This window comes from Lonchura striata, chromosome 3 (assembly GCF_050655825.1).
Source record: "Lonchura striata isolate lonStrDom1 chromosome 3, ASM5065582v1, whole genome shotgun sequence".
Lineage (NCBI taxonomy): Eukaryota > Metazoa > Chordata > Aves > Passeriformes > Estrildidae > Lonchura > Lonchura striata.
The window spans coordinates 51892747-52162500 of NC_140705.1; the positions used below are offsets into that span (position 1 = coordinate 51892747).

Here is a 269754-nt window from a genome sequence, read left to right on the forward strand (position 1 = left end):
AGGCTCGGTCTCGTTGCTCCTGCATGCAGAGTGCGTGGCTGCCTGGGCACACACCTCATTAGGAAGATCCGTGAAAGGCAAACAAGCCCCACTCCAGAGGGTTTATCTCACGGCACAGAATGCCGCATGCCCCCGGATCAAAGCTGGTGGGAACAGATGCTGTTAGCAGAGCAGCAGCTGCACTCAGATCCTGTCCACACCCTTCCTGTTTGCAGTGGCCTACCCAGGGACTATTATGTTCCCAACAGGGCGATGATTGCCCCTCCTTCCCACCCCTGCTGCCACTCTCCAGGGAGGGTGTACTGGCGCTCGCCTCGCTGTCTGCCTTTGGGTTCTCATTGTTTCTCTCGGAAGGTGCAGATAGTGGGCTAGACACTCCTTGGCTGGTGCTCTGATAAGGGTCTGGAAATTGTTCTCATGTTCTGCACAGAAGCTCGCTTGAAAGAAGGAACTCTACCCAAAATAACAAAACTGACCTTAGGGCTCATTTTTTTTCTTTCAATTAAGGAGCTTGAGCCTGTCCAGACTGGAAAAAAAGAAAAGGTCAGTGTGGCCAGACTGTATCTTTGACTGGACTAAGTAAAGTGGCATGCAGTTAGTGATGTTACCATTCTTTCTTGCAAGTGCACTGGAGACTACATTCCAGCTCTGCATGCAAGGAAATCTCTATTTCCTCAATGCCCTGCAAAGACTTGATTGTTGTCCAAGTCATTTATATAAAATTCGGCTTAACCAAAAAAGCCCTAACTGTGAGCAGCAGTAGTGTAATGGTTCTTCAGTAGGGTGGAGAGAGCTGCACTCACAGTAAAAGGAGGTGACTGGAAAGCAGAGCTTCACCAAGAGGACCTGGGCAAGAAGGGAGCATGTTCCTTTTCATTCTGGCTGTCCCAATAACCTCTGATCCATCCATTAGTTTATGATGGGTTCAATGTGTAAAACACAGCAGATATGACTCTGATTTTCACTTGTGAAAAACAGGAATACTTGCTAAAGATAATAAATGGAATTTGGATTTTAAAATGCCTTCTGATTTGCATCTGTAGCAAAGAGAGAAATCCTCTGTCAGCTTTGGTCTGGCATTGTCAAGTAGTAACACAAATATTCCTACAGGTAAAACAGTTCCTGTCTTGTGTCCAGTGAAGCCTAATTAGTTCAGAAGAGTCATCATCTTCAAAGACCATTTAAAATACACTGCTTGCAGGTACCATTTGTGGTTTATTTTTCTGTGGTGCTTGCAAGTTCAACAGCAAATCTGATACATGTGGATATAATCTAAAGCCATTTCTCTCAGAACAAATATGATTTTTCCCCTTTACTGAGCCATAGTGAGGTCACATTTGGTCTCAACAGTTCAAGAAAGACAAGGAGCTACTGGAGAGGATCCAATGGAAGGTCACAAAACAGAGGTCCATAAAGATGATTAGGGTTCTGGACCTTGTCTCTTACAAGTAGACACTGAGTGAAATGGACCTGTGTAGTCTGGAGAAGACTGGAAGAGGATCTTATCAATTCATATAAACATCTCAAAGGTAGGTGCCAGGAGGATGATGCCAGTCTCTTCAGTGGTGTGCAGCAACAGGATGAGGAGTAATGGCCATAAACTGAAACACAAGAACTTAACATAAGGAAGAACTTTGCATTGAGGGTAGCAGAACACTGAAACAGGCTGCCCAGGGATGTCAGAGAATCTCTCTCTCTGGAGAAATTCAAAACCCACCTGGACTCGCTCCTGCATAACCTGCTCTAAATAACCCTGCTTTGGCATGGGTGTTGGATTAGATGATCTCCTTCCAACTCTAACTATTCCGTAAATCTGTGATTATACAAAAAAAATTAGATTGCCCACTAACTTAACTTCTTGAGACATCTTTGCTGTCTTGCTATATCACAGAGGTGGAAAGAAAGCAGTACCCACACTAATGACAAAAAAATCAATTGCACTCTCATCAAAGAGAATCACAGGATGCTCCAACTGACCCAGACAGTGAGTGAACAGACAAAATAATGATAAAAATACAATTAGCTGATAAATATTAAGATTTTTGCATTTTAGGATCTCTTTAAGGAAGAGGAGATATAAACAACTCTTTAAAAACCTGATTTGTAAGGTAACTCATTCAGAATTACAGAATTACAGTAGAAAGTGACAGACACTTGTGCACTCTCAGAACTTTATTGGTCCATGGGTCACCTATGCTCTTATAAGCTTGTCCAACCTCCTCTCAAAGTTCTGGCCTTTGCCTACTCTTTAGTACAGGATGTTGGATCAGAGAGAGAACTTTTGCCATTTCCCATGTCCCAAACATCTTTGCATCATACTTTTCCCAATTCAACTTCTGTCCTTGCAACCACCATCAAACCCTCTAGATGATGCTTCCAATGGGAGTGCAAAATGTATGGGCACCCATGACTGTATCTGTAATGACAAAACATGCTGAGATCTGGGAATGTATACTCAATCGTGAACATTTTTAACTTTCTGAAATGTTCCTGGCACAGTTTAGTCATGCCAATTAGCAATTCTCCCAAGGCATTCCTGGTCACAGCTCACATGGGGCCTGTTCCCAACAGGCAGCTTACCCTAGACACCCTGCTTTGGTGGTTAACAGAGTTCAATAACTACAGATGTGGCCAGGCTGTATCTCCAACTTTGGAGCCAGACAAAGGGCTGTTTAACTTACTGATATAGATGCAGCCAATGGCTTTAAAAAGCCTCTCAATGTTTCCCTGATTAACCTTTCCCTGAAATAATACTGCAGAGGGAAACTCCCCGCTTACAAATCCTAGATCAGGCTGTCTCTTTCCTGGGTGTTTTCTCTCAATTTGTTATGTTCCCTGACAGCTTATTTGTTTTCCCAGTTGTGCTTTCCTATCTGCCAATTTGTGCAAGTTGCACTGTCCTTTCCTACTTCCTCTGTCTCTGGTGTTTCGTCTCCCACCATCATTTTACACTATGGCACCTGTGGGAGGGGCTTTCCTGTCTTCTCATTGCAGTTCATAAGTGCTGAATTATGGCTCCACAAGTGGAAATGGGGAGGAAGGAAGGCACCTCTGCCTGGTGTTTGGTGTTGGTCCCCCTCCTGTGCAAGGATTGTCCCATGATGCTGCCACACTTAAGATGGGATAGATTTTGATCTCTGCTGTCAGCCTTTTTCTGGCTTTGTGTTTTTTCATCCAAAGTCTCTGTAAGGCAAGAAGCGAGTCTCTGTCCTTCCTTACATAGTTTGCTCCTCTGCACAGTCACAGCATTAGCAGGGCAGTGCAAAATATCTCCTGGGCACAAACACAACAGGCTGCCAGGATGGTATGTCCAGTTTCAAATGCCTTGAATCCCTTCCCACTGTGGAATGAGTCCCCTGGTTTCTTTTCTCTGAGCAGTCTGAGTAAGAGGATCACTTGAGCAATAGAATTGTCAGATCTAATGCAGCAGAAGCCACAATGTGCCCATCTAATTTTGATCATAGGAAATGTCCCACAAAGGGACAGATTGTCTCTCCTCTCTGGAGGAAGACATCTTTGCAACCTTAACCTTGTCTCTGATAGCTGGAACTGGACAGGGTTTCCAATGCAATTCCACATTTTTTGTTTTCTATTAGCTGACCATAGATGGCTTTACAGTCAGGGTAGGCAGGACACTTTGCTAAAGCAATAGAGGGATGTAACTCTGACCTTCAGATTACATTCTGGGGGCCAAGTACACAATTTGTAGTTGTGTTGTCTTTTTCTTGGATCTAGCTCCAAACAGCTACTTAACTGTGAAATACAATTCAGGGAGCTAAAAGTCACAGAAGGAAAGAAATAACACAGATATTAATGGAATTGCTGCCTTATGACTTCTGTCTCCACAGCTAGCCCAGGTCAAGAAACCAACAGGAAATAATGTGTTTACAATACAGCACAATCGAGCAGTAACATCAAGATATTTTGGAAGACAGGTGACCATTGTGTGCATGGCTGAACATGTATGCACAAGCAGCAACTACGGGCAGAAGAACACACACACTGCAGGAGGCATGAAGTGTCAGAGCACTGCAAAGTCCACCTGCAGAGAAGGTGCTTGGTTGTGTTTTCTGCCTAACAAATTTCTAAGTGTTTTTTTTTGTTGTTGTTGTTTTTTGGGGGTTTTTTGGTATTATTGTTTTCTTAAACATCTTTCAGGGCCCCAGCATAAGCCAAGAGCCATTACATATATGTAACTGTGTGTTTCATCTTGCAAAAAGCTCTTCCTGGCAGCTTGGCAGAGAATACTAAGGTGTACAAGAGCTCCATATTGCTCTTTTTTTCTTTTTTTCTTTTTTTTTTTTTAACAGTAAATAAGTGTTTCTGGATAACATACAATACTGAAGAAGTTAAATTTTATCCTAGTTCATGGCTATGCTGGGACCAATTTCTCCTAGATTTCCTAAGAACCACTGCTGCTTAGTCCGTAGATTCCAGTAAGTTCTGTATCCAAGGAATAAAGAGTTGGATACAAAAAGCACCTGTGTTTACCAGTCACAGTATTACTATCATGGGAAGTGATGCTGAGAAACTCCAAGACTGAGCTGATATTTGAAGACATTTCTGTGCTACTACAGGATGAAATAACAAGGAAAGCGGACCACAAGGCTCTCTTCATGACAAGAGAGCTGGATGCTCAGGGACCTCACCTTCTGCTTATCTGGATCCTTGACCCCGCCTGCAGCATTTAATCCACATGCCTACGACTGCTGGAGACTTATCTCTCGCAGGAGGAATTTGCCTGTCCCTCATGCACCCATCTTACAGCCCACTTACAAAGTGGATTATGGGACTAACACTTCAACGCTCACAAGTGGGAAACCTGAGAGCAGGTCATGGTCTCCATCACAGGCGAGGTGTAACAGAGTCAAGTGGGAGGTCAAGCAGACCTAACTGGGTGAGGCTCAGCATGTTTCATGGATCTCCCCAGCCACAGAGGCTCTAGGTGTTATCAGTGTAAAAGGAACAACAAAATAAAATTAGTAGCTAAATAATTACTTATTTCATTGAATGTAAGTAATTTTATCCTCCTGATCTCTTTCCCAAATTTGATCTTTTGAAAATAATTTTATATAGGTAATGGAATATTCCTTCCCAGGGCATCCTACAGCAAGCAACACTGCTTGCACTAGGGAAACCAGGAAGAAAAGCCTTCTCCCAAAACACTGGCAAGTTGCAGATGAGGAGGGAAGGGACACAGTGTAAAACTACAAGCTGTTTGAGAGGAGACATGTCTTCCATCCTAAGAGGAAATATGAGCTAGATGATAATTTTTTTTGTTTGTCCAATACACTGTATTTTGGTCCAAAATTATTTAGTCTTCTTCCTCTCCCATACTGGTATATTAGTAATTTTCTGTATATTCTATATGTGGCAGTTGTAGAATGGTATTTAGGATACATTCATTTTTCAGAACTCTTGTTGTACCTGAACATATTGATTCTTCCCACTGCCCCACTACACAGTATTCCATTATTCTAGGGAAAGCTGATAGTTTACTTTTGGTTATGACCTTCTGAGTTTTTTATGGAGCACACTTTCTTAAGGCTTGTGCTGGGCCAATTGTAACTTCCAGCCTCTTGGCGAACTGGCAGCCAGTGAATAACATTTCTTTAAAATGGTGGACTTTCCTGAGGAACTTCTCTAGCAACTTCTTGAGTCATTAAGTACTGCAGGGGAGAGAAGCAGGAGGCTGTGATCACTGCGAGCAAGCATTCGGTTTTGCCTGGTGACACATGGCTTTCTAAATTAGAGGGCTCTGAATAAAATAAAAAATATCAAAGCCATGTGTCTGCTTGTGGGTGCCACATTCTTTAGGATCACAGTGGCTGTCCTTCTGCACGAATGTCACAGAAACGGGTCGGTTTCATCCCACTTGAATGATGTGGCAATGTTGTGAAACAGAGTGGAAAAGTATCCCAAAAACCGTCAAGTGAAGAAGCTGCTGGAGAGCTGGAAAGCAGCTGTAGAGACCCAAGTGCTGTCACTTTAAAAGGGTGATCGGCCTGTGCGCCTTTGAAATCATTTATCACAGAAGCCGTAACATCTGCCACCATCTTGGATTCATTCGAGAAGTGCGTCTCAGTAGCCATTTTAAACATGTTTGTTTTCAATTCAAAACACATAATTAAATACAGGCTGGGGTAGAATATATGCCTTGAGCTGCTTTCTCTCACCCTGGTTCAAGCATGGCTTTTTCACAAATATGTGCTTTGAATTGAAAGCTTTTTAATTTTTTTTCCTTTTTTTCTTTTTTTTTTGGTTTTTTGTTGGGTTGTATGTTTGGTTTTTTTTTTTTTTTTCCCTGCAGGGCCTGTTGTTTCTCAAGAATAAATTGAAAGTAAAGCTGCAGATTTAAAGGAGCCCATCTGATAGGAGTTGGAGCATCCTGAGGCCACAGGGGCTGCCTGGTCTCCTGGGGCACTGAGCAGCTCCCTCCTCCAGCATGGATGGACCTTGGCCATCACAAGCTGCAGCTGAAGCCTTGCTGTTAGAAGATTAAGCTATGCCTTGTGTTTAATTTAGCCATTCCACTTCTCAGACAAGGGACTCTCAGATGATCTGTTGTGATGGAAGGAATGAGCAACCTTGTTACAAGTCTCCAGAGAGGCTACCAAAAAGGTAGTTATGTCCTTAACATACTGTCCTTAATAAACGATTCACATGCCTTTTCCCAGACTATTAGGAGGCACTTCAGAGGGACAGCATGAAGACAGTACTTGGCTGTTAACATTGCATTCAGTTCAGCTGACTTTTGTCACCATCACTGACACGTTGCAAACAAGCCTGGGGAAAAGACGAGCAAAAGCTCAGGAATGAGCCACTCCAGACAGGCAGGGTTGAACCTGCAGTTCTAATGTTATCTCCTAAAGAGACAGGAAGAAAAGCAAGTTGGTAATTCAGGAATGAGTCAGACATATAGGTAGTGCAATTCTTTGTCCACCCTCCCAAAGAAGAGGGTTTTGTGTGAGGCTGGGACAAATCCATCTATCTGAAAATTCAAGTCACATGAGTTTCCTGAATGACCAAGGTGCTCAGATATGTGCTGGTGCAACATCCCCTTTTCTCATTTCAGGCAGGCAAAAGAAAATAGGTGGGTACTTGGAGATTCTTAATAGAGACCTGCTCCCCACCTCTCTGCATACTGTGGTTCCTGCGTTGAGGAAAACCAGGTCTGAAAGTGAGCCAGGATGTGCAGCATGCTTTAACCACCAAATTTTGAACTGAGACGGCTTCTGAATGATGGGTGAACTGGGGCGTTGCAATGTATCATAGTAAGCAGGTATGTGCAGCTCACACTAAAGAAATACAGAAATAGATTTTCTCAGATTTCAGTAACTCCATGCTTTTGAACATGACACCTTAATTTTAAAACACAGTGTATCTGAGGCAGTTTTTCTTTCCTGAAGTTGCCTGTTAGTTCACCTGAATTCAGAACTATGCAATCAGAGAAGACCCTGTCATATGTCTGCAGTGAAACAAAGAAGCAGAGAGCATTTGCATAATTTATACTCCAAATTTCTATAGGAGATACCTATAACAAATATGTTCCTTGCATGATGAAATATATTCACTATTCTGTCAGTGTTTCAACTGAAAGAGAAAAAAAAAATGGAGGAACAAAGAGGAAACTAATGAGATTACTACTAATAATAGAGTCCCTGCAAGAGACTTCTGTCTATGGTCACATTCTTGTACAAAGGAGATGGGATGCATCTGTGTTGAAAGTATCTGCTTGGTATGCACTTCTAGTGTGTGTTTGGGAATAGATTATAAATCTGATGTGGGGAAACTGAGAGCAGAAAAAGCAAGATACCTGCTGCTACTTGAAACTAGTGCTTCCGAAACATGAAGCCAAAGCATGCTTTTAATTTTCTACTACACCCATCTTTTTGAAGTGTCTCATATCCATACAAGAGGTGGTGTTGTTATAGATTTCAAGGAGGAGGGGATTTTCTTTCTTTTTTCTCACTAATCTGTTTCTCATGGGCTTTCTCCTTTGGGCATGCATTCCAGCAGTACAGATGAGTGCTGAAATTACAGGGGTGAGAATTCAGCCAGGAATGAGTAACATGCAGCCATACGCACAAAACAGAAAACATCCTCTTTGACTAGGTGATAATTAGAAAGGCTGCCACATTGCAGTGTACACAAACAAAGCACATCCCCTTTGGGAATGTGTTTTCTTTCCTCTGATGTGAATTTTTTTTACTTGGTGAAGGACAGTTCTTCAGCCGCTCACTGACATACTTTTAAACATCTTGTTGCAGCAGCTGCTTCCACATTTACGCATATGACCACTACCTAAATGGGTCTAGCTGTGTGTTGGAGAACAGAGCTAGTGTCTGATTAGGAAGGGTTGATACCTTATCAGTGCACCGTGCTACCAGATGAAAGCCAATTAAAGGTATCTTGGGAATAAGCTATCTCCTCATCTTCAGCAGAAACACAAACTGATAACCCTGTAGCCACAGCTGGTGACTGACAGGCTGAGCCAACTGTGAGCAGCTGACTTTTTCTTCCACTAAAAGGCTCATCATCTTCTCCTAATCCACTTCCCTTGAATTCAGTCCAGAATGCAGGGGCTTTCCTCCAGATCTGACCCACCCTCTGCATTTCCTCATCATGGTCTGACTGTAACCCCAGCAGCCTAAAATGACCTTCCCAGAAAAGCCATATCTCCCCATGCAAGCTAAAAAGGAATAATTTATGAGTAGCAAACAGATGCAAACATGAACTTTTTGGACTAAAGGTATGACAGGCTTGGATATCTGCCAGTGACACATCACTGAAATCTTTCAGGGAAAGGAAGTAATATACTTTATCTGAAAAGGAGGGAGGGAGGGAGGGAGGGAGGGAGGGAGGGAGGGAGGAAGGAAGGAAGGAAGGAAGGAAGGAAGGAAGGAAGGAAGGAAGGAAGGAAGGAAGGAAGGAAGGAAGGAAGGAAGGAAGGAAGGAAGGAAGGAAGGAAGGAAGGAAGGAAGGAAGGAAGGAAGTACTGTTTTTAATAATATCCTTCCTGTTTGCATTGTCTGCTTGAAGAAGCATAACCACATTCAGAACCAGCCTCCTCTTGCCAGAGTGCCTCACAGGAAGGCTGATGGTGTTGACCCTCTCCAGCTAAGCTTGGCTACTCTTCTGGTCTACATGGAGGCAAAAATATCACAACAACACTTACAGTGTCAGGGAAATAATATCTAAATTAAGCTAAGAGATGTGTAAATAGTTGCAGTTCTTTCTGGTGGATAATTATTTCAAGTTCTGTGTGATCTTCAGGAAAAAGGAGTCATGTGAATTCAAAGCATTACTCATTAATTAGCATACAAAGGTTCATACAGTGAGGAGGATATTAAGGTCAAAGCTGAAACTTGATTTAGGTTTTATGTTTTTATTAAGACTTACTAGACATTCTGCCTTGTATTCTACAAAGAAAAAGACATAGCCCCATAAAAGTTAACAAGTCTTCTTATGGTTGCTATGATCAACCAGGGAAGAAACTGCAAGATATAATTTGTTTTCAAAGTACTTTCAATATTTGGGTGTGATTTTGTATTCAACTAAAACCAAAATAAAAGATTGTTTGATGAAAAGGTTCAACAGAATTTAAATGCAAATTGTGTAAGAGAGCAAAATGTTTTCTGGCTTCCATGTACAGTGATAGCAGCAGGCCAATACTGATGTGTTTAAATGTATTCAAAATGTGTAAATTACATTTTTATTCAAAGTTTTAGAATATATACACACAGCTTTCAAAAGGGGTTTTTGAATGAGATTTGAGTACTCACAAAAGCCACTCCTAAATGAGCGCAGTTGAAGAACTAAAAAAAATTGTGCACACATTTCCAAAGTGGCTGTAAGGCTCTAAATGCCATTATGTTCCAATGCCATTGCATGTAAAAATATTCATGTAGGAAGCAGGTGGCATCTTTTAAGATATAAGAAGGTGAAATAGAGGTCAGGTTTCCAACAGGTTTTATACTTTATAATGCACATATATGGTATATGCAGCAGCACTTCATATTTCTGCAGTGAGACAGTTTCAGCACGATCAGGTCCTGGTTCAACAAAATCTGTGATAATATACCCAAATTTTGGTATCTGGCAGAACCCACCAAGTCAAACTTCAGTCACACCACACTCAGTAGGTCTCCACCATATATTTAGAGTCAAGCTCAGGCTAAAGTGATGTATGCAGGATCAGAGACCCTTCCTCACCTTGTATGGCTGGGGTTGGAACTACCTCCCTGCCTGCCTGGCCCAGCTCTGCTGGCTGATGTAAGTCCTCAGGCAAAGGGCTGGGACCTCCTTTGGCTCACCATGGAAGGCAGTCAGGAGCACAGGGCAGCCCATGCCCTCTGCAGAGGCTGTCAGAGGCCATGGGGCAGCAGGGCAGGGAAGGTTGCCCTGCCCCTCATGCAGCCCCTCCATCTCAGACCCAGCTGCAATTGGCTTTAAAGGGCTGCAAGAGCACAGCGTTTTCCATAGATAGACAGGAACAAGGGAAACAAAGCATATGGTTTCATCTGAGTCAGAGCAAAATATGCCACAAAAATGCCAGACCTCTTTCATCTTAAATGTGTGTAAGTAAATTTTGGCTGATATCTGTGTGTGAAATAGAGTTCTTCCCATAGTAATGCCCCACAGTGGTAGTTTTAAGTCATAGAGAATCCAAGGGCTTTCAGGAGTTAAAAAAAAAAAAAAATCAAACAACAAAATAGAGGCAAAGCTGTGTCACTGAGCTGAAATTCCTTTGACAGATGCAAAGGTCTTGATGACAGTTATTTTCCAGGTCTGCAGCTCGGCAGCCCTGCCCTGAATGGTTTCCCACATGAAGTGTTTGAAGAAGCGGTCGACGTGTGACTGATCTCCAAGGCCCATTGCCTGGTCTTCTTTAAGGATGGGGCAGGGACAGAAGGAAAGGTGATGCTGATAAGGGAATCTGAACCAAATGTTGTCACATGCTAGATGCGATTAGATGCCCTTGCTGTGACTTATTACACAATCTGAAAGTGGAAAGGAAAAACCTGGGGTGAAATGCAGCCACAAGAGGGGGAGATGATTTTTCAGCAAAGAGCAAAAGCCAAGAAATAAATTGTTGTAGATACCTAAACCAGGTCAGATATCAGTTTCTTCTGCTCTATGGGATAGATGTGATGCTGCAGTAAATTTTCCCCCAATCAGGCCTACTGTCATTTGCATTTTTACTTTCACAAGCTGCTGATTATATTTTTTAAAAAAGGCTTGTCTTTAATAAAGAACAGGACAATCCTAAAGGCCATTTTTGATAAATCTGGGTTATTTCAGGTGTTGGTTTTTACTTGCATGCTTGGACAAATTAAAGCTTTGAAGCCTAATATATGTAATAGAATTAAGAGACTTAAAATTGGAATGCTCTTTAAAATTCCAGAAAATGTTTGTATATTTTCTTCTAAGAAAATTTATTTTCCTTATATACTTTCATAAGTTTCACATTCTTAATATTTGTCATGGCCTGTGAAATAACTAAATTATACTCAATTTTTCCCGAAACATTTTTTATCAAATATCAAGGCTTTGAGGCAAGGATTCCAGGATTTAATATGTTATCACTATGCATTTTTAGGTACATATTATTCGTACATATGCACTGTTTGTAAATATACATTATTGTATATGTTGATAAAAGAAATTGTTGTGCAAGTACAAGGGAAAGTGCAAATTTTCCTAGTCTAAAGAAGAACCTGTCAATCTCCTTCTTAACCAAGTGACACACTTCTCTCCAGCCTCAATAGTTATCACATATAGCCTGTGTTTGTTCAACTTCTGAATGTGACATGGTGACTACTAATTGTTCCCCGGCTTATTATTTAATTGTTGAAATCCTGACTGAGGATGTGAGGGAGGATTTTGTCTAAACTGGATTTTAAGTCCTGTTGACACCTATCTGGTCTGGTTTCCCATGTTCAAAATAGGCCTGATACAACACAAGTCTGCCCTGCTTGGTGAGGTACCTGGCTGCCCCTGAAGTTGAAGAGTAATCTGAAGAACAGCCCAGGGCCAGAAAGCAGGCCTGAGCAGGGACAGCAGCTCTGCTGTGACAGTCTCAGCATCCTGTTGTCTTTTCCTGATGTGTCTGAATAGCCATTTTAAATGCTAGCCTTTAACAGGCCTGCCTTTGCCTAAAGTAATATCCTGTGGTGATTCTAATGAACAGAAAAAGATTCATAGTCTGAGAAAGATTAAAGTATGGGCTCTTCCTTTTACCTCACTTTTATAGCTAAATAGGAGCCACAATGAGACTGAGGTCTTAACACAATGTAAATTATTGGTGTGGGTGTCCCAAAAAATGCATATCTGGAGGCAGCCAGGTGGTGAGCACTGCTTTGAAAGCAGCTGCAGGAGTTATCTGTGGAGCTGAGTTCAGCAGGAGTTTGGGTCGGAAGTGTGGCTGTGACAGAGAGACTCTGTGGCTCAAAGTTTCCCATCCCTCTGCCACATATTGTGACTCACTGTGTCAAGCAAGAGGTTGTAGGAAGGAAAAGAGCAACAAAGGGACAAAGAGAAAAAGAAATCCTTTCCCCCTGGTTCCTATCTCCCCCAGTGTTATACCTTAGCCATTTGAGAAATACATCTATTTTATCTCTTTCCTCAAGTTGTGGAATTTTAAAGGCTATCCATGTTCTACCTTCATACCTTCTTTTATTCTCCTATTTCCCTTCATCGCAAGCACTTGCCCTCAGATAACTCTGGCACATTTGTATTGCAGGCACTGGCAGAGGAGGACAGCTGCCTTCAGCATACCCTCATTTCATCCCCATTCTGCCCTTCACCAGGTCTTAACCCCTGCCTGACCATGTCTTTGCTGACAGTCTCACAGGGGTTTGAGTGTCTCATTGTTAACTTCAGGCCAAAATACACCTGGGACACAATGAAGGGTGCTGCCTTTTGTTTATTTTCTGTTCCACCAGTAATCAGGAGTCTTTACAATATAGCGTTGCAGCACAGATATTTAGTTTGCAAACTCTTGCCACATGTTCATAGAGTGTCTGCCAACTAAGAGTTCCAGATCATAATAATAACCATACCAAAGCCTGTATGGGCTTTTTCAAATATATCTAGATGCAGAATGAGAACACTGGACCTGCAGAAAATGTTATATTTCTTCAAAAGATGATTTGGGCAGCTTGCTTAGGTCTTTGTGTGATGAGAAGAGTGAGGCCCCTGTCCAGATGTCAGGAGGGCCTGGCCGAAGTCTGAGCCCAGCAAAAAGCTGAGAAGGACACAGCAACATGTGTCAGCAGGGTGCTGCAAAAGCTCTGCTCATAAATGCACTATAAGTGGGGTTTACCCTCTTTCTCTCAGCTGCCAGCTCATTTAGGTACATGGCGTCATCCTGCTTTATTAAATCAAGGTTTCAATCTTGCTTTGCCAAGAAGACTAGCTCAGCCCTGTTTTCCTCCTCAGACATGATATCCAGTTGTCTTTCTGATTACTTGACATAGTCTCATTTCTACAGACACTCTGTTTAGCAAGGAAGTCTCAATCCCATTTTACAAGTGTGAATGTGAGGCACAGACTGTGCTGAGAGACAACACCATGCAAGGAGCTTTCTTCTGTTTCACCAGCTCTCTTCCATCTGTTAGTTTGCTCTTCCTAAAAGCAAGAGGGAATGCTAAACTTAAACGGCAGTAGGCACAGGAGGAAGCAAGTAAAGAGGAGGGGAAAAAGGAAGATCTGGCATTGACTGAATGGTGATTTCTTGCCATGCTTTGCTGTATCTAAGCATAGGGGGAACAGCTGAAGGTCCCAGTCCAGGCTGTCAGAAAGTGATGGAAAAGAGTACATGATAATCTACAAGGGGAAAAAAAACTTGATCAGGTCATTGGTGAAATCACCCCAGGTAAACACATATGGTCTGCTCCATATCCCCCACAATTTGTGCCATAAACAGGTGCAGAAGTTTTCCCACACAAAAATCCCTTCAGCAGAGATGGTGGACAGGGACAGGAGAAACTCTTTTGCCTCTCTCTGTCTCTTGCAGCTTCCTTTCCTTTTTTATGCAACTAGGTACACCTTGCTAAAGGGTTAGAGCCTGCTCTGCCCTTCCAGCTGCTGGTTCAAGCCTCAATTTTGGGGTCACCCTATGCTGTAGTCTGGTCTACCTATGGAGATTATTTTTACTTCCAAGCTTGCAAAAGGCATACAGAGTGAGAATGTCAACAGCTCCTCTGATTGTTGCTGAAAGATGAGCTACATGGCCCCACAGATGTCAAGGCTGGGGAGGAGTGGGGAGAGATGAAAGATGAAAAGGTGGGAGGGAAGATTTGCTGTGTCTGAGGAAACTAGGACTTTACTCAAATTCAGGTTTTTGCATCCCTGACCCGAGAGTGACCTGCTGACCTCTCCTCCCTGCCTACCTCCATCCCAGCTGTTTCTCCTGAAGGAAAGAGGCCAGACTCACCTCCTGCACTCTGCTTGACAGCATGTCCAGGCAGACTGCTTCCTGCCAGAGTAAACACATTTACAGAGTGTCATGCACAGGGTTCAAGCCACCTAATACCAAAGAAGTCAACAGGATAGGTGCCCCAGAAAGCCCCAAAGTGGTAGTGCCATCACAACAAGTAAATACCTGCACATGTGCAACTCTTCTAAGTTTGTTGATTGCGTAGGTAAGAATTGTTGACGTTGCTCATTCTCCACACAGATGTAAAAAACTGTAAAATAAAGGTGAAGCAATCCATGAGGTTATGCATACAGCTTACAAAATATGTTAATTAATCACTTTCCTAGTCAATAGACCCTAATAAAAAAAGCAGTGGCAGCATGAAGCATGAAGACTACACCATCATGGACTAGTAAAGAATCAAGAGATGTGTAGCTAGCTCCTGAGAGAAAAATTATGTGAGAGGAAGACGCAATATTTAAAAAGCAGTCGAGAAATAACCTAGTCTACAACCAGGACAAAGCAACTACAATTATGTGTGCTTGTAATAGGAAGGAGCAGTGATTCCATTACTAAACTCCTTCCTCAGGCAAGAGATCAAAGGAAATTACACCCGTAAGAAAAATTTCTACAATGCCTCGCTAATTAAACAGCAGTTGTTTCATGTAATATTGAAAACAAAAACCATGTAAACAAACCTTGGGACAGGTCTGAATATTTTCCATTCAGGCATGAGCCTGAACAAACTCTATCTTGCACTATTCCTGACTTTTGGAGAAGTTTGAATCCAGAGATGGATGGATTCAATTTTTGTGATCTGGACTCATCTTCACTTAATATTAACAAAAGTCGAATCCTTAGCAAGGAATATACAGTAGCTGGAAAGAAAATGCCGAACACAACCAATGACTGATAAGAAAATGTCAAATGTATCCAACTTCAGTAATGTTTCAAACCTAAAAATGAGCCTGATATGTCACATATTAGATGCAAGTAAGACATTCAGTAATTTTTAAGTGGTTAAGAAAAGGAAAATTACAGTAACAAAGTAGCAGCACCTTTCAGTATGACTGAGAAAGTTCTCAGGCTGGTGGCAAAGCAGCAACAAAGATCAGCAGCAGCCTTCTTTCACACTTCCCCTCTGAGTCTGTTTACCTCTTGTAAAGTATATGAGTGCTGCAATGTAGGTGGTGCTGAGCTGGTCAGAAAGGCACAGAATAATAACCAGAGTCCATCACAGCTTGTTTATACCAAAATCTGTGAACCCTGGCTCTGTAGAACCTACAAATCAAACAGAAGTGTTTTGAAGGGGCTATCCCTACAACGGCACCTAAATTAAAAAACTGATACCTAAAACCAGACAGCTGTGGATTGACTGGCTCTCTTCCTTTCCATTACCATTTTCTTCTCATTGATTTAAGACTTATCTGCAACATTTCTGTCCATCAGAGTTCCAACTGGGAATACTGTGATTGTTTCTCCTCTTCATGACAGAGATCTGTCTTTTTCAAACTAGCTCCTGCATGCCAGTTTTTCTCTGGCTATGCCTGCTCCGGTGAATTCAGCAAGACAAGGCAAAAGGCTTAAGCACCAGCCCATGACTGCCTCTGACATTTGGCTGTCAGCAGGCTCCTGGGAGCCGTGCCCACAGCTGCCTCTGAGCCTGCTTGCATTGCTTGGGCATGGCTAGCAAATGCCAAGAACCATTTTCTCACACTAAAGGTAGCCCTGTAACCTCCCATCCCTCTAAGTCACTGCTCCTTCCCCATATTCAAGGACCACCGCACCTCATTCATGATCACTTTCACGTTAACACAGTGGTCTGTATAGGTCTGTACATATTCACACAGTGTAATACCACAGTCCACTGCTATTCCTGTTTTTTCCTTTGAATCATAACCCTGGAGCCCTGCAGCTCTAGGCAGCCAAGTTTCTTTCAGAAAGAAGATTTACAAAATGAGAATTTCCTTCTCAAGAGCTCATCTGTTTAGTCCCCACCTGCACTCCTAATCCTACCAGTGACATCAGTGGGAATGGGCAGACATTTGAATTTTCAGTAAAAGGCAAAAGTGAGTGGTCTTATATTCATTGTATCCACCCACACCCATTTGTTTTCAAAAAAAAAAAAAGCAGAGAATGAAGTTGTTAAAAAAGAGAATAAGTAGAAACAATAGCAAAAAGACATGCACACACAGAAAAATGGCAGAATCTAAAAGCAAACACTTCTGAATTTCCCGTAACAACAAACTGGATTCACAGTTCAAGCACCCTTTGGATGTGGTAACCAGGAGCTGGAACAAGCAGCCAAATGCTCAGTGCGGATGTGGCCTCTCGCCAAGGGCAGGGTAGGAGATTCACAAGAGCCACACTTTCTCTCTCTGAAGGCAGAGCACCAGGAACATCTCCCTCTTTGGGAGCCAGGGTGGCCACAGAGCTGGCCCAAGTTCATAGACAGACTCAAAAATCCTCCAGTCCTTTATGTTTCTACAGAAAGGATATTCCTTTCCCAGCTCACCTATGCCAAGTGCTTCTCTCTCGGGGCAGATCAGCGCCCTGCTGCCTGCCACAGACATCTGCAGAGGCTCCTCTGCAAACAGCTACTTCCAAACAGCTTAACCCGGGCAGATTTTTGCTTTGCTAGGAAAGGACATCGCGTTTAACTGCGCATTTGAAAAGACCTTGCACACGCAGGGACCCTCACACAAGCATTCACAAACGGTGGGGTTAACAGCTGCTGCCTGGGGAAAAGTACATTCAACACTGGCTTAAAGCATAAACCCACTGTATCCCCTCATTTGATGAAAAAACTGAATAGTGAAATGTCTCAGGAGAAGAAGCCACAGGCCTGTTATAGCTTTAACAGAGCCCGAGTGCTTATCTCAAGCTGAGAGAGTGATTTCATGGCAATAATTTGTTTAAAGTGTTGCTGATTGCTTCCTATTTCTTCCCAGCAAATGACTTTTACACCTTTCTACTGTCGCTTTTATACGAACTGCTATGGCAATTACACTGCAGGAGGCTGTGTAAACATCACACAGACTCTTTTATCTTCCTACCAAAGGCCATAGAAGACACTCCTGAGACCAGATTAAAAGTATTTTCATATCTTTACTCCTTCCTTGAAAAAAAATATTGTTATTAAGTTGCTAACAGAGTTTTCTCTTATTCTTACAGAACCCGTTCAAATGTACTTCCAACAAGACTGCTAGATCCCTGTATGTAGTCCCTTTGAAGGGACATTAAACAAAGTAAAAAATAAAATTACTGAGAGTTCATGGGGGCAAGGAACCACCCTTTCTCTGCTAAAAGAAAAACACCTCTGATAAAATGATTTCAAATTGAATTGACTCTTTCAGAAGATCTGTGGCTATACAGGAAATGATCAGGACTAATCTGATCATCTGAGGAATCTTTTTCTGGTATCTCTGGTGCATCCTCCTATTCTCCAGTGCCAGCCCTAGGTGTTAGCTGTCTGTTTCTCTCAGCCCTGCAAGGAACAGGTTCATGCAATGACTTTTGGAATCTGGCAAAGGCACTTTGCATGTTTGACCCAAGCTTTAGCCCAAGGATATGGTTTGGCCCATTAAAGTTTTCCTCTCAATCCAAACTTCAAATTTTCTGCATTCTGTGGTCAACAGTGCTCAGAGATATGCACACCATCAGATCACCTGTGAAGCCCAAGCTCCATCCCCATCTCTGTCCAATTAAGCAGAGCTCACTACAGAGTCTGTACCAGTTTTAGGCCTTTTCCTGCCTGTTTTGTTCTGACTTTAAGAGGACTTAAAATAGCTGAACCAGCACAAAGTTAGAGCAGCACAGAAGATAATACAAGATCTGGCATAAATCCTCCTGGTGCACAGTTGGGTGGCCAGTGGGTTTTGGCACACTTATGTTGATGATGTGAATTTCTTCTTACTCGGTGTTTTACATCATGTGACCATAGTGGTGGGTTTTTTCTTGTCAAGAAAATCCTTATATTATCCATGAAGTATAAGAAAGACACCCTGATGGTAATGACAGAGAATGACAGAGAATTAAAGCTTACAGAATAATTAACTCAATAATTCCCTATTTTAGCTAGGATTGTAATGCAATTTCCATTTTAATGCTTAATTTTTAGTTGTGTGGGGGATTTGATAGTTTCACTGCCACTTATATAAAAAGAGTGATTGAAGTTCTACATGCTTAGCAATATATTATCTTCCTTTCTATGATTTAATGCAACATAGTCTAATATGATATTTCTTTTTCTGATATTCTGTGTGAATGAGATGCTTCAAATGTCTTATGGGTGAAGTTCCAAAATCAAAAGGAAAACTTTTAACAATTACACAATCTCTGAAGTTGTATTTACTTTGAGACAAGGTAAATTTGAAAGCAATCACATCAATTTACTTTCAAAAGCTGCCACTGCCATTGTCTCAGAGATGAAGAACATGTACAGTGTTGTGAGGGGTCACTCTTAGTTTCATCTAGTTGTATTCTTTACCTTTTCTGAATTATGGGTCATATTGGTCTTTCAGAGCATTCACTGCTCTGCTGGTCCCTGTGCTGCTCATCCACCCCTACTGATACAGGCTTCTTACATTAGCCTCCCACAGCAAGTTTTGGGTGGAATTTTTTCAGTGTTTAAAATGTGTCATCAATATTATTAGAGAACAGGACTCCAGTAGATAAATTCATTCAAGAAAGGGAATAAAGTGTATTATGCACAGCCTTACTTTCAGACAGTTCACTTCTCATCTCTATTTGCACTTCTGGGCAGCAGAATAACTCATCAGCTTTAAGAAAAAAGCAGATACTCATCAATAGGCTCTACAACATCTGTTGAAAAACATGCTGTGTGCATCATGATGTCAAACAGGGGAGCATGAACTCATTAGGATAATAGGAAAGGAGTTTCCTTGCTCCTTGCACTGAAAGCCCATTGCTGTCTCCAGGTGGTAAAAACATTAAAATAAGACCAACTGTGAAACTCTGCTTATTTCACACAAGCATGAATTGGTCTGGTACAAGAACTGTCTGTCAAGTAAATGAAATGAGATAAGCAGGACTAACACAGTATTATGCCCTTGGCATAACAGTAACTCCTGTAACATTATCTAGATGGCTCCATAAATCGTTCTTAAGTACTCCAAGTGTTTTTACATACTTTTTTTTTTTCACAAACAGCCTTGGTAGTATTGTTCTTCCTGACCTTTGCACACCCCTGTACAATCCCCTTCAGCACTCAGAAAGGAGAACTCTAACTGTGTGAAACAAAAGCTGAAATGTTTATTTACAGCAGTACTAGTAGAAGTAAAGTCTTCTGAGATCTATTTGCTGCATATGCCCATGGTACATGAAAATTCAATGCAATACTGCCCCCTATTAAGTGAATATTCTTTTGCCCAACATGGAAAATCCTGGTTCAAGTCCCAAGATGTCTGCAAGAATACCACTTAGACCAAACAAAAAGGAAACTGCTGTACAGTATCTGATGATCTTTTACAAGCCAACACAGAGCTAACTAATTAGTTCCTTAATATTATCATATTCAGTCCAAAAGCCTGGATGATGGTTGGTGTGAATGGTGGCACTATTTCACCACAAGAACTTGTTTCAGATTAAAATAATACAGTGGCTGTATCTAGTCAAAGTTGCTTCCCAAATACAGTCCCTTCAAGGCACTTTATACAAATGAGACTATTTCTAAGCTGTTTAAGTGGAACAGGAGGAGTACTCAGAAAAACTCCCACTTTCCCAGCTACCTTTAGCAACTTAAATGCCACCTGGCATGATTACAGAACTCTGGGAGAGGTGCAGGGCCCCCAGGCTCCCTTACCCACTCTGGGTGTAAGGGACATTAGGGAGAAGATTTCTGTGAGGGATGCCCCTGGATGCCTGCCCACGAGCACAGAGAGATCTTGGAGTCCCCAGGACACTGAAGACAGAGTGGGAGGCAGGTGAGACCTGTGTGCTCTGGACCAGCAGTGTGAGCATTCCGGCTGTCACTGAACATCTTGTGCCATGCAGGAGGTCCCAGGGCAGTGTCTGGGCAGCATGGACAGGGACAAGAGGAAATGGCCTCAAGTTACCCCAGGGGAAGTTTAGATTAAATAGAAGGAAAAATTTCTTCACCAAAAAGTTCATCAAGCACTGGAACAGGCTCCCCAGGAAGGTGATTGAGTTACTAACTTCAAGGGCTGAAAGAAATCCCTGGTTCTTTTTGTTCACTGATGTAGGTGTAGCCCTGGGGGTTCATGAAGGCATTTCTTGAAGAACTTCACCCAAAGGGAGTGAAATAATAGATACCAAATTGTATCTTACTCTAATACACTAATGTAATTACAGCTTACTATAAAATAAATATCCAAATGTCAATTTTACAGCCTTCTTTAATCACATCTGACTAATCACAAATCTTGCCTTAAAACAGAAAAAGAAAGGAAAAAACAGAAAAAAAAAGAGCACACAGAGAATTCAATTTTGTCTAACATTTCTGTCTAAGATATTTCTAACAGTTCTCTGAGATGTTTAGGATTTTCTGTTCCTTGCTTGTCCCTCTCCAACTGTCCTTTCAGAAGCTCTGGGAATTGTGGGATGAAAACTCCTAACAGGTTATTGTCCCCAGGAACTCTCCACCCCTGCACTCAGACTCAGCTGCCATCTGCCTCACAGCCTAAACCAGTTCAGGTTAACAGGGTTGGCTGAGAGCAGCTAAAGAGGGGATTCTTCAGATTTCCTCACACCCCTGAAAGAAATGCAGTTGCTTGTTGCTTCTAACCCAAGGGTGGCCACAGGGAATGCTCATGGGACTTGGGCTCCTAAATCATTACTGTGAAGGCTTGACCCCAAATCTGGAGCATGATGTGTAGCCACTAACTGCACTGTGAAGAGACTTGGATCTCTCTATTCTTAGTGGTTTGACGGTGGTTCGTGCTGAAACAAACTTTGAAACAAACTTTTTAACAAATTTTTTCTGGAAGCCTTTGGATTTATTATCCTTGCAATGTTTGTTCTTAGAATGGCCTGTTGCAGGAAACAATATTTTTTTTTTTTTTTTTTTTTTTATCTAGTAACGCACAGACTTTAGGCATGTAATTCTATTCTTTGGAGTAATTGCAGATCATTACATCTTCTTTCTCACTTCCATTTCTCTATTACTGCTCAGATAACAATTGTTATAACCCACAATTTGTGAGGTGAAGTGCAGATGACAACAGCAGAACCAGCAACATTGCTCCTCATGCATCCTTCTAGTCTGTGCTCCTCTTCCATTTGGAAAGAAGCAGCTAGTTTTTTATATAGGTTATTTTGTTAGCTCCACCCAAATGATGCAGTGATTGCCTACCACATGTGAACACTTTCCTCTGAGACCCCATGGAACATATGGTCTCCAGAGAAGTTGTTCTAGGAGATATTTGCCTTACTGTCTACTTCTGCAGAAAACTACAAACCTGAGAATGGAAGAGGCAATAATGAACTGTATTCTTGTTTCCTGCTATCAAGAAAGATAGTCATGAATTCTCCAGTGTGGCAAATTATCCAACCTAAGAGCATCTCCTGTAACATTTTATATCACTTTCTACTAAGGTACTTTTCAATTTACTAGCTTCAATGCAAGGCTTTCTTTTCAGTTTAATAATAGAAATTTGCCATGTAAATTTATTTCCTATTATGTAAGAATTTTTATAACTAAAGCTTATTATCACAGGGTCAAAGAATCATTTAAGCTGGAAAAGATCTATAAGATCATGAACCAAGCACTGCCTGGTCCACTAATAAACTCTGAACCTAAATGCCTCCTCTACTCCTCTCTTAAATACCTCCAGGGCTGGCAACTCAAAAACTTCCCTGAGCAGTCTGTCCCAGTGCTTGAACACCGTTTTCATGAAGAAATATTTCCTAATAGTCAATCCAAACTTTCTTGGCAAAACTTGAGGTTGTTTCCTTTTCACCTATTGATGGTTACCTGTGGAAGGAGATTGACATCCTTAGTGTAACCATCTTCATCCTGGAGTGATTCTTGACACTGCATATTTCTAGTCCTTGGAGGCAAATCTATTAGCTCCCTGTCATCTTTAGTCACTTGATTTCTCACCACATAAATGTATAGCACAGCTGTCAAAATGGGAGCATTTTCTGTATTTCTATATTTACTTACATTCTCCTGTCCCAGTTTTTTCAGGAATTAATATCATGCTATAAATCTTTATCTATTGAATATCTTGAAGTCATCACATGCTTTTAAACTGGATCACAGCAAATGAAAAGTATGTGTAGCACAGCACGGCCAAGTTAGTGGCATTTCTTGATGATGCCTCATTCTAACTTAGGAAAAGAAAACACTGGAAATTATCCAATCTGCTTATCAATGAATATGGTAACATAATTCTTACCTTTATTAAATGAAGAAACTTCCTAATTTTATATTCAGTGCTGTTACTCTGCAGATTGGAAATAGATATCAGTTGAGAAAAAAGTTTTCTTTTAAAGGCACAAGCTCTAGAGGATTCAGACAATTTGGCAGTATATAACACAACAACTATTGTTCTTAAACCTCTTTGAAAGTGAATGAAATCCAACAGAGAGTTAGCAGCTCGACTGATTTCTCTCATCATGAGTGGTATCATATAACCCAGCAGCAGTCAAAGTCTGAATCCTGCTCCTGGAAGGAAATGCCAGCTACCTCGAGGCAATTCCATTCCTAGCAAAATGGAAAGCTCCCCCAGTTGCAGGGATGCAAGGTCACAGTGAGTGACTCTATGGAGAGCAGACAAAGACATTAGATCTTAACTGAAAGAAATGAAATAGGAATAAAGAAACAAAAACCAGGTGAAGGATTTCTTCTGCTACACAAGTTTCCCCTCATAGCTGCTGTTCTCCATGGAAAAAAAAGAGGTGGGGCTGAGCTGGAAGGGTTGGAAACCATATGTTAAGAATGAATGGATTATCAGCTTTGGCCAACACCTGACCAGCACAGTGATACTTATGGAATTGTTCTATCAGAGCAGACTGACTCTTGGCTGCTTTAAGTGACATCAGAAGCTGGAGTCTAAAGGCTTAGGGAAGCAGTAAGTTTCTGCAAAGCATCCTTGCATCCATGTTTGCTCTCTAACTCTTCAGGAACCCAGCTCAATCTATAGCTGAAGTTTTTTTGTCTACTTCAACATGTTCTGACACATTCTGACTCTTACTCCTCTGGCATATTCAAGCAGGAGATCACAGTTATCACAGTAGCATGTGTCATTTTGGGATGGATTCCATCTTCATAGATCTTATTAATTAAATTATAGGCCCTCTCATCTGTTCAGAGATCAATTTAGAAAACATTTTCCAAGTGCAGAAACATATTACATTACTCATTCCACATGATACAGCAACTTTAGCATCCTACAGTAAAAGTTTCTCAGAGATGATCCGCAACTTATTGCCCAGAACATTAACTAAATATTTATAATTTGTATTTTATCACTATCTAGCTTTCTTTTTCACCTTTCCCTTTTGTGTCTTATACTTTTGGTAACCTAGGCCAGTAACATAATACTGAACCTTATATGCAGAGGAGCCTCCAGCATCCTGTGTCTAAATTTGGATGGGAGCAGAACTGATTTGCAATACAGTCCAGTTACACTGCCTTCATGTGCAGCTGGGGAAAAACAGGGAAGTTACTCTTTAGCAAGGGATCTCTAAGAGTTCTTTGCTGGAGTTTACCACTGACATCAGTTTTTAGAGTGTAAGAGTCAGTATCTCACAGAAAAAGGTGCCTTCTATTTTTTATATACTAGTATGGCATTTTCAAATGGGTTAATAACAAGTTACATCTGGCAGGACCTTCACCATAAGCTTTCTCTATGTTTCTGACTGCACAGCTCTGTTAATCAATTTTACACCACTAATGTGCCTGATCTACTACCCAAATGTGCCCTCAAGAGTTTCTGTGATCTGCTGTAAGTCTGATAGTATATTTTTTAAATTAGTTTGCCTTAGAGGAGAAAAGATTAAGGCCCTCTAGACCCTTGACTACCTACTTTTAGCTCTTTGCCAGAAGATGTATCTCTTTTATCTCTCTTGCAGAGAAAATTTCTCTGATTTTGTGTCACTGGAGGTAATACTTCAAAGCCACCCAGTATAAATTGAAGGACAGAAACCTGAATATCATTAGTTCATGGAAGCCATGTTATTGGCTCCCGGGGGGAGAACAAATTCTGATACAATCACAGGTGCAGCTTTTCTTTGCACTAAATCTGGGTTCGCCTCAGAGAATGTTTTTTAGTTACTTCCACTGCTATTACTTTTAGCATAATGTGCAACAGGTTTCATCTCCCAGAATGCTTAGTTATCTCTTTATCTCTGCCTTGAATTTTCAGTTTGCATGGAGATGCAAAATGCAAATGGTCACAGATATTTTCTATGGTCAATAAGTTAGAGAGAGCTCACAATGTATTGTGGTGCTTTCTGGAACAGGTTTTCTCCTGCAGGATAACCCCACTATTTTAAATAAATATTTCACTGAAGTCACATTAGCGTAAAGAGATGCAAAGCAGAAGTCAGCATTTATTTGACTGTATTTGTGCATAAAGGTCCTCATTGTCTCTTTCTCTTGCAGCTTAATACCTAAGTTCTCTGCAGAAAAGCAAGTATTTGTAATGCTTTTCATTGTATTGCTCTATTTTTTTTCATTGAGTTCTCTGCTGCAGTTCTATTCATGTAAATCTCCATACAGGCACTTCAGAGAAAACAATTGTCTGCACACAAATGAAAACAAAACAAAAGCACTGATCAAGAACTGTTTTTTCTGTCTGCATGACTTGAAAAACAGAAGAGTTTATCTCAAATATGAAGTCAAAACTACATCTTTAGTCTTAATTCATCAACTATGCCAGGCTGTTAACAAATTTACTAACTGTGGAAGCTACAAACATACAATTTGGAAATAAATAAAATTCATTTTAAACCATATTTGCAACTACCACAGAGTAAGAAAACAACATAGTTTTTGAAGGTTGATACATTGTTCTATGATATTAATTTTAGATTTATATATATTTCTGGTTTAATTTTTTTTAGACGGGAATTTACCTTTTGTTAATGACATCAGAATTTCATCTCTTCTACCAGGATGCCAATTATTTCCAGAAAATCTATTGGAAAGCTGACCCATCATGACTTAAAAAACTCAAGTGAAAAGCAAGAGTCTACCCCAGTAATGGACAGCCTATGATGTACACCCATTACATGCCCCCAGATTGTCAAGTAATGAGATGGCACCCTGCAATTATTAGTGGAAATATTATCAGTATTGCCTTGCTAACAACTTGGGACACTGAGAAAGCGAGGCCAAAATTCTGTCTGATGCAGGTCGGGCATCCTCTTCTTTCTGTAGTTGTTCTGTATTTCTGTAGTGTTTCTTCATGATCTGTCATGAAAAAATGCTCAGCTTGCAAGAATTAATATCATTAATTATTAACCCAAATAATTTAATGAAGCTTTCTAAAAAAAAATTATATATTCCATGCTCCATCTTATGTTCCTTTGAAATATCTATTATTATGAAGGAATTCCAGAATTCATCAATACATTATTATTCCACATTATATTTATTATTTCCCAGGGAAAAAAAAAAAACAGTATTGATTGCATAAATTTTGCTGCACAAAACACTGGTAAGATATCAGAAAGCCTTTTGGAATTTTTTTCTCAAAACTGTCCTGTGCCAGACTGGATGAGACAGCTGAAGGAAGTAAACTTTGTTCTGCTCCTGGTATGCCACAGTGACCCAAGAGTATTGCAAGAGTGACCCAAAGCCTTCACTTCTGTGTTTGCCACAGGGGTAGCTGAGCGGCATTTCAGGAGGAGACAGCAGCCAAAATAGTTTTATTCAGGGCTATTGAAGACTGGGGAAAAAGCATGTTTATAAATTAAACCAGAACACTTTACCTATTGATCTGTTTACATTTAAACTGTTTCTGATCACATTTAAACTGTTTCTGTTCATAAGCAGCTGTCAAAAGAAGTTATGTCTTTCTACTTCTGATGTTTAGATTGTATTTTCACTACAAATTTGACCCTAATACTTATGTTTAGTATCAAGAGCTAAAAAAAAAAAATCAATATGTTCAAGAATATATGAGATTAGATGAAGCAAGTAAATGCTCCCAGGCTTTAAACTTATTATTTATTCTTAGATAATAACTTTTTTTTTTATTTTACAGGTTCAGCTTATATATATACAAAATAGATATTGCTCTTCAATATTTTTCTAATCCTATACTTTGTTGGCATACAGCTCTTTTATCCAGAATTAGATGAGGATTTCTGGCATGCAGTTGTAGTAAGTAAGTAGAACTGTAGATGTGGTTTTGTCCACTGAGACCACAGACTCACTTAGATCAGTGACAAAAATACAGCACAGATCTACAGAAAAGTATTTTCAGTGAAAGTTTAGATACAAGGTTTTAGACTTGGGAAAGGATTCCAAGAGCTTTTTGAATGATAGGCCAGACCAGCATAGGAAAGCTTTTGAGATTCACCACCGATATATGAATGTTTGGGAGCAGTATTCATTAGCAGATATTTATTAGTCAGGATTGAGTCATTCACTACCTTACACGAGCCTAACAAATACATAGATGAATAGGAGCTGTCTACCTTGTGCTTCTCAGGGAATAGAAACCACAGCCTACTGTCTTCTCATTAATATCTCTATACTGCAGGCTTACGAAATAAAGAAAACCTCATAAGCAAATGCCCAGCCCACTTCCAAGCTCTTTTAGCAATCTCTCCCAAACACATCTCAGCTCGCTTTTCTGCCCAGTGTTGCCAGAACCTGACCAGGAATTTCCCTAGAGAGAAACACAAAGCTCTATACTCTGCTTTTTAAGCTAATTGTGCTTACTCAAACCTGTCTCAAATATCAATAATATTTACAGAGCTATCAAGAAAACAGCTCGGGCTGGGGCCAGCGCCATGTCATGCATGCATCCCTCACTGCAAGATGAGGGTGCATCCTTTGCGAGCCAGCATTGGCTCAAGAGCACTTTGATTCTCCTTTACCATTTCCTTGTCTCAAATTTATCTACTCAGTTGCTCTCCTCACTGTGAAGTAGAAAGGAAGGAAAAAAAACGTTTGCCCTTTTTCTCTATTCATTACAGTCATGGTTAATCTGTGTAATCTGTAGCGCTCCAGTGATCTACGAGGTTTTTAAGTGTAGAGGCTGAAGCATGACAGTATTAATGATGAGCAAAAGTCCTTCTCACCGTTCTCCCTGTGCCTACCAAGGTGGGAGACAGAGTAGTCTTTTTCTTTCCTTCCCAAAAGTTGTGTACTGGTAGGAGAGGAGAGGGAGGGAAGATGAAATGGACAGGGGGGAGGATAGAGCTAAATGGCAAGAGATAAACTGTGGAAGAGGGAGAAGGGCCTTGCATACCCTTAGGACTTGGTGCAGCCTAGTCACACTTTTTTCAGTTGCAAGCTTTGACAGCTTGCTAGACCATTCAGAAAATGCTCCCACAAAAAAGGGATTTAAACTTCTAAAAACCTCTTATTTTTACTCTTGTTATACCCTGATAATTTCTAGGATTTCTGGAATCAAGTTTCCATGGGAGACATAGAAAACCGTATAAGAAATTATTAAAATAAGAACATATATAAGAAATTAATAAAACACTTGATGTTTTGCCTCTTGCTTCCTCTGATAAAGGAGGTCATTAGCATCTTTCAGCTGAACAGCTTCCACCCAGTTCCTGTGTATGAGAGCACACATCATAACCATGTCCACGTGAGACTGATATGTTCCTCAAAACTCCCAAAGGACGCACAGTGCACCATTTGCTGGTACTGCAGGCTTCCAAGATTGCAGAGTGAAAACTAATTTTATGTAGTGAACAGTAAGCACACAATACAATAGTCTACATTATATAAATTAAATGGAAAAGTCCTGATCCTTTTTTGAAAAGAGAAGTCTACTCATTTCCCATGTATAAAACTCTACATCAAGAAAGTCGTGAGTCATGGATTAAAAATGGCATCTTTAAAATACTTCAATGCTTATGATTTGAGGACCTGTAGCCCACATCAAGCCACTAACATGTAGAAAAAATGCTTGTACCTCAACACTTGTATGGCACAGCCTCTAAAAATCAACCTCTGTCCTTCCTCGACAACATATTTTTTGTTTTTATAGAAATAAAAGCAAAGCCATGCTGGATTGTCTTTCCTATTCCAGCCCCCTCCCCATCTTTATTGTTCTCAATTATTGGTTAAAACATTCATATCTCTTGATCCAGAGCTTTAAGCATAAAGAGAGTGAAGCAGAAGGGAAGTGAAGAAGGGCATGGGAAGCCCCAGTGAGCAGACATCATCTTCTGTAGTCTGTGAGTTCTGTGAAGAAAAAAAGCAAAGATGGAGCCCAAGCACAACATGGCGTGCTCTCCCTGTTTACTCTAGAATATCCCCAATTTACTGACAGCACAAAGCAGTACCGTATTGTTTATAGTGTCATTTCTCAGGAATGCAATGTCCCACCCTCTCCCACTCAGCTTTAAACTTGTTTGATGAACACAGTTTTCCAGTAAAGACAACATGATATTTGGCCAGAGTGGTGGAATAAGAAACATGATTCTTTTCATGTTGGACACTTGTGTAATGTTTCTCAACATCCAAAGCTGGGTTTATGCAGGATTACAGCAATCCTTTTATTATTCATGAAAGATGACAGCATGCCGTGTGATAATGTTTAGGTTAGTCATCATGCAATTTTCAATAGCTTATGTGGAGGGAAATATGAAATTTTAGTTAGTAAAGTGAAATCTTTAATTAGTTTCATCTGTCCAACATTTGGTCTTTTATTTTTTTATTCAAGCAGTAAATATCTTTCAAAAGATTCACAGAGCAGAGACTTGTCTTCCAGCAACAGTTAGGAAAAGTGCTTATTAATGCCCTGAGCCTGCCATGTATGACACAGCCAGGTTTGTCACGCTGTGGATCTCAGACCTGTGTGAGAAAAACAGATTGCACACAACCCTTTGCTGCTCCTCCAGACCTGTGAAGGCTTGCATGTCCTATGCTGGAGAACAGCATTCCTCCAGTGGAAGAGGAAAGGAGACAACCCTCAGCCCATCACCACCACCTCCTCATGTAGGAATTGCTACTCCCTCCAACAGAGTAGGAGAGACATCTTTCCAGGAAGAGGTGAGGAAAAAGCAGGGAAAACCACATATGAGATTTGTTGAGATTAGCTTTTCCAAAAAGTCTCCATCTGACCCTCTGGGTGCTATCAATAATGTTAGTCGTAGATGATCTTCTAAAGGCAACGGTCTGAGGCATGGACGGCCTTTATTGCAGCACAGCAATAAATAATTAAAAACAATGTCATAAATGAACCTGTCAAAACCAGCTGGCATAAAGTTAGATTGACTAATCTGATCTGACTGCCAAAATCAGCACACAAGAAAATCTCCATCTGTGAGCTGAATGCCCAAGGTGCTCAGGGGGCCTATTGTGCATGCCTGTCTCAGCTACGCAGAGCGAAGATGATGCTCAGAGGTGCCCTGTGAGGACAGGCGGGTGTCCCATAGGACAGAGGAGTGGGAAGGACAGTACTTAATTGCTAGTGCACGTGTCATACACACAGCCTAGCACTGGATTGTTTTTTCTTTTTGAAGTAGGATAAAACACTTCAGGGAAAGCTGACCCTCCAGTGTAATCTTTTCTTGCATGTACGCACAATTTTACCTACATGAATTATATTAATAAAATGTCTCTGGTTGTGTGAAGATTTACTCAGAGCCAAGAAGTTAAAACTACACTCTTACAGAGAGGCTTGAGCATTTTTAAAATGTGACTTTTCTCCTCTTTTTATTGTGCTAAAAAAAAATTAGTAAAAAGGAAATTAATCTGCAGCTGACCAAAATGCACTTCAAAACACATGCATCATAAAAAAACTGGCATTTTTTGAAGATGACTGTTGGCCACATATTGGTGATGTTATTGGAGTTTTTCCTTTATGGTCAGACATTTAATCTAAGTATTATTAACACTTAAATAATTTGCCAATTTTTTTCCCTTACTAAGCTTTTTTTATTATGGTTATTTGGTTTGTTTCCTTTGAATTTGTGTTTCAAGTGTGATTTTTAATGTCATTTTAATAACAATATCCCTTTAAAGTGTCAAATACATTTTTGGGAAATGAAAAATATTTCAGAACAGAAACCTTACCATTTCAAATCAGCTTCAACACTTTCTATGCTGAACTCTCTTATTTATTGCTGACTGTCCATTTCATTGAAGCCAAAAAATCAGCCAGTGAGATACTTTTGCTGTGTCTGTACAAATATATATATATATGTAAAAACATATATAAATACACACACACGTATACTATTTGTCCAAGGCCAATTCAGATAAACAAAAAGTCAGAAATGCCTGAAAATGATCAGGTGATCTCTGGTGGAATAACTCAGTAGCTACAATAAGTATCAATGTTACCAGGAGTTTGCTTTCTCCATCTAAGTGCAATTAACATGCTAGCAGGACCTGGAGATGTTGTTGTAATTGCAATTATTTAGACTGGGACAATGATTTCTTGTTAGTCTCTTTGCTGGGGGAAACATAAACACTTTTTTAGTGTTTATTTATTTATTTGTTTGCAGTTCAGTATATTTTTGAGAGGATCCTCCACCCCATTACAAGACCAGAGCTAAAGGCAATGAAAAGCACTTCTGTGTTTGAATTTTTTTATTGTTGCTGTTGTTGACACACATCCTTGTCTGCATCTCTCTTCCACATCAGGACAATAAAGAGAAAGGGATATTATCCTTGCACGTACTGATACAACATAAATATTTTGAATTTACTCGCATAGATAAGATACAAATGTTGCTGTTTCTGCCTCCCTTTCTGCATCACATTTTGCCAACAGCTGCTTCATTGTCAGGCATGATGCACAAAAAAATGCGTATGCTCTGAGCGGAGCTTATGCCCGAGTGACGTTAGAGCAAAAAGCTGGCAGATCGGATGTGGGTACAGCGAAGCTGTGTCACTCTCTGCCACCCAAGGCCCTGCACGGAGTGCCGTCTAACCTTGCCGTCTAACCAGCGGCAGGAAGGCGTGCAGCTTTGCCTTAGAGCGGGCGCGGAGCAGGTGCCAGCCCACCGCCGCCGCCCTGCCCGCCTGGCGTGCTCCTAATCAGTCTTCCTGCAGGAGCGACGGGGCCGGGGCAGACGGCGGCACAATTTTGTGCTGGGTACCTGCCTCAGCGGAGGCCTTTTCCTTGGAATGGCAGCCCACAGGCAGCTGGCCAGAGTGGCGAAGGAGCTGTCGGGGCTCGGCGGGGAAGTCTGGGAGGAAGGCAGCCCCGTGCGGAGAATGGCAGGAAAGCCGGCCCGCTTCCCGGCGGCTCTGTCTGCTGGGAGGCAGCGCGGCGCCGGGAGCCCGCCCGCCCCGCAGGCGCGTCCCGGGATTTCCGAGCCGCAGCCGCGGCTCCTGCTAACAGCCAAATATTTCACTCTAGAGACATACTACACTTCCTGATATAGGATGCACTTGCATGTCTCCTGGTGACCTTAAACACTAATAAAGGAGTCATAATACGACCTAGACAGGCCTTGAGAGCCAGCCGACACACGGGTGACTGAACGGGAGGCTCGAGGGGTGGGAGCGCTTTTCTGCTCTTTGTTCGGCAGCTTTCGTGTCGTGTTCCTTCCCTTTTGATTATACAGAGGAAGGGATTTTAAAATACATTTGTGTTGCCCTTTTGCCAACAGCAGGAATTAATCCAATGTGCTGCGAGAAAAAAAGCTCCATGTGCTGATGGCTGGGGCTCTCCAGCGTCTCCCGGCAGTTTGCATCTGACCGAGGAACACTCTCGGCTCTTGCTGCCCCCAGCTGTGGCCCACCAAGGAAAAGGGCAACACAGTGCAAACCCTGATCCTCCTAAGGATCCTGCTCACTTATTTCTACTCCCTGGGCAGGCAAGAAGCTGTCATGCCTATGCATTGTGGACATTTTAAGGCTGCCTTGCAGTTGTAAACTCAGACATCCATTGCCTACCCAAATCACAGACCAAGGGAATGGTGAGGTTCTCAATGTTGTTGGGCAAGAATTTCTTCTGCTGACCACAGACTTACCTGAGTGGAGGATTTAACGCCTTCAGTGTAGGGAAATACAGAGGCTATTACACGCTGCCTCCTGCCGCATGTGGAGTTTTGTACTGCCTTGCCCTACAGCTCAGCAAAAATAAGCAAAGAGAGGTTAATTTTGGACCATGCTGGCAATACAGCTATCAACCATAAAATGTGCTCAGACTTGCTAAGTAATGAGTGAATGATGACTTTGTTACAGGCAAAATGGTACAGTGTCACAGTGTTAGAGATCAAATGCAAGCAGGGGAGAAACAAGAGACCACCAGGATAAGAGGCAGACTTTCTCATCAGCAGAGAAAACTATTTTATGCTTTTAATAGCTCTAAAAATACTCTATTTGACCACGAACCTATGTTATTTAGATCTGTTTATTTGTAAAAGGAAGGATAACAGTCTTCAACTCTATATTACATAAGATCAGCTGACATTTGCTATGATATCATAAACCAACAAAATGAAATAACTTGCAGAGAAAATATTGACTTTCTTTGTCTGAATTTAAGCCAGCAGACAGAAGAGAGATGAATATAAAATAAAAAAATATTACAGCAGTCATATCCAAACTAAATTTAGGTACAAGTGATGCATGTCCTAATTTAGGAAAGTGCAAGAAAAGATCTTAAGCATTATTATCTCTAATATAAAAGCTTTAAGTTGCAGAAATCAATCCTCAATAATATCATCCCACAACAATTTCACAGAATTCACACTGATTTTGGCAGGACCTATGCACACATTTTGGAGGCAGGCCTTCAGCTGCGTGGAGAAATAGGAGGCTGAACCTGTACACATGGCAATCCATAATGGTCATTTTCGCTACACTCCCAGTGACTCAAAACACTTTAAGTATGCTCTCAGCTAAGAGACTAATCAAATAACCTCACATCTGACATGCCCTTAGAGTATCAGTCTGCCTTCAAGACTCTTTCCCAGGATCTGACTGACAAGCACAATTAATCAGGGCTGGGTCCACTGTAGCCAACAATGTGACATCACTGCAAAGCTGGTGAGAAGTCCACACCAGAGCTCTTTTTTTGCATCAACTTTGTTCTTAACATAGTGCTGTTGCTCACTGACACCTCATTTTTTAAAATAAATGCACATTTTTGAAGCGTCTGGTAGAATACATTTCTCGACTTGACTCAATTCAGTTAACTTTAACAGAAATTTCTACAAAATCCTATTCACTCACATTCCACTTTTTGCAAAGAGGAACGAAGCAGTCACGACTGTCTGAATGTCTGTCACAGAGAGTTTTCTAACATTTCTTCTGTACATTGAGAACAGTTTCCTGCATAAATTTTCTAGGGTCTGATATGCTCACTTGTTTTTTTGTAATTCACCTTCATGTGCATGGAAAATATTCTCCTGATTTTTTCCAAATTCTTCCGTTTCAATCCAATGCATCTAAAAAGCAACTCTCTCCCTAGTACTAGGCTTGGAGGGGATTAAATGTTGTCTCCTGTGTGCTCTAGGGTTTTAGGACAGCAGAAGCTTTAAATGTCAATCTTTCTTTAATATTTATAGGAATTGATTCATTAACTACATCCTTGCTACCGAGTTTACACTTGTGTTCATAAATCACTCCAGGTCAAGAGCTGTATTGAGGACCTCATCCGTTCAGCATCTGGCCTTTATGTATCAAAATCAGATTTAGAAGACTTTGGAGACCTTGCCACTTCTTAGAGAATTCTGGTCTTTTGCATTACTTCTGTTTTCCTGTAGCCCCTTATTAAGCAATACTTCTATCTCCTGTTACCCCTTACCAGTTCTATGCTTGCAGGATTGTTAACATCCCCCTGCAATGCTAAAGGCTTCTCCACCTCTTTCCTTCTTCCTCTTGGCTTTTTGTCTGCTGTTTCCATCAAGAATTTCTGCACAGCATTTCAGTTTCTTTAAAGGCAACCCTATTGGTGCCTCAGCTGATCTCAATTTGTACGTTACACAAGAAAGAAAAAAAATAAAATAAAACCAGTCTGAAATCCCATTTGCTTTTTACTGCGTAAAATACACTATAAGTTCACCTCACGCCATGTGCGTGTTCCCGTTCTCCGCATCAATTTTTCCATGGAAACTTGCACCAGCGTCACACAGGACAGGAACTCCCCACACTGGGCTTGCCCTTGGTGAAAGGAGGGCACTGCTGGGAAGGTGAGTGTGACTGACAGACAAAGGGCCCGAGGCTCTTTGGCACATGTGTTTCTCAAGCTCCAGTTGTGAGTTGACATGTTTACATTGCAAACCACTCACAGATTGCAGTGGGTGCAAACAGGCATCTTCAATTATCCGTGTGGCCTCTTCCCCATAAATAAAGTATTAAGAAAGAAAGAAAATTGTCTGCTAGCCTGTTTACTGCCAGGATTTCTCCCATCTTGTGGTACTCAAGTAGAGTGCCTGGGACAAACTCCTTGGCTGTTGTAGAAACAAGAAATTATGACACATGAGCCCAGACAATGGTCAGGTGAAGGGCACTGTGATGATGGGATGGCTCTGCAGCAAGGCAGAGGTCAGGGGCCTGGCTGACATGCAGGCACACTTCAGCAATTCATCCCAGACCTGCTGTCCCCCCGTGGCAGGGAGCTGTTGGCCATATCAGTCCTGCTTGCCCTGGAGGTGGAAGCAGCCCTCTCAGCCTCCCCAGCTGCTGAAAAACTGTTATGTCACCAGAGTTACATAACAGTTTAACACAGGTGGCATCTCTGTCACATCCAGCTCCTATGTATCTCAGCAGGAGTCCAAATCAATGCCAAGGGAGCTTCTTTCGGGCCATAATGCATGTTCATGTGTTCATTCAGACTTTTTTCCAACATGGTAACATGGCACAAACAAAACCACAGGCAGATATGATGTCCCTCAAGAATCTCATGTAGATGTAGGAATAGCTTTGGTTTTGGTATATTTCAAGTGGCATTTTTTTCTAAAGAACCTGTTTGAGTTATAATCTAAACACCATTTTTCAAAATGACCTTACGGCTTGCCTCTCTCTAGCTCTTTGTCAGGCTAACAGCTTCTCCATGCTGGCAACTGGATCACTTCACATGTGGTGGGGCTTTGCATGTCTCGATCCATGGATATTCCTCCTGTTTGGCACATGGCAATGAAGACAGGAACACAAGGTCACGGGTACTGCAGGGCACTGCCTGAGTCCTGTGTCACTGCCTGGCTCACAGGAGAAAATAAGAGCTTCAGTTCATGCTGGGCATATAAGCAAAGAGTGCAGGATCAGTTTTGCCAGTATTTTATAACTAATGAAAAAGAAACTTATAAATAAATTAATTAATCGAAGCAGAGAAAATACACACATTTTGGAAAACCAGTCTCCAGCAACAATCTGTGAACAGTATGGTTCAGCAACACTTGGTTTTCTTTCCCACAATTTCCTAGGAGTCATATTCCTCCTGCCTTCAAGGATTGGTGCCCCTGCTTAATCAGATTTATAATAAGCCTAATATTTAGGTTCTCAAGAACAATTTGAGATTTCCTTGCAGTGAACATTAGAAAATGATACTGTGATTAGCCATGATATCTCTCTGACTGGGACTGTTAAACAAAACAAGCAGTTGGCACAACTATTTGATTTGGGAAGAAAGAGAAGCAAGAGTAATGACAGCCAGTTTCCAGGTTTTTAATAGAGGAAATGTTTTTGATACAGAAGTCCCATCCCAGTTGTATTTAAGTTCACATATGAAGTAACACAAGTTGTTTTTCGAACATGGAAAAGTACAGAAAAGCTGATAAAAAATATTTATTACAGCCTTCTATTCACCTTTTTCTTTATGCAGTACCTGAAAGTTAAAAGAGTTATGGCATGTAGGATAACCAAAGGGTCAATCCTTTTTAGTCAGTTAAGACGAGCATTTTACTCAGCTTTGCCTTTAGACCATAAGGACTTTGTTAGCATAAAAAGAGACATTATTTTTCAGAGAAATATGATGTCAATGGAGCTCTTGAAGAATAAACAAAATCTTTTTCTTCATTGTGCATTACAATCCTAGAAAAATAGTGAACTGACTTTCTTCTCACACTTTTTACCATGAGTGTTACACAAGGCAGAAAAAAAACTTCTCAATAGATTCTGAAATTTCAAGCTGAACCTAAAATTCTTGGAAAAAAATTTTAGATTTAACCACTGTGACATTGAAACAAGTGGCAGACCAGAACGCTGCAACTTTACATTTTTGTTTTCTATGATTCAGTCTAATTCCTTCCACAAGCAGAAGACTATACAAGGCATTGACTAGAGAGCTGTTTCTTTTTCTTCAAATTTCAAAGTGCTTTTTTCCCTGGTCTGAATATGTCTTAAAAGTAAACATCTGTCTTTCATCTGCTGGATGGCAATTTAAGAACATCTACCATTAACCCCACAGGCACCTCTGCAGATTTGAGGTCCCTCATAGCAAGGGATGCTTGGGGCTCTTAGCAGTCCTTGGCTGCAGAGCAACCCAGAGCATCTATATCTCTTGCTGGGAAGAAAGAATACAGCATCAGGGATCCCTTTCTGCAATACAGCTGGGGCATATGTAAAAAAGTCATAAAAAGGTCCTAAAACAAAACATTACTTACCCTATATGTCTGTTCCTACTTGTGTTCCCAATAGTGTCTTCAAGATAGACCTGCTTAAAAAAAAATAAAAAAGAGAAAGATTAACACCTATTACAACTGAAAAAAAATGCACCCTGTGGGATTTTTATGTCCAAAAACACAGTCTTTTGCTCTCAGCTTTAGCACCCAAGTCTATCTACTGCTCTCTTCTGGAGCAGCTTTAACAGTTCACCTCCTATCAAATACTTGTACACATCCAAGGTGCAGGTACTTGACACTCTAGAATATGTCTAATTTCTTAAATGGGAAGAAAATTCTTTGCCTCCTTTGTTTGAAATGCCACCTAATATATTTCAGGAAATATGAAGTCAGATTAAGCCTGAAATGCCATATCTCACCCAGTGACTCCTAAGTGGCATTTCCCGGTGCTTGGGATAAGCATTGGATACCATTTCCTGATAGACAAGCTGAGCTTTATCCCATCCCAAACTGGCTACACCAGGACTTGGAACAGGCCTCCTGAAATTCAAACTGTCGTGTGCCAAATGGCTGCTTAGCCACCAGAGCAGTGCTAGTCTGTTCTGGAGCTCCTCAGCCAGGACCTCTTTGACCAGGGAGTAAGAAAAAAAGTGATGGTGGCTGGGCTGGGGGAGACCCAGGTGCTGTGGCACACTGCTAGAACATTGTGTGTGTTGCCTCCAGCATTTAACACAAAGCATAAGTATTCAAGGGACTAATGCCTAAATATCATTCAGCTTTTCTGTTTTGTTTCATAGGGATTACTGTGCCTTGCATTTCACCACAGCCTCCAAGCAGTGTGCTTCCAGTGGTCTACAAGGCAGCCTACCACTAGACCTGTTTTTAAAAAATAGGATTTCACAAGACAGCTAGGCACTTTTGAAAATTACTCCCAGTCAGACTAAGCTCTTTGGGCTTCCCCCCAGAAAAGCTGCTGGGATGCCTGGGACCTACCAGCACAGAAGCAGTTAATTTCTATGAAGACTCTGAGGAAAAAAAAAGCCAGCCTAAGAACAGCCCTGTGTTGGGAGGAGAGCTGGAAAACGAAGCTGTTGCTGTTGTTTTCATTGTGTGCACTCTAATCAGAGAGAGTAAGAACAATAATGCATGTAATGCTGATTTTGGACCGTTTCCATGCAGCTTTTCCCAGGCTAGGCAGCCTTGGGAACCACTGATAGTGTGGCACACCAGGGGCACAGCCTCAATCACCAAGCACAGGGCAGGGCAGCCCTTTCTGCACATAAAATATGTGAGGGATGACAAGAATCTTCCCAGCATGGGAAGTGGCAATAACAAAAAAAAAAAATATACAAGGGGCTAAAGCTGAGTGCAACATCCACTGCAGAGTGTGCCTGCAGGCAACACTCAGATTTGAAAGGTAGACTGCTATTTTTCATTTCCTCCCCCATTTTGTGCTTGTTTGTTTGTTTGTTTGTTTTCCCTTCTTTCATTAGATGCCCCCCTCCCCCTCTCAGCACCACTTTGAAGCCAAGATGAAAGAATTACTGTGGCTGCTGGCACAGAGCACACACAGGGAGACTGACTGAAGTGTGCTTTAGTTTAAGATGGCATGGCTTTTTTTTTTTTTTTCCTCCTAAGTAGGGGAGGGGCAGGGGGAGGGGAGAAGACGAGAAGAAAGTTATTCAGCTAAAAACAATATATTACACTTCATTGAAAAGCATATTGTACAGCTTGGATTGAAACATGGTCCTAATTTTTCAAAGCTTTGCTCTTCAAGGACAGAGGGTTTTGGGTAGCTAAGATGTGGCATCCTCCCAGACAGCAACTGCCCATATTTTATTCATAAAACCTGCCACATCAGTATATGATGAGAATTGACACAACAAGCTGCATGACCTGTTTTGAATAAGTCGGTCAAATCAATGATGTTTGTCCCTTAGTAGCAGAAATTTATGTAGCCACTGAGGGGTGGAAAAAAGTCACTTGCTACCATTTTTGTTCATAAAACAAAGAGACGCTTTTGAACAGTAACAATAAAAGGATCAACTTGTTTTCTTTTCTTTTCTCTAGCAATTGATTTCTTCTGACATCCACTTTGAAAAAAGAAAAAAAGAAGAAAATTTGGCAGAAGAAGTGATAGAATTGACACACTTCTTTCTTGACACTGGAAGATGTGATTATCTGTGAGTAGCTGAAATATTCAGTTATTTGGGGAAATCCTGGTGTCAGTGACATCAGCAAGGGACTGTCAATGACTTCAGCACATCAACAAGTTCCAATCCCACCAAGTTCATCATGTGCTGTCCAAGCCTGCAAGGACAAGGCCCTTCCACCAACTCGGTTTTGTCCCGATGATGGGAAAGTTGTATAAAGATTCTGTAATATCCAGGGAAAAGGGAAGGTCACCATGGATGGTTGCAATATTTTCTCCTGCCTTCAACTCCCAGCCCTTGCCCCTATAAAAGTGTCATTCACCATCAAAATTTTATGCTTATTTAATATCTGTTAGTCACTGTTAAACTGCCAACAGCTAGCTAAATTCACACTAATGTTCTTTTAATATGCAGCAGTCCTACCATTTACAATCATTATGGAATTAAACTGTAGAATTAAACTCTCAGGTCAAATACCTTAACATATATCTAAACCAACATTAATTAGCATGTCCAAGGATTTTTTGGAAGCCCTTGAAGAGAGCAATTACAGCAATTGGTGAATATCCTTTGAAGGGTGGATTGCATGCAGCTTAGCAAGTTAGAACTTCTGACTATTAATTTATTTTGAACTAATTCTGACCCTGCTTCTGTCTGCTAACTGCAAGCCAACTTTCAAAGGCCAAATATACTGGTGTACAAAGTAAGCCAAGTTTTGTGGAGAATAGAGAGCAGCAAGCCAGCTTCTCAGAGGGATGGGTCTGATTCCGGATCAAAGATTAATAGAGAGACAAAAGAATCACCAAATAGGTGTTATCATGACCTGTTACACAGCAAAATAATTTTATAGCAATATGTTTTGTATATGAACAATCCAGGGCTGGTGTCAGGAAACAGCACAGCTATTGAAAGAATTTCTTGTCACAGCATTAACAGAGGGGACTTGTTACAAACTAAACCGTTTCCAAGCAAGTAGCAAACAGGATTTTTTGACAGTGGTATCACAAGAGAATCATGAAGAGATCTTTAAACAACTGACTATAGGACTTGAAAATTTTTCTGACTTGGCTCCAAGGACAGATCAGTTATGCCTAAACTATTCCAGGCATGTTTATGGAATCTTGCCTTTCAGATCTCAAATGATGGAGATTCCTCAGTTTCCCCAGGTAACATAATTCAGTGCGTAGCTGACTGCACGTTAAAAATCATTCCTAAGATCTTCCCCAATCTCCTTTATTACTGTTTGGCATGCATGCATCACATTCTTCTGGAAGGCAAAATGCATTACAGTTCAGCATTTTCATTTGGTCTGCCTTTATCCTTATCATGAATATGTCCAGTCAGGTCCATCTTCCCTCCTAATGGCTCCAGGATGGTGAGATTAAAGCTGGAATATGCTTCATTACTCGCAGCATTTTGCCTAGCCAAATTCTAATTGTAAGACTCCCTTTTGTGAGTGCTGTGATACACTTCCTATCACTATTGTTTTAAAAGAAATAGCCCTTTCCAAAGGGCAAGCAGGAGGGAGTTGGAAAAGGAAATGTCCAAAATTTATTTCAATTGCAACAACGGTAACAAGACAGTGGACAATGAATTTTGCATATCAGATAACCACATGGATCTCTCTCAGTCTGAACTGACAGATCAATAATAATCACAAAAAATTAATTTTAACTGAAAAATCAAAATAATCAAATAGAACAATTCTGCATATGGTTATTCTCCTGGTACTATACAAATCCAGTTACAAATTAAAAACTGCAGAGTGAGGAAAAATCTAAGATCCATAAAGAGTTACTTTTCAATGTCTTGGTATTAACAATATTCTACAAAATTCTGTCTTCTCAAATCGGTGGATTTGATGTTTCCTTGAGATAATTGCAAAGTAGTGACACAGGAAAGGCAGAAAAAATTTTAATTCTTACCTAGCATCCAAGAAATGCAACACTTATTTTAATGACCAGAAAGAAGATTCAGGTAAATTTTGGAAGACTTCAGTAAAAGTATCCATTTGATATTCCCCACAGACAGAAAATTCAAACTGTTAGTGCTATGAAAAAGAAATTGGACACCTATGTGAAGAATAAAAATATAAGAGAAAATGCTGAAAAAATCCAAAGGAAACATTAAACCTTTTACTTTAGGATTTAGATGGCTTTGAATATTGGTGGTAAGGAATACATCTGAAGAGGGGGGACACAAATGTATCTACCTGTGCAAGGCAAGGTTTTCTCACCAAGTGTCTACTGCTGACTGTGTTTTTTAAGGTAGAATATTGAACAGGATGAGCCACATACTGGTCTGAGGACAACCATGACCCTAAAAGGAAAAGATATTAGAATAATTCTAAAATTAGCCTCAGGGTAGCATCTTTTGCCTTTTCAACATCACATCTGGAACAAAAATATTTAGCAGGGCTGATCACTGCCAACCTTATTAACTTATTCTTTTTACTAGCTGAGCTGCAACACTTCAGCACTATATTTCTGGCTTTGGATTTTAATGACAGCATCCAACTCCTACTACATCTGTGTGCTCCCAAACCATGAGATTTTCCTGGTCAAATCTCTGACTATACATGACTCTCTTTGCAGGATCCCTTAGAAAAAAAAAATGCAGGACCCCTGCCTTTACCAATTCTAGGTAAACCACTACACTGTTCCCATAGTTACAGCAACCACAATTTCCTGGATCCTTGGGTTTTGTCTAGTTTATTTAGCCTAAAACACCATTTGTTCTGTCAGTGAACTGTGAGCTACATTTAGTATCCAGCAAATGTTTTTTTGTCTCTGCTCCATAACCAAGTCAGGAGCCAGACACAGCCCGCACACTTGTTCACTTGGGGATCACTCATTAATGAATACATGATTGAGTGTCTAAAAGGAAAATTTCAGTTGAAGACTTTTTTTTTTTGCATTAAATAATTAAATCTTTTTCCTGAGACACTAGGTTGACACTGACATACTAGGTTGATTTTTCAATCCTTATGAATGCCTTTGACAGGCATTACTGACTCCTGCAGTATAGGGCAGAGCCTTTTTGAAAGGTTACAGAGGAATCCTGATATTGGTTAACAAATTCATCCTCTCCCATGTGTGACTGGTATAATAAAGGGAAAATGTGCCATGAAATACCTGAAAGAAAAAGAGTAGGTGTGTTTCAAAGCACAAATAAATCTCTACCTTTGCAATCTCTCAGCAGATCACAGCAGGCAGATCAAGGTTTTGTGTCACTACTGGTGGGCCGCATGTAACAGGCTTGAAAACTTACTACCCTGACATTAGTCCCAAACTAAGGCTTATTAGCCAGACCAAAAGCAGCTGTGTTGCCATGACCCACAGCTTTTAAGGAAACAAAACAATTAGTATAGTTATAAATAACTGCTTTTGAAGAGCATAAGTCATATATTTCTGGTTTTCTTTTGTGTCCCTTATAAACAAACCCTTAAAATAATTGTGTTAAGAGCAAAGACATGTGAGATATATGACTGTGACAAGTAATAACCTCTTACAAAAATCTGGATGTTTGGGGCTTTTACACTCCTAGAATAATAAAGAAGATCGTAAGAGTTTTTTTTAAGGACTGTAATGACATCTGAGAGGAGAGTTTCAATTGCCATTGACATTTGAATCTCTCTGTCAATTATGTGCAGACATATTTCAAAGTAATGGCTACACTATCTTCTGATTTTGCCAGGAGCAGAGAGAAGCTTGGAAAGCAGGGTGGCTCAGCCTCTGGCCTCCTGAAGACAGGGTTTTTACTTCCAGCACGGCAGGAACAGCAGCAAGCAGGGGCAGGGAACAATGTGGACCTGATCAGAAGGAAAAAAGGTAGTGCCACCAATTTGGTCAAGAGGTCACATCCTTGCAGTCTTTCCCAACTGCTTCCACTCACTGTAAATTTTCTCTTCTTGTATTTTTCTTGTGTTGTTTAATTAGACCTGCTACGTCAGATGGAGTACTTATCTAAATGAAGGCTGCAATGCTTTCTGTCATGCTACTCTTCTTTGTCTGAAGCTCCCACTAAAATCACTATGTTACTCTGGAGAAAGTAAGAGGTTTAATAAAGAAAAAAGGGCTTCTCTTACCCCTGAGTCACAACATGGGCGTGATAGAGGTGGAATAGTGGTGCAAGAGACCAGAGACCAGACCCTTTTCCAGCAGCAAAACAGCAAAGATACTGAAAGGTTTCTTGAAACTGGCATCAAAGAGTTCCCTACATGTGCCCCAGCATTACTGAGAGGGGTGCTGTGTAACACCAGGTTTCTAGAGAATGGAAAACTTTCTTTTGGCTCTTTGGGTTTGTTGACTATGGGAATGAGAGACTCCTGAGCAGGTACTAAAAGATTAACACTGTACTTTCTAACATAACCTTGTAATAAAACTTTGGGCCTCACCTTACCTGTAGATGACACTGCTGCTGTGGGAAGCGTCCCAATCATAATCCAATATCAATCACATTTTTCTCTCTTCGCTGGGTTACCGCTATGGATTCCAGCATGGTGTGAGGCAGGGATGTTTTTTTGGGTTCCAGAAGGTGATTAATCCAAAGTGCAAGGCAAAATGTAACATTCTTGCTGCTTGAAAGCCACCAGGGCAGAGATGTTAATTTTAACAATCTGTCACAGATGTTAGAGATTGCTAAACTAGGGACTTGGCTATGAAGTCTATTTTTCAGTTCACAGAAATAATTTAGTTAGCTCATACAGCACTAATCAGCCTACTGCTCCTCTCCTCAGGAAGAAAGCATAACAGGGCGTAACAGTCTTAAACGTGGGGAGACATTTTCAGCTCCATCAGAGACGTCTGCTCTGAATTTGAACAGAGCATTTGGATGTGTGTTAGAATGACATGATGCTAAATATCTCAGCCCCCCAACCCAAGGCTGGTCATGAGATCAGTGACAAAAACATTTTGGGCCCAACTTTGCTCAAACATACGTTTCCCACTAGCTGTACATTCCCATTTCGGGGCAGCTGTAAACCCCTTGCAACCATGGCTAGCAGCCCTGGGAGGACTCAGCCAGGCTGGAGCCCTCTCTGCAAGACTAGAGGTGCCTTCTTCTGCTCAAGGGGCTGTTGGGATGATCCTAGGCTGATGTTAAACTGATCCATCCCCATGGCCTTTCATGTGGAAGGTGACAGGTTCTACGGCAGCACAGGAGCATCCCAGCAGCAGCATAATGGACTGCTCTGCTTGGACCATGTAATCTGTCCCTCCTATGCTCCTCCTCAGATTCTTACATGGACGCAGCAATGACAGTAGGGACAGTGGCAGATCCTGCTTGGCTCGCTGTCAGTCTGAGAACAGACAAAGCTTATCTAGTTTTATTACACCCTTTTGCCATAGTAGGTCATGGAACACATATGTGGAGTGGAAATTTTCATCCTAAAACTATACAGGCTATTGTCTTGCATAAGAGAACTCTGTTACTGCCTTTGCCTTCAGTTTGGACAGTCTCAAGAACAGGAGAGCATCCTCCTTTGCTGATGTGCTGGTGTGTGTTTAACTCTGTCTCCCTGGCATTCTTGCTATGAGCAAGAGAGACGGTGTAGGAGAGTCTGGGGCACAAAAGAGAAGAGGTTTTCTGATTCAGTGTCTCTGTGTCTGCCTTTGTTATCACACAGAGATTGAGTTACAGCAGTGCAAAGGAGGCTGTGAGAACATCTCCATCCACTGGCCATAGAACAGAGAGGCCCCTCCAACCAGAGCTGAAGTGATACAGATCAGCAAAGGAACCCTCTGCCTTTGCAAGCCCAGATAGGCTCTGTAGAAGCTGTTATACATGACATGCCATTAGTCCTGGCCTTCTTGCCTTCATGACCCTACCCCAGGAGATAAAAGTTTTGCCTTTTCTTCCTAATCTGGTTTCTCACATATCACTTCTTTCTGTGGCATGGCTTCAGTGGTCCACAGTTTTCTGGTATCTATGTCAAAATATATTAAAGTAGCCAGATTTTCAAGGAGGTTTTACTGAGGCCTGTCACTAGTGGTGTTCCTTAACGTTCAATACTAGGCCCAGTATTGCTTCATTTATTCATCAATGGCTTGGATGAAGGAGAGATGCCTCCTCAGCAAGTTTGATGATTACACTAATTTGGGAGGAGTGGCCAATCTCCCCAAGGGCTATGCAGCCCTTCAGAAGGACCACAACACGTCAGAGAGATGAGCTGCCTGAAATTCAACAAAGGTAAATGCAGGGTCCTGCACCTTAGGATGAATAATCCTGGGTACCTGTAGAGGCTGGGGACTGATCTGCTGGAAAACAATTCTGCAGAGAAGGACCTGTGGGTCCTGGGGACAGCAAGCATCTGTGAGTCAGCATTATGCCCTGGAGGCCAAGAAGGCCGGTGATATCCTGGCGTGCACTAAAAGAGCATTCCCAGCAGGTCGAGGGACATAATCCTGCCCCTCTACTCAGCCCTGGAAAAGGTTGCCCAGAGAGGTTGTGGAGTCTCCCTCACTGGATGCAATCCTGTGCCATGAGCTCTAGCATGAGTGTGCTTGAGCAGGGAGGCTGGACCAGGTGACCCACAGTGGTCCCTTTCCACCAGACCCATTCTGTGATTCTGTGATTTGCAGACTAAATAAATCAATTGCTTTTACATTTGTACTCAGTGTGTCAGGCAACCGTAAAAGCCAGACTGATGGCTAGTCTGGAAAAAGAGTGTATCTCAAACTCATAGGACCACTTCAGCAGAATGTAAACACCCTAAATTCCATTATGGTCACAACCTCAGAGGCATGTCTTCTGGATTCTATAGTGATCATGTAGCCAAAACAGAATAGGAGCCTGAGGGCTGTAGGTCCAGCAGCACTCTGTCCACCAGCGCTGAAAGTGGAGAAAGAGTGTATCTGATCCAGCCTTGGTGGTGCCTCGTGCTGGTAAGTAGTCCTGGAACATGGTGAGTTTTTAGGGTTAGACTGAAGAATACTTCAAGAGTTTGGGTATTTGGTAGTTCTACAGTCAAAAAACTATCAATTCACAAGGTTTTACATGGCAGTCCTATAACAAAAAACAAATACCAAACTAACAAAAAGAAGCAGTACTATAAAAACATAAACCATTTAGAAAGATGCTAGTTGTTCTTTTTTTTTTTTTTCAGTTCCCCTGTGATGAAAGGTCTGTCAGTTTGCAACCTGGCATAATATGCCTCTTGGCAGCTCTTACTCCTCTCACCTAGCTGCTCTGAATTCCTCCTACTTTTTCAATGTATGTGTTCTCCATTGGCTTCGTCATGGAGTCTCACCATCTGTATCAAGTCAGTAGCACTACAACCTTACAAACTGGAGAAAAGGCCTTTCTCCCAGCCTATAATTTCCTTACCCATTGCTAAGATTGCTCTTTTAAGACTCATTTAGGAAAACAAGAAAATAAAAGGGAAAAAAAGAAGAGAAGATGTGAGAGGAGGGGAGATAAGATAGGAGAGAAGAGCAAAAGGGAAATAAGTCCTTGTAGTATACCCATGAAACATATCTTCTGAGATCTGCTTATCTGTACATGTTACCAAGGGAAATTTCTCTCTGTGAACTTTGATGTATTGAAAAGAGGGGAAAAAAGAAAAGAGGAAAAGAAATAGGGGGGGGAAAAACCCTGTGGTGTAATCCCCATGAGAGGACCATGTCCAAGAGTGACATTCTTGAGGCTAATCTTCCCATATGTCCTCTCTAACAAGCACGGTAAGAAATAATTGCAACCATTCCTGCTCAAGTTGCATACGCTGGCAAAAATTATTTCACCAAAAGAGCATTCTTTTGTACAACTCCCCGAGTCCCTGCACGAGGCTTCAAGGCTCTTTCTCTCTCCCCCCAGCAGCATTCCTGCTCTCAAGAGTGTGGCATTCAAGTACGGTGCGGGTTGTGCTTTCGGGTATGGTGAGTAAAGGTGACTCTCACTGTTACTGTAAATTAACCTGTCAACACCAGCCTAAGAGCCGTGGCCAATAAAAATAATGGGCTTGTGAGTGAAGAGCTGTTGACACAGCATTTCAGAAAGACAAGTTCAGCACTTGGGGTTGCAAGGGCACCAAATGTTTTTGTTTTGGTTTTCGGTTTTTGTTTAGTTTTTTTCCCCCCCCCGTTTGCTTGGAAAATACAGAAAAGTGGAGAGCATTCAGCATCATTTCCATACTGCTAGTGTAAAGGGATGATGTGGATATCCTGAGGATTTTGAGCCCTGGAGGCCACTTGAGACTGTACACTTAGCTTGAATATCTATATTGCATGAGAAAATTGGTAGCCAGAGGGTTAAATGTGTTACTAAATAATTTTCATCCTTGATGCTCCTTAAAGTGAGCTGAAAATATAAAATTGAGTCCTCAGATTTCTTGGCCTTTGTAAAATCATCATATATATTCACACCATGTCCCTTGGGAGAGGCACTCATGTATCTTCATAAAGAACACACTGATATCTTCCTTTTCTCTTAAAACTACCTTTGCTACAGATCAGAAATACAGGTAGACTTGAATGTGGAAGAGCATAAACACTTCTTTGTTCAGAGTGGTTTTTAAGTAGGCACTGGTCTTCAAAGCTGTTTGAGTTCCAGCAAATTGAGTTACAACTACTGTGAAGTGATTTTGTAAGCATTGTTTCCAGTACTCAGGAACAATTCATGCTGTGATCCTTACCATTTTCAATTACACCAGTACATGCAGAGCTTGTCCCACCAGCTTGATCAGGGCAGTCCCTTAACCAAAGGGAGCAAGTACAAAGGAGCCTGTGAGCAAGCTGTGTGGTGGAGTGTGGGAGGGAGAGGAATAATCCCCTGTGCCCTGGTGGTTGGGACAGAAATTTTCTGTGGAGAGACTTTTCATTCAGTCATTCTTGCTATTCTGGTGTTCCTCCGAGTCTTCCTGACACATGGCTGCAAGTCAGAGCACTGATGCCCAGGTGCTTTAAACTCAGTCTCTGCCTCGGCTAGAGGCCAAGTGAAATGCTGGGTGAGACAAGAAATCTAACACAAGAGGAATGAAACCACCCGGTATCTGTGCTATTGTGTGTCATAGCTGTGGGTCCCCAGGCCAGGAGTGCCTCTTTCCCTACGTTTATGCAGTGCCTTCCCCAGGGACAGCATATCTGAAGGCTGTATGGGAGTCCAAAAAAAAAACAAAAACAGCCAGAGATATGCCCACATACAACTTACATATTTTGTCTTTTAACAATAACTGCTACCGAGCTCAGCACTATCACTGTGCTGCCATCCTCTCTGGACAATTGCTTGCTATGAGACAGCACTCTGTTGCTTCTTTTTGTTTGGTTTGGATTCCTTTGGTTTCCTCCACAGGAGTTTGGCAGACTCACCATCACAGGCAGAAGTACAGCTTTTTCCATAGGCCAGAAACATCCTCCACAACTCATTAAGGTTTTACAACTGTTTTACTGCAAAAGAGTTGCCCAGCACTCACACAGAGCTCTACACAAGTGAGGTGCCACCTGTTGTAGAGAGAAATGAAGTAACATTATTTTCATTTCAGAGAACCTGCTAGCTCATCCTTCATACAGTGCTAACCCTTGCCTCTGCTAGCCTGTAGTACAGCTTCCTTGGAAATTATTTTAAATTCAATGTTTGACTCAGAGCTATTTTGACTTTTTTTTTCCCCAGAAGCATTATTTGATTTTAAAGGACTTTAACATAAAGAAATTAGGAAATTTAAGGCTGGATTTACCAAACTAATTTAAAAATCTCGAGAACATGTTCCCTGAGCCTATATCCCTAATCAGCAAAGTTTTCTTGTTGCAGTATTTACCAAGGAGAAAAGAATTCAACACTCCTCCTTGTGACTCTACTGCAGAGAGCAACATGCTTGTATTTGGGCAGTTTACCTCTTAGGAACTTGTCTCAACACTCAGAAAAGGTGAACTGGAGTGCAGCTCACCCAGTATTCCTAACTGAAACTTCATACCAAATTATATAAAGCAATTAATTATCCACTCAGACAAGTGCTGTAAACACCAAAACATAGTTGCAAGGGAGGGATGAGCAACCTTCTCCCTCTTCTTTGCTAAATTGCTAAGTTGCCCCAAGGATCGAGCCTTCCAAAATTCAATGTTTCCTTCTGAAAATGTCAAAATGAACCAGTTGGGCATTTCCAGAACTAACTTTGTTCATTTTTGTTCAGCTGAAAGTAGCTGTCCTGCTTGACCCAGTGTCACAAGCCTGAACTTTTGGGTGATTGCTTGATTTATTGGGGAAAAGAGAACAATTGCAAAGTCCTGGTCTGTGGCAGTTCCTTCTAAGCCAGGTCGAGCAGCTGGGGAGCAGAGCCCATGCTCTGGGCACGGCGGGCAGCCTCTGACCGGCTGCAGGAGGTTAGCTACTTGTGTGGCAACATGTGGCATTTCTTTTTAATAAAAAAAGAAATCACCAAAGCAAAAACAGATGATAGAGAGTAGCCGTTGCTGAGATACTACAAATAAGTAAACAATCCTTGGGCTTTGTGCTGTTGTTATTTTTCTTTAATGAGGACTCTGGGTGGGAGGCCCTGGCACCTCTTCAGTGCACCCAGCCTAGAAAAAGAGCTCTCTCCTACCCTCATCAAGTTGACAATGCAACAGGAGTGGTACCTCCTGAGCAACTCAACCCACAGCTGGAGAGTAGTCCTCTACTTTGAAGGTTTCTGTTGCTGACATCAGAGTAAAATATGAAAACTCTGTCTCTTCCTCTTCATCAAATTGTGCAGTTCTGCTCCCACAAGAAGAAGCTGCTGTCAGGGACTTGGCAGGCTTCCCAAAGCTCAGTGGCTGAGTGACAAGGAACAGAGAAGGGCACTGTACCAGGGCTAGTTATGATTTTTTTTAGCTTATTATTAAGTATTAAAAACCATAGAGAAGATGTCCTCAGAGGTGCAAATCATCTCAATTGTAAGCTGATGGCAGAGTGCATAAAATCTCATTTTGAAGACAAACCAAACTGCACCACATCTGTCAAAAACCTTTTAGGCACACTTGCAAAATCTTTTTTTGCACTCTTCAAATATTATGTTTGTCCACAATGAGACATATTCATAAAAATATGAAGGTGCAAGTGGGCATGAGGTACAGGAGCTGTCCCTGGAAACATCTTCAGCCTTCAACTTCTATATTCAAGTATTCTCCTACTTCAAGAAAACTCATTCTATTTTTTTTTGCCAAATGCAATTGCACTTACACATGGATTTAACAATTCTTCCCTCTCTGGACCTCTATGTCTACTTTTTTGCCACAAAACTGGCCCTGTTACTGGAAAAGAAAAATGAGATGGTTATTTGAGATTCCAGCTGGACACCGGATGGATTGTTCTTCTCCATGATACAAGCCCAGCCTCATGGGAGCCCACAAAAAAAGAGGGCAGCATTTCTTTTCCATTCCTCCTGTACACTGGGGCACTGCTACTTCTTGTGTGTCTTTCTGCATGTATTGTCCTGATGTCTTATGGATTTTTTTCAAACTATCAATAATGCTGCTTACCCTCATGTGGTGAGAGACAGAGAATTTTGTGCCCCCTTCAGAAGAGGAACTGTGCTGTTTAAGACCTGCTTTCCTTGTCAAGCACGAGTTTGAATGTGAAGGTTTGTAGCTGCTCCTTTGGCATCCTGCATTACTTGCATTGATTTCTTCCTCTTCCTGATTTCTCAATAAAACCTGTTGCTGCTCTTATTCCTTTCCTAACAAGTAAATATACAAAAAGTACAAGCTGCAGACATTAATGAATAATGAATGTACCTTTATGTTCGAGGGAAAAGCAAGAACAATGTGGGCTGACCAAACCAGTCAGCTGCTCCCAGTCAGCTGCTGCCAAACAGGGGCAAGGGGAGAAAACTGAAGTGCCCACCAAATGCGTCACTCCAGGTGACAGCTCAAAGGGCGCATGGTTTCCCACAGAATTCTATTTCAAAGCCAGTGTCCTGAGAGGAGTAAAGTTTCTTCTTTGGAAAACTCTGTCTCCAGCGGATTCTCAAGTGTCTACTAGAGCTGTGTTTCCCCAGCAGTGTTTCTTTCAGCTGGTGTTATGCAACAGGCCTGTGTGATTTCATGAAGCTTGCAGGAATGTCATTAACACCTTGTGATTCCTACCAACTTAAGCTGGCCAATTGCCAGCTGGTCTGAAAATTATCAAGGGGTATGAATATGAACAAACACATGCACGCCACATTGAGTGGTATGGTGGGAGCCTTATTTCCTAGAAGACCCATCTAGTAAATAAAGCAAAATCACAAGTAATGTTGTTGGCAGTAGTGTCATGGTGCTAAGGTCACCCACAGGCCTTACTGTTCCCAACAAGCCTCTCTCAGGACTACCCCTACCCTGCACACAGCCCAGGACTCCATTTCAGTTCAGCCTGGGATGGTCAGTCCCTGCCCCAGTGGTGCCACAGCAATGCTGCTTCCAGCCCCATCTCCTGAGAGCTCTAGACCTATGCCATAAATAGCCTGTCTCCTGGAAGTGCGTGGCAGCTTGTCTCCAGTCCTGTCTCTGGGTCTGGATGGATTTGGGAGCCATGCATTAGGCCAGTTCCATCTCCTCTTGCTTCTGACAGAAGTGTCTGGATGGTTCCTGGCCTTGTTTTGTCACTTGCCATGTTGGGGTCTGTTGATGGGTGCTGTCACAGCCTCCGGACCTGCCCACCATGATCAGACACTGGGACAGCACCCACTGGTGAGGACATGACCCACGCTGGGGTCCCCTTCACTCCTCAGCTCATCCACCTACAGGAGCCAACTCTCTGCACACTGATGTTACCCACCAAACAATAGGGCACAGGGTGAAGTTCTTAAAGTTATTGAAAGACTCACATTAATTAGGCACCATAAAGCATGCCTAAGAGATAAAACTCAAGACAGTGAGGTGTACAGGAGTCTCATCAAAACCATCAAGATTATAAAATTACAGGACATGTTATAGGAGATAGGGAAACCTGACCATCTCAAGCCAGGAGAAAGAGCTCCACCCATTCTGTCAAAGGAGATTTCTACAGAGCCAGATGACATCCTTACATGTCTAATGTGGAATATTTAGCCAATTAAAGGTAGATCTGTAATATCACCTCTTGGAAGTGTAAAACTTTATGAAGTACATATATACAACCACTCAGTAGGTAATTTGGGACTTACAGGTTTGAGACTAATGTCACAAGCTTTGGGTGGAGGAGATAGAGGGCAAAAATGAACAACGATATCTCTGCTTGCAAAGAATTTGACACTTCACATGTTCAAAAAGTACAAATACTTTATATGACCTTATACAACAAGCTGATATTCCTTGGGGCATCTTCCCTAGTGAGGAACTACTGAAATTGATTTGTGTGATGGGTAGGAGCCTTTAACACTAGGATCTCCTATGAAAAAGGCTAAATAGTTTACAAGTAAAGTAATGACTCTATTTATACAAGTATTATCAAATTAATTCATAAACAATGAAATATTTTAGCAGAAAAAAAATTCAATAAGAACTACAGCATTGTGGCATGTGTTAGCAAAATAATTACAATATTAAATAACTCCTACAAGGCTTAAGGTCATGTAATAATCATCTTCTTTGAAATGGAGGCATTTTAAATGTGTTCCTCCTGCTGCAAGCAAGATCACAAACCCTGGAGTATTCCCAAGAGTATGTTTATAGTTAACTGCCTATATGATGCTTTAGCTTGGCTATTTGGAGCCATGAAGAAAAGGAGGAAAAGCTGAAGTCTACAGTTGATAGCAAAGAAAATGAAAGGACAAGATCTCAAAAGAATTGAGTATGGAAGGCAAAAGGTAACAAAGGATGTCATGAGGAAGTGTCAAGTGCCAGTGAGGAAGTATTTGATAATTCAGCCCTGTTATGAAAATTATGCAGAAGGACAAGTTGGAGCTCCAGTAGAAGTGTGCTTGGAAGTACAGTTCATAAGCTAAGATTTATAAGCTAAGGCTGCCACTACCCTGAGAAACCAGAGCAAGATTTTTTGCAAGGGTAAGAAACATGGTGTTCTTTATATGGTCAGAAGCCAAAATATGATGGGATCCTGCCGTGTGCTCATTCTCCAGTAAAGTGACAAACATCATATCCTATTTTGTTAAGACAAAATCAGTGAGTTAGTATTTGGTTTGTTTAATCATTGCACAAACATTTGCCTGAATGTCCTCAGTAGTGCTATTGTCATATTTTACTGTCTGTTCTTTGACATTTTGCAGACACATCCTTCAAAAACCCCTTGGTTTTGTTCTCTGCATCAAAACCCTCTGTAAGACCTATCAAGGTCACCTGTGGGGCAAGCTAGAGGGCAGCTGCTTTTTATGGCACCTTCTTTCCTGGGGACATTGGAGCTGTCAAGATCCACAAGTTCAAGCCTTGTGCCTGTCTAGCCTGCAACATCCAGGATTCAGCTGCAGCATGTGATTGTCAGCAACTGCAGAATGGCTCAAACATCAACATTCACACCTTTTGAGAAGAAAATGTAGAAATATGGTGCACCCTTAATACTACAGCTATTCAGAGCTCAGAATTAAAAACTCAAGAGAAAATTTCTCTAAAAAAACAGAGAAGGAGAAAGATGCCGAAATCTCCTTCTGTTCTTGGGGGATTCTTTTACAAGTTGATGAGCTCTTCAAAACTTGAGATGAATAGCATAGTAAAAGAAGCCAGGAAATGACTGTCAGGTTATTTTCACAAAAACACAATCAGATCCTGCCCTTCTTTTTGAAAAAGAATTTCTGCTGTCATTAGCTATAGATGATGAAGAAAATCTGTTCTGCAAACCCGTGAAAAAGGCTAGAAACAGTGTCATATTCCTTACTTGACATAATAGACTAAATAATAAAAGTCAATTCAAGCATGCAGCTTGCATTTATCCAACCAGCCAGGTACCTCATAATATATATCTAGATAGATCTAGTCCTTGATTCAACTTTTCTTTTAGTGATCTCAAGCTGTAAAAGTTGAACAATCTCCTTCATGCAGCAGGACTATCACAGAGACCCAACATTGTGTTGAACAGGCAACTGAAACCAGTGCCTAATGTGTGAGCACCCTGCTCTCTTTCCTCCTGGTGTAGTGTTAAATGACAAGTTCAAAGTACCTCTGGTTTATGCTGCAGAAACATTTTACCATTGTTCAGCCCAAATCAGTGCTTTATTGTGAATGTTTTTTTTGTCTTTTTCCAGCCAGAGCAAACTAGTGATGGCTTAAACCAGCTCTCTGTCCTGTAGAGTGTGGTGTGTCCTTTCAAACCAGCATGTCCGGAACATTAAATTAATTTGTGAAGCCTTCCACTCCAGTGCTTCTTCAGGTTTTTGGGGTTTTTTTATGTATGTGCTTGGCTATTGTCTGTGTAACATACAGGAACCATACATTCCAGTACTGCTTTGAGCAACCCATAGCCTTGAGACTGGAACTCTATAGGTACAATTGCAGCTCCCAGTTCAGGTCTAAGACCTGGTACTAAGGAAGGAAAGAATGCAATGATTGCTTTCAAATGTATGTACTCAAACACCCAGAGCAGCCAAACATGAATGCTTCAGCTTTCATGCTTTGCAGGCTTAAGCCACTCAGATCAGGACAGCATCTATGGATGTATTTAATTAGAAACACATGCTAGAAACATGGACATCAATTACACTAACTTCATTGCAACTTAATTGAAAATGTGCTTAAACATTTCCTGTTTGAGGCCTAAAAGAACAAGAACACAGCTCTTCAAAATACAGGACATTTCATTGTATGGAATTTTAAAGAACTCTATGTGCTGCATATGCTGGCAGTATTTACCCTGAAAAGCAGCTGTTTCTGAGGTGGAACATTTTGTGTGCTATGAGAACAAACAGCAACACTGCAACAATGATTATGTCATGCCCAATAAAACCAGTGTAGTAAAACAGACAACAAGAGCATAATATCTCAGTTTGAAATTTAGAGAAACTAAGTGTTACAAAAAGCTGTACTGAAGCTACATCAACAAGCGTGGAGATCTGGAACCCTGAGATTCATGCCAGGACACTGGCATTCCTCCCTTGCAGGGAAGAATGACCTCTTCCTTAATTAACTACCAGGAGAGTGTCATTCCTTATGTAGCATTTAGTCTTCCTGCAAGGGGTCCCATGCCAAAAGCCATGCTTAGCTTGCAAAAATGTCACAGCCTGGCTATCTTGGACATAGGGAAAAGGCTGCCTAGCAGTTAGAAAATGTCATAAAAAGTTTTGTCACTGTTATTACTCCTGTTGTTGCCTTCCACTTAGGACACTTAATCCTTTGCACTTATTTTTAAAAGCCATTCTGTGCCATCACTTCTTCAACAGTGTTTTAAAATTGATAGCACGATATGTTTCACAGTTATGTGCTTAGCCTCACACACAGCATCTGTCTCATTTGCTTTCAGCAGCACACGCAGCAGCTGCACAGACACGCAGCCCGATGCATGTGAGAGGTTCCTGGAAGTGCAAGGGGCACCGGCAGAACAAAGGACATGCGCTGCCTTCGTGCACACACAAGATACAGTACTTAAGCTGTTGTAGTTTGGTAAAACCTCCAGATACAACTCCATTAGCCAGAGAAGTATTTTTGGCAGTAGAACTTTCCTACATGGCTAGCATATGGTGATGTCAGTTGCCTTTATACTGCTTAGATATATATGCAGTAGATCCTGTATCACACCATTCATGTTATTTCTTTAAAGTCACTTTGTTAACTATCACCATACTGCAGTCCAAAAAATCACTTCTCTGAGATCTTTGGCTCAAAAAACCTGCTTGCATGATCACAACACAAATTTGTTCTGGAACATATATGCCAAAAAGTGTCAGTCTAGAAATATGGAAAAAATCTGTTAACACCATGTAATGTTAAGAAGAACCTAATTTCTTCTCAGTTCTGTCTCTGTTGTTTTTCTTCTTCTATTGCTTGATGCCCTCTTTGATGAGTGATACAAAAGACTTTTTAAAAGGACATTGGCAGAAGATTAGACTATGATGTGGATTAATCCCACTCTGTTGTTCGTAAAACATTCGTCATGTCAGAATTTACGAGGCAGCTATGCAATAATCATACAAAAGATTATTACATGGCTGAAATTACAATTCTACAGCATACACACACCAATAGACATAAAAGACAACAAAAATACATACTCCAGTTACATTATTAGTAAGAGGACATGAAAAGAGCTGGACTGCCATGCTGTGTGGAAGGAACTACATCATTTGACCACAAAAAGGCAAAGTATTGAACCTTTGCATCTTCCTTTGATTCAAATATTGGGTGCAATCAGGCAAATAACAAAAGCCACAACAGAATTCAGCTCTTAGGCTAAGAGCACAGCCCGATACTGGGTAGAGAATATTTAGAAAAGTTAGCTATTTAGTTTTGTTGTTTTCCAAATCAGCTTCCTAATTAATTTTATCCTCTGATATTTAAAGAATTAGCTGAAACTATCCTTGAACATCTACAAGGCTCAGATGGGCAAACACAGAATGGACATTCATGCCACCCAGTGAGGATCATCCAAAAGTCACACATCATTAACAACTTACATTGCACAGTCATTGGAGATAAACATCTTCTCCGGAATGCAATTTCCTCATCTTAAAATGGTTCCTAAAATGAGTCAATCGAGGCACTCATCTCTCCCATAATTGCAGAGGAATCCTTGACAACTATTTTAAACTGGACATTTTTAGATTGGACAGTATCCAGTGCTCCAATATCTCACATCATGTAACCTGAATTGCCTTTACACCTTCAGGAAATTGAAAAGTTATGGGATTGTAGGGAAATCACATTATCTTCATTGTAGGAAAACCACTAGAATGAAGAACCAAATAAGCTATCTGTGAGTCACTGCGGGGTAATGAGGAAAGGTGCACAGTCCATTTGGATTTCAAACCTATGCGGAGAGTACTGTGGCTGCTGGGTACAGCCTGCTGTGGGACAGGTTTTCTCAGCCCATCCTGGTATTCACTTTGCATCTATAGTAAGAGGCTAAGAACTATTATTTTCCACGTGCTCTAACTAAGGGCAATTTGTGAATGTAGCAGTGACAGCTGGATGTGCGAGCAGCCCTTGTGGTCCAAAGGACTCCCTGGTGTCTGCTTGAGCAGTCTTCTCTGTCCCCAGTGCCATACATTAGAGGTTAGGGGAAGATGGAGCAGTCAGCAGCTGGAGGGAGGACATTGCTGGTGGTCCTGGCTGCTGCAACACCTCCTCTCAGGCAGCCAGCTCTATTTCACCCCTGCTTGGTTTTTGGCTATAGAAATTTATCTCACTGTTTTGCTGCGTTGAGAGAGAGCTCAGGCACAGCAGTGGATGTGGCAAAGAGCTGAAAAAGAGGGAGTAAAAAGAGTGATGCTTCTGTCAGGGAACAGTATGAGTGGTGTCATAGGAAAGAAAAATTATACAGCAACCATACTGTCTCTTACTCAGACCTTTCTTGAGCAGCAGCTGCATTAAATGCCCATGATTGTTCACTTCATCCTAATGTTTTGATATGGTACCTATGTGAGCCACCTAATACTGTCATAGCTGTGTTAAAATTGCTCTGATAGTAGATAAAATTAGTGGCTGGCTTTATTTGACACCTTTTCTTCAAGCACTAACTTTGGAACTTAAATTACTTTTCTATTCCTTTTGCCTGTGCTTTCCAGATTATTTTATTTTCAGTCATATTTTGGCCAGGCATGCTGCTGTGCAGTTACAAAAGAAAATACTCCAAGTACATCAGAAGCAACCTGCTTCCAGCATGTTGTGTATTTTAATTTAGTTTTTTAGATCTTCTGTAAACCACATAATTTTCCCACAAGGTGAAACAGATGTAATAAATTTTCAGCATTTGCCTTTATGAAGGGATTTCAATCTCTTACATTTTGTGCAGTGTCAGGTCAAATATTCCCCAGAGAAAACAGGGCATAGATTACATTTAAAGCTATGAAAGGCACATGCCGACATACCTCCAGCATTCATTTTGAATATACAACACCTTGAACTTCAAAGAAAAGATCCTTGCAACAGATACAAGAACATACAGGGTAGTGAAATACAGCATTTACTTTTCCAGTTGTTATGTAAAAAGCCATCAGTGTTTCCACCACTGTTTAGTGGTGGAATATTTTTACAATATGACTATTGTAAAAAGGAAGTTTTTGTACACTTATAGGTGGTAGAGAAGCATAGTTATATCTCATTATACTGAAGAATGGAATAGATAACTTTTTCTATTAGCTGTGGGTTTTCTTCTACTAGAAACTGAGACTTTCCTTTTCTTTCCCAGAAAGTGGTCAAGTTAAAAAATAAATAGATGAGCAAATACAGATGTGTGAATAATTTTATATTAAAAAATCAATATAGTATATATATTATATATACTTTATGTATGAACTTCTACTTTAGTACCTTGCCATCACTGGAGAGGTACTCTGTGCTTTTGTATTCCAACTAAACCCTTCCCAACATTCTTTCTGGTATTTTGATGGAGAAAGCCAGAGCTTATTGAGATAATGCGTGTTTATATCCCACAAGCTGTGTTTCCTGCCCATTCAAAACTTTGGTGAAAGCTTCTCATCTAAAACAACTAGATCTTGTCAGTTCACTAGTATCTCCCATTCTTGAAAGTACTGCAGAACATCTTGGGTTTAAAAGAGAGAATAATAATACTTTAAAAATATTTTTTCACAGTTCTAATAGGGAGGTAACAATGTGATTGTATTGTTGGCAAAGGATTTCACAAATAAAATGCTGTAAAGATAGCCCAAAAGGGGTAGGCAAAGCCAACATAATGTGATTGGCACCAGGGATACAGGACATTGCACCAGTGAGACAAAAGATCCTTTAGAAGGGTATTTTAAGCCTCTAAGGTTGATTTAACAGAGACAAAGTTTACTGTGGCACAGAGAGCAGCCTTACTCCATGGAGGAAGCAGAAAGCAGTCATCAGGTCTCATCCGAGCTGCTGGTAGGAATGCAAGGAGAGGCAAAAACCAGAATCAGTATATTTCCTGAAATGCTCTCTCTTTCCACTTCTGGTCTTTAGTTAGTTTGTGAAGTTTCATGCCAAAAGAAGACAATGATTTAGAAGAGCTGCACTAAGCCTGGTGTCGCCAGTCCCTGAGATAAGCCCAGGGAAGCTGTCTGGGGACCGTGCCACGCTGAACAGCCTGGGAAGGGAAAGAGATGCCTGAGCGATCCCCAGCTGCACTACTACCAGTCTGCAGCTGGCCACACTCAGGCTCCCATGAGCCCTTTAGATGTTGGCACTTGTGGGGAGTTCTCCTGATACTTGTAGGCTTGAACTAATCCATAAATATGGGGAAATAGAGTTTTCCTCCCTTAGGACTATTCCCCACATCAATTCTCACATTCCAGTACACAAAGACTTAGAAACAAAGTCCTAAGAAGGTTATGGGGAATAAAATCATGAACTCAGGCCAAGAAAAAAACCAAACAGGCACCATACTGAAATACAGCAAGTACTCTCATACCTTTCTTACCTTTTTAATGCCCTTGGTAAGAACTTCTCTGACTCCCTTTTCCCTTGAGTTGAATATTGTCCCACAGCCATACCAGGGTCACCATCTCTCACAGAACGTGTCAAGGCAGGGCAGCAGCCCAGGTTCCTCTTGTCAAGTCTGTCTCTAATCCTTGGAAGACCATCTTGCTTAGACTACTTCATGAGCATTACTCCTTTGCTCAGTGTCCCAGCTTCCCTGAGGGGTGGAAGAGGTGAGGAAGCCTGTTTGCTACATCCCTCTGCAAGGTGGTTCCATCACCTACCCATAGTTCAGTCCATTGCAACAGAGACCCCAGAAGTGGGATCTCTGAAGCAACCTTGAGCAGAATGTCTTAGAGCACAGAAATGAAGTCTTTGCTACAAGAATACACTTCTGTTAAATTCCAAGCACGTGTACAACTATGAACAGTTACCTCTCAAATTTCTCTTCTGCCAATGAAGCTGTGCATGACAGAACTTTGCCCTTTTCATAAATCTTTTTCCACCCTAAAATCTCTGGCCATGGGGTCATAGTTAGTTTACTGAAAATAACATTATAGCAATCCCTAACACCACAATATAAAGATAGATTTGACATGTCAATCAAACCTGAAATTATCTTATGTTGTGCATCTTGCCAATCCTTTCATATCTGGCTTGACCAAAAGCTGTACCAGTACAAGGATCACAAGGATCACAAAGCCAGAGGTAAAACCTGTGGAGGGAATCCAGTGTTCACAAAAGCCATAATTTTTGCTCAGCCCTTCACAGCATAGCTCATAAAGCATGACCTAACTTCTTCATTATGGAGCAGCAATATTTAAAAGCACTTGGTACCTATTTTGTCATCCTATAGCAAGGAGTACTACTTTCATTTCCATCAATTCTTTATACTTCCAGAGAAAAGGAAAAGTGTCCTTGCTTTCATTGATGAGAACTATGCGGCATCCTGAATTCAGTCATATTAAGATGGAGCTCTGTTAAAGAAGAATGCGATGAGCCACATGCTGTGGCTGTACAGACACTCTTAAGCATCACCAGAAGACACCCGGGTGTTTCTTACTGTGAATGATACATAAAAATCTCTGTCAAACCAATGGGTAGATCCCAAAGCCAGGCAGCCATGCGGACCATCAGGAAACACTGTCATCAGCTTCTTAATTCAAAACCTCATATTGGTGGGACAGTTCCATAGGCCAGCTCCAGACAACAAGTAGTCACACTTGGTTTGTAAATCACTGGAATAAGAAAAATGTTAGCCTCCTCAGTACTCATAGCTTTTGCATTCTTTATTTTTTAATCCCAGAGTTTTGAAGACAGAAACTCTGTGGGACTGTCCTCATTAAACAAAACCACCAGCAGGTCTCCCCATGCAGCCAAAAGAGTGGAGTTCAGAAGAAATTCCATCCTTAATTACAGTTCTGCACATACTTATCTGTGAGACAAAGAAACAGATCTGCATTCCTCAAAAAATATGGGTATTTCAATGCTTTGCTGCTCATGTACAAATGCAACTATAACCTTATGCTTTTATACTTCTTCTTATCAGTTGTATCTTTTTTAGTTTCCTAAGCATTGAAAATAAAATTCTTTGGTCACAATTTGTTGTCTTTATTGCAGCCAAATACTCTTTGAAATATGAGAGATCTGAAGCACATTCAAACTTATTTTGACATTGTTTTTCCAAGCATGGCCCAAACTTTGCCATGACTCAAGCAAAGTTTAAAACATACTGGTGCTGAACAAAAAATAAGGCATCATCCAAGAGTCTGAGGTAAATATGAATATATGAGGTAAATATGAAATTAGATAGTGCAGGGATCAGTAAGAAAGATACAACCATAGCCAAAGTTTTGAGCAACTGACAGAGACCATCAGAGTTTTGCAATGGGGAATAGTCATGTGGTTTTCAGTGGTGTCAGAGATTAAAGAAATTGTTATGATTTTCAGCTGTTAGTAGTGGAAGCCATTTCACAAACTTATATCAGCTCAGGAAAGGATACAAACCTGTGCCAAATTATTCCATACAAATCTTCCTATGCAGTCTGTACATCTCTATATGTGTCTACCAGAAGCACAATGAGAGATTATCAGACAGATGGTGATTGCCTTTGCCACAGAATATCAGACTCCCTGAATGTGCTCTGTGTGTTTGGCCCAAACAGCCAAAGACAATATTTAATTCTGAGGATTTTTCTGTCATAGATGGTAAACAAAGCTGATGACCTTCAGCTTGGAGATGGGTATGGGAGGGGTAAGTCAAAGCAAAACAAAAGGTTGTATTAAACTTCAAAATGTTAAAGACAAAATTTTCTAAATATGGGAGGGGAAAATGCTAAAGTCACATGTCAAATCAAGATTTTGCATTCAGATATGATTCTTATCAATACATGTTGTTAATGCTTTCTTCATCTTCATTAAATATGTCCTAATTTTCTTCCCTAAAGCTCAGTAGCACTGTTTCATGCTGGTGTTTCCTTTGTCTTGATAGTCCCAAAATTACTCCATCTCTGCAGCAAGCCTCTCCCACTCTACATTATCCAGTGTTAGTAGTAATCCAAACAACTCCTAGACTTCAAATATTTCTGAAAAATTGGAAGAGCATTCATAGCTCCATTCTGCAGTGGGAAGGACTGCAGAGAGATAAAATCATCTGTCCTTGGCAGGAAGCCACCTACAGAATACTTGCTTTTTGTTCGTTTTTTACTCCTGCCTTTATAATCCAGATGCTTCTTAGATATTTTTGCTATTTTGTCTTGCTAGTATTCCATTTGATTTTCTTTTTTTTTAATCTACACGTCATTTATTGAGATGCCTGTATTTTTAATTACCTCTTCCACAGGCTATTTTGTAAGAGAAAACCTCCCCCGGCTGCATAAGTCTCTACTGAAACATCCAGTGGGACCAAGACTAAGCATACTTTCCTCAACTTTTGTCCCACTTTTCTCTGTCCCTTGGATCCATTTATCCCTAGTTCTTTCCATTTTGCACTACACTTCTAACTCTCCCCCGCATTCCCTGCTGCCGCCTTCCTATTTTCCTTCTGTCTTTCTCTCCTCTTTTCCCACCAGCTGGACATAAAGGGACCAGGATTTGAAATACCAAACAATAGCTTTTCAGATCTTGGTATGTTTCCTAAGGACTTCACAGGACTGAAGTCTATGGGAGGGGGAATAGCCTTTAAAAAAATAAGTAGATGTTCCTAATCATTGCCAGGAGATGCACTAAGGGGAGCCTACAAGGACTCAGTCACAAAAAGGGAGTGGTATTTTCCTTGCCATGAGCCCAGGATTGTGCTAGCCAGCACTCTGAGTCACTGGGGGGAGCTTTGCTGGGAGAGGTCATGCAGGAAGTTCAATCCAAGAAATCAATCTCAGAACAGCCATTGCCCTGGTTTGGAGAATATCAAAATATCAATGCAGAATTTCAGGAAGGTTGTTCAAAGTAAAGTTCTTGTTGTGTTGGAAAAGTGTCAGCTATGCCAAAGCAGAACAGTCCCCCTTAACAGTACCTCTCTGATGTCCCTCTGATGGTCATTGTGACCCAGGGTCATCTGCACACTAGTGATTAGTGGCATATGTTCAAAATGTCCATACATTCCTTTAAATACTTCAACAAATATTTCCCTAATCACTGTGCATTTTGGAGATACCAAGTTGGTAGTTTATGTTAGTTCCTTCCACATCTTTCCCAGCTCACAGCTGTTGCTGTTATGTGTAACACAGCATAGTTTATCCATTTCCACTAAAATTTCCTAACAACAATCAGTTAAACAGAAATACTCCCAGGTATCTCTCTATATCCTGCAGCCTGTAGCAGTGACACAGTTGGAAGCTTGAGAAAATAATATTTTTCTCAGAATGCTCCCTTCCACAGAAATAGAAAATAAGAGGATTATAGAAAATTTTGGGAGGGCTTTTAGCAAACTGGCACAAAAACTAAGAAACAAACTATGGATGTTTTCTAGTCTCAGATGTCTATAATGGATTTCAAATCAAGCATTAACCGTGGTGTATTTGTGTTGGAATAGATGTCCCACAGACATTTGAGACAGGTCCTTTGTTGCAAGAAATGCGGAAAATAAGAGCCAGCTTCCAAAAGACCTCTTTGATTTATATTTGTATATCTTGCATGGAAAATGAAATAATTTGGTACAGAGTCACCATTTGTCATTTAAAGTGTGATGTGCAAAGCAATTCACAGAAGAGTGACATAACAGTGACCATGGGCCAGCTTGTGACCTATTTACATAGGTATTGTTCCTCACTAGCCCTGCTAAAACATCACATTAGCTAATATATGTGATACAATGAGAAATAGCACAACAACCAAGGGCATCTTTTCATATGCCTAATCATGGTAAGAGTTTCTTTTTCTGAAATCCCTGTGTGGGTTTTCATCATGTAGCATGCAACATACAAAAATGAAGAGTGGGGAGACTGCATGCTTGGTCACACAAAGGAAAAAATATGGAAAAAAATCTCGATGTCAAATGTGACATTGATGAGTTCATTGCTTATCTGACTTTAATTCTAGATCTGGGGTTAAAGTTTCCTTAAGTCTTTCACCAGACCTGCTACAGTTTTGGGTAAAACAGCTGTTTTCTCTGTACTTCTGATGTTCCACCCTTAAAATGAACTGAACAAACTTAAACAAACAAATGATAAATTGACACTACCCACCGGTGAGAACTTGCATAGCACCAGGCTATGCTATTCGACCAGTCCCCCAGTACCAGCTCCATGCCTGAGGCAAGCCCACAGTTCTCACTCTGACTGTGGGGGCAGCCAAAACACGACTGAGAAACGGAGCCTCCTTTCCTCCCTCATGCCCCAAGTGCCAAGGTGAGGGAAGGCACATGCATTTGCACAAGACAGTTCCAGCATTTTCCAACAGATCCCATGTTTAATGAACTAGCAGACCGGGACAGAAAGGGAACAGAGATCATTCTGTACAGAGTCATCTCTCTCTTCAACAGTCATTTAAAAGAGACCACAAAAACGGCCCTATAATCCCATTGAAAAAAAAAAAAATCTCAGAATCTTAAAAGAAGGACCAGTAAGCAACCAAGATGATCTGACAAAATGTAGATGTACCTGATCATATGGCCCTGGACAGAAAGGAGGAAGGCATTTGAAAACCTTTTGTTTAGGGAGTGTTGTGCCCTTTTGAAATATCTCAAAAACAGCCTTGTGCAGGCTTCACAATTAGTAAGGAAAAAAGAGGATTGTGGGGGAAAAAAAAAACAAATTAAGGAAATGGAAGGAGAACACGAAGAGCATTTTAAGAGGTTGAAGGCAAACCCCCCACCACAGACAGTGGGCAAAAAGAGATCTAAAAATAGGCAGCATGAGACAAGACTCTCCGAAAGAGAGCGGGAAGAACACTGTGTTCTGGAAACTAGTGTGACCAACCACAAACAAATGTGCCAAGACTCTTGTACATTTTGTTGGCATTTTGCTCAAGGCTGGCACATAATCCATACCAGGAAAGGTATCACCAAGTAGTCAGTGGCCTTCTCTGGGGTTATGCATTTCCAGTTCAAACTCCTCAGAGAAACAAATGGCTCATCAGCCTGTGACATAAAACTGATAAAATAATGACTTTTCTGAATTCTCCCTTATCACCAGAGGAATTGACAGAAGTGTATTTTTATGTATTTATCTAACTCCAGGGAAAAAAAAGTTTGGCTTTTTTTTTTGCTACCTACTTACAGTAAGTTTATAGCCATTTGTTCTTATGCTTACATTGGTATTTAGTTTCTTTCTAAATTAGCTTTACTTAGCTTATCTTCTCCTCTCCCGTGTTTACAGAGAGTAACCATATCCCTCCCCACAAGCTAATACACCAGCCTCTGCTATTTTCTTATTGTATACAAGATTTTCTATTTTGTGATCATTCTCCTTTTACACTTCTGTATGTATTCTGGTCTATTCTAGTTTCTCTTGAAGTGGGGTAAACAGAGTGATAATGAAACTTCAAATACTATCTCACAAACACCTTGCAAAATAATACTTCTCTACCTCTACTGGAGTTGACAGACCTGATAAAACCTGTGAGCATAAGCATTTTTCACTTCCAAATTACATTCATGTTTCTAATTTCTATTACCTCTACAGAGATCCAGCTTATAGTAGATGTTTCAATGACTTCCTAAATGCAACGATTATCTATTTGTACTATTAAATTTTATCTCATTTCTGCTCAAGTAATTGACAAAGTAGTCTTCAGAGTCATATTCATGTAATGGTCTGATTTTCATCTATATTGACATGCTTCTCTTTTTATTTTTCACTGGTAATTTTCATCAACTTATTCCTGTATTTTATTCCAAACTCACAAAACAAACATATTGAATGGCACCAGTGCCAAGACAGGGTCTCAAGACACCTCCTTGCAGCCTGACAGGTTTCTTTTCAGCACAGCATGTTGTTCTGTCCCTTTTATGTGCAACTCAGGTTTCTCATATTAATCTCCGTTGTTTCAAATCTCACAGTTTCTCATCTGGTACAATATAAAATATTTCAGTACAGACCAGGAATAATCAAACTGTCTGCCCAGGAAAGTGTTGGGATTCACAGCCCTGGAAGTATTCAAAAGATGTGGAGTATTTAAAAGATGTGGAGACACGATTTAGTGATGGGCTTGGCAGCACTGGGTTAACATTGGACTCAGTGATTTAAAGAGCTTCTCCAACCAAAACTATTCTGTGATTTCACTATATTTTCTTCAGTTAGAAAATCACTTATTTATCACAAAGAAACATTTTGTGATGCTTTATTAAAGATAATTTTAATCATGCTTTCTATTTATCTCAATTTGCTTAATTATTCTGTTTGTCAGCAGTGTGCTGTGCTAAAAATCCTTGCTAATAGTACTAACACATCTCCAACTGGTCTCACGGGTGAAGATTGTCCAGTGCCTTAACTGGAGTACATGGAGAGGCTTTGGAGACCACATGTTTCTCACTGTGTCTTCCAATCTGAGGAGCAGGAGATACGTTCGAAACAAACACAAAAAGGTTGTACTTCAATCAAGCTGCAGGTAACCTCTGGAATTCCTTGTCATGAGATGTTGTGAATGGTTAAAGACAAAAACAGGGGAGGGGGTACATGAACAAGTAAATGAAAGAGGAAACACTGAAGGACAGCACCTATGACCCTCCCCACGTTTACACCAGGTACGTGAGTCCCTGGGCTACAAACTGCAGGGGGCTCAGAAACGAATACTGTATTGGGAAGCATGGTGAGATGGATTTTCAAACAAACCCAGTAAACTGACCCATATATCTATGTAATGTACTATATCTTATTTGACTGTCTTATTTCCTGACACTTTCTCTTTTCCTTATTTCCTGAGTCCTATTTCCACCACACTCACTCTATGATAACTACTCCCATTCACTTCCCTACTTTTTATCTCATGGCCAATATCATCACTATTGAGACAAAGTGTTTGTTTAGCTTTTACAGGATATACAGGTTATTGTAAACCTTGTAATATTCTTGGGGCACATTAGATAAACATTCTCTTTTTCTTGTTTTTTTCTTTACATTTTTTGCTTTAGCTGTCATCATTTTTTGTAATTTCTTTTTTTAAGAGTTCGATTTCTAGAAATTCTCACTTTGTCCCTACATTTTCTAAGATCAGTAAAAGGTTTATTTCACGATCAGTCTTTTTTCCATTCCTTTTAGCCCTCAAGTTTCATTCACAAGTTTTTGTTTGACACAACAAATCACTAGGCCACAAGTGGGACCCTTCCTGCAAGTTGCCCCTTGCCAAAGATTAAATAGGTTTTACATCTAGATTATATATGTTTTACACATATATATAAGTATGACACCTCTGAATTGAGAAATTCCAGCCCTCTGCTGCCTCTCAATTCTTTGTGTTGTCTAAGCAATGAAAGTAAGGAGAGCAGCTCAGGAGAGAATGGAATGTAGATTTTGGCATCTGAGGCTCCTTTCAAGAATGTAAGGTACTTACCTTCAACAATTGCAGCCATCTAGTGGACAAATACCAGAAACAGTCCCCCGTCAGTACAAATGTGGTCTTCCCTTGCTTGCAATTCTTCATGGAGTGGATTGGTATTTGGTGTTTCATGGTTAAACAGGCAATACAAAGTAAGTGTCCCAAAATCACTTTATCATGAGCTTGTATTGCAGCACAGTTGTCCTGGCCACTCTGCTAAGACCTTAGGAATGAGCACACCTTGCTACCACAGAACATGATAGTCTAGGGAGTCCCTTGGGAATACAGATTTATTCTCTTGCATTTCCAATACCTAAAAAAGTTATGACTGTGGTACACTGATAGTGATTATGAATACATAACCAGAATGGTTTCTACAGTGGGACACACCACTGACTCACTTGGATACTTGACAAGTGAGTGTGGAGGCAGCTTTTTGTGTGTCAAAGCCTTACCCTACAGCAGGGATTCCCAGCCTGTGCTACACCTGCCTGACTGATGTATTGATGACTCTGCCAAGGGGAGCATCAGCAGCTGCTGATTATCCTGGGTGTAAATGTTTGCCTCCACAGGAGACTACTTAGACAATTACCACTTTTGCAAGCTCAATTAGCTCAGTCAGCTAAGTAATGGCAATCCAACAGCATCTGCCTTTTGAAGTGTGGGACTTAAGGAAGAATTTTTTTCACAGAAAGGGAGATTGGGCTTTGAAATGGCTGTTCAGGAAGGTGGTGGAGTCACCACCCCTGAAGGTGTTTAAGAGTGGTGTGCCACTTGGTGCCATGGTCTAATTGATAAGGTGATATAAAGTCATAGGCTGGATTTGATGATCTCAAAGGTCTTTTCCAACCTATCTGACTCTCTGATTCTGTGATAGGTCATCTTTTAAACTGCTGATAACTTTAGGGCAAAGCATGACTATTCCATTTTGTTCGCTAGGAACTCACCAAAATCTTGATGACCACTGATACATATGTCTAAGGACCCTGAAGGAATGACTTGTTGGAAGCCTAGACATTTCATATTTTTTTAGGTATTGCCACAAAAACTTAATTGAACCCTAGCCAGTATTGCCAACAATGAACGCCTACCATTATTACCAATATACAGTGCAGGTACAATACAAAAATCCTGGCTTTTCCACATTCTGCACACATGCTGTGGGTGTTTCCAGGTGTCATCATTGTCATTGTATGTCTGTGGTATGCCTGGCTGTTAGGAATAAAAAATTGTAAACAGCATTTTTCTAGTGACATTTAGTTATTTTGCTTCCTGAAGATCACTGATGTGAAGCTGCATACAAAGGGAAGAGACAAGAAAGGAGAGGATCAGGCCACAGGAAATGCCATGGTCTACCCAGTCCTCCATTATGTTTAGCAAAGCTGCTGAAGATCGTGGAGCCAAACACTACAATAACTACCTGCCTGATTCAGCACCTGAGTTAAGCAAACTGTTTATAGCCAACACCATAACAATTCCAGCCATTTTTCCTATTCATAATTTAAGCTCTGCATTGTTTCTATTTTTTTTTCACTTGCAAGAAATTCACTGCAACACTTTATTGAGGAATATGCTATTTGTTTTATACCTAAGTCATAGGATATTATTTCTACAAGAAAATGAAACCATTCATCAACAGACAGTGGAACTGATTTCTAATTGAATCTTTGAGAAAAGACAGACTTACTCACACATACAAAAAACATCAGCCAATGTGTGCATGGCCTAGGGCAGCAGTTTTCAGTACTGAAACCCAATGAGATAGGACACAAGAGATAGGAAAACAGATGTGCCATGAAGCTCCCAGTATTAGCAGAGCATCCTCAGCTACACATTCTAATGATCAATTCGCCTCAAAGGGCTGACGTCAAACTGGTGTTATATTTATTTCACATTCCAGAACAGCAGCAATAATCCTAAAATGCAAAGATCTACATTGGACTTTAGCACCTGACAGTCACTTGTCAGCTGCAGTCTTGCTCTTCATGCACTCAGTCCCTGCATGTTGCCTTTTGGAAAGATTTGGGCACTGGACGCCCCCTGAGAAAGCCATGGGAAATACATATTGGTCTTATGGTTAATTTAACAAAGCTCTTGATGTCATCATTATATAGTAGAAATGTAGTCAAACACTTACTAAGCAGCCGAAATTTAAATAAATTCCCATTTTTTTAAGTGGTCATTTGAATGTTTGACATAAAATGTACATCTGTGTTTAAGACATGACATACACACATGAACTTACACATCACTGTGGGTTTTAACATGCTGAAACGATTTGCAAGTCTGCTTTTAAGTTATTGGCTTCCAAAACCAATGATAAGTAAAGTGAGATCTGGAACAAATTAATATATTTCCCAATAATCTGCGGGTTTCTTAGGGACAGCTCACAGTACTTAATCGCCAGCCAAGAGCTCCCCATGACAACAAAATGTAAAAGAAGAAAAATGCTATGAATATTGATAAGGTGCAAAGTCAGGTGCTTAAAATTTAGGAAGCATAAAACTATGATTCACCACACAATGCTGAGATTCTTGTATACATTTATTCTGATACAAACCTGATATTCAACTTTTTTCCACAGGATTTCTCTGTGGCTAGGGCAGACTGGCAAACCAGGAAGCAGAAGCAAAGTGCTGCTTTCCTAGCAGGACAGCTGGCTGTCAGCAAATGCCATGACAATGCCAGCTTCTCTGCCAGAGAAATAGAGGACTCCAGAGAAAATATAATGCCTGACCAAAGTGCCTGTGCTTGTGCAGAGGCATTGAGCATGCAGGAAACAAGTTACATCCTCTATTTCCCACCTCTTCGTTAGGCAGTTAGGAGCATATATAACCCAGCTGGGTTGCCCAAGAGAAGCAGTTTCACCCTGCTGCCTTCTTCTCTTCCCTCTAACACACAGCTGGATTTGTCACCCGAGTTGGGGGATAGACAGACCCATGCCTGAAGGGACTGCCAAGCAGTCCCTTGAAAACGGAGGCTAATCAGGAACAGATGGCCAGAATTGTTCCAGGAGTGCATACGTTTCCTTGGCCCTCATCTTCCCAGCCCAGGGATCTGTGGAGAAGCGCCAAGTTGACTGGGCTAGTTCTGCCCCCAGCTGCAGAACTGTGATGGGAAAGGAGCTGCTCTCAGTTGAGCTCTTCCCAGGAGCAAGGGTACAGACACAGGAAACGGGTATCCCAAGGCACAGCCTGCAGAGATCCTCAAAACACTTATAAGTTAGCTACTGCAGGGAGGGAGGTTTAGACTGGATATTAGGAAAAATTTCTTCATGGAAAGGGTTGTCAGGCACTGGCACAGGCTGCCCAGGGAAGGGTTTGAGTCAGCATCCCCAGAGGTACTTAAAAGACGTGTAGATATGGCACTTACAGACGTGGTTTAGTGATGGGTTTTGCAGTGCTGGGTAAATGGTTTGACTCAAAGATCTTAGAGGTCTTTCTTTTCCAGCCTAAATGATTCTATGATCTTATGATTAATGCCATACTGCACCCAGACTAATGAGCTCTACCTCTTAACCTTACAATTCCTTTCCCCTCCTGTTTTTCTCCATGTGTCTGTTATATATTGGCCTTTTTTTTTTACACCAATTTAAAATTGAGAGAAAAGGCTTTATAATTTGCACCTATTTTAGTCTTCTTTTTTTCTTCTTTACGGATGAACAAAAAAAAATGAAACCAAACAAAAATAAAAACCAACAAAAACTCCAACAAACAAGCCCCCCAAATCAAAACAAACAAATAAAACCCCAAACAAAACACATCAACAACAACAAAAAAGCCCAAACAAAACCACCCTCCAAACAAACAGAAAAAAAACCCCAAAGCCCAGCTCTGCCATTCAGTTTATCCAGTTTTGTACTTGGGCACTACAATGGCTCACATTTACAAGCGTAATATTTTTATTGGAGTTAACTGGAAGTTCAGAGACACTGAGCAACCTCTCCATGCAGGAATAAACCAAACCCTTTATTTCCAGCTTCCTATTCTAACAGCAAAGCTGCTCTCCCACACTTCCTACAGTTTACCAAAACTTGTCCCTTCTCTTTGAAATGTTTACTCCAAAATACCACAATGTGTTTTGGATTCCCACAAAGCTCAGAGCAGCAACACAACAGATCCCAAATCTGTCAACACAGCTTCACCTCAGTATTGTTGCTGTAGTTGAGATTTGGATTGAGGCACCTCAAGAATGAGGCACCACCTATATGGAGCACCCAGCCACTTGCAAAGGAGGCAACAGTTTGTTAGTTTGTTATGGATGACAAACTGGCATGTGGATTTAGGGACATGGGAGGACTAAGCTATAAAATCGCAACCTTGGGAGAGAAGAATGAAAAAAAAAAATTGAAATTACCCCATACCTAAAATGTCAGAGTATTTCTTTCAGAGTCTCATTCAAACAATACTGCTGCTTATGATTCAAATTTTCCACAGCCTCCACATTCCTAAGTACTTATCTGACTTCAGTATTTTTTAATGTAAAGCCAGATCAAGACTTCTCAGCAGCATAGGCAAGAAGCAGTTTTGGAAATGGTGGTAGAATATGTCTAGGACAGAGAAGACAAAGAAAAAAAAAAAAAAGGACTTTGATATATGCTGAACAGCAAACAGCAGAACAGCTGAACAAGAGCAAGCTTTTATTGCCCTGTGAGAAGTGTGAGTCAACTACTTTGAGTCTGCTCAGAGCCTGATGCCAGGAATGCCAGGAAAGCATTTTTAAAATCTTCCAGTTGCTGAAAAGGAAAGGGAGGATTTCTGCCTCTTGGAAGGGTGTACGTAAAAAGGGGTACAGAGAATGGTTCTCCATCTTGAAGAGGGTATTTGCCTAAGTGGGACTGGAGAGCACAGGTTTTAATCCCTTACTATGTTGAATTTCCTAGCCTTTTGCTAAAAGTGGCATCCAAGTAGCTGTGGCACACATCATCCCAATGCAGGGACAGTGTTGCCACTGCCCAGGATCCTCAGGGGTGACACGGGAGGCTCTGTCACTCCAGCTTCTCACAGGGTAGGAAATGGAAGCTCTGCCTCTTGGGGGAAATGGCTCACCAGGGCCAAATCTGCAAAACCAGCAACTCCATAGAGTGCTCTTGAGCACTGCATTCTGGTCAGAATTTTGGCTTTGTGCTGCGGAGGGTTTTCTGTGTTTTACAACAAAAGTTTTACAACTCAAATGAAATTATTTGGTTCACTTCATGAAAACTGCAAACTCAATTAATATTTGCTTGTAGTGGATATGCCTTGCCCTAGTGCCCCACCACTCATGTCCTGCCAAACATCATGTGGAAAGCAGGAAGGAACTTGGGCTCAAAGGCTGACTACTAGACCCTCTGCTGATACCCTAAGGGAGATTGCAGTGTCCCCTGGTTGGCAGAAAAAGCAAAGTTAGTCCATTTCCTTTGTCAAATGTGTTAGTAGTCCTTCTACTGCCCCAGGAAACTCAGTTTTCCAGGACTAGAAAGTGCTGAATGAATCATCATAGATCTACAAATCCATGGCTGCTTCTGAATAAAGGTGTCCTTCATGCATCGTGTGCATGGGGGACTCCTCCTCAAGAGGCTTATGCAACTCTCCAAGTAATTTGCTCATGTCACAGAGTTTCCATGAGGTTAAAAATCAGCTTTTGCATAGCACTAATACGAGCAAATATTTATCATTCTGAGCTGAACTAACATGTAACTGTGCCTACCCCAGTTCAACAAGGATTTTAACCTGCTGCCTGCTTAAGGTGAGACATAGGCTTAAACAGCTTGCTGAATAAAAGCAAGAAAGATAGATTTAAAAATTAGGCAGACATATATGATTGCATAGAATTTTCAAGCAAACTTTAAAATTGTTTCCCCTTTAATTCTGATGTTTTATTGGTATTGCTTTCCTGGTAGAATTTCAGGGCAGCTCTCATAGTTACAATAGAAAAGAAAAAAAACTTAAACAAAATTATATTTTTCCATTTAACTGAGTACCTGTTTTTCATGGGTGCAGTCAGGTCCAAATACAGACTTTCTCAGACAGACTCTGATTTTTTTATTTAAAAATAAAAACCTTCAAGTTGTTCTGAAAATGTTTTACCTTGTAGTAATTAAATAAAAATCAATAATTTCAATATAATTCAAATGATACATGGAACATATAGGCTTATTGTAAACACAGAAGAACATTACAACATCTGTTATTATTAATGCTCTTTACTTTCTGCCAAGTTTCCTGTCAAATGAGGAAATCCTTCTGCTGATGCAGGAATCAGGTGATCAGTTAGGCTCACCAGGGAAGAGAAGACACAAGGATTTTTGATGCATTTCAAAACAGTGTAAAGGTCTTGTTTATAGTCTTCTTATCAAAGTGTAAGAGTGAAGGAGGTGTTGCCTGTGAATATGACCAAAAGGACTGACTGCCATGTGAATCTCTTCACCAGCGTGTTGTGATCTCCTGGGTAGCCTTAACATTGGTGGATTTAATGTGATGCAGTGAATATTCATTAGTGATCCTCAGCGGCTTGTGAACAGAGGCAGTGTGTCCTGCATCACCCAGCTCCTGTTCATCCAAAATGCCACAATCACATATATTTATCCCAGAGACAGCACTGTTCAAGCACACTATCTATGATGATGCTTCAGACAAGAAAAGTATTTTTACAGTGTTGAATACCTGGAAGTGACAGGAACCAAATAAGGAATCATAGTAATGGTGCAAGATGAGACGAACAAGATATTTGCATGCCAGCATACAAAAAGCAGGGCTGTAACATGCCATGAAAATATCTACAGGAATGAACTGCAAGGTTTGAATCTCATGTTTCTGAAGGCTCAAATACATTTTCTGTAACATTGATAAAGATCAGAAGAAAAAAAATTGTCACTGAAATCTCCAGGAAAAATGCATTTAGTACACATACACACACACACACAAATTTTGCACAGTCTAAATCGGTTCAGACCTATTCCAGAGGGAGCTCCTCATCCTTTCTGCCTATTTCCACCCCATTTGTTTTATGCCATCTCTTTCTAATACAACCAGGGAAACTGATCAAACACATTCTATACATACCACCCAGCCCACAGTCTCAGCATCCCAGCTGTATTCCTAACCTCACAAATCCACAGTGAAACCATCTCCAGGGTTTCAAAAGCATAGCAGCTTTCATGAAGGGAGGCAGTGGGAGCTCTCTTAATTAGCTCAGCTTCTTTGTGCGTTTCTAGACATGTCTCCCTCTTTGTTCACCTTTAAGAGTTTCATGTCAGGGTAGAAAGAGATTTGTCCTCCATAAAGTAGCATCACATTCTTCAGGGTCTTCTTCTTTTCCTTACAAAAGTTCTAACACTTAGAAAAACAGTCAACGTGGGGCCAAATATCTAAACAGAAAGAGGTGAATTTCAACCAGTTTGTGCATTTAATGAGGACTAACAGAGGAAAATCTAGAAACACAGACAGTTAGGTGAGTATTTCATTAACAAAAAGTCCTTCACATGCTGTCCCTGCAACTCTACAAAGCAAAATTTACACATGAAACTGTCACTAATGTAATTCAATCCTTTCTGGAAGTACAAGAAAAATAAAGTCAGTCTTGATAGCTTTATTATTTTAATATTGCCACTGGATATATAACTTACCAACCTGACAGTCATTTCTAGAATGCAGGGAAGGCAGCAGAACCATGAATTTTCTCACAAGTACTTCAAATAATAAGTTTATACAGAAAAGAGTGTTGAGGACAAAGCCATGGAAAGATGGGTTCCAACTTTACTGTGTCCCTGATTTCATTATTCAAGATTTGCAACAAGGAAATCACATGATTCTCTAGAACATTCAGCATGGTCTGAGAGGCCCTGGGACAGCAAACCACTCAAGAATGTGTCTAAACTACACACAGTGAGTTTTTCTAAGGAGATACCACATAGATCAAGTTAGATAATAATTTAAATTGTTGTTAGCATTCCTCTCTAGCTACTTAAAAAAGGTTTGAAAACTGAGATTCCCCATTAAAATCTGCATGAATTCCAAAATCTGAATTAGTACACAGCTTAATAAGACGTAGCAGTCAATTAAATTTGTATCTTCTGAGAATTGTTTTGTCTTACACACTGCAATATCTCTATTATTAGGGGACTGAAACAAAAAAATTTAAAATCTCAGTATTGTCTCATTTTTACACATTACCATGATGGCTTAAAAGAAAATTGAAAACATTAATGAAATTGTGCCTTTAGAAGAACCCCAAAAATGCACCTCTTCCTGAAGTAAGGAGATTACATCATTTTGTCTCCAGAAGTTTACTCATTGCTATGAAGAGGCTATTCTTCCTACTAAGTAGGCTATAATTAAAGTATTTTGTACAAAACCACTTCAATATGAAGAAAAGTAAACTAATTCTAGTCTCAAAATAAATTAAAAAATAAATAAAGAATAAATAAAGAAAAAACCCTAACTCTACCTCAGTTCTACCTCTCCTTCAAACCTCCCTGGACTAATACAGGCAAAATATTCTGATCCATCTGACCAATATCCTCACCAATTTCCCTTTGAAGCTCTTGCAGATGTCTCCTGATAATTAAAACATTATTTTTCTGCAAAAGACGAGGCAATGATCTTACTAAAGACTACCTACCTTTTCAGTACATGCACATATGTACATTGTACCTGTGTACATTGTTCATCTTACTCCATCTTGTCCTCTGTTTTTCAGTGTAGTCTATCTCTTTTCTCAGAGTCAGCAAAGTTTAAAGGGGTGGGTGTTACCTAAAATTACATTAGAAAATACATCAGCATTGCTTAAAAAACCTATATTAATAAATTACTTCAATGTCTGGAACCACTGTACAACTCTCACTGCAAGGTCTTTGGTGGTTTTATTTTTCCCGTGTAAAAAAGGTCCTAGTTTTATACAAAAAACTTAAACAAGAGTTAAGTGTAACTTGCATACTGTACACAATTCTACTGGTTTATAATTCTACCATTTCAAAAGAGGCATTTTGTCTGTTTGGAGCTTTAATGGTCAGCAAACCACCTTAACAACTAGAAATACATACAGTTAATGCACAAAGTGAAGCATATATAACATATTCATACTCATTGAACCCAAGGGCTCTGCTCACCATCAAGATACCTACTTTTACAAATCAGCATATTCATCCACATTTTAAAATCATTATAGTAAATATTTAGCTATTAGAATGTTGCTGCATGGAACAGGATGAGAAAACGTCCACAGGAATATATCCACAGTCAAGTTTAGGCCACTAATCACATCTGCTCTGCCTGGATTCTGCCATTCATGGTAACTTAACATAGTCCCAAACCTCATCTCGCAACCATTCTGTTGAACAAAGGCCACACACTGCATTCACCATGGAAAAAATAGGTTCAATTGACTATTTGGCCATCTATTCATCCTTATTTCTTTTCCATTTAATATCTAATATATATTTAACAAAAATTGAATTAATTAATACATTAGTCAATATACCAATATTGTTTGTTTATTAATTTCTTGTGATTTTTCCCCAGTCATAAAGTGATCAAACTAAATCTCAAGGATTTTTTTCAATTGCTTTACATTCTCAGTGATTTTTTTAAACTATAATTTTTTGTAGGTAGTTGGGTTGAAGTCTTCTGTAATTTTTTTTTTTTTTGGATGGTATCTTTTATGTATTCTTACTAGACCATTTCTGCTGTTTGAAGAGACTGTGACCATCCCTTCTATTGAAGGGCAGTACTCAAACAAAACAATGAAAAACACAGTTCTACAACCACCATGTACAGACTTCTCTTTATTTGTCTGAATAGGGCTTGGTCTGTAGGATCCTGGAGGGTAATTTTATGACTTTTTGGACATAACTTCACTATCCTGCCTAAGCATAGCAGATTGTGGGGCACAGCTCAGCTACATTTGTGCTATCAGACAATGGCTCTGCTCCTGCTTCTAATGCAGTCACTGAGAATTTTGCCATGAACTCATATTACTGTAATTCAGATGTGCTACTGAAATAAATGTGATGTATATTTTCCATGATACGATTACTGGATTCAGTTCTGGTCAATTAAAGCTGCCTGCCCAGGGCTATCAACAGGGTAATGATTAATGTCAATAAGCAACCCTTGCTCACATCTGCTGGCTGCCTATTAAAAAACCCAAAACAAACAAACCAACATTAAAAATGGGCAGTGACATTAATTTGTTGCCTTCAGCCACGTTTAGACTAAGAATACCCAGCTGCGTGGAACTGAAGCATTGTGTCCATAAAGAAACTGGCAGAGGGAACATGTATTGCTAGGAAAGTGTCAGACCTGAATGACACTGTCAGTGAGGCCCTGGTTCACGATGGAGAGTTCAGCTGCAGCACTGCCCACATCACCTGTGACAGGCCATGCAGCAGCCACTTCACAAGCTAGACAAACTAGATGAAAGCCTCACAGCACAGCAAGAACAGACACAAAATGTAACAGGAATAAAAGTTTCTCTGTGTGTGTGTGTCTCTGTGTGTGTATGTGTGTGTGTGAGTCTTTGAATGAGCACAATTACGGCAAAACACCCCCAGTGCCACCCAGGACTTTGGGGTGTGTGCAGCAGGCCCTGAGTTCCAGCCCCACAGAGGACAGCATAAGAGCAGCTGGGCTTGGTCCCTCCTATGGAGCTAGAAATTCAGAACAGAAAAGCTCCTGGTGAACTTTTTGCGGGTCCCTGGTCCTCTCTGCTCTCCTTCCAGACAGAACCTGATACATTCACACTGACCCTCAATGCTCCAGACATGAGGGATCTCTGTTCCCATCCTAGCTGAGTTTTCATCCCATGGGTTTCATCTCTCAAACAAAGACACATCCTCACACTCCAGCTCCTCTCCTAGTTCGTTCTCCCATGGTTTTAATGCCACCCTAGGGACTGGGCTAAGCAGTTCGGGGAGCAAAGATGGGCATCTCTCATGCTCCATTGTTTTGAAGCGGGAAATGGCTGCAGAAAAGCCTCTTCTCAGAGCACACAGGCTGATGACATAGGACTGGTGGGATCCCTTCTGGTCAGAATGTAACCCTCACTGGAACAATCAGCAATTTGGACATCCGAAAATTATTTTATTAAACAACAGTTGTTAATCAGTAGGAGGTCTTTTTCCACAGCCATTCTTTAAAGCTGAAACATTTCCATGTTTCCTGTAATACTTGTGCTTAGTCATACGTTGACAAATACAAGGAAAAAAACCCAGATCTGTATGACAGATTTTTGGAACTGCCAAAATAATCTCTGAATTCTGCAGCCCCTTGACAGCAGGAGTCCAGGAGGAGAGCATTGAAAGCAAAAACTTGTATTTATTCACTGAATTTTTCTCCCAGAACAGGATACCTATCATATTCTGCAAAAAAACATTATCTAATGAACAGCCCACAGGCCCTGTTAAACTTTAAAACTTTCCAGGTTTACTTTTTGCTACCCATCCTGTAAGCCTGACAGGGATTGTACTTTACATTCCATGGGAATTAAACATGCTCAGCCAAAGGTTCTGCCAGAGGACATCTTCTGCAGAACATCCCACCATCTTGCAACTTGCATATTCAAATGTGCAAAAAGTCTGGCTGTGTCTGCTCTTCCCTGCTGTAATACATCAAAAGAAAAGAGATTCCTGGGTCAAAATTCCCTAAAATTTAAACACTTGAGAAGTATTAAGTACTCTAATTAAAAGTTATTACAATTACTTTCTAAATCCTGGAGAGGATGGATTGTGCTGGTTGGGCTCAAGGTCACAGTTCACTGCGTCATGAAATTTTCCTCCTCCATGCCACATGCCAGGCTGCTCTCATTCATGCTGTCCTTGCAAGACAAGGTCTGCTTTTATTTTTTTGGTCATCCCAAAAGGCCATTGCTTCAGTGGAAGTGCAACTGAATATCCTCTCCCACATCCATCAATTCTGAAGCATGGAAGGAACAAGCACTTCATCTCTAAGTAGATTTGTAGAGAAAGAGATAAGCCAGGGCTGGCTGCAGGACAGGGCTGGGGCTGCCATAAGCAGCTGAGAAGAGCCCTGGCCTGCAGAGGATGGCAGCACCTTGCTCTGCTCTGCTGGTGGCACGGGCCTGAGAAACTGGGTTTGCTCCTTTGCCTTGCATGACCAGCACCTGCTGCTGGGGCCCTTGCTCCTTACACCAGGTATCCACCCCTGAGCGAGAAGAGCAGGCTGGGCTCTATGGCAGTTCTCTGCCTCCTATTTGCACTTTCCTCCTCCTTCATCTTTTTCCGGGGCAAGCCCAGACTCTCCATCACTCACCTCAGACCAGGCTGGCTGTGTTGTTGAAAACTTTGAACATGGGGTGGTTTGGGGTCTGCCTTGAAGGGAGAGCTTCAGTATGTGTCCCACAGCAGCCCAGCTTCAGTATGTGTCCCACAGGAGCCCATCACCAGAGATCCAGAAAGGCCTGGAGCATGGATATCCCCATGGTGTGTCCTCCTAGCCTGCTAAGCAACACGTACACATCCTTTACACCCACTGCACATGACACTGCACATGCCAGAGTACAACTGCTGTTAGGGTGCTGTGCTCTCCCCATAACATGCTTGCATATCTTTGGGAGCCCAGTGCAAAGGCATGGGCTTTGCCAGCCAATGCTGAGAGCCAAAACTTCAGTGTCCCATTGTGAATCTATTCCTAAGGCCGGCCCATGCCCAGCTGTGTAATACAAATAACATTTTGCACCACAGAAAACATTTCTGCGTCTTGGAGGCATACAGTAAATAAAAAGCACATTAAAATACTTAATGTGCTTAACTCTTTGTGTCTTTGGGGCCATTTTATTATGATGGAGTTATAGGTGCTATACAGAAATGAGAATCCCTGCTGATCATCTTCACAGTGTACTCTCGGGTGGCCTTCATACATTAAATTAAAAACAACCTTCTCCAACAAATACAGACTGAGAATTGAAACTTCACAAAATCTAATCACTAAAATCACAAATAATCTCTCACAATAAAGACAGTGTTGGTGCTAAAAACTGTGTTTTAAATTAATTTTAGCCAGGAGAACATAGTGCTGGCCACAAAGTATAAAGCCATGGAAAGAAATCTCCTGGAGATCAAATAACTAAATGTGCATGGTGGTGAAGCTGGGCACCACTGAGCTTTCATGGTGACCTCAGCAGGATGAGTAAGCTCATCCAGCATTTTCCATGAAGCGGAGAACAATATTTTTCACTTTGTAGCTTTCTTCTGAGGCTCCCAAGAGAGCGATTCTTTTTTCCAGGCTGCTTGCAACTGCCATAGAGCTTCCCCCCAAAATCCTGTGACTCCTGCTTTATCAATACAAAAAAAGGAAGAAAACATGATGTGTACAGACAGAGTGACACGTTCAACCCTTTTTCTTCTTAACTAAAAATGTGGGAAATCGGTGGTGGTGGTAGTAGAAAGAGGTGAAAACACGTCAGTGTGGCAAGGTGACGTGTCTTTGCAAGCCTCCTGCGTCTCACTCCTCACCCTCTTCCATGGGCATAACCAACCATCAACACTGTGGCAGGTTCCCCAGCTCACCCCATTATATCTCCTGGTGGTTCCTCTTGATGCAGACCCCTTTGATCAGCGATACAGGGAAGATTAGATCTGAGCTGATAAAGAGCTCATTGTGGGACAAGGCACACGTGGCTCCTGCCGGTCAGCGTTGTGACGTTCCGTGTCCACGGGGATGCTGCACGTACGTAAGAGTGGCCATGCTGACCTCCCGCCATGCACAACACTCATGTACTGAATTTTCTCTCTTTGCCTCCAGCCATCCCTCTTCTGCCTCTTGCTAAGTCAATTGATATCTACCACACCAGCAGTAAAGGGCCCTTGGGAAAAAGGAAACCAGGGAGTAGGCTGGTTGTTCCTGATCTAGGCGTGCTCTCTGCCAATGCAGCATATTTTCTAGTGTGTTTTACAATTCAGTTTAAATGACTCAGCTAAGGGGTTTTGTATAACTTCTAACCACAGCCTAACAGTTCTCACAGGAGGTAATATTTCCTAGTGTTTGGCACGAGCTTTCCTCCTTTTCATCTAAGCTCTTGGGCTCCTTCAGCAATCCTTACCCACTTCTATCCTGTCCTCATGCTTACAGGCTACAACTTTGTAAGGGATTCCTGGATCCCTCTACTTCCACTAAGCCCTTCAACATGAAGCACTGTATACCACATCCATTACTGTTATGAAAGTATTTAGACAGGCAGACTTTATCTAGCTGTCCTAATCTTTCCCATTAACCAGTCTTTTAAGTCCAACAGTGGGTTGAGTTATTTTATGGGAATTCCCTCCCATTTGTCGACATCAATCTGCAAAGTTCTGATCTTTGAATCACTGGATTGTCGCAGTGCTGACAAGGCTCTTTTTTATAAGTTATCAACTGCTCATTTGTTGCATGTTACTAATTGCACTTAATTCTACCTCTGTTTTTTTCCCAGTTTCATTATACTCTCCATATTACAATGCTGTGGTAAGCAGCACCAGACACAACTGGATTCCTTAGCCTGTCAGCAGCAAAGGTAATTGACATAAATATTTAAAACACAGCAAACTGTGATATATGAAACAATTAAAACCCTTTCAGGAGCATCCTCTCTCTAACCTAGTATCCTGGTAAACTGAATTTAAGTGGCTGCAAAGCAAACAAACCAAAATATTGCCTTTCATTTCTATCAATGGGAAATATTCCTCCTCTCTGCTCTACATTCTTGTTCCTCACAGAGTGAGTAGATATTTGATTAGGTACAGATTTAAACACAAAAAAATTTTCCAAGCCTTGGATCCAGTTTCAAGCAATTACACATTGGCTGGGTCTAACTCAATGCAGGATCACCCAACCGGAGAGCAGAACAGAGAAGGCTCTCTACAAAGAAATAAAAATTATTCCAAGTGTTCCACCTCACACAGAATTCTTGAAAAATGTGTTTCTCCTCAGAGATCGGGGTTGTTTGTTTCATTTGAGGGTTGAGTATTTTCCTGTTGCTAGTAGATTGGCAAAGAAGTAGAGGGCTCAAGATGCAGGGTGAATGAAGAGCTGTCCTGAGCTGACACAAGAACTTCATGAGAACTCCTGAAGGCTGCACCTGTGCCACTGAATAGTGCTGTCTGCTGGACACTGGACCCTTGTGTATCACCTCAGCTATAGTAAGCAGGATGTACTCACCTGTCTGTTCTCCAGCAGCACTGGCAGCAAAATATCTCTGCAATCAGGGCAAAAGTCTCAGTCATGTGCCTCAGTCTGCCCCCAAAGCAGCCTTTCCAAGAGGCTACAGTTCTTAAAACTGGTAGTCTTCTGGTGATGCTGCAATGCTGTCTCTGAGGAGCTTACCTGAAAAGAATAAGAGCTGGTATTGGTCCTCTCAGTCTCAGATAAACAAGATTAAATGTGATTATTTTTTTAACACTAAAACCAAGTCTAGAACAAGAAACTAAGTAGCTCTGACTAGATGACACCAAGTGGTCACAGCAAAATTTGCATTTATTATTATTGGAACATTTTGCAAAGTTTTCACCCTTTGAACTGGAGTTTTGCAGCATTGCCATATGAACAATTTTATTTATTATATGGGAGCTATTAAGTCTGGATATTTTGAGTCTAGGAAGAGCACTCAGTCTGTTAAAAAGTGCAAAGGAAAGTTCAACATTAATTGCTACCATACTTAAAAACTGACTTACTGTATATTGACAAGACGCAGATTGTAAAGCACTAGTTATTCAGTTAATTAGTGATTGATGAAGTGATTAATAACTAGACTATGTCGTGGTGCTAATATAGAAACCAATGAAAATGTTCCTATTACCAAAATATCAGAGGTCTTTGTATAAGGCATTATATAGCCTTCTCAAACCTATTGAAATATAAAATAGCAACAGATTGTTTACACCAGTACTTCAGAACAAGTGTTCATCATGTCCTATGCTCTAAGGCTCATAATAGCTCTCACAAGAGGTATTTGAACATGTCTTTACTGAACAACATGCTTATTGATATAGGAAAAGAGATGCTAGTGCATTTTCTCATCCATTACAATTTTGTATGTGATGTAGGATTAGATAAGCAAGTACCAAAATATATTTTTAAAAGTTCGTCATCTGCTGGAATGTGTTCTGTTAGGATGTTTTCTTTTCTTCCTTAGATGACTCCATGAAATACTTACCTAGTCATTTTGTCAGCAACCATGAAACACCAGCAAAATATCACAAATCCAGCCAACCTAAGACTGAAAAAATGGCTTCACTGAAAGTTAACTCAATAGGTTCTCCCATTGTTTTTGAAGGGCTTGAATTTTTCCCAACTAAAGAGTCTTAACCTCTGCAAGCACACATGGAAATGGAGATGGGTGTGATAGGAAAGCAAACGCTCTCCATGCCCACAGGGAAGGAGAAGGTGAGAAACAGCTGTGTGGACTCAGGTGTGTTGTGGACATGTGTACTTTGTACTACCCCTGACCCTAGCAATGAAATTCTGTGGTCTTTCTACACAGAGTTATCATTCCTCTAAATATCTCCTGTATTGACTCTGATATCTGCACAAAGCATATTCTGAATTGAAAAGTTGTGACTTGAACAAGAAGGCAAGGACATAATGAAACACACCAACAAGGGCAACCAGTGCCAATCTCCTTCTTCCTGAGCTTTCTGACTGGGCTAAATGACCTGTCTCTGACACGACGGCATCTGGCTGCACCAGGAGGATTTATTCCCCTGTGCAGGCCTGCTCCACAAGTGCACAGCCATTTCATCAGCTGAGCTACTTTATAGACTTGCTATGCTAAAAATACTCTGTGCCCTCCTATTCACTGGAATGCACCACTCTTTCACACAATTCACCTTGCTTGGACTGTGTTTCCTGAGCTCCTCAGGTTGCTTTCTCTCATCCTCATGCCCTATCTGCTGTTGACAAATCTTCTACATTTTAAATAAATTTATATGCTCTATTTAGCATCAGTCCTGTAGTCTCCTTACTTCCCATTTAAGATCAATACAGGAGAAATCAATGAACTACACAACAATTCCCCCAGACACTCCTCTCTAGGCCATAATGCATTCCTGGCACCTCCTCTTTATAGCTGGTCTGTTAGCTGTCTTTCTCTTTTTAATGCAGTGCCTTTATCTGAGATTATTTTAATTAGAAAAAAGTTAAATTTCCTGAAGAAACTCTGCATGAAAGAATGGTCCTGGAAATCTAAATATGTGTTACTTGCAGTAGGTTATGCTTTACTGTGTGAAACAAATGAGAGGCTGTTTTGTTAATAACGCACCTCTTGGACTTTAGATGATGCCATGGACTTGCAGAATACAAGGACACTGGCCTTTCTGTAATCACAGCAAAAATCTCACTCAATATGAAACTGTGCCCTGAGTGCCTGAGCTCTGCAGGGTACCTGGTTTCAGAAGCAGAGCATACAAGTGACACAAGTGACACAGACCCATTGTGTGGGTACTTATCAAATTCAAATAGGCAGGTGCTTGGTAGTTGCCTCCAGCAGAGCAATTGCTCTGCATGACAATTCCCTCTTCTTACTCAATACCAGCAAGAACATTTTTCCTCCTTCTCCTCACTGTCAGACTCCCTCTTATGGCAGGAAGGTTTGTCCCCTCTGGCAGGAAGGGAGCAGCAGGGAGGTTTCTGTAGCTCATCCCTCTCACCTCTTTCTTCCCTGACAGAGCCAGTGGGCTGCTGTGCCAGCTTGGAATTCCTCTATCAGGGAAGAAAACTCCTCTCTGATTACAGGAACCCAAACCTCCCACAGAGATGGATGGGTGATGGAGTTTAAGTGCCACTTCTCTGACATGTCACCTCACAAGAAAAACTTCATGCACGCTGAAGTACATCAGTGTGCAGTCTCCAGACAGAAGGAGAACCAAGGCTGAGGGGAACATTTTGCCATTTTAGGGACATGGACATACCTAGTAATCCTGGGTGCACTTGGGGTTTACAGCACCCATGCTTAGGCCTAGGGACAATTTAAATGTAATACAGGAGACAAACTAGCAGTGCTATTGTAATATAACTTGGGAAAAAAATTGAGCTAATCTGTACTGGGGAGCACCTGCTGAGCCTGGAAAATCATTATGGTGAATCTGAGGATATGTCACAGACATTCACCTCAGCCCTCATGTTGGGAGCCCTGCACAGCCACTGCTAATCCTAAGTGTCTGGAAAACCCACCAAAAAGCTTCAGAGACTCTGCACACACAATATGGGGAAGGCAGGTAAATCTGGGTTGAGCAGACTACCAGAAGAAGGGAGAAGAGGATATGGTAAGAGAAAAGGCAGGGGCAAGGGAGGGCTGGAGAAGGGCAAAGATGTTAAAGGCAGGATGTCCCAGGCAGAGCAGGAATGAGTGGTCCTGAGGCAGTGACAGAAGCGATGTGGCCAGAGCTGTTAAACAGGAGGATGAACTGAACCACTTTTCTAAAAGCCCAGAAACACAGAGAGGAGATGTGCTTGGGAAGCTGGGCAGGAGCCTGAACAAAGTTTAGCCTACCTAGCAGAAACATCAGATTATCCTCTGCTTTTGCAGGCAGATCTGATTGCTGCACTTGGAAGCAACTTTCACATCTAAGCAAAAAAGAGGGTAGAGAAGACACCAGCATTAAAAACCTTTCTCTCCAAGTCTGAGAGAACTGATGTCCTCAGCCTCATTCAAGGAAGTGGAGAAGATGAGCTTTAAGAAGGAGGAAGTTCAATACTGACTGTGCAAAGGACAAAGATAGGAGAAGAATATATGAAGAGGGAGAGTTTATCAAAAGAGATATCACATAAAAGTCATTTTGTGGCTGGGAAGTCATTGCTAGAAAGTTCTGTGAGCTGCAATCCAGAAGACATCATCAGGTTGTTCTCAGAGAAGGAGCTAGCAAAAAGGAAGGGAGCATGTCTCATGAAGAGCAGTAGAAAATAAAGGAACAGTCAGAAATAAAGCTAAGGAGAAAGTCTTGCAGAAGGTCAGGGCAGCTTTCCAAGTAGGAGCAATGGCCCCAAAGAAGAGAAAGTTTCAGAGACCTGAGATTTGGCTCAGAAAATGAAGCTAAAATCTTCAGTTAAAGAAGTGTTCCATGGTCAAAAACAAGACAACAATGGCTAAACTCGGGGCTGAAGGGAGGATACATTAAATAGCAGCATCTGGTTTTATCCTTTACACCAGGATAAAAACACCCAGGCACCTCATGGTGTTTTGGCAGGGGGGGGTGTCCATTTTCTGTCATTCCGGAAGAGTTACAAAACCACAGAAAGGATAAGGTCAGGCAGGACCACTGCATGTCATCTATTCCAACCCCCTGGCACAGGCAGGGTCCCCTGGGGTGCATTACTTAGGATTGTGTCTGTTTTTGAATATATCCAGGGAAGGAGACTTCCCAGGCTGAAGGCCTGAGGAAGTGCTGCCAGCCACCTCAGGCCCTGTGATGGAGCTTGAAAAAGGAACAGCATGGGTCCGAAAACGGCACCTCTGCTCCTTGCAAAGGTGAGCACCAGCACTCACACAGAACCAGCAAGTACCAAAAACAAAATGCTCTCACAGTAATTTTAAGTGTTCTTTGGTTAACATCTGTCATATGTGGTAAGCACTTTTTTTTTCCTCTTAGGATTTTTTATAGAAGTATACAGAGAGAAAGAAAAAGAAAACAAATTTTATTTCTACTTTGGTTTTTCTTATGTGGAATGTGTTTAGAGAATTGTTTACTTAAGGTGATTGCTTGATTAGATTCTGGTGAGAATTGTTTGAGCTTAATAGCTAATCAAATCTACATGTGTCTAGACTCTCAAGAGAAGGTTACAAGTTGTGAGTTAAATATAATATGTAGAGAAGGTAGATAAGTAGTTTTAGTATCTTCCTTTCAACAGTATATTAATGTATTATAGTATCATCATAATAAAGAAATTATTCAGCCTTCTGAACTAGAGTCAGACATCATCACTTTTTCCCACCAAGCTCACCTACATATACAATAGCCATAAAAAAAGGAAACACAAGCTAAAAAACCTACCAAGCAAAGGAAAACATTTAGCATTTTGGAAAGCCTTCAGTCTGCACAGAATTTTTAATCTCTTTTACCAGAAAGAACAGTGAACACTTTTTAAGTCACTGGCAATGAACACTTTTATAAGTCTCACACATCCTCAGAGCTGCAGAGCTTTCTTCTCAAAGTCTGATCTACCTTTGCTGTAATAAGACATATTTATTTTCAACTATGTGTTACAAAAAATATAAACAGAATAAAATTAATTAGAAATATGTTAAAATAAAATACTACCAAAGTAATATAACATTTTGAAGGAGAGAAAAATGTTTATCACTATAAATCAAAAATACCTTCATGAAATTGTTTTCTTTTCAAAGTAAGAAGAAAATTGGAATTAGACCCAGTTCCTGCAGAGAGAGCTTTTCAATTTCCTTCTTGAAGCAAAAGACATATCCAGTCAACACAGGTTTTCCTGATTAGGCTCAGCAGGATCAAACACAATACTAACTAAAGAATCATGAAAATACTTGTTTTAGCACAGGCAGTTGTAAGACACAAGACTCATCAGAATGGAACAGAGACAACTTCTCTCCCTTGGACAGCAGTCAACAAAAGGGAACTTCCTGTAGTTTAGATGAACTGTTCTCTACATGGACATATATTCATGACAGTATGTAAAACCTACAGTCTGGGGAAAAACTCTTTCTCTTTGGCTGAAAATTCTGATCCAGACTTGGGCAGTGTAAGACCCTGGCTCTTGTCTGAATTTATGCCTGTTTAATTTGTGTACAAATTCTACCAGTTAAGTATTCATGTTGACCCTACATGCTTTATTTCAGAGACTTGGAAGTTGTTTCCATTTAAAATTTTTTTATTTCCAGAGATCATAACTTCTTCTACTGACAAGCAGATGTTTAGTGTGTCCTTTTACTTACCTAGCTTTGGAGGATCTCTAGTTACAAAGTCCCTTCCAAGTGCCAATAAGGACTACTGTTACTGAGGAAGTTTGCAAAAATACCATGGATCTATCCAGAATATCTGGGGTTGTTTATTTCTATCACATGAACAGTTTATATAAAGGAGTATTTTTAGAGCATTAGGTGAAGTGCTTTATTATAACAGCTCGGTTTGAAGCCTGGAGATGATACACTATTTTCTTTCACAAATAAATCTTGGATAAAACCTTAGCACTCCCTGAAAATTGGTTCCTTCTTAACTCTCTGGAAAGCATAGGGAGTTTTTATCTTAACAGAGCAACCAACAATAAAACTCAAATAATGACAATTCTCCAGTTTTTGGCATCCAGAAAGCAGAAATAAAAGTCCATTCAGTATGAAAAACATAAAAGAAATAAAGGAACATGCTGTAAAAAGCTTACAAGGAAGAAGGAACTGAAAAAAATGGAAAAAAAAAAAAGAAGATAGAAGTGCTTTAGTTCAAAACTAAATAATGTTTTTATTAAAAAAAATCAAGAAGGTCCCTATTTCTGACACGGGGTGTGTTTATCTAGATTTGCCACAGTTACTAGTGGATTAAAGCATGCTTCACCATGGTGAAAATTTATTTCAACAGAAATTAGTTTCAATGAGAAAACTGTGATTATGTGCTTATTTTTACAAGTACTCTATTTCCACTATAATAGGATAGGTTTATTCTTGATATAGATCTATGGATTTTAATAACACAAATGCTAAAATAGATTAAAGTTCATAATTCATGCTGTGCAAAAAACTGTGAGATTAGGTTCTGTATATTATTGTGAGGTAATTAAGTGGCCTGATTTCCACTAGAAAAGGAAGTGCCCTAGTTCCCTTTAAGACCATTGAAGCCGTTCATTAGGATGACTGAAGTTTGAGAGTTCTTAAATCTTGGCCCATAGTCTTCAAAGAAAACGGAGAGCCAAATCCCAGGAGATGTCCAGTGAAAGTCTAAAATCCACAATGATGCCCTAATTCTCCACTGCTGCATGTCTGCCCTGGTCATGTACAGCTGGGTACAGTTGTTGTAAAATATTACCTGGCAAGAACTTTGCACATGTATAGAAAATCAAGCCCTGGCTCATGTGTACTGAGTATCAGGCAAAATGCTGTCATTACCAAGATCCTTCACACAATGACTTTAAACTTTTGCAGGCAATTACTATTTCAATTTTAGTGATAGGAGCCTAAAATAGAGGCACAAAGCAAACTAGCCTAGATGGAAATGCCCAGGAAAATCAACAGACTTAATATTTAGAGTGGATTAGTTAAACCACTAACAATTCTATGTAGACATCCATTTAAAATTAAAGCTGCTTTTATTCTATTCAATGTTATTTTATTCTGAAAGTGAGTTAATTTAAATCAAATTGCAGCCAGTTCTGTTGTGAATAAGAGCATGCAAACTGAGTTTCAATACAGTTCACAGACATTTTTAATTTACAACTTTTGTTAATTTAATTAATTGTCCTGAATGCCTGAGCTCACATAGGAAGTGTGCCAAGGTGCAAAGAGTTAAGGATGAGGCTCTCAACTACAGCATTTGTCCTCTCCAGCTGCCCTTCCTTGGGGTGCTGTTCAATCACCCTTGTTATCACCAGACAGTGGGAGCCAGAGGAGGTGTTCCTGTCTTTCTGTGTCACCTACAAAGTAGTGACAGCTCTCAGGGAGAGCATTTCATGCTCTGGACAAACATGCAGCACCTATTGACTAGGGGCCAGGAGGAAGCACTCGACCCAGGAGGGTGCATTCATTGACCCCTGTAGGCACCGAAAACAGAGAAGTAGTATGACACACTACAGGAGATGCAGAGTTACATTTCTGTCATCAGCCTAAAATCCCAGTAATCAACTTCACTACTTGACCAAGATCAGATTTGTGGAGGTGTAGCTCAGTTATAAACATCATTAAAAGTTGTTACTTAGAAAGGTCTATAAATACCCACTGCATTTTCCTTCCTACTCTTTTCCTCCATCATCTTCAGCTTGAAATTCATTGTAGCAAGCTTTTCTGTGATTTTTATCCTTCCCAAAACTGAAGTGATCTACTGGAGTGATTGCATCCATCTCAGGGAATTGAAATTTTATCAGTATCTGTGGGGTTATTGTACTACCGCAGGAATCACCCACAGGTGATCAGGCCCTACTGTGATCCATTGGCAAAAATCCTACACCCCACCTAATAGTCAAATACTCCTCCACAATACAGACCTGCATGGAATGTCATGCATGCACTTCCACCCGTGTGTAGCCACTGTCTAGGCAAAGCCACGTTTTAAAGGCTCTCCTTGTTTTGGGGTTTTTTTTGGTTTTTTTTTGGTTTTTTTTTTTTTAGCATTATTTCCTTCAGCTGTCACACATGGTTTCCTCAGCTCTCTTCTCTTTCTTCAGTCTGTCAATCCCACCTTGGTATGAATATGGCCAGAAATAATTTTAAGCATCTATTTACAATCACATAAGAGGAAAAAAAAAAAAATCAAGAAGGCTTTTTCTCTTGTTTTCCTGGCAGTTAGCAATGAGACCATCAAGGAAAAAAAAAAAAAAAAAAAAAAACCCAAAAAACAACCACACACACAAACCACACTAAAAAACCAAAACCAGCGTCCCAGTCTATGAATGGGATGTGCATTTCGCTCCTGTTCTTAAGAGATTTCTTTCCTAATAGAGAAAGTTAACTCAAAAGTAGAACAGCTATCCCCAAGAGGCTGTTTACTGAGCGAAGGATATGAGATGCAAATGGCTTTTTAAGAAGGAGAGAGTAAAGTTAAAAAAAAAAAAAAAAGCTCAAAGACTTAGAGTCTGAGTACCTACCATGTTCAGTAAAGAAACTCGGGACAATCTTGAGTCCCCTTGGAGCGAGCTGCTGAGCAAAACTTCAGCTCCTTCAGAAGGCCATACACATTTTTTACATAGTTTTTAAACTCTCTAAGTATTTAATGCTAAGTGGCTCACAACGACGTCAAAACCCTGAAATCTCGGGGGACAGGAAATTTCATTCTAGGGAACGGAGCAGAAGAGAGTCGCTTCACGGGAGCCGGCTCTCTAGACGTAGCAATAAATGTACTGCTTTGCTTCTTTAGCAAGCGGGTTCTGGAGGCGCCCCACGGCTCAGCCGCGGGCGGCGGCGCGGGCGGCACCGCGTCCCGGAGCGCCGGGCTGGCCGCGTGGGACGCACCGGGCCCCGCGGCCACCGCGAGCACCGCGTTCGCCGAGAGTAAAAACAAACAAAACCCCCTAAACAACAAACCCACAACAAAGCAGAAAGGAGGGAGGGAGAGGGAGCTGCCTGGCCTCCCCCCGACGCCCCCCGGCCAGGACAGGAAGCCTGCGGGCCGGGGAGCCTCCACCACGGAGCCGCCGCCCGCCCGCCGGCCGGGACTGCCTCTCCCGGGAAAACGCTGCTCGGGGACTCCGGGGAGCGAGGGTCGCCCGCAGGGAGAGCTGCGTGGCGAGTGGCGTGGGTGGTGGGTGAAGGCTACCCGACCCGGGGGCTGTCCCGGGGCCTCCAGTCCGACAGGCTTTTTTCCCTTTGGAGGGAAAAGCAAGGGGGAACGGCGAAAGATGTATTTCTCTGGGCTTCGACTGCCTGGCTGTCAGCGCTGCGCGCTGCCAGCTGAGCGGGCAATCCCGCCGCAGCAAGTATTGCCGGGATCCGCGCTTTATGGGGCCACTGGAGAAAGAGACACGTGTGCCGTACAGCCAGGACCAAAGCACAGCTAGAGGCTTGGCCCCTGGGTCGCGGTGCTGGTGCCGCGCCCCGGAGCCCCTGCCTGTCGCAGCGCACCTGTCGCCTGAGACCTGGTAGAGGTGCAAGGGCTTGCTTGCCTCGGTGCGACCCGGGAAAGGCCGTAATTTCTCACCCAAGGAGCAGGTAGATCTCTCAAAAACAATTAAAACAAAACAAAACAAAATTAATTTAGGCAAGATGAAAACAGAAGTTTCCCGGAGGAGGGCCTTTAGCGAGGCTGCCAAGAGGATTTAGCAGCCGGATCGACGAAAAACGACGCTGACATAAGCTCTACTCGGGGAGGTAACCATAAGATAGCTCAGATTTCTGTAGGAAAACAGCATGCGGGAGTTGTGCCCCAGGGGAAAAAAATACCATAAAGCAGCAGGAGCTATTTCCAGAGTGAGCAGAAATTACAAATCCAGCGGCAGCGACGCGTGACATGAAAGATTTCTGTGCAAAACCCCGAGACAGCTCGGAAACGCACCAACATCCCCGGGTGATTCGCGTGCTTTAGCGGGAATTCGGACACCCACGCTCGACCCTGTGCGCCCACACACACCCTCTTCCCCCCGTATTTGCAGGCGTCTCTCGAGCAGCTGCAGCCCAGGCCGAGTAACACGGACCTAAACTCAGACCTACCAAAACTCGCCCTGCTTTGAAAGGCGATGTCTATGGCAGGGCAGCGTTTCCCGGCCGCTCTCCGGGCACCCAGCACAAGGGTCCCGGACGGGAGCAGGCCTGGCTGTCTCAGGCCTCTCCGTGTCGTTACGGCACAGACAACGACAAATAATTTGGTTTTTTTTTTTGTTGTTGTTGTTTTTTTGTTGTTTTTGTTTTTTTTTGTTTATTGAGATTTTTCAAATATTCTGGAAACCTCCACATCCAGCACAGAAACTACTGAGCCTAATCCCAGATTCCTAAAGCGTTTGTACTTCAAATTGCAGTCGGGCGTCACAGGCTGCTCCTGCTAGTCTGCTTCTCCAGAGAGATCCCGATACTTTTTTGGGTTGTTTGTTCATGGGGATATTTTTCGTGGTTTTGGTTTTCGTTTCCTTTTTTTTTTTTTTTTTTTTTTTTCTGAGGGGGGTGGGCGTGAAGGGGAGTTTGTATTTTGGTTTGGTTTGGTTTTTTGTTCAGCTCAAAGGGGCTATTGTGGGGAATGCGTCCCAAGTTCCCTGGAGCTGTCTTCGCCATGCCCGGGGACGCTCGCTTCTGTTGTGAGTGAGCAGCCGCGGAGCTTTTAGTAACTTTGCAAATACGGGCATGAAAAGGATGTCCCGGTAGGGCAATGAGGCATGAAATCCCGCTGTTCCTTTACATAGTAGCAACATCCACATGAAAGGGCAAACACCCGACGTGCCACCAAATATAATTGCAGAGATGGCGGATGTCGGCGTACAAAAGAGCTGGCGCCGGTTTCTCATTCGCAACGGCCCTTTGCCGCACGAACCAAACCACCTGTACCTTCCACGGGATTTAACCGAGTGGAAAACTGAGTCATTGGTATACCGTCGACTGCTAAATATAAAGCAGCCGGGGCAAACTCCGCCCGCAGGCAGAAGCGGCACCGGCGCTGCCGAGCGGGGCCGCGCCGGGAAGATGCCCGCTCCCTGCGGCCCATCGAGCTCGCAGCCTGCCCCGAAAGGAAAGCCGGAGTCATCGCCCCCCCGGCCCTTCTTTCGTCCCGACCCGCCGTGCCTCCCTCCCTCTGTCCGGAGCAGCATCGCGCTGTCGCCGCCTGGAAACCCGGAGAGGCGAGAGCAGTGCGGCCACGGTGAGGGTCGCGGGGCCACGCCGCGCTGAGCGGGAGACTCTTGGCCGCTCCGTCCTTTGCGGCGACGCCGGCAGCTGCTTCCCGCGTCTCTCTCCGGCAGGTGCTGCTAGCCGGAGACCGGGTCGGGCAGCCGCAGCCCGAGCGGCCAGGGGCGGTGAGGGGGCTGCCCCTGTCCCGACAAGGGACCGAGTCGTAGCAAGGGCAGCCCCCTCGCCGTGAGCCTTCAAGCCCTCCTGGCTGCTGAGCGACCGCGGCTCCGTGTGCCGCCGAGAGCCGGGATAAGGCGGAGGTGTCCAAGCTGGTGCCGAACCCTCCCCGTCCCGGCCCCTCTCGGCCAGCGTCCGACAGCAGGGGCGGGAGAAAAGCTTTCCTAGGAAGGTGGCAAAGGGGATGGAGGGCGAACCGGCAGACAGGGGCAGTCACCACAGTTAAAAGATTAAATTTCTGCGGAGAACATACCACTCTCAATGTATTTTGTCAGGAATCCGGAATTTGGAAACACAAACAAACGAGGTGGGGAAATCCCAAACAAAAGCAAAATAAAACCCGCCTGGTACAGATCCTCCGGTAAGCGAGACGCTAAACTTCAAGTCGTTCCCAGCAGGGATTATCGCTGTGCTTGGCTCCCGGCCCGGCAAGCGCCCGCTAGCCATCGGCGCGCCCGCGGAGCCCAGCGGGACCGGGCGGCCGGGGACGCGCCCGGCCGGGAGGGATTTATACATTTCCCGGGATTTACACAACTCTCCAACGCACGCTCATGTGCCCGATAACACAACTCGCGGCACCGAAAGAAAGGAGACCGGGGCTGCTGCCACCGCCCGGGGCTCTGGAGCACTGGGCAGGGAGCTGATCTGGCTCGTGTGTTACGGGCGGAGGGGAGCAAGATCTTCCCAAATGCCCGGCGAGAGATGGACAGCGGAGCGACCCCGGCCACCCCTCTTCGTCCGACAGCATCGGAGGGCTGGGGATACAGAACTGCTCCGTCTCCCCGGAGGGCGAGCCCTGAGGAAGCCCGTATCCCTCCCTCCCCGGCCCAGTGCCGGCTCCGCTGCCCGCCTGCCGTGAGCCGAGGGCGGCGGGGCCCCCGCCGGGCGGCCGCCCGCTCCTCCGCACGCCTCCGCGCCCCGGCGGTGGGCGGCCCCCGCCCGTCACCCCCGGCAGGGCGGGCCTTGCCGGGGGCGGGCCGTCGGGCTTGAGGCTGTGCCGCGGCGTGGGAAAGCTCCTCAGAGAGGGTTTGCTCTGCTGGCGGTGCAGAGTCGTGCTGTGCCGAGCTGTGCCGTGCCTGGAGCAACCCCCCACGGATTTATTTATCTTTGCCCCCGCGCCGTGCACACGATGAAGCGACCTTGCGAGGAAACTACCTCAGACAGCGATATGGACGAGACGATAGACGTGGGTAGCGAGAACAACTACTCGGGGTAAGTGGGGCAGCCCCGGGGCCGCCTTCTCCGTCGGTGGCGCGGGCCGGGTTGCGCCCCGGGCTGGAGCAGGGCGAGGGGGAGACCCGGACACTCCCTTGGGATGGGGGGTGGGGGATGCGGCGGCCCCCCGAGGTCAGAGGTGTTATGTCCCCCTCCAGGTCAGCTGGCAGCTCGCTCATAGGCCCCCAAAAATTAGCCCCGCTCTTGGACTGCCCGAGCCTCGAAATTACGCGCAGCACTCCGGTAGCTTTATGAGCCACCGGGCTGCGGTTCATTAGCTCCGCTTGATTTGCCATTTGCTATCAGACCTTTTCCAAAATCGCTCCTGATCAGGCCAAACAACCTAAGGGAACCGGCGCCAGTGGGAAATGAGCCGTGGAAAGTAAGCAGGGATCCTCAGCAGCTGAACTTCAGCAAACCCGCCGTGTGAACTGGGGGCGAGCAATGGTGTTTGCCCAGGGAGGGTCAGGCTGGGCACGCTGAGGGGCTTCAGGGCTCCTCCTGCCAATTTAGAGGTTCATGCGCCAGAGCCCTATCTTGTTCTCATAATAGGTAAATAAGTATTAAAACATACTGGGTTTTTTGGGGTGGTTTTGCACGCTTATGATGAAATAAGAGCAACTTTGTACTCATGGGTAGTATAGTTTTAAAAGCAGATTTTGAATTCTGCTCCTGCTACTGTACAATGCAACAGAGCCAGGCAGAGCACCCGGCATCATACTTGACCATCTACTGACTGTGTAGCAATGGGCAGCAACGTCAAAACCCAGCAGGCCTGGCAGAGGTTTTGTCATCGGGTATGTCCACTTACCACTGCTGTTGCCATATCGAGATGGTTCGTGTTGATTTGGGCCTGGTTCTTCAGCCTGTACTTGGTAGGCTGTAGAAGGCGGGACTTTATATGCAAAGAAAATTAAATCTGTGCTGGATAGTGAACTGTCTACAGAAAAGGACTTTATTTCCAACAGAGTGTTGGAAAATTCAAAATGTCAATTCAAAATGTATGCTGGGGTATTCAAAACTGAAATGCATTGCTGTCTTCAAAAACACTGTGCAATGCAAGGCACATCTTAAAAGCATTGAAAATGGCATTAGAGGGGCTATGCATATGTAATGTGGTGACCTAAGGTGTCTTCAAAGAGTGGTGTCAAGTTGTGCAACACCTGACATACTTTTATTGTTTCACAGGCAAAGTAATAGTTCTGTCATTCGATCAAATTCCCCAACAACAACATCTCAGATCATGGCCAGAAAAAAAAGAAGAGGGGTATGTTTCATTTAATTATTTTTGCATCTGACAGTTTGCATATGTGCTGTGATTTTGCCCTTCATGTATATAAACTTAATGTATTTTGGTTTTTTTGGGAATAGATTATAGAGAAAAGGCGCCGTGATCGTATAAATAACAGTTTATCAGAGCTGAGGCGGCTTGTGCCAACTGCTTTTGAAAAACAAGTAAGCTTTTTTTTTTATATATATATATAAATTCTATATCTCATCTGGCAATGTTAGTTCTCTTGTAAATCTCATTAAAATAATACTGTATGTGTCCTGATCTGGCACAAAGCAGACATTTCAATACAATGCTTTGTTGTGGCAAAACTTTTAGAAACATAATTCATTATAAGGCTGAAAAACATTTCCATTCTTTGGCTTGTTTTTCCCTTAAGGGTAACTGTGTTCATGTTGCTTCTGTTCTTTCGATGAATTCCAGTAGTGGTTTTGTTAAAAATGTGCTTTACTCCATATTAAATAAAAAAATAAAAATACACAAACCTAACACAATTCCCCAAACCTGTATGTAAATTAGCGTTCTGTCTAAATCTTTAAATATAATTTAATTTGCCGCTACTTTAACAGACCTTTTTTTTCCAATCTGTACTTTCTGTTGCAAGCAAATCAGTCCAGTTTCCTGAAAAGGGAGCAGACAGTATGGATTATTCATGTTTTAAGATTACTCCTCAGAACCAGTGCATTAGGAGGTGGAATAGGCCCGTATTTGTCAGCTAGCGAAGTCAGTGATATATGCAGACTTTCAGTGAGAAAGCATTTAGTAGGAAGTCTGGAAGGATCCAGTTAATTCTGGCTCCACTCCTTGGTCATGAAATTACAGACCAAGACCTTAGAATACAATGTTTTATTAAAAAAAAAAAAACTTAAAAAAAAAAAGGCATTTTGGTTTTTTCCATTCAAATTAATTTTTTTCCATATCTTGAATTTTATTTTTTGGTCTTTGATTCAATATTCAGCCTTGCTCCTGTTTTGCTAGAAGTGTCTGAATATCTATGGATATGTGCAACTGACACTATGTTTCAATAAAAATGAAACATTTGACAATAAATAACATTAATGCCTTGTAATAGTAAAATAAAATATCCAGAAAGTAAAGCCTGAGAGTGGGATTGGGAGGTGCTGAATATAAGTGGTAACTAACGTGGCAAACACTGCAGCATGTTAGGCCTGTTTCATCCCTGGCCTGGGCAAAAGCTGGCTGAAAAATATAAATTCCAAGTACTGGTTGAGAGCATCACTTGTGTCACCTGCAGTATGATTTTTAGTAACTGGTATGTGTCACTGTGCCCTTCCATTCCTTCTGGCAAAACAGTGACATGGATATTTTCAGCTAGATAAACAGGGGCAAGAGGCAACAGTTGTTTGTACCGTTTTATTGTTTATTTCTTGAAAACCACAAACATTATAAAACAAGTCCTACAGAGCCTTTGGAAATTACCCAGCACCATGCAGTTTTTAGCTATTAGTCACTCTCACTGAGATGGCTTGTACTGTGTCTATGGAAAAGATGAAGTCTGGGAAAACTACAGGATGTAGCTTCATGTAAAATGGGGAATTCTGACCAAAAATTCACACGCACATTAATGTTAGTACGTTGAAAGAAATAAGCAGATTGAAAAAAAATGCACTGCCATAAAAATGAGCATGTGCTGTATTTGAATCAGAAAGTCCCACCATTTTCCCACGATATGCCAAGGACAAAGTCATCAGTCCTTGCCCAGCTCCTTGACATTCAGATCACTGGAGTTTCCAAGTTGGAGGTTTAGTTTCGCTTCCTCCCCAAGCCACCGTGCTGCTCCCAAGTGTGGCAGAGATGGGCGCTCTGAAGCACTGCTGCACAGCACCCAATTCAAAAATGTGCAACCTGGGTGAAGCCGGCCGAGACAGTGAGGTGGCCCAAATGATAACTGAGAGAAAAAAAAGTGGCTCAGAGGATGTGAGCCACTGGTGGCCGCAGCTTGCGTGGCCCTGATTTTAACTGATGGCGAGGGATGATCTCTTGCACTGGAATAACATTTGTGTTGTTTGGGTGTGTTCCAGATATCCAAGGGAATGGTACCAAGCAAAATAGTTTTATTTATACATTGATATACTAATACTATCTTTTGAGTTCTATTTTGTACTTTTTCAAGTATCTCTTGTAGCTCTGTGAGCCACTCTTTGTTTCAGAAAAGATTTTAACTGACAGAGGAGCTACACTCTTTCACAGTATTTAGTCCTTGCAAAATAGCCCTCTCACTAACATAAAATACTGCAGACTGTGTGGCATTTTTTTCAGTCAAAAAATAAGACTGGAATATTCAGCAACCAAATGATACATTGCAAAGTAGCAGGCCACGAAGAGAGGGACAGTGCTGGGTGTATGTCTGCAGGGACACCTACCGGTAATAGCACAAAAAGTAACATTGCAACAGGGTCCTAATCTGTGGCCACAAAGATCTGTCCTGCCAGTTCTCCACTTGTGTTTGTTGTTAAAAAGGAAGTCCAAAAAGTTATGTATTTCTCTCATTTCTTGAAGCTGTCATCTCTACACTACCTTCAAGGCCAGAGCTGTGCTGAGGTATAGCCCTAATAAAGGGAAATTAGGGAAACGGTATTAGTCCTTAAACCAAGTCTGGGAAGCAGATGCTCACGAAAGAATTAAGCAGAATATGTCCTAATGACAGGGGAAATTGAAACCATAAGGCTGAGCTCAGTGGAAAGTATATCAAATTAAAGTTTCTAGTACTTGTAAGCCTTTATTTATATGTGTCTCTTATCTGAAAGGGATCTGCCAAATTAGAAAAAGCGGAAATACTGCAAATGACAGTGGATCATCTGAAGATGCTGCAGGCAACAGGAGGGAAAGGTAAGGAGCCAACAGTTTTTTTTTCTCATATTTGGGGAAATCTCATAAAAAAGAGTGCTTTGAGGAGCTGTGATAGGCGTTTCCAGATTAAAGGAGTGGAAATCAATGCTAATGGCAGGATTGAACTCGTGGGAAAGAGCTACTGGGACAAAAGAAGCACTTGACCCTGGGCTTGTGTTTGCTTTCATAACACTGTGGGAGTAAAGGCTTCATTCACAGGCAGCCCAGTGAGAGATTTGTTTGGGGTTTCCAAAGAGCACTGAAATCTGCACAGGGAGACAAAACAAATACACAAACACCAAACATAAACAGGAGGTTTGTGGCAACAATTGTGTAGCAAAAAACTTGATGCTAAACCTCATTATTGAGCTGCTATACCAAAGGAAGTGAACAGAGAAGAACTTTAATTTATGTTTAAATATTTTCTTTGTTCTGGAAAGACTTTTCAGTTCCAGGTTAGACCATCTCATTCACCAGAACAAAACTCAGCCTTGCTCTATGCAGCTCCAGGTATCTGATAAAGCAAGTGGGCAGGCAATGCTCTCTGCACTCACATTTCTATGCTATATTTGTGTGTCAGAGGCCAGCATATCTCCCTGTTAATGGGTGCTGGCGTGACGCAGTGGCTGCACTCGCTGACCCATTAGATCAGCCGAGCGCTGGGAGTCGAGCGTACCTCTCTTGTGCAAGCTGACAGTCCCAAGGCTGGAGGCCAAATGGTTTCAGCCACCCACGAGGTGTTCTGTGTAGTCATGATTTTGGAACTTATTTGGAGCTAAAAACTTGCTGGCATTCCATAAGCATGGTCCCATGTCCCGTGCCATCAACAGTGATCATGCCTTGAATTGTTGTAATGGGAACCAGCTGATTCTTCACTCACCCACTATGCCATATAGGTAAAGGCTGGAAAATAAACTCCTGCTTTCTCTCTCTTATTTTTATTTTGACCAAAGTTTTTAGTGCATGACTGAATTATGCTCCTCTCAGTACCTTGCAGCAATTAAAAAACTCAGCTTAGAATCAGTGCATGCCTAACAGCAGCTTGCCATAGGAAAGCATGTTAAAAGCTGGTGTTTTGTAAAATGTGAAAATTAACCCCAAGCTGACATACCTTTTTTTTAAGTGTTAAGGAGTTTTTTCTAGGAATCCATTTAGGCTTAAAATTTATGGGTAATTTGTTTGATAAGAGATGAAAAGAATTTTATTGCCCATCAGATAACAGACGTCTCTTGATTCCTCAGAAAATGTACAAAATTTTAAAAGAAAGTGAACATATATATATGTAAGAAGTCCTTGAGAAATCACTGTAGTTGCTAAAGATACACTCTTGAAGGTGAAACGCCAGAATTGATCATGGTTGTGCAGTCTGTATTCAGGTGATTCAAATCCTCTGTGTGTCTGAGTGATGGTGCCTTCTTTAAGAGTGTGGTTATGTGCTGGTGTTCCACAAGCTCTTTCTGCCTCGGTGCATGGAGCACACCGTGCTTGGCTGCTGAGGGAAATGGTGGCTGTTTTGCTTCATCCTCCCCACACAACGTGTGGCCCAGCCTGACCCCCACATTGTTCCATTGTTCCTCTGAGGAGCTGCAGCAGCTCCCACCCCTCCAATGTTTGCACCGACAGCAGAACGGCCAGGAGGTGAACCCAAATGGAGACCTAATTTATCAGGAAGCTTCCTTTCTCAGCTTCCCCGCCCAAAAAAAGTATGCAGGGGACTTTTTTAATAAATGGGTCAGGTCAGGTGGCCAAGTGGGGCAGGGGATGAAATGCCTGGGATGGGAGCTGTGGGACAGAGCTATATGTTGGTGGAGCCCAGTCGCTGGCTCCAGTTGGACAAACTAGATGTTGTTAGCAGTCCTATGTCTTGCAGTCTGTTGTTAGTCACTGCTGCTATGTTTCTCCTGCCCCAGCTGACACTAGCATGGCTGTGGCAGTGCAGGAAAGGATGAAGTGTTGTGGTGCGGGGAGAGGCAATGCAGGTTTATTCCTGCAACTTCCTTTTACACTATGATCCACAGTGGGTGGCCCATCACAATAATACCCGATCACAAATACTACAACTGTATCTGCTCCTTCGGTCCTAGAGATAAGAGTAATCTCACTGCACAGATTAAGAAACTGTAAGAAAAAGAGGTTTGAGAATTAGTACTGGGCAAAGTTTAAATCTGCATTTCCTGCTTGCTTTTATTTTGCAATTTAGCTAACAGTTTTAAATATAATTTCTTAGAGTATTTTTAAAGTAAATATTTGTTTTATTTGCATTTATTTCCCACTTTGTAATTAATCTTGTGAGACAGAGGGTTTTTTTGTATCAGAAAAAAAATGAGTTTAATAATTTTTACAAGGGGCAAACACTTATTACTGCAGAAAAGAGAAATGGGTCCTGAAACCCATATGCTCCCCTGCATTGAGGACTGTCCTCTTCCTCACACAGAAAGGAGGACATCTATGATGGGGAATGGGTGGGACTTGGCAAGTCAAGATGGGGTTGGCCACCACTCAGCACACTGATCCTGAAGCGGGCACTGCAGGGAAAGAAAACCGACACGGCTTCTGCCCCTTCTCTGCTTTTCAGAGCTGCCTCAGGCAGGCAGACGCCTCTCAGGTCCCGTGCAGACTCCGCGTTTCCGCCACCCTGACGTAGGTGTGGATAGTGGTCGCCTGTTCACATTGAGTTATTATTTTGGCCTCAGGCCAGGGCTTTCTGCTGATGGTGCAAGCAAGCACAGGGGAGGAGTGATTTGTCAACAGTGAGTTGCTTGCAGAGAACTGAGTGTATTTTATTGCAGTTACAAATGTATCTTGAGTGAGTGACGCCTGGGTCGGTGCATGGGTTCATGTAGCTTAAGTGACCTGTGTGCATCACAAGTGGGTTACCAGGACAAATGAGGTAAAACCAAGAGTCCCTGTTCACTACAAAACACTGGCTCATGGTGGAGGATGTTCTTGAGTTGGGAAAGAATAAGAATCAACATTTTTCAGTCTCTCTCAGAAGGGGTAAAGGGAAAACCAGGAAAAGATAACCATCAAAAGGTAATGGAGCCTGGGAGTCCCAGATCTCATCTAGCCTCTGTTTTAATGTCTCGGCCACCATAGGAGACTGAAAGGGAGCCAGGATCACCAGGGCTTTGGGTTGGCTTGTCACAGAGCCAGCAACTCAGACTCAGGGGAAGCTGGTGACAACCACATCCCCCACATCTCTTCCAGTCCGGCGGGAGGGAGGCCGGGAAGCCCTGGCTTGAGCCGAGTGCTCTCAGGACTCCCAGGCTGGCTGATGCATGGCCAGAGCTGGGAAGTGGTTCTGGCTGTGTGTCAGCCGCTCTGAAGCTGCTGGAGGTCCTGGAGCCTCCGGCACAGAAGCAGTCCCCACGCCAGGCTGACTGGCACCCGAGAAGGTGCCCTGCTATCTCACTGCTGGTGGCATGCCTGGCCTTTGTCTCTCAGGAGTTCACTCAAACCTTTGGTCACAGTGGACCTGGCAGGAAGAAAGCTGCGAGGAGTCAGCACTTATGGACAGGAGCCCTAAACTCCTCATGCTCATTGATCTGTTGGCTGAGCCAGAGTTTCACTCAGGTTCAGATGAGCAAGTAGGCCTGCAGCAAAAGTGCCATTGTGATTTGGCAAGCAGGCAGGGGATTTGGAGCAACATGGATAAATGTGCCTGAGTTAATTCTATAATGTGGGCATGTAGTGGTGGAAACACTTCTTTCTAGCCAGAAAATTGATTAAAATGAAAATAGCCATCTAAAGTGTAAGCATTTTTCAGAAAGGTCGAGATTATTTCATTACATGATACAAGGCATTGCTCCCACATTCCACTAAAAGAAGGGCTCTTGATCATTATATACTGACACACATCACAGTCAAGCATACCTAAAAATTTTCATTGAAAGTGAGTGGAAAAACACCATGCCAGCTTGGGAGTGGATAGGATATTACTCCCCCAAGAGACAACATTTAGACTAAAACTGGAATAGGTTTTTGCAACTTAAACACAAGATTTTATGCTCAACCCTTTTAGAAAGGGAGTATCTTTTCATGTGCATTTAATAAAACTTTTTTTTCAAATGCTTTTTTGTCCCAAGCCTATGGAGCTCCAGTTGCTGTTTGTTGAAATACCTCATGGGCCATATGACTGTCAGTCTTCCATCTCCAAATTAGCGATGGCATTACATAAAACGTTTTCTCGGTAAAGCTTTTTATTGTGTGTGTGCAGAGTCATCACAAGATGGTTTTTGTTTGTAGTTAAGCAACATCATATGTCATATTGTCTTAATGACTCTGTGAAGTAGATGGGACCCCAGCAGCAGCTACAGCTATCTCACAACGTGAAGAAATAGTTTGAAAGCATTAGGATGAATGCCAGTGTAGGGAAGAAAAGACAGGGTAGTACACGCAAGCTGTCTGATCTCCAGCCTGTTTCTTTGTGTGGATAAGCATCTCATTCACACGTACAAGGATCAACACTGCACTGTAGCAGCTTGCTGAGGAATTTCAGGAGAGGCATCACGTATCTTTTTAAGTGTCTTGTGGACTTATTTATTTTTATTTGTATACTGTCTGCATAAACAACTGAAGCCTATTACATTACAGGGATGGTCACAGAGATCATTTACAGACCAGAGAACAAATTTCTGTTGCACATCTTAACCAATAAATGGCAAACTGGAAAAGCAGTGGTTGAGCCAGGACTGGGCTGGCCAGCACCACATTCAACACGTATTTTGCCCTCCCCTTGCAGGTTATTTTGACGCTCATTCCCTGGCCATGGATTTCATGAGCATCGGCTTCCGGGAGTGCTTGACAGAAGTCGCGAGGTACCTGACTTCGGTGGAAGGTCTCGACACATCCGACCCCCTGCGCGTTAGACTCGTGTCTCACCTGAGCACCTGTGCCTCTCAGAGGGAAGCTGCTGCCATGACCTCCTCCATGGTCCACCACCACCACCACCCCTTGCACCCTCACCACTGGGCAGCCGCCTTCCACCACCTCCCGGCCGCTCTGCTGCAGCCGAATGGACTCCACGCCTCCGATGCTGCCCCGTGCAGACTCTCCTCGGACGTGCCCCCGCACGGCTCCGCCCTGCTCACGGCCACCTTCGCCCACGCCGATGCCGCCCTCAGAGTCCCCTCCGCTGGCAGCATCGCTCCCTGTGTCCCTCCTCTCTCTACCTCCCTCTTGTCCCTCTCGGCCACTGTTCACGCCGCGGCAGCAGCAGCCACAGCCGCAGCGCAGAGCTTCCCCCTCTCCTTCGGCGGCACCTTCCCCATGCTGCCCCCCAGCGCGGCCGCCGCCGCCGTCGCGGCGGCCACCGCCATCAGCCCTCCGCTGGCCGTGTCAGCCACTGCCAGCCCTCAGCAGGCTGGCGCCGGGGGCGGCACGAAGCCCTACCGACCCTGGGGGACTGAAGTTGGAGCCTTTTAAGAAGTCTCCCCGCCACACACACCTCTTCCCTCTCCAGCTCCCTCCTGTCCCTCTCGGCACACGCGCATGTGCTCACTCCCCGAGCCCACACATCCCGCACCCACTCCAGCCCCCGGGATGGATGTCCTCCCTTGCTCAGCCTTCACCCGAAGGGCCTGAGGGCTGCCGGCGAGCCCACCGAGGAGCGGCGCGATTATCCTCACTGCAGGCGTCGGAGAGGACATGGGGACACACCTTCTTCTTCTCCGTTTGTCTTGCTGGAGGCACCTTGAGGGAGCAGCAATGGCTTTCATAACAGCGTGACCGTATCGCCATTTCCTGCAACATACGTAGAAATACGTAGACATTAGAACTATTAGTTCTCCAGCTATGCATCCTTGTTTGGCAGAGAGGTGAGGGATTGCATCCACGAGGTCTCCCCAGGCTAGAAAAAGAGTTCCAGTTTCATAAGTGCCTGACATTGAAAAAAATTAATAAATAAATATATATGTGTGTGTGTGTTCTGCTAAAACAAATAACATTGCACAGGTATGGAAGTGGTATGGGAGAGAGGTGAAATTCTGCATTCAGCTTCAGAACTACGATACTTTTCCAGGGCAGATCGTGCTCTTGAAGGGGAGAGGTTTTTTTAGCCAAAAGATTGCCGAGGAAGAATGTTTAGTTTGACAGGCCTAGTTCTCGCTTAGTTCACTTTGTACAGACTTGCCAAATTGTGACGTCTAGCATAGCATTGGCAAAAGCAATTATCTTATCAGTGCTGGGATTAATGAACGTTTCAGCATTGCCTGTGAGCCCTGAGGCACCTATTTTTATGGCTTAAACATGGTGCTAGCTCCTATCTGCACAAACAGTGAATTTGTCATGCACCCAGAAGTAGCCACCTATTGAAAGTGTGCACACTTGGATACAGTTGATTCATGCCAATACAAGAGATTCAGTGTTGTAAGAGTTCAACTTAACTTATTTAGCTGTACTTGGACACTTACTTTTTGCCGATTCAGTGCAAGATCCCTCTTCTTTTCACTATCAAATTCTGGGAGAATGATCACTCTGGGTATGAATGAAGTTATGGTAGGACGATTTTTAAATTGGCTGTTAACATGCCAACATTGTAATGTGGGTTTGATTCCAAACCAAAATGAATGTATTAATGGGATGTGAGTAAATTATTTTGTCAATACCCAGATAACTAGTGCTGCATAAAATGGTTTGCTTTCATTTTTTATTACAGTGACTTAAAATAACCTAAGTATTTTAATACAACCAGTCAAGAACTAGAGATTTTATGTAAAAAAAAAAAAAATAAAACACAGCATGTATTATTATGCACTTGATTTCTCTGCTGTGTGGAGAAAGCAATAAGCATTGAAAATGTTAAACATTATGCAAAATATACTTTAAAATATTTGTTTTTAAAATACTGTTCCTTGTCGGTCTTTTATGCATTACTTTGTTAACCTTTTTTCTATGCAAAAGTCTTTACATATCACTAATTAAATGAAGTCCTTTTTGACTGCGTTTTATGGATGATTTGTTGCCGTATTTGTTTGCTTTTGAAGAATACTTGTGGACTCAGTTGTTTTCTACCCTGATAACAAGCCAGTTGGCTGCTCTGTACTCTTCTCCCCTTGCTCATCCAGGAAACCCATCTTCTCCAGTGTGCTCGGGAATAGGCAGGGAAAAATAGCAAAGCAACATTGCTTTTCAGGCTTGCAAACTGGCTATGCATTTATGGTATGCTTAAGCATATCTGTTCATCCTGGAGAGCCCCAAAAATCATTGAGGTTTCTAGGTTCAGCTTTCCATAGGGTTTAGAAAGTGAAAATGTTAACCCAATGACATCATTAATCCATAAATATATGGAATGAGAGGAGGTAGTTTTTACAAGTCTTGGTCTTCTAATTTGACAGTTCTCACTGAGGCAAGGGTTTGTTATTGTTTCATCAGACCTGCTAAGCCCCACTGTGGAAAGTGTGGAAAGCTCTGTTTATAAGGAAGAGGACAAAGTCTTACATGTCTGAATGCCGAAAAAACAGCTGTCAAGACTGAGGCACAGAAAAAGGGGATCCCACCACAGCCAGACAGACACTTCACCCATCATCAAAAGCCTCAGCAGCCTCAGCTCACTCTCCTATCATCCTTTCTCCCAAATATTAAACCTGGAACTCATCCCTGCCTCAGTTAGTTGGTCTCTGACACTTAAGTGAGGAGGGGTTGTCATTCACTAAAAAAATGGACAAAAGAGGGGTAAGAAGTCTTGTAACCCTAACACTGTTAATCAACCTTGATATTCTTTGAAATAGTGTTGTTTGGGGGGAATATGATTTTTTTTTTTTGTTAAGGGCAGAAATGCTGTGCTGCTGTTCCGGCATATTTAGAAGCATACAGATGAGGTATCACTCACTTTCTAAATGTGCATTTTCAAGAAGAAAAAGGACATTAATGGGTAGTAGACAAAAAGTGGGGTTTATTTGCATGAAAGGGCAGGTTGCAGCCCTACTTCACTGTAAGTTATTAACTATTAACCTGCCCTCAAAGAGCCTGGTAGGAGGTCTCTCAGGCACGTATCACCTTAAAAATAGGCACCCACTGACTTGGTTCCGCCTAAGGTCCTCAATCTAATTGATGTACCTCAAAACACCATTTGTTTCCCAAAATACAATATTCTGCCTTGTTCTAAAAAAATGGCAGTTTTAAAAGACACTGATTAGGTACACACCACTGATAGACTTGTGCAGCCTGCTTGTGTTTACCCCTTTTCACTTTCAAAAACAGGCCAGATCCATCAGTTGCTGACGTACCCTCTATTGCTTGTTGTGTTGGCTTTTGATCTCCACTATTTCTTCTTGTGTTGTCTTCTGTATTGGTTTGGTTTGAATCAAACCACCTAGAGGAAATGAGGAGCTCATCCTTCAAGCCTGCTTATTTGTAGGCTGTTTGGAATGTTAGCTCTCTGAGAGTGGATGAAGATTTTCCAAGTGAGAAATTAATGACAGACATACATTTCACATGTGCTGTTGGAAAGACATGAGAGGGTAATAGCTTCTGGTGGCTTTGGCCGTAGCTGTGCTAACAGGTCAGAGCTGAAGGCATCTATGCAGTCTTTAAAACAGAGCAAGGGAAAGCTGTTTCCCAAGATGCAAAAGTTAGGATTCATGGCTGTGCATGTGCAGCCTTACTTCATCTCTTTTCTATCTTTATTGTGCATTCAATGAGTAATGGACCTGGATAAAGAATAAAGTCAGTAATTTATATAATTTAAGAGTAGATCATGGCACATTCTACAAGAACACAAGTCAGGCTGCTTGTTCAACAGTTAGCAGCTGCCTTTGACTAACTTTTCAATGGGTGGGTTTACAACTTTAAATTCCAGTTATCAAGAGGATCAAAGCAGGTTATGCAATTTCTTAGAATGTTTTTCTTAAAAGGAAAAAACTAAAAACCAATTCTGTCAATCAGCATTAGCAGGCTTGAAACCTTAGCCCTCAGCAATGCAAATAAAAAGCACTTAGGCTGCTGAGAGAAGATTATTACCCTAGAGAGGAGACAGGCAACTGAGAGGCAGTGCTGTCTGTCCTCCTTCTCCTGTGATTGCAAGTGGAGGAAATCCGGCATTAGGTATTGCCTAGAAGAAAAACTGGCTACTGTGGCCGAGGGCTGAATGCATATATTCAAAGTAGAATAATCGGCTGTGACTACCTCTGCCTGAATAACTGCCAGGAGGTGCCAACTTATGCTGCTGCCTCCTTAGTGTGAATCTTCAAAATGTTTGCAGCTGTTTTGAAAGATGGTACTTCAATCAGGATGCCATGAGATAGGCCTGGTATATGGATTTTGGCAAAGTCACAGGGCTATTGTAAACAAGAAATCTCTTCTTTACAATAGAAGAAGGTCACAAGCATCATTTAGTCAAAAGATACAACGTAAGAAAATACTGATATGTGAAGTGGACTTTTACCAGCTCTGTAGTCACCAGCCTCATTACTCATCTGCTTCTGTAGGCACAAATAGCCTGAGGTCATACAGCTGAGGACCTGAGGGATTGAATTGGTAGTTTTGCTCAACTTTGAGAAAAGATGAAGGAATTGGTATAGCTTTGTTTGCAAGCTTCATGTGTCCAAGCTTCATTTGTGTGAGGCCACTGCATGAACCTGAGTTAATTTTACTTGACGCTGAACTTTCTACTTGTGCTCTGTTTCTCTGCTTCATCATTTTACACAGCAAATACTTGGACACTGGCATGTAAAAATCTCAAAGAAATGAGTGCAGCAACACATCTGATCATAACCAGAAATTATAAGCAGAGAAGCACCAGGCAGGTGCTAGAAATACTGAGATCTCCACTCAAGGGTAAACCAAGCCTCTCCTGATTTATAAATGAAATAACATTTTGACAGATAATTGACAGATAATTTCCATAAAATACACAGGATTTCCTTTTTTGGGAGAAGATGTGATTGGCTTTGATTTGTTTTTTCATCCTAATTGCTTTTACTGGAAGTTGTAAAGTGCTATGAATGTGCAAACACAATCAGTTAGTCATCATTCAGTTGTCTAAATGTTTGTCATGTCCTAAGTTGGGCTCCAACTATCACTTTGGACAGGGTAGGTCTCCCTTTTGTCCTGTGTCACCTCTTCCAGTCCTGTGCAGATGCCTGGGAAATCCAAGTTGCTTAAGAGGCACGATGTATATTAGGCCAGGCAAATGAATTTCTCCCTATCTTGCATCATCTTTGGAGATACAGAATTTGAAGCTTAATAATATTTTCACATATTATCTAAGATTTTCAAAGAATCAGACTCCTCACCAGAGGAAACAATAGAACAGTATCAAAATCATTTGGTGATAATGGATCATTTATCACTCCCATAGAACTAAGACCAGTCAACACCTCGATCAACACTAATTTTAGAAGTTCTCTTAATGCTCTTACTTCAGCAGTGGTGGTGATTATAAGATGACATCAATATAATTTGTTTTTAAATTGATATTTTTCTGCATTTATGGTGGCAATGTAAATCTGGGATATATTAATTAGTGTTGTACACTAGATACTCAAATGTCAGAAGCAAAAGGAAATGATTATGGGAAATAAGATGAAATATGTCTGGTTGAATTACTTTCAAGGTCTGAAGAGGCAGATTCCTTTTCCACAGATATACAACAGCCAATATTGAATTCAAGCAAAGCTAATTGTTTTAGACAATGTTTTAACAGTGCTATTACTTTTTCTACAGGAAAGTCCTTCTGAGTTAGTGACTGAATTTTGCTTTCTACTCAGTTCATTTTCAGGATTTTTCTCTTCTAGAGAGGAAGTTTTCAGGATGAAAAAATACCTTGATGCAACACTGAAATTGTGGTTGCTAGGAAATTTTGAACACTGCCTATGTGAACTGCAAGACCTCTGCACCCACTCCAGGAAACAGTGTCTCAATGGAAGGTGTAAAGAAAACTGTTTTACCTATAAAGAATACCCATAGATATTACTATGTGGTTAGTGAAAATCTAACAAATGAACACAAGGCACTATATAAACCCAAGGAGACAAAACTGTAGTTATGTAAAGGTCTACACTTTTCCCCCCTTGCTTTTGATTTAACTCAGAATGCTGTATTTTTTCATATCTCAGAGAGAAAAGTAACTTTAATTTTCTTGAGAAAAAGGACTTTCTCCCTCGACAAGTTTAAAACAAAAGTTAAACATTTAAGGTACTTTCACTTGATTAACAAGATTAACTTGATTAACAAGACAAGGTCTGTTGTGTGTGGATTGTTCCCATAGCTCTTAATGTCACTTTCCAGCACAACCCTTGGTTTTATTATACAAGTCCTAAAATAAAGTAACATTGTTTTTCTCCCCACCCCCTCTCCCTCTGTTGCTTTCTAAATGTATTTTGGTGGAGGATAAGGAAGTTTATTTTTCTTGGCTTTTCTGGGGTTTGTTTTTCTGAAGAGGCACCAGGGTGGCAAGGGGGAGCAGTGGAGGGCGCTGGCTCCTTGGGCACCAACAGCATCTCCTTCCCTCTGGGTAGGCAAAGCTGCTTCCTCTCATTTTCCCTCCCCTGCCTTCTTTTTGGGCAGCTGTCCCACTGGTTGTCCCCCTCCCTTCTTTCCCAGCAGAAAGGGGATGCAACCTTAGTGAACCAGGCAGCAACCCCAGCAGGGGCTGGTGGCGAGGACCAACTGCCAGCCTGCACTTTCATGAGGCTGTATCAGTCCCTCTTACCACACACACTTTTTCACGTTTTCTGATAATTATCTCAGACCTTCAGCCACAATCTACTGTGACCAATGTCTGTCTGCTTCCCTCCTCATGTTATCAAGAATACAATACCTGCCCAGCTACAATGACTTTGACCCTTCAAATTATTATTGCAGTTACTGAATTAAAATGCTCCAAACAGGAATCTCAAAACAAAATAAATAAAACCATTCCTTGATACTGCTGAAAACTGACCTTCATGTGCCACCCTGTCCTCCTTCAAGGCCTGCTAAACCAACAAGAAAGATTCCCATTAGTAAATCACTATTGGATCATTAAACCTTTTTAAGGCAGTGTGCGCCTTACCAAGAGAATGAGGATTACGACACAACAGTGGCTGCTGCCCACCGACAATCATGGGAACCGACCTCAGTAATAAATCCATTAATTATCTGGCTCACTTTGACCGGTTCTCACGCCAGAGCCGCTCCTTTGATGTGACCGTCAAAATCCAAGGATGCCCAATAGCAGTAGCCACCAACAGAACAAAAGAGAAGTAATAATTCAATATAAATATGTAAGACCTGCTTGTGCATATGCCCAGGTTTTGCAGTAGAGTGTTTCTGTGCCTGTGGTTCAAACAGGAGGCAAAAAAAGGGGAAATAAAGCTCTTTTTCTCCTGTATATAGCCTTTAAAGTGAAGAAGAACTAGGCATGTTAGAGATACTTTTTAGCTGTTGTTGACATGGGTGACTTTTTCAGTCCCTGTTGCTTTTCAAAATCAGTGTTATAGTTCAGCACCACTTAGAACTTGACCTGCAAAGGAACTAAGGATGTACTTCTGAGGGAAACAGAGGAACTATTCCTCTTCAGAGTGATTATTCATATAAACAAAATTCTTTATGCTTTTAAGCCCCCTGCAGGACCAAAACTTTAGAGGATGCATTTTTGTCTGATTTTTAAAAGTTTTGGGTGTCAAGCTACTTTTAAAGTGTTTAAATACATCAGAAATACAACTTGTTTTTTAATTTGCTTTTTGGCTACTCACCTGTAAAGTGGGAATAGCACTAATTACTACTTGTCCTTGGTCTTGTCTAATTAGACCACAGACCCCAGGGGAAAGATTAGTTCCTTACTCATCATCATCTTGGGAGCACTTTTTACTCAAGTTTCGATCCCCTACCATAAGCCTTTGGTTAATAGAAGATAGTAGTTCTCCTGAAGCCCAGATGCCACTGAGGGAGGCAAATTTCTGATGGCATAATGGATTACATGGAAGGAAAGCCCCTTTGAATGTATGACCAGAAGTAGAATTAATTAAATTACATTTAATAATTTGGCTTTTTTCTTTTAAAGGAGAATCAGCAAACTGTTATAAACAGCAGGTAAAGAGATTTTAAGCTATCTAGTTTATCTTTAAGATACCTGGATTTTGCCTTCATCCACAGCAGAACCACCAGCCACTCCTTTCTCACCAAAGACACGCTTAGGGGGATCATGATGGTAAACCCAAGAGAGACCACTTCAGAACTGGGTTTGGCATGAGCACAGAGGCTCCCTGTGAGCCTTGTAGCAGGCAGGGGTGTCATGGTGATAGAAGCTCAGGAGCTCATATTTGTCTTCTCACATGGCTCACACTGCTTCAGCCTGGCTGCTTAAGGGAAGATGAGCACATTGTGGTAGGGGGGAGGAAAGCCTTGCAGGCTATGGCAAGGAGCTCCATTTCGATTGAACCAAGGCCACAGTCCCAACAAATCTGAAACTGAGACTTACTACCAGGCTTGGGGTAGAGAATGAACAAACTGCAAAACTTCATCCTGATAGAATTAGGCAGGTGGTTTCTTATCTGAGCAGACAGGAAGATCATTCCTGTTTTTTCATTTATTTTACTGCATCTCTTGGGCAGAATGGGAGCTTACACAATGCAAATTATGCCAGTTATGGAATACAGAGTTGTAATTTCTGTAAAAAAAATCCCTTGCAAAAGATGCAGGGGCAGTTTGGGTGGACAGCCACAAAGGCACCCTGCTGTGGCTACCCTCCATCAGCCCAGCTGCCTTGTCCTTGTCTGGGTTGCTGCTATTCCCAGCTACGTGTAGCAGACAGCACTACCTGCCAGACCATGTGTGGTAATACCAATTTATAGTCTGTTATTATTTTCCTGCTTTGGGGTGAAAACTGGAATCTCCCAGCTCTGTTTTCCTGCTAGCAACACAAAAATTAGCCATAGCATAATAACATTGTCAATATAGTTTACTAAAGTGTGATTATTCAAAAGAGCACATGGGAAGCAAAGCATGGAAAGGCAGAAGGTAATGATTGACTGTAGCCACAAGGCAAAGGGATCTAGAAAGCAGATTTGCAGCATGCAAGACAAAAATTCAGACTTTTAAAAGGATCAGAGCTTTCATAATTTCATGATCAGAGTACTTCTTAATAGGACACGGCAACTGCTCCTGTAAAAGGACTTGCTGGAAAATAGTCCTTGGAAAGTATTATCTAGATTTGTGAGTGGTAATTAGATCTGTATTGGACTTTCAATAACATTACCTTAAATAAACTGCCTTGGTTTGCATAAAATAATTTATCTTAAAACACAATTCAGAGTAAATTTTCCAACTGTAGTTCTCAAAGAACAGTCCTGGCAGGATACACAGTGAGGTTGTCATATATTTTTTATCTTATTGTCCAGAAAGTGTTTCATAGTGAATCTGTAGCTCAGGAAGAATTTTACATTTATGTTTTATGACATCAATATCATATAGAAAGAAAATTGGGATAGATAATAGGAGGGGTAAAAAAAGCCTGGAAAAAGGATTGTTTGCCTGAAAGCATCTTTTGGGTTTGTTTTTCCTTCCACCTCACCAGTTTAATAAACACTTTGCCTTGTTTGTGTCCTTTGACTGCCGTGGTGACAGCACTAATGCCATAGCACAGACTGCTCCCATGGCTCACCAGCCTTGTGAATCCATGCAGAAGGGAAGGGAATGAAACCAGACCTTATCTTGTGTCCTTGGGCAGCTGATGCTCTGGTACCCTGACCTGGGATGCAGAAATTGTGGCCCCCTTCTTCACCTTGGCAAAAACTTTCTGCACCTTTCACCTTCTTTCACTGTCAGGTGAAAAGCAGATGTGCTGTGGACCCCAACAGAGTGTCTGTGGGGTGAACATGTTCAGGGACACATGGTTCTTTGTCACTCTGGTAATAGTATGTGTCCTCATTGTATTAATGCCACAGACATGATGACGTGATAGAGTCTGAGTCACACTCCTGATTATACTTTGTGACTTTTTTTTATTTTTATTTTTTAATGTTATATTAAGACAAGCTGTTTAAAGACAGCTTGTAAAGTTTCCATATACAGCGTTCAATTGAGAAGCTGTGCAGTGATTTACCTTAATAAAAGCTTCATTTGTACATGAAATTTGCTTTATCAGCAAATAACAAACCCTTCATTCCTCTATAGCTCATTGGAATGAAACGGGCACAACGTTAACTTAGGGAATTGAGTCTGAAACCTCCAGAGGAGGAGCTGCTCTGGGAACCGCGGGCGGGTGGTGGCAGACACAGGACCGGGATGCCACCTCGTGGCGTGTTCCCACAATAGTTATCAATAGGCAAAGGCTCGTTGCCTTGGGGAGGGTACCACGGAGTTGCACTTGTTTATATCCACAATAAAACAGACAAAAAGGCGATAAGTGGCCAGGAGAATATCCTGGGAACAGAATAAATCTAACGACTTCACGACTCTAACCCCTTCAAACAGAAGTGAAATATGATGGCAATTAGAAAATACGTCTATTAAAAAAACAAATTGGCAACTTCCATTTTCTAAAGAATTGCTGGTTGTAAAACTCATGCAAAATTTTATGTTCAGTCACAACCAAGATACTTCTTATAAGATTGGAAAAAAACTTACAAAGTGAAACTAATGCAGGGCTATAACTTAAAGGAGGCAGCAAGAAAGAAAAATTGACTCAACTGCTGGTTTAAATTGAACTACAGTTAAGGTATTGCCTTCCTTATCATTCTTACTTCTTCTGCAGCTCGTTTCCATACACCTTTGCTGTGACATGGAAAGCACTTGGTCACCCTTATAATGAAGAACAGAAATGAAAGTGAAAATACTTGTGAGCCAGTATCTCAACATCTACCACAGTGAGAAGATAATTCAGCTACACTTTGAAAATGTGTTATTAATAATCTTTTATTTGTTTGAAATACCTCTGCTCTAGCCAGATGACTTTTGTCATTTGCTTTTGATTGTACTACCAGTCCTGGGTAAAACAGCCCACCTTTTCTGGGGCTTCAGCATGCCAGCATCATGAGTTACTTTTTATGTAAACCAAAAATACCAACAAAAGCTCCAGGAAGGATAGTTCTTCTACCAGCTGAAAACAAGTACCCAGTTCATTCCTTCCATCTCTAAGATCCAGGAACAAGGAATCAGAAACTGCTGTAGCACTGTTCAACACATGCTCAAGGTGAATATTGATCTGGGCTCTTTACACCCCAGACCAGGACATCCTTAGTGACAGTGGGATCTGAAGTGTAAGGACATCAAGCCAAGAGGACTGGTGCCTACTCCTTGTTGGGTGAATAATTGCTGTCTATGCCAGGGCAAGTTTCAAGTCTGGCATTGGACTGAAAAGGGATTTGGAAAGCCATTTGATAGCTTCTTCAGAGATTATGCAGCATTCCTAACAAAATATTGGAAACTACTCTTTCTTTGTGTGCAAGAGCTATTCTGGCATTTTTTACATGTTTCTGAAATCTTACATGTGATTTTTTTTTTCTCAGGTGACTCTACAGCTGGACTTTGCTAAGAGCATGGAAATGTCCTACTACGAAATTAGTTAAAGCAAAAGGAAATGCTTATTTTGTTCCTATTCTGTAAAATCATATATATGCCTTTTCTGGGACGGTAGTCAACACCTGAAATTCATTTTAGCTGCTTCTAAAATCGCGCATAATTTTTTGACATAGAAAGCAGCAACTTCTTCCACCAAATTGGTAAGGCATTTCACTGAGATCAAAGAGGGGGAGAAGAATCTCAGAGCCCTACACAGTTCTAATTAAAAGGTAAACTGTTAATTATAGGGGAAAGTGCAGGATAAAATAATATAATTGTGACTTTCAGGATCTTAGGAGATCCACTGAGCCATTCCCCTTGCCCAGTCTGAGAGACTTGATAACTTGTCCAGCCCACTCTTAAGAACCTCCAGCCACAGGAATGCAATAATTCCTTGGGTGGCAACCTGTGGACCTGGTGTTTAACTATAATTTGGTGGCACCTTTTCTTTATATCTAAAGGGTGACAATAGCCCTTTTGACTGTTTGCTTTCTGCCTTAGAGCAGAGATGATCCCTTCCCTTTGAACCTCCTTGAATCTTCGTTTTCATAAAAAATATAGTGGAGGGCCTTTCCCAGGAGACACTCCCATCTGCAGTGGAGGGCAGCCTAGGCTCTGGCATGCCCTAGGAAGGGTAGCCAAAGCCATTATTTCCAGTTGTTCTTTTGCCTCAGGCACCACCAAGGAGACACTGGCACTATCCTCTAGGCACCTCACTTCAGGTACTTGTAGACATTGATGAGGTCTCCTCTCAGCTGACTCGTTCAAGGCTGAACAGGCCCAGTTTCCTCATCCTCATAAGAGAGATGCTCCATCCCCTACTGGGTCCCTATTGCCGTTGTTCAAAGATTCATGATAGCACTAAGTGACCATTCATCTGTTGGAGGAAAAGGAAGTTGTGGGAGCACCCCAAGCTGTTAGGGAAGCCAAAAAACCAAAAAAAACCCCATACGTTCTTTCTAACTGCATGTAGCCCTCTAGGCAGTCCTCTACTGACTTCTAGAATCCCTGTGGGTGGGCATGGGCTGTCTATAGGCAGTGCTGTGACTGAAAGATTTCTAGACGGATGCTACACCTGGCGAAGCTTCCCCTGCCCACACTACCACCTTCTTTACACAACACTACAGGGACATAGTAAAAATGTCTTTGCACTTAAAAATAGAGAAAACTATAAAATTAAATGGTAAATACTTGGTGTGCTGCACCTAATATCAGATAAATACACAAATGTAAGACAGGGAACAACTGTCTAGATTCTAACATGAATTAGTTAGGGTTACAGTAAGTGACAATCTTAACAAATACCAGATCATATTGTATGGTTGCAGCATCATCTATGAGACCTGGTGGTCATCTTCAATACATGTTATTCCCGAGCTAGAAAACTGGGCAAGTTTGCACAGTATTTAAGGAAAGGTGTAAAGCAGATGGACAGACACCATCATATAGCTACAAGAATTATCTTGAAAATCTCAGCACATGGCGCTGAGACGTTTTGCACCACCTTCATGCAGGATTTCTCCAAGAGCTCAGGTGTGTCTCACAACTCCTGCGTCTTGGGCTTGCAGAGCAGCCAGCCGATGGTCCAGAATTGTGAGAGCAGAAGTAGAGGGGCGGGGAGAATCCTAAAGTAAAAGAGATAAAAGAGGCAAACGTAGCCAGCTGAGCAGACGGCCGATGGTTCAGAATTGTGAGAGCAGAAATAGAGAGGGCCGGGGAGAATGCTGAAGCGAAACAGAGATAAAAGAGGTAAAGGTTAAAAAGCAAGTCTTCCCTGACCGGGAATCGAACCCGGGCCGCGGCGGTGAGAGCGCCGAATCCTAACCACTAGACCACCAGGGATCCTTGCTACAGCGGCCCCTCTTCTTCGTAAAGAAGAAATGACAGAGCACGTCCCTTCTCTCTTTTGATGGTGTTGGGCTGCTTTCTCCTTGTGCTCCCACTTTCCAGGCAGTACCAAGTCCTGGAAGCAGCTACGTGTGGAGAAGGACGTTGTATTCCACACTACGGAAGAGACTAGCGGCATCAGGCTGGGGAGGAGAGGGGGCCGCCCAGGCGAGGCTGGTGAAGGGACCCCGCCGTGTGCGGGAGGCGGGATGGCGGTGGGGGGCTGGCAGGACGGAGCCTCGATCGGGAAGGAGCGGCCAGCCCGGCGGGGCCGCAGCGGGAGCGGGGGTGGCTCCGACGGCGCCACAGGCAAGAGCGGCGCGGCCGCGGCAGGGCCGGGGGGGCTCGCAGGAGGGCGCCGGGGCTCCCCCTCTGCTTCCGCCAGCGCGCTTCCCGCCGCCCCCAGAAGGCGCGGGCTTCGCGCGGTTGTTTCCCTTCGTGTCGCGTTGCCTTTACAAGCCGGTCTGACACCGTCGTCTCTGCACGGGGCGTCGCTGTCACGGCTGCAGGCGGGGCCTCGGCAGCTGAGCGCTCTGCCCGCACATCCCGGGCGGCCGCCGGAGCGGAGCAACGCGGCGCTTGCCCCGCGCCCTCTGCACGAGCAGCCTGTGGGAACAGCTCGGCTTGTCCGCGTCCCGGGGCCCGGGGCGAGAGCGGGTCCAAAGGCCTCTCTAAGGTGGGAGCCAGGGGCTCCACAGAGGGGATCGAGGTCCGTGTTCCTGGCCTTGTGCTGCCGCGGCCTCCTCGCACGATAGATACTCGTTTGTGACCTTGTTTCTTTTGTAAGGTTTGTGTGAGCGGAACGAAAACGGCCAGTGCTGTGGATGACCTTTCTATAAAAGCTCTTTACTCTGGCATGTTGTTTTCCTGAGCATAGAAGGTCTGGGAGCTGTACTAGCAAAAATAATATTCCCTATTTAGGCAGTGTCCAATGATACAAGAGGGTTGGTTCTGCACAAGCAAATTTCCCTAGTTCTGAAGCCCTTCGCCTCTCTGTATTAAGATAGATAAGCTTCAGACTGTGTGCTTGTGCACTGTGCAAATACGGATTAGCTGATCTTCAAAAGCTTTAGAGTCTGAAAACAAACTTCAGGGAATAATTTTCTTCTGGGAGGAGTAAGGAGGTTCAAGGTGTTTGGTTTCCATCTGTTAAGCTGATGGTTCATTTAATCACAAAACGTACTGTAGCAGTCTAGAACAAAATGTGTGTCTTGATTGTGATGAACCTTTCTTTGGTCTAGATTCAGCAATTTTACTGTGAGTGAGAGAGATAACAAAATATGAGGTAAAAATCAGCCCCTCTTAGATATGATCTAATGTCTTCTACATGCAGGAGCAGCTTTTCACATGTGTAGGATCGACAGCATCCCCTTTGGTAAGATGAAGGCATTTCAGGCCTCGAGGAGCCAAAGCTGTGTGTGGCTGTAGGCTGAGGTATCACTGTGGCCTGAGGCGACTGCAAAGGGGTGGGTCTGCTAAGGTGACAGAGGTCAGTCAGCTGGTCCCAGCTGGTAATCTGTGCCCATTGTTGAAGGGAAAGGCGAAGTTGGATGGACCTGGTTTCCTACAGAGTGGAACCTTCAAGGAGCACTAGCCGGATATTGAGGCAGTTATACTGCAGAAACTGAGCTAGCCTTAAGAGTTTGTATACTCCACTAGGCCCACTGTGTTGTGTTTAATAGCATAGGCTTCTCCACTCTAGGTGCTTCTCAGATGAGCTTTGGAGGGGTACTTCTGTGGCTGTGATGTTTGCGGCGCTGGAGACATCTAGGTTAGAACAAGGCTAGGCCCACAGCAGGTCCATTAGCAGGATTGAAGATACATGTTACAGAATGGTCATTGCCACCCTTAAGAGTGTCTCTGTTATGTGACACCACAGAGGATGGCAGGGGTGGTCCCCTTAGTTCTTAAGCTTCCTCAGTGGTGGAGACAAAATATTCCCCCTGACAATTTCAGAAAAGTAGCTGAGCCTATGAAAAATCTGATGGCAGGGGGTGCAAATGTATTTTGTCCATACCCTAGGTAGCTGTTAGATGTAGAAGCAAGGCAATCCTGCTCTGTTGTGCTTGACAGTTAGCAAGTCACTTTCCAAATGAGTAATATAGCTTACTAAATTTCTCTTGAGCAGTGAAAGGTTTGTTGATTACAACTACAGGAGCGGTGAAAACTAAGTTATGTACAAGAGAAATCTACTGAAATAGCGAATCTTTTCCTTGATGTTAACCTCAGAGGTGAGGGCTGACCACTAGACCACCAGGAAAATAACATTGAGAGTCATATGCTGCCTGGTTATTTTTAGAAATGGCTTTCTTTACTGCACAAGTCATGTGCACTGACAAAAGATTGTGCCTCTCCTCTGGCTTCCTGTATCCGATAGAGAAGTACATCAGTGAAACTGTCAGCGATTCAGCCTCCTGCCAGCACAGAAACAGCCAGTGCTTGTGCCTGCATCCCTGAGATGGTAGCTGGAGAAGAATGATCTTCCCAACAGCACCAGGAAAGGAATGTCAGAGGCCGATGTTTCTTTTAACTTCATGCTGGTATGCCTGTGAAACCAAGTGAGGAGCACTCAGTGTTAGAGATACGGGATCACGGCTGTCACAGTTTGGTAGGTAAGGCTGAATTTTGGAACCTGAAAAATCAGAGCGATTCCTTTAGATGCAAGCTGTACAGCAGCATGCAATTAACTTGTCTGTTCCATATGAATACATTGCATATTGTTATTACTTTGACATGCTGATTGATGTGTGACAGTAGGCTTAAGATGTAAAAATGAGTAAGAATAACAACAAAGTAATATTCTAAGCTATGGAAAGTATATAATTTGAGTATGTATGTAATATATAATGGTAAGTACAAATTTTTTTTTAGTACCTGGGGTACATGCTTTGGCTCTAGTGAAAACCCTTGATCTGCACAGAAACTGCATTTATCGGTCCTCTCTTTCCTCAACTATATGTTCCATGTGGAAAGTCTTGGTATCGGATTTTCTTCTGTAAGTTCTCCTGACTTGTACATCATCCCAGTTTCAAGGAAGTGGAAAGAAGAGGGAAGGAAGAGATGATGCACAGTCTTTTGATATTTTATGTTTAATTTCCACATATGGTCAGATTGGTGACCTAACTGTTGGATTATAACAGTTTTCTGGGGAAAAATGCTACTGTACTTTGTACTTATTATATCTGTCTTAACTGCAGTAGTGCTTTGATGGAAATAATGTGAGGAAAACCTGAAGAGGCGTTGTCCAAACGTCGCAGCTGTTGCGGTAGTCCCAGCTCCAAGAGCACATTCCAGCTGTGCGGTGACTGGCTCCCTGTGCCTGCAGTGTGGCGCTCGCGGCGCCAGGGGACGCGACGCGGGGACAGCGCCACGGCTCGGGGCTGGCAGGCCGCGGCAGTCCCTGTCCTGGGGGATGGCGTAATGATCCTGAAGAACGAGACGGGGAGCAACCAGCAATAGTTTACAGTACTTACTTTACAGAAGTACTTTAACGTGTTCTTGTATTCTTTTTCTTCATCTTCTGTTCTTCCCTTGGCACTGCATTTGATATTGTAAAGCCTGGGCCAGCTTCTTTTCCCTTTTAGTGTTAAAATGCTCATGATTCTGGGTTTTGGGATAAAGTGTGGCGTTGAGGTGCTTCATCCAGTGTCCACTGAGCTACCTTAGTTGAAACAAATAGGACTTTTTGGTCATCTCCTTTTGTATCGCAGCAAATTCCATTTCTTTTATAGTCTTTCTTCGGTTGAGCATTTTGGAAGCTACTTCTGGTTTGCTCATCTAGACAGGTGCACAGAAACAGTTATTAAGGGAGAACTTCTTATAAAGGTTTCAAGCTATGGTCGCTTTCTCATTTTGTAAAGCTTATGGAAAATTTCAATATCTCAGTCACACTGAGTTATATCTAGACGATCAATTCAAAGCTAAAGGGTGAGTTGGGGACTCTGAAAATTCATCATTACATAAACTGAAGAAACCAGGCTAAGAATAGCCCTCAGTGCAGTAGGATCAAGCAGAGCCTCAATTATGTATGCATAAAAGTCTGTCTGTATGAAACCTATTTTTTGACTACTTCATGGTGAATAATGGTAGGAGTAATAGGCAAAAACAGAAGGCCTGATAATGGAAAAAAAAAGAGAAAGATTGGTGTCATCTTTATTCTTACATCTTTTCAAATCTGGACTGTTATAGCAGTCAAAGTTGTCAGTGTAATTCTTCATGGCAAGTTGTCTTTCTTAAGTAAATGAGCTGTAAGCTAACAATTACAGATGTAAAAAAAGAAAAACTACATGAACTACACGAGCAATACAGTATTTTTTTCTGCTATTAGTGTAAGCCATAAACATACTGTACAATTTTTTCTCTTGGATGTATGTAACTGTTAATGTACACTGAAGTGGAAGATCAAAACCCATTCAAATGTAGTGTTTCTGTATCCCAAATCTATTCTCTCTTTCATGTGTGGTTATACATGTGAGTTTGTGTGAGAAATACTTTTCTAGGATAAAAATGCACAATTTGGAAGTGATTAAAATAGCAAATTTAAATTTTGTCTCCATCAAAATAATGCAAACAGTGATAAAACAAATTTTCCCAATCCTGAAATCAACAAGCACCATGATTTTTTAAGATTTTCTCTGGTAAAGATATTCTAAGCATTGATACCACAAAGACAATTAATCAAATGATGTTAGAGCATTTGTATTCAAATGAATTGGCAAGAAACATATTGCCATGGGAAAGAGCAAACTATTCAGACTGTCTGCTATCCTCTATACTGTGGTGAGACTAAAACTAAATTTTATTTCAAAGGTGATGTGTGTCTAATCTACCTGTTGTCTGCCTATCTCATGTTCATCATTGCAACAGAAAGGCAGGCATTACTTAGTACTTCAGACTCAGTAAAATAAAGGGGTGTATGACGTCCCACTCACACAATGACTTCTTCCAATGACATGAAGTCTGTGGGTTGAGCCACAGGCAATAACCCACAGTGCTGTAACCAGAACTAGTACAGTGCTTCTATCCTAATCCTAGCCTGCTTATCCTGCTGCTCTGACAGGAATTTGAGAGATTTCTCCCCCATGCCAGCAGTCTAGAATATGTATTTTATATGCTTAGGGCAACAGAAGTACTGTAGAAATGCGTGGTTTCTTTGCTATATGGAGCTCATGCATTGTCTTCGTAGCACTGAACAATAGAGGTGACTGTGCTTGGAATGATGATGGACAGCAAAGTGGTACATTAGGACAGGGATAGCTTTTCTGGAGCTAAAATAAGGTGTTAGTCACTGTCATTGTTGTGCGAGTGCAGGTATGAGATAAATAGGGTTTCCACCACTTTGATGGATGGCAAAGGAGGTTGGGTAAACAGTACTACTATTCTTTCTCTTTTTTTCCGAGTTTTGTTATCTAAGCACTTCTAGAAGAGTAACTGAGATCAGGGTCCCTTTCTTCTATGTGGTGGTAGAGAACCCTTGTACCAATGAAGTCTTTGAGATTTTAACCAAAGTAACTTTGAGTTTGTCCATCTTTTGTTGGAAAATAATAAGATGTACTAACTTCAGTGTGTTATCAGAATATATACTTTAAGCAACAGACTATGTTTTAGAGAAAATCTGTCCCTTGTAGAAGAAACTGTTTTGATAAAAAAAAAAAAAATCAGATGGAAACTTCAATTTTAGCTGAAAGTGCAGCAGCAAATTTAGTGGAGGAGTTGAGGCAGTTGCTGTTCCAGTAGTGACACTAAGCGATAGCAAACATATGCTACAAGTAGGATAATGGCAATGGTGAGAGATGGTGGTGATTGTACTGGAGATGCATTTGGTCCTTAAAATGACACATTTTTGAAATGAATCTTCTAAGCAGCTGTTAAATTTAAAAAATAAGCCTCTGACAAATATCTTACTTAAAATTAAAGGTCGTTGGATTCATAACATTGTAACTAGTAAAAATATTATTCTTGAGACACCTGTGCTCCATTTGTTATTTTGACACACTCTTTTAGCATCTCTCTACATGTACACTTTGTGTCACCTGTTCATTTATGCAAGTATCTGTCTATCTTCGGGCTTGAGATTTTGTCTTGCAGAATTTAGAATTTAATGGTGTTACAATGCCTTTGTTACAATGCCCGGCAGACTGAAATCAGTCTTTCAGAGCTGATACTAACCTAAGAAAGAAAAAAAGAAGCCAGATCTTGTTTAGGCTAGCCACAAACGTCTGGAAGGGTTACCTGGAGTTATCTCGGGTAAGGGAGTGGAGTTTCTGGTTGATACACGAGTGTTGTTTTCTGGGGATTGGGTGAAGAAGCCTACTGGTGGACAGTGTAGAAACAACAGATGAGGTTTCTAGGCTTTTCAGTTTCCGACGGATCTAAAGGCTTTGGTTAACCTCAATTTCCAAAACGGGCTGTTTTGTTTTTAGCACCGCCCTTGAGAAAACTCTGCTCCAGAGGAAGACCCCGGCGCTTGGGCTTTATGACTCGTAGGACTTCTTGCTCCGCAGACCGACCCCTTTGCCCAGGACAGGGCTTGAAGCCCGTGAAGCGCCGTCGCAGCGCAGCCACCCCTCCGGCCCCGGGCTCACGGCGATCCGGCGGGGCCGGGGCGGCCGGGCGGGGCCGAGGGGAGGCGGGGCCGCCGGGCGGGCGGAGCGCGGGGCGCGGCGGGGCCGGCGCCGCTGTGGCCGAGCGGAGAGCGGCGGGCGCGGCGGAGGCAGCGGCGCTCCCGCGGAGCGCTCGGGGCGCAGCGCCGGGCCGGGCCCGCCATGCCGCCCGCCCGCAGGTCTGTGTGTGCGCCGGGCCGCGGGGCGGGCGGGGCTGCTCGGGCGCGGCCTTGTGTCCTGGCCAGGGGACGCGGAGCCCGGCGGGGCGGGGCCGCGGCCGCGGTGGCGGAGGAGCTCTTCGGCCGCTCGCCGGGCGCGGAGCCGGCCCGGCAGCGCAGCCCGGGATGCGCGGCGCGGCCCCGCGGGCGCGGTGTGTCCGTGCGGGCGCGGGCGGGGCGCGGGGCGGCTCCGGGGACCTGCCCGCCCGCCCCGGGTGCTGCTCCCGGGCAGCCGGGGTGTGCTCTGCTGCCGCCGCTACCCAGCCAGTGTAGCCGAGATGGCATTCGCGGCTTCGAACCTCATTTATTTCCTCCCGTCAGGGTCTTGGATGAATTACTGGAATGTTCCAGGCTTTCTCTCTCTGTATTAATTTGTTTAGCCTTTGGTGGGCATGATCGCGAAGTGCTGCCGGGTTCCAAAGGTGTGCCAGTAATTGATTTTTGTGTCTTTAATCAGTGCAATGGACTTTCCTCTCTGTCCTTCATCATACACTGCTTCAGAGGTGGTTTACGGGTGGAGTGGCATACTTGTGTCTTGGGTGATGTGTGTGCAATATCGTGGTGCTAAAGGATGCAGTAACTGTTTATCCCCGAGATGATGAACGCTTCGACTCAGTAACAGGCTTTTAGCATGTGTTTACTTTACATGCTACAATTACTGTTCTCCCATTAGGTAGTCATACATTTCTTGTATTAATGCGCAGTAGTGGGTATTAATGTGCAGTAGTGGACTTTTAAGATGGGTAGGTGCCCATTAATCGATTATGGTTTGCTTAAAATGCTATGACCCAGCCTAAGGGCCTGTGCTTGTGTGATACTTAAAATGTGTGTTGATGAACTCTGCCAGCATATTGTATCAGCCAGTGTTTAAACGGTATGGAAATAATAATTTCCTGATATTGTTCCATCTGACACTTATGTGTACACAAACAGACTTTCAGAAAATTAATGGAGAAGGCAGCAGAAAATGCCAAGAATATATGTATCAGTATGCATGAGTATATACTTTCTGAATGAAAATTATTTTATCAGGAATATATTTTTAAATGTAAGCCATGATAAAAAAATATGTAAATTGCAGTGCATTTTAGACTGCCTTCTCTTTCATCTTTTTACCTGGAAAATGTCCATAAATATACAAAAATTATTTTAAGGACCTGAATAGTCAAGTTATGTTGATCCTTTGAAGAGTTGTATTGAAGTAGATGCTTGTAGCCAAAATGCTGTCTGATGGCTTTCTGGGGTTTTTTTTTGTTTGGTTTTTTTTTTTTTTTTTTTTTTTTTTTGTTGGTTTTTTTTTTTTTTTTAGTAGTGGATCAAAATCCTGGGCTTGGAGAGAAATTCTTTGTTGTTTTTTTTTTTCCTTGTTACATATTATGTTATGGAAAAGAAACACTTCTGGAATACCTGATTTGTCCAAGTAGTTGATAAGGCAGTCTCTGGGTTTCATTCCTTGGCTTTGCCCAATGTCCTGTTCTCACTGCAGCAGTAGCTACACTCACATTTCGATGTGTCACATCTGCTGCTGAAATGATAAGTGATTCCCTTTGGACATAAAGTGAGTTAGAATTGATTGGAACAGTCCTTGTCTTATTAGGAATATGGCTTTGTTGCTTTGTGTAGCCATGATTTTGAAAGGAAAGCTTGAAATTACTAGAGCCAGCCTCCAACCAGATATTTGGCTACCTTATGGTCCTGACTTCAGGGGACAGCTTGAAAATCTCTTTAAGTGTTACAGAATAAGCCCCTCTATTCAAACAGAAGTGAATTTGGATTGGAGGATAGCATGTCTTCAGAAAGTAATTTAAAAAATTGTGGTGATCCTATGGCTAGTTACTAGAGCCAGAGTGAGTCCCTGCAGTCAGCCATTTGAGCGGGTGTTTCAGAGGTGAGGACATAGTGTGAGCCTCTGCAGCGAGATCTGACACAAAAAAATTGCTGTTCCAGGCAGCTGGAGCTGCTCACAAACAATAATTATGGGAGTGAAGGACAAAGGGACTCAATTTCCCTTTGCTATCCAATAGGCATGAAAGGAAAGCTGGAACATGACCAATGCTGAGAAAAATGGTAAAGCTCTCTATCCAGCACCTGGTTCGTGCCCTGTGTGTCTCAGTAGGTGCCCAGTTCAGCAGCAGGCAGTCATAGTCCTCAGCTCATCTGGCAGAAGAAATTCAGTGTCACCACCCAAAAAGCAGCTGACTGATAAACCTCTTCCTCATCATGATCAATAAGCCAGAATAGTCAAAGGCTTTATATGTGTAGCTTTTGTTTTAGTGAGGTATCCTCATTTTAGTGAGGTGGAGTTATTGATGGTGGGGGGTGTTGTGGCTGCCTGCCACAAGTTGGTGGCTTCTCACTCCCTCTTGTAAGTGATCTGCACCCTCATGGAAGAAAATGTCCAAGTCATGTTGCTGCCACTTCTGCTGTGAATTTGTTTTGGAGGTTAAACTTAATTTGCTTTCCCAAAAAGAAGAAATGTAATGCTACATTTGATGGGTGAAGTCAGCCGTAAGAGTGCTCACTCAAGTGACCTCCTTTGACTAGGAAAGAAATCGGAGTAGGAGAAACAAGTCTTTAGTTCTCTTTTCCTTCTATTTTCCTTTTAAAAATCTTATTCCATTGTCATTTTTCCCTAGCCAGATTTATGAAACAATGAGTTAGTGACAAAATTCACAGCAGGCTAGAGGAATTATATTTCCCTCCCTAAACAAAATGTTTCAGATAGATATATTAAACACATACAGAGAAGTATTTTCTTTTTCTTCCTGCTTTTCTTTGCAACCCCTTCTACTGTAGGTGGAAAGCTGTATGTCTTTGTTCCTGATCAAAATGTCAGATGGGTGTGAGTGATTAAGCTGGTACTGGAAGTTGAATGTTGGGAACTGTTTGTTCAGTTTTGGAGTGGGCAGCACTCTGCAGCCTTGCATGGGACCATGGCTGTGTATCTGAAGTGTCTCCCCAGTTGCCTGAAAGGGCAGAGTGCAGGCAGGCTTTGGGGTGTCTGCTGGTGCTTACCACTGGGTTGCAGTGCAGAAGGTTGTACTAAGTGCCCAAAACCAGGTTTGATGCTTTGCTCTTGTAATGCTTTGCTCTTGCACCTGTGGTGCTCCCAGTCCCTGACCAAACTGGAAGAAAGGGTACCAGTATTTCAGCTCAGTTCCATTTAATGTCCTCCTGACCTCCCTATACTTACCTGGGTATTAATGACTTGTCATGGAACCTCAGTTCTTCCTTTGAGAAGACTTCTGGATTAGGCTTGAATTTGTCAATGTGTTGAGTACTCATCATAATCTCAGTAAGCCTTTCTGATTGCTGTTTATTATAAGAGGTGAACTGTGCTTTCAGTTGCATGCGTCAAATTCCTGGTTTTGTGTGGTCCAGCTGTAATTAAGCATTTGGCCTTCTCTTTGGTATGCTCTATGTAGAGCCTACCAAGATACCGTTTCTTCCATGATGCTGCTTTTCTTATGGTTACTCTGTATGTTTTTCAGGGAATTCTTTCAACATCCTTCTTGAAATGTGGGTTGTATGAGTACCCATGTTTAAGTAATGGTAATATGAAACTGGTTTACAGGAACAGAAAACATGCAAGCTTAGCAGGAAAATTATACTTGTTTATACAGACAAGATATGTGTTTATATTTTGGTTACAATGTCAAAATAGTACTGTTTATGTTTAATTTTGTGTTCTATTTAGGATTTAAAAGCTTTTTGTTAGTATTATTTCTAGAAAGGAAATTTTCTTACTGTACTCCCACCCATTAGTGACTGTTTTTGGGATCTTCTCATAAGTCTCTGAAGACTACTGAGGGCCATTTCCTCAGAATCTAAGACACTGCAGGCAATGATTGCTTCTAGTGCACCAGATAGAGGAAATCACAGCTTTGTTTTAGAGAAGTTCACAGTGAGAGCTGTTGCTTCCTTGAACTCAGCCTTATCTTAAGAAAAGGTAATATATTCCCTGACTCATTTTTTTCAAATAGATGTAACCTTTTCTAGCAGCACTCTTTCTGCTGTTACTCCAGTCTATTTTTTTTCTGCTTTCTGCCCCACATGCCATCTGTCTTATTTTGTAGTTTGTTTACTTTTTAAGTATTCTAAGGTAATGCAGTGGATAAAAAAGAAGTATGAATATTCACAAAGAATCACTGCCATCTTGATTCAGAGGGGAAGAGGTGTGGATGGCTTTCTGCCAGATCAGGTGATGCTGTGATTGCAGAAAATCCTTGGGTCTGCCTAGGTTGTTACTTTGGAAGAGATGCTGTGTGGAACACCTTGATGTTGTCAGTGGCTTGGCACTGCTTCTGTGCTGTGTCAGTAGGCTTCTGCTGTAGTTAACTGTCTCATGGTTAAGTAGTGCCCCAGTCTGGTGGCAAGGGCTTTATTTTACTCTCAACTTAAGAAGTATCATTTTTAGAATGCATTTTAAGCAGCTGTACGGATGCCAAAGACCAGGTACTTGTGATAAAGCTGGTTTTAATCTGTATGCAGATTTTTGGTAGCTGCAACAAACTCAGCAAAACTTCATAGTCCAGAGAGTGTCTTGAATTCTTCCTTCATACTTTCTCATAAAGGTTCAGATAATTCAGGGAAGTATTGAAGTGTATAATAATTTTACGCATGAAGGTTTTTTGCATGATATTTAGAATTTATATTAAAAATAAATGATTTTCTTATATAAGCAGTGTTTTACATTTTGTACTCCCTTTTCCATCCTGGTTGCTGATCAAGCCTTTTGTAGTGAAGCTGCTGAAGACTCCTAAAGGTAGGAGCTATGGCAATCCATGACATAAAATCTGATCTGTACCTTCTGTCCCAGCTCCAAAAACTTCTGAAATGCAGGTATTGTGTGGTAGCTATGTGGTGTATGCGGTGATATCTTGGTAACAATAGGTGAAGAACCAAGGAGATGAAAATTTTACTTTGTTATGGAACAGTGTGCTGAAATGTGGCCAGGTATGTGGTGACAGATTGACTTTGCCTGCTGCGAGCCAGTCACTTGTGCAAATCTGGCCCAAATGATTAACAGCTGATGAAAGTCCTTTTGCCACCCAAATATGTGGGGTCAAGTCACAAACAGCCTGGGTCATAGTCAGGCCAGTTAGGAAACAAATTGAGAACCACAAAAGAATCACAAGGGTGGCTTTCTGCCAGTGCCATGAGTTGTTCTTCAGACCTTGTGGTTAGGTTTCATTTGATTTAGAGGTAATTTGGTTTTTGGTTTTGTTCTGTGGTACTGGGGTTTTTTTAGTGTATGGTGCTGAGCAGTACTGGTTAGGTGTGCCTTTTAGTTAGAGTGAATAGAGGGTAGTATCACATCAGTGTGCAGAGGCTAGGCAAGAATTTCCTGTGACATCTGTATTTGTGTCCTGCTGTAGTCATACTTACAGATAGAAAGGAAAATCTCCTTTGTTGGGGTTGTGTTGATGTGGTTGTGCACATACACCACATCAAATGTCCATTTGTTATCTTCTATCAGGGATTCTAAATTCCTTAAAAATTGTCTCTGCTGCTAACTGATCCCTCAGTGGACAAATTTTTAAGTGGGTTGTTTGTTTTGAAAATTGGATTCTGTTTGTAGTGCATCATTTCTGTTAGTACAAGTAACACACTGGTTGTCATGAAAAGAGATTAAGAAGATGAAGGTTAGTTTTCTTTTCTCCTGCACTGTTGACATTGTGCACCTGACCCTATTGTGCGAGAAGGAAGTTTCAGTGTTTTGTCAACTAGTTGTGTCCTTCTAAGGCCTGTTCTGGTGGTTCCCAGGCTGAGCCTAGCATATAATAGGCAGGTTTTAGGGGTGGGGGACTTGAGACTGATCTTGAAACCAAAATGGTACAGCAATACCAAGAAATAATGAATCTTCTGCAGGGAGATTGGGAAGAGCAAAGAACGTGAACGAATGAACCAGACCTTTCACACTGGCATGTGTTGGAGGATTCTCCCGGCCTCTGTGGGTGCTGAGCTGTGGGATAACACTGCATCCAGCAGAACAGTTCCTAGCCTTTCTGCTCAACTATGAACACAATTCAAGTTAAGTTTGAGAAGAGCAAGGCAAGTGCGTTCATTTCTTTGTTTTCCTCCAGGGAAGGAGATGTAGACTCAGACCTGGCAGAGCAGAGCAATATGCTCCTTGCAGAATGGCACCTTGCTCCATTAGGAATGAGCTGTGATTGAAGGATGGTGTGAGTAGTGTGTGTAAATGCAAGCAGAAAGCCAAGGTGGTTTGCAAAAGGGAAGATGATGCCACTTGTAGTACCAAACCTGATTTTTAAGGTGCTTCTGAGGAGACATGTATTTCTTTTTGTCTGGTAACTGTTCAGTCTTCATTCTGTAGTGGACCAGTGTAGAGTTTGGGATGTAAAGGCTTCAAGTTACAAAATGCATTTCTTGGGACAAAACTGTCATCCTTTAGTAAAAGCCTCTTCTCTGGTTGTGTTTGGTTTGGTTTTTGTTTGGTTTTTTTTTTTGACTGTTCGGTTTTCTGTTTGCTTTCTTTGTTGGGTTTTTGTTTGTTTGGGTTTGGTGGGGGTTTCTGTTTGTTTGCTGTTGTTTGGGTTTTTTTTTTTTACTCTAGAAGCTTTGTAAAGAATCAGACTTTCATGGATGTCACTGGAATCAGGACTTCACTGAGTAGTTTTCAAATCTTAACTGCTTTGGTGTCAGCATTATATTACAATTAAAATAAAAAATTCTACATTACTTTGTTTTACATCTATTGTTTAAGTTTTGATTTCTTCTTCATACCATGTACTGTTTTTTGTGAATTCTGTGATGAAAGACATGAGAGAGAGAATGATTTTCTCCCTGAAAGGCTCTAGGATGACAGTATCCCATGATAAAAATTGGAATGCACTTCCACTGGCCTTGAAACATATCTCTCTTCTTGCCTCTTTTCACTTATTTTTTGCCCCTTCTTTTTACGTCCCCGAGTAGATATCTCAGAAAAGTAATTTTGACCTGCGGAAGCTAGACCTGTTGATGAGGTCAGCCCAACCATGTGTTTGGGATTGGTTATACGAGTTTTAATCCTAGGTCCTGTCATAATTATTGGCAAGAACATGAGTAGGTTTATGATTGAACTTGATGACCTTAAAGGTCTTTTTCAACATAAATGGTTCTATGAATGTAGCTCTGAGGTAATATCTTTTCACAGGTAATGTGTCAGTTCTTTTTAACTACAAATTACTAATGCACCCTGGTGGGTAGGTGCAAACTGCTTTTTGTATTATTTTTAAAGCATAAGCCTCTACCCAGTTTTAATAGATTCTCAAAGACAAATTTTAACACCAAAAATGGAAGGACTATGGCCCCTCAAAAATAGGTGCTTTAGCATGGAAAAAAGCAAGGCCAAATCCAAAACTTACTAATGCATTAACAAATTTGACTGACTTCAACTTGAGAAGGGGTGAGCAATTACATTGATGTAGCTGTAAACAAGTTTTGTTTGAAACATTAGCAGCTCTGTCAGGTATAACCTGTGGTGAACTGAAATTTGGCAGCTTTCATCTTTGGGCCCCATGTTTGCTTAGGTGTCACAAATATAATCTGTGAGTAGTCCCTCTGATTGCACTTGGTATGGGAGTAGAGAGCTCAGAGTCTCTGTTATGGCACCTGGTTGATGTGGCTGAGATGGATGGCTTTCCTGGAAATGTAGCACTGGAGGAATTGAAGCTATTTGTCATCCTTCTGGCTTATGGCGTTTGGTTACTCCCCCCATGCACCCCAAGCAAAGGAAATATCTAGCTTCAGAATGCTGAGTTTGTTGCTACTAAGAAGTTTGAATTTTAGTTTCAAAATTAGTCTGTTTTGTTCAACAGGAGAACCTCAGTTCTATAATAATGTTTAAAAAACTTGAATAATCTGAAAGTAAAATATCTGCTGCTACTGCTTTGCCAGAAAACTTTTACTGTTTTGTCTTTTATGCAACAGGACTCAGGCTTAATTCAGGTGTATTTTTAACTTTTTTGTTGTTTAGTTAAGCCCTGGACCATTTCACTGGTTGAATGCATGCAGGATTGAGCAAGTAAAAGCCCACTTAGATATACTGAAGGAAGGATGGCATATGACAGTTTTGAATGAATCATAACACTGTTCTGTCTTTTCTGCGTACTAGACATAGCTAACTACACTTTACCTGAATAATTTTAAAGAGTTAGCTGTACACACATTGTTAGAACACAGAAAAATACAAAGAACTTTGCTGTTTCTGCTTCCGAAGAAAGAAGCAGCTCTTCAATAAGAGTTGCTCCCTAATTAGTAGGTAAATGTGATGTGCTCTGGTGTATAGTGAGGGGAATTCCATATGAGATGGGAGTTTTTGTACTGCATATAGTGCAGGGTGACTCGGTACAGCTACTGTGTGTAGTGTTTACAAGAATCTGGAGGTGGAGGAAGGAAAAAAGGTAAGATAATAGAAGTTTTCAGTATGTTTCGGAAGGACAAGACAACTAAATAATCTTGTGTTACACAATGCCTAAGGGGATTTTGCAAGGAAGAAGGAAATAATTAGAAACATTGCTGCTTTTAAAAACAGGATTCAGTCTATGCAGTGTAAGGAGAGTTTGATTTGTTGTTGATTATTGTAATTTTGATGCATCTTACACTGCCAGCATTGGAGCACCTATGAAGCTGCATATGTATAATACAAGGTCACGCTCAACAGACTGCAATAAATTTTGCAGGTTAAGCAATTGAAAAGTAAATAGTGAAGGTTTCCAGTGTTAATTTTCATTACAAATGTACAGGATTTTGTGTTACAATTAAACTGTTCAATGTTACTTAATATACAGTGTAAGCATGTGGCGCAGTTCAGGTTGCTATGGAAACATGGCGTTTTGGTTCTGTTAACAGTGTTTCAGATCGGAAAAGATTTGCATGGCATCACTGCTAGACTCCTTTCTGCCCCCACTCCTCAGCTTCTTTGCTTCTCAGCTGGGAGGTAGATGATAGAGAAGAAGCGATGACCTGGAATTTGTGTGAATCAGGGTCAATTATAAAAAGAGTTGTTGAGCTGAAACTTAAAAATAATAATTTTACATTCAAGTAGCTCTTGTTTCTAGTTGCTTTTTTGAAGTAATGAAGTGTTTTAATACTTACCTTTCACAATGTAGTGTCTCTGCATTGATTTGAGGTTCTTTTTCTAAACACCTGAAAATGATGGGGTACTTTTTAAAGAGACATTTCCAGTAATTTTCACGGCATGATTATGTATACTGCTCGAAATGTGCTTGACATAAAAAAGTGACCATTTCTAATGTTTTTTGTTAGATTGATGGATTTGTTTATCGTGGGTTTCTTGTTGCCTGGTCTTGTCCTTAACATTAAGAACATGTTAATTAAGTATCATTGAGTACAATAGGAATATTTAATATAAACCTTTGGGACCTAAACTAATTAATAATTGTAAACAGAAGAGGATTAATGGTACCTGTGATTGGCACGATAGATATTTGTGCCAAGCATCAAGCTTTGTGACTTAAGGATCTCCAAACACCAGTCTCTTTCTGCTCTACCTCAGCTTTATTTACATTTCATATAAATGCCTTTCTTGTGTTGGTGAGGAAAGAGCTGAGAAGAGAGCAAGTTTGCTGTAAAGCTGAAATCAAGTGTGTTTGTCTTCTGTAGTCTGTCATCCCATAAATGCTGGCACTCATCTTTCCATGTGTGCTTGCTAATGCCCACAGAACAGAGTCACTGTTCATCACACTGATGGTTTTCTGCCCCAGCTTTCTGCTGCAGCTCTGTCTGATGTGAGGGTGTGCTTGTAGTTCAGCCGTGTGCAGCAAAGCCTGCTGGAAGGGGATGTGAGCTGATATGATGGGATATAAACTGAAATGCAGATACAGAGCCACTTCTGCTGAGTCTGCTGCGAGTCACTGGTGTGGTAATTTTGGGTGGAGGAGTGTTACCAAGCAGCTGAAGTGGGCTAAAGGGAGAAAGACAAAGGGCAATAATACTTGAAACTGGCAGCTGCTTGCTCCATGGACAGATTCTAACATCCTGAGACAAGGGAAAGCCCAAATTCTTTGGCTTGGCATTTTGACTAGCAGGGTCGCCTTAATCACCAAAGGATATTTGCTGTTCATCTATCTGCTGTGATGCTGCTGTTTTGCCAGTGCAGATCCCATTCTGTGGTCTGTATAAGCTAATTTCATAGAAGCAACTCTGGAGTGTGGCCAGGCCTGCGATATGTGACACTGTGGATTCAGTGGCCTTTAGCAGCATTCTGAGTGTGGGAAGAGGGGAATCTAAGGAGGACTTGATCATGGCCCCCTTATAAACCTGGTAGAGAACCTGTAATTAATTTGGTCTGAGTGTGATGTGGTTGCTGGTGATCTATCTTTCTTGACCTTATCAAAACAGATGTACAAGGCTTTCTTTGAAATACTAAACAGTTCATGAAATCAGTTGTTATGAGCAAGGAACATGATAGTGTCAACTAACAAAAGAGAAGGTACTGCTAAAGGGATTGTCTAATTGCTAATTGTGTTGAATGTTCACCATTTTTTTGAATTTTAGAAAACTGCAAATACTTGGTGTTTTAGTTGAATGCTGGAGAGCACATACATTAAGTCTTTTGTGTATATGCCTTTTGTGTACGTTCTCCAGGCAGAGATAAGGGAACAGTGATAGCCATCTTACCCTCTCTGGGTATGACAAACTTCATCCTTCTATGGTTCATATAACCACAGAATTGTTAAGGTTGGAAATGACCTCTAAGATCATCAAATCCAATCTTTGACTGAATCCATATTGTAAAGTGCTATGTGTGATCATTTTTTGAACACTTCCAGGGATGGTGACTCCACCACTTCCTTAGGGAGTACAATCCAATCCTTAACCACTATTCTAGAGAAGAAATATTTCCTAATATGTACCATGACCCTCCCCTGGCACAGTTTAAGTCCTTTCCTTGTTTCCCATTACTAGTTGCCTGGAAGAAGAGACTGATTCCCCACCTCCTTCTTTCCAGTAGTTGTAGGGGGCAACACTGTGTATACCTGTACAATGTGAGTGTGAAAAACCGTGGGGTCAGAGGGCTTTGACTTCATGTTTAATTGAATTGGGGTATGTTGAAAGAGAAGATACAGTAAGATGAAGGTACTAATTATTTTAAAGCATCTACAGCAATGTTCCTGTTGACCTAAAAATGAAAATCTTCCCAGGTGGCCTGATTTTCAACAGCACTGCACTTTAACATTTGGAATAGCATAGCACTCTGCCTGTTAATAGTTTATACTGTATTTTGTAACAAGTTCCTGTCTAGCACCTGAAGCTGAGTTAAACAGTAAAATGCATCGTTCTGTATGGAAAATGCATCTGGTCATGTTCAGCTGCCGATGAGGGAAGATTAAGTGTTGATGTTTTTGTCCCCTGACAACCTGACTGGTGATGTGGAATTCCTGGTAGCGCATTTTCTTCCTCTTACCCTGCGTGAAGCATGGCAGCCTGAGTTAGTGGGTTAAAGCCTCTTCCTGAGTAAAACAGGAATAATTTGGAGAATTATTTGGAGCTGAATCAAGTTTTGTTATTGTTCTGTTTCTGAATCAGAAATGTTTGTTATTTATTTTATTTGGACTTTGTTCATGTGGACAGACTGTTGGAAATCCAGTAGGGGCACTGAAGGTGATCTAAGCTTAGCATCTTCTTACTTCATTAGTAGGGAATGAAAATGCTTGAACTTTTAGTTTACTACACCACTGTAGGGGGGATAATTACCTCCTAAACATTGTACTCTGTTCCTCAAGAGCGAGGGTGTTTGTTTTCTTTGCCTGTCTTATCGCCAGATCTTATCTTCACTGTCCTTGAGAGCCCACATCATGCAAATAGCCACATTGAATATCTCTGTTTCTCTGTATTTGGGGACACAGAAATTGTGACTGTTCTGTGTTTAATACGAACAAGAAGTCTAGAAATTGCTTCTGCTTACTCACTTGTTTTTCCATCTCTTGTTTTGTATTTTTATTTGTATTTTTATTTTTGTGTATTTTAATACACACCCTTATCACAAGAAACATGGCAGACATAATGCTTCAAAGATGAAAGGTGTAAAGAAGGGCTATTCACCTGAGCAAGGGCTGAGTGAACCTCAGGTGGAGTAGCTCTCCTGGGTTAGTTTAGTGCCCTCCAGTTATGTGTCACGGACTGGAGCTTTTTTATTAGTGTTTTAGAATTAACAGTACACTATACACCATAGCTATAATGTAACTATGTAATTGTATCAAGATAATTCCATACTTCAGATAGCTTTAGAATGAACATTCTTTTTTCCTTTGTATTAAGTTGGTGCTGTGTTTTACTTCATTGTGCTAGGTAGTTTTCTGAAAGCTTCCAAACTCACTTTTTCCTAGGTCATTCTACCTAAAGACAAGACTTAAAAAATTGTAGCTTACTATTCTCTTTGCTGATGGCTCATTTCTGTTATATTTCATCTTGAGATGCTGTAATGTTTATACAGAAACTTTTATCTTTTCTACTACACCAAGTAACATATACTAGCAGAACCTAAAAGCAGTAGAACTCAGCCTGCTTAGTCCAGTCAGTGATGCTTTAATTAAATGCTGCAAAGTTTAGCATTTCTCATGAAGTGCAAGTGTGCATTCACTCTCCTGGTTTTAAAAATGAGAGGTCTATGGAAATGAATGCAAGAGTTATTATTAGTGTTTTGGCTTGTGAAGCTTAATAATAGGCATTTATGTGACCAATAGCAACTTAAAATGTCTTCTGTTGCCTTATGTTTAAAGATGGTGTGTGGTTTTATTTATTTGTATCTGCACAGTGCTCTGGTAACTGCTTTGGGCTCATCAGAGGCTCAGGTAGCAACCCCCAAGGGTTCAATTTCAGCTCTAATACACTGAAACTCTTTCCCTTCTATCTGTGATTTGTTCTACAATTTATTACTCTTCCAACTTGAGATATATATTTTTATATTGCTCTTGAAGTATTACAAACATACCTTTTCTGTTTTTTTGTCTTAGTATTGGCTTATTGATGTAACCCTTGTCATCTCTCCTGCTGCATCTTTTAGGGGTCAGAATTGTCACATGTACCCAGAAGATTTATTATTCATAAGACAGTCTATTGCGGAGTTGCAGACCTAAACCAAATCATTAGTAATGCTTTGTGTCTGAATATGACCAGTTTTGAATGTTGGTATTCCAACAGGTGATAAGAAGTGTGCAGTGCTGTGAACAGATGTGTGTGGTGTTAGTAATCTCGGGGGCAGAGGTATAATAGAGAAGCAAAAATAAAAAATTACTGTTGTGTGGGTCACTGTAGCAGAGAGCAAATGAGAGCTATGTGGTGTGTCTGGCAGCATCCTGTTCCCTCAGCACAGTGGGGTCTCCCTGTTGCATCCATGCTATGGCCACATTTACTCGGCTGTCTCACTGGGAGTCTTGTACCTTCATCTGCTCTGCCTTCCAAACTGGAACATTTGCGTGTAGACCTTCCCTGCTTGTTATTCACAGTGTGATTGTCACCAGTGTCTCTTGCATTATGAGGGTCCTACTAAATTATGGAATACACTACCCTTGACTTGGTTTTCCTGAAGTCAGTTAATTGCTTCTTTTACATACTTACTCCTTGCTGAAGGAGCTGAGTGAGCCTGGATCCTCAGAGGAGTTAGAGTTAGGCTTTTTACTTTCTTTTGTGGACCTGAGCTATGATTCTTACATGTATGTCCACAGAGCCAGATAAAATTGAGACTGTGCTATTGGTTTCCAGAGTTAGTCGGTTTAAATTTCACAGAAAATAATAATTATGTCCTTGTCAAAGTAATCTTCTCCCATGTTCTCATTGTTAAGGCTGGATTAAAGCTTTTGGGAGGATATTTGCACATGTTGCTCTTCCGCTGTCATTTGAGCATGTGGAGGTCATTCTTAGAGTTCATTTCTCCATTTGCAAAGTAGGGAATTACATAATTTTCCTACCTCATGAGAAGTTGAGACATATTGACTCTACAGGATCATGAAAAATATGTCCAGAGAATTGCATGATCTTGAATGTTTCTTTTTCTTTGTATGTTTTTCCAGGACTTGCAGTGGGCACAGATGGCCAGAGAAAAGCTATCATCAAGTCTACTGAATGTTCTAAAAATAATCAGATGCTTCATTGGCTTCTGCATGTCTGTGCTGTTGGATGTACTGTTGTTCACGTGCAGAGTTTTGGAAAGTAATTCTCACAACTAAAGGATTGTTTGTTGATGCTTTAGAGTCTGCAGACAGGATTTCTGGGTGCTTACTCCTGAGTACAGCAAGCAGGACTGTGAAACTACTGAAGCAGTTAATGAAAATGTGAACTACTTAAACTGCAAGTAGCAAGGTACATTATTCTTCATGCAAGAGAAGGGAAGGAAAAGGGAGAAGAAATCATTTTGAAAAAGTGGTAAATTTATCAGTCTTTAAAGGGTGCTCTATTCACAAACTAAGTTATTTTTAATCTTGTTTTCTTTTTTTACCCTGCACTTAGAGCATTTTCTTCTGCTACTTGAATATACCAGTGCAGGAGGCTGCTGTCCTCCTGTGCCAGGTTGCAGGGAGGACAGCAGGACCTGGAAACCGGTTCTGGAGGTCTTTAAAGTGTGGTGACAGTAGAAGTGGCATGTATATCCATCCATGGTCAGGAGTTCAGTCTGTTCCTGTGATTATAACATTTTTTTAAAAGTTGGGGGTTTTTGGACTTTTTAGAGCATTCCCATCCTAATTACAAATTTTCAGTAACACCCTCAGAACTCCCTGGCAGCAACACTAGATAAACAAAGCAAGTATCCCAGAAATGAGTAAATTTAGCAGTAGGCTAATTAAGGAAGACCGGTGTATGTTTATGTATTTTGTTCTTTTTTTTAGGTAATTATCAGGTGCTGGCGCTGGCTAAATTTGGAGAGTGGCAAATTTTTAACAGGCTCCTAACTGAAATGCATTGTTTGATTTGCCTTGAAAATGATTACTTAAAGAATTAGCACTGCTGTAGACATGTAATAGAAGCTTTTCACAGTCTACTTCTGTTTCAGTGTGTAGAAAAGGTTAAACTAAGCCTGAAATTTATATAAAAATCAGCTTTGTCATCCTTTGAGTTTGGACTGAACTCATGATATATGAGTAAGTTGTCTGTTTCTCAGCATATAAATATTCCCCCAAATACATACAGTATTCATCTGTACCAGAAAGGGGCTGCCAGGAAAACAAGATTAATTTTAATTATATAGCATTAATAACATTTTGAGCAGGTAATAAAGAATACCTTGATTTTTTTTTTTTTCTTGTGAAATATCAAAGGACAAATAGGGGAGAAGTGTGGAGTAGATCTGCCTTTTTTGATGTAACTTTAAATTGTCAGTGACATCCTGTAAAGTAAATGTGACTTTTGTGTTGTTACTGCTTAAAATTAAAAGGAACTCTCTGAAATACTAAATACTATATGTAGCAATTACTGCAGGCTGTGCTGTGTTCCTCCTAGCTGTCGGGTTTTCTCTTTTTTCTCCCTTTAGGCAACTAGGTGCAAAATTCCCAAAAATACAAGTAAACTCGGAAATTAGGAAGTCAGCATTCATAATCATTTTGCTATTTCTAGTATTATGTTTTCAAAGTGTTCCTCCTAGCTGTCGGGTTTTCTCTTTTTTCTCCCTTTAGGCAACTAGGTGCAAAATTCCCAAAAATACAAGTAAACTCGGAAATTAGGAAGTCAGCATTCATAATCATTTTGCTATTTCTAGTATTATGTTTTCAAAGTATAATTTTCAGACTTTAATATGACTTTCTAGAACAATACTGTTGTTTCTTCTGAGAAGGTAAACTAAGTAAGTTTTAGGTCCATAGAGTGGGATCTGACATTAAATTATGCTGTTATAAAAATTTACTTTTATTGGTGACTGGATATTGTATTGATGTGTATTTTTATTAGTGAAAGAAAAAAAATTGCCTGAATACCTTTGCTGTGTCTGGTCTGTGGATAACATTCCAGTTTTCTGAGTGCCCATCTGTTATGAATACAATTATTTAATTTTTTGAATTCTTGATTTATTCTTCCTCACCATGTGAAAAGACTTGGAGTTGGATTTATTTGATGTAAGAAGAACAGGCTCCATACCCATGTTGGCATTGCTGGCTTTGTTTAGCACTGATGAAAGCAAACAGCAAACCTCACACTGGGGGAGCTGAGCAGTGCCTTGCTGGCTTGGTGCTGGCACCTCCTGCAGCATTTGTGGTTAGATCCAGGCTTAACCTCCTGTCTCCTTTTTTGTGGCACTTTTTGCTGAAGCAGGGGGTGGCTGCTCTGGCACTGGGCCTGACAGGGCTTTGGGCAGGCAGGGGTTTCTCCTCCTGGCTCCCTGGGTAGTAGTGCTCTCTTCATCTGCTAGCCTGGAGCAGGGCAGTTACTTCCCTGGCTGGGGATGTCAGACCATGGGAGAGAAGGAGAATGAATGGAAAAAGCATACCACTGACCCTGGCATGGGATTAAGCAGTGAGGAGAGGTCTCTCTTGCCTCTGTTCATCCCAACTGATCTTGTTTCAGTGAGGTGAAGGACTCTTCCCTCTTCCCATTCTCATGGGTCCTGCTGTCTTTGTGGTCATGGGTTTAACACTATATTAGTGCTTTGGGGTTATTTGATAGTTCTTGGTGTCAGTGTGAGACTCAGCTCTGGCCTGTCAGTGCCCTCATGCCACATCACGGTGTAGTGAAGGCAGAGCAGGTGAAGGCGGAAAAGTGGTTCCCCTTTCTTTGAACTCTTTTTGTAATTCGCTGTAGAGATTGTAGTTGTACACTCAGAAAGACTTACTGTAACTCTAAAGGCAGTGCTATTGAAGCCACCAGTTCTGAACCTCTGAAGATCTAAGAACCTTCCTCAACAGGGAAGATAAAGATGCATCAGAATTCTCAGGAAGTATGTGGCGTCTTCATACAGACTGAACATCTGAGCAGGCCAGTTTGTTCTAATGCTGCTGTTATGCTTCTGTCATGTAGGTTTCAGTATCCAGTTGTGTCCTACATCATGTGTTACCTTGCAGAGGTAAAATAGTGTTCTCTTCATAAAGCTAAAGATGTCAGATATTTGCCATTTAAAGAGTACCCATTCATGTAAGACTACCTAATGTGCAAAAATGAAAGCAATTTCATTCTTTGTGATGCACTGGATGAATTCAAAACTTACGAGTTAGGAAAAGTGCATTTTGAAACAATAGGCTTCATATGCTGTGGACTAATCATCCATCAATAAGGAGAGAAAATTTTGGCAAGTATTTCTAGTAGACTCTAGCATGATTTGTTCTTGGGCTTTTCAAGTAGATTAGTCTGTCTTTGCTGCATCATCTCTTTTGTTGACATCTGGCAGTTTGTAGCTTGTGATCTTTTAATGCAGGGGAAAATAATGGAAGCTGATTAGGTCCCAGAAGATTTTTTTCTTGTTTTGCTATGAATCATAATTTATGTGTCTTCCATTTCTTTGTTATACAGCCCATTAGACTAAAATGTTTAGTAGTAACTTCTGGTTTGAGTTTATTAAAATACTGACAAAAAACTCTAAACTTAACTTACTTCTTGCATGTGCACAAGCCATCATGGTAAGTTAAATGTATGTTGAGGAGAGGAAAATGATAAAACATCTTGGCAGGGATCTTGGACAGCAGTTTATGTGGCGTGTTGTTAATTACAGTAATTATAAAGCAGTTTGGACATTCTCAGCTTCTGTTTTCCAAGTGCCTTGGTACAGCATTCTGCCAAGAGGTGATGATTTTCATGTCAAAAACCACTGTTACTAGTCTCCCTTTTTTTTTTTTTTTTTTTTTTTTTATCCTTTTCAGATAACCTAGATAACCTTCCCTAGTCCTACCTATTTCAAGGTGATTACACTTCATTGGGAGAGCCAGAGGTCCATCTTGTTTCTCTCTGTATGGTTGTTTGAGCTTGTATATTGGTCACAAAGTCAAACCTTGTACAAAATGTAGATCACTCTTTTTTCTTTCACAATGTTTTTAAAACTTTCAGATCTCTCACAATCTTACAGTATTTTTAGTAATTTAAAATTTAAATTCAGAGTAAGCATTGTGTGTCTTAGGGGTTATTCTGTTTATACTATGTATTTTGAAAGCTTCTCTTGATCTGCCTATGTGTTTCTTATATGTTTACTATCTGTTGATAGGAAACACGTAAGACCTGGAAGATGTTTTGGTATAAACTTGAAAGTAGTTGAATCTTTCCAGAGTTTTAAAACTTGATGCTGCCCTTTGGGTTACCTGCTTTGCAAAATGTCTCTTCCACTGCTGAGAAACTCGTCAGAGTGCATTAATTGATTTCTCTCATTGTATATTAAACGGACACTTCACGACAAACACTGGTTTTACATTGCTTTGCAACTGGGTCAGTTGTATTTCCACAACCTGTTGGGTTTTGTAGGTGTTGGTGGCATGTTGATTTATGAGCTTCCTGTTTTTAACTGTTATATGCAGGAGACTCTGCCTGGTTATGAGGTGCTGACGGGAGAAGGAGCATTGTGCTTGGCTGCTCACCTTGCCCATTTGACTGTAAATAATGGAGGCCAAGGAGGAGAAGAAGGAACGGCGACAAGGCTATTTTGCTCGGTAAGCTTAAAGCGCTTTTTTCAATGTTGATTACAATACAGAACTCCTTATTCTGCCTTTTTGACAAGACTTTGTGGTTTTTCAAGTATGTATAAAAATGAAACCTATGCTGCAGTGTGTATCCAGAAAGTGCTTTCCTTGTGGTATACTTGATGTTTAAGTGGTTATTTTTTTCTTTTGAATAGTAGAGGATACTTGAATTAGAATTCTAATTTGTAATATTAAGCTATTCTTGAGTATTCAGTTGCAAATTGCACTGCATTTGAGCTTCCAGCATCAAGTTCCTGGACAGTGTTGATGAAAATAAGCATATCTGAAACATATGTGTATCTAAACCAGAAGTTTATTTGTTTTCAAATAAAGCAAGATTTTTTCAAATAAAATACTTTAAAAAAATAAAATATTAAATAAAATTATTTTCTTTCAAATGAAACAAGCACAGATTTAGTAGTACTATCTCATAGAGTTGGAATAAGAAGAAAGAATAAGCTGGATAAACCAAATCATCTTTGTAAATAAAGGCAATGTTTTTTCAGTCATTTTTATAATTTGAAATTCATGATTGGTGATTTTTAAGAAATAAATGACGTTGCTTTCCTAATAATGTGTCTTTGTTAATTTAACAAGTTTCTAATCATCTCTGAGCTCTCATGTACAAGAAGAATCAAAGCTCACTTACTCTTGGGAGGGGATAGGAAATAGGTTTAATAAACATCTTTGCCTCAAGGATGTTTTCTGTTCTGTTGAAGAGGAAAATTGTATCCCATCTCCACTCAGTACTAAATTACTGTAGCTTTAGTGCATTACAGGCTAGATCAAGGGACATGCCTGTCACAACATTTAGAAGTAGTGTGGGGAAGAGTTGCTGCTGCTCTATTGCTCTTCGGGTTCTATGTAATGGTGGCTAAAAACTGGAGGAAGTTTTGGTCATGTGTGTCTGGTGACTTGCTTTCTATTTGGAGAAATGCAGTTATGTTGATGTTGGCAGAATGTTGCAATTTGAGATTCTGAGAAGGGGAAATGGATAGTGGCACCTAAAACAGAGAAGGCATTATGAAGGATAAAGCAGAAGTAGCTAAAGGGATTGTACTAAGGAACAAGAAATTTTGTGTTAAAGAAGACTCAGGCTTTGAGACGGATGTCTGAGTAAGATGCTTTAGTGTTGAGAATGTTTTGTGTTCTTTCTAAGTGCTGTCTGCTCAAGAGGTTTTCAGGAAAGTCCTTGACAATTTTATTTAATCTGCTTTCCTCTGTCATCTTGTGAGTGTTCTGTTTTAAAAATTCACAGGGGCAGTATGTCTTGTATGGGCATAGGACATGAGCAAGGTTCAAAAAGATGGGAAATCGATTCAGGGTATTAGCACTTAGCTACTGTGTAACTCTGGGGAGGTTACTTGTCTCTTTCCCTCCCAGCTTGCATCTTTTTTCTTTATATAGGTTGCAGGCCTTGGCTCTTCTTGTACATCAGAGCTCAGAGATGATTAGAGACTTGCTAAATTAACAAAGATGAGTTATTAGGAAAACAACGTCACTTATTTCTTAAAAATCACCAGTCATAAATTCCAAATGATAAAAATGATTGAAAAAAACATTGCTTTTATTTACAAAGATGATACGGTTTAGCCAGCTTACTCTGTCTTAGCTAGGTAGGGGTGGTGCTCAGTGTCGGAGTGGTTGTGCTTGCAATTCTTGGAAGGGAAGCTTGAGAATCCCAAAATATATGCTGACAAACCGGCTCCTGAATTGCAAGATCAAGATGAACATGAAGTTGTCTGCATCTCTGTCCCCCAAATTTAGCATTATTTACACATTTAAAATATTTGAAATTGCTCTGTCGAAGACACCCACTCAGCCATCATATTTTTCCTGTACAGATACAGTGCCTCAGTTTTCCCAGGTCTTCCCTCCTCCCTGTGGCAAGTGAAGCTGAAATAAAACTTTCCCCATCCATTTTTGCTTCTTACCAAATGCAGTTTTACCCACTCTGTTTTTTGGTAAAGGGCTTCTTTTTTGCCTTGGTTGTCAGGAAACAAAAAAAGTTATTTTTTTCAAACTAAACAGAGATGTCTTCAGAACTTTTTAAAGAGTGATTTAGATTCCTTGTGTAGATAAAATGTTACGGCTCGTAGGAGTTTAACAGGCAAGAAGTGAAAGTATAAGAGTAACGTGAGCATAAATTTCTCTTATGCAATAGGTCCTTATTTAACTGTTACTCCTACTTAGACTATTCTGTGTAGTTAAGTTTTCTTGCCTCATTTTCCCAATCATGTTTTTAGGCTTTTCTTTTGCCTTCTGTGTCACTGTCTCCCAAATGGACCAATATCTGTGCTGATATTCAGCAAGTCCAAAAATAGATGGCACATAGACACATGTAATGGGTGTACAGAGGCACATCTGTGTATATTGACTCTACTGTGACATTTGGTGCTTTTTAATGTGATTATGTGCCCATGAGCCCAGATAAAACCTATTTCCCTCTGCCTGTGCATTTTCCCTCTCACAGAATGTAGAGCCTTGTTTTCCCTTGGCCATTGTGTAGGCTTGAGTTCAGGGGTATAATGAGTGGCCATTAAATTTTTAACTTAATTTAGAAAGAAACTACCAGAATGAGTGTTGTGTATCACATGGAAAGAATTGCCTTAGATATAAATTGGTAGTCTGGAAGGCTAAATGTACAGCTTGAAAGTGGAATTGGTTTGCATGTGCTGTTGTGTGCTGCTGGATATATTTTGCATATGCTGTTCTGTGATACTGGATATCTTTGGACAAGCAGTTAAAGAATATGAGAAATCATAAGGGAAGAGTTTGAATACTTTTTTGAAAGAATGAGAACTCTTTCAGGTTCAAATTTTCTGAACCTCAGCATTCATCACAGCAAGTTACTACTGAGCATTTTCCATGCTTTGTACAATCCTATGTTAATTAGCTCTCTGCTGCTGTCTTAGAGAAAAGAAATAAGTGCGCTTTATATGAAAAAATGCTGCTTTTCAACAAGTTGTCCAAAATACTTACATTAATTTTATTAATTGTTATGTCTTCAACTTTTGGTGACTTAATCTGATCAATCTGTGTGGAGATGAACTGTAAAAAACATACTTATGTTGAATGATTTCTTAATAGTTTCCAGGGGAATTATGAATTTTAGTTTTCAGTTTCTTTTTGGTCACCGCTGAGAGCCAGATTTCTGAAGCCAAAAATGAGGCACTTATATTAGGGAAAATATTCTCACTGGGATTTGGATGTCTTTGTGTTTATTGAGTTTACATTGGTCTTGCTACCACCATTCTGTTGAGAAAACCACATAAATGTCTAGGACATACTCCAAAGGCCATCTCAGTAGGTGGAGACTCTCTTTAGGTCCAGGTTTTTAATACTTTTTCAGAACCTGAAGCTAGTTGTATAACTTAATGCTCACCTCCTGTTTCCTTATGATGCCAATATCTAAGAGAAATAAAGGAATTCACAGCATGTTTTAAGTTGATTTAGGTTCTTGGCTTAGATACCTAAATTTACATCCATACAGATTAAGGTTTATACATTAAACCTAAGATTTAAAGAAGGTAAATGTTTACTGCGGTTTTGTTTACTTGTTACCAGCTCCAATTTACAAGATTTTTTCCTTTCTAATTATTTTCAATACCTAAATAAAACCATACAAATAATGGTGTACAGCTTTTCAGTCCCATAGCTGTTTATGACATAGCTTTCCTTTTAAGTATTCACAACAATTTCAACAGTAAGAATCATTGATACATAACTACTGAGCTGTAAACAGCTAGATTCTGGGAAGCTTAGCTGGGGAAGGCATTATATGCAATTGTCATGTTGTTGTGGTTTTTCCCTGATCCCTTGGCAGCTGTTGGAGACAGGATGTTGGCTTGCACAGACCTTTGGTCTGACATGCTGAGGTCATTCCCTTAGTCAGTCTTTTGCATATTGCAAGCTGTCAGATTTGTAAGCATCTCATTTGTACTTTCCTTGTCTTCTGTTTTATTCCCATATTCAGTAATTGTGCACTTCATATGTTTTATTCCTGTGGTTATTAAGACATAGATGGTGAAATAAAAACACAGTAAGCACGGAGGGACTGTGTGGAAAAAAGGTGGCTAGGACAGAGGAAAACATATATAAGATATATATGCACAAAGTTACTTCCTTGAGGGCATCTCATTTTCATAAGTTTTTCTGTTAGGTGCAGTTCTTCTTGGCCAGATTCATTATATCTGTAACAGACTTGAAGTGTTGGGTGCTCCTCAGCTCACTATTCCTCCAGCAGTTGCTTCCTTCCAATTGTTCTAATTCTGCTGAGCTAATGTGTTGATGTTTATTCAGGTTTCCTGTAGCACCCATACTTTATTTTTTGTTTTTCAGAGGAAAAGTTTTCCACACATTGTTTTTAAAACAAACCATCATGGAGGTTTATCTTGGGTGTGAAGAAAAGTCAAGCCAAGATCTTGGAGATGCTTAAATATTTTTTTAATGGCTCAAGGAAATAATACATCATTTCAGTTCATCTGTACAATGAAAATATCTTGACTCTGCTTCCAGATATATAAACATTACCTCATTATTGAGTTACTTAAACTGAGTAACGGTATTGCATTTTATTCATATTGTTTCAGGCAATAGCACATATGCCTGAGGCATTCAATTTTGTAAGAAAAGGGTGAATATATCATTACTTCAGATTTATGGGGTGCAATGGTTATTATTAGCTCTGCTATTTAGGGCTTGTGTGTGTCTTGTAATTCTGTGGTGCAGGATAGAATTCAGCAAAAGGGCATGAATCAATATTTTCTGTTTAGTCTTTAAATCACAGAATTATTCCCAATGTGAGTGCTTTCTCTGGGAAACATAAACAAGATAGTGGTTTCTGCAGTCTTGTTTCTTTCCATTGCTTTCATCCTCAAGAGCAGTGGAGTAATTTAGGATTGAAGAAGAATTTTGTTACTGGTAACAGAATTAGTGAAAGTATTTAATGGGGCCCTGGACAGGAAGCATGGTTAACCTCCTCACCCATTCACTTCCCCCTGCATGTGAAGTGAGACTTGGGTAACAGTGTGGCCTCTGTATGAAGAGGCTTTTTTGGGACAGAGAAGAAAGGTGGAGTTTTGTGATGTTCTCGAATTCTTTGAGAGGAGACTAGGCAGAGAAAAGAGTTTAGTTAATCTTCGAATGTACTGTGTCACACCAGTAATTTCACAATTTTTCACCTTACAAGACTCTTGTAAGGTTGGATTGTTAGACAGAAGCATGCAATGACCTTAAATTTGCTTTTCCCAAAGAGACCTTTGGGTGTCTCTTATCAGCCTTTAAAAAGACACTTATTTAGCCTTCTTTATAGAACATAAATTGTTACATGATGGGCCTTTGTGCAGTTTGGATAAGAGTGTCTATTAACATCATTGCAACGTAATTTGTCTTCTACTTCCCTTCCCTGCAGCCTACAGCTGGGAATGCCAGGCACTGAGGGGAGTGCTGTACATTCCTGGTGGGCCATGCCATTTTGTTCTTGGAGGGATTTAAAGACATATCTTAAATTATGAAAGTTGTAGGCTTCTCAGAGTGACTTTCTGGATAGGTGCGGTACAGATTTCTTCCTGTATCTGATATAATTACATTTTTAAATGGCACTGTTTCTGTAGTGTCTGCAGATATAGTCTTGTCTTTTCAGCCTCCCAGGTGTTGTCTTCTGTCCTTAGGCACTTATGTATCTATTGCATAAAATTCTGCTTAACCCCAGTGAACTGTTTTAAAATTAAGTCTCGCTTAAACACTAGTGAAAATGTAGCATAATACTTGGCAGAAGTGTGGTTACATGGTCGATTTTAAAGTGATGCTGTGTAAGATGCTACAGAAGGGAGGTGGTCACACTCAGCTTCTGGTTTTGCTGTGTCTCTTATGGATGACAGAGCTGTCATCACTGAGCTGCTCCAGCATGAAGGTGCCTTCCAGAAGCAGCCTAAAGAGATGCCTAATGGTACTGACTTTTAGGTGGTGCTGTTGATCATGCTCTGAGAAATAGCAACTGTTTTACCTCCTTTTGGCAGCAGTCCTGGTCAGCTCTCCTGTGCTTTGTACCACGGGTAGTAGGGAGTGGGCTGTACAGTATTTTGAGAAGAACAGTTGTCATTGTGAGCTATGTTAGAGTTTGCTGGATTGAAGAAGACACAGGTTGATAAGAAGTTAGGCATGCACCCTCAGGGAACATGTTTTCTGGCTCACAAATAAAATTGCCTGCCTTTGTATCTGCCATCATTTGAGGCTTTTGCCTGTATGGTTTTGCCATGTGCCATGCTACATTGTATAGTCTATTTCTGCTAAGGGTGCTGCATGTTTAAGGGGAAAGGTATGAATGATACCTGCAGGAACATGCTTTTGGAAAGGGGCAGTTTTCCCCCTCTGTCTGAGAGACTGGAAAGCACTATATACCTAACTAAGGGAATTCTACTGCTAAGAGAGGAAATACTGTGGGTCCTCTGTGGATACACTGGATACCTGTCTGCTTACACTGTATCTGAACTACTAGATGCACATTCTGTAGTTTTTGCTGCATACCTCTAGGCGCTGGGCTCCCCACCCTTGCCTCCCCAAGTTAAATGAAGCTTTTTGATTGTGCTCTGGGGCTTTGAGCAGGGTAAGAGGCTGCGTGCATGTTCCTGGTGGCCTTAGGCTCCCCATAGTAAACTCTCATGCCCTCAGTGTTAATCCAGCTTCCAGACTGTGTTTGGAAGGGATTTCTTCCACCCCACCCTGTGCCTGCCAATCTGATTATGTGGAGGTGAGTTTTAAGTGTAGGTTTTTGGTGTTTTTTTCTGTCCTACTGTGTAGTCTGAGAAAGGAGTGTTTCCTAGGATCATCTGAAATTTGAAGATGTGTGTTACCTATGCTTTAAGATTCTCATGTTATTCCACTGACATCTGTGGGATTCCTCCTATTGATTTATATGAGAGAAAATCCCAAGAAGAGCAGCAGGAGTGGTTAGGAATTTGGGGAGGAGGGAAATAATTGTCCTTATGCTGGAAAACCTTTGTAATGTAAATGAGCCATAAATCAGCTCTCTGGGTGCCTTAATACACTGAGTATTTTCCTGTGAGACAGCAGTTTTTGGAACAGAGAACTTGTCTTGTATAACACTTAATATAGTGCTAATAACTTCAGGCTTTTGCTGCTATTTTTCGGGACTGGCTATTTTTATTTCAGTAGGTGTAAGCTTAACAGCTAGCTAATCACTGGTAAGCTTAGTTTAAATTATATTATGGTTTTGGCATAGCAGTGCATTTCTGTAATGGATTTTTACTTTCAGTAATACTTCTATAAATGGTTTGAAGGTGTCAATCACATGGTTCAATCAGACAATCTTTAAAAGTCAAATCTCCTCAAGCAGAAGATTTATCTGTATGTTCATTATCTGTTAGTGAACTAAATGTTAAGAAGATGATGCTGCTCTTTCCACCTGGACCACAGCAGGTGCTGTATATTGCAGTTCTTCTTGTGTGAAGCCAAGAAGGATTTTTTGTTGTTACTGCCAAAACTCTTTTCTTTCTGCTTATTTTTTCTATTTTTTCTTTTTTTTTTTTTTCTTTTTTTTTTTTTTTGGCAATCCAAAACTACAGCATATGACTCTGGTCCCATGGACAGATGCATTTGAGCAATTTCATGCATGTGAAGAACCATACTGTTAGGTGTTACAGAACAGTGAAAGCTGCTTGTAGGAGCTGAGCTGTCCAGGCACGAGTGGTGGGAGCAGGTCCAAAGCAATGTGGCTGCAGGGAGAAGTGCCAGAGCACCAGAGGGGAGGGGAGGCCAGCAGCTCCCTACCCACCTGCCATAGCAGGGGTAGGACCCAGCATGCCAGGAAGCTTTTCTTCCCAGCCCAGAAAGGAATGGACTGGTGGGCAGAATGGCAGGCAGCAGGACAGGATGTCACAGAGCACCTCCCTTATCTGGCTTGGACTGGCTGGATTTGATAGGAGGTCGTTGTCCTTGAAAATACCAGGAGGCTGAAGATAGCTCCTGGCCTGCTCTGGGTGTGCAGGGAGGAGGCGGCAGCACTCAGCCTCCTCCAGGATGAGCCTCCGGGTGTGCTGCAGCCTGGGTGCTGCTGCAAGGAGCAGAAGGGCAGCCTCACAGCATTAAATTGAGGAGCACTGTAACTCCCTGGGTTCTTCACCTTCTTATTCTAGTTCAGCTACTGCCTCAAGTGCAGTGAGACCTCATGAAGTTACAGAGTCCAGAGAACATGGACATAGAGCAGAGCCTCTTGTGTCTTCCTATCTTCCATCACGTTGACAGAGGGCAAGGTTTAATTTTTGCTTTTTCATTTTCCCTCAAGTAATTGCTTCTTCCCCTTACAGCCATATATACATTTTGACTGCAGGTTAAAAGTTTCAGCTGAAGTGAAAATGAAAAAATGCAAACTATTCTTCAGGCAAAAATAAATCCATAAATAATATAATATTTGATATAAAACCCACAGAGGGGTTTTAAGAAGTAGCAATTAATACACATTTTATCTCTTATGAGTGTAGTTGAGGACCAACTACACTAATGTAATGGTATGGCTGGTGAAAAATACCAGACCATGTCAAATTCTCATTTTAAGGTATATGCTTCTCATGAGTTGCATTTGTTACATGCCTGCCATGTGACTGTCCCAGGCAGACAAACTCTCCCTATCTTGTCATCTTTATACCTGTGGTTAATGGTCTTTTCACTGCAGTATTAAAAAAGTGGTGTCATATTATTTTGTATAGAAGATGATACAGACACCTGTTCTGGGTGTAGATTGATCATGATACTTATGAAATATCTGTTGTATGAGACAATATCAGCCATTATTCTAAATACTGAAACTACAGATTCCTTTTTATTCCTCCATGACAGCATGGCTGTGTGTCTTTTCAGAACATTAATTCACACAATAGTATCTTTAGTGAACTTGGACATTTCTTCTGTGCTTCATGCCAGTTCATGGGAAGTCTGTTCAGGAAAGCCATTTAACTGCTCAACATGCAAAATAGGTTGCAAGTTGTTTGAGGACAATGAATGCAAACACAGAAATGAGGTACACGGTTGGTTGAGTTTGTTTTTAGAAATTACTCTGAAATATTTTAAATAAAGCCTTGTTCCACTCATGTTGCAGTGCTTTTTGCTCTAAATTTGTTCCTGAATGGATAAGTTTCCAACCTGGTTGTAGGCCTGTGCACAGCATCTCTTATACTGTGATCTCCAGCTCTTACTAACAGAATCCTTGAAAAAGATGTGGTGACATTTGAATAATTTTGGTGTTAGGAAAAGTTAGCATTTAAAGCCATCGGTTTGGCTTCCATGTAGTGCCTTTTCTTAAAATAAAAAATCCTTGGCCTTGTCTATTAATAATATAAAGGAGAAAATGTGGGATTTTTTCTTTGTGTTTTTCTTTTTAAAACTACTTTTGTTTACAGCTGTATTAAATTGATAGTTTGCAATAGAGGTTGGTACAGTGATGCAGAGCACCGTGACATTTAAATGGCAATTTCAAAGTAAGTTTCTTAAGAAAAGCAAAAGCTAATGCAAAGACAGGTACTTTAAATCCAAGTTCCCTCCCTCTCTAAGATATCTCTATTATTGGTCATTTAAATAAGAAAACTGTTGAATTTTTGACTTTACTTTGGTCACTGACTTCTCAACCATAGCAACTTTTGGATCATCCCAAACCTTTTGGTCAGCAAACACTGATGGGTAACTTCACTTACTGATTTGTCAGCTTACTCAATATTAAGATCTTTTTTATGAAGAAACCAGCACTTTATTCTCTCTCTGCTGCTGTTGGGGAAGTAGAGTCAGTGCTTCCTTTTTGCAGCAGGGGAAGCTGCCCTTCTTCCAGCCTTCAGAGTGACAATGTTTATGAAAATTTCCCATCATCAAAGCACCTTTTCTGGATAAGTGGGAACAATCTGCCATGACCACTTCAGAGCTCCTGTCCAGAGGTCTGCTGGGCATGGTGTGGTGTGTGCCTGGCTTGGCTTTCTGCCATCCTCTTTTTACTGATCTCAAGGAACATAAGAGAGGCTGTTGCTCACAAACCCTTCCATCTCAGCAAAGTGCTTGCTTGGAGGAGCGGTCTTGCCTCTGCTTACGGCTGCCTCCTTTTGTGTTGACACAAGTGTTAGCACAGCCAAGTGGGATCTAATGGGGGAGTGATCAAATTTTAAAAAATTAATTCACATATTGGTATTTTTGCTGGGTTATCTTTAACCTACATAGTTTCCCAGATCTGGTCCCTGTGCAGGTGCAACAAATGGGTTTGTGCAAGAATGGGCACAGCTCCTGGGGCCAGGATCGGGGTGGTGAGCAGAGAGAGAGGTGGTGAGCTGACAGAAGAGGCTTAAAGATGCTTCTTTGAGCTACAGGCTTTGAAACAAGTCTCCTTTTCCTCAAATCCTGTTTAGCTCTGGAGGTTTGCTGTATTTTTTGCCTCGTTACTGTTGAATTCACCATTCTTGATTTCAGCTGGGGGCCAGGCACGGATGCTTAAGAATGAGGGGTGGGAAAAAGGGAGTGCCTGCAGGTATTCTTCAAGTCTGCCCACATGTGTACAGCCTTTTAACAGTTTGCCATGCAGATTTCTTCTGAGAAAAAAGCAAACAAGTCCCTAAAACCAAAACAAATGAACCAAATCACCAAAACTGAAAGACTGTATCCCTGTCACTGTGTTCTCCGCGGCCCTGCCATGATGATTTTTCATATTGGTTCTTTGTACCTTTTTAGATCTTTGGCAAACAACATGCCTAAGCTATTTATTTTTGTCTGCATTTCACTTTTATCTGAATGTAATTCTTGAAAGAATTTAATTTGGTATCTTTGGTACTTCTCATATAAGAAATACTAAGATAGCACCTCTTGAGGTGTTTTTTTCCCCTGGAGGTGGGTTCCAGCTACATTACTGCTGCATGATGTGTGGCACATTTCCTGTGGGTTTTGCTGTAAATGACCATTGATTTTCACCTACTGTTTTATTGCTTCCTTGCAGATGTTTATTGCCATTTGAGTCACTGTGCACTAAATTTCTTTCTGGTTTCAGCCAGTTTAATCAATACTAAAACTGCTTTCTCTTATCAGGAAGTTTTGTTACATAGATGATCTGAAAAAGTGGGTGTGGAGCAACCACTGTATGGAACAGCACACATCCCCTAGAGCTTTCCATATACTCTGTCTATGCCTTTGGGATTATTCTCAATTCTTGCATTTTGTTTCCCTATGTTAATTAACTATTAATTTTAAAGGGCCTTCCTCTTTTTTCCATGGAATTTGAGTTTCTTGAAGAGCATTCAGTTGAGGCAGGGAGTGAGTTTATCAGACTTTTGGAGAAACTTGATATGTGTATCAGCCTGATGAGCTTATTGTCCTTATAAAAAAAAAAAAAAACGTTTACTTGTGGTGTGACTCTTTCTGTGCAGCTTGTCTGTAGCATCCTCCCCGGCTGTGTAACTGCAGTTCCCTTTTTCTTGCCGTTTCACTCAGCAGATGTGGAGGGGAGGGGTGGCTCGAGGGGCTGGCATTAGGTGGGGAAGAGGCTGGGGGCCAGCACTGTCTGGAGGTGACAGGGCAGGGCCATCCCTCCCTTGCCAGGGCTTCAGTGCCGGGAGAATGCCCTGTTGAGCTGCTTTCAGAAGAATCTCTGGATGTGTAGGATCCCTTTGGTGTGATGAATGAACAGCACAGTAAGAAAGAGTATCTGGAACTGTCAGCAGAAGAAAGCAGGAGGAGCACGATGAGAGTGTTAAAAATCAAGTTGGTACTTGTGACAAAATAGTTCTGTGGTGCTGCTCTGACTGAATAAGCCTATTAAGTGAACTTCTGGCAAAGGGAAAGACTTCTTCATTTTGCCTTCTGCCTAAGGCTATTCTTTGAGAGCTTGCAGTAACTAAAGTTATAAGGGAGAGGATCAAATAGATGTCTAAAGCAAGCAAAATAGCTTTCCAGAATCCTTTTCCTATGGAAAAGATTTTATTAAATTGTTGTCATAGCCACCAAGTGCTGAATATATCATAACCTCTTTTCCAAGTAAACACAAAAGATGTGGATACTTTTGCTTTTGAAAATTGAAAGTTTGTTAAGGTGTGTGAGAACACTGTAGTCTTAAATTTAGGAAAACAAAAACTTTCTGACCTCTTTGAGTTTTACCCAGGGAAATAAGGATTATTCCCAACCCTTAAATAAACATAAAAGATGTTATATGCGATATTTAAAATTCCCTGATCTAAGTTAGAAAACTGGGAAGGGGAGATTAACATATTTTACTTAATCTAAGAACTCATCAGAAAATGTAGTGTCTTTAAAATTCCAGAAGAACTTTACTACAAATCTGCCCCTCCACATTACAGATGATGAAAGAGATGTAGTGACTTGCTTTTAAGCTAATGGCAGTATTGGGAAGAAAATAGGCATACCCTGGATTGTCAGTACAGCACTTCATTCTGTGGAGCATGCCAGCTTTCTTGAGCATTGCTGCTGACTGACCATTGTGAAGCCTGGTGCTGGTACTTGCTGTCAATCAGTAACAGCTGCTCCAATAAAAGTGGAAATTTCCAGCTTTGACCTGTGCTAGTAACATCAGAGCTTTCAGGAGTTACGTTTTGTCCTTTGGAATGACCAGGTTATGGACACTTTTGAGTATCTGCAACACCATACATATCAAGGACAACACAGTTGTCCTTGATAACTTTTTCAGAATTGATTTTTTTTGGTAGTTTTTTCCTATCTGTGGAAGATGCAAAGATATAAATATATAAGATATAAAGAATATTCTTTAAATATCTGGCAAAAAATGTGTTCTCTCCCTTACATTTGCCTTAATAGTCTGTTTTAATAGTAAACATACAGCCTTGTGGCTTGCTTGTTTCCAAAACACGACACGTGCCAACCTGAAATGTCTGTGTTCCATGGAGTGTGCCTCCTTGTGGGGTGGATGCTGTTCAGTGTTAGGAAGATTTCTGAGGGTGAATGGCTTTGTATTTGTTTCTGTGCTGAAGTGAAAGTAGTTGCACTGGGAAAGTCTGGGTTAAGTGTTATGGTCTGCCAAGTAGTCTGACTTCCTTTGGCTTTGCATGCAGCAGTAATTTATTTTGTCTGAGATGTGCTTATCCTTCAGGTTCCATGGGATGGGATGAGAGCAGGGCCATGCCTGGAGCTGGCTGAGTTGTGCTGGCACTCAGCTGGGTGAAGGGGAGAGGGGTGATCTGAGCAGGCTGGGAGAGAAGGACTGATTAAGATCAGACCAGTGGGTGACTGATGGAGATTTTTACTGTCAGATTTCTGTAGGTAGGTATAGGGGTTTTTTTGATGTGACATTTGATTTATTTAGCTCTTCTGGATGGGTGGAGAAAGGCATGGAGGGTAGAAAGAAACTAGTATATATTATAATCAGTGCAGAGATTTAAATTAAGGCTAAAATTATTAATTCTGAAGTAAATAATTGGTGTGCATATCATTTTTATATAAAGGAATCTGAACAGGAACAAAAGAGATTAAGGTGTTTGAAGTGTTTTAAAAGGTTTCTTTTGTAATCTTATTTTATGCATGCATAAATAGATTTTAAAAATGGTATTTGAGGAACATGATCTGTTTGTGCTCTGCAGGATGTTAAGATGATTGTATGCCAGATATCAAGGCACATTGTGGAAAATATCTAAAAAGGAAAACTTCAGCTTGTCAGCTGAAAGATAAAAAGATTTCTTCTCCCTTCCCCCTTCTTTTGTTTATATTTTTGGAGGGCCACTTTATTAGATGCTTTTGTTTCTAAAGCTAGAGTTTTTCATGGTGTATGATCTTTATTAATCTAATACATCGTAAGAAACGCGCCTTACTATCAGGAGTTTTTTAGAACATCCTGTAATAAGGACCGAGTGCTCTTTGACTGTGATGTTATGTATTGAATGAGGTCCTATTGAATTGTCTGTTAGACATTGCTATTGAATAAATGTTAAGCAAAACAATATGAAATTTATAGGGAAAAAGTGACTGCCAGATTTCTATGTCTTTACTGTCTCAGTGTCAGAGTTGCTTTACTGGTTGCTTGTAGTTTCTAGTGGAAATTGGCAGATAAAATCACCCCTCTTTTCCCTGAGTAGTTTTCTTTTTACCCTAGCCACCTACCTTGTAAGTGTAATGGGAAATTCAGGCTGTTTTATTCTAAAAATTAGTTATTTGCCTTTCATAGCCAGTCAAATAGAGTTGGGTCTGGAAGATGAAGTAGGCCATTTCTTGGAATTTTCCTAGCTCTTTTCCTGTAAGTCAGTGCCCAAGGTATTAAACAGTCAGTTGCAAATTAATTTAAGTAAGCACTGCTAACCTTGCATTTTTCCCTGCCTATTGTGAGATTGTGTCCATTTCAGATCATTAGTATTTATTAAATGAAATTATATTTGTATAGCAGTAAGTTTTGCTTTTGCTGGCAAACTTTCTATTTGGACAAACTTAGAAAATGGCTTACTGGTTGTTGCTCAGAAAGCACTTGAGGGGCTGGAAACGGATCCCTCTGTATAAACATTTCTCAGAAGAAATGTTTGCCTGTCAGAATCAACTAGCTTGAAAAATGTTATCTGGTGTCTAAATGAAATTACAGATGTGTAAGACTTTATTCATAAACAGGAGTGTTTTTTGCAGATAAAATGATTGTTTATCCTGCTCTTTTCTTTCTTTTTTTTTCTTCCCCCAGCTGCTTTCTTCATGGAGCACAACATATCCATCAACTGATACTGAAAACCAAGCATTTTCTGTAGCAGCACTTTATTAATTCAGTGTATGCCTCTTGTTTTGCCTGAAAGGCTGATTTAATTGCAGAACAAGATCAAACTGAGAAGTTTATTTTTTTTTTTTTTGCTGCTAAGCTCCCTTTTACTTTCATAACTATTAGGACAAAATGGAATGTTAGATTTGTTCACAGAAATCCCCTTAGAAACTGAACAAACTCACTCAAAATCTTCCAAAGTAGTTGAAAAAAGAAATAATGCAACAAATTATGTTCTTAAAACCATTGTTCATAGCAGCTCTTGTTATGAAGTTTGGGAAATATCTGAGAGCAGAGAGAAGAGTAGATTAGACTTTCAGATCCTACCTTCTTTAGGAGGTGCTGGGTTTGAAATCTGAGTGGGAGAAAGACTGGCAGCTTGTGTGGGATATACAGGTCAGTGTGAGAGAAGGGTGAGTGGAGACTGAAGGAGATATCTCAAGGGAATGGAGTTTAAAATGCAGTAAACCCTTCAGCTGTGCTCTTCACAGCCTAGTCTCTGCTGCACTATACCAGTGTGCATTAATAATTAATTGCCTCATGTGTATAGAGGGCTTTGCTTTACTAAGAGGGTACATAATGTCAAAAAGCATAGTAGGTTTGGGGCTGCCGTTATGGCTTTAAATGCTGTTGAAGGCTTGTTTTGGTGTCTTGATAAATTACAGGCAAGGCTTTTCAGGAGTGTGAATTGGAGGGGTTTCAGTATTTTTTACCAGGCTTTAAAAACCTGAGGAAGAAGCATCTTACAAGCAGAGATCGTAACTCTAGACAGAGTTGCAGTTACTCCGAGTCCTGTCTGGAATGTCATGGATACTTGGTCTTAATTAGTCTTTTTTCCTAGTGCCAAGGTTAGCACTTTTGGAGTTGGATGGTCATGGCCTTGAAACAGAGCAGTGGGCAGGAGGAGTAAGCTTGGCACCAACTGAAATCTGATACCTACCGCAGCAATGGAGTAAAAATTATGGAGTGCCCAGATTCTTGATCACTTGTGCCTGTAGTACCTGTGGCATTGTCCATTCACAGCAGCAGCAGCTGTGGCTGGGGATGCTGTACATTGTGTAATGAGCCCCCAGTGTGCTGTGGGAGTAGGAATGCAGCAGGATTAAACACTGAGGACAAGAACCAGTCAGTTTGCATTGCAGTGAATCAATTCAGACTCTCATTTCTGCTTTCCTTTTTTCTATTGCTAATGGGCCAGTTCTGTTTTAGCTCTTCAGTCTAAAAGTTGCCAGGGGCATCTTTGAAAACTCCAGTTCAAATGAAAATGTTTTAAGGAAAATACTGACAGAAGCTGTTAGTATTGTCACAAGGACTGTTGACCTCTACAGAGGTTTTACTGTTTATTCTTTTCTTCCCCCTGCCAGAAAGGGTTCTATGTTTCCACTAGTGGCTCTCCTGTTGTTTTGAGATACTACATTCATACTACAGAAAACTTACTAAACAGAGTTTGTGATCAAAACAAATAGACTGTGAATCTGAAGACAAGTCTCTGCTGCAGTGTGAGTAGAAATGGGGTACCAGTGGATGCTTGCTTGTTATCTACTGAAGCAGATGATTTGGGTATCCTGTGATATGCACACACAAAGGAAGGTCATTGAGTCACTGGAGTCAAAAATCAGGAATGTGGCTCATTTAGAAGTCTGTAATTGGTTATAGCCATGTTAGGAATATGCCATTTCAGCATAGAGGGCTGTGTTGCCAAGATTTACACCAAAGCTAAATATACACATTGTACATGCAAAGTGTTTGTAATGTTTTGTGAGTGCTACAGCAGCCTTTTATAAGGGCTGTGGCTTTCTAGTTAAAAATAAGCCTCCTTTTCATATGCAAATTTTAATTAGTTTAGTGTAACAGTTTAAACACTTCATTTGTTATATAGATGTAGTCACTTTTATCTTTTCTAAATCCCTGTGTGGTGTTTTCATATGTAGTCAGGACTGAATCCATAAATTTCATGTGACTGTCTCTTGCTGGGCAGAGCATGAGCTATTACTGCTGGTTGTTTTACAGATCTGGGGGTTTGAATGAATAGGGAACACAGCATCCTCATTGGGTGGGCTGCAGGATGTGAATCTTCCTATTTTGGGAAGCATGAAAGAAATATGTATACATACATGTGTGATAGACACCATTTGTAACACAAACAATACTGTTGTATTTTGAAGTGTTTCACAGGAAAGTGTTGGTCACATGTAGACTGAGAAACTGACCCTTCTCAGTCTAAACATTCCAAACTTGGAAATGGTTTCTGTATTTTATTTTTTAAAAAAAGGTATATAGCCTGAAATTTGCAATTGCTCTGTGTATGTATTTTATGTGTAATCTAAAAGAATACATGAAAAGCATATAAACACGAAAGGTGGAAGAAAGAATCTCTGAAATTCTTGCATTATATTAATAATTTCATGTATTAAGTTTTCACTTACATAAATTACTACTGTGAGCTCATGTGACCTTTTCCCATTTGTGGTGACTCACTGATTGTCTGCATTTTCTATGTATAATTCTTCCTGTGCACAAAACAACCGTTTTTGGCATCAATAAGATAAGTATACTACTCACTCCCTTAGGTACCTTGTAACAAAGAAGTTAATGTACTGAAGAGAAGGAGCATTAGGTAGATTAGTTTTTCATTTTGGATGGTATGAGTCAGTGATTAACTGGGAGCTATTTTAGTGGCAGTGACCCTCAACCTCTAAAGTCAGTCTTGGCTCTCTCTAAGCAAACTCAGTGCTACAGATTTGAGCAGAAAATTCTGTGTTCTGATTCCTGAAGCATCTTTCTCACTTGATCTTGCTGTAAGGAGTCTCCTAAAAAGAAAATACTCTTGTTGCTATAGTAATAAGTTGGAAGATCTATAGGCAGCTCATTAAGATTTCTCTCAGAAGAAACCTAGGCAGCTGGAAAATGTTCTGGCACAAGCAGTTTGTGGCCATGTTGATAAGGCTGGGTGACACTTGGAATACCAGCCTAGTGTGGGTTGTGCCAGAACAGCTGTGGAGTAGCATGAATGGGCTCTAGGAGATAAGCTTGGACAAAATGGAAAAAAAAATTAACAAGTTTATAAGAGAACAGATGGTTTTATAAAGCAGGAGCAGTGGACTGTGGAATTGTTGGCTGTTGTGTTGCAGTACATTGTGATCTGAGGTTTTATTTTATACCAAGCTTCATGCTGAAAACATGAATTCAGTGTCTTATTTTTACATTAAGATGTATCGTCCTTTTAAAAACCCCCAGCTTTTCGATGGTTTGTTTGTTTGTTTTTCCCTGTTCCTTCTCCTCAGTAAACAAGAGTAAAAACTTTACTACCTTTTTCATTACTCTTAAGAAGGTATCCTTGAGGTTATGATATAATGGAAGAAAGAGTATAAGGTAGGATCATCTTAGTTACCAACTTACTGATGCCAAGTGTGTAATTTTTAAAGGGTTGTAAGGAATTCTGATATTAAATTAATTTTTAAAAAATTAATTTAGAAAGTGAGTTAACTTCTCAATAGAGGTTGGCTAAATCTTAATGTGGGTTTCTTTTCTTCATACACAGTTTGAAAAAGAAAAGACAAGTCAAACAAACCACTGAGACTGTCTCTGCCAATTCCCCTGGATCTCCTGTCTCCACAACACCTTCTGAGAAAGATGATGAAAGTAAAGTTATTTTGGAGCAAATCAGTTCCTCTGAAGACAACTGTAAATTTCCTGGGGAAAAGGAAACTGCTCCAGACAAGGATAAGAAAAAGAAAAAGTACAATCAACTGAAAGACATCAGACGCACAGAACTTAAAAGATACTATAGTACTGGTGAGTTAAATCAATCCTGTAGTATATTAAAATATATTTGTTTTGATAGCTTGCTAATGTATTTTTCTCATATTCTGTAGGCCTTCTTAAAAGGATCATTAACTTTGGATATCCTTCCTATAAAAGCAAATAGAATTATATGGTTCAAAATATCTGATACTAACTTAAACCTTGCATTCTTACAAAAAATAACTATATCTTTTTTCTCAGTTCTAAAACTCAGTGTTGCTATAGGCAGTAGTTAGTTTATTATTGCATTTTATTTTAGTTGTTTTTAAGATTAATCTTCAATGTTTTATGGGGTTCAGTTTTTTTGGCAGGGCTGTTTCTTTCATAAATTGATGTATACTGTTTAAGGCTTCGGTCTTAATTCATATTCATGTTGGTCTGTTGAAGTGCGAGTAAGTAAGTAAATTAACTATATATTTTTAAACAGGATGTCAAAGGGCTTGTGTGATAGCTTGTTTCCCCCTCACCCCCCACAGCTATCTAAGTAAATGAATTATAAATTCCTTTTTAGATGTTTTTGCAAGTACTTCAGAAAAAAAAATAATTATGCATTAATATGAGATGAGTCATATACACATCAGTTTGCAATCCTCCATTGTAATTTGTTGGATACTCTGAATTGATTTTGGATATGATTTATTAAATACTTCTCATTCCAGATTTTGTCTTGGCATTTTATTGGAATGAATTCTTAGATTTGGAGAACTTTGGTTCCATCTTGTAAGGAATCCTTTCCCAATGAGAAGGAATGGAACAGAAAACTGGCTATCCTCAAAGCAAACTTCTTTACTGTTCACAGTGTGTGCCTGGATGCTGACTCCTAAGGAGAAGTCCTCTTTAAGATAAAAAAAAGAAATCTACAGTGATAATGTTACATGTTGAGTGGTTGTGCAGACTAGCCCACAACTGAAGAGTGCCTTTTATGAGGCAGTATCCTTGCCATAAGGAAGATAAACCCTGGACTAATGCTTCCTGGCTAGCTCAATGATTTACAGTGATTTCCTGATAAGGTTGTAACTTTTAGCAGATTTGAATGTGATGAGATCAATAATTTGAAAACTAAAAGAACTTTTTCTCTCTGTCTGAAGTTCTGACCACCCTGTTCTGGAAATAAACTCTGAAAAAAGAAAACTGGAGAGCTGCTAATGAACAAACCTGAACATTCTTTCTGCTTTGGTAGTATGCTGATAAAAAAAAAAAACAAAAAAACTCTAAATACACACAAGTATAAACTTCTGCTTCATTCCTAGTAAAGTGCTTCTGCTAGAAGCACTTGTTGCTTTGTACCTAGAGGAATTTAGGGGTTTGTGAAGTAGCTGAATTTTATTTCTCAAGTTTTTCAGGAGTTAAACTAAAAATTCTGTAATAGTTGGCACTTGGGATGGTGAGATGAGGGGCAATGGGATCACTCCCTGTCACTGAAGAATGTGGCACTGTTAGCTAAGGAGAATGCAAAGATGTCTTTGGCTTGTGATCTAGCAGTCAGTACAATCTCGGGTTTTACTTACATCTGTTTTGTAAGTGTTCCTTGGTTTCATGTGAACTGGCATCATTACAAGGTGACTTGAAATGCTACTGATCATCATGTAGGTGTGCAGAGTTTCTGGGTTCTGCAGAAATATAGAATTTCTGTTGAGAAATAATTTCATGCTGCTGTTGAGCTGAGCACAGACCCAACTGGCAAAATCCAGAGAGATAAAGACCTTCTCCTTGTTAAAATGCCTTCTTTTTGGTTGTTCCTAAAGGCTTTTACCAACCAGAGCACCAAATTGCAGAAGTGAAAGTTTAAATAGAGGCAGAAAAGAGTTGATTGTGAAACAACTGCAGTAGCTCCATATGCAACTTTCAGAATGAAGTCTTTGCAGTAGAATTGTTAGTTGCCATGGCACTGGGCTACATGGCTTATACTGCCTTCACCCACTGCAGCTATAGCTCACACGGTTACCTGCTCAGCTGTTTGTTACTACAGAAAGCTGCCATCTTTGCCAACATCCTGAGTAGTTTCTGAGAGCTGTCAGCACACCCATAGCCGTCTGAAAGAACTGGCATTGTTTAAGTAGTTTGTCTTTTACCTGCATATGGCATGGCAGAGGACAAACCCATCTGTCTCGCTGAACTGATTTCTGCCAGGTGTGCATTCAGCAATTCTCTGCTGGAAGATGTGTCAGCTGCAGTGGTGGGAATGTACTGCCAAATCTGAAATTATTTTATCTTTTTATTGTTGATATACTTTCATATGAAAGTGTCTGAGAGGGATTATCCATGCATATACGTGTGTCTTAATTATTTAATGTCAGGGATACATATAACTCATTTCCCTCTCTCCCCTTCCCTGTCTTTTTTCCCCCTATGACTTGTCCCATTATAGATGTTTTGGAAGTGCTCTGACTAAAACACATGCACTCTCTCTGCTAACCATTTTTCTATTCATGTTTTCTGAAGGTTTTCGGAGTCTTGGTGTCCCTTTCTACCCAACTATCCAGCTTTGACCAATGTCTAGAACACAGCAGGGGGCTTGGAGCTAGATGATCTTTAAGGTCCCTTTCAACTTTAAACAGTTTCTATAATTCTAACTTAATGAAATTACTTCTTTTTCCCCTAAATGCTAAATTCCCTACAGGAATTACTTCTTTTTTTCCCTAAAGGCTTTGTCAAAATGTTTAACTTTCCTCAGAAGGAAAATTTATTAAATGTAGCAAAAGCCTTGCATATTCCCATGATACAACCAAGCTTTGTGGATTAATGGAGGATCTGTCATTAGATGATTTGAATCCAGAGGAGTTGTGTCTGTCAGTCTGACAGAATGAAGACCACTGTCTTCTGAATAATCTCCCTTTCATATTTTACAGGACAAGAAATCCTTCTTTATTTATTGTTCTAAAAGATGGGGGAAGGAACATAACATCTCATTATAACTTGTTCCTTGCACACCATGTCCCTTCATTAGAGGCTTGTGAATGTGTTTGCCTTTTTGAATTTGCAAATGCAGTGACATCCTGACTCCCACTTTCAGTGCTGTGCTTTTTAATAGATTTTAATAGCTTTTTATTAGATTCTTACAGGCACCAATGCTGTCAGTAGGATTTTGTTGACTCAGTAAATTCCTCTTAACCGGTGGAAGGACTAACACAACTTCTGAAGGCTGTGCAGAACTGGAGGTGGTTATCCAGGCCAATCTTTGTATTAGAGATAGTGGTTAAAAGACTTGGATTATTTGAGGAAGGTGGAAGCGCAGCAGTGCAGCGAGGAGCTCCTCTCCTGCATCCAGGTGCGTTGTTGTGTTGATGCCGGCAGCCGGCGGGTGGCGCCGCCGAGCCGAGGAGGAGGCGGCGGTGCGACTGGGGCATCCTCTAGGAAGGGATCCTCCAGCATCCCTCTCCCAGCCAAGACTGTTCAGCACATCATATCGGCTTGCACTGTGATGGCACCCTTACAGATAACCTGATGGTATACAAGAATGAGCATTTTTCTTGAGGCACTGCTAAGTGCTGAATAGGTCCTACTGCCAGAAATTTTCTCCAGTGTAGCCTCATAGCTTCCTTTCCTCTTAGCACTTGCACTGTTCTTCAGTGGGTCTGTAGTTCTTTAACAGTTTGCAACATTCAGTCTCCAAATCTCGTCCTATAATACATTGCCTTGCAGACACAGCCCTTGTTCTCTTGCCTTGAAACAATGGAGATGCTAATACTTCTTGTTTTTCCTGAAGATCAATGGAAATAACACTACTTTTTCTATATTTTTTGGCTTATGTGATAATCTGCTTTTTAACTTTGTCTCACTCTTTCTGCTGTCATTGCTGCAGTAAACAGCTCTCAGACTTCCGAGGGTATGTCTCTCTGGCACAGTACAATGGTTGTGTAGGTGCTCTAAATGCTGTACTTGGTGCCCAGGATGCTCTCCCCTTCTTCTTGGGATAACCCAGCTGACCTGTTGTTTGCAGCTTGGCTTTATGGTTTTGACATGCTGTCTCTGGGAAGCCTGTTTTTATTGAAATATTAGGAAATCCCAATTCCTGTCAGGAGTTGCTGAACTGGATGAAAACATTTGTGTTGTACCACTGAAGACACTGAGGCAGGTAAAAGTGTGAGTTTCTGAAAGCAAGCAGTGTAACAGTGGTCAAAAAACACACTGAATTTCATCCATATATTTATTCCAGCATGATATAATGTGTGTTTCTATCAGATATACATAATATTCCTAGATTCCATTGATTTTGCTTGAAAACCTAAGCATGCAACATATGTGAGGAATTGGGCTCCATTAAGGAATCTGTAATAGAAAAGTTTGGTTTAGCTGGCTTGTCCCATATCACAGAGTTACTTTTGTAAATAACTCAATAACATAAAATCCAGTTGACTAGCTTATCATTCTGCTCTGTAATCATAAAGCCATTCACTGTGTGGTGTTCAATTTCTGCAGGAGTGGGAGGTGAGAGTAACAAAAGCCTCTCTTAGTGTAGCTCTGATTTACATCAAAACAAGCAGGACCCCTAAACACCACGAGAAGGAAAGTATTATATGTCCATTTAATGAGAGAGTATATCACATGTTGAGCAGGAGGTGCCAGAGTATCACCCTAGGGGCAGAAAGCAGATGCCTTTTTTTTGACTTGTCCTCCCTGCCATCCTTTGAGCAGGGAGTGATGCAGGAGCAGTGCAGCATGTGTGCTCCTCTGAATATCCTGGGTAAATGACCATTGGAAGTTACCAAGCCTCTGATTGTTCTGGGTAAATGACCAAGAACAAATTTTAGTAAGTAAACCAGAGAGGGCATAACAATTTTGATTACTCATTATGTGGTAAGATTGGCCCTGACTGGCACAAAAACAGCAGAGGCAGCTCCCGTGATACCAGAAGTACTTAGTTTCAAAGATAAAAGTTTCTTGCAATGCAGTGAAAATTAATAGAGAATTTAAATGTAATGAAATAGTGGGACATTTTCTGAACACACATCACATAATAGTTCGGTCATCTGCTAAGTAGGTTTAATCTGAAGTGGACTTTTCAATATATATTGAATTAAAAATGGAAACTTCCTTCTGCTTCTGAGTCCTGGTTTTGTCTTCTGTATTACCTGGTACAGAACAGTAAGATGCAGCTGAGGACCTAATTAAGGTGCTACTCATAAAAAAAGAAAAATAGTGCAAAAGAAAAAAAAAAGAGAAAATCCATATAAATTTTTATTTGTAGCTAGCTAACTGTAATCAGCCCTAATCTCTGGGGGCTTGATTTGGTCAGCCCTATTCAGGTAGCAAAGTACTTTCTATTCTAAGTAATCCAACTGATTTACAAAGTGGGCTACTCTGTGTTGTGTTAAGTTGCTTAGTACAGGAGCTAGAACAAGGTCTAAATTTTCTCAGGTTCTGTGACCTTGCCTTAGTGTTGTTGCTTCAGCCCAAAAATGACTGTGGATATAAGGAGGGGTGAAAATGCTAATAATAAGTTTCTTTCAGAATGAAGATCTCAAATAAAAATGAAGCATAGGAAGATGTCAATTTGGTTATAATTGCCTGTGTAGAATACAAAGGGGATTGGAATAACTTGCATATGAGGGTAAAATGAAGGTACTGACTAGGTGGTGGCTGGTTGGGAAGCTTCAGGAAGCTGGTTTATTAGCACTGGTTATAGAAACCATGTGGAAATAATAAAGTGGACAAATGACTGAAAGGCAGCTGTTTTCAGGTGACTTGTTTTGGAATGAGAACAAATGGTCTTGAATCCCAGAGGATCAATGTTAAGGCCACCAGGTTATATTGAAGCTGTGCTGTTAACATATGTTTGCTAGAAACAGTTGCTCAGAGAAGGGATTCCATGTCCATAGGCAGGAGAATTCAATCTGAGAAGTAAGTGCCATTAATAATGTTGTTAGCATTTAAGTTCTGAAAATTTGTGTGGAAATATTAATACTGGGCAAGCTCCCCACACATGGTGTCCACTTCAAATTCTCATCTTGGTGGATAATCTTTTGTTTGTTGTTAAACTAAGTAAAAGATGCAAATAGATGAAACTTGATGTTTTGTATGTAATAGGTAGGTATTGCCCATCAACACAACCTTGGCATTATTAGCACCATACTCAAAGCAAATGAGCTAATCCCACCTAATCTTGAGACAGAAGACTGAGCTGTTTTTAAGTTAGCTGTTAGAAGGAAATGAAGCCATATGGATCTATAAAACAAGCTTGTAAACTCACCTGCTGATAGTCAGTAATCTAATGTATATTTCAAGTAGGAAGCAAGGGAATTGAATGGGAAAGTAAAGGACAGAACATGAACACTGTCCAGGAACGTAAAAAAATAAGAGATGTCTTACCTGTGTTAAAAATAAAAAAGAAACTAAAAATCATTTTAGTTCAGTATGTGACACTAGCAGTTGAATTTTCAGTAATTTTCTGGTACTTCTAACACCAAGTAAGATGAAAGGCCAGAGAAGGAAAATTGATCTATCTATATATTGTGGTGTGATTTTCTCTACTCAGTTAGAAATGGAGGTGAACAGTAGCTTAACAGACACATTTTTTTTTAATTGACAGAACTGTTTTTCACATAGGAGTCCTGACAGTTTATTGATGAATTTGTGGTAACTGATGTGGTTTTTTTTTTCAGTAAGCCATTAAAAAAGGTTGATACAAAATTTTTATGTTCCTTATTTAATTTTTGAATAGTCAATCAAGGCAAATTGCATTTGTAAACATCACATTGCTGATGTCATGTACTAGTATTTTGTGTGCCCTTGAGTTTATATTCTAGAATGTCTCAAGTTTAAGGTTTGGATGGTAGGTCCCTCTGGTAGGATGACCAAGTGTGTTTAGCTCTGAAGGGGTCAGTAGCTTTCTGTGTGATTCAACACTTTATAGGTGAGGGGGGGAAAGTGCCCATCACAAGTTACCAATGCTGAGTTACGTTAATTGAGTGGTAATTTGAGTACAGGCAGATTACAGGGAGGTTGTAGAACAAAGCTTTCCAGGATGAATTTCTTGTTAACCATGAAAAATTACTTGGGGTACTTGATGTGCCTATTTACCTGACCATAAACTTGGAAAGCATCATTTTACAAGCAAAAAAATCCTACAGGTACTTGAAAGTTTTATGTGAGTAAAATGGCAGTATGACACTCTGACTGCTGCTGAACCGCTGTGTCCAAGCCTTGTGGTATGTCTGATTCCAGGGGGAAGAAGTGCTAGAGGGGCAGTAGGAAAGCCCATTTCAGACCAGAGCCAATTTAGTGTACCGTATGCTCTCCCGCAAGAGCCACACCTGGATGTCTGGAGAAGATTATGGCACTGCTGTCCTCTTCTGAGCTGCTCATAGTTCATGTATTTAGGGTGCTCTGCCATATACTTATCTTGCCTTTCCTTGGGCCTGTGCATGTTTCTGCAGTATCTTTTAGTGAAGATTGCACAGGTTTGCTGCTCTTTTCTTGAAGAGCAATTTGCTTCTGCTGGCTTTGTTGGGTGGCGATGGGTTCTTGTATAAGAAACTGAATTGTCAATCCCTACTCACCATCTCCAAGACTCCTATGATTTTTCTTGCGCATTTCTTTGGTATTTCCTAGCTGGTTGGTTGAGTTTTTGTTTGTTCTTTTCTCTCTATAAAATATCTTTCTTCCATAGTTTCCTTTCAAGAGTGAAGATTTTCAGAATTCTTTACATGTCAGCTGTTTAATGGCTTTGCTTTGTCCTTATTAGCCTTCTCTGGACCTCCAGGATCCAGGATGCTGGAACAGGGGATGTTTCTACTCTTAATTTGGGTTCTCTGACTTGTTTTTCTGCGAGTTGTGTTTAGCACAGCTCAGGGAAGAAGGAAAATGTTGGAGGCTAGAGGGAGTTGTGAGAGACTACTTTGGTTATAACTCTTCTTGAGTGAGAAAAAACCCAAGAATATTATCCTAAGTTAATTGTGTAATTGAAATATCATGGCAAAAAGCTTTGACAGGCTCAGCAGACCAGGACATGGAGAGAAACAAGTGGAGATTAGAAATCAGGAATACCTTTTTAACAGTGGCATAAATTATTGAGGCAGAAAATTAAAAAGTGGTGTTTCTGTCATGGGGGAAAAAATATCAGGATTTGCTATTTTACGAAGTTACATTCCACTATAGCAATAACTCAAAGTAAGATTTAAGGCAGTGACATCTTGTGATTTATTCTGGAAAGGTCAGATCAGGTTGTGTTTAGTTAGCTAAAACTGACCTCACTGCTGAAAGACCCAGGTGTGTTTCCAAGGGCTGCCTGTTTTCCCAAGGCCTAAATTTTCAGAAAGAGTGAGCACTTACGTTCTTTATGTATATTTAAGCTCAGATTCACTTAACATCTCTTAAAAGTGGTCCCAGAGGAAGAGAGGAAGGGTATGGAGTGATTGGTCTCCTAGCTCATGGTGAGACTGTGACAGGTGTGCCTGTGCAAGAGATGAAATGGAAGCATGTTAGGATAATTAATAAAAAGATTTGTCATATTTCTGCCAGGGATAATGAAAGGAAATATATCTTTGTGGTTAGTAAGTTCATCACTTCCAGGATCCACTGGCTCATCATGCCTGGGGTAGTCTGGCTTTCCTAGATTGTGCCAGCTGCCTGCTGAGTCTTGTGCTTGCTGAGCACTGGTGCCCTGTGACGTTAGTCTTGAGTTCCCGCAGGGCTCGTACAGCTCTTCAGAGGTTGTCTTGGTGGTGTATCCTGTGCTGGGATAAAGAGTTGGACTCTCACTGGTCTTTCTCTTCCATGTTTCCTGGGAGGGCTATCAACCAGGCAGATTGGATCCTTTGCCTCCTCCCCTAGCCAGGCTTCCAAAATCTGTACCCTGAGAGCCTGTGGAGCAGTCCTCTGCAGCACTCCCATGTATCAGCTCTCTCCCATTCCCAGTGACTCACCATAGCTCTCTTGGGATTTCTGCCCTCAGAGAACAGGCAGAATATTCTCATCTTAGTTTCAGACATTCTTCTCTAAGACAGGAATATTCATAAGCCATTCATAAGTATGTAAGAAGCACAATATAATGCATTTGAAATCATGTTGCAGATCTTTTGGTCTCCAAGCAGAGGCATGAGGTAGTAATTTTTAGGGTGTATGCATAACTCAGACCTGGTATCCTTAAGGCAGGCTTTTAATTTCTCTTCTTCACCAAGTTCCAATATTGTGCTTGAAAAACACTGTTGAAAGTTAGTATAAGTGCTCTGAAAAACAGCACTTCCTTCATGTGCATTTAAATAATAATAAAAAGTTAAGCCACATTTTTTTGATTGTGTAACACCTTCACTCCCCACTTTCTCTACTGACATTTCCTAATATCTTCTCACTCTATTGCGATGTCTCTGTTGCAACTTGTTGGGTCACGCTTGGGATCCAACAGTAGTAGCTTGTATAAACCGAGTTGCTCTTTTCTATGGCTTCTGTGGATCTGTGTGATAAAGTGATGACAGTCAGCAGCACATCAGATGCTGATGTCATCTCCAGACACGAAAACAGGGCATGTGTCCTGTATCTTTAGAATCTCTGTGATTTTTGTCTCTCCTTTCAGCCTATGACCTTATAAACACCAATCAGTAGACAGAATAGTGCAGTACTTGATTGTGGGAGACATTGTCCTGGTTGACTTACATGGCACAGCCTTCCCAGGCAAGCTGTGGTGTGTTCAAGCAGCAAAATAAATGAAGAAAACGAGCATGTGTAGTTTTAACAGTTTTCTAAAATGTCCATATTTTCTCTTGTGATGCCTGAGCATTCCTTCCCTCAGCCCTGATTTGTTGACAGGCTGATTTACCTCACTCTGTAATTGTCCTTGAATACCTAATGTACTGGATAGTCAGAAATTTCATGGTGATACTTTAGTGAAAGATGAGTTTAGATGCTGACATGTTCCTGAATAGGTTTCACAAGTAATGCTGTCAGACCACAAAGGAGCTAAAGCCACTTCTTGGGCATGAAGTAAGTAAAGAGGAAATTTAAGTTCCTTAAATATTTGCAGTTTTTTGTGTAGAAGCTGCAGTATGTGAATATTGCATGAATATCAGTAGTCAAATTTTTATTGAAGTGTGCCTAAAAATGCCTAATGGCAGAGGGAGTTACTACCTTCTGGTGATCTCTTTATTCCTTTGAAATACTTGCTTGGAAAATAATTAGTGGACAATCAGTTTTTATTGAAAATAATTAGTGGACAATCAGTTTTTATTGAAACTAGAGAAAAGTTGTTAAAGGCGCAGATATTTCAGAATCATATGTCTGGATTTTTACTGATCAGGGAATTGTGATGTTCCTGTGATAGGAGAAGTCTCACTAATGAAGGAGCACAAGTGTGGTTGTGATGGATGACAGCTGTCCTTTTGTTTCAAGTTTCTTCAGCAGTAGCAAAGGAGGAAGCCAACTGATAGGATTCAGTAGAGTAAAAATAGGGAGAAGTAAAGGTGAGGGCTTGTCTGTCAGGAGACTCTGGGGAAAGTGGGAAGCAGAAAAGAAAAACAGATGCCTGAGTGTCTGAGAAAGTGTAGTGATTTCTTTATTTCTCTTTTAACATGGTAGCAATACACTATCCAGATCTCAGTAGGGAGTGTTTCTGTCTAACTTGATGGTTTACTTCAGGGAAAGAGGTCTGATCAGATGTCCAAAAAACGTTTTTATACGCCCCCTAACTGCTGCAGCTGCAGCTGGCTAAAAGAGGGAATGGGGCTGGGGTGTCTTTCCCAGAGGCTGCTGCAGCTGAAACATCAGAGTGCATAGAAGGTGTCCCAAACCAGGAATCTGGCCCCTGTGGTGGTGGGGTTCACACACACTTGACAGAAGCTGAAAGAAAGACTTTTTATTTAAAACTAGTAATTTTAATGTGAATGCTGTTCAGCTCATCACTTTGAGAGTCATGAGAAAAGCCAAAAAGATGCTTTAAATCACAATTACATCATCCTATACACAACTTTCCCCATAGCAGAATTGCTGAAAGTTACTAAAATGTCAGGGTAGAAAGTAGGAATGGAAAAAATTGTTCTGATAAACTGATTTGTCTTCCCCCTCTATTGTCCCAAGCAGGTCTTTCATATTCTTGAGATCTCTGTGTGTAGAATCACTTAAGTGATACTTACTGGACTCCATCTCTGTCACCATAATTGATATCAGGACTCATTCACTGATAAGGAAGCTACCCCAGGAAGCCTTGTTTGTTTAATTTCTTATCAGTACCCTGATTAGGTTATTCTGAGGGATAACTGTTCTTCCCTGAATGTATTGTTTCAGATTCTTTTAAGCTACCTGTAGGTTTTCACTCCTTTGTCCTGGTGCTTGGCTAGACTGTAGTAATATAATTTTATTGCTTCTAACAAATCTGTAATAGCGATGTGGGACTGGAATGTCCTGAAACAGCAGTGACATACTGAGCAGTGTGGAAAAATGACTAGTATGTAATGTGGAAAAATGACTAGCATTATACATGTTTAAGGAAACCCTCTTTTCTGTCACCAGCAAGTGTTATTGTTTTTTTCATAACTTAAAATCTGTGTTTGGTTTCACTTCCTCCAACTCAAAAAGGATGTAGTAGGAGAAGAAAAGCTAGCAAGAAGGGCAGCCTGTGTGATCAGATAAATAGGAGAGTCGCAAGTATCAGTATCAGTATTAGTCAGTTGGAAAAAAAAGAAAAGATACTGGAAATCTGTGACATCATGAATGGTATGCAGAAGGTGACTATTTGTTCACCCTTAAAATGGCATTAATTAGGATGTTCAGTAAAGTATGAAGTACAAGAAGGGAAGCACTGCTTTATGAGCACATGTTAGCGTGGTGTTCATTGGCATAGAAATGGTGCGGAGCTCTTGAAAGAACAGAACAGTTCAGTGAATGGTGTGTCTCTGGGAAATCTGTGGTTTTGGGGCTAATCAGGGGAAAGATTTCCCTACTGACATGTGGCCTAAATCTTTGGTAAGACAGAAATTAATGAGTAAAATGGACTTTTGCACCAAGTGTGCCATTGCCTCTACCCTCTCAGGCTACTGAGTTTGTTTGCCAGGTGTGGAAAGCAGTCAGTCCTTTGTCCCCTTATTTGCTTCTGCATTCCTGCTAGCACTGCCAGCTGTGAGGCTGATGGGTGGCTCGGGACCTGCCCGGTGGGTTCAGCTGTTACTGCCAGCACTGCCACATCTCACACTCGTCTGGGCTGGGCAGCAGTGGTGGTGATGGCATCATCCTGCAGTGGTGATGTCCTGTGCTCCATGTGGGCAGCCCAGGAGACTCCTGATGCTCCTTGACCTACTCTATCTACTTACAGAGCTATTTACACAGTTGCAGAGGTGTAATTCTCCTATCATGTGTCAAGGTCTTCTGGGTGATAAACTGACCTCTTTATCATACTCCTTCAGTAGTTGGTTTCCAAATTACTGTTAGGTAACTCTTTTTTATAAGGTTTCCTATAACACTGCTAAATGAAATGTCAAGAGTCTGCCAGGAAACTGAGATACAAATATATAATTACAGGAAGAAAAATTCCCATTCTAGACCTGTCTGTTTTCAGTAAGCCTGTATTTTCTTGCCTGTTCTCACTTGGCATTCTTCTTCTCACTCATTATTTTACTATTTTTACATAATTCCCAATTTACAAGTTTCCCAAAACCACAGAGAGGTTCAGTCCACCCACTCTGCCTTTTGCCAAAAAATGCAGTGTGATCAAATTTGCATTAACACCTAGTCACTTCTCATGGATGTGCAATCCCATCTCCAATGTACATGCAGTGCAGGAAAATTTGGGAGGCAGAACCGTGAGTCATTTCACCACTAAGCAAAATGTTCAAGTTCAAAAAGTAGCCAAAGGCAGTTGTTTAAAGCCTGTGGAGCTCTTCATCTAGTTCTGACTGAAAGAAATGTGGTTCCTGAGGCTTCCATCGTGCCTGTGTGTGCTGTGGGTGCCTTTGTGGCTATACAAGAGCTTCCTGCCTTCAGATCATGTCAGAAAACGTTTGGCTTCCTGGAGGAGAAATGGGAGATAAGGGGAACTGGAGAGACAGTACATTGTGGTGTGTTTACTTTGCCAGGCTTGCCAGTCACTCTGCTGTAAATCGTTCATGTAGAGCCCTGTTTGTGATCTCGGCCTTGCCACATGAGCGGTATGTGGGCTTAGCAGTTCCTGTCAGGTTTAATGGGCTCATGGTAATTTTTTCTTCTGAAGGTCTGAATTTTTAATTCATGATTTTAAGTCTTTATATGCACAATGAAAAACATAGACTAGTTATGAATTCAAATAATAGCTATTCAAATAATTAGGATGTTGTTTTGAATTGCCCAAACCTGTCTAGTCATAAGGCATAATGTATGGACGGTGTTCTCAACCCTTTGTTGCTGGGATAGAAAGAAAAATGGGGGCATAGGAAGTAGAAGAAAAAAAGTATCCAAACACAAAATGTCAGATTTTGGTTTCAGGAGACAAATTCACAGACTGTGACTGCTTCTTTTAGCCTGCAGCTAAACAGACTAGACAACACATATTCTTTCACATGGGTGTGAAAGAAAATTGTCTAATTGTTCAACTTTAGTATTTATTAACATTTATTGACAAAAACCCATGGTATTTTGTTTCCTCTAAACTGAGCTTGTCTATCAAACTTCTCTTTTTCTTGTTTTGCAGTTAGAGGTTTTCAACTATGTGTGCATAATTAGTTCACTCTTCTCTATTGTACCATGCTTGTGTTCAGGACCCTACTAAACAAACAAGTTCACAATTCTGTCAACCAAGAACAAAGCATATTATATGTCTCCTGTGAATACAGTATATATAGGTTATGAAAATCTTACACAGGTTATAGCATTTTCCTGGATAGTATTTCTTAATCTCCAAATTTAGCAGGCAATGCAATTAGGAGGATGTGGGAAGTACTGATATTTGACAGGGGGAGGCAAAGGCGTCCTACTCCCAGGTAGGAAGCTGCAGGAGAGAAAGTTGTCTGTTTTGCTATTTTGTGGTCTTTTTGTGCCACAGTAGCATAGGGGTTGCTACTGTGGTCAACTCTTCACTTTTAAACACAAAACCTTGGAACAAAAAATGTTCAGCTAATAGCAAGTATTATAAGCTCTTCAGAGAAATTGCTTTTATTGCATATCATTGTTTCTCCCATCTACATGAAGACTTAAACTTTTTCCTATTTTGCAGGAGGAAAATATTTTTTTTGTCTCTACATATCTCTGGCCTACTTTATTTTTATTCCCATTGCTCCAAGGTCTTATTGGTGCATGTCTAGTTAGTGTGAGATTATTGCTCTTAACCATTTCCTACCTTGTGTACTGTTTCAGAGATAAGGGTAAAATATCTGAAAACTTGTCTACTTCTTTAAGCTACACCAAGTCTAGCTGAAAGGTCTACCTTTCTTGTGTTTCTCCAGGGAAAGGTCACAAAAAGTTCAGGTATTTTGCCTACATGTGTGATATGTAGTTGTAATTATAGTTGAAGTGGTATCTCCTGGTAGCACAAAACAGTGCGAAGTCAGTAGCTGGCAGGGTTGTGCCATATTGGCAGTTTTATTAAGGTAATGGATAAAGAAAACATCCAGTATTTGTCAGATTTTTTGTTTGTCATGTTGCCATTGTGTTTCTGATGGTTTGATACTGTGCCCTGCTGATGCTGCCATTACCTGTTTCTCTACACACCGCTTTCACTTTGATCAGCAGAAGGTGGTGTGACAATGGTGAATATACAAATGGTCAGAAAAACACAGTAGGAAGCTAATTAAAAATGTTTCAATGTGGGTGTGCAGTCCTAGACATGAAGTGTCTGAGATCACTGAGTGATGCTGTGTTTCAAAATGCTGTCAGGGAAAAGCCAGCATCATCCTGACCTTCCCTTTCCTCCCGCTGTCCTTCATACCATGTACATTATGTGCATGTACTTAAACTGTGTTTGGTTTCTACAGGCTTTCTGCCTCTGTTGCCCTATCTGTGGTGTCCCTAACCAATGCACTTCTCATGACTGCATCCCTGGCAGGTGGGGGTGACTTTTCCAGCAGTAACATCTGGATGCATATCCAGGGCTCTTGTGAGTCTCTTCTGACTGAGGGAGCAGCACACTGAGGCAGCCCCACAAGACTCATTTTGCTGCGGACATGAGCCATCAGAAGGCTCAGGTGCAGCACACTGGGCTGGCCCCTCCTTGTTTCTTGTGTACATTACAGTGTGGCAGGCGAGTCCTCGCCCTTCCTTTTGCTATGTGCCTCTTGCTCTCTGGAAATAGCAAAGGTTGCAGCAAAGCCTGAATGCAAGTCAGAAGCCCTGCGCTGCCATTTCTAGTCCTTTCCTCCCTGATCTTCCAGAGCTCTGGCTTGGACCAGGAGGAGTCCTCCCTGGACTGTGTGTGTTCCTGCTCCTGGCTGCTGGTTTTGCTGGGCCCAGCCTTGCCTTGTCTTCTTGCCTCTCCCCACTTCATCCAGGCTGCAGCATCCTACTGGAAGCAGTGGGTCCTTTCTAAGGGCTTGGAGGCAGTCAGGCGGGGAGAGCCATGAATTGCCTCCTGGCACCCCATCCCCACTCCTGGAGCTGGGGCTGCATGCTGCCCTCACCCCCCCCAGGTATGTGGGTCTGGGCTCTGGGTTTGGAGGGGAGCCTGGTGGGGCTGGGGCTGGCTGGGCAGCTCCATCCTTCTTGAGCCTTGGCTGTACTCACCCACTGCTGTTGTAAGAATTGGAATTCTCTACCCTGCTCTGGTAGAGAGCTCTGGTGCTGACAGATCACGAGTGCCTTTTGGGTTGTCCAAGTTTTCTGCAGCTGCAGTGAGTTCTGTGTATTGTAGCTGATAGAAAAAGTCTTCTGCACAAACTTTCTGCTTTCTCTGTCCAACTATACATGCATGCTTTGCAGGACCCTTGGCATACATTTACCTTCAGAGATTAAAGTAGTGTTTAAATATAAGGTACTTGTGAAGTGGTGACTAACCAGTGTTTGTTGTGGTTGTACCAAGGCAGTTGATATACATATATTCACCTGACAGTCCAAAGTACTTGTATCCAGCAGCTGAGCTGTGTAGGAATCACGGAAGAAACCACGGGAGCAGTTGTGTATTGCTATGGTATCATATATACATTACTCCTGCAGACTTCCGGAACAATTACTAAACCTGATGTACTTGATGAAGTTTTCTTCCCTTACAATTCAATCTTAAGGCCTAATAGGCATTTTAATATGTCCTCTTGTTCTTCACAGCTGCAATTTGCACATGCTGTAATAATTTGCACATTCAAATTACTTGAATTTTTTTTTCTCTTTAGATGACAATCAAAACAAAAGCAATGAAAAGAAAGAGAAGAAGATGGTTTCTCAGAAGCCGCATGGTACCATAGAATATACAGTAAGTGCTGGTGTGTTCATGCTTGCCTTTTGGAAGTGGAGTTGTTGAGGGTTGAGAGGGGGGCAGCAGCACAAAACTGTAAGCACTAATTCTTTCTCAGTTTGCATTTATTTCATAGGGATTGCCCCCATTGATACCATTCTAATACTGCTGTATGTGGGGAGCTAGGGTCACATCCTGAATCTCTGTTCAACACAGGATTTCTGCCTCCTGCAGCTGCCAGTTCCATTTTTACTTTTGCCTTATGGCTCTCTAATCAAGCAGTGGTTTTGTTATTCTAAAAAATATTCGTATTCTGCAGTGTTGCTTAAGTCATCAAGCACGATAAGTTTGACCTGTGCTTGAGGAGATCTGTTTCTTTAAGCTGGAGCAGAGCAGCAATGTGCTAGCTCTGCTCTGTCCACGTGACCATACAGAGCTTCTGTGGAAGGTGGTATCCCAGCTGGGAACTGCACAAATGCCTGACATGCTGTGGCTGCTGGAGGTGTAGTGAACTTTGCAGTGTATGACCTTCCCCCCCTTGCCAGACCAGTTGTAAATACAGATGTGCTGCTTTAAAGTTTTAAGAGAAAAGGAGAGGGACATCTGTATAACACCTCTACATTTTCTCGACTATATTGTGAAAGAATATTTCTGTGCTTTCTTTTGATACTGGCTTATCACCTAAGCTATTAAATAGATGTCTACCAAGTCTATCCCTGCAAACAGTCTGTTAAATGGGTTTAGTTCATGTGTGGTGCTGTGTTCAGTATGGTATCTTAGTCATCAACTCTTTCTGCAGGCTGGAAATCAGGACACCATAAACAGCATAGCATTAAAGTTCAACGTCACCCCAAACAAGCTTGTGGAGCTCAATAAGCTTTTCACGCAGACAATTGTGCCAGGCCAGGTAAATCTTTTATTTGTCTGGGGTTTTTTAAAATACCAGAAACATAATTATTCACTATGTATTTAGAAGTTTTTTTACTACTTACATATATCTTTCAGGTACATGGATACAAGGATAATGGACAGTAATTTAAAGCCCTTCCTCAAAGTGAAACTCAGTAGATTATTACTTGGAATTGGTGTGATGGGAAAGCTTTGTAATTGCCATATCTGACTTGTAATTCATGTCCTGTCACTAAAGCTTAAACATGACTCTGAATCTCAAGAAGATAATTCAGTTGTTCCAAGGGAGTTTGATTATTGGGAAGTCTGGATAAATGCAATATGTAATGCATTAAACAATTAGAGACAGACAGAAACTGAAATGCCTTTGTGCCATTATGTTAGGTATGAGTCAGTCTCCTGTAAGATGAGAAATAAATGGAGAGAGACTTTTTAGGAGAGTCCTAAATCCTAAAATTTCCAAGACTGGAAATGCAAGTGTGGAGATTAACGCTTCATGGCCATGAGGAGGTCGAAGTGTCTTGATTTGCAGATAGGGAAACTGAGGCACAGAGAGATGGTGTGACTTGCCTAAGAATACCCAGCAGAAAAAAGCTGGAATAAGGAAGTAAGTTTCATTTTTCTCAATGTTTTTAAGGTGTACATTGCAGCTATGAGTGATCAGTATTGTGTTGTCTTTCTAATACAACATAGCTGTATTAGAAACTTTTAAAGCTCTTGACTCAATGTTTTTAAATACCTGTTTGTATTTAGATTCTCTTTGTGCCAGATACAAGTGCTGGAAGGCTGTCTTCTAGTCCTGGTGCTCCTGTTTCTCCTTCATCATCAGATGCTGAATATGATAAACTCCCTGTAAGTCAAACATGGTTCACTGGTCTTAAACTCTCAAAATATTTTCTGATTTTGAAGCTGAGAATCAAGGCTGTATACAGGCCTTGTTATAATGTCTTGTGTTAAATTAGCTTGCTGTACTACAAAATTTACCATTGTCTTAAAAATACTCCAAATTAAAGGAATTCTGAGTGTGGAAACCCATACAAGTTCAGTTGGGCCCTAAGTCCATCAAAACTACTAAAAACAATGTAGTGCATAATCTTTAAGGAATAGAAAGCTAAATATGAAAAATTTAGTGTTTCCTACTGAAGATTTTTGTGCTGCTCTGTAGTCCAGAGCCTTCATCCTGCACTGGCATCCTTGAGCAGGGAGGCTGTTAGTTTAGTCTGAGCAGTCAGTTCTTTCTAGTTAACTTGTGGTGGTACCCTTATACAGACTTGCCTTCAGACAAGACTGCTGGATTTAATCTTTGTGAAAGGCCTTGGCATAGCTGATCTTTCATTTTCTTTAGAAGGGTGACTGGCCATGATAATTTTTAGATAGAACCTTTAGGCAGTTTAGCTGCCTTTAACATCTGCTGAGATTAAAGTAATTAGTCATTTCAGATACATCACTAATCAAAAGTGGAGAGGAGCTTGGAGTGAATAATTGTTTAACTTTACGCCTATGCCATCTGCATGGGGAGTCACACCAGTGCTCTGTGAGTAGAGGTCTTCAGTGTAGATGATGTGTCAGGGCAGGCCCTCTCCCTAATGAGAGTGCTTAATTGATTTTCGGTGAGTTGACCTGCCTTGGTGTTTTTTAATTTCTTGCCTGTTATTTGTATGGAGTTTCTTGTAAAGTTACAAGGATGGGTTTTTTTCCTTTTCAATAGAGGATACTGTGGGAAGTGTAAATATATACCTACATACATGACCATTGGTTTTCTTCCTCATGCAAATGGAAAATAATTGTTTGAAGCTGGCCTTTTAGTTTTCAAAAATCTGGAAGTATATGATTCTGGTCCTGTTGCTCTGCACTGAACTTTTTATTTTCTAAGGATGCTGATTTGGCAAGAAAGGCTTTCAAACCAGTGGAGAGAGTCTTGTCCTCTACTTCAGAAGAGGATGAGCCTGTGGTTGTCAAATTTTTAAAAATGAATTGTCGTTACTTCACAGATGGTAAGGTAGGTGGAATCTGATTTTTGGGCATTGTTTGAGATTCTCTTTTGATAAGTGAGAGATGAATACTGGGAGAATCAAACGTGCTTCATATTTTTAAAGAATGTGAAAGATATGTTGGCTTTATCTATTACTATTGTGTTTGTTGGTATTGTGATAATGTGCTGAATAATTTGTTCTTTTGCTTGTGTGTTGCTAGATATACAGAGAGAACTGTGCTTCAGAGTTATGACATGTCAGGATTAGTTTTCCAGTTCCATCAAATTGAGCAACAGCCTTATAAAATGAGTACATGCCAATGTGTTTCATTTATGACGTGAAGATAAATTTTAACTGTTTCCAGAGCAGTGTTTCCAAATATGTTTGTTGCTTCTGCACTTGCTAATGAATGTTGTGCAAGCCTAATAAAAGGATAAATATTGCATTATATAGTATTTTCTTTCTGTTTCTTGTAACATGGGCCAGGACTGCAATACTAAATTACAGGAGGTGTTTTAGAAGTACAGAGCTTGGGTAGTATTTTAGCCCTTTCCTCAAGGTTTCAAGACACTGTCTTCCTGAACTGCCTACTTTGACATATCTGTCCTTGTTGACTCTGGCTTCAGCAAGCTGTCTGCATGTTCGGGTTTTCAAGTTCTCTGGAATTTATAACACTAGAATGCTAAACATTGTAGTTGCGACATTTTTTTTCCCTTAGTCCTGACTTTTGTAAGATGGATGTGTTTACACTTACAGTTTCTGGCTTCTTTTTGCATTGAGTGGATGTAGACTGTATTTAACAACTCTGAAGTTTTAATGTCTGCATTTTGTAGAACGTAATAGAGGACTACTTGATGTAAATTAGGACAGTACTGTCACTTGCTCTGTGATGCTTGTTAGGTGTAGAGGATACAGATTGCCAATTTTATGGCTGCAGGATGAAAAAAGTAATTTTCAGTCAGAGCAATCAAAAATGAAACAGCTTCTTTGCCCGTGTAGCTGAATCCATTGTTGCCTGGCTTCCTGCAGTGGCTGGGTAGGAAGTACGTCCTATGTATTGTATTCTGCCTTCTGGGAGAAGCCTCTGTATTTGTTTTCATTCTGTCACCCAAACACAAACCAAGCTTGAGGACTGAGTCATACAGGAGAAGCAAATGGGAAATACAAAGAGACTTTGCTTTATAAAGGAGCAGGCATTCCTGTGCTCATTTGCCAGTGCCAAGCCATCATCTTGATAGCTTAACTGCTTTTTAAAAAAGCCTCATAGACCAAGCTTGTGGTCTTTTACCTGTGTATTTATGAGCCTTCCTTGGTTTGTGTTGTAGATGACCTCATATAATTAATAGTACCTGCAGCGTAGGCCATTCCAGTTGATCTCTGTCTCTCATTTGTCAGATGTCATGATTTACGTACAGATTCTGAGTTAGTGTGGTGAATTTTGTAGTTCATCTGGAGGAGAAGGTGCAGAGGTGAGACAGTGAAAATATTCTTTTTAAACCTTGGAAAATGGTCAGTTGCCATGGATTGATGCTGAATAATGGCTGATGCAGCAGCCTTTTATCAAATCCATTGCTAGAGCACATTTTGAAGAATTAAATGAGTCCTCTGCAGATGTGCAGAATATGCTTGGACCAATCATAAGAGCTGTTTCTAAGTTGGGAAGAACATGTCTCATATCAGATCCCTGTGTGGAGAAGTTTTTTGCATGTACCTTTGGGAAAGTAGATCAAGGGACCTCTGATGTTAGCTTGGCATAGTAACCTGGATGTTACCATGAGTAAAACTGCATGCAGGTGTGCTGATTGCGTGTAAATTCATGGATCAAATGAAAGTAGATGCATCAATAATAAAGTGCTATGTAGTTTTTTAAAAAATAAATCCACTAATCTGTTTTGTCTGAGAGTAACAATCACATTTTTAGCTTGTAGCAGTCAGCACTGAAAATTGAATAGTTCAGATGTTCTTCCTTATCAGCCAGGAACTTGGATGCTTCTAAGAATTTTTTTTTCTCTCTTTGTAATGTCTGACTTGATGCAATTGGAAAGCAAAGTATTTTGCTGGCAAACACTGCATGACACAGTATAAAGAGGCAGGAAAGTGGTTTTTCCTTTGAGGATAGTAGCCTAAAATCCAACACCCAATGATAACTTCTTACATGTGTTGTGCTGACTCTTTCTTCTCCTGTTTTAGGGTGTTGTTGGAGGAGTCATGATCGTAACTCCAAACAATATCATGTTTGACCCACATAAATCTGATCCTCTGGTAATTGAGAATGGCTGTGAAGAATATGGGCTCATCTGCCCCATGGAGGAGGTTGTCTCTATAGCTCTCTACAATGACATCTCTCACATGAAGATTAAAGATGCATTGCCATCGTAAGGAGTGTTCTTCCCTGAACTTACGTTTGCAGATTTTCAGTAAGGGTCATGGAAAAGGGGTGGGGAGTGGGGGAATGGAGGGGAAGAGTTTTAGTGCAACAGAGTAAAGTGCCAGCAAAGGAATGATTCACTTGTGTTGTTCTTCAGAACAACTTTCTCTTTAGAACACTGAAGTGGCATTAAACGCCAGTGGGTCATGAATGTGGGAGCCCAAGTCCAGAGGAGTAGAAACAGTAATTAATAAAAGTATTTGTAATATGCCATGGTAGGGCTCTTGCACTGACCTGTCTGTAGGGCTCTTTTAGTGAATGTGAGGAAGTTTTAGATTTTGACCATTATTGTGTTACCAGGACTGTTCTCAGAGGAGTATTTTGACACTTTTAAAGGTAACACCACCATAGCTGCCATCTTCAGGACTTACAGAAACACCAGACTGTGGAATACTTCTATCTCAGAACCAGAAATGCATTGATGGTTATAATCTGTAATACATTATAAACTTTCTGGGGTGGGCTGCTTTCATTTATGCACAGATCAGACACTGCTTATCTATTTGTTCTAAGCAGGATTTTGTTCTTACAGGCAATACCTGTTTGAACAGTGAAATTCATTGAATTTCGCATTTCAAGAAAAACTCCAGATACTTGCTACACTCATTTCTGGAGTGTTTAATAACTTCTTATTAATTTTTGAGTGATGAGGATCTTGTTTCCTAATTCTCATCAGACCTTTAGCAGTAACAAAGAGCTCAAATTTTATGCTGATACGTTTATTCAGAATTTTTCATTTTGAAATGTTTTATGATTGTTTTGCTTTAAAAAGAAATATTTGGGGAAGCCTGCATTCAAACAGTATGTTTGAATAATGGAGACAAATAGAAGAAGAAAGCTACTAACTGTGTTGCCTGTTGCTGTTCTGCAGTAATCGTGTTCAAACAGGATACAGCTTATCTCTGATTTTTTTTTCTCAAAAATACATTTGTACTGACTAGGGAAGCATGGATGGTTGTAGATGTTGACTCATTGTCAGATGTGGGAAATTACAATATTAATATGATTTGAATTAAATTCCAGCAGCTAAATACATGTCCTGTGTTTTTTTGTTATGGAATTTCTGATGACTTGCACATTCTTACTACATGTGTTACATTTCTTTGCCCACGTAGCATATTCTGCCAAGTGGTTTACTTATCTTATTTTGATGTTATACTTTCAGCATTTTCCTCCATTGTCTTCAAAGTCACTTACTGCCAGTGCTGTATGTTTATTTTGGAGAAAATTATTTTTTATGAGTTTCATGGTTTACGTTAAGTTGATGTTTAGTTTTTATTTTCATTTTTTTTCCATTTCCATTTTGCTTTTAACATCGTCTGTACATCCATCATTTCCCCTGACAGTGACATACCAAAGGATCTTTGTCCTCTGTACAGGCCAGGAGAATGGGAAGACCTGTCCTCTGAGAAAGATATCAATCCTTTCAGCAAATTCAAATCCCTTAGCAAGGAAAAGAGGCAGCAGAATGGGGATGCATCTGTTGCTCTGGGTGCCAAACAGATAAAGCATTCAGATAAGGAAAAGTCTGCTGATTTTGAAGTTCTTCAGTCATCAGAGAGTATGGGCTCAATCAAATCAAAGTCTCTGGAGTTTCCCAACAACATCACTGCCACTGAACATTTGGAAAAGTTTGATGCAGATGCAAGTACCAAGGACCCTTCCAGGGAAAAAAATGCTTCAGATACCAAAACCAAAGAAAAATCCTTTCTAGGAGAAGGAGAGGATGACTTCACTGAGCTGGAAAAGACATCATCTCATATGGATAGAGGGTTGGACAGGAAAATCTCAGTAATGGAAGGCTTGCTGGCTGACCCCAGGGACTTGGGGAGAACTAAGCAGCAGGTAACCAAACCTACTACAGAAGTCCAGGAGCACTTGACAGTTGATTCCTTGGAAAAAAAGGACAGTGTTGAACCTAAAGCTGACTTAGACTTAGAGCTGTGTGAAAAGCAAGATGTTATTCCAGAAGTAAACAAATGTGTCAGTACTCCAACAGGTAAGGTGGAGACTGAATTGGACACTAAGAAAGAGCTAGAGAAAGATAAACTTATTGAATTTTACCTCAATAAAGATGGAAATGGGTCTCAGTCATCTGAAGATTTACACAAGGCTGAAATCCAGAAAGGGGAAAACAATAAAGCAATTGGCATAGACCTTACACTTAGCTGTTCAAAGTCCCAAGCTAATGAAGTCCATACAGTTAAAAGTATGGAGCTTGACTCCTGCTGTGTTGAAAGGAAAGCACCTTCATTAGAAATCAGCTCAGCAGCAGCAGAGGAAAAGGATCTGAAAGAGTCTGTGGACTCTTCATTAGTACCAGCTGTAGACAAGACCTGTCAAGAAACACAGTTAGACAATCAATCAGAAATCAGACTGTGGCTGCTGCAGAAAATTCAAGTGCCAATTGAAGGTAGGTCTCTGGTTATCCTTGTTTCCTCTGAGACTTGGACAGCGTTATGATGGTAACCTTTGAATTGACAGCCTTCTCTAAATTTCTTCTTTCTGTAATACCTGGTCTCTTTTTTACTCCTTGTGTATTTTGATTTTATATTACCTGCTATCTTCAAATTCTCTAAACTTCTAGTTTGATAAATAGCTTGTGTGCTCTTTTCACATTCAGTGATTGCTGCTTATGTAATCTTTACCTCTGCTTGCTGGCTTCAAGAAGGATAGTGAAATGTCATCCAGTTTCAGTATTGGCAGGGACACTTCATGGCCTAGGAAATGTCACTTGGTATTGGTAACCACTGTTGCCTCATTGAAGTCTGTCAGTTTTTTTTCTAATAGTATTCAAGGTGGTAGAGCATTGCTGTGAAAGGGGGCACCAAAATATTCTTGACCATATTTGCATGTGTCTGCTGTCTCTCATGCTATGGAAACCCTTAAAGAAGTGATAGGAATACATGTATAGTCCTACTGAGTGATCAGTTTTCTCCTGATTGGTCATTGCATTATCAGAAATAATTCAGGCTGTTCCAGGAAAGCAGATACCAGAATGCAATCTCTGTTCAGAGCATGTGCACACATACTGCCATTTTTATGGCAGCCCAGTGCCTCTAAGCAGTAGTCTGTCCTGGAGCATTGATGTGCCTCTCTGGGTATTTTAATGAACCAGTGGACATACCCTTGAGTCAAATCAGGTTGTGGGGGATGAGAAACTGGAAGTCTCTATTTTAAGAACAGTTGTTCTTAAAATGATTTTTTTTTTTTTTCCCATAAGGGTTGGTATTTGGCTGTACATGTACTGCTAAAAGAAAGAAGGCAACTTCAGTGTGACTGAAGCTATAGTTTAATAAGCAAATTTTTTTTGTCACACTAGCAATTTAGGGAGCCTAAACTGCTTTTAGACTTGGCCTTGTCTTGTGCAGATAAAAGCTGCTTGTATGGCTGTGTGACCGACAAGAGTTGGGAAACTAAGCTTTTAGTGTGTGTACGTGTATGTATGCATGCAGGATTGCCCTTCAGCCTGAGTGGGTTTTCTGGACCCTAACATGTCCCCTTTATTTGCCTTCTTTGTGTTGCAGGCAGCACCCAGCCACGTCATCTTACCTATTTATTTACAGAGCTGTTCTGTACACAGCTGTATGGCTGAGGGGGATACAGGCTGTGACAAAATGGGAATAAATGGCCTCAGTTTAGGATGAACATGGTTTTACTAAACCAGTTGTGCTGTTGAAGTCAGGTGTAATTCTGTGGAAGGATGCCTCTGAGTATTCCTTCACACAAGATTGTTAATCTTTGTCACAGCGTTTTATCAGCTGCAGTATTTTTACTTTCCTGTAAGCAGACTATTTCTCTTGTGTCTTGTTCAGATATGCTTCCTTCAAAAGAAGAGAAGAGCAAGACTCCTCCAATGTTTCTGTGCATTAAAGTAGGCAAGCCCATGAGAAAGTCCTTTGTGTCTCAGAGCACGACCATGTCTCAACAGTACAGTAAAAAGATAAAGCAACCAGAGTACTGGTTCGCTGTTCCTCGGGAAAGGTAAGCTGCACTCCTGTTAGCACAAAAATATCTGTGTGTTACTTTTTAAGTGTGAAGTTCTTTCTAGAGCTAAATCTTACATTACCTACATAGTCCAAGTTGTGCAGTGCAGCAGGGATGCTGAGGGGTGCCCTCATTTCATTGCATGCCATCAACTTAAAACAGTGTTTATTGTTGGTCTAATATGGCTCTCAGTGGGAAGGAAAAAGGGCTCAGATACCACTTGAAGATGGAAAAAGGGATATATGTGCAGCTAACATGTGATAAAAGAACTGGGAGATGATCAGGGTTTCAGCTGTAGTCTAGGAAGTGCGGGAAAGGAGAGCTGGAGGGGCATGGAATCTTCTGAGGTGTCAGAGCTAAAAAAAATAGGTGTTTCACATGAGCAAAGGGCATCATGTGGGAAAAGGGAGACACTCCTAACTAAACAGGTGTGAGGATTTCTCTGATTTATCTTTTGTCTTACTAAAAATAGTCCTTTTGCAGTAAAATTGAGAACACAAATGTTTTCCTGTAGATGTGTAATAATGCATAAATAGTACTCTAGAAAAAAGCAAACCAACAAACTAGAGAAGTGGAAGTCTTTGATTTTCCTCGTAAATTACCCAAGAATTTTCACTGGCTGTGAAGAATCAAATATGTGATCCTTTTTTTTCGCAGAAGGCAACTAGATCAATTCTCTGGTCTGTTGATGAACCAAAATTGGTGATTCTTGTAAATTAGATGCCAGGAAGGAGGAATCTGAACTTGTGATCCATCTCAGAGATGCTCTTTCAGATGCAGTAAATTTTTTCAAAATAATTTTTATTTAATAATTTTAATTTAAAATGTGTAAATGTGTGTTGATTTAAGTGTTTCTATTTTTTTGTGGTTTGAAAAGGAGTGTTTTGATCATCTGTAGTAGTGTGGAAGTTGCTGTCTTGGAACAATTCCTGGAGGAGAGGGAGAGGTTTAATCCAGCTCAAATGTGGTCCTTGGGAGAATAGCTAGATAGCTTTTGGTTTGCTTGCTATCTGTGGATCCCAGTCCTTGGCTCCTCAGGGATTGCAAAAGGATGGGTTCAGAAAATTCTGGGTTGAAGTTTGAGTAAATACTTCAAGGAGTGGGAGTGATGAGTTGGAGTGATGCTGTAATACAACACAAAGTCAGGTAGTGCTTTGGGGATAGTGCATAATGAATAATGCTGCTGAGCTGCCTGAGATAATCTCTAATCATTGCTGTGTGTAACAGGTAAATCTATCAAGCTTCTAACCACAGACTTGGAAAACAGCTTTCCTGGTTGTCCTTTTATGAGCAGAAACTTTCTGAATGGTGCGCAGACCTGATATAAAGTGAAGTGTTGACAACTGGTTTCTACTTGAGTTTTTACAATGAGAAAAAAGTAACTTCTGCAATGAGCTGCTGTAGCAGCACCTGGCCATGCTGGCTGACATACCAGATCTTTGATGTCAGGGCTGCTGTTTGGATCTTGATCAAAAGTAATGGTGAATGACTGGTTGTAAGTTTCAGTCTTTTTAGTGCTATTCATGCCTGTTTTAACACCCCAGAATTGCATGACTGATAAAGTAGAACTTGGAGCAGAAATTAAATGTGAGACACATTTCTTTGTATTAATGCCAGGCATGTCTTGGCCTCTTGAACAAGAAGGTGTTTTCTCCAAGCTCTTGGATGCTTTCCCAAAGCAAAACACAACACTTACTACCTTCTGAGGATATTCTTGAATCAGTATTGTGTGGAATATAAACATAAGTGTTGCATCTTGAGAGTGACGTGAAAAGTAGGTTGTTTGGGATAGCTTTGCCATGTATTTTAGACAAAATATGAGATAATTCACTCAGTCTAATACCACTTGGAATGCAATTTATATTCATGTGTGAAAATATCAATAATAACACACTCATCTTGTTGGCCTCAAAGCAGCATAAATAAAACACTTTCTCCAGTCCAGTCACAGTAGCTTGTGCAGCATCTTAATTTTTTGTCATAATAAAAAACAACAACAACAACAACAAAAACCCAAAATAAAAATCAAAAAAAGTGTCCAAATTTGGAGTGAGATTGTGAAAAAATTGGTCTGCATGTCTATATTTAGTGTAAGTTAAATCTTCCTCTGATTTGCTTTTAGTTACATTTTTTCCATGATCATAGTGTTTGTTGTTAAAATAGCTTCTGTCATCAGTTATGAAAATGGCTCCAATTTCAGCCTGGTCCCATAACTCACAGCTCCTAGCAAAGCTGCTCTTCCATATGTAGGCTCCAGCTACTTTCTGGGCCCAGTAGTATTTTGACCTTTTTTTTTTTTTTTTGGAAGCCTCTGGAAACTTTGTTAACACAGAAAGAATACTTTTAGGCTGATAGTCTTTATAAAGGCACTAAATCTTCTGTCTCACTTGCCTTTTGTGCCTGCTGGAGATGTTCTCTCTCCCTGCGTGGCCTCCCAGGCGCTGCGTGTGTCCCAGCACACGTCACCCCACGACCAGCACAGCGTGGCTGAGTTAATCAGTGACTGCAGCACTGCTTCGTGCTGCCTGCTTGGTCACTGCAGGGCTCACCTCAGCACACAGAAGGGGTGTTGGGCATCTTGAGTTGCCTTATATACAGATTACTCAGGCTAGGGCAGTTTCTTGCCAGGTTCAGCTGAGCAGAGGGGCACCTGTGCTTTTGGACACAAATAGAGATTGATTGTTTTGCTGGGAAGTTTTGCAATGGGTATAGCTTACAGTATTAGAGGGTAAGTCTGTGCTCTTACTATGTGGATTTATGTTTAAGTGGTATGTAGGTTTCCCACCTTAGTGAATTTTGAGTAGCAGTAGCTCAGTAATTAAGTCACGCATTTCCTGAAGACCTTTTACAAGAAAATGCCTTGCACGGAGACACAGATAGTAATGCAGAATTTCTTTGCTTGTAAGTAATAGCATTGACTAGGTCCTTAGTCAAGAAGTAAATCTCTTTAATTTTCCACAGTGTAAATTCTGCAAACATGTTCGGTTTATGAGTGTATAATTTGCGCTGAAGTTGATGTAAAAGACACTGCACTGTGCTGCTGAGAAGGCATCCGCTTTTTTACTAGATTTAGAATCCTTTTGAATTAGCCTTTTATAAGGAGAATACTCCTGGACTCCTGATAATAAGATATCAAACTGTACAGAGGAAATTTATGAAAACCTGTTTGTATCTATAGCATAATGTCTTATAATGAGGGCTCATAGAAGTCTCTATGAACTCATAAAAGCATATGAGGGCTTACAATACCTCAGCCGTCAAGATTTGTGAAGAATCATAATTTAGTCAAGCACATTTATAAGAAAGTCATAGGATCCTTCTGGATTAATGTCTTTCTCTGGGCCAGAAGCAGTGGTTGGACTTAGAGCCTTTTGAATATTTTCTTTCTGGAGTTATTGACTTCTATAGTTGTCTCTTTCCAAGTACTTTGCTTTTTATTGTCTCGCTTTTAGTGCATGCTACACTCATAAGCATGTGATCACCAAAACAGCTACTGAGTTCTAAGATAAATTTTTTCACAGCTGTCTAGTTGACTGTAGCAGTTCCTCAATGGTTTTTCAATTTAAAAATTGGATCACATGTTTTCAATTTGGTAGCTTGGAAATACTACTGTATCATAATGTTAGAAATTTATTAGCAGAGCATCCATTTTCAGAATGACATCACCTCTGTAATCACCTATTTCTATTTTATGTTGTTGCTTCTTAAATCTGGACTGTCTGGATCTATCAACTGTCCATGGCAGAGGAAAACTTAGTTATTATGTACTGCTTAAATAAACTGAGCATATACAAGTCCATGTGGTCTGACAGGAAATGTTCTGAGTATATTGAGGAAGTTGGCTGATGTTATTGCAAAACTGCTTTCTATCATCTTTTGAAAGGTTGTGTTCAGGGGGAGTGTTCCTTAATAATTGGAAAGAAAAATGCTGCAACCATTGTCAGAAAAATCAAGGAAGTATCTGTGGGAGCACAGGGCAGTCAGCTTCACCTCAGTCCCTAGGAAGCAAGTCCTTATAGACGCCATTTCCAAGCACACAGAGGGGAAGACGTGATGAGGATCAACTGTCATATATTTGCCAAGGGCAAATTGCTTTTCTACTGACCAAATAACTTTTCTGTTTGAGACTGCTAGCTCCTTGAGCAAAGAGAGAGCAAGGGATTGATACCATCACATTACTAAGGCTTTCAACACAATCTTCATAGTATCCCTGTGGCCAAATTGGAAAGATATGACCTGGACAGACAGGTTGCAGGTGTTTGTAAAATTGAATGGACCTCAATTGATCAGGCTCAAAGGGTTGGTAGTTGGTCTGAGTGGTGGTGAGGTGCAAACGGTATTCTTGGGGACTGATACTGCTTAATGCCTTCATTGATGACATGGACATTGAGACAGAGCATGCCTTTGTCATTTTGGGGAATGACACAAAATTTGGAGAGTGCTCATAATTGGAGGGCAGGGCTACTTCAGAGGGGCCTCAACACAACAGGCTGACAGAAATGTCAGGAAGTTCGGAAAAGGCAAATGCAAAGTTGTGCACCTGGGAAGGAGCAGTTCCTGCAGCAGTAGAGGGGAGCAGGCGACCTGGGGAGTAGCTCTGCCAAAAAGAAGTTGGGGAAGTTGAGAGCAAACTCAACATGTCAGCGATGTGTCCTTGCAGTAACAAAGGACACACCACTTCTTGCTGACTCAAGTAAGGAGATACAGCCAAACAACTTGGGTGGTCATTAATCCCCTCTTTCTTTTAGACACTTGGTTAAAAAATGGAGAGGAGGGGACAAGAAACAGAAAATGTAGGATGGCACCAGACCCTTCTCAGATCACATGCTGCATTCTTCGGGGGGAAATGGTGATGAGATAAAAGAGAAACAAACCCCAGGAGACAGGCTATGCATGGAGAACTTGCAGAATCACTGTTGTAGATTTTCCAACTCAAATGGACAAGAATGTGCAACCTCGTCTAACTTGGAAGTTAGCTCTGTTATAAGCAAGAGCTGGCCAAGATGATTTCCAGAGGTAGCTTAAAACATAACTACATTCTGTGATTCTGATATACAAGTGTGCTATTCTCCTTCATCCACCTGCCTAAACATGCTTTCAAACTGATCTTACCCAGACATCAGAAACCACTACATTTGTCTTTTCTTAGGGATTTGTAAGAATTAAGTAGTTGCTTTTCCAGAGTAGGACTACTGTATATAAAATACACAGTGCTCAAGTCAGTTATCTCTTTCAGTTAAAGCTCAAATTAATTAGCAAAGAGCTAATCAGACTGCTTTTTCTGAAACCTCTGTGAGCAATGCTAATTTATTCCTTTTTCATTATTTCCATGATGAAGCAAAGTAAATTCTTTAGTCTTTTTGTAGACTCACTTGAAAAAAATCTGGACTTATACTAGTGACCCTAACAAATTTTAACAGTGCGGAAAGGGTATTTTAAGATTATTTGTGCATACCTATAAATCCAAGTAACTTGAAATATGGGGGGAGGGGGCAAGTGTCTGTATTTCTAAAAGGTGTTTTCTGTTGATCTAAGAGTTGCTGGACGTAACTTTCTGGTGAAAAGCTGGAGGAAGATCCAATATCATAAGCACTTACTATCTTTCTGTCCTCTTTACTGTGGGTCTGATTTTTTTGTTGGCAATTCAGCTTCTTGTAAGCTGGATCCACTGTTGTATTCCTGTTTGAAATTGCACGTGTTCATTTTAACTGAATACATAAATTCCTTCTTCAGAAATTGTTTTGTGGCTTGTTATGGATGTTGTCAAGGAATATCTTTTAAAGACAGTGGCTGAGAGCTGATTACATTTATGGAAGAGCATGAGCTGCTGGTACTATATCCTTAGCCAAGCTGTCAGTAACAGCTTATTTTCATAATGCTAAGAGAATGAAAATTGTTTTGTGGCTAGCCTCTTTAACTTTTAAAGGGCAGCTAAAACTGTAGTGTAGGCTTTACTGGTGATCTCATTTGCTTGTGCTGGAGGTCAAACTAAATGGGTAAAGTGAATGTTTTACAGAGTTTACTTTTGTGTCTATGACCTAATATCAATCACTTTGACTTCTTAATATGAACTGTGTGGAACTGGACAAGCCATATTACTTTACCATGGTGCTTTGGCTTTGCATATAGCAAAGGGAGGAGAAAAATACATTGTGAGGAGTGAAAGCAGAGAAACCTTGAAGAGGTTCAAGCTGCCAGGTGGAGGGAGCTGTTGCCTTGTGTGGTATGAGAGGGTGGAGGTACATGGTATGTCATGTTTGTGTAGTTGTCCCTGCTTTGGCACTGGGGAAAACCTCTGTGTTACATGACAGTGTTGGGTTCATGGACCACTGAACAATGGTTGTCTCCTCTTCTCTTCACAGGGTGGATCACTTGTACACATTTTTTGTTCAGTGGTCACCAGAAATATATGGAAAAGATGCCAAAGAGCAAGGTTTTGTTGTGGTAGAAAAGGAGGAGCTTGACATGATTGACAACTTTTTTAGTGAGCCCACTACTAAAAGCTGGGAGGTGAGTGCTTTCTGCCTTTACATGAAGCATCTGGGTATCAAGTGTGCATTCTCTGCTAAGAATCTCAGCAGTTGTTCTTTTGAGGATTTTATGGTGTTTTTTTATAACAGTTGCTGCTTCATATAGAGGATTCCTTAAGGCTTGTATATGTTTCACAAATGTATTCATCTTCCTTCAGTCTTCATTTCTTCTCTCCCTTGAAGGAGCATGTAAACAACTGGGAGCTCTCTGGTGTGCAACCAGCAGAAGTTGTGTAAATATTTTGACCATTTGATATTAGTCTTTTGCAAAGTTATACAGGCATATGTGGTCAGCATTGCTAAATTCCTCATATATTTCCTACTGTATTTATGTGCTACAAATAAATTCTTCAAAATGTATATATGTGTGTAAACATCAACCCAGACTTTTGTGTGCTGGTTGAAATGGATTGGTGTGTGGGGATATGCCAGACTCTTACTTCTCGGGTGCACACAGCAATACTGTTTGAATATTGGGTGCAAGTAGGATAAGTTTATCATTGGACTTTGGCTTTTTCATGTGTGGTCTTCTGCAATCTGTTTTAACCACTTGGCATGCCTGTGCTTGCTATCTCCTTCTTCTGCATACAAAGCCTAGTTTCTAAGGGAAATAAGCGTACACTCATTTTTAAAAAACATTATTTCTCACTGCTCAAACACTTTCTGTGCTAAGGATATGGGATAAATTAAACAGACAAATAAATTCCAAAGTGGGAAGTATCTTGATGGTGATTTAAAAGTAATCTGATTGTTCATCTTAAACATAAACTTGTTTTCTTCAAATTCTACTATCCTCTCTTTTTTTGTTTGTTTATTTGAGCATTTTGATCTTCACAGTATCTTCTGTTGAAAAATGACAGGAAGTGGGACCTGTAATTTTAAGTGTAGCAACCTCTATTCCCAAGGAGCTAATATTTTTACAGTTCTGTAGCTTCTCAATGTTAGTGCTTTGTGAGCTGAAAGATAAAAGAAAACAAAACACCTTCCTTGTTTTGTTTAGAGCTGAGTGCAGTCATACATTGCTCTAGATTTTACTGTTCAGTTATTTGCATGCCATTTTCATAAAACCACAATGAAGAAGAGTCAGTGATCTAAAGACAGATGTAGGAGAGATCTGGCCACACTGAGAACTCGTCTCTCATTGTTTTATTTAGATATTTATTGAAAGGAAGAAAAGCTGGAAACTGCTTTTAAAGGTGTGTCTCTTTTTGTAATACGTTCTAGCTTCATCAATTTCAAGTAGGCTTGCCAGGAAATCTCTATTGAATAAAGTCCAAATTTGGGCATGACTGTGAAAGTTTCACTCTCCCTTGCGGGGAAACAGAAACTCTTAATTGTAGAGCAGTATATAAGCAATTTTATCACGGCGTGCCATGGCCAGTAGCTGTCTATCACTCTTGGGGCTGAGAACTCTTGCCACTAGAGCAGGGGTAGAGTAGTGGGTATTGAAAATAAACTGCTAGATGATGAAAAAGAGACAAATGCCTTTGAATATTCAAATTATTTACTGTGCCAGACCAGACCAGGAGGAACCTTTTGTGGAGGTATGTTGAATTGTTTCCCATTTGAACAGTGTGGATCTGATGATGGAACTTCTGTCCTAGTTATAAATGTGCTCTGTACTGAGGTGAGGGGAATTTCCACCTTAGGTGGCTTCCTTTCTCATCCCTATAAAATCTTTGAAAGACTTTGTAGATCTGGTTTCTGTAGTGATCAGTTCTTTTCATCCATTTCTGCTTTTGTGTGGTCTGTAAATCCCTGATCTTGCAGATGCCTCTTTCTGCAGTTGTTTACTGAACTTCATTCACATATCCAGTTCAGAGACTGAATAAATGTGTATGCAGAGAAGAGGTGGGGCTTCTCTGTCTCTGGGCCAATTTACAATTTACAACAGTGTTAATAGGTTTTCTCTGGTTGCCAAGGTGAGTTTGGTTGTATTTTGCTACAGATACTTCTTGATTGATATGCTGTTGTCTGGTACTTCGCTCCACTCTTGGAGGGGAGACTATTCCTAAAAGAAGGTCCACAAAAGTGGGATTGTGTAGTTTTGATTTAATGTGTTAATTTAAAAATACACAGTAATGTTCTGGGAGATGAGGTAGGAAGGCAAACCAGTCAGAAGGTGAAAAAAGAACAATGATACAAGTAGAAAGATTGGGGTTTTTTGAACAGTTTGTTGTGAGCGTTTTTTTAATTTTTAATTACCCTAATTTTGCAGTACAAACCTTTCCTGAAATTGACTATATGAAAAATTTTACAGCACAGGATTATCTGCAGTCTCAGAAGGAGAGGCTGGAGGGTCAGGATGAAGCTGTAGATCTCTTGCAGTATCATGGGCAAGAATACGTGTAACTGCTCAGGTGTGCAGGGACACATAGCAGTGTTTGTTCTGCAGGCTGGATTTTGCCTTGTGATCTCCCTTCCTCTCTTTTCCTGACCCTGCAGTGGAGTGCCAGTGCCCACGTGCCCTGCTCAGTTCCAGGCATCTGCAGGATGCAATGGACTGGACATGAGTGCATGCAGCAGATGCATGGTTCTCATCCCACTGGGGATGCCTGGTGTGATGGAGGGTATTGGGGTTGTGAGAATTCATCACCAGCCCTGCTCCTCATGCAAAACTTCTGTGCATTGTTGTGTGGTTAAATGTACACCTGGAGTCAGTCTAGCACATTTGCCTTCTTGCCTGAGGGGTAGGTATGTGCAGGACCTCCAGGCTGTTGACAACTTCTGCAAGTTCCAGCAGTGATTGTGAAGGCGTGGAGGAATTATGCAAAACTTGATCGTGTGTAACATGAAAGCCATTTGGAAGCCTTATTGGCAGCGAGGTGCATAGCAGAGCACAGTGGACTCTGCAGCTGCATCCTGAAATTCCTGCTCCTAGATAAGACACATTGAATGTGATACATTCATGGAAGGAAAAGACAGTTTAAGGTTTCCTGTTTGTTCTGTAGCTAGGCCTTACTGCTTCCCCTTCTCTTTCTCATTAGCTCCATTTCAGAGCTTTTGCTTGCAATGTGCCATGGTGGCACTGAGCTCTAGCTAAAGATTTTCCCCTTTTGCTTAAGGGTACCTGTGCTTGATAAAATTATCCCATATGGTGTTTTTTCTCCAAACAGTGTAACAGCTGAGGAGTAAGTTTTAAGTGAATTGGCTTCAACAGAGGATTGATGGTGTAAGAGCTGTGCTTTAGGTTGGACACTTGTTCTCTTGCCACAGATCATTACTGTAGAAGAAGCTAAACGACGAAAGAGCGTTTGCAGTTACTATGAAGAAGAAGAAGAAGAAGATGATACTTTGCCTATCCTAAAGCATCACAGCGCTCTTCTGGAGAACATGCACATAGAGCAGGTATGGCTGAAAGCCCACAGGTTTCCTTCTTAAGTGTGGTACTGTCTCTGTTGAGTGTGAGAAAGAGAACAGGCTGGGGTACTGCCTGTGTTGCTTGTGTAACCATTTCCCTCATTCCCTGCTCCCTGCCCAGCTTGCCCGGCGCTTGCCCGCGCGGGTGCAGGGCTACCCATGGCGCCTGGCATACAGCACGCTGGAGCACGGGACCAGCCTGAAGACTCTGTACCGCAGATCGGCCACTCTCGACAGCCCAGTTCTCCTTGTCATCAAGGATATGGACAACCAGGTAAGGAGCTCTGGTTCCACAGGGGTGGAGCAGAAAGGGCAGCATTTTGTTAAAGAATCATTATTAAATGCTAGTCATACTATGAAGTCATGTCATACTAAAATAAAACATTGGTGTATTCTTTTATATTTTCTACTGCGTAGAGTTACCAGAGGAAAGTACTATGGCACTAATAAAAGCTTTAGAATTGCAGTGAGTGTAGTAGTGCCTTTCTTAAGTATCTCAGTTAAGGAGCTGTCACAAGCAATACCTCTCTGGAGGTCTCATTCTTCAGTAGCTGCTAGAGTCAGCAATGCTGCTGCCATTGTTGCCATCTGGCTTTTAACTTGCAGGATACAGAAGATGTGGAGGAATACTTGCACATCTGATACACTTCACTAGTTGGTTCTTCTAACATGAAAATCAAATTAGTTGTTCGTAGAAACTATTTTGATATGTCTGGTGGGGGGGTTCTCTTGAATTCTGCACTTTCCACAAAAGCAGTGTAAACATTTTATTCTAACAGATATTTGGAGCGTATGCTACTCATCCCTTCAGGTTTAGTGACCATTACTATGGCACTGGTGAAACATTCCTCTACACTTTCAGTCCACATTTCAAGGTAAGTGGGTGGCTGTCCACCTTCTGAAATAAGACTTTTTGGTTCCACTTCCAAATCATTTATGAGATTTTTATGAAAATAGCATGTTTGAGTGTAGAAAAAGTGCCAGATGTTGATGAATGCAGTTAATCATTCATTGCTTCAATGCTATTGCATTCAGCAAAAGTGTCACTTTAATTAATTACAGACACTTCAAGCAAAAGTGTCTGTAATTATCTGAAGAGAGGACAGTCTTTAAGGGTGAGGAGAGGGTTTTAAGTGAGTTGAAGGGGAGGACCTCAGGAGTGGAAGGACTTCAGGTGTGGACTTTCAAAGACTCAGCTGGAAAGGCAATGATATCAAGAACAGGATATAATCTCATGCATTCTTACGATCACAGTGACCCCAAACAGAGATAAGAGTGCTTCTCAAATGCCCCTTGAAGCTCGTAGCTTATGCATTTTTTCGGCATTGAACACATTGTTCCTTTTTAAGAGGGTACTGCTTGATTTAGAGAGGGAAGCAGCATTTCAAATAAGGAGTAGGGTGCTTTGTTCATAGTTTTAAATATGTACTGATGTTTTACTTTCTACCTTACCTTTTCCTCTTCCAAGAAAAAGGTAAAAGATGACATACCTCTTAGCTGCCAAGTGTGGGTACCCAGTAGTTTGAGATTACAAGAATCCTCAGTCCAAGTATGTTCATGCTTTTTCCCCTCCTCAGGTATTTAAATGGAGTGGAGAAAACACCTACTTCATCAATGGAGACACTACCTCTCTGGAGCTTGGAGGTGGAGGGTGAGTGAGTGTTCGGTTTTCAAATCATATAGCCACCTTTTATTTTTTTAATTTAAAATGGAAATAGGGACAATGTAGGTGCAAGAAAAACTTAGCAGTAATGTGGCTGAACTTTGGTAAGCTGTTTAGCAGAGATACCTCAGCAATCTAATTTCTGTTACAGACTGAGAGCGATTTTGTTTGCTTAGAGTGACGATGTTAGGAAAGTAGGGTATGTTGCAGAATTGGGGTTGTTTTCAGCCAGGAAAAGAAAACAGATGTTTTGGGTAGATAGATCACTCATTGCTGAAGCGGTTTGTCACTGGAAGATAATCCCTAATGGCAATTTTGCCATCAGTTTCTAGGGTTTATCAAGTGGTCCTTACTATGTTGTTGTTTTTCTGTTGGTGCACAAAGCAAGGATACAGACAGGGCATAATCACATCATGAGTTTCAAAGGTCAGTAGGTACAAAATCAAGTGCTAAGGCTGTACAACCAACTAAAGCTTACTTGGAGGTTGCACCATGGGACAGCTGGGCATGGTTTGCATCGGGAGTGGATAACCAGAAGGTGCTCTGTCCACATCCAAACAGGGAAGGGACACCAAGGTCTGTGCCCTGGTGTAGCCACAGCTGGCAGTGAGAGCAGCCAGGTGGCCCAGGGCTGTGGGCACTCACAGGGTCTTAGGCTCTGCCCCAATCACTGGTGCAAACAAAAGCAAGGGAACGGCTCCATGAGCTTCTTGGGGAGTGCTTTGCCAGTACTGAGCTCGTCACATTTGGCCTCAGAGTCACCTATATTCCTCTGTATTGCTTCTTTCATTGTTTATACAGCTTCCAGTGCTTTCACTGTGCTATGTAACACCAAATCTTTTGTGTATTTCCTTTTAGTGGCCGGTTTGGTTTATGGTTAGATGCAGATTTGTATCACGGGCGAAGCAACTCTTGCAGCACCTTCAATAATGACATCTTAACTAAAAAAGAAGATTTCATAATACAAGATGTAGAAGTATGGACATTTGAGTGAAACACTGACTGCCTTAAGGACTGGATCCATTAGGCACTTAAAAGGTATCCAGAAGGCGCAGGCTGCCTCACAATGTTACATGCTTTTTCCTCAAGTTTGTACCAGAGCATGACTACGCAAAAAAATCCAACCGAACAGCCCAAGAATAAAAGAATTGATTTTGAGAGGCAGTAAGAGACAGAACAGTAAGAGTTCACTCTGAAGTGCTTTTTACTTCCTCTTCAGTACTCTTCCATTGAAGATACAATGCTTATGAAAATGTTCATGATGTATAAGTTGAAGACTTTTTATGTAAATGTGAAAAAGATCCTGTGGAAGAACTATAACTGTCTAGTACATTCCATGTGTATTTATGTTCAACATGCAGATACTGACCAAAAATAAAATATTACTTTACCAAAATCTACAGCATACTGTTTGCCATGGAAAAGAATCAGAAATAGGTGTACACAGCACTTAAGGGAACATGTTTTTAAAATTATTTTATTTATTGTTACTGTATAGTAGATTTTTTTTGTAAATGTATTAGCTGTGAGTTTTTTTGTTTAATGTTTCAAATCTCATTTTGATAATTACTATTGAGGTGGGTTTCTTATGCATTGGCATTTATTCTGAATGAATTTATTTGATTTCTGAAGTTAATTTTTATACTTTTCTTTTGTAAATGAGATTTGGTTTTCATTATACCCTAATTAGAGGGTTTGTTTTCCTGGGAGAAACACTTGAGTGCATAATTCTGTTTCATTTTCTTTTCCTGAAATAAGGGAGAAGGTGGATAGTGCTTCTTCTTAACTTTGCTGTCACATTCCTGTTAATAGATAACTATTTTGGCAGTGTATGGAGACACTGGGCAACTTGCCCCCTGGTGTAGACTTTATCAGTTCTGTTGCAGTCCACAGAATTGGGATAGCATGCTCTGAGCACCTGCCTGAGTATTATTTGACTGATTATGAAGGAGATTTCTAAGAGAATTGTTGTTCTGTATCACCACCAAATGGTTCAAAATAAGCCACTCACTGTGCTTTGATGAGCACTTCTCTATAAATTGAAGAATTTGTTGAGGAGAAAATACAATTGAGATTTAGAGAAGAAAGTTCCTAACAGGCCAGGTTACGTTAGTGTAAAACTTGTTTTCCTAATAATTACACATATAATTTCCTTTAAAAGAATACTTCAAGCAGCAGTTAACTAAATATTCTTGTTTGTTTTTAATGAATTTATCAAATACTTCCCCCTCCCCCCTGCCAAAACTGAAAAGACTATATTACAAAATTTGTAAAATTTATTTTACGACTAAAATATATTACAAAATTATAGAACATTTGGTAAATGGGGAGAGTGTGAGAGAGGACTGGTAATCTTCATTGTTTGCTAAGGAATTCTGCATTGCCATTAAGCTGTGGTTTTGTTTACACAATCCAGGCCTAACTAATATTAGGATGCTGTCCTGCCTTTAGACTTGAATATTTCATTGTCCTGAGAAAGGCAGGTTTTAGAGGCAGTAGTGTGCATTAAAACAGTACAATCTAATGTTGGAATATTATTAACTGAGTAATACTGCTCTTTTTGCATAGATTAAATAATAATTTTAAAAAGCCAATTGCTTTTCCTTCAAAAGCATTTCTCAATCTTTATCTTGCACAGAAGTTTCACAGTCTTAAAAAACAATGCTATACACAGTAAGCCTGTAACACGCTGCACATGAGCTTTTCATGCTTCCTTTCTTTGTGGTCTACTACAGCCATAAATAAAGTTCTTATTGGTAATGCTTTAAAATATTTTGGAAGTTGTTAACAGCATAATGCTTTGAAGATACCCAGAATATCTACCACTCTTTGCTATTTTAAATGGTGGCAGAAGACCACTTAATAGTTTAAAAAAACCCAACCAAACAAACACCCAACAAAAAAATCCCCACAACAAACAAAATGAAACAAAGTTCAACATTTTGCATACATTTCACTCTTGCTACCTACAACTTAATCCATTATATTATCCTTGTCAAAGCATATTTAAATGCTGTGGTCTATATTCAAAACAGTGTTGTTCAATCAAAATTCTGTGACCCTTTAAACTATGAATATTGAATATATGTAATGCAGTGCTATCACAATATTTTCAATAAAGGAATTTATGCATTCAGAAACTTGTTACAGGTACTTTCTCTTTTATTCACAAACTTTAGAACATTTTAAAGATGAAAGGATGCAGCTTAAGTTACAGGTTATGCTGACAAATACCTGTGCTACCGCATAAAAAGAGAATTTCAGCAATTCTGTATTTTACAAACACAGATAAGGAGGTTGGAGATTTTGGTGAGGTTGGATTTGGGGTTTGGGTGTTTTGTATAAGTGTAGTATGTTGTGTCCGTAAAGAGACCTGTGTTTGGAATTCACTCTGAGACAGACTGTGACAAAGGGCTAAGAAATGCTAGTAAAGAGTTAGCAGTTTACCTGGTAGTTCTTGCTGCTACTCTCAGCTGCAGTGAATGACATGTATCCCCTTATCTTTTTGACCAACCTCTTCCCATAAATCAAAAGTCCATGCACACTTTTTGTATTTCCAGAGTATTCACAGATATTTTTATGTCCAGCCAAGCAAAGCAAAGATGTCTTAAAAGTACATAGTTCTTGGGTTTTATTGGTTTTCACTGTATACAGCAGTGGCATTAAAAGAAAACAAACTACAATTATGTGTGAAGCTGAACAAGTGTGCTATCCATGAGCCTTGCTCTGAGTGAAATGGCAGTAACAACTTTCCTAAAATAACTGGAAAATTATGGTCACTAGTAATTTTTCTCTCGGAGAAAACAAGATCTTGTTCTTGCAACATGAAATATGTGTTTCTTCAGTGGTACTTGGATACAGATTTTTGATACAGGACCGTGTTCAAACACAGATTCACAAATTAGGCTTGTCAGTGGCCAGGTAATTGCAGATGTTTTATTTGGTCCTGGTTTAAGTGCAGGTTTTGTGTTGGATGTTTTGCACAAAGGCTTGCTTTAGAGCAAAGGAAAATCTAGTTACATTTAGAACAGTCATCATTTGTAAACTAAAGATTTGATTTGCTTGTTTGTAACAGGGAAAAGGAGCAGGTTAGGTCATTGCAAAGGAACTGCCTAGCACTGCAGGTTGGCACATCTGGCAAGTTGAGCTGTCTCATGTAGAATAGGCAACTGTGTCCTGTTTGTACAGGCACAGCTTGCTGTTAAAAAAACCATTTTTTTAAATTTTTGAAAGTCTTTTATCTCATTACCTTTTAAAACACTGTTGCCTGTCACCTGTGGGACAAGTACTTTGTGCCTTTTGAGCTGCATGAAAAAAATACATTTAAGTTTCAGGATCAGTGATTCTGCAGCTCTAGTCTAATGAAAAGTGCAAATGATTTAAAATAGAAACGATTATTTAGAACTTGAAGGCAAGCTACCCATTATTAGCTTCAGAAGTAGCTGATGGGAGGAGGGTAGTGAGGCACTGGAACAGATTGCCCAGAGAAGTTGTGGACGCCCCATTCCAGGAAGTGTTCAAGGCCAGGCTGGATGGAGCCTTGAGCAACCTGGTCTAGTGGAAGATGTCCCTGCCCATGGCAGGGGGAATTGTTGAAATGAGATGATCTTCAAGGTCCCTTCCAACCCAAACCATTCTGTGATTTTATGAAAAATCTTACTTAGACTTTGAATTTGCGTAGCTGTCATGAGCTGGCAACAATTTCAGGCTTATGCAGTTAGAACGAACATCAGATTTTAGCCCTCACTGCTGGGAGTGTAGAAGAAAAAATGTAGACTCAGTTGGAAAAATCTCTGGAATTCTATTAGCGACCCTAAACAAACTGCAACAGCGCTGACATGGTGTTTTAAGATTATTTGTGCACATATAAAAATCCAAGTAACTTGAACTATAGGGGCAAAATGTCTAAATTTTTCGAAGGTTTTTCTTGGTTTTGAATTGCTGGACATAACTTCCTGGTGAAGAACGATAAAGATCCAGCGTCATAAGCGGTAATTATCCTTCTATCCGCCCTCTTCACTGCGTGTTTGATTTTTTTTTTTTCCCTGCGGCAACTCGAATTTTAATGAACTCTGAATTCATTCACATGGCTTTAGTCCCCCCCATTTTTATTTTTTAATGATTTTTTTGTTTTGTTTGTTTTGGGTTTTTTTGGGAAAACTTCCCGGCGAGCGCCAGTCGCTGCGCGCGGCGGGCGGTGCCAGCGGGGCTGCGGGGCCGGGCGCTCCTCCTCCGGCGGGCGGGGCCGGAGCGGGGCCGGGAGCGGGGCCATGGCCGGGCCCGAGGCCGCGGGTGCCGCCGCCGCCGAGGGGAGCGGAGCCGGGAATGGCGGCCGCGATGGCTACGACGGGAAGTGCGTGTTCTGCAGGATCGCCCGCCGGGAGGAGCCGAGCACGGCGCTGCTGCCCTGCGAGGTGCGTGCGGCGCCGCCTTCCCCGCTCCGTCCCCGCTCCCTCACGGGCTGCCGGGGCCGCGGCGGCTCCCGGGGCCGCGGGCACCGCGGGGAACGCGCTCCCGCGACAGCGCCCTGCCTTCCGTCCGAGCCGGCCCAGCCCGAAGCCTCGGAGCTGGCGCCGAGGAATGCTGACTGCGGAAGGGCAGGGAAGGCAGGAATCCTGACTGCTGACCGCGCCGCGCCTGGGGGCTGCCTCCAAAAAACCCGCAGCTTTTGCTGCTGTCGCGTCAGCTGTGACACGGGGGATATGGACAGTGTTACCTCCTCTGTGCCAGTACCCTCGTCCTAATACACTTTAAAATGTTTGCATCCTTTTTTAGGATGAAGACCTTGTCTGCTTTAGAGATATAAAACCTGGTGCTCCCCACCACTACCTGGTGGTGCCCGTGAAACATATGGGAAACTGCAAAACCCTGAAGACAGAGCACATACCTCTAGGTAAGGCTGCAAGTGCGTGCTTTACCTCAAGGAAAATCATTTTTCACAGCCTAAAATAGGGGGTTGTCAAGTAAATTACAATTTTGGACACGATTTGTAAACAGAAATAGCTGATGTGGGTGAGTAGATAGGCACTTACCCTTTCTGGGAACTTCTATGTGCTGGTCGAGAACGGCAATTCTTTTGTGCAGTTCTAGAAAAACATCGCAGTTTGCGTGGAGTATAGATGCTTCTGCATTTTGTTGGAAGTACAGCTTTATTTTTAAAGCATTTATATGCTGCTTCATTGCATTGTCTTAGATGTGCATATGAAATTCTAAAAGCTTACAGAAGTATTTTACAACATGAATACTTTCAGATAAGTGCTGCATTATTTGTCAGGAATAAAGGGAGTGGCAGATGAAAAAGGAAAATGATGTTTCAATTAACTTTAAAAAATTTTGAAAAATAAAATTCTTAAATGTTGAAGCCATTGTTTATTGTTCCTAGGCTTATTTTGGGTTTTTTTTTTTTCCCTTTAAGAAAAGGGACAAAATTGCCCTGGAATTTATTTCACAAGATATGGCTAGCTAAGTATGTTGAGTAACAGAAGAAACTGCAGCCATGAAGAAATTCCACCTTAGGGAAATTTACAGGTGATGCAAGAAAAGAGTTATAATTACATTTTGCAAATCTTGCATCGCTGTATTTCTCTTGTAAACATAGGGTGGTTTTCTCCAGAGAAAAAAAAACTTCTGTATGTGTTTGGTTCAAAGCAATTCCTCTGACTTCTGCCTTGAATTTTTGTATTGGGGTTACTGCATTGTTTAGTGATAATGAAACTATGTGCTAGTAATAAGAAATACTGATAATTTTATTTTAACTTGAATTTATGTACCATCTCAGAAATGTACTCCAGGCTTCACAGGTTCTGTAGATCAAAGTCCTGTAGCTGCGTAGAGATAGAACACTGGAGTTAGTGTAAAATCATTATTCTGACCAATCAGTACTTGCTGGGTTTTTTTAATAAGGGTGTGGTGATAGTATGGCTTTGGCCAAAGTTCTTATAATAATATCACTCTGGAAAGCATTGCAAGTCTGGAAGTTTGTATCAGTAGAAGTTTTCAAGGAAATCATTGCACACACTCTCTTGATTGTCTTTTCTTTGACTAGGAGTAGTTACAATGTTTAGATTTTGAAAATCCATGTCCGTGATCTCAATGTAGATTAGTCTGTTGAAGTTAATATTCTAAAGAATACCTTTTTAAAATGAAATGTATTTGTGTTTTAACAGTGAAGAGAATGATGGAAGTGGGAAAAGCTGTTCTCCAGAAGAATAATTTTAGTGACTTGAATGATGTAAGGTATGTAATAGAAACCTTCCATCTTCTATTGTGTGCTTTTTACTTTTCTGAATGTTACTTTAGAGATGGTGGCAGAACCTGCAATGTGATTTATGGAAGAAATCAGGTCTACCTTTCACTTATTGCATGAATTCTCAATTAAAATCTGCTGGCATTGAATATAAACTTTTTTTTTTCAGATAAGGTTCTGGCACAAATTGGGTTCCAGCTCTGAGATTCTTTCTCAAGCACATCTTGGAGTAGGGAGGGCACTTCAAACAACTTACCAAAGAGGCTACTCTTTAATTATGTGCTGCAAATATGCTCTAAATCCTAGATGCTAGAAGAGAGGTAAACTTTGGCCTTTTGAAGCAGGACACCACATTGTGTTTCAATCATATCAGAATGCACTGGATTTTGGTGCTGGATCCTTCAGTTTTAAGGCCCTTGATAGCTGAAATAAACTAACATAATTCAAGCACTGTAGAGGAATAGATAGTCAGCTCTTCGTGATGAAAATTGATAGTTGGCTTTCCAGCTGAAAACTAGATAGGATACGTTTAAGATACTTTTTCTTTTAACTCCTTTTAAAAATATGTCTTAAATACACATGTGAAGCAGGAGATTAAGAGCTTTTTGTGGTATAATGAAAGGGCATGTTTTTGTTCTTGCTTCTATGTATTTCAAAAATGCAATGAGTTGTTAGTTCTGTGGATTGTGTTAAATAACCTGCGATGTTCCACTTTTTGTTGAATTAAAATCACCACTATCTTGTACTTCTTTTCATTTTCTGAAGGATGGGTTTTCACTGGCCACCGTTCTGCTCGATTGCCCATTTACATCTCCATGTCCTGGCCCCAGCCAGCCAGCTGGGGTTTTTATCCAGGATCTACTACAGAATCAATTCCTACTGGTTTATCACGGTAAGTGTAAGGCAGGTGAGCTTTGCTGTAGGTTTTCAGTTGTGAGCTGAAAATGCCACTTCTTTCTAACCTTTTAACTGTCTAAAAATTCTCTAAGTATTTTTGTTGATGCTTTAATTCTCAGTTATGTATCTTTTGTATTGACTGAGAAAAAATAAAGGCAAAAACCTTAATGTTTATGCTTATAAACATTAAGGAATGGAGTGCTAATAACAGCAAACATTACAATAGTTTTGGATCTTGCCCAAGGCTCTGGCTCTGTGATGTGTTTCTGTGACACTTTGTAAATATTTGGGTTTTGATATAAAAGGCTATATTCAAATGTGATGGACTGTTTTGCACATAACCTGGTTAATCTCGTGTAGGTGAAAACAAATGTGCCTAATGACTGCATTTATCACTTCATGTGGTTTTTCTCATCTTGTCATCTTTAGACTAGATCTGCTTTACAGAAACATTGTTACTGATTTATGTCAGTAGAGATTAGCAATGAAACTGAACTGACACTGACTAAAGCACTTTCACAATTGCTTTAGAGAGCTAAACCTCACTCTCACTGATTTCATACAGCAAAGCACCTGTCCTTGCAAGGTAGCTGCAGCATCCTGGTACCATTGCACAACCCCAAATCAAAGTTGCTGAAAAAGGTCTGTCTCATCTAAAGAATATAGACAGCTTCTTAAAGAGAAGAAACATGGCTTCTTTACAGTGGGACCTTTCTGAATTTCACTCCTAGCTCAAAACCAGCAGATGTGTCTGCTGTGTTATTGAGCATCTTATAAATATCTGTCCCTCAAATACATATCACTGTGTAGTTTTGCTGCTTATTATCTTGGATTAGTTCAGGCAGATCCGTACTAAGTCTTATCCAGTATGGATGCACTTTGGTATTTTGCCCTGCTGTCAGGTTGGAAAATGTTCTTGGGTTGGTGATGGTTCTGGTTTTTTTAAATTACAGTGTCCTGAAAGTGGTACTTGTTTAAGAATGCAAAACAGGATTCAGATAATATAATTTTCAGTTGCTGCATGCTTTATGTAGCTTTATTTGTAAATAAACTGCAGTAATCACTGAAGTCGTGTTGAGTTGCTCCTACCTAAAGTATCTGATTGCATTTTTACTGTCTGCATTTATAAAATTTAAGCTTTTCACCTTAATGTAGTTCCTTTGGAAATCTTAATAAAGGCTCAAGCACTAGATCAAATTAAAAGATTAATTCAGTAGGACTGGCAAAAAAGCAAAGGCTGACAGTAAACTGATCTGTTTCAGAAGTGCCCCTGTTAGCCTCCATGTGCCCAGTCTGGCTTGCTTGTTGGCAGACTTCCTCCTGCCCTGAGCCTTCCTGAGGGCTCTGTGAGCTGGTGCTGTGACGTGTACAAAGTACAGCTGTCCCAGTTCTGCCCATGATGCATATATAGCCACACAACAAAAGTGTGTGTTGGTGCAGTGCTGTGACCAAAGGATAAGGTAGTAGCTCATGACAGGAGGCACACACTTGAACGCCCTCTGTCCCTCAGCAGCGTTCATGGCTGGTGGTGCAGCTGGGTGGGTGATGAGAGGTCACAACACACAGTTCTGGAGTGGCTCACAGAGAGTCCCAGGTCTCACCACTGGGCTGTTCTGAGCACGGCTGTCTTCTGAGGACTATGAAGTCAGTGCTTTAACAGATCTGCTGTTCATTTGTTCAAACCTCCTCTGACCTCCATAGGTTGTTTCCTCTTCTGATCACCTCATGAGTGTTTGGTGAAAACTGTGAGTCTGCTGTTGAAAGGAATTGTTGTATTCTGCTTCTCCTGTACACTTAATCTGTAAAAGGGAAAATCAATTTCTCTGTTAGTGTCACTATTTTTAACATGGAATTTTCAGTAAAATGAAGGCTCATGGTGTAGTTAATATATTGCTTTCTCTCTTTCATAGGCTGAACAACTGATTGAGAGACTGCAAAATGAAAATGCTGCCAGCTGAAAGCTTGTGTTGTCAGCCAGTTTGGTCTTTGAGCTGTGATTTAAGGTTGCGCAGTTTGATGTTGCCAATAGTATCCCAGGATAAAAAAAAGCTTTAGTTCCTTATGAGAAAATACACACAGAATTTGTAGCTGCTAACCTAATTCTTCCATTTGGATATGTCAGTCTGTATACTTCCCTGGCAATAGCATAATGTATTTTAGTTAAAATTTTAATTTAATTTGTGTAGATGCATACATTATACACACACATACAGGCAGAGAGCTCGTCTATTAAAAGGCAAAGTGTAGCAGCAGAATGTATTGCAACCAAGGAACAAGTTACAAGTAACAGCATATGAATAATACCAAAGTGAGTATTTACTGCAGAATCAAGCTTTCATTTTCAAGATGCATTGTTCTGGATTGCAGGTAACATTTCAAACATTTGTTCCCACCTGCATTTGTATGATGTGTTACTTATGCCTAGTGATGAGTAGGTACATTGCTGAAAGTACAGTACTGACTTTCTGGTACAAAACCACTTCAGTGTTACCTGACTTGCTTGCATCACAGTGACACATTAAACATGAATACAATATGTGCCCAAAATATGATAATGCTGTATAACACAGAATATAGTTTATGTGTAAATAGACCTAAAGATTTTCTTTCCCTCTTATGTGCACAATGTTTGAAATGAGTTACTGTATGTTAACAAAAATGTGAAGAGTGCAAAAGAATGGTTTTAATATACTGCTCTTCTGCATGGCAGTAGATAGAAAAGTCTAGATTTTCTGGTCTTATTCTTACTGCAAGTCCCTTGCAGATTACTAATGCCTTGGCTAAATTTGGATTCTAAATGAAGTCATAAGAGAAGCCAGTCTGAACTGCAGTGTGTGTGGCAGACTTACATAAGAGCAATGTGATTTGACTTTGGGATAGCAGGGACTCAGCCCAAAACTGGAACATGCCAAGTTGCTTAAGGAACCCTGAACATTTGCCTTTGCTGCATGACTCTGATCAGGAATGCTAGCACTTGTTTTTCAGTACCATAATAAGGCAGACTGTTTGGCAAGTTAAAACACCAGAACACATGGAGTGGATTTTCTTTGTTCACAGAGCTTGTCTTGGTGCCGAACTAACCAAGTGCCCTTGCCTAATGCATTCAGATGCAGCTGAGGTGAGAACATCTGTTGCACCTGCAAAGCTTCCCTGAACATAACAGTCTGGTATGTTTTCCATGGATCCAGCACCTGTTGCCTTAGTGATACAATGTGTTGTAATATTCTTACAGTACTTCAGAGAGTCTGCACCCTTCTGAAGAACTGCATTTTCTACCTGTCAGAGTTTACACCTCTCTGTCTGTAAGATCTTCCTAATGTCTTGTTGTATATAATAGTGGGCACTTGCATGTTATTTGCAGCCCTTCAGGGTTTTAATTTGTTACATTTGGTAGGAAAAGTGTGACTTAAAGCCACCGAACTTTGTGCAATAGATGAAGCAGTTTGAGCTGGTTCCTAACTTAGTGAAATACCTGTACATTAAGGACTTTCAAGAGTTAATACTGTGTATGTGTTCTGATCTTTAATTAATTTATGTAAGTGTACTGAACTGTGACATGTAATATTTAAAATATCAACATGACCTGTTGTCAGAAAGGATTAATAAATGCTAATCTTGGGATGATTTTCCATTGCAATGGAATAGTTGACTGTGAAGGTTGACTCTAGATAGCCCTTTGCTCACTCTTCATCCCTTAACCCAGTGGGGTGGGAGAAAAGAAAGAACAAAATGAAAAAACTCATGGGTTGAGGTAAGGATAGTTTAATATGTGAAGGAAAGAGGAAGAAAGCAAAGGTAATCACTCATGACCTCCCAGAGGCCAGCCAGTAGCAGTGGCCCCTCACCCCTTCTGAAGAAAGAAGCCCTTTCTTCAGCTTTGATTCCAGACGTTATATATAATGGAATATCCCTGCTGGCCAGTCTGTCGGGTGTGCAGGTTGTGCTCTCTTCAAGCTTTTTGCCCACTGAGGGCGGGCAGAGCAGGAGAAAGAAAGCCCTGACATTGTCCATGCACTGCTCAGCAATCACCAGAACTGCTGTGTTACCAACACTTCCAGTCACACCCAAAATCTGGGATGCTCTGAAGGAAGTTACCTCCATCCCAGCCAGACTCTGTGTGTTGTCAAATGTATATGAAAGCACAAAGGCCAACTTTTATGTCTCAATTTTGGAGAAGGGCCCCACTAATGACAAGACTGGAAAGGTAAAAATTTGGATATAATGTCACTTCCAGAGTTTTGCTGATGAGAAAGATGGGGATATCCTGTGTTCTCTGACAGCAGCAGACAGGGCTCAGAACAGCTGAAACAGCAAAGCACTGAACAGAGGCACAATAATTACTGAGAGGAATGCTCGGCCTCTCGTTAGTGTTTTTCAGCACAGAACTGTGTTCTGTTTTCCTTCTGCATTGACAAGAATTCTTGGACTCTGAAGATAATTGTTTTAATTAGGTGAATACTTTCTGGAAAACCTAACCTAGTACTTCCAATATGTTACTGAATTACTGGCTAGCTCCTGGAAGAGACAGTGGGCAGATACTATTAACTTTGACACTATCTTCTATAGAAGTTTTTAGTAATTCTAAAAACAGAAATCATCTCTAGAGCTTTCTAAGGAGCAAAGATCAGTAGGGAGCATGAACTCAGCAGTTCTTATTCTCCAAGAGCTGGGAGAAGCCAAGCAAAGTGGTTTAGCCACTGTTGCTGGCTCTGTTCTTTGATCCAGTATTAGCAGCCCTGAGAAAAGCTGCTTTTTTGGCCTCATGTTTAGGAATGACAAAGCTTTATTTGTACCCTTTTGCTCACTTGTTTTACATAAACTCCCAACCTAACACAAACCCAGAGAATAATGCTTTCATGGTGAAAGGATGAAACAGATACACATAAAATGCTGTTAAATATAAAAACAAATTGAGCTTGAACTGGTGATAATGGCTTAGACTACTCCAAAGTCTTTTTAAGTGTGAGTTGTAAATAAAAATAGGAGAATGGGAGCAAACCAGTGAAAATGGTCTTTGAAATCTGAAAAACTTATAAACAAAATGCTGCATAAAAACTCTTGTAATTTCAAACTAATGTGCAATATTTATTGAAATGGTGACAGTGCCTTCAGTGTTTGACAAAACAAACCACAAATAATCCCTATATGATATACAGTCCAAAACAGATGCAGAGTTTACAGACTTCAGGTGGAAGGAGGGCAAACACCACTGAGGTAATCTGTCACAAAGTGAAGTTTAGGAGAGATTTAAACAACTGAAAGATGCTTAGTAGGGCAAGAACACCTTTTAAAAAGGTTGGAGTTTACTTACTACTCCAAATAATCTGTAATACTAAAACCCGTCACATGCTACAATTTTTGCAAAAACAATAAATTCTGTTCCATTTACTCTAATGGGAGCCTGCTGAAAAAAACAAACTGCATGTTGAAAAGTTTAAATTCGTATTTCATCTGTAGGTGTTGATCTAATCACAGATAAAGCATAATTTTGTAAAACTTGCAGCTAAACTGAGTCATGTGCGTTAGACATAATGCATTCATGACTATACAGGCTTCAGGAGTAATTTTTTATTCTAGTGTACCTGTGGGCAAGCTGACCAGTTCTATTATCGATCTTGTAGTCTTTTTTTTTTTAATACTGGCTATTGCTGGAAGCACAAGCCTGGATTTGTCAACCTGTGTGCTGAGCCAGTTTGGCAGCTCGGTATTTATAATCATTGCATGGGCACACAGAAAGATTTCAGTTCCATTTTCCAGAATGCTCATCTAAAGCTGGCAGGTTGGAAACATAGCTCTGTAGCTGTTTAAAAAAAATCCCTCTATAAATAATAGTTTTGTTATATAGTAATCCTTGGTTCTATTAAAAATAAAATAATAGAGCAAGCTTTTTTTTAGTTGCTTATAAAGTAGGTAAGACCATGTCATTAAGGGCTTGCTCTGCTTCTGTTTTGATCAGAGGTGTACTTAAAGTGCTTGTAGATGTGCTCAAGCATCTACCACTTACATGGCAGTGACAGCCTGGATTGCTGATATTTAACTATTTGAACCAGCCTTAATTAAAATGGAGTAAATCTATGTGAGCTGAACTTGCATCTTATGGTGCTCAGGCTATGTACTATCTCACATGTGTGTCATGCAATGAATTATTTGTACAATGTCCAACATTGGATTATTATTGTATTATTTTTCCTGATAGTGCCATTCCATTAGTCAATTGGTGACACTTGAAGTGCCTGATGCTGCTTCCTGCAAGTTATTGAGCTAACACTACAGCAGAACTGAGAGAATTTCAGAATTGTTAGAACTAAACAAAATTCATTCCATATCTGCACTATAAAAAGCTCAATTTGTATTGAAATCTGAATGCATGTAAAGACTTCCTCTAACAGGAGCTGAAATACCCTGAGAGGTGTGCTCATATCATTTGGCAAGAAATGCTTTTCCAAAAAGAGCAAAGCATTTTAAATATGTTAAGGTCACAAACTACATGTCCTTTTTCATCTGCAAGATGTAGATCTGTTTAGAAAGAAGCAGTAGGTTTGAAACCTAAGGGAGCACACCAACAGTGCCTGGTGCAGCACATATTCCCCCTTTTCCTATGGGGTAAAATTATGTGGTGATTAAAATCCATTCTCTACCTGCATCTGACTGTCCTGTTCCCCAGATATACTTATTTCAGCACATTAATTAATTCATTTTTTTTCTTCTTTTCATTGTCCTTTCACCAGAAAAAGAAAAAAGGAGGCAGGAAAATAATGAAATCCTCAGCCAAAGACTTAGAGTCAAATCCCCATTGGATGAAAATATCAAAACAAAACCCCATTCTTTTAGGCTTTTTGCAACAGAAGTTCTTTTATATAAATAGCATAAAATTACACATCACTGTTATCAAGTTCCTAATTTATATTAAATTTTAATATCCTTTTTATGCAAGAACAGTATCTTAAAGACCCATCAAGTAGTATAGTTAATACCACATAGAATTTGCACTGCTAAAAATTAGAACTTTAGATTTCTAATGATACAGCTTTATTGGTGGGAACTATTGTAAATACAGCTTCAGATTACTTTTCATAGCACTATTACAACTATGTTATATAACCAATCCTTTATTTTTCTTTCTAAAGAGCTCACAGCTGTGCTCTGAAAGCAGGTAAATGAGGTATGGGACCGTGCTGCTATACTTTCATTTACACAGTTGGTACTGTAGTATCTCTACTCTCCCATTGTGAAAAACATTGCTACATTTTGGTGAAATAAGAGCCTTTTTTTTCCTTATGAATGCACAGGAGCCCCAATACAGAGTATATGCTGACTTTTGCATCTTTACATTGTGGCACTCCACCTTCTCTGAAGGGATATGGCTGAATTCACCAAAAAGAGCTTTGCAGAGCTTTGTGGACTTCTGAAGCATTAGAAGAACAGAAAAGGTAAAGATGGTGTGAAATAGAAAGCAAAAAGAACGAGAGACACAGAAGGTTTGGAGAAGATATGATTGTAAGATTAGGCTATTAAATACCAGAATCAGTGCAGCTGTCCAAAATCCAAGCAAGATGCAACTAATTTAGGAATAATGAAGTATCCTTGCTGTGATATTTTTGTAAGTTTGGGAATTACTATCTACTTCATGAAAATAACTTCCATTTATTCAGTTTAACCATGTGAGATTGAACCTAAAATTTTGCTATATACCAGGCTCTTTTTTTGAAGAAGTATATGAATTCCCTCAAGAGTTTTCAATTCCACATTCTACAAATCCCATTCTCCCACACAGTAAGTATTTCACAACCTGCAGCAATCAGTGGTGTAGGATAGCAAGTTAGTAATTTATACTTTCAGCAACCTAAAAGCAGCAGGCCAGCAGTTATTTGAAGAACTCGCATATACTTGCTAGTAGATGATAATAAGGACAATCCAATGTCAGCATGATGGAGTAGCTCATAATCTGTGATTTCTGTTCAAATCTCTACCATTTTTATAAAAATATCCTCGCCCATTTCCTCTCCTGCTTGTGTCCCAGTAGGTAGCTGAGTTGAAATTCTGTAACCAAAACCTGTGAAGATGGTGTCTAGATGTTTTTCCAAATGGAACCATTTGGCAAAGTTCATTCCAGGACAAAGCCTTATTGTAGTAAAGTGATGACCACATCATCATCTTTTCCTTGCCAAAGCATTTCACCTTCAAAATTAACCAGACCGTGTTTTCTGGCTCTTAACAAGATTCCCACTACTTTATTGGAAATAGTCACGTATGTTTCAAACAGCTGCCCGAATGTCACTCGCACGTGTCCGTCTTCTCCCACCTCTCCAGTTCTTCTGATGATCGAGCACAGCTCTTCTACTTCCTTACCCACGTGTGAGTGAGCATCTTTCCCTCTCTGCTCTGTCCGAGACCCTTCAGGGGGTCTCCCGTAGGTAGGATCTCCTCTGTGAGTATGTGCGGGTTTAGACGCAAGCCTGTCATCACTGCTGAATGGATTCTTCCTCTGATACTCAATGTGATCCTCTGCCCAGGTCTGCCAACTTTTCCTCAGGTCACCCACTGCACTGGTAGCTTTAGCAGTTTGACCCTTTTCTCCTTCCATTTCTGAAAATGTTTTATTGGCACTCAAGCAGCAAACGAATCAGTGACTGCCTGTAACTGGTTCCTGTGTGCACTGTCAGCTGCGAAGGAAGAACAACAAATCAGCCTGGTATTTTTTGGAAGAGTTTTGCCCGAGTGAGAGGCCAGGCTGCTGAAAAATAGGTTAAATATCTGAAAAATTTAAGTCCATTAATAATTCAACAGCAATGAAGAAAGTAGAAGTGATTCAGGTGAAATTCAGAAGTAATTTAGGAACACCGGTAGTAAATTACGCTTACAGGATTACACGATGCTCCACTGATCCCGCAGTTACCGAACAAAACCCGCAGCCTCCGTGCAACACATAGTGCAGTACTCACTCCTCTTGCGGTGACGCCTTTCCAAGAACTTTATCCTGGTACCCGGCAGCCCCGCTGACTTCCCAAACAATCTGATGGAGAGCTGGCTGAGCTGCGGAGAGAGCAAACCATTCCCGAGCGGCAGCAGCGGCACACCAACCCGTGCACAGGGGTGGGCAGCCGCCCTCCGGCCTGAACGCTGATTAAAGGTGGACAAATTCACGACAAGCTTCCCTCAGACTGTGCAAGTTATTATACACAGAAAATATTATCTGGAGCCGAAACGCCAATACATGGTGGGAGCAGGGGGATTTTCCTCATCAGGCACTGCACGGAGAAGTAAAAACCCAGTTAGCGAGGGCGTCTCTGTCTGCAGCACCCTATTTAGTGAAGGAGAAAGGCAGAATAGATTGTTCTCCCTTAAAAGGCTGTGCTGCAGGGCCATGGCTGCCGGCTACAGCCGCGGGCAGCCGAGGGGCAATGCCTCACCTGCCCCTTGATGGGCAGCTACGCGGGCTGCCCACCGCCTGTGGCAGTGCATGCGCTCGGGGTATGGCCTGACTGTGAAGAACATGGTTATTCGGGTGAATTAGAGACAAACTTTTATATCCCTACAGAGATCTGAAGGTGCTATAGCCATGTCTTTGCTGGGTCGTATGGTTCGCCTGTCGAAATACACAAGCCGGGGTTTCCAGGTAGCACATAAGTAGAGTTGATACTTCTACCGACATTTGAAGTTAAAACACAGGATTAGTGCTGGATTTTCTACGGGGAAGTGGACAGAAATGCAAATTCAGAACAGTTAACAGCTGAATTACAGATTAGGTATTTCTGTATTTTGGAACTATTGTTGTTTTAAAAGTAAGTCTTCATGAGCATTTGCCCACGTACATATGTTGGTGCTGTTGCACGTGAACCCATGCACAGGGACAGGATTCTTTAAATTCCCCAGCAGAACCTCCAGATCAGTCAAAAACCACTTGTGTTGCCTCTGGGTCTAGAAGAGCACACAAGATGAACATAGAGTGGCAGCACAATCGCCAGAGAAGGGAATTGGGAATGATAAGCAACAGTGCACATGAAGTAATGGCTTTTCATTCATGGTCTCTCACTTTTTAAATTGAGACTCAGGATTGTTGTATATTACCATTGTTATATTTTTTGTGAGAGGAAGGTGGTTAATTCTAGCTTCCTGGTTAAATTTCAAGTTGAGTAATTACACTTTGTATATATAAAATTCCCCTGAAGGCTAAAAAGTGTAAATTTTTTTTCTTTCCCTCCCTAGAAGAGTTAAGAGTTATGTAATGCTTTTAAGATCACTCCCCACATCCACACTAACAAACTGCTTGATTCTCCTCAGTGGCATTACAGGAATGTATGTTCTGTTTCCAAACACAGCATCTGAAAAGCATTTTGTTTTTATGTGAGAATCAAATACTCCGTAAATCTTAGTAATGTACATCCACTTTCAAACTAAGTAGAGCAACATGTATACACTGCCAGAGATTATGCATGGAAAAAGCAAGAAAAAACTAGGGCTTTTGTTAAAGTCTTCTGTAGGAAACAGTATCAGGTTTCACAGGTAACGGGTATTCACCTCGAGGGAACAGGCAACAATGCCCCGAAGGTAAAGCAGTGCAGATAAAGTAAGCAAAAGCCAGTTTCAAAGAGATTAATCTTAAAAAAAATACTAACAACGCCTTCTAAGGAGTTTCTAAAATGGAAGCAATACAGCTAAGAAATTTAAAGTGAAACAGATTGGAAAAATAAAAGCGTACTTCTTCCACTAAAGCTCTCTCAGCAATTCCAAGATTTTGTAAGCAACCTCAGAACCGCAGGGTTTGTCAGCAGTTCAACAATGTGTTTATTGCTCTGTCTCAGTATTCAACTACTGAGGTGAACAAGCTGGACCCACATCTACGTCTTTTCTTTCTCTTCCAGGAGAGGTGACAGGTCACTTTAGATTACTTTCTTGTCAATCATCAGGGCTAAAGCTTCACCGTAAACTCAGTTTTGATTACTGCAGGAAGGGATAACTGGAGAAGCTGCAGGATGGGATTATGGAGATGCATCAAGAAGGTGTCCCGTGCAGTGCTCACAGGTCATGAGCAAAATCTTACCCATCTAGAAAAGAACCCAAAAAACTGGGGAAAAAAAAAAAAAAAAAGACCCAAAAAAACACACAAACCTAACAACATCAGCATATAAAACATAGAACGTGTTCAGTGCTGAGCTGGCCTGGTCCTAATAAACAGTTTACCAAAATCCGGCTAAAATGAACCTTTCAGATCAACACAACAGGAAGACCAGTGAGTATGGGATTACAATTATGAAAACTAGATATTAAAATAAAGCATAATCCGCAAGAGAAACCCCTTTTTGCCCCTCTGCCGGACCGTCACACCTCTGCCCCTTTCCTGGGAATGTTTCTCTACCTGCTGCGACACCCACGCCGCCGGCACTGACCTCCTTCCCACGGAAAAAGGAATGCGACTCCTTTGGCATCTGTTAATTCTTAATGTTATTTAATGCTCCAGATCCTTAAATGTGGCCGGGAGAGGCCGCAGCGCGCCCCAGACAGTGAAACACCCCTGAGCGAGCGTGTCCCCAGTGTACACGGAGCTATTTATAAACCACACGCAGGCTGCAATGACACGTGGCGTGCGTGATACAGCACAACCTAGATATAACTACAAGGAGCATGAGAAGGAGAGGAAATGAGCAGCGACTCCCGAAGAGTTCGCGCACGCCGCGCCCCGCTCCGGGAGCGCGGGGGTCTCTCCGTCACCCGCCCCTTCCCGGGCTCCTCCCGCCCAGCCCAGCCCAGCCCAGCCCAGCCCAGCCCTGCCGGCGGCGCATGCGGGAGGCGGGGATGGCCGGACATGGCGCTGCCAGCGCCGCGCTACGGCGCTACTTGCTGCTGCTGGCGCAGGAGCACCTGGAGTTCCGCCTGCCGGTGAGCGCTGCGTGCGGCCGGGGCCGGCGGCGGGCCCGGGTGAGGCGCTGCCCTCCCCTCCCCTCCGGGGTGCCCCCGACGGCGCGGCCCCGCCCGGGGTCCGCTCTGCCCGGGAGGGCGGCCGGCGCCTCTTCTCTGGCCGCTCCCCGTGTGCTGTGGGCAGGGCTCCCTGCTCCCCTCCTGCCCCAGGCTCTTGGAGAGCCTCCGCCTGGTGGCTGTAGGGCAGCGCTTTCCTAGCCGCTCGCTTTTCCAGAGCCTCTGGCGCTAGGAGAGGTTTGCCAGCACAGTACCCGCGGCTCCGTGTGAGGAGCGGAAGTTGGGGTTATAAAAATGCTTTCAAGGTTTTGGTGACTAATTTTAAAGTTTGTTTAAGTTATTCGTCAGCTCCCGGCTGCGTGCCCTGGGTGCAGGGGTGGCTGGTGCTGCCCTGGGCCCCTCTCGATGGACCGCCCAGGGATCACCGTCCCTGCAGGCGCTCAGGAGAGGGCTGGATGTGGCACTCAGTGCCATGGTCTGTGCCACAGGGTGATGCTCCCTTGTCGATTGGACTGTCACGTATTACAAAGTGCTTAATGTCTCTTGAAGTTTTTATTTTCATTGTTTGCATTAAGGTTCTCTTTCCTATTTGCTTTGTGGGACTAGAACCCGAGTTTCATTTATGATCAACCTGATTTTTCTTTAGGCAAGGTCATTGGATGAAGTAAACAGGAGATGATACATATGTTACACAGAGTTTTTCTTTATATCACCAAGGTTTTGACGACACTTGGTTGATACAGCTGCTGAAAGAAGCAGAGCCATTTCTCTTTTATTTTAGTGACTGCACAGCTTTTTTGGTTTTGTGATGAGCTATGCTGGGAACAAATTATGCTATCATGTTCCTAGCATAATTTGACATAATTCCTAGCATTACCTCAAAAACCTAATGGAGCAAGCAAGGACAGATTGCTTTTAGCCAGATGATCTGCTGGTCCTGACCCTGGGTCAGTGTTACTAGTGAAGCATCACTTTTATGTGAAATAGTTAGAAAAATATTTTAAGAAGAAAATGGATAATATTGTAAGAGGAATGTTGTTGTGACAGTGGAGGATTGAACAGTAAAGATTCTGATGAAGGAGAATATGCGAAATGGTGGGGTTTAATTACTGAAATTTTCCTGACATTCGCCGATGAATTTTGAGAAAACTGTTTTTAATAGCAGGGAAGTCTTAATTTTCAGTTCACGAATAGTACATACAATCTGAATTTACTTGTGAACTTCTGCCCTATCTACCATCTGCATTAGAATTTGTGTCATGCTGCTTCTCTTTTCTCTTTTTCCCCTTTTCCTCTTCTTCTTTATAAGATTCTAAAATCTGACCTGTATATTTTCACTTCAGGAAATAGCATCATTGCTCTCCCTTTGTGGTGGACAATTCAGTGGCGAGCAGGAAATTCGTGTAAATGTAAGTGAGGACCAAATATTTTACTTGTGTGTGTATGGTATGCAAGTATGTTCTTTATAGTATTTTTGTTAACTGTAGGCAGCTAAATAAATATTGAAATTTCTTAAGAAAATTGGGAATCTTACCCAAACTGAGGACTTCTCAATTTTAGTAAAGACTCAGAACATATGCACAAAATGCACCTCAGGTTGTCTTCATTTACCAGCATGAAAAGAAGCAGTGCCATCTGCTGGGAGGTTCTTCTTGCTTTTTAGGATAGCTAAACACTGAAAACACTCAGCAGCAGTTTGGAATTGGTGTTTGCCTCTAAATCACTGAGACAGAGCAGGAGTGCAGTTAGGAAGCCATATGATTCTGGTCTCAGTCCTTGAACAGAGAATGTTTTTGGGATTTAGTTACTGCTTGTGTGTAACGAGGTGTTTCCAGTCTTTAGAGGATGAATAATTGAGAGAAATACAAACAATATTTTACCAAGTCAATTATATTGGAAAAATTAAATACATAACAGAATTTCTCACACATTCAAGCTGAGTAAACAGTTTTGTCTCAGATTAATTATTTTATCCCCACATTCTCTGTATGATTAAAGGTAGTAGATGTATTTTTTTATTAATTTTTTAAATCTTCAGTATGCATTTTCTGTTTTTATAAAATAGAATTGTGTAGTTATGTAATTCATGTGACATTCTGCAGCTGGGTATTTGCATCACTTACCTTCTCTTTATTGCAGTCTCCCTTTTGGATTCTCAATATTCCCTCAGAAGAGATGGCAAGGGGACTAATGAAGCGGACAGTATGTGCAAAGTAAGAGATGAAAAATCTTGTAAATAATTACCTAAGCAGTGGAATTTTGTTCTATTATTGCAAATATAAATTTTGTATGGCGTCATAAAGAGTCTCCGATTCCCTCTAGAATTGGTAAGGTGTTGCTGGACCCTGTAGGACTGATTATGTAGCATGCCTGTCTGTCATCTTTACTCAGTGTATCACCAATTCAGGGTCTCAATATGGTGTTCTTCACTTCAGAGACAGCACTTGTAGTGTCACTCGTGCTTTATGTGCCTTGTATAATTTTGAGTTAGTGACTTTTTCTAAAATATGTATGGAATTGAAAGATACAACCAGTGATATGTGAAAACTGACAAGTATGGAAGGGAAAGTTTGAGTCACCCTCCCTCAGTCCTGGCATCCAAGCCTTCAGCCCTGACTGCTGCAGCAGAGGTCCCTTCTCGGAAATTCAAGAGCACAAGAATATGCTGGAAAGTGATTGTTCCAGCTGGTCCTTTTTAGTGGTGTCTGAATAACATGCTTCCTAGTGAGGTGCATGAGAGAGGCCTTGAAGTATGGCTCAGGATGAGAAGCATCATAGGTGTGTTATGTCCCTCTGACCATATTAAGCTTGTGGTGTCTGTGCTTGTTCTTCAGAGCTTCTGGTCTCCTCTGCAAAATGTTGCCCAGTACCCGTTGAGTACTTGTCTCAGGTATTCAGTTTTACCTACAATGACTTGGGCTCTCCACTCTTGCCTAAAGAATGGAGCACTGCACTTCAAAAAGCAGCTGCAGGCAACTAGGGGAGTAAAATGTGACAAAACAGCTTGCAGATGTTCTGCACACCATGCACTCTTAGCTAATGTTTGCTAATTCTATGTACAAAGCCTAACTAGCCCATGGCTTATTTTTCTGTCCTACTGCTGGTTGTGGGGAGATGTGTTAGTTTTAGAATAAGGTCACTGGAGTACCTCCGTTGTACTGCTAATCAATATGAAAAGGTCTGAAGCTTTTGGTATGTGTTACCAAACAAAGAAAAACATGAGTGAAATATTAGCCTGCGATTAAAAATACTTGTTACAAACAAAAACTAAAACATTTGTCTAGAATTAAATGCCAACTTTAATAATGAATTAAAGCCTAAATACATTGGCCAAGTAAGTTAAAAGGAGTAAGTGTCTGTAAGGCATTTTTCCTGCTCTGTGTGACTGACTCTAAAAAACTTTGTAATTTCAGGTCTATATTTGAACTGTGGGGCCATGGAAAATCTGCAGGGGAGCTCTATGCATCTTTGAAGAACTATCCAACAGACAAGATGGTATACATAAAAAGAATCTGGATACTATTGTTCTTTAAGCCCACTGAATAGCACTGCATCTGTACTAATTAAAGTGTCTTTGCCTTTTCTTTTTTCTTCCAGCTTCCATATCTACATTCAGACTCTACTTACAAAGTACACATTCATACATTTAATAAAACACTGACCCAAGCACAGAAAATAAAAAAGATTGATGTAAGTAGATGGTTAAGAAATCTTTGTTTAGTTTAATATATTAATGTTATTCTTATTCCATGCTATCAGTGTATTTAAGTTTCTTCAAGATCTTAAGGAAGTTCATGGCTTATGTCTTATCAGGTCTAAATGAGATTTTTGTGTCTGAATTAATATTCGCTCAAAATTCATGACTTTCCCCCCCCCCTATAAACAGACTGTTTAAGGCTTATACAATACCAAACAAATATCACTGCTGATTTCAGCCCAATGTGCTGGGTAAATTGAAGCTTACTGCTGAGAACTACAAGATTCAAATGGCAAGAGTTAGGTGCTAGATTTTTGGAAAATCTGTTACTTGATCTCCGTATTAGGCTTTTATTGTTGCAGAATGTGGAACAAGTGACTTCAGCTGCAAGCTGTGGATTGTGGGCTGATCTCCTGTTCTGTCATCATGTTCTTACCTGTACTTGTGCTTTCCTCCTAACTATCAGTATTTCATTTAGGAAATTTTTCCAACTTACTGTTTATTTCTGCTCTTTCACATTCTATTTTGGCACCTGTTTTTTCAATTTACTTCATTTACAGAGACTGAAATTATCTGTATAAGTCATAGCTTTTATCGCTGTTTGTTCAGTTTTTGTGTAAATGAAATAATGCTAAGTATGTAAACTGCTGTAGCTGCACATCACTGAAATTTCACATCCCATTATTAATCATCAGTGTTGTTTCTATAACTTGAAAATTGTATAATTAATATGCACAGTTAATTTCCTCTGAAGTTGAGCTCTGTTCAGTTAATAAAAAGTGTTATGGTTCCCAATTCCAAACCGTAATCATTTGAGCTATTTTTGTTAAGAAGAAAGTATTTTCAAAAAACCATTGAAAATTGAACTTGTTAATACTAGTATTAACAAGTGAAATTTCTCACAAGTGAAATTGTGGGTTTTTTGCTGATTTTTTGGTTGGTTGGTTTTGTTATTTTTTTCTTGGGGAGGATGGTACCTATTTAAAAAAAAAAAAATGACCCTGTTTATTTTTGTATGTTTTCTTTATTGTATAGGCCCTTGAATTTCTGCCATTCAGAGGAAAAGTAAATTTAAAGAATCCAGAACACATATTTTGGATTTTGGAAGATTATGGAATGAACCCAAACGATGTTCCAGAAGAGCCTATTCATCTGTATTTTGGTAGATGGGTGCGTGAGCATGTTTGCTTCTGTTCTTGCAGGCTTGTATTTTCAGGAGAATGTACTTAAGTTTAAATGTAAAAAGTGTTTTGACTTTTAATAGAAGCAGGAAATAACCATTGTCTGAATTCATCTTTGCATAATACTCTGAAGCAAGTCTTGGGAGGTCTTACTGTGACTAGGAAAAAGTGGCTTTAATGAACAATTTAGAGGTGGAAAAAAATGAAGTTGTATGTAGAAACACACCTTTGTTTTGCCATCCACTGAGAGAGCTTAGCACAGCAGTGACACTGAACAGCTGGGGTAGTGTGTTACATTTTTTTGGACCTAGGTGCAGCTGAAAGCCCCTGTTCCAAACACATAGAAAGATGTACAGAACTGTAAATGGCTTGTGGCCCTGCTGAGTGGCATCAGCCTCACCGGAGCATTCTGTAAGTGCTTCAAGTGATCCTGGCAGGGACATTCATGGAAAGGTACAGACTGATCCCTGAGGCTTTGGACATCAGTGAGTCAAGCCCACAGGCAGGTACCTGCCCCAGGGAACACCGATAGTGCAGAAGGAACCAAGTAAAAAAACTGTCTGGAGCCTCTCATCTGTGGTCTTCACTACAAATGTTCCTGCCTGCTGGCCATATGCACTCTAAACCTGCTGCATTATTAGGATACCCTGAGGAAATTTGATCTGGTCTTTTATGTTATTGTGAGGGAAGACTGGCTCCTCAAAGGATTTCCCAGAATGACACTAGCCACTGGTGGGAATATGTGCTTGCAGTGTTCTGGGTCAAGGGCAGCTGAAAGGAGGGAGGAGCACTGCAGAGGTTGTGTAGCTGTAGTCAGTGGCTTGTGTTACAGGGAAGTTACAGATTCAAGTGATCTGTTAGGACCTGTGAATATTCTCCATGCTGTGATGGATGTGTGAGCACCCTGTGTTGTGGTAATGCTGCAAAACATTGCAGCTGTTGTCCCATCTGCGCTGAATTCCTAAAGTGTTCAAAAATGAGTAAACCAACCTGGAAAAATAGGCAGGTGTATTTTGTTAACACAGTAAGACTGATGTTGAGAGAGGTGGGGGGATGGTATTGGGTAGTGTTTGAATGTGTTTTGTTTTGGATTGCTTTGGTCTCCTCCAACATACTTTGGAAGTCTGATGTAAAAATGCCAGCATTTGGTCTTTGTTTGCTTTTCCCTCAAATTCTCACCTGTCAACGTTATCCTAAATTTGGATTTTGAGTGGGACAGAAATTCTAGTGAAGAAAGAAATTCTGTTTGACCTTAAGCATCCATGTGTGTGCATGCATGTCTTAACGAGTGTGTCTAATCCGCATATTTTTTAAATCCTTTTAACTCTGAATTGCCAGGAATTGTTTTTCTGATGCTTAGAATAATAGCAAAGTTACTCTAATTGTAATTTCTTGAAATAATTTTCTCTCTAAAATGTTTGTACATTTTTAACCTCTGTCTTGAAGAACTCACCTAGGTGTTGAACCAAGATACCTGTTGCTTGGAAAGAAGTCTGTCATTTTTCAGATGTCAGAAAGCAAGGTGATGTGTTACGAAGTAAAGTTACCTGTTTTTGGATGGTGTCACTAAAGAAAGTCTGTTAGCGTGTCTGTTTATATCTTGTATCCAGGATCTGACAGGGGTTTTAAATGTTTCAACAGATTGCAGATGGCCAAAGAGAACTCATTGAATCCTACAGTGTAAAGAAGAGACACTTCATTGGAAATACAAGCATGGATGCCTGCCTCTCCTTCATCATGGCAAACCACGGGAGAGTAAAACCGAATGACATTGTATATGATCCATTTGTTGGAACAGGTATATGTTTGGTTTTTTTCAGCTAGTGGGAAGAGCTGTAAGATTGTGTTAGTGTTTGCACTACTCTTTTACCTGGTGTCTGACTTCTGGTGTTCAGCAGATATTTGAGATGATACCAAAGACAAAATGGTGTTTATAAAATTAATGGTTTGTTAACCTGAAAGGGATTTTGGAGGAAGGACACCAAATTCCAAAGATGTAAACAGTTTATATTGTGCTTTTAAAAGGTCTGTCTTCACTGGTGTGTTTTATGCCTACATGGCCTAAACAGCCAATCCATGTGTGTCATGGACTGCTTAAGATCAAAGTGACCAAGAATTGGAATTTGGCTAAGCACTTGCTGCAGTCACTTCGAGGACATTACAAAGCAGCATTTTAGAGCTGGCTCTTTAGGGGAGTGCTGAGGGCATTTCTGGTCATACAGCACAACATAGCAATAGTGAGGTCATGGCAGCATTCCATGAGGAACACTTCGTTGTGCCATTAGAGCCTGTCTTCAGGATAATATTGCTCACACAAGTACCCTTCCCCGGCTGAGTTTATCTTATCTTAGCCAGGAGGGGGAGCTTTTATTCCACATATTGCTGTGCATGGCACAGAAGTACTTTTTGCCTTAGGGAAACTGCTATACGTGAAATAGCTGACCTATTGTGTCGGCTTGTGCCATATAATTGTAAAGCACAGTATATTGTGTTAAGCTACCTATAGTAGTTTCTTAAAAAATGTAGCAAAGGCTTTGTTTCTGACCTAGAACTGAATCATAGAGTATCCTGAGTCGGAAAGAACCCAAAAGGATCATCAGGGTCCAACTCTTGGCCCTGCAAAGGGCACCCTAAGAGTCACACCTTGTGCCTAAGAGCATTGTCTAAATGTTTCTTGAACTCTCTCAGGCTGTGACCACTTCCCTTGGGAATCTGTTCTAGTGCCCAACCACCTCTGGGTATTATTTTTTTAATATCCAACCTAGAACTTCCCAGACACAGCTTCAGGCCATTCCCTTGGGTCCTGTCACTGGTCACCACAGAGAAGAGATCAATGCCTTCCTCTCCTCTTGCCCTAAAGAGGAAGCTGTAAATTGTACTGTGGGCTCCCCTCAGTCTCTCCTTCTCCAGGATGAACAGACCAAGTGACCTCAGATCTCAAGGCCCTTCACCATCTTTGTTGCCCTCCTTTGGACACTTTTGAATACTTTAATGTCTTTCATATTGTGGCATCCAGCACTGCCCCTAGCACTAGAGGTGAGGCTGCCCCAGCTCAGAGCACAGTGGGACAATCTCTTGCCCAGCTGCAGTGCTGTGCCTGATGCACCCCAGGACACACTTGGCACTCCTGGCTGCCAGGGCACTGCTGACTCATGCTCAACTTGCTAAATTTTAATCAAGGTGACCCCATGTGAAATGCATAGATTTAAAAATACTTATATTAATGGGAAGATGAAGAAAAATCTCTGCAGAGAGGTTAGGGAGAGAGAAGACTACACTAGTAGGATAAATTCTTATTAGCATGTGTCTTCTCTGTGCCATAGAAAAAGAGCATGGATATTATATTTTCAGAAACAGAGGGGTTTAGTGAACTCTGTTTTTTGTCTTAAATTTGGTTTTTATAGGACCTGATTTTTTTCTTGCATACTAATATCTTAGGAAATTTTCTTCTCTTTCTTGTGCTTGTTCTATGAAAGATTCAGGAAATCACTTTATTTACCTCTTAGCAGTTGGTTTCATTTTGATGTCTGTGGCATTTTGTCGTATTATAAAACCTGCTAACTTAAATCACAAAATAAAGTCTCTGAGAGCATTCTTTCTCTTGGGAGTGAAAATTGAAGAAAAATAAAAAGGAAGGGTAAAGACAGAAGAATGAAAGTCGCATAAAAATGATGAAGCTATAGAAATTAAAGATAAATGTTGTGTTTCGGTTCAAACATGTACATAATTTGTATACATGTGTATGAATTATGTATATGTTCATATACATCCATATATGTAACATACAAAATTCTCCCCAAATTGCTTAGTGGTTTGAATTACAATTTAAATTAGGTTTTTTTGTTAGGCATTTGTAATATAAAGGGTAGGGATTAAACGGGACACTGGAGATACTGGGTGGCATGCCATTTGTCAGCAGAGTGTATTTATGGCTAAATAATAGTGGCTTTTTCACCTACTTCTTTTGAGTAAACCCCAGAAATTTCAGTTGTCTTATAAGGACCTTCAGAAGATTTTCAAGCTTGTCAGTACAACAATGCCCTGTCACTGGAGTTTCTGGGAAGTGGTTTGGAGTTGGGAGTGATGAAGTAATTTTGAGCTGATGGGTTTGGAAATATATTTATTCAGAATCTGAGGAGTATTTTGAAGAACTGCAGTTCAGATTTCTTTATTAGTGTAGCTTTGTTACCTGGCTGTGTTTCTGCCTGTTTTTTTACACTGAAAAAGTGAATAGTACCAAACCAGAATGGCCTTGCAAAATGGTTCTCGCTAGTTGTAAACTAACTGGTTTTTGCTGCATAAGCCAAATAGTAAGTCTTTCACATTAGTATAAGAATGGACAGTTGGCATTTTTCCTTGGAATATAAAGTGCTCTTTGACCAGGCTGGCTTTTAAGAGACTTGATTCTCCTTTTAACTGTCAAGAAGAATTGGAATGACCAAGACTGTTTTTAACTTCCATCCATGTTTAGATAGTCTTTCCTCAGTGCTGGGCAGAAGGAAGCCTGGAAGCTTCTAGAAGAATAAATCACGTCTTTTACCTGAATATTTTGTGCTTCCTTGTAGACAGTCAGTTCAGGTTATCTCAGTAATCTTGTTTATTGTTCTTTTGGAAGATACTTGTGATACTGGATGGTTGTAAATGACAGGATGTTTTTCTTTGACATCCTGGAGGACCAGACTTCATCTGTGCTGAAGAGGTGGAGGAATAGTGTATGATAGAAAGGGATGAAGGTCTGTGCCATCATCATTCTGCTACAGGTCACCAGGGACAGAGTGATTCCCTGATTAACCCTTTCATATACTGATCAAAGGGCTGGCCATGTAAGAGTATGTAAGTCTCTGTGCACCTTCTGCATGAACACAGTTGAACTAGTACAAGCTGAGATTTATTAAAAGCTGTAAATTCATTATTTCCAAGCTTCTTTTTTTTTGCCTGTGATTAAAAATAGATGGGCAAAGGACTCTCTTCTTACTTTTTTTGTAGGACTGGGTGGTATGCCATACTTGGGGTCAGGGCTAGCTAAATTTGTCTTGACCCTATGGATGTACTGCCCAATCTGTTCTGAGGGATTGCAGCCAAGAAGGGAAATGGGTGACTCCTTTGGGGTGAGTAACCTTGTTTATCCCTGATCCATTTCACAAGAAAAAGCAGAGGAATATTAAAAGTTTTTTTGTTCTTGCTCACCTTTGGTTTTGATAGAGTTCATTACCATATGGTGCAGAAGTTTTCTGGTGCACACAGGGCACATTAGGGATTTGCTGGTGTTCAGTGGGTGGCTCAGGACAGTGCAGCCACCTGAGATGCTTCTTTCCATGCTCCTGGTGAATGGGAGAACTGGTGTCACCCCCACAGCCATCTTGCAAATTGTCAGCCATTCATCCTGCAGCAGTCATCCCCTTTATTTAGCAGGACTGTTGATATCAGTGGGGTTCACAGCCTTGTTCTCAGTTGCTGTTCTGTTCTAAACCATTCTGGTAGCCACAGACCTCTTTATTAATAATTTGACCACACAGATATCTGTCCATCTCCTGCAGTCTGTTCATTGTTTCATTTGGAAGCTGTTAAATAATTAATGTAATTTATTCTTTTCTATGGGCTGTTCATCTGTTGTCAGTTTCAAGGAAAAATCACACTTTTTTTTTAGTATGCTGTTCTTTTCTTTTTTAATTAGGAAGGCAATAGCAGCAATTAAAAAAACTGGTTTTATTAGAAAGTAACTACATTAGTAAAACTACTGACAAAGTAGGCAGCCTACTCACAGACAGATGTATTTGTACGTAGTTTTCACACTTGAAAATTATTACAGAAATGTTTTTTATATTTATGTTTACATTGGAGATATTTACATTTGTAAGGGTCTTAACCATTGTTTCTTACAACATGGGAATAGCCCCCTAATAAAAGTTTGATTTTTAGACACTGTTAAAGAAACTGGCTTTGAGAACAGACACAGTGGAACTGCCATTTGTTCCGTGATGCTTTTTCCAATTGTTTGACAACAGTTTGAAATTCTGCTCCTTGCAAAATAGAATCAAAAGTTTTGTTTCATGATTAAAGGATCTTACTGCTTAAAATACAGAAAGCCATAAACAAAACTCCTGAACAATCTCCAGAGGAGTGACATAGGGCATTGCAAGATAAGGAAAATCATGTAGAGCAGACAAAGGACTTAGTGTTATTATGTCTGATTATAATTACATAGTGATTATAATTGGTTGATAGTTCTACTTATTTTTTTAGTATTTGTTTTATTTTTTTTTCTTTTCCTTGGGTGTAGTGTGCTGCTGCTGTAGGCTCCTGAAGTTCCTGAGGAAAAAATACTAATGCAGGTGACATTTATGACAGAAGTTTATGCTTTGCCTTTTTTCTTCCCTGTGTAGGTGGCCTTCTAATCTCCTCAGCACATTTTGGGGCATATGTGTGTGGTACTGATATAGATTACAACACAATCCATGGACTAGGTATGTTACATATTTTGAAGCCACTGAAATCTTACCCTCTGGAATTTAAGAATACTGATGGTAGCAGATGATACTTAGTGGGTTTTAAAGCAGCATTAATCTTCACAGGATTTATTTGGCCATGCTTAGTTTTATTCAGCAATTTACATGTACGCTAGTTAAGATATTATCTTATTTTTAAGCAGGAAATGTTTTTGAAAAAGAATAATTAAGACCAAAACAAAGTTCCAAATAATCATTACCACTGCTATGTGCTCTTTTAACCCATGATGTGGGAAGCTCTTCAAAACCTAACCCAGGAACCCTAATCTTATTGTTACTTCTCTGCAAATATGCAAATTATATTTGACCCTAGTGGACAGGGTTGTGACGGGTGGATGGAGAGAGCATCTTGCAAACCAGCATTTTTGTAAATGTGTTCTTTGACACGTTGTGCATATGATTCAGCAGAACTTATCTCATGTATTTTCATTTTTCCTTACTGCTTGTGAAGTTTATTGTGAGTACTTTTGACAGGTTTTTTTGGTGACATTTAATTATTTTCTTTTAATTTAAATGGTAGAGTATATGAAAGCTTTTCTTATATAATAGTTTCTTGTTGAGTATGCTTTTTTTTTTTCCCTTTCCATTCCACTTCCCCTCCCAGGCAAGGCAAGCAGAAAGAACCAGAAATGGAGAGGGCCAGATGAAAATATCAGAGCTAGTCTCCGACAGTATGGTTTAGAGAAATACTACCTTGATGCACTTGTTGCTGATTTTTCAAGACCAATATGGAGAAAAGGGATATTGTTTGATGCAATCATTACAGACCGTAAGTTTGTTACTGCCTTTTTTTTCCCAATAACAGTGACTAAAACATTATTGCCCATGTACATTGTGCTTAGGTCTGCAGCTTCTGTATTTCCAAAGATTGTCGAGAGCAGCACTATGGAAATTGGATCTGCATTTGACATCTCTGCATTTGTTCTAAGGATAGTTATTAATGTGTAATGAAGCTGACAATGACACTTTCTTCTATGGAGAGAACGTTACATTCACTGGCAGAAATCTATATGGCTGAAAATCATCCTTTGAAGAAGTCTCCTTCAGTAAAAGCATAACATGATTGATGCATAGAGACTTCTTACCAGAATGGTCTGTGTTGCTGTTGGCAGCACATTGGAGTCTGCCATGCATCTCTGATGGACTTTGGGAGACTTGTGATAAGTGCTTAATGTAATGCTTCCAGAGAGAAATTTTAATGTGTTTCCAGTACACTTAGCTACTGGAAGCAGGAGCAGTTTGAAAGGATCCTCTGCTCTTTTAGAAACCTATTTACTAAACACTATTTGTCTTGTAAGAGATGAAAAATAAACCAAGAGGATAAATGAAGACCTTGATACAGCAATTTCTGATCTCAAGTGCTGGCTTTTGAAATGACACACTCATATTAATTTGGAGTGGGAAGTGTGACTTTTCTTTGTGGGTTGCCTGCTGGTTTTTATTTGGCCTGTTCAGCAATGAGACAATGTAGAATATTAGTATGGACTTAGAACTGAGTGTGAAACCATTTGTAAAACTTCTGCAGTGGTTACACTGGTGCTTTTGTGAAACACGTCTCACAAACTCAGGTTTTTTGAACATGAAGTAAGTATATTGTGCTATTACAGATGTGCAAAAAACGTGTGAGAAAAAACCTTCTCTGGTTCCTGTGTGTGAGAATTACCATTTGTGTAAAGTACTGACAAGAAATTTTTATATACTTAATTCGATTTTGTAAAAGGTTAGTTAAGTGCTGTAGGGGACATATTCATGTCTGTCAAACAAAAAAGGATGGGATTATTTATCACATATTGGAAATCTAAGAAATATATTTTAAGAAAAAACACAGCATTGTCCTTTGTCTTGTAGTAAACATGTAGGATGCTAGAAGCTCTTACAGCTGAAGGGATTTCCTTGAAACAATTTTAAAATAACTTTTTGGAGCAATAAGCTTTCAACAGATCTTGAAGAAATTTCCCTTACTGACTTCTACTTTGTAAAAACATTCAATTTTTTTTATCCTGTATAAGCCACAGTTTGTGCACTATTGTGTATGTATGGTGTAATTGTATGTTATTTGGACAAAGGGTGAGGTTCTCATCTCTGCATTTTGCTTTTGCTTTGTCTAGCACCATATGGTATCAGAGAAGCACCTCGCAGAATGGGATCACAAAAGGAAACAGTTAAATCAGTTGAAAGAAGGTGGGGAAACTGTCTTGTCTGTTATAGAATATAAATGTCTTAATGGAAAGCTAGTTGCAGTTTTAGAATATTTATTACTTCTTAGTTGGCTGTCAGAAGTTAAAAAATGTTAGCAATTATAATTAAAGAAGAAAAACCCTTTTGTTTCTGTTTGCAAAATTACTATGTCACTTCCTGAAACCTTCATGGTTTTGTTTTCTCTCATCCTTTGTGTGTGTTTAGATTTCAAATCCTATTTCTCACCACTTTGAACCACCATTAGCATCTATTTCCAGAAAAGTTCTCTTTGGTCCCTGCAGGCTGCAAAGTCACTCTAAAGTGGCATACCTGTAATTTTACCTTTAACATTTTTCTTTTGCATTTTCTACTGCTCCTTTCTTTACAGAGATACTGTATGACTTCTCCACTGCCTGGCCTTCCTTGCCTTCTGACTATAATTCCTTTAGAAAGATGCTGTGCAAAATAACTATTGTGGCATAACTGTAGTTCTTTAGACTTATATTTAGTACATGTGGAAGTCAAAGAGAGAGCTGGGGGAACTTGAGAAGTTGTATTCCTCATAGTAGAAGTTGTACTCCTGGATTGTCTTAACTAGCTTTGCAAAGCTCAGAAAGTGCTTTTGTATTGATTTTTTTTAAATTACTGTTAAAAATTTAGAATTTATCTGTGCGCTTGTGTTTGTTTACACTTGTACTTTTTCTTTCCAGCACAGAAAATCACTTCTTCGTTTCATCCAGTTACCATCTAAGTGATATCTTTTTTGACCTCTTGAAGTTTGGGGCAGAACATCTGGTGATGGGAGGAAGATTGGTTTACTGGCTGCCTGTATACAGACCTGAGTATGTACTATTGATTTCTGCTATGTTGTGTGTCAGAATGGATGCTGCATTCTCACTGTGCTTTCCTTTGGGACATAGGAGCTTCCATAGTACCAGCACTTAAGAGTAATGCCCTGACTTTATATTTTAAAATTTTATATGACGGAGGCCACATTTTGTAACAGAGCTTTTGAATGGAGATAATGCCTGACTGTTACCAAACAGAAAATCCCTTTGCATATCATTGTAAATGCATGTCCAGTAGGTTGAGTTTTAAGCTTAAAAAGTTAGACTTTCAAGGTGCAGATAGTTTTCTAAGACAGTAGAAGCAAGGCTAGTATTAGTATGTGTTTCTGCTAAAGTAGTTGATAGAAGTTTGTGAAAATCATCCTTGGTTCTTTGGGGTTTGGCACTACTGATTTGTTGGAATCTGTGGTATTGATGATTCCAAGATTGTAAAAAGTCTCTGTCTTTCTGCCCTGTTGCCAAAGAAGAAGTCATAATTCATCTGTGCTGTTTTCAAGGTTGTTTATTCTTGTTTATCTCTAACATGTTCTGCTGCCCTGCCGCAGGTCTGTCCTGCAGGGCAGCATGTGGGGCTCTGCCCTCAGTGGGATGTTACAAACATTAAATACCAGAAACTACCTGTGCTGTATTTACAATAATGTGCCAATATCTATCATCTACGTTGAACAGTGTGTTCCCAGCCTAAACCAATAGAAAAATGTCAACACTACAGTGAAACATGGAGGGCATGAAGAAGGAGAAAAAGGACAAAACACACCAAATTTTCTCCATCTTGTGCCCTTTGAACCCCTAATCTAGAATTCTAAAATGTTACTTTTGCAGCCATGCCACACTTAATTATTACTTATATCAAACACTCAGATCTTGTAATTGATCCTGTAAGATTGAAAACTCTTTTCCATGGACAGAGATCAGAGACAGTGTCTCTCGGGGCTCTGTACACGGGGGTTCCTGACCCCCGCCAGGGTCCCAGGCCTTCCAGGGTAGCCAGAAGGAAGCCCTGGATTCCCGCACTGATTTAGCTTTTTTCTGAGAAATAAAAGTCAAGTGACCAAGAGATGGCAGTGAGAGGCAGGAAGCATCCAAGAGCAGCCCTGTTAGGGACGAGAGAGGCCAGCAGAGACTGCGGGATCCTGACTGCTCAGGAGTGCAGCCTGGGATCAGAGCTGAGTGCGTAAGGAAAAACAGCTGTTTGCATGCCTTATTTCAGCATCTCTTAGGTTAGATTAGAGAGGGTTTTTTGTTTTGTTTTTGTAAAGATTTTTTACTGTAAAGTGAGGAGTTGATGTACAGGAGCCATTTCAAGGTGTCCTCCAGATACAGATGTGCTCTGAAGGTAGTTTCTACAATGTCATATATTTCTATATACAGTCAAATTATACTGTTACATAAAGTGGTGGTTGTCCCTGGTTTCACTATGGAAATGGCTTGTGATAGTCCTATATATCTCATGCTGTTTTGCATATTTAGAAATCAAAAGGAGCCATTTTTGTTACATGCTTCTGTAACAGGAGAGTGCACTTAGTAGTTTGCACTTTTTATTAAATCATTAAATTTGTATTGTAGGCCTTTTTTCTCATAAGACAATTCACAGGCAAAACAATGAATGCCATTCATAGTATTATAGCTAATTTTCATGTCAATGAAATCTCTTTGGAATTATTGAATTTATTTTGTTCATCAAGATACTGGTGTTTTTCTTTCTGCTTTCTGAACTTTGGTAAAAGCATGCTTCCTCACTACAGCAGTGTAAAGTGTTTTACTTCATATTTGGGATCAACTTTAGCTGCTGTTTTGGGGGGTCTAGTTGAGTTGACTTTTAAGAAGTGAATTTGTACATCATGCTATGACTTGAAATACTAAAGTTGCTAGAATTAGCATTGAAAAGTAGGATAATCACTTCATTTTAGCTGTAAAAATGAAAATGGGGCATTAAAGCAATTAAGAGGGGAGAAGATACTTTCTATTAACATGTTTCATTATCAAATATCCCTTGGCAACACCTGCATTGAGTTTCAGTTTTTGAGATCTTTGTATATTACCTGAAATTAAAGCCGAAACTATTGGATTGGATGTCTGTTAAAATCATTGCTTCTGTATTTCTTTCTTGACATGTTTCTGAGTTTTACCTGAAAGAATGTAGAAATACATTCATTAATGCAAACAGAAAAGGCTTTTTAACAAAGTGATAGTGATCTCTCCCTCGTCAAGATAGCATCTCACTCCAGAGTTTACTCTTTCAATCAGACATTGAAATCATTGTTGAGTCCAAATTCTTCTAATTCCATTAAAGTCAGCCTTCTGTATGATTATGGAGAGAAACTTTTAAGATGTTGTGGCAGGGTGCCTGCCTTTGTAAAAGAAAGTCAGTTTGGTGCTACTGGATGCATCAGAAGTCTTGTGTAATAGAAAAAGCAGTTGAGAATTAATTTGATTCTACTTTGCCAAAAGTATCTTCTGACTTTATCGAGCTGAAGCAGATAATTGTTTGTACACAAGAAGTGACTGAAAGGTAGTTTTATGGTTTGGAAATTTTGGAGTAAAGCAAAGAGGCAGTACTGTTTGGCTTTTTCTTATTTGCAGATCTGTATTTGGGATTGAGTTATTATTTAACAGCTGTTATCTTAATAAATGCAGGTTTTCCATCAGCACCTAGATAGATCCTATTTTAATCCAGACTAATACCTTTACTTTCATTCAGAAAATCTACCTCTTTATAGGAAAAATGTGAAGCTCCTCATTTGCACCTTTTAAATTCAAGCCATAGGTATTAAGTTGTTCAGTTACATGTTTCAATGTCTGACTTCTGTTAACTCCCAAACACTGGAGAATCATAGGAGCAGGTGTTTTGTACATAATCATACCTAACAATACCAGAACCCATTTTCTCTGTTATCTTTTTGTATCTTTCGTATTACATGAAAGTTTATTACAAAATCTAGGAATAAATGACCGATCTATATTTTAGTATATAGGAAGGATATCTCACATTTATCATACTAGGTAGGTTAATACTTCTTGCTGCTGTAGTCCCCTACAAAGCTCTTAAATCTTTAAATTTCTCTTTCAGCATTTGGAGAAATAGAAGGATTGAAAGCCATTTAGAGAAAGCACTTTCTATATAGAAGTTAGTATGCTTATGAGGTGGGGCATTTAAAATACTGTAACTCTTACTTCTGTAGATAGTAGTAACGTTGTCTTATAATTAAATCCTATCTAATGTTAAATGATGGTGGATTTTTATTTTGCCATTAGAAAAAGTAATTATAATGAGATAAATTTGTAATACCAAATTTTGAAGTTTGGGTATGTTGCTGTCTAATAAGAGCTGGTTTAATAAGATTTGAAATCAAAGTGCAATGATCTCCCTTTTAGGAAACCAGAGTCTCTCATTCCTGCAACTTCATATATGTTGACTCTGGAAAATATTTTTAAAATCACAGCTCTGACTGAATAAGTTATTATTCCTGGTTGGCTGAGATATTTTGTTCTTGAAATTATAAAGACAGGCCCGTGTGTACATACATTAACTTCATTTAAATACATGCAGTAAATGGGGAGAGTGTCTCTTTACTATGAGATTTTAATTTATTCTACACACTGCATGTCAAGATGATTGGAATATATGATGTCAGAAATTTGGAGCAGCAATATCTGAATTTATTTAATCAGGTTAAAGTGCATAAAAACTTTCAACTGTTAACCTTTTGGTGAAGTGTCTGTAAGAATTCTGTTTTAGATGCAGGTCTTCCACTTCATGAGCTTACAGCACTAAGAATGATTATTTCTTCCAGATACACAGAAGAGATTATTCCCCGCCATCCATGCCTGAAACTTATTAGCAACTGTGAGCAGCTGCTTTCCAGCCACACATCAAGGCGCCTCATAACCATGGAAAAGGTGAAAGAATTCAAGGTAAGCTTGAATTCTTGATCATATTGTGTAAAATAGTAGCTGTTGCGTTCGTGACAAGTTCGTGCTATTCAGCATTTGATCCTTGTTTCTGTCACACTTTGGTTTTTATGATCAGAGTTAGTGCTTTTGTAAAATTGAACAGTGATTTAAGGTACTGTTCTGGTTTTAGTTTCTTCCTTTTTATTCTCAGTTTTTGGTAAACTCTTCATCCTGAAAAACTCCCTTGATAGTGTGAAAAAGATCTTTGAACTTATGGTTACTTGTAAATCCTATCTACAGAGGCTTTGCCTTAATGCCCAAGTTTCCACTGATTTCAAAGTGTGTCTCAATGTCCAAGTAAATACTAAATATCTTTGTAGGTCTTGCAGTAGGTAAACCTTATTTAATTGTGTTACTTCATCTTTAAAGTGGTACATTTTTGCTTTCGGAATGATACCAAAGTTGTGACAAGTACAGCAAAGCACACTGGCTCCTTTTTCTGTTTTTGTTTTGTAACACACTAAGTGCCTCTCCTGAGGCATTGAGACCAGGGAATATTGCATTCAGGTCTTCTTTCCATTCTTGCTACTTCTCTCACTTAATACTGTTAAAAGAAATGCTAAACACATGTGAGGTAGATGCTTAATGAAAATGCACTCGGTTAAGCAAGTGCTTTTAGTATATTCCTTGTCAGCTGGAAGAGCTGTTTCAGATAGCAGGAGATGCAGTCAGGCTGCTGTGTCTGTGTGGTGCTTGAACTACTGACACAGCAGGGCTTCAGTGCTGCCTTTATAATGCCTGTGGTGACTGCAGTTCTCAAGCAACACCTGATCTTCTATAAACACTCTGTGTGGAGTTCAGCCTCAGAGCTGCCAACTTCACCAGTAACAAACCAGGAGGGTAGATGATGAAAGTTTTTGACATGTGCATCTTAGGGTGTTCAGGGAGGTTTTGGCAGCAGTTTTATTGCTATCAGTGCTGTCACGTAACGTATTCTAACCCAAAAAAATTATCAACCCTCTGCAAACAGCCTTGCATCATTTGTTACTCTCCTCTTGTGCATCACCTGTTCTTCAGTTCGTGGATTGGCAGGTTCATGTCTGGAAGTTCTTAGCTCTGAGCACCTGAGACTAATTGGCAGGCTTGCTGCTTAGATAAGACTGTGCAAGTGCTTACATTCAGTATTCCAGATGTCTTTTAGATAATTTAAAGATACCAGAACCCATGTGTGGTTTCTGATGATGCAAAACTTGTCTAGAAAACAAAATGCATCTTGAATCCTTAGCCACTACCTGCTTTGTTTAGGACTTTGTTTTGGTGTCTAAGATTTCCCCACCCCAATGTCCCTTACCTGGAACATGTTTTTTCCTCTATTAATATCCTGAACAACCTTTGAATTGGTTACTTCTGATTCACCAGATATGACCATAAAATTCAGTAGTTATACTTTTGTCTGCTTTGCTTTTTCCTAAGTGAAAGAATGAATTTTTATGGATATGCCTAACATTTACGTTTCCAGACTGTTCCTGTCTGCATTATTAAACTGGTTTGTAACAGCCTTCGATTGCCTTTTAATTCAGCTTAGTGCAGCACTTGCAAATGCATGAGAAATGTTACAAATCATGTTACTATTATTATGCAGTTCTTCAGTTTCCCCAGTGTTTGCCACCAATAAAAAATTGCAGATTTCAAAGCAAATTTTGATTTCATTATTAACACTTGAAATAAACTCTTAACTGTCTTAATTCAGTCAGTTGCTGAAATTGATGGTGCAATTTGATTGGAATTGTTTGTAATAAAACTGAGACCAAAGTGAAGGCAAAAAGTGAGTTTGTCTAGGTGAAGTATTGATCTGTCATTAGAAATCATAAGCATGGAGATCATACGTTGTATTAAAAATCTCACGAACCTGGTATATGTATAACTCACTGTCTTGTAAGCATCCAATCTGTTCTTTTGAAGTTTAAAGTGAAACTGTGCCAGCTGAAAAAGGTTTCTTCCTGAAATCAGTGTTGATATGAATATGCTCTTCCAGTATGTGCACAATATGAGCAGAAGAGTTTTGGGTTTTTTCATTACTGTTTCAGACAACTTTTGCCACTGTTCCTCCCAGCACAGCATTCACCCCAAAATGCACACTCCCCTCCTGCCTCCCCCACAGCACATCTGCACACTGTCCCCACAAAACCCAGGGTGGATGGGGCAGGGGCAACTGCAGCCTCAGCCCAGAGCCCTGTTTCTCCCTCCCTGTGAGGCATCCCACTTTTTTAGTGCCAAGAGAGATGCCTAGAAATTATGTAGTAAGATGTAACAGGAAACTTGACTGAAGGACAAACTCTGAGCATATGATTGTCTACGAAGGGACTGTGAAGGACCAGGCACACAAACCCACCCTGCTGAATGGGTCAAGCATTTCCAAGTCATGTGGTCACTCTGGAGTTGTTACTGGTGTAGAATTTTTCCTACTGAATTTAGCAGTGTCTGTTCCTGGGTGTATGACCCTGCTGTCTCTGGTTTGGTAACTGCTCCTTTTTGTTTATAACTATATTAACATTAATACAAGTGGTTTCTATAGCTACTGTCCAGCACCAGATGTAGAGTGGTAGGAAGCAGTGATAAGGCTAGGAAGACTTTTTTTAAAACAAAAACTAAATGTGGCTAATTGCCTTGAAGCTGAACTGGGGCATGCTAGATGAATAAAAATTTTTAGAATGTCACTTAATATTTGCCAAGATCTAAACAACATTTTCTTGTTGTTTAACAAATAAATTGTTAAGGTTTTCTTTACAAGTTATTTTCTCTGTAGACTTTAAATGAAGCCTGTCCCTGGTGTTCAGATTGTACCCATTCAGCTCCTTGATACAAAATACTCTAAGTTAGCATTTGCTTGGAAATCCTAAGTCACTGAAATCCAAGAATTTCAGTTACTTTGATAAGTCCTCACACTGACTTTAAATCTTTAATTTGACTAATAAATCTCAACAGTGAGTTGTATCTCCAGGTAGTTCAGGATTTTTTATTTTCTTTTCCTTGTTTTAAGAAACAATTCCCATTCTTGTTGGTGTTTGGCGGGTTTTGGTTTTTTGTTGGTTTTTTTTTTGTTGTTTTTGGTTTTTTAAAGCAATTGCCATCTTTATTAGATAGTCGTGACTGTACAGGTGAGAGGTAGGCAATGGAACCTTTTAGACTGGAATTATTGTTATGTAGGCCAGAAACTCTCTTTGTAATCTCTCCTGTGAAATCCATACCTGACTGCAGACCTCTCATTTAGCAAGCAGTATTCGCAGAGCTCCTAGATTTTTGAGATGAGATTCTGCTGTGGAGTGGTGGGTGCATTACACCTGTATTCTACATGAAGTTTGTTCTTCTACACAGCACATCCTCTCTTTGCCCTAACCAGCTTGGAGGTATAGGAGAGGGTAGTTTACTCCTTCATCTCTTCTCACCAAATCAGCATTTTGTTTCCCAAGGAATCAAGATGAATGTTGTACACATGCGTGACCTCTTAGAGGTTGTGGGGATTAATTTTTATCTTAGAGTATCTTTGATCTGTGTATCATTAGACTTCAGGGTCAAATATCCCATCCATTTCTCAAAATAAGTGAATCAGCATTCTTGTAAAAACATCCCAATGATACAAAAGTATATGTTTATGTCAAAGAAGGATTTCTGACCTGGAATTTCAAGAGAAGAAAAAGCGCTCTTTTCCAAAGAGTGGCTGGAGAAACGGGTACAGGCTGGCTGTGAGAGGAGTATGTCTTAAATCCTTATTATTTCTTGTGTGTCCATAGCAATTTTGTAATTTTCAGTTCTTTCACAAACATGTTAAAAGCTTGTTGTTTATTAGCCTGAGAATAGTCATGGAAATGGCAGTCTCTCACAGATGACCAAAATAGTAGATAATACTGCCTGCATTGGGTTTCCTGAAGTAATTTTCTTCTGCTATTTTCCAACAGTGCAGTATTTAAATAGAGCTGCTGCTACTGGTGTACATGCTTTAAATAATAGATATCTACATGGCACTGAACATTTAGCAAGTTAATTTAAGCTGGTGTCACATTCCTGATGTCTGCTTTCATAGCAGGTGAGACCTTCTCCGAAGTAATATCTCATGGTGTCCAGAAGAGGGCCCTTCTACATGTGCACAAGCGTCTTGCTTTGTTGAAAAACCTTTTCTTTCACTCCTTTAGAATGCTCATTAAGATATCCGGAGCCAGGAGAGATGTTGATCTTGGTAGTTGAAAACCTGGAAAAGGCTGCAGAAGCTGAAGGGAGAGATTTTCCACTAGGATTGTGTTAATCCTTGCATTGTAATACTCTTGTAATGTGAAAATATTGACCAAAATCAACTTCCATGTTTCTACTGATGCTAAAACACTCCACAGTAACTTTCTTTTCAAATATGAACAAATACCTAAATGTTTTAAGGTAGTGAACCAATGTCTATGTTACTGCATTGGTTAAAAAAAACTGAGAGGAAACACGTGGCAGAATAGAGGCTTGGCTCTGTTGTGTGCTTCTTTTTATTTTCTACTTGTGCCATTCAGTTGTTCTGTATGAGGCTGGTTGTCACTGTTTCTTCCTGCTTTTGAGCATAATGATAAACTGATATCACCCAGAAGCATAAAACTGTTTTTAGAAGTTGCCATCAGTTTTCTTTAACACTCAGATTAAAGTTTGATGTAATGTTTATCTTACAGCATTACTAATGTTAGCTGACAAGTATCTTAATTGTATAAAGCCACAGTACATGATGAACTAAACCTTTGTATATACAGTGGGCCAATTTTCTAAACTGTGTTTTTGGCTGGTGTCAAATAGGTATTATGTGTAGGGATTTACTGTGTCAACTTTAACTTTTAGAAATACATGAATGCTGCACAGATAAAAAAAAAATCTGTGAATGTGCTTCAGTAACTGTAGGAACTCATTTTAGCCATTTGTGTTTGTCTTCTGTTTGTGCCTGCCTTCCACAGACCTCTGACTGACTGAATGCTCCTGAAAATATTTTTTCTGGAAAGTAACCTGTGTGGTGCATGGTACCTGTGCTCATTTGGTCATGTAAGGGTGGGATTCTGATGATGTCAGCTGAGATACCTTCAGCAGCTTAAGTGTGTGCTGTTGAACTGTAAAACAAAAACCTAACTACCTTACCCTTGCACGTAATGGTTTGAAAAAGTCTGGAGGCAGAGTGATGGCAATACGTGCTGAGCACGCTACCCTCAAATCTAATGTTTGTCTTTTGATGCCGTGCAGGATCAAGATGCGAACTCTTACTTGTTGGACGGTCAGTATATGCCATACAGGGGACACAATTCTTTCCGTGACAAGTATTTCAGTGGTGTGACAAAGAGGATTGCCAAGGAAGAAAAGGACAATCAGAAGTAAAATATTATATAAACAGCTTAAAAAAAGAGAAGATAATGAAGACCATATTTCTTCGTAAGGACGTCTGGATATGAACATTCATTTGGATGCTTCAGAAAAATAAATACTGCTTTTAATTTTAAAACAAGATGAAACCCACAACCCAGGTTGGGAGCAGTTCTTTTTAATTAGCTTTGTTTATAGCAGATTTTATTGTACAAGTTTTTTGAGTCTTATTTAATTTATATTTGTACTTTCAAGTACTAATGATGATTGACTAAAACCATTATTATTGTTCTTTCACCATTAACGTTTACAAGAAAGTAGTAGTATTATTTGGCTTCTTAAAACTGTGAACATCTGGCTGTTTTAAAAACACGTGGTGATGATCAGGCATTGCTGATTAAGAAGATCATTTTCATTTGTTTTGTTTTTTCTGTAAATGGTGTACAATAAACCAAGGTTGGCGTGAGTTTTTTTTTTAATTCTTGCATGCAATAATTGCTCATATGAATTCTACTTGTTCTGGCTGAGGTCACAAGTGTTTAAAACAAACAACAAATGCAAAGAAACAACTGGGCTCATGCACACCCACAAAAAGAAAAGCCTCTGTGACCTGACAAACTCTGGAGAGCCTATTAAACCCTGTGAAACCTGTCCACATCTGAAGCTCATCTGTACCTTGGATTTGCTTTTGCATTCCTAAACCTTGACTCTTGGTAACGCCAACTGTCTTCAATTTTTGGTTCAGAAATCGATAGTTAAACCAGTAACAACAACAGCATAAAATCAGTAATGGTTCCCTAATGGTATTAAGCCTAATCAAATCTTTGAAACCAAAGCTGTATTTGTTAAAGGGCAGACTTTGCTGAATCCACACCACGTCCATCATGGAAATACCTCATTTGAAAACCACTAAGCCCATTAATTCAGGATGTTAATGGCTCTGCTCATTTTGGTGGTCAAATATGGTCATATATTCTTCTTGGTCTGTGTTCGCCAAGCAGGACCTTTGTGAATGCATCTGTGCTCCAGCCAGAGGAATCTTGCTTCTCAGTTTGCTGCAGGTTGCTGACTGCGGTCATGTTAATGTCTTTGTAGATCATAATTTTTAAGTGGCTCTCCAAGGAAGGCACAGGACATTGTGTGTATCTGGCTGAGTTCTTTAACTGAATTTATTTTTCTGTGTGTTGTGGTCCTCAGCTGCAGCAGGAAAGCTTACAAACTCAGTGACAACTTAGTCTGGCCTTCTGGCTCTAATCTGTGGTGTGTTACAAAGTTCTCAAATAGTGATTTATTTTCTGTGTTTCCATTATAAATCACTTTGTTTTGACACTTTTAATGTCAGCCATATAATAGTCATTCTGGACTCAACTTGGAGTGAGATCAAAGCTCAGAAAATTTTTCAAAAGCAGAATTTGAATTGATCATTTGAAAATATTACATCAAAAACGGACTGCTTCTGAAAATGTGTCTGCATTTCAGCACCGCAATTTAGCATTTATCTTTTATTACTTAACAAATTAAAAATAATTTTAGTTCTTCATAGGCAAGGAAATTTTCTAGATGTATTTATTATGTACTTATAACTCCATTTTCTTGTAAGTTACCTTACACATGATCTAAGTGGTTGTACAAGAGGTAGAGTAGTGGCAAATCTGGCTCTGCCTGCTCAATGAGAATGATTTCGTTTATTTCTTCTTTGCCTGGTCCAACTTCTAGTTCCTTCAGCAGTGGAGTGGCCTTTGTTTAACAGTCCATACATTCCAGCTCCGTCATTACTGAATGATACCATTTTGAACAGAAACTATTGGTGTATTTGGGGTACTGCATCAACATTAGCTAACCAGAAATCATTTAGAATTGAAATCAGATGTTCAGTCTCTGCTGATCCCCAACTTTGAAGCTATCATTTGGAAATGTTCCTCGTCTTTAAATTTCTCCTTGCTTAGTGTGCACGCTCCAGCCTGTTGTGCTTGCAGACTTCCAGAGCACAGGCATTTATAGATCTAGTGCTGTGACACAGTCCTGGCTCTCTCCCTAGCGTAGGGCTGCCGGCTGGCTGGCTCATCCTTTCGGCAGGATTTGGCCATCGGTGGCCGCGGCTTCTGGCACTTCCTTTCACTCTGGTTCCATTCAGTCTCTTTCCATGAGGTTCCAGTTTCCTGTCCCTGGCGGGGAGTGTCAGTTCATGAGCCCACACTGAACTCATGCCGTTGTCATTCTCTCTTTTGGGGTGGTTTGTGCCATTTTCCAGTTTTTAAAAAGAAATATTATTTTTGGAGTGCTTTGTTGTGTGCTGTGGCAAATTGGATGGAGGGAGGAGCTGAAAACGGCTGCGAGGTCCTATGGGCAGAAGCTGTCTCTTGCTGTAGAGGGCAATTTGTTGAAGCAGCAAAGGGAAAGAGCTCCCTCTTTTTACAAGATCCCTTTACCTGGTGGTGGTGTTCTGACTGCAAGCCTACCACATATGTGTGGGGAGAGGAAGGGGAAGAGTAGTGGAAAATGTATTTACTGTGTATTTACTGTGTATTTACTGTGTATTTACTGTGTACCCTACCTTCCATCTCTCTCTAATACGTTTTATAATTGGTGGCCAATTTGACCGAGTTTAACAAAAGGTCAGGGTTTGATGATGTCTTATAGATAATGGAGCTTCACTTTTGTTGAAATAGGCAGAGGGAGTGAAGAAGAAGACAATCTCTTCTAAGGAAAAGGCTGTAATATGAGTTCAACTCTCATTAAACAGCAGAGAACCCACTTGGAAACAAGACCTGGACAAAAGCTCTAACCAATTTTTTTTGTTTCTGCTACTACAACCAGTGCTGGCATTGCTGCTTCTTGATCTTCTCGTTAAAACAAAGAGACACAGGTAAAAGCATACAAAACAGCTTTTTTAGTAGGAACATGAGGGTCTTGTCTGAACTTCCAACTTCTGCTCAAGCTATGAGGCAAACTTGCAGAAACTCAGACTCAGTAGTTTCTCGTTATCACTGGGTCAAGCAGATGTATCAGCTTGGTGAACTTCTCAAGGATAGTGCAGCTCTCCCTGTAAACCATCCTAAGAAACTGGTGTCTGGTAATGGGATGGCATCTGGATCCCCTACAGCATAGAGGCAATGTCCCCTCAATGGATATGGGCTTTCCAATAGCAACTCTTGATGGTTGGTTTTGGTGGACCCTTTATTCCTCTCTGCCTATTCTAGGGGCTCGGAAGGCTGTGGTGGAAGTCCTTAACAGTTCAGTGTCTCTTTCTATTAGACAAGCACTCTGTTCTGACTTAACAAGGTCATGGGTGTTCATATGCACCACAGTACCCAGAAGGCAGTCAGATATTTGTGAGTTGTCAGTCAAGGCTCACCAAAATTACTGAAAAACGGTGCTAGGAAGACATACCATGGGCTTTCAGGCTGTTTTGATATTGGTTAAATATAGAAATGTTATAAGGAGGAAATGGCCTTAATAATTCTGAATCTTTGCCTTCCTTCTATCTTTGCTTTTTAAGAATTCTTCTTAATGCTTTTTTTCCAATGTCTCCAGGACTATTCCACAACCATCAGCTGAAGAAGGGTATCCCAGAGTAGTGACCCTGAGGCTTTGCATTGTCCTCTGGCCACAAGTTTTCCAGAGACAAAAACGCCCACTTAGAGCAGGGAAGTGGGATGGGGATGTTACACAGTGGTTGCAGGTTTCCCTGTTGGCCAAGAAGAGCTCTGGGGTAAGTTGACAGGAGGTTCAGCTGCTGGCTCAGCTCCCATCACCACCACGTTTCTCTTTTCTGACTCTCCACCTCTTCATAGAAGCTGGGAAGAAAAATTTAATGTGCTCTGTCTTTGCTGTTTAGTTTGGTTTGCAGTTTAAACTGAGGCCCAAGTTGAACAAGGCTGTCTTTTCAGTCTGGAAACTTTTTCCTTAAAAAATAGTATTGTGGGTACCCAGGAGAATGAAGAGACCGGTATCCCTCTCCACCTTTCTTTTTTGTTTGATATTTGAAAAAAAAAGACTACTTCTTTAACCTTATTCTCTCCTGTAATTGATTTTGGTGATCAATTTAAAATTTAAAAAGCAAAATATATCTTACCTGCCCCTGTGCTACTACCCTTTAAATATATTTCTCTGAGGTTCTCTTACTGGCTCAGTAGGCTGTAAAAATCTGTGTATTCTCACAGCTGTTTTAATTACAGTTCTCTGTCCTGGATGCTGTTTCTTTGTACACTGTATTTTGTATTTTGTACTGCCTCTCACCAGTTCCAGCTTTCCCAAGCCTGTGAGTGGGGAGGAGACCACTCCAACGAAGTGAAAGCTTTCTGTTAACTAAAACACCTCATCAGAAACAAGGTCCGGGAGAATGGACATTCTGCCTGGCTGCACTGAGGGCACTGGTCTTCGAGACAGGTTTGCCAAGTAAGATCTTTTTGAACTCTTGTGGGTTGCATAAAGTGAGGTGGGCAGCTGAAAGGTAAAGTCCATTGTCAGGAGGAAAATCGTGGTGTCTTTGCTGCAGCTCTTGGGATATTGGCTGACTGTGCACTCAGGAGGTGCTTCAGAGGCTGCTGAAAACCCACAGCAAACCAAGGTGCAGGGGATTCCACTGAGTGTGTCAGGTTTGACAAGGAGCACTTTGAATAGTAGAGTAGGATCAGGATATTTTGCTTCATTTAAAACTCCCCATAAGTTAATTTTTTCTAAATTCAGTTTTTAGGTGCTGGAAAACGATGATTTTGTACAACGACATGTTAATGATCATCTAAGATTCTAATCCAAATTTTTGTTGCCTTACATAAAAGAGGTGAAATTGAAAAACTCTAAACATGTTCAAAACAGCATAATATCAGTGTGGTAATTCTTTCCAAAAGGAAAAGTTTATTTGAAGTTATTTGATGTTATTTTTTTCCAATGAAAATGCCACTTGATGTATAAGTTCTGTTTTAAAATTTGTTCTTCATGGATTAGTTCTCACAAATATTTCATTAATACAGCGTAAAATAACAGGTTATATTATTATATGTAATAGGATAAGTAGTTAACTATAATCAAATACATAACTCCTAAAAGCCTCATCTCTATAAGGTGATACCATTGGCAAAGTAGTCATAGTTGATTGCAATATTTCCTTCTCTGGAGTCTGTCCCAGAAGATGGGATGTCTCTGACTGATGTCTAGGGATGGATGTTCAGTGCCATGACTGGACAGCCCAGAGTGTCTTTGCTTTATTCTGAGACCAGAATGAAAGGTTTCCACTAAACACTGAGAATTATGCTGTGTATTTTGGAGGCAAAACTAATCCTTGTTCTATCTTTTCTTCTACTGATGTAGGCCTAGGGGAAATGCAATTGGGTAACTGCAGTACAGAATCAATTTAGTTATGAAAGTTCTTAACTAATAGCCAAGGTTCCTTAAATACTATGATTTTTGGCTAGACATGAAACACAGCTGTGTGGAGAAAATCCTTTGAGTAGTTGGATCTATTACAGAATCACAGAATATGCTGAGCTGGAAGGGACCCATCAGGATCATCAAGTGCATCTCCTGGCCCTGCAGAGAACATCCTCAAGAAATCAACGCCATGTGTCTGAGAGCAGTGTCCAGATGCAGCCTGAGCTCTGTCAGGCTTGGTGCTGTGACCACTTCTCTGGGGTCCAGCGCCCAACCACCCTCTGGGGGGAAGAACCTTTTCCTGATATCCAACCTAAAGCTCCCTCCTGCTGTTTCCTTGGGTCATGCCACTGGTCACAAGAGTGAAGAGATCACTGCTTGCCCCTCCTCTTCCCCTCACAAGGATGCTGAAGACCACAATGAGGTGTCTCCTCAGCCATTTCCAGGCTGAAAAGACCCAAGTGACCTCAGCTGCTCCTCACAAGACTTCCCTTCCACACCCTTTACCTTCCTCATGATCCTCCTTTGGACATTCTTTAATAGCTTAATGTCTTTGTTATGTTGTGGCACCCTGAACTGCACGCAGGGTTCAAGGTGGGGCTCCCCCAGTGCAGGGGACAATCCCCTCCCTTGCCCAGCTGCAATGCTGTGCCTGATGCACCCCAGGACAGGCTTGGCCCTCCTGGCTGCCAGGGCACTGCTGGCTCGTGTTCAATTCTCTTTTGACCAGGACCCCCAGACCCCTTTCCACAGCACTGCTTTCCAGCATCTCATTCCCCAGTCTGGTTCCCCGGTCAAGCTCCTTACATTTACATACAGATGGTCTTCTCCCCTGAGTTGTTCATGGTTGTCTTCTTTGTGAGTGCATATGATGGGCAGAATTATGCCTCTGTGGTCACAATTCATGCCTTTATAAATCAGGTTTGTTTTGAGGCAGTTGGCTTGAAGCTTTGAGATCTGAGATCAGGAATGCTGGGCAGGTGCAATGGGTTTGTTGCAATAACAGCTGTGAAAGAGACTGGGATAAAACCAGAATCACAAGCAGTACCATAGGACATAGGCTTCTGTCCTCAAGGGAACCTTGTGTCTCATTAATAAACAGACCCATAGCAATATAGAAGCACTTTGGGAAGTTCCTACTCTCTTCAAAATGCTTATGTGGCAGAGAGTACTTGTGTGCCCTTGCTCGAGCCTCATTCCTTAACACAACACTTCTTGGATAAATGAAATTACATGAGAAAAGGAGCTGGTTTGCTTAACAAGTACTTGTCAAAGTCAGCATTTGCAAAATGTCATGTTTTAGTCTCCACAGCTTGGAACAGGAACAGTCACAGAAGTGTGTGTGCACCTCTGGTCCTGTCCCTGCTGAGGAGCTGGTCCCAGGCAGTGTGGACGTGCTGGTGCTCACTGGGTGAACACGCACAAGTGCCAGGCACCACCTGTGCTTGTGCTGCCTCCCTGCTCTGGTGTTCCCTCTGAAAAGCTGCAGGCTGAACTCGTTAAACTACTGCTGTTTGCTACAAGGAATGACCTGCCAAAAATCTGCACAGCCCTGTGCCACTGGGGCCAGGGGAGCTGGCCCTCCCTGCTCACCCCCAGCTGCCCTGTCTCTTTACAAAGAAAATAAATTAATTCTATAATAATCCAGAATGGCATTTTTAGCCTTATGTAAAAATGTCGAGGAAGACAAAGATAAGGATTATTTCTTAATTAAATACGGATTTTATTTTGGTTTTTGTTTTTACTCTAAAAGCAAACCAAAACAAGTTTCTGCCAAGAGCTGTTATAGCCCACTCCCTTCCTATTTTTTTAAATTGTATTTTTATATGCCTGGCAGAATTAATGATGAAAATCTTTCCAGCTGTGACTTTGCCAGAATCCCTTTCTGAAGCTCCTACTAATTTGGATTAAAACTGGATGGATGAAAGCCTCAAACAGCAAATCCTGGCAATAGATTTGCTGAGGCCCCACAGCATATACTTTTCCAACTGTTCTTATCTTCTGAGGGGAAAAAAAAGAAAAGAAAAAAAAATTAAACATAATTTTGTAATTACACAGTTGTTAGTATTCTCCCTGCCTTTCCCTTCCCTGGGCTGGGACACAGGGTTCCACCACCTCAGCAGCCTGCTGGGGCTCCCCTTCTCCCCTTTTCAGGACAGACCCCTGGCTTTTGCAAGATAAGGTTTTAATTGCAGAATGGTGGAGTTATAAACACAATCTTCTACCAGCCACACTAAATGTTAACAGCCAGCCTGGATTTTAGAGAGAGTTGCCACCCTGGGATGTAACAATCCAGACTGGAAACGGTGTGTGTGCAAGCCTCTCACTGCAAGGGTGAGAAGCCACCAAGCTTCCTGAGTCCCGGCTGCTGGGTATTCACCTCACTTGTTTAATTCTAGCAGCATTGGCGCCGCGTTGTCTTACTGACCAGGCTTCCTGGAGCCAGCAGCTGCAAGCTTTCCTACTGCCACAGACAATTCAATTAATTTCTTTAAATTAGACAAATCGATCTCTGGCAAGTGGCCCATGTTCCTGCTCCTCTTCCCTCTCACCAGGAGAGTCTTCTGGAAACTTGTGAGCTCACTAAGCCCTCGCCCCGTGAGTTCCTCCCTTCATGGCCATGCTGAGGCCAAGAAAAGGCAGTGCTCTGAGCATGGGCAGTTCTGTGGGATGCTGAAAGCCTTGCCACAGGCTGCCCTTTTCACCAGCACAGCCCCTCCAGGTGTGAGGCTGCAGCTCACAAAGGCACCTAAAAGCTAATTGTGAGCATGATGTCTTAGACCCCAGTGCTTCCTGGAGGGAATGGCAGGAGCTGCTTACTGCAGATGCTTCAAGCACCTTGCTGGCCTGCCTGGAGCACCTCTTGCATGGAGAAGGAACATGAATATTACCAGTTATATTGATGGCATAGTCTGTTAATTATTAAGAACAATAGCAACTTTCACTACTTGCAATTTCTGGCAACTCTGAAGAATGTGAAGGAGGTGGCCGCTTCTGAAGGACTATGGGAGATAATGTAGGCACAGCAGCATCTCCAGGCTGTGCCTGCTGGCATGGAAAGATATGCAGCCCCTCTGTTCTTCTGTGGGAGACCTGCCCATTCCACTAATATCCAGTGGGCCAAAGGCTTTGTTTTTATGGGGTGTGCTCCTTGTCCCCATTAGCTGCTGTTTTGATACATCACTGTTCTGCAAGTATGAGCTGAGAGGCTGTTTCCAGCTGCTTTGAGCTTTTCTTTCCTTCTCAGGATGCCTTGAGGTAGGCATGAATGTAGTCTCAAGGCACCTAGTCTCATGTCAGTGCCAAATCTCAAGCAGCTGAATTAGTGTCCTTGTAGTCAGTGGACAGGGCACTTGTCCATCTGCGCTTCTGCAGCTCTTGCATGTGCACAAGTCAGACTTGCTCATTTAGGAGCTACTCTAGTTGGTAATCTCTGTTTTTTTACTGAACTTTGTTTACATTGAAGCCAGTTAATACACCTTCATTTCATACATGCATATAAACAAGCCCCTGCTTCTGTTGCACTGGATGAGAATATTTATGAAATAGTTTTGCCCTCTTCATTTTCGTTTACTTTGTCCATCCAAAAATGAGCCAATTTGGTTTTGATATACAAGAAAAAACAGTAATTCAAGAAACATCCAGGAGAGCAAATACCCAAAGATCAAAATCTCTCTTGCTCTCTTGGCAGTCACAGAATTTATTTCCTTTTGTTCTTTTGTCCATTTTATCAGGTTTGTGGCTCATAATTTCTATGAGCTGCTGCCTACTTCTCCTTTTATTGTGGGTTATTTAAATATTTGTGCAGCTAATTTTATTTCCCCTTTCACTAGATTGTTACTTTATATGTATGATGCTTTGGGGAGCTGATGGGTAAGATACAAATCCTGCTTGGGAGTACTGGGTTGCACTTCATGAAAGGTTCTGCAGATGAGTTATTGCTCCACAGCAAGTCCTCAGCCTGCGGTTTCACAAGCATGGATGCTAATGTGACAGTGCAGTGCTGCTGAAAGGAGTGGGGTTTGTGCCTTTTCCCTATTCCCTGGTCCTGGCTTTTCTCACCCTCTACTCAGCAGAGTTACACTTACACTGACCATGTTTCTTACTGGAGCATTTCTTGTGCCAGTTCAGCATACTAAACCAGCATAAAACTGGCTATTTTGCTGAAACAGATTATGCCAAGGAAATTAATTTCCACCTTCTGAGGTGAGCTGTTGGATCAGCTTGTGGTCATGAAGCTGTGGTCTCTGTCACATCACTCCTAGACCTCAGGCTGACTGTGGAGGCTGTGAACCTCTTTGCTGAATTGCCCAAGGATATTCTGGCAGAAGGAAAGGAAATGATGGTCTTTTGTGTGACAGAGACTGGCTTCATAACCACCATGAGCTGATCCAACAGCTCACCTCAGAAAAAGGAAATTCAGACCATGCCTTTGAGAAACGGGACAATACACTAAAACAGAAGGGCTGCCTTTGGGGGTTGTTTATTCACTTGAGACTTAATGCTTTATTACATTTTTCCCTTAACTGAAGAGCTGTGTTGTGGGTGCTAAAAGCTTTCTTTTCTTCTTGTGATCCAGGGGCAAGGTGTGCTAGAGTTAACACAGGAGCCATGAGGATCAGTAGTGGAGATACAAATGGTCCATGGGATTTACCACCTTGGAGGAGCATAAAGAGATCTGCAGCCCTGCAGTATTTGCAGTCTCTCTTCAGATTTTGGAGGGTTTTAAGGTATGGAGAAGTCCAACCACAGTATATGCCACAGAGCAAAATTCACCTTTTTTGTGCATGTGTTTGTGGATATTTATTTATTCAGATGGTCTCTTTTAAAATGCCTCCTAATTACTACTTTTCTTTTCCTTTCAAAATCTCTCCAAGCTGATTTGGCTTGTAATAGTTTCCAACGCTGTGAAAGTGGCCCTTTTGGAATACAATGTTTCTGCTTTGGTCTTTGGCCTATTTGGAATTGCATCTCAGTGGCTACTGTTTTTGATTGAGAAATCAGTTCCTTCCTCTCAGTCTGTCGGCTGAGGGTTGTCCTGGGATTCCTTTCATTTGGATGCTGCAATGTATTAACCCAAGCATTTCAAGAGGATGCCTGGAATGAGGATGCTGGGCTGTTGATTTTTTTCTCTGTGTGGTTTGGTGAGACAGTCCTTGTCTGTGTGGGTAAGGTCTGAGTAGCAGGACCTAAGCCAGACTGAAGACGTGAGATCACTGACTGGTTAATCTCACCCTGAACAATATGAGGGAGCACCAGTGTTGTGTAGCAGGTTCTCACCCACCAAACAGCAGCACACACAGGAGTTTTGGGAGGTGCCATGTCAGGATATTTTTACTAGATATGCTGAGATGATGAAGTGGTACAAGAGTGACAGAGCAGCAGCTGTGACTGCAGTGGGTAACCCAGAGTTTATATCCTGCCTGAAGCAGGAAGGTGGTTTCTGTATGAGAAATGAGGGAACACATTCATCTTGGGTCTAGGGAACATCTTTTTGTGTGGAACATCTGCCTTCAGGAAGGCAGGGTTAAAACTCTGCTGTGGCCCTTCCTTCTGCAAATTATATGGGAACCCAGAACTCCTTATCCTGCAATGTTTCCAAATACAGAACTTACAAAGTTACTTTTGTTGGAATCCTTGATGCTGAGAATGTTGGACTTCCTGTGCTGAAAGGCACAGACCACACAAGAAGATTGCATCTGACCTGAGGCTGTGGAGAAGAGTTTAAAAATTGATTGACAGTATGGGGATTACTGAGTATGTAGTTGGTTAGAAGTGTGTAATATCACAGGGTGAAAGACTTAGAGGTTGGGGTTTTAGAATATAGAAATAAATATGAAGCAAGATGGAGGTTTTAGGGTGGAGAGAGGTTGTTCTTTATCTTCTTCTTCTTCCTTCTCCATGGGTTTGGGTGATGTTTTGGGATTGGACAGAAAGGTCTGCATTGCGGGCTTTGAGGGATCAGTTATTGGGTAAAAGGGAAAATAATCTAGGTGTCATTTCTTAATTAGATACTTTACTTTTAAAAGACCTTGTAGCAAGAGTTAGCCATTTTGTGCCTTGCTAATGAAAAGCTGCCAAACTCATGGTTGTGAGACTATTTCACTGATAAGAAATAATAAACACCTGAGTCTGAACATGGAAAGCTGTCTCAAGTGCCTTCAATCCCGACCTTGAGAAACCAGTAACTTTGTGTATTTATGTAAGCCACAAGTTCTCAGGCTCTCAAGATAAGAAAAAAAACATTGATTTGTTCAAACAGGTCTAGAGGAAGCCACAAAGATGATCAGAGGGCTGGAGCATCTCTCCTAGGATGACAAACTGAGAGTTGAGGTTGTTCAGCAGAGAGACCTTCTGGTAGCCTTACAATACTTAAAGGGGAACTACAGTAAAGATAAAGAGGGATTATTTATCAGGGAGTGTAGTGATAGGAAAAGGGGTAACAGTTTTAAAATGAAAGAGGGTAGGTTTACATTTGATATTAGGGAGAAATTCTTCCCTGCACAGTTGTTGAGGCACTGAAACAGCTTTCCCAGAGAAACTGTGGATGCCCCATCCCTGGAAATGTTGAAGCCAGATTGGATGCAACCTGAGCTCTGAGCAACCTGGTCGAGTGGAAGGTGTCCCTGCCTATGGCAGGCGAGTTGGAAAGAGATGATTTCTAAGGCCTCTATGCTCCTATGGTTTCATAATTTGAGTGCCTTGCATTCTTGAATGCATTTGTACTCAGAAGATCCATATGAAATAGACATTTTTCCCATTTTAGAAATGGGACTTGCCCAAGGCCATACATGATGTCATGAAAATGACTCCTAAGTCTTAGGCTAGCTCCCAAACCACTCCATCAGCTTTTCTTCTAGGGCTGATCACTATCAGCTCACAAAGCTGTATATCCACTGGGATTTTTTTTCTGTGCTAGGAGATCAGGGAAGCAAAATGTTCTGGATCTGTAAATCTCAACCTGGATCTATCCGTAAAACTAGTAGTTTCATAGGTTCTGTTGTAGCATTTAATATTTTAGTGCTTGTAGGCACTATTTACATTAATTTGCATTCTAACTGGAAAGAACCAAAGAACCATAGGACTGTACTAAAAATAGATGAAAGAAAGAATGATTTTAAAATAAGTGGGGAAATTCATGGTGAAATATAAAGTAATTGTCCTCAACATGTTAAATGTTCTCTTGAACAAAACTTCCTAGTACCATGAGAAACAATGCAAGTGAATTTGTCACTTACTGTTCAATTTTTCTGGACAATTAGTACAATCTTAAAGTAAATCTTCAAAGGTTGTAATCTGCACAATTGGTTTCATTCACTTTGGCTTGTCAGTTGTAAGAAGGCTACTCTTTATTTTATACTAAACTACAGCAAACAGATCAAGACCTAGGAAACTGAGAAAATCAATCCTTTATTGTAGCAGTTATCTTCAAAGCTTGTCTGAAAGATTTCTTGCACAAAAGCCATCTGTGTTAGGATTTCAAAAGTAAAAAATGAATGCCTATGATTGCTAACATCAAGAAATAATAATTTATCTATGGAATATTGCTACTCTGTGAGCACTGATGGTGCTGGGACTGAAACACACTCATAGATTTTCATTAAAACTGGAATTGTTGCTTATCCTCCACATCTATACCAAATGTCTGCCTTATTTAAATCAGCATTGGGCTGAGATACTCAGCATGAGAAACAACAAGAATAACATTTAATTTTTAAGAAAGCTTTCTGCTATTAATGGCAAATCTTCATGGGAGTCATATGAGAGCGGAGATGTCATTTAAAACTTACTGTTCTTCCATGTCACCTTCAGGCACATTTTGCCAGATCTGAAATCTATAGCAGTGTTGACACTATTCTCTCACTCCAGAGAGAATAGACCATTCAGTCCTCCTCCATCACTCAGCAGAGCTGTGACAAGGTGAAGAGAAAAACATCACAACATTTCAGAGAGGCTGTCTTAGCCTTCTTCACAGGATGCAGCACATCAGCACAAAGAAGAGGACGGCGTGGTGAGGTACTTCCAGCACATGCCCAGAAGATTCTTTTCAAAGTTTTATGTTTGTTCTTCTAGAAATGAATTCCCATTCTATGATGATGGATATTTTCAGTCTTAAAGGTAAGAAACCAGACTATCAGATTACTGGCTACCAGATATGGATAACTGAGCGTGTTGGCTGTTCCAGCAGCCTGTGATTTAATGTCTGTGCTTAACTCTGCCTTTCTAGCATTTACTGCTGCAGATGGATACTGGACTGCTGTTCCTAAATGAAGTTGGAATAATATATTCTAGAGATGGAAAAATACCTAATGGTTCATTTCCCCATAGATGCCAAAAAGACGTTATTAAAAAAAAAAAAAAACAACACAGGCAAATATCTTCCATGGCAATAATTTACAATGAAATATTACACCCTCTATATAGTTTGGGTGGAGAAAAGGAGACTTAGCAGCTCCTTGGCTTAAGGTTTTGACAGTCTGTAAGCTTGGTACCCAAGAGTCTTCTGGTACCATTCACATTTTGCTTTGCAGATTTGGAGCACCTGGGAAATCAGATAGGGCAGTTTGTAGTGTCCCACTAATGTGCTGTGCTAATACAAAAGTTCTGAAAAATATGTCCAGAACATTTGTTGAATTGCAAACGTGAAGCACCCCGTCCCACAAGTTGCTTTGTTCATAACAAAGCACAAGGGCTGTACCTTTGCAGGAATCCCTGCCACAGCTGTAGGATGTGTTTGCTGCTACAGTGGTGTCCAGGTGTGCTTCACTTGGACTCACAGCTGCTCTAAATGGGGCAAAGACGGTGCCTTTCTTCAAAAGGATCCCCATCTGCTGACTGTCCTATTGCACTGTTAGTTTTTGAGTTTCTTCAGAACTGATCTCAATATGTGACTCTATAAACCAGGAGTTTCAGCATTCAAAGACATGCATGTTTGTGTGTTTTTGTAAATCTGGGCTATACAGAAGTAATTAAAATACCTCATTTAGGTTATTGAACCTATAATGGAAAAAACGTCCTGCAGGCACTACAGTGGTTTAATTTGCATTCAATTGCTTGTACTCTTTCAGGCTTTTAAATAAAAATATCAAAGAATGAACTGTAAAGCCAGATGTATATCTCCAGAGACTTAAATAGTCCAGTTTCCAGTGACGTGCTTTAATTCTCCTCCCACTTAGTAATTTTACATTGACGCAAGTTCTTTGGATAAGAAAGGGCAACTGACCCCTCTAAAATTACTCTTCTTGCATTGAGTTGGAAACAATGAGATCTCACAAAATATGTAATCGCATTAATTATTAGTGTATCTGCATTAATGTCTTGGAGGTGAGCCAGAGGGAGACTTCAGTCTATGCAGTTTTGCACATGCTTAGGTGCTTAGCCAGGTTTAGGAATTATTATAGGTACAGAATTATTGATGATCAAGCTTTTCCACTCCTTTCCCCATTCTTTCCCCACTCCTTTCCTTACTTAGATTTCAGTTAGTTCAGGTGCTCTCTGTCACATTAATGTTTGCCTGAAAAAAATACCAAACCACAACAAAACCCAGCCCCAAAAAGACCCACGCCAAAGTCTGGGTTTTGGTTCCGAATGCCTTAATTTCAGACAGTCCTTGTCATAAGAGGGTCCTGCTACACATGGCTTTGAGGCAATGTACCAGCAGCCACTGTCAGGTCTCCTGTGAGCACTGCCCACATGGGCAGTCAGAGGGAAAGGGTATCTGTGCCCAGCTGCCTCAGGCCACCACAGACCCCCATTCTCCTAAAGTCCCCTTCTCCCCCCTGCAGTGGGAAGTCAGCTGCTTTATTTTGTGCTGTCAGTACCTCTTCTTCAAAGCAGGGCATTGTGCTTTGTGGTGCAGGGCTTGGAAGGACCAAAGTGTGCCATGTCCTTGTCTCTAAAGGTGTCAGCTTAGTGTCAGTAAAGACACTCACCCCTTAGCAGGAGCAGAGCAGCCGGTCTCTTGGGCTGGCCACTGGTGACCTGAGTCCTCCTGGTGGCTGCAGTTCTAGAACACACTGGGCTTATCCAGTCAAGTGAATGGTCAGGGCCTCTATGTATAATGTGCAACCCAGCAATAAGGTGGTGTAGGGGTTTAAACCCAAAGGAAATAGCATCTCTTTATATGAATTAGAAGGGAGTTTGAAATGCCAAGGTCTTGTTCTGGTTTCTTTGTGGGTTCGCCTTCCTCTTTACAATTCATTTCTTATGACAGAATGAAGTTTATTGAGATCTTTCATTTTACTGACTCCTGCCCCAGAAGCAGAAACTCAGGATGAGGTAGGATCCATGCCAGCCTCAGTTTCTTTTCTCTTCTCCAACAGTTGTCATCTGATTATTAACAGCCTTGAAATGCATACAATAAGATATATATTGGAGAAACAGATACAAAGTATGGTTTCTACTAATGAAACCATATAATAATAATGATCAACTTACACATATTTATTATGGAAACCATGATCTTTCATGTTATCATTGGTTTAAAATATGACTAATTGTTTGGAGAGACCAGCAGTTTAGTTGGATGCTGGCTAAATACTGTAAGTTGCTTAAGAATGAAGTAGTTGATTCTGATGATAAAATATGCTCAAATATTATTACAGTTGTGTGTTTGCATGAAAACCAAGGGGAAAGGTTCAGGGTGGGTTTTTTTTGTTTCTTTTTTTGGCTGATTTCTTGGTTTTCTTGGCCAACAAAATTGTTCCATGTCAATCTGATTTGCAAAGAAATTGTTCAATAGAGACCTGTAACAGCTTACTAGAGCTGTTAGGGTATTTTTGAACTCAGTGATGTTTTGTTAGAGACGGAGGACAGAAATTGTTTTAATTCAAGGGTCTTACTAATAGAATGAACCTAAACTTGTTATTAATTCTATGTGCAAGAGAAGAAATTGGGAAACCACAAAATACCAGGTTATTCATATATATTCAGCTCCATTTCTGTTGTAACAAGGATCTTGGGAGAGGCTGATATGTCTGTTTTAAGGTTCTAGTTTTCCTTTCTTAATATAACTTTGAAAATCATATGGCAGAGAACAGGGGGATTTGTAATATTATATGTCTTTGAATATTTTGGAAAAGGGTACTATTTCTCAACCTTTCTTTATTGAGGAAACATATAGTCTTATAAAATCTATGAACCTTTCTCTTTCCCTCTCTGTATTTGATAAAATGGTCAGTAATATGTTAGAAAATCTTTGGGAATCGAGTTAATCACGTTGCAAAATCCTAGCTTAATCTTGTAATCAGACAATTTGATTATATGTGTTGATAATAAAAATGTCTTTATGCCAGCCAATAGGTCCTCCCAACACATAAAACCTGATGGCTGAATGACTGGTTCCCACTGGTTTTCTCCAGGAGGTGGTGATGCTTCTCAGCAAACCTCCTTAAAAACTGTGGGTTTGCTTGAAACAAGGTGTAATAATTTTACCAGCCACCTCCTGGTATTGCAGAAACCCTGGTGCTCTGTGGACCTTCAACTGAGAAGCAGAGATGAAAGTGAGCAGAGCTCTGGCCTCTCACTTTTGTTGGTTTTCTCTCCTTTGTAAAGTTTCTGCTTTTCAGCTTCATCTGGATAAAGTGGGGATGCATTGATGTTGCTTCTTTACCAGGAATTGGGAAGCAAGTCCATTGTTTCCCAAAGAAAGAGAGGAGAACAATTCTAGAGCAGGAGAACAATCTCCTTTTCTGTATTTTACTTGGGAAGATGATGTGCCTGGGCCATGGGAAAAGGATGAAGAATCTTGGAGAGTGTTGAGAAGCATTTAGCATGCTGTTGTCCCCAGGCCATGGGGCTGGCTGCAGAAACGGAAGAAATGCAGATTAACTTGGTCTACAAACTAAAGACTTTCAGGCTGCCTATACTAGAACTCCAAGGTGCTTTTTCAGCTGTTGCCTGCAGTACTATTCAAATAGCTCCTCTTGTAGACTAGAGCTGTGTTTAGAGGTCATTTGTTAGTAATCCACAGACACAGGGTTTATCCAGTCTTTGGCTGCCTTGATGAAATGATCTCCTTTCTGTGACTCTTCCTATTGAAAAATGAAGTCTAAGTTGTTGCCTTTGATGTGCTATAGACCTATAAGTAAAACTGGAGCTTTGAATGTGCATTTCTACCTATGTCCTGAACATAAGAAGAGCTAAGTCCTGCAAATGAAGTTTACTGCTGTCTCAGTGTCTAGTGGGGTTAAAAAGGAGGCATTACAGTAACCTACTATTTGGAGTCTGGCACTCTGAGTATACTCATTTCTTAATCTGTCCCTGGGTCTGGTTATAATTTGCATCTTGAGCAATCGTATTGCATTCTGTATTTGCATTTGTTTTTTCTTTTTCTATTGTTAAACCTGTTTTCATCTTACACGTTTTCCATTCTTCTGCAGCCCATAGCCAGTGACAGATGACAAGGTTCAAATGCAGAAGGTCAATTACATCATCCAGTGTCTGTCTCTGCCAGCACAGGACTATTGTTTTTGTGGTCTATTTGCTATTGTTTTGTCCAACCAATTGCTAAATAGGTCCTGTGTACTCGACAAAATTTTGCCACCAATAATACCCCACATACCCTTAATTATAACAAAGGAGTAGTCTGGGGTGCTGTTGAGAGGTAGGAGGTGGTCTCCTATGGTCAGAAAATTTGTCTATTTTCTGATTCTTTTCACTCAGACCAATTTGGGTACATCGTTCTGAAGAACATTCCATTAACTGGTAAGTCAGACTACATCAGCAGCACTGAATCCTGTTTATCTCAATCCCTTCAGTCTAGAATACTTAGCAGAAAACGAGGTGGCTGTTGGCATCCATCCTCATTAACTCAAAGGTTGTTTTGTTTATTCCGTGCCTGCATGTTTACAGTCATTCTGGGCAAAGAGGTTTGCAGCTTGCTTCCCTGTGGTTTCAAATTGCAGTAGTTTATCTAGCAGGGAAGCCTGTCTTAAGGAGCTAGATAAGACACTAATGAAAATTACTTGCCTGCAGAAGAAGGTTCACTGGCAGTACCAGAGAGAGAATTCTGCTGGATCTGAGACAGGGAGTGATGTCATACTGAAAATGAGTTAGTGTACATTTATCTTAAATTTAAAAAAAATCCTTAATACAAGTCTAAAGCATATATAATTCATGCCAGTTTCAAAATGTTGGTTGTTTTTTTGCTTTTCATATTAGACGGTCAAGATTATTCTTAATTGGATAATAAGAAGTATATTTTAACTATTTTAAAGCATGTTTCTCTAGTACCTGATGGTCAGCATACCAACCAAAATGGGTGGAGAGGTTGACTGCAAGCAGTATAAAGCTGTCATAATTATAACATTACCCAAATAGGTTCTGCTCATGCAGAAACATTTTACTCTTACCTGCATAAAATCTCATACATATTCTTTGGGATAGTTGTTCCTTTGAAATATCAGCTGGTTTCACATTATGCACACTCTTATACACTTAATAAGTGGCCATAAAGAGAAGGGTGATTTCTGGCAGGGTTCTGGTGCAAAAGAAATATACAGCTGCACTTTTCTTCCCCAGGAGAGCAGAGTCTTCATTCACAAGGTAGCAAACATAAGGGAATATAACAAGAATCTGTCAGTTTTCCATGCCTAATACAGGGGTGAGAAAATCCTGACAAAGAGCTGGCTTATAAAACTTCCTCACTGAGCTTTTACAAAGGTTATCTAGACCTGCACATTTCGCGTGGGTAATGCAGGCAGCTCAGGGACTGGTGTGTTAGTGTCAGCTGTGTGGATGTCTCAGGGCACCGAATTCCTGGTTTCTAGGCAGGCTGGAAAGGCCATGCTGTCCACCTCAGCTTCAGTCTGTTGTGTTTATGGCAGCTGCAGCCGGTCTTTTCAGAGGCGCAGTTACCTGGGAGTTTTTGCAAAGGGAGCGCACCTTCCCCCAGCTCAGCTCTTTGCTGGCCTGTACACGCATCCTCAGAGCGGGCTCTGCTCCTCTCGCACAGCTGCTGCTGAGCTGCGGTGAGCCTGCTTTGATGGGAGTGCTTGTGCAGCAGTCGGCACCGAGTCTTGCTGCACTTCAGGCAGCATGGGGGTTTGAAGCAGGTTTTTCTTCTCTTTTAAGAGTGACCTAGCTACTGAGATACTGGATGCAATGAGAGGTGAAGAAAAAAGCAAAGAATCTTTCTGTGACAAAGACTTAACTGGGCTTCAACTCTTTTCCTTCAGGGGGAGATTTGGGCTGAGCAGAGAGATATTTTTGCTGTCTGTGGCTGTGGGCCCATTCTGTTCTTCTGTGGTTTCTCCAGGGCAGTGTGAATAACTTCATACTCAGTGTGCTGGTTTCTAGGAATACTCTTCTAAGGCACCTAATTCTCCCTGGAAAGTGTATCTTGACTGTCTAATTCTTGGCTGAGGAGTCTGCTAGGCAACAGGAAATCTGCAAATTAAAACATTGCAACATCTAAGTCCCTGGCTGTATCCCAGCTTTGCTGGAGGACCAGTTTTCATGTGTTTGCCTATGAAAAAATATACTCGGATGTATATAATTTCTCTTGCATCATTTAAATGATTCCTCATGTTTCCCACTGACTATTATTTTTATTACCCACATGCAGTCACTTTGCTGCTTATTTTGTTCATTGTTATGCAGACAGTAGCACTCTTGTTTCTTGATCCCCCAAAATGTGTGGTGAAAGTCCCACATTAGCAAAACCTGGTTGAAGTTAAGTGGGTGTAGCCCCGCAGCTTCTGCTGTTTTGTGGTAGGAGCTGGACCAACTCATTTACTCAATGCAGAGATGGATTGTCCATCCTGATTTACCTGGATGGCTTCTCCTGTTCCCTAGTCTTTTACTTTTCCTTATAAAGATGTGCTCTGAGTCACTTGCTGACAGCAATCAATATGATACTAGTCATCTTCACATCTTCTCCCATTTACTGATCACTCCAGGGTCATCTCGTTATCAATCTGAGAAATGCCTCTCTTCCTTCACTCACAATGTGAACCCACAGCTCACTGAAAGCAACACTACTCTGGTGTTAGGAGGGAGCTTTGCTGCTAGCTGCATACTCTGAGAAGACAGAATAATCTATGGTTCCATGGCCAGAGCCAATAAATTGCAATATTTATTCCTAGGGATACCTTTGAGTATGGCCACAAGTGTGTGTGCCCTGTCCTATTATTTGATATCTCTGTCCTTCCATAACAGCATGACACTCAGCACTAAACAAGATTTTCTTTCAGATGACACATAGGCAGAAATATGAGATATTCTTTCTCATTTTCTGATGTTGACACCATAACCCACATTGCTCTGGGGATCTTTCATTAGGCTTCCTCACCTGCATTTTAAAAGTCTTACCAGAAAGTCAGTGTTGATATGCAGGATTTTTTGGCAATATACTATTGAAACCCTGGAGCTGGGAGCAGAGCACCTCTGCCTGAAGGTGTTTGGTCATCTGCTACACACAGAAATCAGTATTCAAAGACTGGCTGACTACCTCAGTTCTTACATTTGATGGTAAAGTAAGGCACACCCTGAAGGACTGAGAAGGTATTTTGTGGAATCACAGAATTGTTTGGGTTGAAAGGGACCCTAAATATCCTCTAGTTCTATCCCTCCTGCCATGGGCAGGGACACCTTTCACTAGACCAGGTTGTCAAATCTGCATCCAGCCTGCCCTTAAACACTTTCAGGGATGGGGCATTCACAGCTTCTTTGGGCAGCCTGTTCCAGTGTCTCACCACCTTCATGGCAAATAATTTCTTTTTCATATCAAATCTAAACCTACCCTCTTTCAGTTCCAGCTCTGCCTGCTTGTCCAGTCTTTGGGACACATGGTTTGAACACACACACCTTTACCAGGGAGAACCAGGGCTGTTTAACACATCTTGTAGGAGAAAATGGGTTAGAAAGCTTTGTGATTGTGGACTTTAGTCTCCCCATTGCAGCTGTCATCCTTGGGTTCAAGGATTTAATTACCGCGTTCAGAGGAAGCCAGGGAAGAGGCAAGGCTGTCTGCCTAGGTTGCAAGACCTCTCTGGTGACCATGGAGATGTAGTTCCCACTCTCCTGCTCGGTCAAATCTTTAAGACAAAGGCAGGAACTCACTTCTCCCTCTCCCAGGTGACTGTCACATAACACAAGAGAACATGTATGTAAGGGAATTCCCTACACAATGGAGGGAACACCGTGTTTTGGTGAGGAGGATGTGGGAAGGGAGGAGACGCTGAACTGAGAAGGTCAACATCTTGCAAGAGGAAGGGGAATCATACCTGTTTATGCTAAAAATATATGCAGCCCATGCATACATACACAGTGTCACAGTCCAAAGATGGGCCTCTGGTCTGGGAGACAGATAAATTCTGAATTTAGAAGGACTTGTGATGAGCCACAGGAGAAAAAGCTTGTTTACAGTGCACATAGTAGGATTTACTGAGCATTGTCACTATTAATAGCATGAGCCTATGTAAGATTTTACTCCTTTCTAGATGACAGTTCCCTGGCCCAGGCTGAGAATCCTGGACTGTCATCAAGGACTCTGTTATGGATAACATCTTAACAGCATTGCTTCAGATGATTTCTGATTACAGCTCTCTCTTTGTTCTTTCCCAGTTTTCTTTTCCCAAGCCTGCTCATTTCCACTCTGCTTTCCCCTGTTCTTCTGGCTGTTCAGCTGCCAAGTTTCTAGTCTGAGTGTGTTCTGCCCCGTAATGTAAGCCCTGCACCCAGGGCCAGCCATGAGATCCCAAAGAAAGGCAAATGCTGGGTGCCACTTGGGTGGCACCACCAGGGTCCTCAAAGGGAAAGGGAGCCACTGCCTCTCCAGGCCAAGAGGGGAATGTCTGGCCCTGTATTTGTGTACCAGAGCTGCAGGTTCCTGCCTACTGTCACTGAGTGTTGAACCAACCAGGGGAGCTTTACAATATACATTGGCAGTCTGCTTCAGAAACTGTGTTAGATGTAAGGGTGTGGAAATTCCTTCATTATTGGAATTCCCCAAACTTCAGCAGTCAGCAGATTTCATATGCTAATAATATTTGTGACAACAGGGAACCTATGTGGAGATTAAAATGAGGCTGGAGGTAGAATTAAGCCAAATTCTGGGCTTTTGTCAGTTACAAATAATGCTGCACTATTGAAGTTTTCATCTTAAGGATTTTAAGGATCACAGCACTATAGCCAAAGGTGATGGGAGCAGCCTTGCACTGCCCTACAAATTCAGCTGACTAAACTAGGAGGTCAAGCTACATAATTAGATTTAATCTTTTCACAGAGTGGTGTGTGAAGTGTATTAGGAGAAATGGTTTTATTTCAGATGCCATCTAAAGCAACTGATTTTAATAATTGAACAAGTGCTGAGCCAAAGGCCTAGATTTTTGGTTTATCAGCAGTTTTTTGCTACTTCATATGCAAATTTGATTATATTATGAGTGTTGAGACCTAGTTTGTCCTGGAGAATACATGCAGAGCTGGCTGACCCCAAGGACAGGAACAGGATACGTGCCTCCAAAGGCATCAGGGGACGCTTCATTTACTTTACATAAATCTCAGTCTTCAGCGACTCAAGAGAGAATGCTCAAATACTTAAATGAGCATTATTCTTGAACATGAAGTTTTAATAGTGTACCTTTTAAGTTCGTCATCAACCTGTATAAATTTATAGCAGATGAGAGTCTGTGCACAATGCGTTAACTGCTTTGAAGTGAAAGCCTGTTCCATGACTGAAGACTCCACCCTCAGTTCACTAGATCTCAGAGGAATCAACTTCCCAGCTACAACTTGCTGGGAGAAACTAATGATGAGCCGGATGGATAAAAGTATTCCTGCTGCAACTATCTGTATACACTTTAGGAGCAACAGCTTCAGCTTCCATGGTAATTTTGCTTTTAGCTTTCTGTCAGTATAATGAAGAAAGAAAAGTCTGCTTTTAACTACAGCATTAACTTTTTAGGCTAGATGTTAGTTGCGTGTCAAAACTGAAATCTTTGTTGCTGGAAGAGACATATTCACTGGACGCATTTGAAAGCCTTGGAATTCAAAACAATACCGAAATAGTTTAACTATGTATGAAGTCAAATATACTTTCAATAGCATGACATGTGTAATAGAGCCACTTCTGTTTTGATTTCAAAACAGCCAGCTTTTATTTTCTGTCTGAAACCGCACACCGTTGTAGTTGGGTGACTTCCTCACAGGGTAGGATGGAAAGGAGCCATGGAAGCATAAAAACCTCCTTGCAGCCTCCTGTGAAACAGCCAGTAAAGGAAATCCAAGCATGGATGATCTTAGGTGCTTCTGCTGTCTGTGGTGGGACACCTGTGGGGCCAGCCGGGACTGGGAGCAGGGATGTGTCCCTGGAAATGCCTGTCTCTGAGTCACTGCAGCAGCTGAGCTGGGGCTAAATTGGAAACAGAAATACATTGTCATGTCACCCGGATGTTCTGCCTCCAGCCAAATAGTAGACGGAAAAAAATGCTACCAGATGTTCTTATGTTATTAATATTGTTATTATTGTTATTATAAATAATATTCCACATTGGCTGGCATTCAGTCCTAGCCCATCTGGAGTGCACATGCTTGGGAGGAGAGCCCCAGCCGCCTGTGGGTCCCCCAGTTCCCTGCACACCTGTAAAAGAGGCTGGGCAGGCCCCCCTCCCTGTGCTGCAGGATGGAGGATGGAGGGGCTGCCGTGTGACAGGGTGCTCCCTGCCCCACTCCCCTCCCTCTGCTAACTCTGCTGTCATTCCAGCAGTGACACCTCAGCCAGGCCTTTGTTCCACTTCCCTCTTTCCATCAGGGTGGGATTCTTTCCCCCACAGCTCTGTTTTGGGAGCTTTGTATCCATACGCAAGCCTGGGTTTATATGATAAAGTCAAGCTCTGCTGATGTTCTTCTCACTGGACATGTTGCAGTAGGAGGTGCCAGCCTGATATTCCCATGGTCTGAAGCACCTCTGGCCAAGGAGGCTAAGGTGCCATTTCAGTGAAAAGTTCTCTTGCTAAGGCTTCCTATCTAATATTAGACCAGAAACTCTTTAAAAATGTCTAACTGCTCCCACTCCATGTTAACAAAAAAAAAAAAAGGACTGACTCTGTAGGTGAATATGGAGAATATGGCATTACTCCAGTGTGGGTTTCACCATAAACTTTGGCATAATCTCTGCTTCAAGGGTTCAGCAGCTACCAAACTACTGCTGGAGTGGAAATGATCCCATTATACCCATTTAGGCCATCTGTCTAGGAATACAGGAATGAGAAAAAAATTACTGGATGAGGTGATGACAGTGGTTCATTAAAAAATCATAAAATGCTAGGATACTAGTAAGTGTGACATACTGGTATTTGTTTATATCTAAGCTTAGGAAAGGGAGATCCAGTATAAATAGATGGAACTTTATAAATGGACTTTTGTGGTCATACTAGTTGTGCAGTAAGACAGTGTATTTTTAATTATTACATTGTGGTGACATAGAGAATTGGTAAAGCATTTCCCAGGGATACATGAAGATCTTGTGTCTGTCACTAGATGTTTACAGCCACCAAAATGTGAAGTACAATCCTCTGAAGGTCACATTTGCCTGAGAGGGCTGTACAGACAGAACATGTCCCTACATGTAGTTCTGTGCCTAGGCAGCTGAGGGCCCAGTGTGGCTCTCAGTCCCTCACCATGGGTCACAGTTCCCAGCTAGGGGAGCACAGACCCACCTGTGGTCCTTGTGGTTCCTTGGCTAGAAACAGGAGTGCAGATTCTGGCAAAGGGCCATGCTGACAGTGGCTGGAGAATCTCTTCCCAAAGGCAAACCTGGACCAGGGACACCCTGGCTGAAACAGCCAGCTGTGTTCTGGGTGAAATCTCAGCTGTTCTGCACAGAGGAGCTAGCTACAGCCACCACAAAACCAGTCATCACATCTGGATTCAGTTGGTTTGGGTCTGTATTGAAGCAATTCCTTCCTTCAGTAATGATCATCAGTCTTTGTCTCAGAGCAATGCAGTGAGAGAGAGAGCAATGTCTCATCCTATGCAGTGAGATGTCCACACAATCACATTTTCTGGAGAGCATCTCCTTTTCTGGCTGAAAGATTTGTCTGACCAGAAGAGTTTTATTACACTGGCCAGGGGTTTTCTGTCCATGACTACATGGAGATGTTTGGGCTTCTAAAAATACAAAAATTGTAGGGAAAAGGCTGGGGGCATGCAGGGCCTCTCCATACACACCATGAACTTCCCAAGCAGGTCATGCAGGTGCTGCCAGCCAGAAATCCTCCTGGGAGCAGCAGAGGTCCTTGCAGGTCTGTGGCTGCAGACTAAAACCTTCATTCCTCTACAGACTAGCTTGGTATTTCTTGTTTCCTCCCACGCCCCTCCTTTTCCCTTTGCACCCCTGGGGAACAGAATCAACCAAGGATGTATTAGTGGAAGTGGCTTTTTCAGACACCTTGCATTCCCTCAGCATGCCGCTGGAAAACAAAACTGGTGCTAGTCTGAATCTATAATGAAACAGCAGGAAACCTTTTCTCTATGAAATCAACAAGGCATTGCCACCGATGTGAATAAGTCACAGACTTCATGCTTGACACCTGAGACATCCACTTATCCTAGGGAAAAGAGAGAAGCAATTAGTCTAAATTCTGGGCAAATGAAAAGATAAGGATGTTTCCCCTCTCTTTCTTTCCCCACTATTATAGAAACCAGTAGTTTTCTACCCTAAGTGGAAAATAAGGATCGTTTCTGTATTCAGCCTTTTCTTTTTTTTTTTTTTTAGACACTTATAAATCTTGCTAATTAGCTGTAGAAATCATAAGAGCTCAGCATAATATTTTAATCATAAGCTCCTGAGGACAGTGATGTTTGTGGATCCTCATTTCCATGTACAAATTACTGTGCCCATTACACTTTGGCAGCTTGTCTCTCATGCCAAGGATATTTTCAACAGAATTATTATTTCAGTAACTAAGCCACAAGCTTACACCTGCAAAAATAAAAATAAGAGAATAGCAACATGCAGTGGAAGGTCCCTCCTCCTTGTACTGGTGGAATATTAAAGCTTCTTCAAAGTAATTAAACACAAGTTTCAAGTATTAAGCCTGGCTGACTAATCAGTTAAACAATTGTCTTGTTTCCAAGAAGCTAAAGAAAAGTTCCCCAGTCAGCAGCTGAGGAGGATAGGAATCAATAAGCAGCACACTTAGATACTGGAAATTTCTGGGGCAATACAACAGGTCCAAGGCATCATGGACACAGCTGCGAAACCAAACCTCGCTTGAATTCTTATCCCAATCACTATAAACGATGTCAGCATCTGCTAAGACACTGGATAATAATAGCTTGCTTAATTATACATTTTGCCAGTAATTTATTCCAGATCAGCTTTTCTAGTGGCAATGAAGGAGGGTGTTTTCCAGTTCTTTTATGTTCCTGTGATTAGTGAATAATGCCCTTGGTGTATGTGCATGCATCTAATTTTCACTTTTGACTTTAATGCAATTTAACATCATCAAAATAAATATTCTTCACTTTTCCAAATTTTGTTTCAGCGCTTGTAAAGTAAATATTTTGCTTAAGAATGTGGAAAGCCTGTGCCTGCTTACTGAAGCTCTCTCTAAGGGAGAGAAGGAGCCAATCTCTCTATCTTAGCA

At 40.9% G+C, this 269754-nt stretch overlaps 4 protein-coding genes, 1 long non-coding RNA gene, 1 other non-coding gene and 1 pseudogene across 21 annotated transcripts; 5 read left to right on the plus strand and 2 right to left on the minus strand.

Moving 5' to 3' along the window:
* The first annotated feature begins 37742 nt into the window (after positions 1 to 37742).
* On the plus strand, positions 37743 to 54448 carry LOC146767896 (uncharacterized). Of its 2 annotated transcripts, XR_014953737.1 has the most exons (3): positions 37743 to 38486; positions 39140 to 39252; positions 42919 to 54448. It is a non-coding gene; the product is annotated as an uncharacterized LOC146767896 (long non-coding RNA). The 2 variants fall into 2 exon arrangements; XR_014953736.1 differs by having other exon boundaries at positions 39140 to 54448.
* Positions 54449 to 95257: 40809 nt separating this feature from the next.
* Positions 95258 to 106545, plus strand: HEY2 (hes related family bHLH transcription factor with YRPW motif 2). The gene is made up of 5 exons (XM_021547116.3): positions 95258 to 95450; positions 96642 to 96720; positions 96825 to 96908; positions 99513 to 99594; positions 104336 to 106545. Exons 1-5 carry the CDS (start codon positions 95368 to 95370, stop codon positions 105016 to 105018), a joined length of 1011 nt encoding a protein of 336 aa, XP_021402791.2. The 5' UTR covers positions 95258 to 95367; the 3' UTR covers positions 105019 to 106545.
* An 11298-nt stretch (positions 106546 to 117843) lies between these two features.
* TRNAE-CUC (transfer RNA glutamic acid (anticodon CUC)) lies at positions 117844 to 117915 on the minus strand. Its single transcript has one exon. It is a non-coding gene; the product is annotated as a tRNA-Glu (tRNA).
* A 583-nt stretch (positions 117916 to 118498) lies between these two features.
* NCOA7 (nuclear receptor coactivator 7) lies at positions 118499 to 202201 on the plus strand. Of its 6 annotated transcripts, XM_085575114.1 has the most exons (17): positions 118499 to 118636; positions 120338 to 120568; positions 143227 to 143358; positions 161673 to 161926; positions 178150 to 178229; positions 179011 to 179118; positions 179874 to 179972; positions 180994 to 181119; positions 183284 to 183468; positions 184868 to 185934; positions 187337 to 187505; positions 193871 to 194018; positions 197255 to 197386; positions 197520 to 197672; positions 198178 to 198273; positions 198976 to 199049; positions 199920 to 202201. In XM_085575114.1, the coding sequence occupies exons 3-17, from the start codon at positions 143309 to 143311 to the stop codon at positions 200053 to 200055; spliced, it is 2877 nt and encodes a 958-aa protein (XP_085431240.1). In that variant the 5' UTR covers positions 118499 to 118636; positions 120338 to 120568; positions 143227 to 143308; the 3' UTR covers positions 200056 to 202201. The 6 variants fall into 6 exon arrangements, with proteins under 6 accessions (XP_085431240.1, XP_085431241.1, XP_085431239.1 ...); XM_085575115.1 differs by lacking the exon at positions 118499 to 118636 and having other exon boundaries at positions 120296 to 120572; XM_085575113.1 differs by lacking the exons at positions 118499 to 118636; positions 120338 to 120568 and adding an exon at positions 124608 to 124741.
* Positions 202202 to 204308: 2107 nt separating this feature from the next.
* HINT3 (histidine triad nucleotide binding protein 3) lies at positions 204309 to 210841 on the plus strand. Of its 2 annotated transcripts, none has more exons than XM_021547099.4 (5): positions 204309 to 204475; positions 204837 to 204954; positions 206228 to 206297; positions 207073 to 207199; positions 209115 to 210841. In XM_021547099.4, exons 1-5 carry the CDS (start codon positions 204332 to 204334, stop codon positions 209160 to 209162), a joined length of 507 nt encoding a protein of 168 aa, XP_021402774.1. In that variant the 5' UTR covers positions 204309 to 204331; the 3' UTR covers positions 209163 to 210841. The 2 variants fall into 2 exon arrangements, with proteins under 2 accessions (XP_021402774.1, XP_085431247.1); XM_085575121.1 differs by having other exon boundaries at positions 210262 to 210841.
* A 1426-nt stretch (positions 210842 to 212267) lies between these two features.
* LOC110479668 (actin-binding Rho-activating protein pseudogene) lies at positions 212268 to 218732 on the minus strand (annotated as a pseudogene). Of its 6 annotated transcripts, none has more exons than XR_013339722.2 (3): positions 218592 to 218732; positions 216147 to 216452; positions 212268 to 215867 (listed from the first exon to the last, which is right to left on the minus strand). The product of XR_013339722.2 is annotated as an actin-binding Rho-activating protein pseudogene, transcript variant X3 (transcript). The 6 variants fall into 6 exon arrangements; XR_014953741.1 differs by having other exon boundaries at positions 216147 to 216237; positions 218592 to 218731; XR_014953739.1 differs by having other exon boundaries at positions 218561 to 218697.
* A 94-nt stretch (positions 218733 to 218826) lies between these two features.
* On the plus strand, positions 218827 to 243260 carry TRMT11 (tRNA methyltransferase 11). Of its 3 annotated transcripts, none has more exons than XM_085575119.1 (13): positions 218827 to 219120; positions 220461 to 220526; positions 221257 to 221330; positions 222531 to 222612; positions 222715 to 222807; positions 223850 to 223984; positions 225637 to 225793; positions 230379 to 230459; positions 231106 to 231270; positions 232610 to 232682; positions 233390 to 233521; positions 237322 to 237442; positions 242678 to 243260. In XM_085575119.1, the coding sequence occupies exons 1-13, from the start codon at positions 218827 to 218829 to the stop codon at positions 242807 to 242809; spliced, it is 1605 nt and encodes a 534-aa protein (XP_085431245.1). In that variant the 3' UTR covers positions 242810 to 243260. The 3 variants fall into 3 exon arrangements, with proteins under 3 accessions (XP_085431245.1, XP_085431246.1, XP_077638357.2); XM_085575120.1 differs by having other exon boundaries at positions 232610 to 232677; positions 233388 to 233521; XM_077782231.2 differs by having other exon boundaries at positions 218981 to 219081.
* Positions 243261 to 269754: the final 26494 nt, after the last annotated feature.

What these genes read in the sequence shown, in the direction of transcription:
- HEY2 (XM_021547116.3), top strand. Translation starts at nt 95,368, where the DNA reads ATGAAGCGACCTTGCGAGGAAACTACCTCAGACAGCGATATGGACGAG. An exon ending in AGCGAGAACAACTACTCGGG is followed by an intron (nt 95,451 to 96,641) that starts GTAAGTGGGGCA and finishes ATTGTTTCACAG; the next exon opens with GCAAAGTAATAGTTCTGTCA. An exon ending in CAACTGCTTTTGAAAAACAA is followed by an intron (nt 96,909 to 99,512) that starts GTAAGCTTTTTT and finishes CTTATCTGAAAG; the next exon opens with GGATCTGCCAAATTAGAAAA.
- NCOA7 (XM_085575114.1), top strand. Translation starts at nt 143,309, where the DNA reads ATGGAGGCCAAGGAGGAGAAGAAGGAACGGCGACAAGGCTATTTTGCT. An exon ending in CCACTACTAAAAGCTGGGAG is followed by an intron (nt 194,019 to 197,254) that starts GTGAGTGCTTTC and finishes CTCTTGCCACAG; the next exon opens with ATCATTACTGTAGAAGAAGC. An exon ending in TCAAGGATATGGACAACCAG is followed by an intron (nt 197,673 to 198,177) that starts GTAAGGAGCTCT and finishes TTATTCTAACAG; the next exon opens with ATATTTGGAGCGTATGCTAC.
- HINT3 (XM_085575121.1), top strand. Translation starts at nt 204,332, where the DNA reads ATGGCCGGGCCCGAGGCCGCGGGTGCCGCCGCCGCCGAGGGGAGCGGA. An exon ending in GACAGAGCACATACCTCTAG is followed by an intron (nt 204,955 to 206,227) that starts GTAAGGCTGCAA and finishes GTGTTTTAACAG; the next exon opens with TGAAGAGAATGATGGAAGTG. An exon ending in AGTGACTTGAATGATGTAAG is followed by an intron (nt 206,298 to 207,072) that starts GTATGTAATAGA and finishes CATTTTCTGAAG; the next exon opens with GATGGGTTTTCACTGGCCAC.
- TRMT11 (XM_085575119.1), top strand. Translation starts at nt 218,827, where the DNA reads ATGAGAAGGAGAGGAAATGAGCAGCGACTCCCGAAGAGTTCGCGCACG. An exon ending in AAGCGGACAGTATGTGCAAA is followed by an intron (nt 221,331 to 222,530) that starts GTAAGAGATGAA and finishes TTGTAATTTCAG; the next exon opens with GTCTATATTTGAACTGTGGG. An exon ending in GTTAAATCAGTTGAAAGAAG is followed by an intron (nt 232,683 to 233,389) that starts GTGGGGAAACTG and finishes TTTTCTTTCCAG; the next exon opens with CACAGAAAATCACTTCTTCG.